The 288,358-nt window shown below is 35.4% G+C and overlaps 1 long non-coding RNA gene and 1 pseudogene across 3 annotated transcripts; one reads left to right on the top strand and one right to left on the bottom strand.

Annotated features, from left to right (window-relative positions):
• Nucleotides 1-80,178: 80,178 nt before the first annotated feature.
• Nucleotides 80,179-277,038, bottom strand: LOC140528340 (uncharacterized). 3 transcript variants are annotated; one of them, XR_011975147.1, is made up of 5 exons: nucleotides 276,778-277,038; nucleotides 272,872-272,954; nucleotides 234,333-234,444; nucleotides 233,426-233,539; nucleotides 80,179-81,085 (listed from the first exon to the last, which is right to left on the bottom strand). It is a non-coding gene; the product is annotated as an uncharacterized lncRNA (long non-coding RNA). The 3 variants fall into 3 exon arrangements; XR_011975148.1 differs by lacking the exon at nucleotides 80,179-81,085 and having other exon boundaries at nucleotides 233,000-233,539; nucleotides 234,333-234,449; XR_011975146.1 differs by lacking the exon at nucleotides 80,179-81,085 and having other exon boundaries at nucleotides 233,000-233,539.
• Nucleotides 277,039-282,713: 5,675 nt separating this feature from the next.
• Nucleotides 282,714-283,251, top strand: LOC140528331 (peptidyl-prolyl cis-trans isomerase A pseudogene; annotated as a pseudogene).
• The last annotated feature ends 5,107 nt before the right edge of the window (nucleotides 283,252-288,358 follow it).

Below are 288,358 nucleotides of genomic sequence, written 5' to 3'. Positions count from 1 at the left end.
CCAGGAAAATATATAGGAATAATCCAAAACCCCATCGTCAAGGATAAAGTGAGTAACAAAAAAAATTACATATGATACTGCCATAATTAGAATCACAGAAGACCTAGCAGTGGCAACACTAAAAGGCCATAGCTCTTTGAACACTATATATCAAAGAGCAAAGGAATTGGAATTCTGACTGAAAATATCATATCCAGCCAAGCTGAGCATAATTCTGAATGAAAAAGAAAATATGGACATTTAATGAATTTTCAAACTTACAGGGCTTTCTTAAAAACAACAACAACCTGAACTTACTAGAATATTTGACATACAAAAGTCAAGAGTATCATAAGGTGCATACCAAAAACCAATTAAAAGGAACTCATTAGAGCGACAGATTGTTTACTTTTTATGTATGTAAAATGTAAAATATATGTCTAAGATTGTTATGAGTAATCAGGTAGTTCTTAAGAAAGATAGAGGTGGACCTGAGCATAATAGAACTTCAAAAGGTAAAACAGTTCAGGAGCTTAATTTTGGTAATCACCTCTAGTACTGTGGTATTGGGTGATGGTGTTGCTATATGAGACCCTCAGCATCCTTGCCCGGCTGTTTCTGCACTCATTGGGCATGTACTGGTTCCTTCTCACCCCAGTCAGGTCTCTGCAGCGCAGTTGAGTCTCTTGTTCCTTGTCAGCAGAGGTTCCCTTGATCTTCCTGGGCTCAGACATCCAACTCCCCTCACTGTCCCAGGGGTAAAAGTTCCTGTGTCTGGGGCAGAGGCAGCCTCCCAACCCAGCTAACCTCAGATTGTTTAAGGGATCCCCAGATGGGAGGTGTTTACTATTCAGAGGGAACAAACTTAGTTCCAGAATTTTTCTTTAGATCTTCTCTGATTGTCCCAAAGGACCCCTGTTTTGCCCATTCTCTTATTTATTTTTACAACTCCATGTTTGTTCTGAGGCACTGTTTTAACTTTTTTGTGCAGAAAATCTTGAGAGCTTGGAATTTTCTGACTTACTCTGCCAACTTGCCAGAACTTTCTCAAGTACTGATGGTTCTTAAACATTATTTTATTTGCTACAGAAAAAACAACTAAAAGTCAACTAAATTTGTATTTTCATTTAATCACTAGATTTTACTAAAGTATTGTTCTTAAAAGTGAAAATGCAAAAAAGTGACACTGAAAATATGGGATTGGGGATGGGTGGGGCATAAAATATCATAGTATTTTCAGGCATACATGGCATACCCTCTCTCTATATCTGTGTCCTTAGTCCTCTTTCCTTGCCCTAAAACTTTCTGGATAGGCAAGCTTCAAAAGGCTATTTTTTGTCATTTATTGGTCTTTTCCATTTTATTTCATGGTATCTTTTTCTTCATCCCAGCGTCCAGTGAAAATATCTAAATTAAAAATTGAGTGAACTCAAATCAATTTGTTTCAAAAATACTGCAGCTATCCCTTGAGATAACAATGTTGAAATCTTACGAATGGGAAACGTAGTTATAGAAGGCTGAAATGGCCTGTCCTTTTTCTGAATGGCAGAGGTAATTAGAAGACATCAATTAATTGTTCATTAAAAAATACAATTTTTCTTCATAAATCTTAATGCCTCTTTGCTCATTTTATAACTGTACTAAAGTTTGTCAGGAAAGTGATGCATCTGCTAAATATCTTCTTTCTGAGGGAGTGTTGTATTATACAACAAAAAATATATGTACAACCATATACATGTTGTATGTATATATGCAAAGAGAATGAAGCTGGGAGAGAGAAAACTGTTATTTGAAGTTCGACTCATTCCTTTATACCCTATGTGACTTTGTGCCAGTCATTTACCTTCCAAATCCTTACTTCCTCTTCTTCAGCATGGAGATATCCATGCGTGCACTATTTACCTCCCAGAATGATGTAAGCTCAAAAATATCATGCTGGTTGGAAAACTCTTTTAAAGTCTTTATCATTACTTCAGATAAAAAACTATGAATATAGTAGAGGACCATGAAAAGATTACTGAACTGGAAGATCTCAATTTGATTCCCCAGCTTCTTGATTTTTTAAACTGTGTGGCCTTGGGTAAATTATTTCATCTCTATGAACCTTTATTTCCTCACCTATAAAATGGGGACAATAATATTTTCCCTCAATTACCACAAAAAGTTGTTATAAGGATCAAACAAGATGTTTGTAGAATGAGTTTAAGCTGTAAAGCACTATTGAAATATCCATTATTTGTGGCAATTTGACATGTGCTAAGTCACAAGAGAAATCGAACAACCGAAAGCTAGAATGAGAAGTATGTTTCCAATTTTAAAGAACAGAACACATACAGTAGAGAAATATTGTAAAATAAAATAATAAAGACAACCCATCACTGGGTTATATATTGGACTCAAAGAACATGTTCCATTCCCACTAGGCTATATATCGCTCCAGCTGACTGATATAACTGGGAATTCCTACTCCTGATGCAGAAAACAGTAAGTCTGTGGAACTGATTGATTGCTATTACACCCTTAGCCTTTTAAAATGCTATGCATTTCTTGATGGTGAAAAGGTATTTGAAAGTCACTAACATGACTTTGTTATGTGAGAGTCAGGACAGTATCATTTTCAAGTATGCTGGATTTCAGTCAGGGAGTGATGTCAGAAAGCCTGGGTTTGAATCATGGCTGTGATATCTCTGTGGGAGACCCTGAACAAGTGTTACAGGTCCCTTTTCCCTCATCCATAAAAGTTGTGGTAGTGATAATACTTGCTATATGATAATAGTGGGTAAGGGATCATAAGAATTGTAGATGAAAGTAACCTCAGCCATTGAATCCAAGCACTTTATCCTACAGATGGGGAAACTGAAGGCCTTAAATTTTAAGTAACTTCAATGTTACCAGAATAATTTACAATTCCAGGATTTGAACCTAAGTTTGATGCTCTTTCCATTTTTTTTTTTTTTTTACTACATCAATCTTACTCCAGAGTCGTTTTTCAGTTGTGTCCAACTCTTCACGTCCCCATTTGGGGATTTCTTGGCAAAGATACTGGAGTGGTTTGGCATTTCCTTCTCTGACTCATTTTATGGATGAAGAACTGGGGCAAACAGGGTTAAATGACTTTCCCAGGGTCATACAGCTAGTAAGTGTCTGAGATCAAATCTGAACTCAGGTCTTCAGAACTCCTGGCCTGGCACTTCATTTTTTGTACCATCTAGCTGCCCTTTACATAGAGACAGATAATCAAGCCATCAATAAACATTTATTAAGCTCTTACTATGCACTAGGCATGGTTCTTGGTAGATATAGATAATATCGATAAAGTGATATAGATGTTGACTGATGTAGAGCTATATAAATGTACATCTTTCTACTTATCTATCTATCCACTTATCTTTATATGATCATCAAAATGTTTGCATTGTAACAGTGCAACTATTCTTAATTAGTCTCATTTTGTGGATAAGGAGGTAAATGTTTATAGTGGTTATCAGAAATTAAACTCTGAAACTACAGGTATAGTCTATTCAATTAGTCATCTAGATGTTTTATTATGTGCCTACTATGTGCAATTGTTTTTGTTCCACCTGACTATTGTGCAAAAAGCATTTTATAAGCTCTAAGCACTGTGTAAACATGAGAAACCAGGCAGATTCTTTTTTTTTTTTTTTTTTTTTGCTTTGGCTGGGAGGGGAAAATCTTTGGCTTAGGGAAGGTATTGAGGTTTTCAGTGAGGAAATGAGGTTACATTATGAACTCCCTTAATAACAGAGATACCACTGCAACTGTCAATGAGATGGAGTCAGCTTGAAAAGTCATAAAACTAATTAAAAATATGTCAGAAGGTAAACTAATTAGGACACAAATGTACATAGAAATGTCATGGGGAAGAACTCCAAATGCATTTGAAATCCTCTCCAAAAGCTAAATGAAATGGGAAGAGAATTGCCTACAATAGGAAAAAGCAAATTAATTACTGTCTCACTCATCACTGACACATAGCATAATAGAACATAATAGACAAGCAGAACCTCTGGAGATGGTTTTGAAGATAAAAGACCAGTTTGTCAAGTGCCAGTTGTTCACCTTGTCCCTTTCTCCAATTAGTTTGCCAAAGTGAGCTTTTAGCCTCACTTACTGCTCCCATCTTCTCAAAGGAGTCGCATTATTACCTATGACAAATATGGGCATGGTAAGGAGGAACCTCACAGGGGCAAAATGAATTCTTGACAGTGGGTTTGTCTCTTAAAAGTCCAGGCTTGTAAAATTATAAAATGAATTTTCACAAGGTACTTTCATGCCTCACTGATATGAAACATGTAGAAAAATGAAATATGAATAGGTAAAGAACACTGCAATACTTTCAGCTCTTCAATTTCTAAAAGCCATACTTGATAAAAGATTGGTGTTGGAGTCTTTGCATATCTTAAAAGAATCAAACCCAGAGGAAACCAACAAACAAAAAATGAGCACTGTCAGCAGAAAAGGGAACTTTGGAAAGCCTCATTCCTGAAAACAAGCATATTTGATAAAAAACACTTTGAGAAAAGGTCAAACAGAGTAGGAGAGAAAACTGCTAAAAGCTCACATGTAACTTCATGTATCTCTCTTGTCAGGAAAAAAAAAAATTATATAATGCTGACTCCCACAAAGCTTTCACTTTACATGATCCATGAACATTTCATCCCCCACAGCAAGAGTTAATTAAATATTTCTACATCTGGTTTCTCAATATGCTTTCAAAACTTTCAAAATTATTCCCTTAAGCCCTGATGACTCCTGAAAAATATATTTATGAGTACAAAGAACTCAGCTAGAAGTCACCATGGTTAATTACAGTAAAACAATCTTTGTGATTGGTATCTTGTATAAAGTTAATTGTCTCATTAACCTTAGCCATTGTAATCTAGTCATATTATAAAAGAGAATCCAAAGAATGGACCATGATGAAATACAAATAACTACATTGGAATAATGTCTATTGCTCAGCTGTGGTATTGAAGATTTAAATTTGTTTCTCTTTGGGTTAATAAACAATATGATGCCTGGATGTTTTCAAAATAATAGAATGACATCAGAATAAGACTTAAATAAGGTGGAATCTTAGAGTATGACAAATTTGACAGAACACTGTTGTATCTGCTTTCAGTCTTTGGATCTGGATATTATAGAATGCCATCACTTGAATTCAACTTAGTGCATAGAATCTTTAAATAAACGTCATACAGGGACATCATGATATGGAATATGAAACTATATATTGCTATTACTGAAAAGAATCTTAGAGACAACACAAAAAGTTGTGGTCCAGAGAGGCAAATATATACATAGACACATAGACATAGACACATACATGCATGTACAAGAACTTCAACTAGAAGCCAGCAAGTTAATTTTATTAAAAATCATCAGTGTTTGTAGGACTTTAGTTTGTATGACTAAAATTCTCTCTATAGTCACCAGAAAAGAATCTTCTCATCAAATGAGTGAAAAAAAGGATACAAATTAGTCATTTTTAAGGTCTTCCTTCAGATTGCCATCTTTTGTAGTAAGGATTGAAAATAGAACTTAAATATTCTTCAGTCATCAGAAAATTTTTCAGTCTTTGCTTTGATACTTAAGAAAGAAGAAGAAGAAGCTGGATTTCCAAGAGAATGGTAGATGGAGTAGATAGATAGATAGAAAGATAGATAGCTAGAGGACAGACACACAGGTGGATTGATAGATAGATAAAGAGAGATGGTGTGTGTGTGTGTGTGTGCAATATACTGATTTTTCTCTATATATAGAGGGATATATATATATATATAAAATACATAATATGTGTATATATACACTTTCCATCTACATGTAACACAAAGATGTGTTATAGGCATCTATATATTCCATTTAGATGGAGTGTGTATGCACGTGCACACACACACACACAGAGGACCATCTCTCTTTTGAGTTCATAATTTTTTATTTATTTTTATTTTTGAACATTCATTTCCGTAAGTTTTAAATTTTCTCCCCTCTCCTTAATCCCTCCCACCCCAAGATGACCTGCAAGCTGATATAGACTCTACATATACATTCCTATTATACACATTTTCACGTTAGTCGTGCTGTATAGGAGAATTATAATGAAGGGGAAACAGCATGAGAAAGAAAAAAACAAGACAAAAAAGAAAATACTCTGCTTCTCTCTATATTCAGATTCCATAAATCTTTCACTGGGTGTGGAAGGTATTTTCCATCATGTCCTTTGGAATTGTTTTATGTCCTTGTATTGCTGAGAAGGGCTAAGTGTCAAAATCAGTCATCGCAGACCGTGGCTATTACTGTGTACGGTGTTCTCCTGGTTCGCCTCCTTTCACTCCTCATCAGTTCATATAAATCTTTCCAGGTTTTTCTGAAGTTCACCTCTTATCATTTATCATAGCATTCTAGCATCATAGTATTCTATTACATTCATATGCAAGAACTTGTTCAGTCATTCCCCAATTGATGGATATTCCCTAAATTTCCAGTTCTTAGCCCCCAGAAAGAAATGTGCTATAAATATTTTTGTACATGTGGGTCCTTTTCCCATTTTATTATCTCTTTGGTTTACAACACCAAAAGTGGTATTTCTGGGTCAAAGGATCATCTCTCTTTTCCTTACATATCTCTACCTTCACCTCTAGAACTTCAAAGAATGTACTTGAAAATCCATTTCAATTAAATGAATATTTATTAAAATTGAATTAAATTAAAGATAATATACTGAGTTTATGGAAAGAAAAGGTGAGCATCAGAACAAGGCCTGCTTTCAAGAAGTAATAAATGATACATAGCTTGCCTATTTCTAGGTATCTTATAGGGTGAACGGTCTACTTTTGACACTCTCCTTTTTACAAAAGAATTTAATTTGTCTCTTCCCATTCTAGACCATCTTCTACAAAGTATGAAATACTTTTTTGTTGAGAAGAGATTAAATCAAAGACAGGGAAAAATATTTCTAGAAGTCTTATTCTCTTGGGCCTCAGTTTTGTCATCAGTAAATGAATGGATTAGTCTAGATGATACTCAAGGCTCCTTCAAGTCTTGACATTTCATGATAAGAAGAAGAAAAAAGCAGTCTTTTTTGAGGTGGGAGAGATAAGAATAAATAAATGCCTCTATACCTTTACATAAAAAGGAGTTTTCAATGAGGTGACTCAAGAACAAAATAGATAAAATCATTACTGGAAATTTAATTAACTGAATGATTACCCTTACCTTGGACCTAGAGGGTATTCTTTATAAAATCAATGGGATGATGAATGGAGATGTTCACTTGGGGAAAAGTGCTTGCCATAGACCAGGTAATATTCATAGTTGGTCCAATTATATAGAACTAATAAATGTGTTTGATAGAGAGACAGAAAATTAGTATTATTAGTATCAACAAGACAACGGAACATGAAAGACAAAGAGATAGAATTATTCCTTTCCTCCAAAATTTTTAGTTTTAAAAAAAAAGCTGTACAATAATTTATTCTTCTATCATCCTTCATTCTCTCACACAATTTCCAGAAATATGCTCCTATTTGAGTAGATGTCTATTTTGTTAATCTGTTCCCCAAGGTTCTACTAAAATGTTTTGTAGCTAAATATTAGGACCTCAAGCCACTTGAAAGCATTTGTGTTCCGATTTCAGCAGCAACAGAGAGAAAGCATTAGTTCTAGAACTCAAGGAGAAAGGAGTACAGCTCCTGGGGTATAAGGATGATGGGCCAAGTTGTGATGCTTTTACACAAAGTATTTGCAGAATGAATCAGATGCAGATGAGTTTCCGGGAATTGGGAAGCAATAATTGCATTTCTCAAAGATTTGTTTTTTTCCCCAGACAGTGTTGGGACTGGAAGCTCAAATCCGTGTGGACAGTCTCGGGCGGGTAAAAGTGGGACTTCTAAATCTTAGAGTCTTACGAGGCCCTCCATGAACAGCGGGGGTTCGAGAAGGTCAGACCGAGCTAGCTCGGCTAGCTCGGGTATTTCCGCCTCTCCCCCGGAGATACCTGATGGGTGGAGTCTCCCTGCCCTCGAGGTCATCCCGGATTGGAGCACACCTAGTTACCTAACAGCATGGTATTGAGATGCAAACTGTGTGGCTGAAGATTAAGTAGGATTGAGGAAGCCAGAAAGCTCTTAGCACGTGTGGAGCCAAAGAGAAAAGTAGGGCTCCGCTTCTTTTCTTTCCTCTCTCCCCTCCCCCTCTCTCCCCGCTTGTACTTCTACTTCCAATCCCTTAAGCTTAGCCTTCTTAGGAAATCTCCCCCTCTTCGTCCTAAGAAAGAAGACCCCCTGCACTTGTAACCGAAACCCTGTAATAAAGCTCAACCCCTGTTTGACTCTGGAACGTCCTTTCTCTCATATGTGCATCCGGCGTGGCCAGCCGAAGACCTCGGGAGGACAGGTAAGAAAGACTCGGGTAGCCCAATACAGGCCTCTAGGCTTGGCAAGACAGAAGTATGTTTTTACATGTTTTCCAATTTGGGAAAGAATTTGGGATCACTAGTTTATCAAGTCTTTGTGTTTCTTTATCAATTATGACATGGGTTTTATCCATACTTGGTGCCTCCAACACAATCCATGGGAAAGGTTTTATTTTCCGCTGAGTACTGAATCGATGGTGATAATATCACATATAAACAACCCAGACTGAATTTCTGATGCTGCAATTGTTCTCAGTCTTCCCTCTATTGTCTTAAGATCACATCTGGCAACCCTAAATATAGCACCAAGGAAGTAGATTTTAGCATATTTCTCCTTCAACTGATAACCCTGTGACTACTCTCAAAACACCAGTAAGGGTATTTTAAACATAAAGTACTTCACCCATCAGGGCTAAACAATTTTACCAAAATTTTCCCCAGTACAATGTATCCAGATATTCTTAAACTTTAGGCACTATCTAAAGTAGTACACAGAAACATGTTTGTGGAATGAATGAATGATTGAACGAGATCATGTATTGTCCTTCTGTATTTTCTTATCTCTAGGTCTTTATTCATGTCTGAAAATAATTAATATCCCTTTTGGTCAAAGTTTCTTCTTTCAAAATTTAACTTAGTTGTAGTATCTTCTATGAAGCCATGCCTGAACAACTTAAACACACATACACACACATGCACACACGTACACACAGACATTTATACTCACGGTAAAACTTATCTCTTCCTTTTCAGATTTAATGACTTAATTTTTCTGCATTTCTTTATTGCGCCTCTCTGGCTTTCACTTCTATTATAATTACTTGAAGTACATGTCTTTCTGCCATGTGACTAAAACGTCCGTGAGGACAGGGACCACATCATAATCATTGTTGTACATCCTATGGTACTCAACTCTGTGCCTTGTCTAAAATACATACTTAATAAATGTTTGTTGAATTGAAGAGAATCTTTTTACTCCTTTTGCTCTCCAAGGAACTACTGCTAAAGATCATCAAACATAAATTCTATAGAGTATGTTTGGAATTAATGTAACCTTTTTACATTGCTTTTGACTGTTAAGGTTCTCAATCTTTGTTTCGAGCTGAGTTCTCCAATGATGCTGGCAGTTGCTTTAAGGTTTCCAAAATATTTTCTTAACAATCACTGTATGAGTTAGGTAGTAGAATTGTTATTATCCTTCTTATATGTATATCAACCCAACTTAGGGGTCACAGAGCTTAAATGTCTGGTAGACAACCACAGAGTTAGTAGTTTTCAGAACTTGGATTCAAACCAAGATCTTTTCAATTCCAAGTCTATTTGTCATTACTCCACCAATTCTATTATGGTGTCAAATAAATTTAGGTGACAGCTATAATCCTTATATACAACTCAGAAAACCTAAACACATATTAATATTATAGCTTTTCCACAAAACACTAGCTTTCACTGAGTCCAAAGCTATACTTTGATTTATCTACTTTCATTCACACATATTGGAAAATATTCATTGACTAGAAAAATGTCACCTATAATAACACAGTTTGTCATGGTATATAATTTCAGGGCTAGAAGAATGTTTAAAAAGTATCCATTCTCATGTCTACTCCTTCTATTTCACTGCTAGCTTGCATCTGAACAATTTCTTCTGGAGTAATTCACTAGTTCCTCTGAGGAAAATCATTTAATTTTTGAATTTGTAATTATTAAGAAATTCTGCATTCCACTAAGACAAAAGTCTGTCTTCTTAGAATTTCTATATATTTGTCATACTTGCAACATTTAGATCACAACAAGCAAAACATAATTGTAGAACAAAAAATATCACAAATACAGAAACTCCTCGGGATATCTAGTTTCCCTTTCTTACTCTTCAAAAAAAAAAAAAAGAATTATAAATGGTGTCCCTTGGAGGTTTGTCCATATTGATAACTCCCTACTCTTTGGTTTTCCCATAAAACAGAGAGGGTATAAATGTTTTAAGAAAATTTTAAGGAAAGAAAAAGGGATGTACACAGTCTAAGCAAATAAACTTGATTTCAACTCCTGAAAAAGATCTAGGACTTCTTATTGAAGAGTTGGTTAAGGGCCTTCTAGAAAAATCAGCAATGAACTTGTAGAATTAGAAGGACTTTATTAAGAAGAATTCATGCCAAACATACTTATCTTTATTGGAGTACCCAAATGGATAGAACAGCAGGTTGTTGTAGTCATCCTAGTCTATAGCAAAGATTTTTAGAGTCTTTCAAGTTATCTTTGTGTTAAATGTAGAAAGATTGGGAGTAAATATTAATGGAGCTAGGTGGATTTATCAGTGGATAAACAGATAGACTCAAAAGCATAATCCCTCACATTTAAATCTTAACTTGGATGGCTGACTTCATTGTTCTAACTTGAAGTTCAGTGCTAGGCCTTGTACTAGTGAACATTATTTTTAATGAATGATGTGGTTAAAGATATAAATTAGAGACTGCATGTTTACCACATTTTCAGGTGAGTCATAGCTAGTAGGAATAGCTAAAAAACTGAGTGACAGAATGTAGATCCAAAATGGTCTTGATAACCTAGAATTTCAGCCTAAATAAAATAACATGGATGTATTGTAATAGAAACAAATTTAAAATATTACACAGATTCAAAATATCAACTTCAGAAATGTAAAATGGAGAAAGCAATGTTAGATAATAGGTTTGGTTTTGTTTTAAGCTCTGAATATGTCGTTATTTGCTTGTTTTCAGTTGTGTACAACTCTTTGTGACCCCTTTTGGAGTTTTCCTAACAAAGACACTGGAACAGTTTACCATTTGCTTCTCCAGCTCATTTTACAGATGAGGAAACTGAGGAGAACAGGGCTAAGTGACTTGCCCAAGGTTCACAACTAGTAAATATTTGAGGCTAGATTTGAATTCAAGTCATCCTGACCCCAGCCCTGTCTCTCTACCCACTGCCACCTCAATGCCTCAGAATATATTAGTGGACTGCAAACTAAAGGCAGTTAGGTGGCAAAGTATAAAGAGTACTAAATCTAGAATCAAGAAAGAACTGAGATCATATCTAGATTAGACACTAACTATGTAAACCTTGAGTAACTCACAACCTTTGTCTACCTCTATTTTCTCAACTATAAAATAGGGTTCAGGGTAGTACTTACCTTCCAGGGTTTTGGTGAGGATTAAATGAAATAATAGTTGTAAAACTCTTAATAAGGCATCTGAAACATAGGCAATAAATATTTATTCCCTTCCCCTTATCCCTATCAAATAAACAATGTGAGTCAACAGTGTAATAGGATAGTCTAAGAAAATCCTATGATTTGAAATAATTTTTAAGCTAAAAAGAATGCAATTAAGATACAATTAATTTTCCAAGCTAAATAAATACCATATGCACTTGGTGTCATATCTTTCATTAGAAAGAATGAGAATCACAGAGAAGGAAAGAATTTCAGAAGGCAGACAGCCTAAGGAAGACTTCTCAACAACACTGGGTATGATTTATTCAGCCTCCACTTGAAAAATGTCATTAATAGGGCACTCTTGAATTGAGGCATCTACTCCAGAGCTTTGTAATTGAGTTTAAGTCTTGTTATTGTTGCCGTTGTTTAGTCATTTATCAGTTACGTACAACTCTGTGTGACTCCTTTAGGGTTTTCTTGGCAAAAATACTGGAGTGGTTTACCATTTCTTTGCACTAGTCATTTTACAGATGAGGAAATTGAGGCAAATTGAGTAAAGTGACTTGTCCAGAATAATAGACCTAGAAAGAATCTGAGGTTGTATTTGAACTTGGGTATTCCTGACTACAAGTCTGGTATTCTATCCACTGAACCACTTAGTTGCCTTTGCCCTCCACAAATATCAATAGTTGTTTTTTGTTTATCACTGGAGCTAAGAAAAACAAGTCTTTTTCTTTCTTTCACCCTCCCTCTCTCCCTCTCCTTTCCCCTCCCCTCAAACAAAAGCTCATCAAGTAAAGTAAAAAATTAGTTCCTCTTACTTCGCACTATTTTCTCCTTTCCAGCACAGACAAACACACTTTCTTCAACTGATCTTCCCATGGCATATCATTTAAACATGTTAAATAACTTGGTAACAATCCTTGGTGGAACTAGCTTTTACACCCCCTCATGCTATAGTTGAGAATAATGGGAGCTATGGAAGAAAAGTGACTTGCCCAAGGTCACACAATTAGTTAGTGGTACAACCTGTACTTTAACCAGGATCACTCAAAGAATCCCTTTGAATTTCCTAAGAATGTATTACCACAAGGAATTCTGATAGGTACTGTGCTAAGTAATTTGTATTGAAAAAAAATAAAATAGACCTTAGCATTAGAGAGCATACCCTCAGATTTCTAGTATCATGCCCATTTTAGTATACAACACTACCTTATAAAACCATAAAATGAGCCATTTCATAGAAAATTTGCTTTTTAAAATTTTTAATCAAAATTTTATTTGAAAGTTCTCATTCTAGACTATCAAGATGATAATTGCTTCTAGAATCTGTTTTTGTAATTATCTTTATAAAGACTAACATTTAAAATAAATGGATATTAACCAAAATATAAATGCTTACAGTATATTATTATACTTTAAAATTTTATTCATAGTACTTTTTGTACATCCTACTTGCTTATAATTTGCTGTAATTGCTCCTCAAATAGAGCATTAAGTTTTATGGTTTCATATTTTCCTTGACTAAAAGGCTTTATTACCATAACAATGCATAGAAAATGGAAATATTGATGCCCTTAACCTCTAAGTAATGTTTTGCTATTTTTTAATGTGTGGCTGTGCAGCATAATTCTAAATGAACTAGAAAGTGCCAAGTAGTTTATTCAGATATCATTTCTGTCCCCATCTTCTTAGACTTCTTTAGCAATGAAGACATTCCACTTTATAATACATTTTTTCTATGTTCCATGGAAAGAGACTTCCTTCTCCCATGAAATAAAGACAGCAAAGTCCTCATTTAAGCCTTTGCTTCTCATTTTCCCACACACCAATGCCCTTTGTGTGAGCACAAAAATTTATAGCCAAGTCCAGGTCTATTAGGATCAAGACATAAAAAAAAAGTTTTTTAGCACAGAGGAAAATAACCTTTTACAATATTAATAAAGGCTCTCTATATTTACTATATTTCTTTGACCTATAATGTCAGAAATATAGATTACACCCTTAAATCATGACATCGCTCCTTTCCTGCTGAATTGTGCTTCATTCTGCTCTGCCTTGAATGTGTCCAGATTTTTATAACATCTGGCACATTTATAGCAATTAGTTCTGGACAGGCTGTAGTGCTGTCATTCTCAATAGTAGAGTCCGGGAACATACACAAAGTATGATTAGTAATGATTTATTCAATGACGAAGTAATTCATCTTAGTCAGTTAAATCTGAAAGTTATCAGGGCTGACAGTTATGACTAGAGCTACTATTCCCTTTGAAAACATGAAGCTTTATTATATTTTTTATCAGTGTTAAACCATTTGTGTGAATAAAGTGGGAAACAGTTGATGTAAATAATTTGTGGTAATGGGATATGCCTCGAAAGGAATTCAAACACCTTGATGTTGATGGTGATAAAGGAGTGCCAATTATAGTCTGTTCTTGCTCCAAATGGATGGTGAAAATACAGCTCTATATTTGGACTACTTTGAACCATCTTGTAAATTTTAATTAATTCTATTTTATCACCACTTGGCTAAATATCTCCTGTCATTTATAAATATTATCCTATATGAAAGCTACAAAGAAGATTTAGTATATCATGAAGAAGTACCTCTTTGGAAGAGCTGAAATGGGGCTTGTGGCACCTCTCCCTTTAGCCCACATCAAGCCTGAAATACCCATCCCTCTCCTAGCTTGTCATTGCTTAGATTTGAATATCCTTCTCAGTAGTATAATTAGACAAGAATGGATCTGATAGTCAAGAAACCTGGGTTCTAATTAAGTTCAGTGTCAAATCAACCACTGATCAGATGTTTATGGATTTGGAGGATGAATGTGACTTTTGAAATATCTAGTCTAAATCCCTCCAATTACAAATGAGGAAAATAAGGCCCCAGGAGATCTAGCACCTTGCTGAAGGACATACAGTAACACAGACAGGATTTAACCACAGAACTTTAAAGTTAAAATCTAAGGATCTTTCTGATGTGCCATACTGTGAATTTAATATCTGATGAGGCCCTTTCAGTTCAAACATTGTAGCTCAGTGGTCAGAACTCAGGCTTTGAAGTTAAGACACCTCAGTAAAGCTCCCTTCCTGCTCTATGACCATGGGAATATTTTTAATCACTCTGAGCCTTGAATTCATTATATGCAAAATGAAAATATTAACACATAGACAAACTGCCTCAGAATTATTGTGAGAAAAATGCTTCTTCCAAAGTTTAAAGTAACATAAGTTTAAATTTTTATTATATTTTGGCATTCACTGTTTTGTTGTCATGTCCACTCATATTATTTTGGTTCTCTTATGGCAAGTAATACTCACTTCAGTAATTCTTCTTTGACCCACTCAGCCATACCAGTCTCTTCCTCCACTGAACCTTAATGGCATTTATGGGTCAATATGTCATTTTGATAGTTGCTTGTTTTATGTTATATATAGTTTTCTTTATTTCAAGTGAATTAGCCACATCCATCTACTGAGGATGCACTCTTCTGGAAAGTAGAAACTATGTAGAAGGATAATTTAAAGGAACTGGGGATGTTTAACCTGGAGAAGAGAAAACATCTGATAAACATGAAAGTTTTCTATGTAGAAGAGTGATTAAAATTATATTGTTTGGTCTTAGAGGCCAAATATTTAAAATAGCTGTTGGGAGGGAGAAATAAAAGGCACACTCAAAAAAATTTCAGTAGCAACAAAATATGACACCATCTCCCTAACCAATTTAAACTGCGTTGAAAGTGGAAGGGACTACTTTGGAAAGGTTCTCTCCCACTGCTTTAAGGGAATAGATGGATGGATGAAAATATCTGAATATACTTTATGAAATAAGAAAAAGTAGAAAAATGGTAAGTACTGTCATGACTATTGAGGAGAGTCAGAGATATAAAAATAGATCATCTACATTGTCCAAATAATTGAAGCAATAGGGCTTTTGGACCTCAATAATCTGGATAATTGTTCCTCTTCATCACTTAATATTGATATTGTTGACTTGGCCACAGGAAATCTTAATGTAATGAATAGTGGTATTTTCTTTTTTAGGGGTGAGTGTAAGGGTTGGAACAGGGAGGAAATTAGCCTAAATAAATTAATTAAATGGCTAAAGTATCACAGAATGTGTTAACCCTAAAGACATTTTAAAACATAGTCTCTCAGAACTGGAAGGGATCTTAGAGATTATCTAGTCCACATCTCTTAGATCACAGATGAGAAAACTGTTGTGAGGAGAGGTAGATTAACTTGTCTAAGGTCACATTGCTAAACCACAATTCAAACTCAAGTCCCCTACCAGTAACTACTCACTTCTTGACAAAGAAACCATTGCTTCTGCACTTTCATAGATGAAGTATCTTCACTGAAACAGATAAAATATCATCCCCATAAAGCTTTCTTTGTTTATTGCAATTCAAAATGCTTGCACATTGTTGAATTAAGCAGCATGGTAGCAAAGTGAGTAGATCATTGTGTCTGGAGTCAGGAAGCTCTGAGTTCAAGCACTGAGCCTTGAGCACTTACTAGTTCAAAAGTAAGTCACTTAAACTCTCTTTGCCTGAATTTTCTCATTTATAAAATGGTGGTGATAATAGCACCTATTAGTGAAGATAAAATGGGATAATATTTGTAAAGTACTTTGCAAAACTGAAATAACCATATAAATTCAACTTTTTATTGTTATTTCTACTACTACTACTACTGCTGCTGCTACTACTACTACTACTACTACTACTACACTACTACCACTACCACTATTACTACCATTACTACTACTACTACTACTATTATTATTACTAACATTATAGCACCAATATTTTATGTGATATAACATTTGACTAAATTATCTTGTGCTTAATTTTAGTATCATTGTCCTTTTAGCCTTATCAATATGCATTATGTACTCATGGCTTTCAACATGAAATGGTTCTTAGAATGTACAATGTTTAAACCGGAATGGATTTTGTATTATAAAGTATCAGACACAGCCTCACTTTCTCCTCTTGAGATTCTAAGAAGCTTTGCAGCACAATGTTAACTTATAGAATATAAAAGTTCTAAGAAATGTTAAAGCATGGAACATTATATCTGGAAAGAAACTTAGAGAATCAAATTTCAAAACATTAAAGAGAATGTTAGAGTTGGAAGTGGTTTTAGGACATGGAATGATAAAAAATGTTATTTCATTAAGTCAATAAGTATTCACTAAGAACTTATTATCTGCCAAGGTACTGTGGTAAACAGTAGAGTTTTAAAGAAAGGTCCTGCCCTTTAAAATATCCTAAACTAATGGAGAAAATAAAAATTACCATGTGCATACAAGATATTTACACATCAAGTTGGAGATATATTAATGGAAAAGACAACACACAAACAACTATATGCATACAAGGTTTATACTGGTAAATCTGAAATATTCTCAGAGATCCATGGTCATTGCCACTTATCCTGACATGTCTTGCCACTAGACTCTGAATAAGTCTGGAAGAGAGAGTGAGGATATTGATTTTGCATAGCACTGCCTCACTTAAATTGAAATCACTTGCAAGTCAAGATATCACCCTTCTGAAGCCATTGGTCCTCTTTAAAAACAAAAGGTGAACAACAGTCTGTGAGTAGCAGTAGTTGCCCCACTGGGGACTCACTTGGCCATTTCCATTATATAATGTTGCTATGTCCTTCTTTCTTTCTCATTTCCCTTCTCTTCCTCCTCCTTTCTCTCTCCACATAAGGAATCCTACCCCTATGTGTGTATGCTCTGTCCAAAAGAATGTAAACTTTGATCTCTTATATTTTGCAAGATATATTGTGGCTTGGGGGCTAGATTTTTTTGTTTCTTACTTATTTACTCTATCTTGTTTTGTTTTTCAAAATATTGGGACAATTAACTTTTGCCTCATATACTTTTCATTTGTATTGTTATCGTTGTGTTCATCTTTCATTTTCAAAGAGGACCATGACATCAGAGAAATGATGACATGACTTGCACTTGACTTTGTTTTGAGTGAGGAAGTGCTGTGCAAGGTCACCAGCCTCACTTCTCCTCTTGAGCCATCTGGATCCAGTGACAAGATATTTATCAGGATGACTGGAGATGGGCCAGGATGCAGTGGGTGACCTTGGCTTTTTAGGCTAAGACCATTTCAGATAAGCACTTTAAGTGAGGTAATGCTCATTCAGTAAATAGACCTCTTTAAAGAGTAGTCAGGGGATGGCCCCTTTGAAAAGAAAAGAATAAAAACAAAAACAAAAAATGTGAGGGACAGGAGCCTCAGAGTTGTTGTTTCAACCAGAAACAGTTATTATTCACATTCACTCTAAGCCAGGAGAGTCCCAAACCAGCCGTTGATTGGAGCTTGGGCAGAGACCTATGGTTGTTCAATCAATGGGCTTCAGAGTGCACTGAGTGTAAAGTTTTAGGGAAGAAAAGAAAGAACAAAAGAAGGAAGGAAGGAAGGAAGGAAGGAAGGAAGGAAGGAAGAAAGGAAAGAAGGAAGGAAGGAAGGAAGGAATCTAGCCAGTAAACCTCAAGTTAACTGGGCAGCTTCTGACCATCAAAATTTACATTCTTTTGGAGAGGAGAAGGCAGAAGAGAGAGAGAGAGGGAGGTTGAGAGACAGGATGAGCTGAGTTAACAAGCCAGCTGGTCCTCTATTCAGGCAACTTGATCTACCGATAGTTTATGCTCGTCCTTCATTTTCAATGAGGATCATGACATCAGAGAAATGGTGATTTGACTTTCACTTGACACTGTTTTGAGTGAGGCAGGGCTGTGCAAAGTCACCAGTCTCACTTTCTCCTCTTGAGTCCTCAGGATCTAGTAGCCAAATATTCATCAGGATGCCTAGAGACAGGTCAGGATACAATGGGAGACCTTGGTCTTTCAGGCTAAGGCCTTTTCAGGTACTCACTTTAAGTGAAGTAATGCCCATTCAGTGAAAGAACCTCTTTAAATAGTAGTAAGGGGATGTCCCCTTTAAATAAATAATAGATAGATAGATAGATAGATAGATAGATAGATAGATAGATAGATAGATAGACGGATAGATAGACAGACAGATAGATAGATAGATAGATAGATAGATAGATAGATAGATAGATAGATAGATAGATAGATAGACGGATAGATAGACAGACAGATAGATAGATAGATAGATAGATAGATAGATAGATAGATAGATAGATAGATAGATAGATAGGTAGGTAGACAGATGATAGATAGATAGATAGATAGATAGATAGATAGATAGATAGATAGATAGATAGATAGACAACAAATAAATAAATCAAACTGAGAGGGGCAGGAGCCTCAGGGTTGTTGTTTCTACCACAAACAGTTACTATTGACATTCTCTATAAGCCAGGAGGGTCCAAAAACAGCCATTGAGTGGGAGTTTTCATTTATGATTTCTTGAAATACAGTTCTGGAAAACCAGGCTTTGGTAAATCCATTGTGATTCAGATATATCTTCTTGACTATGTCTTCAAACCCAAATCAATATGGCTCTCACTGATTGGTCAACAGTAGGTCACACCCGGTCCTCACTTACTCATTGTTTCAGAGTGAGCATAAAAAGCAATTATTTCTGCTCTGACTAGAAACCTAAAATTCTTCCTGTCTCAGACCTATTCTTTTGAGAAGGCCAACTTTTACTTTCACAAAAGCCATCTTTTCTCTCAAATCTTACATAGCCTTAATTCATCGAATGGTTGTAAACTCAGACAAACTGAGAATTGGGAAAGACCATAGCTTAAAAAGGCCAAGTTCTCTCACAGAAATTCTAGGCCATCTCAAGTCCTCCAGATCATGTCTTACTTCTGGACTCTGAATGACTCTGGAAGAGAGAATAAAGCTGATGACTCTGCACATCCCTGCCTCACTTAAATCCAATTCACTTGCAAGTCAAAACATCACCCTCCTGATGTCATTGGTCATTTTCTAGAACCAAGGACAAACAACAACAATTCTCAGACAGCAGGTAATAGCATTAAGGAGAACCACAAAAGACCTCTTGCTGAAGGTGAGGTTTAGCTGAAAAATTTAACAAACCAGGAAATCCAGGAGGCTGAGAGGAGAAAGGGAATTTTAAGCATGGGAAGAGGATGAAAAATTAGAGATACAAGGGGAATTAAATGCCCCCATTCTTTGGGAAGATTGGTGCTGATTTGTTTTAAATTCTCTGATAATATTCATTGTTGCCCAGTTGTTTCAGTCATGTTCAACTCTTTGTGACCCTATTTGGGGTTTTCTTGGCCCAGATAGTGGAGTGATTTGCTATTTCCTCCTCTAGCTAATTTTTTACAGATGAGAAAACTGAGGCAAATAGGGTGAAGCAACTTGCCCAGAGTTACACAATTAGTATGTTTCTGAGGCTAGATTTGAACTCAGGTCTTCCTGACTTCAGGCTTGGTGCTCTATCCACTGTTCCACCTACCTGTCCTATATAGTGTTACTCAGCCTAATTTGCACACTTCACTTACCCTCCCTTTCTTCCCATACGTATACCAACACACTGAGACATTCCTATGTCTCAGTATAATTAGTAATAAAAACTTTATGACCAAATTTTCTTCCTGTTCCAATTTCTTCTTTCATTCATCTACATCTAGCTTACCCTGAGAGCATGTTGGAATCAGCTCCAATAAGTTCACTAGAGGCAATTGTTAAATTTTCAGTTTGAGAATTTGCACTTTGGAGATTGGCGAATACTGCAAAACATGGCTTAATTTATTGTTTTGTTTATTGTCTAAGTTTAAGAAAATGATGAAGAAAATATTAAAAATGAGATCAAACTTAAAAACATATCACACCTTTACTTTTAGAGACTTAGTTGTTAAATGTTTGCTAGAACACACCTGCTCCTAATCATCCTTTCTCTTCTGCCTTTCTACTAGCTCTCTCCGTTATATATGTTGGAATGTTTGCTCTATTGTGAATCGTTTTTCCTCTATCTCATTTTCTGTGAGCTCTTTCAATCACATAGCTTGGTATAGTACAATGGAAATTAGCCTTGGTATGAAAAAGCCTGGATTCAAGTTTACTTCTGTCATTTGAAAGGGGTGACCTTTGACAAGTCATTTCTTTTCCCTGATCCTCAGTTTTCTCCTCTTGAAAATGAGAGGCTGAGTTACATATTCACTAAGAATCCTAGCTCTCACACACTGCTTGTGTGATCTCAGTTTAACTGAAAACTGAAAAAAATTCAACTTTTCCACTAATCTAGTCCAATAGAGTCTAAATAATTCCAAACTTATGACTATTTAGGTAAGATTAGAGGGTCATTGGAGACTATACTTCTGCTTCCTATACCACCTCTGGATACATTCTTCTGTTTTAAAGCTCATACCATAGTCTTAAAATACCTTCTACTACAACTTATCTTCAAATAGGATACCACAATATATCTTCAACTGAAAAAAAAATATGCCTTATTGATATAATCATGTAGTTCAAAATTCTCTCCATCCTGTCTCCTATTATCATGCTGACTCAAAGTCTCTTGATGATGTGTTTAACACCCCTCTCCTTGCTAAAGAAAAGTGCTGCTTAAGCACTAACTAGAACCTAGATAATATATTGATAAAACAAAAGAAGCATAGCATTACAAAATCATACCATTTTAGAGTAGGAAAGGACCTTAAGGCCATCCACTTATGCTTACCATATCTAACAATAAATTATCCAATAAATAGATACTCGTGTTATAAATTTATTGGACTATATGCTGGATTTGTAAATCTTAGTTCCTCTTTCTCATTTAATTCGGTGACTTTGGGGATGAGATTTCCTGGAGAAAACCACTTGTGGAATAGCTACATAAGATTTTCATCAAGGATCTTTTTCCTTAAAGGCATCAAGATGTCACAGTTAAAAGAGTACCACCTATAATATGGAAGACTTGAGGTCAAATCTGACTTCAGACACTAATTAACCATGATCCTAGGAAAGTTAACTAACTTCTATGTGCTTCAATTTCCTCATCTCTAAAATGAAGATAACAAAAGCACTTATCTCTCCAGGTTGTTGTGAGGATAAAATTGAATAATATTTATAACATTAGCTATTATTACCATAAGTAATGGGAGTATAATGCATAAAAATTTGCGTAAAGACTATGCAAAAATAATAATAATGTGTCAGTGACTCTTTTTAAAAATTAATTTATTTTTGGTTTTCAACATTTCCACAAGATTTTGAGTTCCAAATTTTCACCCCATCTCTTCACTCCCTCCCGTGCTGAGATGTCATGTATTCTGACTACCCTTTCCCTCAGTCTGTTCTCCTTTCTATCAAACTTTCTCATTATCTTCCACCTCACTTTCTTGTAGGGTAAGATAGATTCCTATACGTCATTGCCTGCATATCTTAATGCCCAGTTGCATTTAAAAACAATTTTTAACATTTATTTTTAAAACTTTGAATCCTAAATTCTCTCCCTTCCTCATATCACTCCCCACTACCATTGAGAAAGTTAGCAATTCCATATAGATTATACATGTGTAGCTATGAAAAACATTTCCATAATAGTCATGTAGTGAAATATTAACTTTATTTCCCTCCATCTTATCCTGCCCCCCCACTTATTCTATTTTCTCTTTTCACCCTTTCTCCTTTCAAAAGTATTTGCTTCTGACTATCCCCTTCTCCAATTTGTCTTCCATTCTATCGTTTCCCCTTTTCTCTTTATCCTCAACCCTCCCCCCTTACTTTCCTAAAGGGTAAGATACCAAATAGAGTGTGTATGTTATTCCTTTCTTAAGCCAAATCCAATGGCAGTAAGGTTCACACATTCCCTCTCACTTGCTCCCTCTTCCCCTCTATAGTGAAATTTTTTTCTTGTCTCTTTTATGTAAAATAACTTATCCCATTCTATCTCTTCCTATCTCCTTCTCTCAAGATATTCCTCTCTAATGCCTTAATTTTGTTTTTTAGATATCAGCCCTTTATATTCAACTCACTCTGTGTCATCTATCTATCTGTCTGTCTATCTATCTATCTATCTATCTATCTATCTATCTATCTATCTATCTACCTATCTATTTCCTCCAACTACCCTAATACTGAGAAAACACTTAAGAGTTACAAATATGGAGGAATGTAAACATTTCAATTTTAATAACTTCATTATGATTTATTTTCCCTGTTTACCCTTTCATACTTGATTCTTGTATTTGAAAATCAAATTTTCTATTCAACTCTGGCCTTTTCATCAAGAACGCTTGAAAGTCCTCTATTTCATTGAATTTCCATTCCCCCACCTCTTGAAGTATTATACTCAGTTTTATTGGGTGGGTGATTTTTGGTTCTAATCCTAGCTCCTTTGACCTCTGAAATATTATATTCCAAGCCCTTCTATTCCTTAATGTAGAAGCTACTAGATCTTGTGTTATCCTGATTTTATTTCCACAATACTCAAATAGTTTCTTTCTGATGGCTTGCGATATTTTCTCCTTGAACTGGGAACTCTGGAATTTGACTACAATATTACTAGGAGTTTTCCTTTGGGTAACTCTTAGCAGAGGTGATCGATGGATTCTTTCAATTTCTATTTTGCCCTCTGTTTCTAGAATATCAGGGCAGTTTTCCTTGATAATTTCTTCAAAGATGATGTCGAAGTTCATTATTTTTATTATCATGGCTTTCAAGTAGTCCAATAATTTTTAAGTTAACTCTCCTGGATCTATTTTCCAGGTCAGTTGTTTTTCTAATGAGATACTTCACGTTGTCTTCTTTTTTTTCATACTTTCAGTTCTGTTTTATAATGTTTTGTTTTCTCATAAAATCATTCTCCTTCATTTGCTCCATTCTAACTAATTTCAAAGGAATTATTTTCTTCAGTGAGCTTTTGGACTTTCTTTTCCATTTCACCAATTCTGCTTTTTAAGGTATTCTTCTCCTCATTGGTTTTTTTGGATCTGTTTTGCCATTTGGGTTAATATGTTCTTTAAGGTGTTATTTTCTTCAGCATTTTGGGATCCCCTTTAACAAACTATTGATTCATTTTTCATGATTTTCTTGCATCACTCTCATTTCTCTTCCCAGTTTTTCATCTACTTCTCTTACTTGATTTTCAAAATCCTTTATGAGCTCTGCTATGACCCATTCATATTTTTTCTTGAAGGCTTTTGATGTAGGAGCTTGGACTTTGTTGTCTTCTTCTGGTTGTATGTTTTGATCTTCTTTGTGACCAGAGTAAGATTCTATAGTTTAAGGGTTTCTTTGCACTGTTTGATCATTTTTCCAGCCAAATACTTGACTTTCTATCTCTTTGTCAAGGTAGGACTCTGCTTCCAGTGGGATGGAGTTGGGGATTAGTGTAATGTCCAAGCCTTCAGGGGTTTTGCATCATCTGCTTGATCCCCCACTTTCTGTGGGCCAAGAACTCTGAAAGCATTCATTGCTGTTGCTGCTGTTGTTGCTGCTGCTGTTGTCCCCTCTACCTTCCCTGTTCTTCTTGACCTTTCAGGTTGTCTTGGGCCGGAGATTTGTTCCACTTTGTCATTTTGTGGGTTCTATAATGATACAATTTGCTCATAGTCATTTTTTACAGGCATTTGGAGAGATTTGGGGAAGAGCTCAAAGTTGGTACCTGCCTCCATCTTGGCTCCTGTGTCAGTGACTCTTGATGACTTCTTACTGCTTACTTTTATAAATACTCAAGATCTTTCTCACTGTAATATTTGAGATAAAATCAATAAAAACAAAGGATCTGCCATTCAGCATCTATGGCCTGACTGAAATTTTGGTTTGTAGTGAGTTACTTCAGTATTATTCCTTAATTTAGACAAGTAGCAGAAAAAGCAAAAAGGATGAGATAAAAATGTTGAGAACCTTTTCCTTGGGTATAGCAGAAGATAAGAGAAAAGGGATTCTGCTTAGACAAGAATCATGGACATTCTTTACATTGCATTCTTCACCTATTAGAAAGAAAGGCAAGAGCACCAGGCTATGATTTGGAGACATATTCAATTCCTCTCTCCATCGAGATCTCATTATGTGCCATTGGGCAAGTCACCTAGATTCATTATTTCTTCTTCTATATGGGAATTAGCCTAGAGGTTCCTTTTAATTCTAGAAATCTGTGAATCAATGTGTTCACTGCATATTAGTTGACTCTGAGATCTGAACCTTTACTTTTTTTTTTTATTATTATTTACCATTTATATGACTTTCCACCTTTATGGCATCTGGTAAAAAAATGTCTGACTTTAGTTATAAAAAATGTCATAATCTATGCCAAAGCAGATCACTGGCTTGAACACCAAATCATTGGTGTTCTTATTATGTGTGATTTTCTCATGCTTCTCAGTTCCAACTGGATTAATTTTTCACCCCAACCATAAAGAATATTAAGCAATATAAAACCAAAAAAATTTCTTCAGCATCAATCATTCATGAGTTTATTAGTTTACTTATCATTTATTTAGGACTACTATGTGCAAAATACTCTCTGTGTTAGATGTTGGAGATGAATATCAAATTTAGTTAAGTCACACACAGTCTTTGCTTGAAAGAGGCCCACAGTCTATTTGGGGAATAAATATAAAACATAGCATTATACAAGGAAATAAGAAAGGTGCAAACAATATACTATGTAGCCAAAGGGCAGAGGAAGGGTGTTACCAGTAGTGGAAAACAGGAAAGGCTTATTAAAGAGGGTGGCATTTGAGCTAGTTTTCACATACAAATAGTAAATCAACAAACCCAGAGTAGTACTTATTCCTAATCTCTGGAATTAGGAGAAAATGGGAAAAGAAATAAGGAAAGCAGGAGGAAGATTGTCAGCACACTGAGTAGTTTTTACATTGGGTATATTTAATATCTGTGAACAAGAGTATTATGAGATAAGAGCAGAATGTTAGGGTATGAACAAAATATTTAGGTTCTTGAATTGCAAGAAGTAGTATCTAGACAACTCAGGAAGTAATAGGGAACTAGGGAACATTGTTGAGTAGAGAAGTGACCTGATCAGATCTATGTAAAAGGATCAAGACATATGCATATGTGTCTTGTAACATATATAGCACAACATCATGTGAAATATCTAATCATTTTTATCCTTCCAGAGCATATCCTGTGTTGTCATGCTCAGTGAATGAGACAAGCTTGACACATTGCATCAGGAGACAAAATTCTCTTGGGTTGATGATATCCTGAGGCCCTGGCACTCATTATTCTGACAGGTGCCTTTCCTCCATTAAGCTTTCAGTTTAAGTCGCAGTCTTTATATCCATTCAGAATTGTACTCGGCAGGCAGGATGATTTTTGGAGTGCCATCAAATGTAAATAACAATTAACAGATGTGTCAACCTCATGGCAGTGGAGCAAGTTTCTGGGATGTCTGCATTTCAGGGAGGGATAAAGATATTCCTCTTTTGATGGGTTGTTGTAACAGAAACGTATGTGAAAAATTGGAGAATGGTGCAATATGCTTCACAAAATTGAATGAAATTGCTAACAATGGACTTTTCATTCAAACTGCTAACAGAAGTCAGTATAGCAAAGATTATACTGCAACTCTCGTGCACACACACATACAATCTCTAGTAATAGCCAACATTTCTATAGATTTAGGGGGTTTATAAATTATTTTATTCCAAAATATAACTACTACTCTGTTATATTATAGCAAATAATATTGCTTCCATTTTACAACTCTGGAAATTCAAACTGTGAAAAGGCAAGAGATTTGACCAAATTCACACAAATGATCAATCTCAGAGCCACCATTGACACCAAGTTTCCTGACTCCAAATAGAATGCTGCTTCCATTCCATGAAGTACCTGGTTACTTGAGATGGGAATTTCATTGAAACTTCTGACTGACTTATTCATAATGAAGAATTTTCTAGATCATATTGTTCTCAAGATTTCAATTTTTTTCCTAAATCTAAAAAAAGTATTCTTACTTTGGAAGATGAATAATAGTAGCTTAGTATCTATAATACATGGAGTTATGTTAGATAAGACAGATGTTCTTAGAGTTAGAAGGAATCTTAGAGGTTATGAAGGCAAACCCTGAACTAAGAATCATGCCTCTGTCTCAAGGTCTCCAGTGGTGAGGAACTCACTACATCTCTGTCTCCAATGTCAAGGAATTACAGGATTCCAGAGGTGGAATGACATCAGAAGTAATGTAGTCATCTAGTTCAATCCACTTAAAATAGTACATTCTTTGTAAATCCTGGCAAATATTCATGTATGTGCTATTAAAGAGCTGTCAGTAATGCGAAACTCATTATTTCATAAGACAGAACATTAAAAGTTTCAAGTTATAGAAGTTAAGGAATCTTTTTTCCTTATGCCTAATGAATATTCCCTGCATTCATTCTCATGCATATTGATCCTACATCTTGTTTCTCAGTTCAAGTAAAACAAACATAATGAAAAATACACCCTATGACCCTTCAAAACTAATACTTTATCATATGTGTTTAAAATGTATAAAGCATTTTCATGGTAATTCTCTGATTTATTCCCCCAATATCTTTGCAATAGAAATATGATAAATACTGTTTTCAGTCCCTTATTATAAGTAAAGAAAATGAGATTCACATGATATACTGAGTTCGATCACATCATGGCCTTGTCTTTTAGATATCGAGTTCATCCTTTCTGTGTTTCTAAATATGATCATGGGCATTTAGAAAGAGAAAGAATATTTGATTCTGTTTATCTCAACAACCTCCTAAAAGAAAGCCTGAGAGGTTAAGTTTATCCAAGTACATACAAGTACATAGTGGCAATCAGGACTTAGCACACCTTTGTCCATTCTTATTTCATGCTTTATTCAGCATAGTGATGGTTTCTCATGAATAGGGAACTTCCATTTTTATATAATACTTGCTTTATAACAACTCCATCAAGTAGACAGTCTATCTATGAATATATTCATTTTACAAAGCAAAATAACAACTACGTACCATGATTGAAGGTTTATAAAACAGATTCCATATTCTTATAGTATTTAGAGGTAAAATTCACCTTAAGGATCATCTGATTTATCCTCTGTCGCTTTTACAAAAGAGGATCTAAGGTCTAAACAAGTTGTGAGACAGAGATTGCTTGTAATTCCTTTGGTTCCAATGCTAGTTCCTCATCCATGATTCCATTTTATCTCTACAATGTATGATGTAAATGTTGGGGGTGTTATGGGAAATGATCAGATCAGATGCATATGAAAAGGCAATCATAGAGAATTAATGTGGATATTCATAGAAAAATACCATCTCTTATTTATATTTATTGTGCAGTGGTTTCAGTAGTGTCCAACTCTGTGACCCCATTTTGGGTTTTCTTGGCAAAGGCATTGGAATGTTTTCCCATGTCCTTCTCTAGCTCATTTTATGGAGGAGAAAACTGAAGAAAACAGGGTTAAATTACATGCCTAGGGTCACACAGTTTGTGTTTGAGACTATATTTGAACTCAGGAAGATGAATCTTCTTGACTTCAGGCCTGGCACACTATCTATTATGCAATTCAGCTGCCCATTTTATATGGCAATTTTTGTTTTATTAAGTGTTTTCTCACAACAGCCTTATAAAGTATCTGGTGCTAGAATTATTAGCCTCATTTTATAGCAGAGGAACAAAACAAAGTAAAGCGAATGTGCTGCTCTGGATAACACAGTTAGTGAGTTTCAACACTGAGATTCAAATTCAGGTCTTTTTATTCAACACCCAGTTTTTATTTTTTTCCTTTTCCCTAAGGTACTATTTCATCATTTGTATGGGTGTCCTAAAGGAATGAATTATTGAATTTTCTTTGTAGCCCTTGTAAACCCTGAGGATCTCTACTCCAACTCCCACTCTCATAGGTAAGTTATTGCCTGGAATTTGGACTGAATTATCTCCTTCAGAGTCATAAGGGATACCCCTAAGAAATTAAAGTGATTTTTACAATACCTTCAGTTCAATCCCCATTACTGTGTCACCTATCAGTTGAAGATCAATATAATCTGCCATGTTAAATAGCTTTTTCAAAGGGGTATTAACTAAAGTAAGACAATAAGAATATTTGTTAGACAACAGTCTTCTAAATTTTTGATGCACTCTCCCACAAGTACATTTCCAGTTCAAGGGAAAGTATAGAGTTTACATTTGATGAAAGAATAATTGACAGCTCCAGGTTGGTAGAATTCCTTTTATTCTATTAGTAGACTGTTCAAGAAATCCTTTTTAAGTATATTAATATCAAATCTGTTCTCCTCTGTCCTCCACTCCAACATGGCTACTAATAGAGATAGACACTTTTTTCCCCCAGCAGATCCTGGAATACAGCTAGAACCTTAATGAAAAATTGAAGGTCCAAAATCCTCCTGACTTTTAAAATTCTAAACATACTTTTCTGGTCAAAATGACCATCATTGAAGTCAAATATTCTCTCCCTGTCTCTGACTCCAGGAGTTCATCTTCAAAGTTGTTATGGACTGTCAACCATCTTGAATGACTCTGTTCTCTGGGTGGATAATTATTTATAAAGTCCTCCTGATATAGTCTATCATTATACAAGTCTTGTGTTATGTCATTGTACTTGTGAGACTTTTTGAACTTAATCTAAAATTAATGTCTCACTAATTCATTGAGAGGTATCTATGACTCTCTATTAATTGTTTAAGACATATTCTCCCTTAATTAAGGTATAAAGTCTTAAGAAAGGGTGATTTGGATCCTATTCCTATATTCTGCATAGCACCACAATTTAAAACAATGTTTCACACAGCAGTATGCATTCAACAAATGTTTATTGAATTGAAAAAAAAAATAATATTCTGATCAACTGTCTAGTAAAGATTTCTTTTGACTCCAGACATTTGGAAAGGCGTGCTTCCAGAATAAGATTGGAGTAGATATGAAATTTGAATTTTATGAATAATAGGTCAATATTTCTACATCATTCCCTGCCACTTAACTATTTCTTTTCCTAAAAAATCAAAGGCAAGGCAGAAGTACCCAAGATTTATTGGTTTAAGGGCCTAGATAAAAGAAACTAACTCTCAATGTAATTTCTGGTCATTTCAGGTCATATTTATAGAGATTCTTGGTCACTTCATAGTATAAACAATGACCTCCCACATAAAAGTTGAGCCCTTCAGTCTGTGAAAGTCACTATGTACTGCTCTGTTGACCAGATAATTTACATATGGGAATAGAGGGGATTTTTGTCTACCTAAACTAAGTGTTTTAACCTTGTTGAACATCCTTTTTATATGACAGACAATCCAAGGATCATAACATCATAGATTTAAAATTTAACAGAAATTCAGAGGTAATTGAATCTAACTTCCTTGTTTAAGAGATAAGGAAACAGAGTCTAGAGAGATTAGGTAACATGCCTAGTGTCACAAGGAGAGTAACTTTCTGATGCAAGGATTTGAACCTAGTGTTTTCCTTGAAAGATCTCAAGTGAAAGAGACTTATTATCATCTAAAGCAATGTATTACCTTAGTGAGCAGTTAAAATGATTGGGAAATTTTATTTACACACCCCTTCCCTTTTTTTGCTTCTTTGCTCTGTGTTTTTTCTAAACATTAAGTCAATGAGAATTTATTAAACTTTTCATGTGTTTCAGGACGGACAATAGAAAGAAGGAGCAAAATACGGCCTTTTTCTTAAAGGAAGTCACATTCAGTGAGGACAAGTAATCAGCTATGTGTCTACAATCTACATACGTGTGTATGTATATATATACATGCATATGTACATATATATACATCTATATGCATATATATGTATATGTATATATATATATATATATATATATATATACGTACACACACATATATTTCCATGTGAATTGTGATTCCATAAGAAAGGTACTAGTAATTAAGGTGAAGGACTAGGAGAGGTCTCCTGTAGGCCCGAGATTTTAACTCACTCTTGAGGTGACAGGAAAAGCATCTTAGATATAGGGAAGAACCAGTGAACAGGTATGGTCAGAAGATGGGTTATCAAGTAAAAGGAGAAGCAAATATGACAAGTTAGTTGAGTCAACAGAATATGGAGGAAATCAATGTATAAAACCATTGGGGTGGGAAGTGGTGAGGTTGGGAAAAAATTTAAAGTTCAAACAGAGCCCCTGGAGTTAATCAAATGGGGTAGGAGTAAGTAGCATAATAATTCTCCCACTTTAAGACAATAACTTTTGCAGCTGAGTGGGAAAAAAAAAAGAGAGAATTAAAATAAGGAAAGACCTGAGACAAGGAGCTCAACCAGAAAACTATTGTAGTACAGGCATGAGATAAAAGCCAGTTCCATTTTGGTGGCTATGGATGTGGCAAGAAAGAGACTTATACAAGACATATTTTGAAAATAAAAACAACAAAATTTGGGAAAATATCAGATATATTGGGTTAATTTGAATTAGCAGTTGAGGTTAAGATGAAAGGTATTACCTTTAGTGACTACAGAGATGCTGACTCTGAAGAGTAATAGAAAAGTTCTACTGAGAGGAGGATTTGGTGGGAAACATTATGAGTTCTCTTTATATATTCTGATATTAAGATGTCTGCAGGATATTCAATGAAATTTCCAAGAAGCAGTTGGCAAAGTGATGCTGGAGCTTAGAGGAGATACGAGTTCTGGATATTGTGATCTTTGAGTCATCTGCATGGAGGTGATGATGAAGCTATGGGCGCTGACAAGTTTGCCAAGCAAAATAGTATAAAGGAAGAAGAGAAGTGGTGGGTCAACAGTAAGAAATATACAAACAGGTCAAGAAGCGTAAGGAATGAAAACAAGTCATTAGATTTGTCAACTAAAATCATTGCTAAGTTGGGAGAAAGCAATTTTAATTGAATAATGGGGTCAAAATCCAGACCGCAGAAAAGAGTAGAGACATTAACTATATAAAGCATCTTTATGAAGTGTAGCTTAGAAAGATAAAAGAGTTACAGCTTGCAGAGATCTTTGGGGTGAATACAAGTTAGCTAAGGATAAAAAAGACATGGACATTTTCATAGTTAGGCAGCAGAGAAGGAGTTATTGACTTTGGAGAAATTGAAGATAAAGGAAAAAATGGAAATATCTGATGGATAAGAAGAAAAGTAAAAACAGAATCGAGTTCATGATAATGAATTTGCTTGGCAAAAAGGAGGATCATTTCATGTGAAAGAGGGATGATGGAGTAGATAGTAGGTGAAGATATCTGAGAGATATGATATTAGGAGGAAGGGAGAAGGGGATTCTCTCAGTAAATACTTCAATATATTTGGTTAAGCATGTGGCAAAATTCTCAACTAAGTAGTTGGAAGGAGGGGAAGACATGGGAGAATTGAGGAGTGATTAAAAGATTTAGGTTAACTGCTATGGTAAATGGGACTATGAATCTATTAGTAACTCATAAAATGATTGTCTCACATACTGAGGGTCAAGGTGAGATTATGTAATAATTTTCATATGGATGTATGTATAATATATGTGAGTGTGTTTGTGCATATGTGTGTATTGGAATGATACAAGATAATGATCAAATAAAGAAATTTTGTAGCTCATGAAGATAGAAATAATACCCTTCCTGATATCAAGATGAAGTCTATAATCATCTCTGTGTGTAGGTGAGGTGCTGTGAAAAATGTAAGTCATGAAATTTAATTACACTGAGGAAATGGGAAATTAGAGTATTTAAAGGAATTCCAGTATTTATGTTGAGGTTCCTTAGTAGGAAAACAAGACTAGATGTGGAGAAAAAGATTGAAAGGAAGACACTGAACTCAGTAAAGAAGAAAGAAAAATAGTTTGTGGGATCACTAGGTAACAATTTCCAGAATATTGATTTAGTGAGAAATTTGGGATTGAGTGAATGTTAAAGGAGAAGAAATTAATGAGTGATAGTGGCAGAAACATAACTTGAAGGTGAAAATGGTGATCAACGAGTCTTTGGACTCTCATACCACAAGTGAGAGGAGAAGGTTTTCCCCTTTGTATGAGTACATATGCAAATAATACTGGAAAGAGTAATCAGGGAAGTAACATCATTAGCAGGCTGTCAGGTCTCAGTGAGAACCAAAAGGCAGAAGGGTGAAAGTAGGAGATTTAAGATCAAAGTAAAGACTAACAATCACAGAAAGATCATTCCAGAGATCACAGTAGAAACTGAGCCTAAATTGTTCTTCTCAGAACTTTTACCCATTATCCCTAGTTCTGCTTTATTAAACAAAGAAGAATAAGACCTCTAATGATAACTCTTCAGACCATAAGGAGAATAATCATTTCCCAATTTCCACCCTATTTTGCCCCAGGAATATTTTTTTTTTCCTTTTTAGCCTAAACATCTCCAACTTAATCAACTGATCTGTTTTTTATATTGCACAATATTGTGTCCCATCACCATCCTGATCTCTCTTCTCTGGATGATATCCAATTTGACAATTTCCTTCCTAAAATGCAATGTTCAGCATTGAATATAATATTTTAAATGTGGCCTGGTCAAGTCATGGGATAGGCAATTGCTGAGATGAATTGTGAAGTCCATTAATCTAGCCAAGTCTGCAGAAACCAAATTCCCCACTCATGAATCCTTTAATACTCCTTCCAATTCCTTCCTAAATATTTCAACCAATATGCCCAAGGTGAAGGAAAAAATATTTTAGAAAGCAGTTCACATAGAAAAAGACCCAGATATTTTAATTAAGCTAGCAATGAAGTATAGAAGATAAAAAAGCCTATGAAAACTCAGCCCACATTGCACTGAGGAAGCTCAATACTCCAAATGAGAGACTTTGTGGTTCTCTGCCCTGGTCAGTTCATGCTATGGATATTTACTTCAGGAGATCAAATTTTAGGGAAAACCCTACCAATGTGGTGAATTTCCAGAAGAAAGTGATTATGATATTAGAGGGTCTGAAAATCAAGACAAATCAGAATTAATTAAAGGAAGTGAGCATAATTTTTCCTGAAGATGAGAAGACTTGGGTGAGTCAAAATAGTTACCTTTAAATATTTTAAAGGAGTCTTTGTAGAAACAAAATTAGTAGCAGTGGATATAAATTTTATGACAGTTTATCCTGGTTCTACATTAAGAACTTCAGATTTTAAATGGTGTCTCTTATCAAGCATTGATTCCATTGTCATAGAAGGTCTTCAAGAGAAGCCTGGATTCACTAGCATTAGGGATGTCATGTAGGAGATTCATGCTTAGGTACAGACTGGATTTAATGACCTTTAAGGGACTTTGTAATCCTGGAGTTTTCTGCTGTTGTAAATGTTGTATTTGTCTAACCTTGAGAAGTCAAAAAAGTCAAAATCAATGATTCAGAGTAGAGAGATGAAAAATTTAGGATTTATAAGGTAAATAGAACAAAGTAACTATAATACACATTAAGAAGAATTTGATTATACAATGTTGTTTATACATGAAGTATTCTATATCAAGTTTATTTTTCTTCTTCTTTCCTTTTATTTTTTAGCATATAAGAATATTGGATAATATTCTCATTTACCAATGAGACAAGCTTATTTTTTGTTACCCTTAAGATATATAAATTCATAACATCATGGGATTATAGCTCAAGAGCAATACAGACCTCAAAAACTATCTAGTCCAAATACCTCATTTTATCATCCATTTAGTAACAATGCACTTTGTCTGACACAGAAATAATATTAAATACAAAGGACTTACAAATAGTAACAAAGAAAACATCTACAGCAGCCCATTTTACTCATTACACTCCCTTCAAAAAGAATCATTTGTAGGACTACTGAACTGATATTTAAATTAATTTTGTATTTTCACTGTCTGGAGAGTGGCAAGACTGAGATCTCTTGGCTAAGCCATTTCTGTCCATTTTGGTCCTTCAGTTTTAGTTATATTCAGCTATATACAACAGCAGTCATTCTCCATCCTCCATCCTCTTTTGAACAATCTCTATATGGTAAATTGAGAGTGCTATCAAGAACCCTTAAAATACCACAAAAGATGGAAATGTGATGATAAAGAGTTGAGTCAATGACCTCTGCTAAGGAAAGGAAATAAAAAGAAATAAAGCATCTAGAGACTTAAGGTCAGATCTCAGGCTTAGCCAGGCAGTAACAGAACATTCAACATTAACATGTGCTTCTCCTGCATTTTGGCGATACCATGAATATGGTGAGAGATGGTGGCAGGGATGGGCTATCAAAAAAACGTAGTACATACTTTTTACAAATTGTAGTAGAAAAGTCAGTAGGGGTAGAGAGCAAAGGTGTTATAGCATACCAGGACTTTAAACCTTGTGTTACAACCACATCCTGGTTGTGGTAATCTTCATGCTTGTCATTGCTGAAATTCTAAATTCCCTCTTCAGTGGGAGACCAGTTTTTTGACTCAAAGATTGTGTGGGCGGGGCCAGAGAACTTGGAACCAGATTGAGAAAAGAGAACAAAGAGCCAAATATATTTTTTAACAGATGAGGAATCTAAAACCCCAGAAGTTTAAGTTATTTCCCTTAGATCACATAGATAATCAGGAAGATTAGGGTTACATTATTAGGATCTTCTTTAGATTAAAAAAAAATCTCTAGAACTAGAAGAAATTATAGATACCATGGAGGCCAACCTCATTTTAGAAATGAAACTACTGTCAAAGAGAAGGTTTAAATTATTAACCCAAGGTGACAAAGGCAACAAATGGTAGAGCCTATATCTGAATGCTAATTTCCAATATTAAGATTGAGACCTCTTTACATTGTACCACACTTCCTTATTTTCCTTCTCTGCTCCTTCCTCTTCCTCTCCTTCTTTACTATTAGCTTCTTGGTTGAGTGTGGTAATTATAATATCTTTTAATTCTTCTGCCTGCTGGACCAAAAAGAGGTCAAGGCAAGTAGAACAAAACAGAATGTTGCAATCAAGGAAATACTGAGACTAGCAGTGCCATTTGAGAAGGACTCATTCAAATGCTTTTAACATTCAACCTAGACCCAAGGTTCTCAGTCTGTGAGCTGAGGTCTCTCTCTCATAGAGCTATTTCAATAAGAACATTTTTTCTAGTCAGATTTTAGAATCTGCAATCTTTGTAAATATTACAGTATAAGAAGAAAATATATTTTCTATAGAATTAAAAAATTCTGTCTCACATGAAGATATTACTTTTTTGGAAATGTACATAAATGCTGTTGGGATTAATATGTTTATTTATTTTAAAATAGTACTGAATTCATAGCATCTTTTCTGTTAAGTACTTTCTCTATCAATAAACAACTTCACAAAAGATATTAGAAATGGACCCTCATCCTCAAAAAGTTTGAAAATTACAATGGGTATAGTTCATATGATCTGTGATTATGTGGGGAAAGGGAGAAAAGTTCAAATCATGATTGTCAAGGATGGTCATGATTGTCATGATGGTCAAATCAATCATGGTCCCAAATATTCCATCATGATATACTTTTGACATCCTTCCTGTGCCTTCACAATTATCACACTGTGGCCTAAGATTCAGTGTCATCATATATCCATGTGATCTCTTTCTAAGGAGCAAATTTTTTATTGCAGTTCATTAAAAAGGACAAATTATAGTTCAGTCGTAAAGCTCTGATTCATTTCTTTTTTGAAACAAGGCATTTAACTGGATTTCAGAAACTGAAGTTAAGTTGAAGTCTGGAAGTGTACAAAATTCAGCCATAATTTATTAAAAGATTGATGTTTGGTTAAATTAGAATTAATGAGGGTCAAATCACAGGGAAATTATATGAAAAGTTCAAAAAGAATCACTGCTGAGTCAATTAAAATCAGGGCTAAATGGATTGCAGTCTCCTTTTAAAAATATTATTTAATTTTAATTAAATACCAATTAATTAATAATTCAATTAATTAATTAATTTAATGATTAATTAAATATTACTTAATTTTGAACATATTTTCCTTATGAATTTTGAGTTTCAAATTTTATTTTTCCTTCTGTGATGAATAAAAACCCTGATACAGAGTCTGCATAATCAATACTCAATTTATTAGTTAGGCTAGCTAGTAATAAATAAATTGATGGTTAGTGGTTTCTCTCAGTAGCATACTTTGTCAACTGAGAACTAGAAATGCCTCAAATCCTTTTTGAAGGGAACTCCCCTTATAAGCAAAAGTCCACCCTGATTAGTGATTATTTAATGAGGAGGTGGGCTAAAAGTCTTCAGTTCCTGCAGTTGAGAATATGACTTGATCATGGGACTCAGCAACCTCAAGGCATCTGGGCAGGGGAAGCTATTTCCATATGGATCTCTCTGTATAGTATTCTCTTTCATGAGCTGGATTGCCCTAAACCCTAATGGAAGGTACTTAGAACAGGAGGTTTTTCCCCGAGGCAAAAGCTCACCCAGATTAGATTCTGTTTATACTTTAAATAGAAATTAGATCTTCCATTTGGTGGTCTCACCCACTACTATCATGTGCCTTGGGGGTTAGAAGCAAATCTCATCATTCATGCCCCTCAGAGCTTGACTGACCTTTTCTGAAGTTGAGTTTTAACAGAAATAAAAGGAAAAGGGTGGATCATAAAATAATAATTAGTTATTAATAGAATAGTATAATATTTATTTTTCTCACCTCCCACTCCATTAACCCACCAACTGAGAAAGCTAACAAGATGATATCAATTATACATGTAAAACCATGGAAAACATATTTCCATATTAATCATATCACAAAACAAAGCAAAAAAAGAGAATATTACATATCAATTTACATTCAGATTTCATCAGTTTTCTCCCTCTGGAGGTGGAAAGCATCTTTTCATCCTGAGTCCTTCAGAAATGATTTGCATCATTGTATTGATCAGAGTAGTCAAATTTTTAACAGAATGTGATCATTACATTATTTTTAATGTACACAATGATATTCTAATTCCTCTTATTTCACTTTGCATCGGTTCATATGGGTCTTGTCACATTTTTTCTGAAACCATATCCTTCATCATTTTTTACAGCTCAACAGCATTCCAGTCATATGCCAGAATTTGTTTAATCATTTCCCAATTGATGAGCGTTCCCTCAATTTCCAATTCTCTACAATCATGGAAAGAGCTGCTATAAACAGCGTTGTGCATATAGGTCCTTTTCTTTTTTCTATGATCTCTTTGGTGTAGAAACCTAGCAAAAATATTATGAAGTGAAAGGGCATATGCTCTTTGGGCATAGCTCTAAATTATTCTTCAGAATTGTTGGACTAGTTCACTACTCCAGCAGCAATTCATTAGTGTACCTATTTTCCCTCATGCCTTCAAACATGCCTCATTTCTGATGGGGATGAAATTGTTATAATTTGCATTTCCCTATTGAACAGTGATTTAGAGACTTTTTTAAAACTACAAATAGGTCTGGTTTCTTCTGGTGGAAGTTGCTGTTCGTATCCTTTGACCATTTATTAGTTGGGTTATGGCTCTTATTTCTATAAATTTGATTTTGTGCCCTGTATATTTGAGAAATGACGTTTTTATCAGTAAAACTTACAGTGAAATTATTAATATCCCTTCATTGTTATGGTATATTTTAGCAAAATGTACTCTAATTACCTCTTTTAATGAAATCTATTTTTACTTTGTTTTCTGAGGTAATCATTGTTATCTCTTCCAATTTTACTTCAGCTGAAGCATAATAGTTTCTGCTCTAGCATTTAATTTTAACTTTGTGTGCATCTTTCATAAACAAAATATTGTTGGATTCCAGTTTCTAATCCATTCTGCAGTCTGCTTCCCTTTTTGTGGTTTAGCTCATGAAATTCACATTGACAGTTATGATTACATTTTATTTCCTTCCATCCTATTTCCTTCTCTCTCTCCCTCCGTCCCTCTGTCTCTCTCTGTCTCTTTCTGTCTCTCTCTCTTCTCCCTCTCTCTTCCCCCACTCTCTCCTGCTCATCCTCAAAAGTGTTTTGCCTCTGATCACTTCCTCCCTTTATCTTCCCTTCCTTTTATTACTCTACTGTGCCTCTTATCCCTTTCTTCTATTTTCCTATAAAGACAGATTTCAATATTCAATTGTTTTTATGTATGTATGTGTGTGTACAACTCTCTGTGTGTATGTATATATGTATATAGATATATGTGTATATAAACACATACATACAAACATATAGATAGATAGATAGATAGATATACATATATATTTTTTTCCATCTATGAACCAATTCTGAGAAGAGTAAAATTCAAGCATTACCCACCATGTTACTGCTCCCATTTTCCACTGCATTATAAAGCTCTTACTTGCACATCTCTTTCATATGAGAAAAATCTCTCCATTCTACTTCTCCTTTCCCTCTTCTCCCATTATATCGTCCTTTCTCACCGTATTCTTTATGGAGATCATCCCAATATAGTTGACATAGACTCATGACTTTTGTCTATGTAGACTATTCCAAACTGTCCTTATAATGATAAATTTCTTAGGAGCTAAATGTATCATCTTTCCCATGTGTGAATGTAAAGAGTCTGACTGTGTTGAGTCCCTTATGATTATTCTTTCATGTTAACCTTTTCATGATTCTTTTGAGTCTTGATTGTAAATTTTTCTACAGAGCTCTGGTCTTTTTCTCAGAAATGCTTGAAGGTATTTTATTTCATTAACCATCTATTTTTCTCCTAAAAGGTTATATTCAGTTTTGCAGGGTAGGTTATTATTGTTCCTTTGCTTTATGGAATATCATATTTTACACTATCCTTTCCTTTAATGTGGAAGGTAATTTTACAAATTATTTTCCACTTAATAGTATTTTATTTTGTCCAGTTACATGTAAAGATAATTTTCAATGTTCACTTTTATAAGATGTTGAGTTCCAGTTTTTTTTCTCTTTCCCTCCCCTCCCACATCCCCAAGCCAGCAAGCAATCTAATATAGGCTATACATATACAATTATATTAAACACATTTCCACATTAGTCATAAAAGGCAAAAATCCATGACAAAGAAACAAGAAAAAAAGAGAATAGTATACTTCAGTCTACATTGAGACTCCATAGTTCTTTCTCTGGATATGGATAACATTTTCCATCATGAGTCTTGTATTTCCCCCACTTAAAAAAAAATTATTTTTCCCCAATTACTCGTAAAGCTAGTTTTAAACATTCACTTTTATAAGATTTTTGAGTTAAAATTTTTTTCTACCTCCCTCCCCTCTCTCCCTCCCTCTCCAAGATAAATTACAATCTGACACAGACTATCCATGTACAATCATATGAAACATATTTCCCAGCAGTCATGTAGCAAGAGAAGACTCGGAAGAAAAGGGGAAAACCACAAGAAAGGAAACAAACAAACAAAAAAACACAAAAAAGTATGCCTCGATCTACATTGAGACTCCATCATTCTTTCTCTGGATATGGATAACATTTTCCATCTTGAGTCTTTTGGAATTGTCTTTGTCCATTGTACTGCTGAGAAGAGATAAGTATATTAAAGTTGATCATCACAGAATGCTGTTATTACTGTGTACAATGTTCTGCTCACTTCACTCAGCACGAGTTCATATAATCTTTTTAGGTTTTTTTGAACTCCACCAGTTCATCATTTGATATAGCACAATAATATTCCATTGCATTCATATACCACAATTTGTTTGACCATTCCTCAATTGGCGGGAATCTCCTCAATTTCCAATTCTTTACCACCACACAAAGAGCCACTATAAATATTTTTGTACATGTGTGGGCCCTTTCCCCTTTTTCATGATCTTTTTGAGGTACAGACCTAGTAGTGATATTTCTGGATCAGAGGGTAATTTGGGCATAGCTCCTTTTGGGCATAGTTTCAAATTGCTGTCCAGATTCCTTGGATCAATTCACAGCTCTACCAACAATTCAAGAGTGTTCCAATTTTCCCAGAACATTTATCATTTTCCTTTTTGGCCACTTTAGCCAATATAATATGTGTGAGGTGGTACCACAGAGTGGTTTTAATTTTCATTTCTCTGATCAACAGCAATTTAGAGAATTTTTTCATATGATTATAGATAGCTTTCATTTCTTCCTCTAAAAACTGCTTGTTGATATCCTTTGTCTATTTATCAGTTGTGGCATGACTTGTATTCTTATAAATTTCACTCTGTTTTCTATAGATTTTAGAAGTGCCTTTTTCAGAAACAATGGCAGTAAAAATTGTTTTCCAGCTTTCTGTTTTCCTTCTAATCTTGGCTATATTGGTATTTTTGTGCAAAACCTGCTTAGTTTAATATAATCAAAATTATCCACTTTCCATTTTATAATGTTTTCTATGTCCTGTTTGGTCATAAACACTTCTCTTCTCCATAAATATGACAGGCAAACTATTCTTTGCTCTCCTAATTGGTTTATAGTATCTCCCTTTATGTCTAAATCATGTGGTCTTTTTGATCTTTTCTTGGTATACAGCATAAGATGTTGTTTTATGCCTATTTTCTACCATATTAGTTCCTATTTTTTGCAGCAGTTTTTGTCAAGTATTGAGTTCTTATCCTAGAAGTTAGAGTCTTTGGATTTAACAAACTCAACTATTGCATTGATCCACACTCTTTCTTAGCCAATACCAAACATTTTTGATGATCACTGCTGTATAATATAGTTTCAGATGTAATACAGCTAGGCTACCTTCCTTTACAAGTTTTTATTAATTCTTTTGATATTCCTGAACTTTTTTTTCTCCCAGAAGAATTGTGTTATATTTTTTCTAACTCTGTAAAATATTTTTGATGATTTGATTGCTATGTTACTGAATAAGCAAATTAATTTAGGCAGAATTGTCATTCTTTTTATATTAGCTCAGCCTACCGTGAGCAATTGATGTTTTCCTAGGTATTTAGATCTGACCTTATTCCTATGACAAGTGTTTTGTTATTGTGTTCATATAGTTCCTGGTTGTGTCTTGGGAGATGATAGACTCCCAAATCATCTACGTTGTCTACAATCATCTTAAATTGATTTTCTCTTTCTATCACTTGCTGTTGGACTTTGTTAGTGATATATAAAAATGCTGATGATTTATGTGAGTTTATTTTATATTCTGCAACTTTGCTAAAGTGGTTAATTATTTCAAGTAATTTCTAGTTGATTTTCTAGGATTCTCTAAGTATATCATCATATCATCTACAAAGTGATAACCTTTTTCTTCATTCCTTATTCTAATTTCTTCTCTTTTTGCTAAAGCTAGTACTTCTAATACCATATTTAATAACAGTGGTGATAATGGACATCCTTATTCCATTCTTGATTCTGTTGGGAAAGCCTATAGCTTACTCCCATTACCTGTAATGCTTCCTTGTGCTTTAAGTTAGATGATACTTATCGTTTTGTGAAAAATCCATTAATTCCAATGCCTCCTATTGTTTTTACTTGGAATAGGTGCTGCATTTTTTCAGAAACCTTTCCTGCATGTATTGAGATAGTAATATAATTTCTGTTAATTTTGTTATTGAAATGATCAATTATACTGATAGTTTTCCTAATATTGAACTATCCATGCATTCCTGATATAAATCCCACCTGGTACAAGTGTATTATCCTCATGAAAAGTTACTATAATCTCTTTGCTAATGTTTTATTAACTTTTTGCATTAATATCCATTAGAGAAATTGGTCTAAAATTTTCTTTCTCTGTTTTGGTTTTTCCTGGTTTAGGTATTTAGTAGTAAGCACCCTGACATATACAAGAGGGCCTACTGCATAGGTTCTTAGATCTGTTTTTCTAAAAAGAAAGCAACTTTTGGGAGGTCAACAATCTACTTTAATTACATTGTCCCATAGAGAAAATATAAGCAGAGATATAAAGACCAACCGACAGGTCTTCTAGCAGTCTGACCATAACAACAGACAGATCCAGCTCTCTCATCATACGAACATACATAGCAGAGAGAGAAGCACCAACATAAAGGTTTTGAAAGCCAGGGTGGGGGAAGATTCCCTAACGACTACTCAGTCTTGTACACATATTCAGTCACGCATAGAAATGTAACTTATCCAATAAGAAAATATAAGGGGACAAGCATAAGAGAAAGGGGGATGGGGAATGATAAAAGGGAGGTAGGATTAAGGGAGGTGATGACTAGAAGCAACGTAAATTTTTGAGGGGGGAGGAAGGGAAGGAGGCAGAGTGAGAGAGAGAGAGAGAGAGAGAGAGAGAGAGAGGCATGATCATGGAAAATGAAGAAAATGCGATGGAGAGAAATATATAGCAATAAAAGCTGTGAATTTTAATAAGAAGACTCAACTCATAAAACAAATAGAGAGCATAATGGATTAAAAACAAGAATCTAAAAATATTTTAGAAACACACTTAGAAAAAAAGATACACAGAGAGGGCTAGAGCAGAATCTAACATGCTTCAGTTGAAGTAATAAAGGCAGGGATAGCAATCATGAGTTCAGACAAAGTAAAAGCAAAAAAAAAAACTTTAAAAGAGATAAATCAAGAAAACTATAATATGGTAAAAGGAATCATAAAAAATAAAGTAATATAAAATTTATGGCATTTCTTTGATAAAAACCTCATTTCTCAAATATATCCTAAGATGCTTAATTTTTTTTTAAAGAGCCATTCCCCAATTGATTTATGTTCATAGGATATAAATGGGCAGGTTTTCCAAAAGAAAAAAAAAATTAAAGTTATCCATAGTCAAAAGAATAAATGCTGTACATCGTTATTAATTAAAAAAATACAAATTAAAACAACTGTGAGGTACTTTCTCATCTTATCATAAATGACAGATGCTGTAGTCAATGAAGAAAAAATAGGTACACTAATGTACTGCTAGTGGAATAGGGAACTATTCCAACCATCATAGACAATAACTTAGAACTTGGCCCAAAGCATATTAAGACTGTGCATATCCTTTGATCAAATAATATCAATATTAGGTCTATATCTCAAAGAAAAGGAAAGGCATACATATATATATGTGTGTGTGTGTGTGTGTGTGTGTGTGTGTATGTGTGTATATATATATATATATATATATATATATATATATATAGCAACTCTTTTTGTGGCAGCAAAGAATTGGAAATTGGGTGGATGCTCATCAATTAGGAAATGTCTGAACAGCTCTAGCATGATTTTAATGTTTTCATGTTTTTATTTCTAATAGCATTTTATTTTTTTTTCCAATTATATACACAGACAATATCAAACATTCATTTTGATAAGATGTTTATTTTTCTCTCTGCTTCCATCACTCTCCCTCCTCCTCAGGATGAAAGTAATCTGATATAGGTTATATAGCTTATGATTTTGATGGAGTGCTATAATGCCATAAGAAATAATGAGAGGGTTAGTTTCAGAAAAACCTGGGAAGATCTATATGAATTAATACAAAGTAAAATAAGATCCAGGAGATCATTGTGCACATTAGCAGGAATGTTGTAATGATCAAGTTTGCATGACTTTGTTACCCTGATTAGTGCAATGATCCAAGAAAATCTGAAAGGATTCATGGTGAAAAAATGTTATCCACCTCCAGAGAGAGTACTGATGAATTCTGAGTGTAAATTGAATTTAATATTCTCACTTTATTTTTCTTGCATTTTAGAGATATGTCTAATATGAAAATATTTTTGATGGTTTCACGTAAGTAATTGTTATTTTTCTCAGAGGTGAGCAAGATGAGGAAGGAGAAAATGTAGAACTTAAAATTTAAAAAGAAAATAATGTTAAATGTTAATTAATTAAAACATTAACAGAATAAAAATACACGGAAGAGTGGAAAGAATTTCAAGACACAGAAGCTAAGTAGTGTTATTACAATGATGTCATTTCATTTCAATATATACTTTTAAAAAAAATAAAGCTATTTGTAATAAGGTAAGAAAAAATGAAATGTATAAAATATGATTGATGTTTTAAAGATGCAGTTGACAAGATTTTAAAGTTATTTTTTGGTGGGAATACTAGAATAGGTACATGAAATTTTTATGTTAGAATTGACAAGGCTTAATAAATCATTTGGTGAGAGGATGGGTAGGTAGTAAGACAGAGGGAAGAATTGAAACCAAATTTATTCGGATCTTTCAAAATTAGACAACTAAACTCTTGCTGACTATATCAGTTTATCACAGATACCTCTACAGAATTGGCCAGCTTGGGAGGAAGTGTGCTTTGTTTCTTTAATAAATGGATCTTTTGTTAGTGGATATGGATTTGGTAGTCTAGTCCAACTCCCTCCTTTCATAGTTGGGAAAACGGAGAAGAAATTAAGCCAAAGCAACAAAAAATATGTTTCAAAAATGTTTTAGAGCCGCATAGATTAACTATTTTTGGACCCATCTTTGATTATCCTTCCTTCATTACCTTCCCTGTCCAGTATCTTCAAAAAATGATAAATATCAGAGTGAGTTTTTTTTATGTATAGAAGGAAAAATGATTGGCCTGTCTGACATTATCAAATGTGTGACAAATTAATGTGGATCACAAAACCTATGAGTAGATAACAGTGATTGCTAAAGTAAAAAGTGAGTGTACTCCAATTTCATTAAGCAAATATTAAATACAGAATATGTGCAATACACCATTATGTGATATTACCTTTAGTGATAGAAGGGAGAGTGATAATGCATGACATTCTAGCAAGGACACATATGGAGTTTTGGATTCAGTTCTAGGCAACATATTATAAGGATATTTGTGAGTTAAGGAATGTCTAAATAAAATAAAAGAGGACAGTGTGGATCTAAGGGTCACTGTAACTCTATGCCTGAAGGAATCTCAGAATCCATCTTTTGTGATCTCTATCTGCAGAGATTCCTTTATATGCCAGCATATGCCTTTATATGGTTGCCTCGCCTTGCCTTTAGAAAAAAAAATAAAGTTAGAGAAAAATCTGGATCATCTTTTTTTTCAATATTTTCTAGATGTTTTCTTTCATTTAATTTTTCACAATTATATTCAAAAAGGGGGCATCTAGGTGGCACAGTGAATAAAGTGCTGGACCTGGAGTCAGGCAGACCTAAGTTCAAATTCATCCTCAAATTTTCACTAATTGTAACCTGGGCAAGTCATTTAATCCTTTTTCCCTCAGTTAGTCATCTGTAAAATGAGATGGAGAAGAAAATAGCAAACCACTCTAGTATGTATATATATATATATATATATATATATATATATATATATATATATATATATATATATATATATATATATATATATATATATATATATATATATATATATATATATATATATATATATATATATATATATATATATATATATATATATATGCATATGTGTGTATGTGTGTGTGTGTGTGTGGCTAAGTTTCCTATATATTTGAGAAATGAGGTCTTTATCAAAGAATCTTGTTATAATTTTTTCCTTAGTTTTGGTTTCCTTCTAATTTAGGCTGCATTATTTTTGTTTCTGCAAAATCCTCTTAACTTCAGTAATTAAAATTATCTGCTTTACATCCCTTATTCCTCTCTATCTTTTGTTTGATCATAACCTCTTCCCTTACCCATTGATCTGAGAGGTACATTTTCCAACTTCCCCAATTTACTAATGTTAACAATATTTTTCTCTAAATCACTTATTCATTTTGAACATATCTTTATATATGATGTGAGACCTTGGTCTCTGCCTAGTTTCTGCCAAACTGCTTTTCAGTTTTCCTACCAATTTTTGTCAAATAATTAATTCTTGTCCCAAAAATTTACATCTTTGTGTTTATCCAACATTGATTACTTTGGTCATTTATTTCTGTGTTTTATGCTCCTAACCTATTCTACTGATCCAACACTCCATTTCTTGGCCATTACCAGATTGTTTGGAGGGTTACTGCTTTATATTATTGTTTGAAATCTGATGCAGCAATGCCCCCTTTCCTTCATATTTTTTTTTAAATGATTCCCTTGACATTCTTGATATTTTTTCTTCTGGATGAATTTTGTTGTTTTTCCAGCATTATGCAAAAAGTCTTTGGAAATGTGATTGGTATAACATTGCATAACTAAATTAAATCAAGTAGGAAGCATAGTTTTTACTATACTCAGTCTAATCACGCATAATTAATATTTCTCAAATTATTTAGATCTGTATTTTTGTGAAAATTATTTTGTTATGATGTTTATATAATCCCTGGGTTTGTCAGGTAGATAGGTTCTGCAGTGGTTTTAAATGGAATGTTTCTATCTCTTGACGCTAGGTTTTGTTGGTGCTATTGAATAATATAAATTTATTTTATATACTGTAACTTCACTGAATTTCTTAATTATTTCAACCAGTTTTTTTTTAAATTGATTCTCTAAGATTCTCTAAGAATATCATGATATTATCTGCAAAAGTTCTATTTCCTCATTGCCTAGTATTATTCTTTCAATTTCCTTTTATTTCCTTGTTGCTATAGATAGCATTTCTAGTACAATATTGAAAAATAGTGGTGATATTGTCATTTCATCACTGATCTTATTGGGAATACTTCAAGTTCATCCCAGTTACAGATAAAGTTTCTTTTTCAGAATGCTTTCATTGATACCTATGTTTTGTAGTGTTGTTGTTTTTAATATGAATCAATACTGTATTTTTCAAAGGCTTTGTCTGTATCTATTGATTTTATTATATGGCAATTCTTATTTTCATTATTGACACTGTCAAATAAGCCCATAGTTTTCATAATATTGAACTAACCCTGTATTCTTTGTATAAATCTTACCTGGTCTTAGTATATGATCTTATATAATATGTTGCTGTAATCTCCTTGCTGGTATATTATCTAAAATTTTTGTATCAATATCCATTAAGGAAAATGTCTTAGTATAGTTTTATTCCTTTGTTTTTACACTTCCTGGTTTAGATATCAAAACCATATTTGTGTCACATAAGTAATTTGGAGGACTGCTGCAGCAGCTTAAAAAAAAAATAGATAGTATTGGAATAGATTGTTACTTAAATGTTTGGTTGAGTTTACTTAGAAATACAGCTGACCCTGGGGATTTTTCTTAAGAATCTCATTAATGGCTTATTCAGTTTCTAGTTCTAACACAGAGTTATTCCAATAATTTTCCCTGATAATCCTAATATCCAGGCAGTTTATATTTCTTCAAGTGTTCATCTATTTCACTTAGATTATTGCTTTTACTGAAATGTAATTGGGCAAAATAACATCTAATAATTATTATATTTGGAGGTGACTTTGAACTTTTCATTTTTGACATTAGTAATTTAATTTTCTTCTTGCTTTTAAAAATAAAACTGATCAATTGTTTATTTTGTTATTCTTTTCATAAAATTTGTTCCCAGTTTTATTTGTTAGTTCTATGAGGGCTTTTTACATTCAATTTTACTCATATCTCTTTTGATTTTAAGGATTCTATTTTGGAGTATAATTTACAGCTTCTAATTTGTCATTTTTCTAGTTTATGTAGTAGCATACCTGATTCTTTGATCTGCTTTTTTAAATTGATGTATATGTTTAGAGATAACAAATTTTCCCCTATGTATTGCTTTGATTACATCCCACAGATTTTATGTTGTCTCATTGTTGGTCTCTGTAGTGAAATTATTTATTTTTTCTGTTATTTTTAAATTACTCATTCTGTAGGACTAGATTTGATTTTTGATTAATTTTTAATCTATGTTTACAAAGACCTCTATTAAATATAAATTGTATTGTATCATGGTCTGCAAAAGGTGCATTCAATATTTCTTTTTTTCTACATTTAGTTGGGAGGTTGTATGCCCTAAGATGTCATCAATTTTTGTGAAAGTGTCATGTGCAGTTGAGACAAAGGTAATAGACATACTCCTTTCTATTCCCGTTGAATTGTCTGCAGAGGTCTATCATATCTAACTTTTCTAAGATTCTATTTATCTCTTTTACTTCTTTTTATTTTAATTTATGGTTATTTTGTGATTTGGAGTGTTGGAAGCCCTCAAAGTGTAAGGGTACAGGGGTGTCTGCCTCAAAAAATTTTGACCACTCTAGCCTTCTTTCAGTCAAAGTAGCCAAATTTATTAGTATCACCTAGGTTAGATTCTAACTGAATCTGATTGAGCTAATGGGGGTAAGATTGGTACTTATATACAAGAAAAGAGAGTGAGACTAACTGGATAGGATTAAGGAGTTGTAAATAGCCTGGGGTTGACCAGGTACAGACAATGAAAGGAGTTAAATGGTCTGTGTGTTCATCCTTCCTTGCAGAAGGAGACCATGCCATCAGAAATAATGACATGATTTGCACTTGGCTCTGTTTTGAGAGAGGGAAGACTGTGCAGGTCACCAACCTCACTTCTCCTCCAGAGCCATCTGAATCCAGTGACCAGATACTCATCAGGATGACTGGAGGTGACCCAGGATGAGGCAATTGAGGTTAAGTCACTTGCCCAAGGTCACACAGATAGTGAGTGTCAAGTGTCTGAGGTGAGATTTGAACTCAGGTTCCTCTGACTCCTGCACTGGTGTTCTATCAACTGCACCACCTAGCTGCCCCAAATGGTCTGAGAGCCATGATGAAAGAGTAATTAAAAGGATTATTGAGTGTCTAGGTAGACTGCGATGGGACAGAAGTCTGAGGCAAAATGCCAGCATGGGGAAGTTCAGAGGCTGGGTTGCTTTCAGAAACATGCTATTTTCCTTTTAGGGGTCCAGATTCCAAAACCCCTTCAGTTAGATTTAACTATCTCTAAGATGGGAAAAGTTAAAGACATCTATTGGGATAGTTCCAATGTCTATTTCTCCCTGTAATTCATTTAGCTTTTCCTGGGAGCTCTGGACTTTGACTATATTATTCAATTTTTTATCTCTTTCAGGTGGTGATTGATGGATTCTTGTAATTCCTATTGCACCCACTTGTTCCAGAATATTAAGGCAGTTTTAATTGATAATTTTGTGAAATATAATGTCTAGGCTTTTCTTTGATCATGGCTTTAAGGTAATTCCAAAATTCTTATATTATCTCTCTTCAATCTCTTTTTCAGGTCAGTTCATTTTTTCCCCAATCAGATATTTCATATTTTCTATTTTTTCACTCCTTTAGATTTCTTTATATTTTTTATTGATTAAGTCATTAGCTTCAACTTTTCAAATTCAACTTGTCACAAAAGGAATTACTTTGTTGTTAAAAGCAAGGACTTGCTAGAGCTTTTCCCTCAAGCCCAGCCAAATATGTGTAAAAAATTACTCTAAACAAACTCTGGAGCTGCAGAATCCACAGAATGATTAAGTGAAGTGAATCTCCAGCCTAAGAGACTGGAAGATTGATGGCAAGGGTCAATCACGCCAGACTGGGAGCAGAGCTCAGTCCAGCGTGAACCACACTGGCTCAGATAGGGTCTGAGCAGGCCTCAGGGAATTGAATCACTGGCACCTGTGGTGGTCACCAGACTTCACAAACCCAAAACACTGAGGACAAATTGGAAAGTCAGGGGGAAAAAAACCTGTAGGACCTATATGAGAGAGTAGAGTAGTCCTGCCCCAGCCACAGGGTAGTAGAGGGGGTGGAGGAGACCAAGGCAGCTGCAGTAAGAGCAGCATCAGTAGCTACTTCTGGAGCTCTAGGCCGACAGATTGTGGGGAGATTGAGTGGCTGACAGTACATCCCCCACCCCAAATGGAAGCAGAGAATTACATTGAGAAAGCTCAAAATCAAATAAGTAGCTGAGGAAATGAGCAAAACCTGGGAAAAAAAATCAAACTATAGAATGTTACTTTTGTGATAAGGAAGACCAAGGAATACAAACAGAAGACAGCAAAGTCAAAGCTCCTACATCAAAAACCTCCAAGAAGAAATATGAATTGGTCTCAGGTCATGGAAGAGCTCAAAAAGAATTTTGAAAATCAAGTAAGAGAAGAAGAGGAAAAATTGGGAAATGCAACCAGAGAGATCCAAGAAAATCATGAAAAACAAGTCAATTGCTTGCTAAAGCATACTCAAAAAATGCTGAAGAAAATAATACCTTAAAAAAATAGTCTAATTGAAATGACAAAAGAGATCCAAAAAGCCAATGAGGAGAAGAAGGAACAAAAAGCAGAATTGGCCAAATGTCAAAGGAGTTTCAAAAAAAAGAGCTTAGACATCATCTTTCAAGAAATTATCAAGGAAAATTGCCCTGATATTCTAGAACCAGAGAGTAAAATAGATAATGAAAGAATCCACAAACAAAACTCCTAGAAATATTGTAACCAAACACCACAGCTCCCACGTCAATGAGAACATATCTGCTAGAAAAGAAACAATTTGAGTATCGTGGAAATACAGTAAGGATAACACCAGATCTAACAGCTTCTACATTAGGGAATCAAAGGGCTTGGGATATTATAATCCAGAGGTCCAAGGAGCTAGGATTAAAACCAACAATCATCTACCCAGCAAAACTGAATATATTTTAGGAGGAAAAAATGGTCATTCAGTGAAATAGAGGACTTTCAAGCATTCTTGATGAAAAGACCACAGGTGAATAGAAAATTTTACTTTCAATTACAAGAATCAAGAGAAGTATGAAAAGGTAAACTGGAAAGAGAAATCATAAGAGACTTAACTAAAGCTATACTGTTTACATTCCTACATGGAAAGATGATATTTGTAGCTCTTTAGACATTTCACAGGATTAGGGTAGTTGGAGGGATTATGTACACATAGAAATAGGGCCTAGGGTGAGTTGAATATAAAGAGATGGTATCTAAAAAATTAAAATTAAAGGGTGAGAAAGGAATGTATTGGGAGAAGGAAAAAGGGAGAAATGGAATGGGGTAAATTATCTTTCACATAAAAGAGGCAAGAAAAAGCTTTTACAATGGAGGGGAAGAGGGGGGAGATGAGAGGAAAGAGTGAACCTTACTTTTATCAGATTTGGCTTAAGGAGGGAATAACATGCACACGTAATTTAGTGTGAAAATCTATCTTACACTATAGGAAAGTAGGAGGGAAAGGAATAAGCAGGGGGACAACAGTGGCTAGAAAGGAGGGCAAATGAGAGGAAGGGGTAATTAGAATTAAACACTTTTGAAGAGGGACAGGGTCAAAAGAGAGAATAGAATAAATGTGAGGCAGGACAGGATGGAGGGAAATGTAGTCTTTTACAACATGACTGCTATGGAACTGTTATGCATGACTACACATGTATTACCTATATTGAATTGCCTGCCCTCTCATTAGAGATAAGTGGGGCAGGAGGAAGGGACACCAGCTGGAACTCAAAGTTTTAAAAACAAATGCTAAAAATTACCTTTACCTGCCACTAAAAAATAAGACATACAGGCAATGGGCTATAGAAATCTATTTTGTCCTAGAAGAAACTAGAGTGGAGAGAGATGAGAAAAGAGAGGGCAGATTGGTAGAAGGATTAATCAGAATGCACTATATCTTGAGATGGATGGAGGGGAGAGATGGGAAGACTATTTGGAACTCAAAATCTTGTGAAAGTGAATATTGCTACCTAAAAATTAATTAATTAATTAAAATAATTATTTTCTCAGTAATTCTTTTACCACTTTTTTTATTGGCCAATTCTGCTTTTTTAAGTTGTAATTTTCATTACTGTTTTTGTGCTTTTTTTTAGCCAAGATGCTAATTTTCTTTTCAAACTTGTCTTATTTGCAATTCCTTTATCTAATTTCCTCTACCACTCTTATTTTAAAACTAATTTTAGCTCTTCTAGGAATTATTTTTGGGCTTGTGCCCACTTTATATTTTTCTTTGAATGTTTGCTTGCAACTATTTTGACTTATTGTCTTCTTCTGAGTTTGTGGTTTGATGTTTCCTATCACTCTAGTAGTTTTTTTTTTTTTTTTAACAGTCAGGTTCTTTTTGTGCTGTTGTATACTCATTTTCCCATTTTGTTTCTTGATTTAGATTTTTATTTCAACATTGAGCCATGTTCCTGGACTGAGGGTGGGCCAGAGATAAACTTCACTCCCTCAAGGTACTTCTTTTTCATAATTATTTTTGAAAGCTTATTCTAGGAAGATGAAAGTTTTCAATGCTTCCATGGTCATCTTGGAAGAGGTATGGTCCCTACTATTTTTGTCTGCATTCTCTAGAAAGACCCAAGAAAGACCCTGAGGATTGCAATGAAGTACATCCCTGCAAAGACTAAGGTACTGGGTATAAGCATAGCAAATATAGTGGTTGCCATGGTAGCCAGGTAGTCTAATTAATGCTCTTTTGTGAATATTTTCAAGTGAAATTGAAAGATCAAACAGTAAGTTAAACAATGTATTATTATATAGATGATTAACTAGAAACATTTTTAAAATTAGAAGATGTAAATTGTTCAAAACTAGAAACATTCTAATTGATTTTTAACTAGAATATGATCTGTTCTCAGATCCCACCTATCTAATTCTGATGTTCCATATTTTATATTTAAACATTCTATGTTTTAAGGTTCCTTCCAGGATTATAGATAAATAATCTATGTTCTAATTTTCCATTTCTAACCATTTTGTGTCTGTTTTTATAGCCCTTTTGGGTCTAATATTCTAGGTCATCCTAACTAACAGTATTTCTTTAAGAAATGAATATTATATTTAATGAAACAGATCATTCAAATCCAAGCTAAATGCAATTTAATTAGAAGAAATTTGGGAGATCAGGTGCCAACTGGCAAGTTTGTCGTTTACTCTTTAGCTTCACATCATAGATCCTGGATGGACTAAGGAAGATTCCTCTGCTTTGTGGTATCAATCTCAGCCATAGGGGGGTTATAGACCATAGGTTATGTATTCAGAGAAGTTCAGGAGCAAACGGTGGCTGTGTGTCTTAGACTATGGGAACATAGCAAGCCCTCAACTGCAAGCCCATTAGGAAGCCTGCAAAAGAATGACCAAGGAAGGAAACCCAGACCAAGAGGAAGTTTGAAGCCCTGTAAATCTGAACCAGCAGAGCTGTTCAGCCCCTGATAGCATCTGTCGACTCTTGTTCAGTCCTAAACCCAGGTCAAGAATTTGAAGATTTAAGAGCAGAGGGAAAATGACCAGATTTTGCCCTGGATCAGAATACTTTGGGAGTATTTAAAGCTTTCACAACTCTAATAACACAATCAATATTGTAAGAAAACAACAAAGAGACCAACACAGATCTTTCTTCTAGAAATGGCCAGGGTCCACTACTCACATCAAATTTAAATTCATTAAATAGGCTAGAAGGATGAGCAAAATAATAATAATGATAATAATTCATTATGAAAAACTATTATGTAGACAGGAATATATAATAAGTCAAACTAAGAAGAGACACAAAAACACAGTTAAATCAGAAATTCAGCAACAAAAAAAGTGAAGTGAGGAAGTGAATGAAAGGAAGAATAAAGTTTTAATCACAAATGTTTTATTTTTTATTTTTCCCCTAGAGGATAAAAAATGAAAATACAAAAGAATTATCAGCTTGGCACAAGAGAACCCAAAATTCTGCAGAAGAAACAAATACCCTGGACAGCGGACTATATCACATAGAAGTCAATGACACCATGAGAAAATTTGAAATAATAAAGCTGTTAACAGACAGAAAAAAATAGAAACTATGTATGATAAAAACATGTAATATTTATTTTTATATACACATTGTCTGCTATTTGAACACACATTTATACATACCCTTTATAATATGTATATATGTGTGTGTGTACACAGAGACATATGTAATTCAATCCCCAAAGGAATATATGTATGTATGTATGTATGTTCATATTAAGCATTACCATGTCAAAAAAGAGGAAATTTTGAAAATGGCCTATGCAGACATCTGATTTCCTTGACTATACATATTTGTAATAGGGAAGAAGATGAAGAGAGAGGGGAGGAGAAGGGGAAGGAGAATTTGAAGGAGTAAGGAGGAGGAGGAGTTGAAGGTTAAGAGAAGAGGGAGGAGAAAAAAAAAACAAAAGAAAGAAGAGGAGAAAAAGGAGAAAGAAAAGAAGGAAAAAGAGGAGGAATAGAACTGAAAGAACATGAACGTGAAAAAGAAGAACAAGAAAAATGAGCAAAAGATCAACAAAGAAAAATAATTAGAAGAAGAAGAAAAATGAAAGAATATAAACAAGAGGAAGAAACTGGAGGAGAAACTTAGTCATTGAAATTCTGAAGGGAGTAGTTAACTAAAACATGAACATTAATATCATGGGATATGATGGGGGAAAATGGAAGAATATCTAGATCTAGCTCAAGAACTTGTAGCATGAAATAGGACAGATGTTTTCTAGCACTGAGTTTGTTTAAGAACAGAATTTTCTTTTGATTCTTACCTGATCTACATTTGAGACCTCAGGAGTTATGAGAGTTTTCTCCTCCCAGATTGATTCTTTTTTTTTTTCTAGAAGGGGCCATCCCTTGACTCACTTTTTAAACAAGTCTCATAAATGAATGATAGTCGCCTCCCTCAAAATGAGGACTCAGAAAGACCTTAGCTTAAAAGGGATAAGTTCTCCCCCTACATCCTAGCCCATCTCTGTTATCCTGATCTATATCTGGACACTGAACCCAGATGACTCTAGAAGAGAAAGTGAAGTTGGTGACTTTGCACAGCCCTCTCTCACTTAAACACAATTCAATTGCAAATCATGTCATCATCTTCCTGAGGTCATGGTCCTCTTCAAGAACAAAGGACAAAACACACACAATAATCTACATTTAAGTAAAACCAATTACAACCAACAGCATCTTCACTTGGTCAAGTAAACATATTCATTTCTATTATATTTTTCAGAGGTCCTTGGTTGGTATTCTAAAAGCTCAGTTTTTCCCTTTCTTTCTCTTAACTTACCTTGCCTTGTCTCATTTAAGTGTCATCATGTTTCTTGTTTTCTATTCCCTTCCTCATTTGGTGATCTCTTTATAACAATATGCTGAGAAGGGTGGTTTTCTGAATTTGACAGAGACTACATGTGTGATAATCTCTAATTGGTCGTAACTCCTAGTTTTCAAGGTTTTCACTACATTTTTGCTCAGTTAAATTTCTACAGGAAGTTGGTTTTTTTTTTTCCCCTCGAGTTTTGGTTTCTGTTTTTCCTGAATTGGAAAGAGGATAACGTTGATTCACTTGAATTATCTGTATTCCTTTTCCTATATTGGGTTTGGAAAACTTTCCTACAATATACTTTTGGATAAGGTGTAGAGTTATAGACTGAATAAATATATATTTAGGCAGATTAACAATTGATTGAATGATGGAATTCAAAAATTAATGAACTGAGTTTAACCTGGAAGGAGGCCTTCTAGTGCAGTGTGTAAGGTATCTTTCCTTTGTCATGTTTTATTCAATATTTGTTATGAATGCCTTTAATAGAGGCACTAGTGACCTCAAGCCTATACAAACATATATATGTACATTTATATACATATATATATATACACATGTGTGCATGTTTGTGTAATCTAAAAAAGAAATATGAAATGCATGAAGCATACACTTGATATTTTAATGGTTCCATGTTCCCTCTGGTTCTGGAATTATCTCTACCAGAGGAAATTTATAAAAATTGAGATTTTACATTTGGGTTAAAACACACACACACACACACACACACACACACACACACACTTTACAATGAAAGAAATGAGAAGAAAAAAAATAGAGGAAAGAAAGACCTAGAGATTTTGTATGTATTTATTATCAGTAAACATTGTGATCAAAAATATCTAATGAAATTTTAGGTTGAAGCAAAGTAACAGAAAAAATATATATGTTCAGTATGATATCACAGTGATGTGTTTACCAGATAACATACTTAATATTATATTCAATTCTATAGCCATATTTCAAGAAAAGCATTACTATGTTGGAGTATCAAAGGATAGTGACTAGAAATGGCATGACTTCTTAAAGTGAATATTTTACATCATCAACGGTGGAAAGAGTTTCTTCATTGTACCAATAAAATCAAAGCATTTCCTATTGTTGATCACTCTCCTGGATGGAGTCAATTTAAGCCAGATATCATGACCAAAGATAAAGAGGATGACAGAAGTAAGACAGATAATTCTGATTACATGAAATTAAAAAGGTTTTTGAATAAACAAAACTAATTCAGCCAAAATTAGAAAAAAAAGCAAGAAGTAGGAAGAGGGGGGCTACTTAAAGCATTTTTCTCTGATAAAGTTCTTATTTCTTACTATATAGGAAATTGAGCACAAAATTTATTTATTTATTTACAAAAAAATAAAAACCTTTTCCCAATAAATGATAAAAAGATATGAATAGGGAGAAGAAATAATACTGTCTATAGTGACATAAAAAATGCTTTAAAACACTGTTATTTAGAAAAATGCAAATTAAATTAACTCTGAAGTACCACCTCATATCTACCAGATTGGCAGACATGACAAAAAAGGCAAATGACAAATTCTGGAGAAGATGTGGAACAATAGGGACACCAGTACACCCTTAGAGGAGTTGTGAACTCTTCTAATCATTCTGGAGAGTAATTTTGATCTATGCTCAAGGGGATGTAAAACTGTGCAAACCCTTACACCTAGCAACACTGCTACTAGGTCTATATTTCAAAGAGATCAAAGACAAGGAAAAATTACCTATTAATACAAAAAAATAAATTATACCAGCTCTTCTTGGGGCAACAAAGAATTGGAAATTGAGGGGATGTCCATCAATTGAGAAATATGTGAATAAGTTGTGATAAATATCTAATAAGTTGATTGAATACTGTTGTGGTATAAGAATGATAAAGGCGGTAGTTTCAGAAAAACCTGGGACGTATTTTTATGAACTGCTGCAAAGTGAGGTGAGCAGAATCAGGCAACCATTGTATTCAGTCAAATAAATATTGTTAACCATGATCAATTGGAAAAGACAACTATTTTGATTAAGAAAAAAAAAAAGATCCAAGACAATTACAAAGGACCCATGATGAAAAATTCTATCCACTGCCAGAGAGAGAACTAATGAATTGTAAGGTCATCTGAATGTATACTTTTGCTTATTCTCTTTATTCTTTGTGTGTGTGTGTGTGTGTATGTGTGTCTTTTATAACAGAGCATATAAAAATATCTTTTATTACCTACTCAAGCAGCGGAAGAAGTACTGGATGGAAGCAGAGAATTTGAAACTCAATTTAAAAAATGTTAAATATATTTCATGTCATTTGGAAATGTTTAAATTAAATAAAATATATAAAAAGAAGTACAACACATCAATTCACTGATATTTAGAATTGGAAAGAATTGGAGGGTCACCTAATTCCATTTATTCAATTCCATTAAGGAAGCTTTTTTAATACCCTTCTTTATACGTATAAGCCATTCTGCTTAGGAAGAGACAAAAGTAAAAAGTAACAAAGTAAATAATGATAATAATAAATTGAATGAATGAAGGGATAAACAAGAACTTCCGTTCTACTAAAGAGATATAGCAGTGAAACAGATTAGAACAAGTTGAACAGCAGAATGAGCAAGGATTCCAAAGCAGAGGAGTTAGGAATTGCTTCCCTCAGGAGGTGGCCCTTATATTAAGCCTTGCAAGAAACAGACAAGTCTGAGAGTCAGAGGTGAGGAGAGAGTTTACTCCTGGTACTAGGGAAAGACTTTACAAAGTACAGAAGGCAGGAGGTGGCATACTGAGGTCAGGAAAAAAGAAAGTAATCCACTTTTGTTCAATCATAGTATGTATGAAGGGAAGCAGTGTTAAATAAGTCTGGAAATACAGGTTACAGTCATACTATGAAGAGTTTTAAATATCAAGTCAAAAAGTTTGAATTTTATTCTAGAGGCAATAAGATACTGAAGATTACTGAGAAGGGAAGAAATATGACCAGACTTGTGCTTTAATAAGATTATTTTAGCAGATGTGTGGAGGATGGATTTGAAAACAGGGAGACAAATTAAACTATTGCATGGGGTAATGAGAAACTGAAAAAGGATGACAGCCATACAAATGGAGAGATGAGGGCAAATGACGCAAAAGTAGACTTGCCAAGACGTTCTCCATGGGGCATGAAGCCCAGTGAAGAGTCATCTTTAACTTTGAGGGGAAACATCAAAGTGAAAAGAGAATCATTTCCTGTTCAAAAGTAGGTAAGTCTGGAGGAGAGGTGGATTGGAGGAGGGTAGGGTGCAATTTTTGCTAAGTTTAATTCTAAATATTTCAAAATCCTTTGGCTTCTATGGAATTGATTTCTCTTGGATTTCCTTCTACATCTTCCCTAGGTGACAGTGAATAGAGGACTGAGAAGTTAGGAAGATCAGGATTTAAATCTGGACTCAGACTCTTTTTAACTGTCTGAATCTGGGCAAATGACTTAACTTCTACTTGCATTTTTCCTCAACTTTAAAATGGGGATAATAGCAACTCCTTTGTTACAAAGCTGTCATAAGGAGAACATCATAGAACGTTTCTTTTTTATTAATTTATTCAAAAATTAAATACACAATAAGAAAAGAAAAAAAGCATTGCACAGCAGAACAGGAGAGGATTCAAAATATACAGCAATAAATCTCCATTTCAAAAAAGCCTATATAATAAATACTACACATTGTATTCAGAGCTATCCATTTTTTCTTTGCTTCCTTCTTAGTTTTTCTTTTGTTTTCTGCTATACACTCTTTGCTTTCCCCTTCCTTCAAGAAGGCTAAAATTAAGTGCAGATATATTCATGCATACATACATACACACACATACAAACTCATATACACACTTACATGTACATACATATATACAAATACACAGAAATATATACCTATAAATATACATGCATACATGCATGTACACATACAAACACTTAGAAATCTATAATCATACTCATATATAAAGATGTATTCATATTTGTCTGTGTAAGACTATGCTATACTGGTTTTTCTTTTGCTCTGAGAGTGGATAATATTTTCATTCATAAGTCCAAGTCTTTCCATAATTTTCTAAATCCACCAACTCATCATTTCTTACACCACAGCAATATGCAAACCTTATACAGTCTAGTTATTTCAAATAGACTAAAATAGTATTAATATGGCTAACACATAGTGTATATTTCAATATTTTTCTCTTTTGATTAAATTTATTTTAGCTTTAACTGTGTCTGAGATCATGATTATTACCTTTGCTTTTTTCCCTAATAAGTTCTACTCCTGATCTTTATTTCATGTTTCTGTGTATCTCATTTCCTGTCTCTCCTGTCTCCTCTATTTTTCTTCTATCCACTATCTTGACCTGGTATTACTTAGCCTACATCCTGCCAAAGATCCTTCCCTTACCCTCTCCCCCACCTTTTAACTTTATAGTTCCCACTTGAATTTAGAAGACATTTATAACCTTCCAAATATATGTTATTCCTTCTTTAATTCCCATTAATCTAGATAAGCTTCTATAATCCCCTTATCTTATTCCCTCACCCTTTTATTTCTTTATAAATTTAGACACTTTCATACTCCTCTAAATGTATATATTGTTTTCTTTTTAACTCAGATCTGAGGTGAGTAGGGTTCCCTCTAAAAACATCTTTCCCTTATCCTGCCCCCCTCCCTATTCCCTTAGTCTTTTGTTTCTTTCTGAATTTAGAAGACTTTCTCTCTCTGTCTCTCTGTCTCTCTGTCTCTCTGTCTCTGTCTCTGTCTCTCTCTCTCTCTCTCTCTCTCTCTCTCTCTCTCTCTCTCTCTCTCTCTCTCTCTCCATTGTTCCCTCTTTAAGCTATTCCCAGTAAGAGCAGAGTTCCAGAACTACCATCCCTCTTCCTCCATCTAATTCTTCTGTCTCTTCTTCCTCTCACTTCACTTGTATAAAATATTCTTTTTACATTTTCCTAAAAGGTTTTACTTTTTGAATCACATCATACACGGTCTACCCCAGTCTTTCTTTTGAAATACCCAATTACTAATAACAATCTTAAAAATGTTTTACATTTCCTCATATCAAAAGTAAACAATCTGTCCTTATTGAGTCCCTTATAATTAGTCTTTGATGTGTACCTTGCATCTCTCTTGAATTTTTGTTGTCAACTTTTGATGGTTTCCTCTTGACTAATTCTAATTTTCAGAGAGTCATTTTCTTCCTTAAGTTCCTGGATCTCCTTTTCCAATTGATTGACTTTCTTTTCACAATATTCTTGTTTTTCTTAGATTGTTCTTTTTTTTTTTTTTTAGTTTTTCCTCTATATGTCTTATTTGACTTTTAAAGTCTTTTTAAGTTCTTCTTTGAATTCTTTTTTTCAGCTTATAAATACAATATTTATTTGTCTTCTCTCTGTCAAACCCTGAGTCCATGGCTTTCCCCAGGGCTGCCTGGTAACATGGAGGGGGAGGTATATACAGGCTTGAAGAGACACAAAAGGGCAGCGAGGATTTGGACGAACATTCAGAAACATCAGAGGATAGAAATGGCTCCATCTCATGGCAAAGAGGATGAGGAAGCTCACCATTTGGCAAAAGGGCCCTAGACCTCAGACAGGGTGAAGCCCAGGATAGCATAGCCAAAAAGCTGCTGGTTGAGTTCCTGGCATAACCCATGATCAGACTTCCAAACACAGTCCCAATACCAGCTCCAGTACCACTTACCCCGACAGTGGCAGCCCCAGCACCAATGAACTTGACTGTTGTGTTCCTTGAGATGGTGCTAGTTTGGAATCCACATATGGGGACAAGTGAGGTCAAGGGACCTGATACTGTAAATGCTGAGATTCTCATCTGTCCAGATCTCTGGCCATTTTAGCACTACTGCAGATACTGGCCTACTCAGCAGCTGAGAGCTACTCCTCACAAGGGCAGGGGTAGAGATTACCTTGGTGCAGGTGTACATTCTCAGGGAGTGAGGGTCAAAGCTGAAGAGTTGCCAGCAGAGAGAGGAGACAAAGAAGGATGCTTTCAATTCTTTTTGGGCAGGTGACATTAATCTTTAGAGTAAGAGAGCCTTTTATTGGTTTGTTTCAGTATCCTTGTCTGAAGTCAAACCCCAGTCTTCTCTATTCCCATAGAAGTTTTCTAGAGTTGGGTTCTTTTTCTTTTGCATGCATTCTTTTTAAATTTGTCATAGTTTATTATTGCAATCTCCTCTAATCATGGGATATGGGATGGTGGGATGCCTCTGACCTCAGATTCTCTGTCACTTCCCCCCTCTTGCCTGGAATCAAAACCAAGAACTTCACCCTTCTGTAAATGGCCACAATCAGTGATGTCCCTGCCCCAACGCTTCTGCATTCACCAGTTATGCACTGGTTCCTTCTTTCACAGTTCCACTTCTCAGCAACACAGCTAGATTTGGCATCCTTTATCAGCAGAGGTTCCCTCAATCTTCCCCTGCTCAGAAATTAGAGTACCCACACTGTCTAGGAGATGAAAATTCCTATGACTCAGAACAAGGCTACCTTACAAGAATTGTGTACACTTCACAGGGACCAAACCTCAGTCCTTGGATTTTTCTTCCAATCTTCTCTGGTTGTTCCAAGAGGAACAATGTTCTGCCTCAACTCTTGTTGATTTTTGTGACTCTGAGTTCCCCATGAGGCACTATTTTGTGTTTTCTTTGGGGGGTAGAGGGAATCTGGAGAGCTTACAATTTTCAGACTTATTCTGTCATCTTCCCAGAATCCTCTTCATAAGATAATATTTCTAACACATTTAGCACAGTGCCTAGTATATAGTTGGTGCTACACAAATACTTATTTCCCCTCTCCCACATAAGGAATTGCTCTTTTTTTGTCATCCCACTTTCCTCCCTCCTCATGCCCTAAATGTGGGTTTCACTCCTCAAGCTATTTCTCAGTACTCTTTATTACCCTCATTTTTCTCTTTTGGTGATTTCTTTGGGAAAATGTTCCATCTCCTATTTCCCTGACATTTCAAAGCTTATTCCCCATTTCTGAAAAACAGAATAACTGTAAAGAGAGTGATAGTGAGCTGTTACATGGAAAAGATTTTGAGCAAAAGAGAACTAGCTAGCAATTGAGAAGATCAAGAAAGGTTTCACACAGAATTTGGTGCTCAAGTATAATCCTGAATTGAGAACATATTCCTTTGGGACAGAGATGAGGAAGAAGTACAGTCCATATGTAAAAGTGAATACTTCCTTCCCCAACCCAATTTTATAATCACAGAAGGCCCAAATACCTGGAATGAATATATTCAACAAAGGTCTAGGCACAAGTAATAATGCATTTGGGAGAAACGCAGTACTTTGATCATTGAATAAAGATATGTAATGGTATACTGGAAATTTGTGATTGACTGTAAATTAGATACATCTCTGGATCTATGTATATAACAGTGAGCCAGTTCATAATTTCTTTTTTATGTTCTGACAGCAACGAGTTGAGTGTTGGTCTAATCCAGTGGGAAAACACTCCTGAGAAGAGATTTCCCTAGAATGATGGGAGACTGACTTCAAAAACTGGCCAGATATTGTGAAATCATCATCAGTGGCAATATATCCAGACCAACAGGGATGAGTGATATAAAATGTTTGTTATGCAATGGAAATTGAAACACATTAGGATAAGGCAGTTCCTGAACTATGCAATCATTAGAGCTTAGATAAGATCTATACCTAAAGCCAGTATCATGAAACCTCAACAAAACAAGAGAACTTTGAGTAGTTTGAACCCATTTTGCCACCAATCTTGTATGTTCAAGCGCAGAAGGTATTCTCAGTTTGTGAATTTTTTTTGTTACAGCTGTTATTAGTAAATACTCTTTCTAAAAACTAATTATACATAGCTGGTAAGGGAAACAAACTAGATATTATTCAAAAAAAAAGTGCCTCAGGTTTATGCTTAGAATGCTAAGGACAGTAGTTATCAGTTTTCCTCTGAGAATAAGACAACGTGAATGAGAATTGGGGAAATGTCTCTGTTATGGAAACATAGGGATGGTCTGCAAAGGTATGGAGAATATATTTTGTTACTCTGTGTGAGAAACAGAAAAGGGCAGTGTGAATGACATAAATAACACTTTGTTGGAAAGTTTCATCGTGTATATTGTCTCATTTAAATCCCACAACAACCCTGCGTGTTAAGTTCTATTATTTTATCCATTTCATAGATGAATGCAGAAGGGAAAATGATGTATATGTTGGGAACAGGTTTCAGATGGATTAAGAATATTTTTAAAGTTGATTTTTTGATCCAAGAGGTAATAGCCAATTACCAGATTTTATTGGGAAAAAAATGTGACATGATCAAATTCGGATTTAAGGAAAAATAACATTATTCTCAATGTTAGGGATAGACTGAAGTGAGTAGAGACTGAGTAGAGACATGATCTAGATGAATTATGAACTAAGATGATGTCACTTTGAGTGGAGACAAGGTAGATCTGAAGGATGTTATGGAAAGGAAAATGACAAGATTTAACAAATTATTGATTATGGAGTTGAAGGATGCATTGTGATTGCATACCTGTGTAATAATAAGCACCCCAACATACATGGGGGCCTGCTATCAGGCATTCATGAAAGGAAATCTTAGATCTACATTCATGAAAGGAAAATACCTTTTAAGAGGGTAACAAATCATGCTACTCAAGCTCATCATTCCTTTAACCAAGTACATATATCCTTCAGTTAGTTCAGGGAGTTAGCACCCTGAATTTCAGAGAAATCAAATGATCAACAGACATGGTTTCCTCTGCCTGAATTCAACAAACAATTGGACTTCAACTGTCTGACCATAGTTACCAGAGAGGAAAGCATGACACCTGGGTTCTCAAAGCCAGAGGGCTCTTTAGTGGCTTCCCAGAATTTTCATCTGGAACTCAAACCTTCTTATTAAAAACTAAACCCCAAAGTAAAACCTCCCCCTCAGAGTATTTATGCATTTTTTTAGAGCCAGAGGGCATCCCAACCATGAGAGCCAGTGCCTCATTAACAAAAGTTGTGAGTGCTCCTACAAATCTTCTCTAATTAAACTCCCCTTAATAGCAGGCCAGTTAATGGGTGGGGAAGATCTTTAATCACATTAGTAATACCAATATATATACTGCTTGTAGTTAAAGAAACCCTTGTTTCTGTGCTTTAGTCCTTCTGAAAACTCTAAATGCCAAATTCAATCAGAGGCACTTGATTATACTAAAACAAAAACATAAAAAGATCCTATTTTGATTTCCATCACAATCTGGGATATGGGGAGAAATGGACATAATCTTTGATAGAAATAAGTATGTCTGGACAAGGAAAACATATAAGAGAAAAACAAACAAGTTCAGTTTTGGACATGTCCTGAGTTTGAGACGTCTTGAAGACATTTAATTTAAAATATCCAATAAACAATTAGAAATGTAGTCTTAAAGTTCAGAGGAGAAACTTTCACTGATATTTAAATAATCTCCACACAGATAACAATTTAACCTATAGGAGCTTAAGAGATGACCAAGAGAGTATAGAGAGAGAAGAGAAGAGGTCCCAGGACAAGTCTTGGATAACACCCAGTTATCCTAGTTAGGGAGAGAGCTATAGATGAAATACCCACAATGTAGACTGAGTGGTCAGACAGGCAGAAGGAGAAGAAGGAGGTAACATGTCAAAATAATTAACAACCCAGAGAAGAAACAATATCTAGGGAAGATCTGGACAAAAATGTCACGTAGTTCAAGAAGGATGAATACTAAAAAAAGAAAAAAAAAGAAAAGATCATGAGATCTGGGAATTTAGAGATCATTGATAGGTTTAGAGAAAACAAAGGAAGAGATTCACTAGAATAATAATGTCAGCAGCCAAAATGGAAAGGATTGACTAAGAGAAGGAATGAGGCAATGTTTGTAGATTACTTTTAATAGGAAGCTGAAATAAGAAAGGAAAAGGAAATATGGGATTATAACTTGAGGGAATGATAGGATCTAATGAATGGTAACAGTTAGGGATCACAGTCTGGAGTCAGGAGGACCTGAGTTTAAATTTGGCCACAGACATTAAAACTGTGTGACCTTGGCAAGTCACTTCATCCTGTTTGCCTCAGTTATCTCATCTATAAAGTGAGTTGGAGAAGGAAATGGTTCTCTAGTTAGTATCTTTGCCAATAAAACACAAATTAGGTCACAGAGTCAGAGAAAATGGAACAAATGACAGGGTGATTTTGTTTTTCTTTAAAATACAGTGGGTGGGGAGGGTATAGTTCAGAATGTTTGAAGGCAGTTGGGTTTTAACTACTAGGAAAGTTCGGAGGAAATGGAATCAAAGTGATAAAGAGAAAAGCTGGTTTTGTGAAGAAGGCCATATTACTGTCAGTCAGGAAAAAGGATTAAAGGTAACAATGATAACAATTAATTTTGCCAAAAAGAGGCAAATAGCTTACATACATTAGCTACATTATGTGAGGTCCTCAGCTGAGAGCAAAATGGGAGAAGAGGTGTAGAAGGCTTTAGAACTCAAACCCAGGTATTCTTCCATTATATCATAAGATGTACAGGTCTGTTTTATTTGCATGATAGTATAGAATATTGCTTATATGAATGATTAGTCTGTTGTGTAGGGAAGGACACTTTCCAAGTCAGGCAACTATTTGTTAAAAAAAAAAAAATCAACCAGACTTGGAAGAAAATTCTCCCAATCCTTGTGTCTCTATACAGTCCTGCAGCTAGTAGATACCCCAAAGACCCTCTAAACTGTCAAGAACTGCTCCATGATAAAAGAAGGATTGATAAGGCAGAATGGGACCTTGGTGTTGACCATATAAGAGTAGAAATTTCTCCTGGGATTTCTGTATACAAAAGATAGATTTAGTACTTTCTTAAGAATATTGGATCACATTAACTTATTCAAATATAAGGTCAGATCTCAGTGTTTCAGTTTAAAGCTGTCCCACATACTTCTTGATAAGGGGGGAAACTGACAAATCACACCTTTGAATAAATTCATTTTAATCCCTTGCTTCCTTTTGAAGCAATAAAAATAGCCTTGTCATACCGTTACGATTGCATTTAATAGCTGTCATTGAAGGGAATGGAAAACTGATATCTGAGCATAATACCTTCAAATATAGCTAATAGCATTTCACATGAGGGGAAAAAATACTTTTTATTTTCCATGAATAAGACCATTGCTCCATGATGATTACTGAAAACTCAGCAGCTCCTCTACTTACAGTATAATGATCAGAACTGCTGTTGCTCTGTCATTTATGGAAAAAAATGATAATCCAATCCAATCTATATTCCTAATGGTGGGTATAACCCCATTAGTTCTCAGACAAGTTCTTATCAAAAGTCTTGCCTAATTATTACCACTTGACATGATCTTAATCTCATCTTTTAAATAATAAAAATGTCTCCATCTGATATATTTTCAAATGACCTAGTAAATGTGTTACCGTGTGCATATTGCATGCAGGTGTGTTTATTAAGAACTTCTTAAAGTATAGGATGTGTCACTTTAGTAGTCATTCATTGCCACAGTCCCTGATAAGTGGACATGAATTAATGCAAAATTACAATAGAATTTTTTATGGAATTACAGGTGACATCCCAAGCAGTAGCAAATGAGTTTATCATGATTAAACCTATTACCATTTCTAATTAACCTTGAGTGCCCCTTGATGTAAGCTGCATATCCATGAAGTTAATATAGCTGGCAGCTTCTGCAGGAAAACAGATTCTGCCCCTGATACTGACTACAAGTGGACTTCAGATCAGATTTATGTGAGGTACGACTGTTTGCCTTCCCTTCACAATTACATGTATTTTTGTTTAAAATAATTACAATGAAAACAGAAACAAGCACCAGTCCCTTTCCCCCTTCACAAAAAGGGGTCCAGATATTGTTAAAAAGAAAAAATAAAAAAACCTCTGGGAAAAGAAGTATCATATGAGAGGCTGTATAATGTAATGGACAGAATGGATGAAAAAAAAATCATACCCTTACTGTGTGTTAAGCACGCAGGGAGCTAGGTGGCACAGTGGGAAAAGTACTAGGCCTAGAGGGAGGAAAACATGAGTTCAAATCTGGCCTCAGCTACTTACTAGCTATGTGACCCTGGGCAAGTCAATTAGCCCTCTTTGTCTCAGTTTCCTCCTCTGTAAAATAAACTGGAGAAAGAAATAGCAAATCACTGTAGTATCTTTGCCTGGAAAACCTCAATTGGGAACAGAAACAGTCTGACAAGAGCACTGGGAAAACAAGTACAAAAGCAAATAGACTCTGTCTTCACAAAGCTTAAATTCTAATAGGAGGAGGCAACACAAACATGTGGAGTGGTAGCCTGTGAAGATTTATATTGTTTTAGAAAATTATCAGTATGGGAAATGGAGTCCTAGGGAAGTGGGCTGACACAACTTTTTCTACAGCAAAGACTTATGGATCTTGATCATTTCTATACTGAAATTGGAGTTGGGGGAGAAAGAGGAATGTGGAGAGTAGAAAATTCAGGACTGGGAAATAAAGTGAAGCAACGTAGACTTGATATTATGGACAATATACAGGCATCAACAATCTGGATGATAGACCCCTAGCACATGATTTTCAGAAAGAAATGTATTAAATACTGTAAGTCCTGTTCTCTAGACCTGTTTTCTTTAGGTCCCAATTCCTCTTAAATACGGTGTCTCTTCCCCTCTGATGGTCATTTCTGATTCATCCTATATGTACCCTTTTTGTACATAGCTGTTTTCATGTTGTCTTCCCCATTAGACTATAATCTTCTCAAGGGTAAAGATTATGTGTTTTGCCTATCTTTGTGTAAATTTTGGGTCAAAGGTCTAACTGTGTGGGACTGTCTCCTCATAGGAGAAGATACTGATTACTCCATATAATATCTTCATGAAGAAGTAGAGAATTGAGTAATCAATCCTCACCAATGAAGAGAGAATTCCTCACAATTGGCCCTTGGAGCCAATGGTTACATTTTTATCCCTAGTACTTAGCACAGTTTGACACATAGTAGGTGCTTGCATTTATTATAAGACTGACTGCTCCAAGTTATCGGGACAATGGATGAGTAATAAAGTGGAAGTGTGGGATCAGAAAAACTCAAGTTCAGGTACTACCCCTGATGTGTATTACTTAAATCACTTATCTTTTCAGTGACCTAAGTAGTTAAGTTTATAAACTGCCCAGAGTTATTGATTCATATTAGTATTGGGAGTTTTCAAATTGGAAGTTTCCTTGACCAATGAAACCACAAGTCAGAACCAATCATGAGAAAAACATCCTAAAAATAACTCATATTTTTAGTTTTGAATAATGCTTTTACCAATAAAGTCTTCTAAGACTGATGGAACTAATGTTATTTTACTCATTTTCAAATGAGGAAATTGAGATTCACAGAGGTTTTTGTAGTCCTAAATTTTAGGATTAATAGAACTGTGACTTCATCTTATACCTACCATAGTTTGTTTGTTTATTTTAAATTCTTTCACTCAATGACATGTCAGCATTCTAATAAATCTAAAGTTTTGTCAAAGTTAAGCATGTGGAGACAGGAAGAACTTCAATAAGTCAGGAACCTAATGTAAAATTTGCTATTAATGGTGTCAGCAAGGACTAACACCATCCCATAGCACCTTAGTTTTGTAGAGCAGTTTAACGACAGACTCCTTGGAGTGAGTGAGCTAGAGTTGATTATTACATCCACATTATAGATGAGGAAATAAAGTCTCAGAGAAATATAGTGAGCTGTCTGTGGTCCCATATCTAATAAGTTCCCAAGCCAGAATTGAACCTATGTGTCTTTTTATTCTATATCCAATACTTTTTTTCACCTGCTTCTTCTTAAGGTTCACCCTCAATTAAATTCCTTTTCCTCAGTAGATCCTCTAGAAGCGTTTTGTTTCTATCACAGTTACAATTGTCTAGTTTTCAATACATATGAAAAGTTTCTTTTAGATCATTCAAAATACTCAATTTCAAATGTGACTATGAATTTATTACTTTTCCACTTCATTTTTTTCCCAGAGCCTCCCCTACTCTTCCTGTCCTCCTGTATATTAGTGTCAACCTACTGACTGGATCATTATTTTTGTACTGTGGTGTCATTAGACTATGTGGCCCATCTAGCAAGAGCAAGAGTTTTCAGTGTGCTGTGTACCTCTCCTGACTTCCAGAAAAGGATAAAAGGATTGCTTTTCCATCATAGAACAAATTAAATTTTAATTGCCTGTTAAAACACAAATGTCAAAAGCATATCTTTAAGGCTGGGTTGTGATCCTCTCATATATCATGTTATATGCTCATTTACATGTAAATTAATTCTTTTCTTCATTTTAAATATAATTTTCAAAGAACAAAATATATATTTTTTAATTCCCAAACAGTATGCTGTTACAACTGTATAGAGAAGAATCTATTGAATGCTGTGTCAGATCACCAGTGTTAAAGTTACCAAATGAAACACTGTTCATGCTACTGTCTTACCATCACTGCTAGGGAATATAGCAGTTTAAGCTGAAGAGACTGTTAAATCCTATGCCATAAATGAAATGGAATTCGAATTTCAGAAGCGGATGATTTTCCTTGTCCATTAAATACCTGTGGCAAATTATTCCTATTTTCAAAACTGTTTATGTGGTTACTCTTTGTGCCTCCCCACACTCACCCAGAAAATTGACTAGTTTCCCCAAATGTGTATTTTATTAATCTGTAGAGGGGAGAATACAGATCTAGATTCTGGTCCTCTATCTTTGACTCTCACAGTGACTTTGGTCAAATCTGTTTTCTAATCTGCAAAATCACTAAAGTTTTTAAATAGATGGCACTAAAATATCTCTCCTATGTCTAAAATACGTTCACTCTAACATTTGGTTCACTCACACATATTTTGTTTTCTAAGATTCATTTCAATTCTAAAATCCTAGTCTAAGACCTTTTCCTACTTCAGTAATCTATGATTTTTATTAGTCTATGTAAAAAGGAAGGATTTTTTCAAAAGCATTATTTCTGAAATCCTAGGAAATTACATATAAGCATAATTATTTAGTTTCATTCAATTATCATTCAAATATGGCATGTAATTGTAAAACTTATGGAACTATGAAAGTGGAAATTTATAATGATGCAGTCTTAATTTCATTAATTTAATGCATAAAGCACATATTACACAGAGACAGACGTCAAATTAAAAACTCTCAGACTCTAATTAGCTTTAGAAGTCTCTTATGTCTAATTGATATGGCTGTCATAATTAATTTTAAATACTGATTTCAACCTGACTATGATGCAGAAAAATACTTCATTCACTATCAGTCTTTAAAGAAATGCATTGAAAAATATGAATTTATAATCTTGCATATAATATGTCCTTACTCTTTAAACAACCTGCAGACTACAAGTGCTTAGAGTCTTGAGTAAACATGCTGCTGTCACCAAAGTGTTCTTCCTATCTTAGCCAATTCATCCATGGAATGAAATTTATATAGATGATTTTAATCCAAAGAAAACAGTATTACTAAACAACAAGGAAACTTATTTCAGTTCTTGAATTTTTTAGAACATATTTATGTTTAAAGGGTGTTTCAGGAGGAAGGAATAATAATGAGCCAATTCAAAAGCATAAGAAACAAAAGGAAATGTTTAGGGAATAGTGAGAAGCTAACGAATTAGCCACCAAATTGTTTGAATTTAGCAGGAGCAAGTGCGTATGAGGGGGAATGGTAGAACAGCCTGAAATAAGATTTTCTAGGATTCACTGGATAATATCAATAATAGCAATAATTTAATGCAGTCATTTATATTTTGGGTGGTCAAGTTACTGGTGAAATTCAAAGAAAATTCATCAAAAGATTGTGTTTGTAGGCTTCCTAGATTAGTGGAGATGGTTAAAACTTACGTGTTAATGGTGTGGTCCTCAAATCGCTAGGGTCATCTCCATGCAAAGAAGAATCTTAAGAAGATCAATAGAGGAGTGCAATTATTATTATCTTCATTTTATTGGTGCCAAAACAAAAAACAATAGACAGGCAAGTTCCTGGTGAGTAGGAATTATGCGATTTGTTGTACTTGCCTCTACAGTGGTGTGCATTGTTCTTGGCATGTGCATTATCAAATACTTGTTGAATGATAGTTTAAATAATCAAAATCAAAATGTTATAAATTGCCGTAGCTATTACTTGTACTCAGGTCTTTTGAAAGCAAACCACGTTTAATTATCTATATAGCATAAGAATTTCTTAAGTCCTATATCTGTTAACCATTGCCTCAGAGATTTTTCAGGGAAAAATCAAATTAATTTCACTTCTCATTGCATGCATATTACTCTAATGATAATAGTTCACATGTCTACCATAGTCTAAGTTAGCAAAACATTTTCCTCACAGCAACTAAGTGAATTGTCACCTTTAGATGGAGCTAGCTTGTGGAGGGCGGGGGCGGAGGGTGTACTTGTTCATGTACATATTGATCACCTTTGTGCTAAATAAGCCTCAATGTTTTAGTGTTTTTAGTGCGTGAAAAATGCTAGACATTTTCTTTAACCTACACAGATAGATGGTGCAGTCATGATCTGAGGAAGATCTATGATAGCAAGCAAAGTAGGATCTTCTGCTGTTTTTTATTAGCATAATCAAGTGCCTCAGAATCTTGCCTTTAACAGCTAAGAGTCTTTACTAGGAGTAAAGTATAGAAATAAGATTTTCCTTAACTAGAAACACTGGTTCTCAAGCATTGTGATACCTTCTGACTAAAAAATGTATTAATACTCTGAGGTTGAAACTTTACTTTTGGGCTTCCTGACTGGAAGTGTTTGATGAGATGAGACTCTGGGAAGCTGCTAAGGAGCCCTCTGGCTTTGAAAATGTAGAAGTTGGTGCTTCCCTCCCTGGTAATTATGGTCAGACAGTTGGATCTGTCGATCTGTCAGACATTTGGAAGAATGTCTGCTGACCTTTGATTTCTCTGTATTTTCTCTGAAGTCCAGGGTGCTAACTTTGTCCCTTGAACTAAATGAATAATACATTTGCTTGATTAAAGTTATTGCTAACCCCTCAAAAGTTGCCTTTCCTTTTATAAATGCAGATCTAAGAACCTGTGATAACAGTCCACCCCATGTATATTGGGGTGCTTGCTGTTATAATATGTGGATTCAAATTCTGCCATAACCACTTACTGATTGTTGTATATGAGCTAGACATAATCTCTTTCAACCTCAATTTCTTCATCTATAAAATAAGGATAATAGGGTTCTGTAAGGTTCAAATAAGACTATACATATACATACACACATATATGGGATATATTATATATCATGTATATATGTAAATATATACATGTAATCTTATTTTATACATATTAAATGCAGTATAAAAGGTAGATACTATTGGTAATCAGTCAGTAAACATTTATTAATTATCTACTATGAACCAAGTATTGCAATAAATGATGGAGAGGAAAATAAAGGCAAACAGCAGTCTGTCCTCTCAAAGGGCTTACATTTTAATAGGGGAAGATAACACACAAAAGGAAGCTGAAATATGGAGAGGGAGAGAATATAAGAATTATAGTAAAGTCCAAAGGAGCTCAGCAGAGTGGAAAATGAAATCAGAGGTGGAATGGATGATCTCTTTATATGGAGATTCTAGGAAGAGATCTTCACCCTTCAATCAGAGGAAGAGTCACATACAGCAAAGCATGCTAAAGAGGTATGAGTTCTGCATCCATAATACTACAAATCTTAGAATTAATTCATCTTATTATTCTACTACTACTATTAGTCAGTCTGCCAATAAGCATTTGAGGGAAGAGTCAGAAACACCTGAGTTCAAATCTTACCTAAGACAATTGTGACAGTATTATTAATATATTTTTTGCTTAATTTGAAGATTTCCCCACCCATTAATAGGCTCATGTGACCTTCTTAAATCACATGGAATCCTAAATCACACGTGGTGGGAATAGTTTGCTGAATGGGTGGAACAGGAAGGCATGGAGCTGGAGCAGAGCAGAGAAGTTGGTCAGAGAGCAGTCAGAGCTGGGAAAGGCACCAACTAGCGTGATTGGGAGAGCTTGTTTGTGATTTGCTTAAGGGAGCTGGTTTGTGGGAAGACCTTAGCAGGGGGAAGGCTTGGGGATGGTGTTGCCTTCTGCATTATTATCGTGTATAGATTTCTTGGTTACTATGATGGATTTGGCTCTCTGGTGTCTGAATAAAATTTTTTTTCTTCTGCCTTCTATATGGAAAATCTGTTATACTTTGCTATCCAGAACTATGCCAACATATTGATAGTCACCGTTGGTGCTGTGAATATTGCCTTGGTAATATAGTGACTCTAGGCAAGTGACAACCTCTGTTTACATCAGTTTCCTCCACTGTAAAGTGAGGAAAAATATCAGCACCTACCTTATATTCTAATATAATATACTTATAGTATTGTGATGCCCAAATGAGATAAAGTAAGTAATGCACATGTAAATCATAAAGGGCAATCATACTAGTTGTTTTTATGATTATGATGGTTATTATTTTTAATGCCATTTTTTAAATTTAATTCTTCTTAGTAAGCATGTTATAGCCTGAGCACCACTGTCATGGAGAATTTTGATTCTTCTAGAACTTAGAATTACATGATTCACAGTCAAATATATCAATATCAATAAATATATATGTATTCATGTGTGTATGTATACATATATGTGTATATGTGCATAAAGGTATGTATGTGTAATCCCCAATGTCTGACACATTGTAAGAAATTAAAAATATGTGTTGACTAAAGGAAAGCCTTGAAAGGCTTGTTCTACATGTTATAAATAATTGCACTTAACATAAAGGCATCCTGCCTTCAGTCTTTGTTGTTGTTTTTATCTTCTTCTTGAGAATTTCTTCGTCATTATTTCTCAAGATGGCATTTTGTATTTGAATAACTATTTGAGGAAACATTATCGCTGTTCTGTACTCGTGGCACAACAAAGATGTTCTTAGACTTCCAAGTAGCATTTTGCTGCTTTTCCATTGTCTGCAAGAAATTACAGAATTTTCTTCTTTCTTTCAGTCCCTTCTGTCACCAAGTCCACTCCCCACAAATGTCAGCAGCCTGGGAGATCTATTTTAAGAAATTTCAACCCGAAAGATGTATAGGGTCATTTGCTCTCTCTGACATACTCATGTCAGTTGATGGGGAAGCATGTGTTGACATTTCTCTTAGAAGGGAACCTATTGCAGAAGAAAGAAAAAGCCAGGCATAAGGCTAGCCAAAGGACAAAGAATTTGTGGAGTCAGGGGAATATGCATTGAGTCTAATTTCTTTGTAAGCATCACTGTTAAGAGAGCTTTCTTTATCTTGTGCTTCTGATCTAATCTGGAGAGGACCATTCAAATGAAGTACCATGTTCCGTAAAATGGTGATTCTACGTTGTTATGAACAGTGAGAAGGACTTAAAAACAATTCAGTTGAATTCAGCAAAGATTTGGAAAATGCCTGCTCTGTCCATGGCATTCCACTAAGCACTGACTTAAAAAAGACAAAAAATAAATGGTTCCTGTTCTTAAGGAACTCATATTAAGGCCACAACATTGGAACATCACCAATAAACAAACATTTACTGACTATGTGGTATATGTCAGACACTCTTTAAGTAACTATAAAATATATGTGAAGTAATATATAGTCATTTCAAGATGAAAAAGTACTAATAATGAAGGGGCAGGATTATGTAAAAGGTACATGTAGAGACACCTGAGGTATGTTTTAAAGGCAGGCAGTCAAGTCAAAATAGCATATATTGAGCACTTATTATAGTCCAGGCATTGTTATGTGATGTGGATACAAAGGAGGGGAAAAAATAACATAGTCACTGCCACCAAGAAATTCACATTATATTGGAAGAGACAAATTGCACACAACTCTCATACATGCAAGCTGGGATGGATAGTAGACAGAGAGAGAGAGAGAGAGAGAGAGAGAAAGAGAGAGAGAGAGAGAGAGAGAGAGAGAGAGATGTACCCACAAGTATACACACAGAGACATATGTATGCATATATTTATGTATGTGACATACATACATATATACATTGAAATTGAAGTTAATCTCAGAGGAAAGTAATGGCACTGCAAGTGAACAGGACTGGGAAATGTTTCTCACAGAAGGAAGAATTTGAACTGAGATTTGAAGGAACCAGAAATGTCAGGAGATAGAGATGAGGAGGGAGACTATTTTAGGCATTGGAGATCCAGTGACATCAACAGATGGAGTGTCCTGTGAGGGCAACAGCAAGGAGGCTAATGTTAGTGGATCATAAAGTAAGTGGAAAAAAGAAAATCACAAGAAGACTGAAGAGACTGAAAGGGACCATGTTCTGAAGAGTTTTACAAGCAAAATGAAACATGTCTAGACAATGAGAGGTAGGAAGAGAGATTAGTGTTGGATAAGTAGATCTTTTAGTCTTCTAGAAGACGACAGAAGCACAGAGGACTGATGAAATAATATACATAAAGCATCGTATAAATGACAGCTAGTGTCACTGTAGGATATGCTAGAAAGGAAGACCATTTCTAGATTTTTTTTTTGACTTGTGCCTGACACATAGGAAGCACTTAATGAAGGCTTACCAATTAACAGACTAACAATAAATTCGCTGACTGACTGACTGTAAAGTAGGTACCATCATTCCTGTCATAGATGAGGGGCTTGAGGCTCCAAGAGCTTGAATGATTTTTCCCAGATACACATGGTCAGAATTTATCACAGGCAGTGCTTGAAGTCAGGTCTTCCCATCTCCAAGTCTTCTTCATCTTCACAGATTATACATGAAAATCCGTGAGGGGGTTACTTAAAACACATGCAGAATTGAGACAACATGTAGCAAAACAGGTATGAGTTGTCTTTCCTAAAAGAATGTTAACTCCTTAAGAATAGGGTTAAGAGTAGATTTAATTGATCTGAGCCCTCTCAGATGAGAAAATTTCCTCCACCATGTAGGTTACCAACTTCTGTGCAACTTCTCTAAGAGAGGAGCCTAAATAAAAGGGAAATGAAATAACTTTCCCAGGATCACACAGTCAGTATGTGTCAGAGATGGAATTTGAGCCTGAATCTATCTTTCATTGAGGCCAGTTCTCCATCCATATCACACTCTCACAAACATAAATTTTCTAAAATTAACTGATCTCTTCCCACTAAATTTGTTTTCCTGACTTTGCTGTTTTTATACCTTAGAATCACCACTTACTCAATGTCTCATGTTCATTCTGTTGGCTTTATCTTTGATTATTCTCCATTATCTCTCTAATCCAAACAATTCAACTTCCTCTATATATATCTCCCATCTGATTCTGATCTATCTCTACATCAGTGACCTAGAACAAGATTTTGTTTGTATCTACTTGGACTTCTGAGATTATTTCTTAAGTCTTTCCATTTTCCCTTACCCCTCTTTAATCCTTCCTTCCGACTCCTGCCAGAACAATGTCTCATGTGTCTAAAACTGATCATATCACTCAAAAACCTTCAGTGACCTGATGTTACCTCTGGAATCAAGTTCTCTCAACAGCATACAGACACTTCAATAAAAGTCCTGATATTTGGATATTTGGCAGAATAGATTAAATATAACATTTCAAGCTATATCACCAGAGAAGAGACCAGTAAGACTATTGTGTTACCAGCTATACACATCACTGCTCTCTTAATTTATACAACACTCATACTAGTTTTGGGGGCTTCTTTATAACACTATTTTCTCTTACTGAGCTTATGGCACTTTTGTGTATTTCAGAAAGACAAGATAGACAATGACAGGATGAGGATAATTAGGATACTGGAAAGTTTTGAAAACATGCAACACAAAGATGAGGCTGAAGAAACTGGGGATATTGAGGTTGGAGAAGGGAGTACTTGGTGAATAGGTAGAGTGGCAAAAATCAAACTGCCTCAGAAAGAAATTAATCACTTTAGAAAGAAATAGTGTCTTGTCCATTAATAAAGATATTCAAGCAAGTTGGGGTTAACATTTGTCAGCTAAGAACCATGTAAATATTGTTCACATTGGAGGTAGGTTAGATAGTCTCAGGTTCTTTGATTCTAATGTTTTATAAGATACATGCATATGTAAATAAATCTATATGCACACATTCATGTAAGAATGAATGATACAAATATTGTTTAAATACTTACTGTGTTCAAAACACTATATAAAATGTTGGGAATATAAAGAGAAATTTGAGGCAGATCAAAAGGTCCCAAGGTCTTTACAGCACTGGAGCAAAGCAGATGGTTATGCATCTTCATTAATGGCAAGTCCATTGATAAAATCTTATCAACTTTTGATGCTGAACAATTTGACGGTGTCAAAGTCCCTCTTTGGTAGGGGGAGATGGGGGAGGTCTTCAAAAGATGTGGCCATGACACACCAACAGTTGCAGTGGTTATATTGCATCTCTACATGGGTTGTTTCCCAAGATGATGACTGAGTATACCAGGAGAGAAACATTGCTATTTCCCAAAATCTCAAGTTCTGGGTGCTAGAATATTTCCATCAGGGACCAGGTGGTTTGACTTACCTGACAAATGCTGCTTTTTCTCTCTTCTTCATGGCGCTTTGCTACTTTAGCTAGATTGGTTTATGTGCCCTGTGAGTGGCTGTTGATAGGGGTAAGCTGGTCTTCTCCACAGACATTTGTCTCCCTACATGATGTCTGATGACCTCCCTAGATGAAGGCTGAGCAGGAAGCAAGACCCACTAGTGATCTGGGGAATGTAGTTCCTTTCAGGGCTCCTATACCTGTTTCTCTATTGTAGCAATTTGTCAGAAGTTGGTGTTGGTTATAAGGAAGTTGACTCCCTTCTCCACGATTGTTTATCCTTCATTAATGGTTGTAGGGGCTGGGGCCAAAGCAGTTATGGTAGTAGAGGAGATATTGATATTTCCAAGTCTCTTGAGTTCAAATCCTGGGCTATCTGGGTCCTAGTGGAAATAATGGTCAAAGATGGCAGTTTCACCTGTTCGGTATTTGCTGCTTCCACTCTCTCTGCAGAGTGTGTTACTGCTTTAACTATCTATCTGACCTGATTTACCTGCTTTGTGGGGTAGCAGTTGGCTGGCAATTGTTAGGGATAACTAGCTTCTTCTCCAGAGGAGCTGGTTCCCAGACAATGGCAAAAGATTGCATAAAAATACATATTTGTATGCATACACATTGTACTCATATAGACACACATATAGGCAATACACATATACACACAGTGTATATATGCACACATGAGGACCCATGTATATTTATATACATGCCTAATCCTATGCACTGTCATCCTATCATGATCATTTGCTGAGTTTTATATTCTTTAATTTTCAAATGTCCTCAACATTCCTCATAGCACGAATAATGTTAGTGAACATGAAAAGACAAGTAGGTTGGCTGATTGTGTATCATGAATGAAAAAAAATTTGTCTGTGTATACACTCATAAATATATGCTGATACCTATACACATGTACACACACACAATTTTACAAAGTAACCAAATCAAAGACTATCATAGGTCACCTAGATGTGTTCCTTTACTACATATACACATTCATTTATAAAGCATATATAATTTGAAATACCTTTTAAAAAGAGGGAGAATTTAATATGCATTGCAAAACAGAATCAAAGTAACAGGTTTTGCTAATTTGTGACCTTTAGCGTGGCATTTATGTGAGTGGGAGCAAGTTATAATCAAAGTGCTTTACATTTGCCTCCAGAGGACCTGGGATCTAGTTTAATTTCGGTCACTTATGAATTATACCTTTTTTTTTTTTTTTAGCAAACTTAGCTTCTGAGTCTCAGTTTCCACATTTGAAATGTGGGAACAATAATACTTTAAATAATTACTCTACAGGTTTTTGTAGTAATTGAAAGCAATATATATGCTTTTCTTTAACTATAATATCCTTACAATATAAAAGTATATATATATGTATATATATATATATGTATGCATGTATGTATGTATGTATCAGATTTCCTATAATTCTAAAGCACTTAGGCAACTGTAATTGATAGAGTATTGGGCATAGAGTCAGAAAGATATGAGAGCAAATCTATCATCAGATGCTTACTATGATTCTAGGCAAGTCACCTAACCTCTGCTGCAGTATTCTCAATTATAAAATGGGGCTAATATTAGTAACTGTGTTCTAGTATTGTTTTAAGTATAAAATGAGTTTACTTTTAAAAAACTAGCACATGGTAGTTTTTTTTTTATTTTCTTATGTAAGGAACTAGTCATATATACATATGTGAATATGTGTATGGATAAACAATGAAATGCATATATTTGTATATGCATGTGTATATAAAATCTTATACCCATAGACAACTACAAATGTAAATTTGCAGGCTATTTTAGTAGTTTGCATGTTCAGCAATTTCATTTGCTATTATAATCCCGCTCCAATGAAAATGGCATGTCCTGTTTAAACATTCTTATTGATAGCTTTTCCCTTCATCCTCCTCAATGGAGACACCCAACATGCTTGAGTCTTGTTCTTTTCTGTCTATGAAAACAGAACTGGACTAATCAGCCTTTCCATTTATTTTATCTCATGTTCCCAACAAGCTTGACCAATTTCCTTTTCTGGTTATATTCGCTAATATACTTTGTGTCACAAAATGTATGATTAAAAGTAGTAAACAAAATAAAACCAAGCATAAACACTATTCGATAAATAGACCATCAGATTTAGCATCAAAGGAGATGGGTTTGATCCCAGGTATGCCAGTTACTAACAATGTAACTTGGGGCAAGTCACTTAACATTTCTCAGACTCAGTTCCCTCATTTTAGAAAGGAAGAGACTGAAAAAAATGACTTAAAATTTTTATATCACTCAAATCAGTGGGATCTGTGAATTCATTCTTTTTCTTTAGGACATACTATCTGTCTATAATTAAAGATTTTCCCCCCATTAACAAAAACTAAAAAGAAAATATCAATTTCATAGGTTGGGCATTGAAATTACTTTACTCTTCAGATTGGACAACGATTGTCTTCATTTTTGTGAGCATCTTATGATAACCAAGAGAATGAATGACAAGAAAGACAAAAGATAAATAGAAATAAAACTTGCTTTCCCTGTGAAAAACTTTCCCTGGAATGTTCTTCAAAGAATTAGAGATTGCATGTAAATTTTCATTTTTAAAGTGGCCTTCGAGTGGTGAATTAGATAATTGTATGAAAATGAAGAGTTTTAATAAGCTGTGGCAACATAATAAACTGTCATATAAGACTAATTATCACTTTTGGGGCTTACAATAGCTGTCATCTTTTCATACTGAAAACAGGAACCCTAAACACCAGAAGAAAAGGAAAAACAATTAACAACCACAGAAGCATGGAAAAAAGCTATTTTCTGCCTTGCTAGTAGTAATAAAGGGCTTGAATATGAATAGTCATTCATCATGCAAATGAATGGAGTCATTTGTTAAATTTATATTTCACAGGAATGAAAAGATGCTCAAAAATCTCTTCATTAAAATTTAGACAAGATTTTTCATTTTTCCATTGTTAGAATTCATTTTGCTCTTCCTCAGACATAGCTTCGGCCTTTCAAGTTCCCTTGGAAACATCAAATTTTTCTCTTGAAAAGCCCGTTTTGTTTTGAGTCTCTTATTACACCATTAGGCTTCAGTTATCTGAAGATCTGTCACTTAGAAAAGTCACACTGTTTGTAAATAGGCATCAGGACGACCTGATTATAACACAGATGCTGAATATTGGAAAGAGATTTAACCAGACCTGTCAAAATGTGAGAAGAACCTTCCAGAAGATCCTGCTGTTGAGCTTGACAAAGTTAGGTGTGACAGTCTTCATATTCCTGTAAATTGTAAAATAGAGTATAATATCTTTATGATTGACAGAACAGAAGTAATGGAAGCAGCTCAAAAGACAATCAGTCAGTTAGTCAACAATATCCATACATGTCTCCCTGAGGGCTCCTTGGCATTCTCCCCCAGCAACAATGATCCGACTGGTGTATCACTTTCCCTGTCTCTCTCTAGACACAGACTCAGACACACAGATGCACAAGCATAGATATTTTTGTACTTAATGGATTTGGTGTGTGATAGTCAATAGATTACTTGTGATGAAACTATACAAATGAAAAGCAATGATTTCATCCCAGTGGTCTAAGCTTTGGGTAAAGCCATCACCATGAAAAGTTCCTTAATGAACATAACCTATGCAGGTTTTATTTCTAGCTTGATCTCACAATCTACAGACTGACAGTGTGGGTGGAGACTATCCTAATCTCTTTCACTTTCATAGGACAAGCAGAAGCAGAAACCATTCCCTGAGGGTTGATGTCTATGCCTTTTTGGGCTGCCTTCATGGTTATGAAACTTTAAGTAGCCTTCACATTTAACATAATCAACGATACTCCAGTGACAGTATTATAGTACTGTTTCATTAAAACGAGCATGGAAGTCCTAACAATCACCAAAGACATTGAATTAATTAATGTTCCTTTTTATAAGTTCCTGTTAACTACTCACCTTGTGCTATTTTATCTGTTTTTAATACTATCCAGTTTCCAATGATCACATTCAGCATCTACTTCAATTTTCTAGTCCCTGCTACTGAGTATAACAGATCTTTTAGTATAGAGGTAGATATCTAAGGAAGAATAATTACCAGCAAACAACTACAAAATTTCGGAATGATCTTTAATGTTCCTGCATATTGGTTTACTTATATTGACAGTCCCTTTAACTAGTGAATAAATCAAGCCTATCCCAGGCACTGACTCTATAGCCTCTGCTTACAATCCATACAATGCAACTTAGTATATAGTTAGATCTCAGATTTTTTTTCATATTTATTATTAGCTACTCAAAAACAAGGATTTTATATCTTATTCTTTCAATATAATTATCCTTAACAGCTTATGACATGGGGTCACTAATGTGGTCCTAGCTTACTTCATTTGGACTAACCTTGTTTTACTGTATGCATGTCAGGGGAGCACATGTTGTAAAGATACAATCAATCAGTCAGCATCAATCAATGAACATTACTAAGCATCTATTGTGTACCTGACACTATGATAAAAAGTAAGAATTTGAAAAGAGGTAAAAGACACCCCTTGAACTCAAGGAATTTACAATCTAATGGTAGAGACTACATGCAAACATATATATATATATATATATATATATATATATATATATATATATATATATACATATACAATATGAGCAATATACAGGGTAAACAGGAAATAATTAAAAGAGGGAAGGACCCAGAGTGAGGATGTGTTGGGAAAGGCTACTTGTAGAAGGTAGGATTTTAGTTGGGACTTAAAAGAAGCCAGAGAGGTCAGTAGTAGGAACTGAGGAGGAAGAATGTGGCATGGGGGGCAGCAAGAGAAGATGTATGGAATCAAGAGATGGAATATTTGCTTTTTGGTGGAGTAGCCAGAAGACTCAGTATCATTGGGCTGAAGAATCCATGCTCATGGCATAGGGAATAAGAAAATAAGAAAGGTGAACGGAGGCTAGATCATGAAGGACCTTGAAAGCCAAACAGAGTATTTTGTATTCTGGATGTAATAGAAAGTCACTGGAGTTTATTAAGTGGAGGTGAGGGACAGGATGACATGATAAGACTTGAACTTTAGAAAAATCCTTTCAGTGGTTAAGTGGATAATAGATTGGAGTGGAGAGACTTGAGGCAGGCAGTCCCAACAGCAGGTTATTGCAATAGTCTATTCATGAGGTGTTGAGGAACTGTATTGGAATGGTGGCAATGTCAGAGGAGAGAAGTGGAAGTATTTGAGATATCCTAAAGATAGAATCAATAGGCATTGGCAACAGCTTAGACAGCGGAGGTGAAAGATAATGAGGAATCCAGGATGAACCTCTAGGTTGTTAATCTGAGAGACTGAGAGGATGGTGTTTCCTCTACATAGTAGGAAAAGTTGCAGAGGGCAGAGAGATTATGGACACATAATGATTTCTATTTTGGACATATTGAATTTAAGATGTCTCCTGGACATCCAGTTTAAGATGTCTGAGGAGCAGTTGGACATGTGAGATTGGATTTCAGAGAGTCTGAGACAGGATAAGTAAGTTTGGGAATCATCAGCATACCCAACTCATTTTCACCACTTAGACATCATTTTTCTCTCAATAGTCTGATCCCAAGAATACTTCTACTTGGAAGTCCTTCCTGATTCCCTTGCTGCTAGTGGCCTTCCCACAAAAATATTAATTTTGTAATCATATTTACTTATTGTTATATGTTAATATGATAGCATAACCTATTGTATTATTATTTATATACTTAGAACTCTAAATATTCTCCTCTGAAAGAATTTAAGCCCTTTGAAAATAAAGATTTTTTTTTTCATTTTTTTTGCAGGGGATGGAGAGCAATGACCTGCAAATGGTTATTTGCTAAATTAATGCATGTTTCTTACTTAACTAATGATAGCTATTTTTCAAGTACTGGAAGTACAATCATTTTGAAGAGGGAATAGACTCATTCTTGTTGATTCTGGAGGGCAGAAATGAAACAATGACTGGAAATTACAGAGGAGTGATTTTTAATGAAGGAAAACACCAGAATATAATTATGACTTTGAAGTAGAATGGGTGTTCTGGCAAGGTAGAGCATTCCTCTTTACTAGAAGTCTTCAAAAGAAGGCTGGATAACAGCTCATGCAGAATCCTAGAGAGTGGATTCCTGCTCACTAATAGATTGAACTATGTCATATATATCATATTAGTCATTAATCAGTCAGCCAACAAGCACTTATTCAGGACTTTCTATGTGACAGACATTGTGCTAAGCCCTACAGACACAGAGAAAAGCAAAAAGATTATCCTTCATATTCTAATGGAGATAGCATGCAAGCGATGATGTCCATACAAAATATATACAGAGTCGGTAGAAAATAGTGTCAGAAGGAAGTCACTAACACCGGGTTGGGGGGAGGGACATAAAAAAGGTCTCCCGCAGACCTGACCAACATTTTAATCAGAATTGCTGACAGATATTAAAATTTATGAATTCAGATTTAGCCTTTGTCCCCTTTAGGGCACATCCTCTAAGAAAGAGTATTCCCCAACTGTAAGTGAAGATGAATAGAACGACTTGGTGAATCTGGCCTTTTTTTCACTCTTTCTTCAGCTTTAGATTCTGTCCTCATTTCTCTCATACATTTCTAAGGAAAAGATATTATGGGATGAGATTTTCAAGCAAAAAACTATTTGACATTGAAATGGAATACTGATGCTCCAAAGCAACTTAGAACATAGAATGTTAGCATGTAGATCATAGAATGTCAGAGCAGAAAGAAGCCTCAGAACATAACATATTATTGCTGGAAATCTTTTGAAATAAAAAAAAAATTGTTAACCTATAATACATGAAATTAAAAGGACTGTTTTCTTCAAGTTGTGACCATCTCCCTCAATTCTTTCCTCTGCTGATTATTTCCAATTTATCTTATCTTTACCTTTACATATTATCTCTCCCATTAGATTGTGAACTCTTTGAGGATATGGACTCTGTGTGTGTACATATGTATGTGTGTGTGTGTGTGTATGTGTTTGTCTATCACTTAGCACAGTACCTGGACAAGTAGTAGACAATAAATCATTATTGACTGATTGACAATGCTAAAATGATAAGAAATCTTACAAAGTCAAATGTGAAAACACAAGATAACAAATGTTAGACATGAATGGGCCCTTAGGAAAAATTTAATACATTCCTTATAAGACATATATAGATAAGACACAGAAAGATGATGTGACATGCTGATTGCCCCATAGGTTGTTAATGTCAGAGTCAGAACTTGTTGCCAGCTAGTTTCTTTAGAGCATTGAATAGTTCTTTTACTCTTACCCTGAAAGAAACTGGTTACTTTGATTGATACAGTGCTTAAAGGGAATAGAGTGAACAAAGGGTGCAAGGTTGCTTAGAACCAGATTGTAAATGCCAACGTAAGAAGCTTGTGTTCTATTTTATAAGTGATAATCACTAACACCCCCAACCCTCACCAAAGGGCAATGACGTGACCCAGTCTATGTATTAGTAACCTTATTTTAGAAGCTGTGTAATGGATGGAATAGAGAAGACAGAGAACTAGAGACAGAAAGACCAGTCAAGAGGTCATTAAAATAGTTCCTGAGATCATGAAAGCCTGAACTCAAATGGTGGTAGTTGAAATGGAAAGAATAGGTGAAATTTTAGGCATTGCAAACACTTTGAGATCAGGGAAAATATACATCAGAAGTCTTTTTTATCCCCACAGGGCCTCAGGTGTTATCTTGTTCATAGTAAATGCTCAATAAGCTTTTTCTTTAATTGGTTTAAAAGTTATAGGATTTAGAGGACAGCTAAATCTTTAGATCATTGTAAATATCAAAGGCTCATAGAGTTAGACTGGGAAGGGACCTCATGGGCCATCTAGGCCAATGGCCTCATTTTTTAGGAAAGGAACCTGAGATCCAGAGTAAAATTACTGACCTATGATCTTCTACCTAGAAATTAGAGCCAGGTTAGTTATTAGGAAAGGATTAAAAAAGAAAAAGGAAGCAAGGGCTATCTAATAATTTAATGGGATACTACAGGAGGTTATGCATCTTCTTTCACTAGATGTGTTTAAAGTAAGATTGTATGACCACTTACTGAAGATATTAAAAAAAAATTATTCATGTGTTAGACACAGATTTGACTATATATCCTGTGAAGACCCTTCTAACTCATTTTTTTTGAATTAGGGCTGTATAGTCATAGATTATTAAAAGTGGAAAGAAATTTAAAACATGCAATTTTTGAAGTTAGATCACAGACTATGAGATAAAAGACATTTTAAAGATCATCCAGAGTAACAATGACTCCTTTTTTTATTGATAAGGAAGTTGAGGAAAATTAATGTTGGATTGTATTACATATTACCAATATTTCTTTGAGAATTCATGAATTTCTTCAGAACTCAACCTCTGAAGATCGGACAGTTTTTTTGGAAGGATATAATAGAACAAAGTTTGTACAAAACATTTGCTGATCTCAAGGTCTTTGATACTGTCAGGTATGAGGGCTTGTGGAAGATCACAGTGATGGAGATGTTCATCAGTATTGTACAACAGTTTCATGACAGCATGCTTGCATGAGTTCTGGATAAAGAATGATGCTCTCACAATTTCCCAGTCACCAATGGAGTGAAGCAGAGCTCTGTGCTAGCTCCCATGCTTATACCATGATGTTTTCCGTGATGTCACCAGATGCCTTCAATGAGGATGAAAACGACACCATGATCAGCTAATGCACTGACAATACATTATTTATCTTGAGATGTTTACAAGTCAAAACTAAAGTGGAGGAAGAGTTGGTATGTAAATTTTTGTTCACACATGACTGAGTACTTGATGCAGCTTCTAAGGCTGAAATGCGGCAGAGAATGGACTGATTCTCTGCTGCTTGTGCTACTTTTTGTCTGACAATTAACACTAAGAAAACATAGGTTCTCTACCAGCAAGCATCACACCATCCATTCATGGAACCGTTTCAGCAAATGGAATAATTTTGAATTCTGTGGATAATTACTTACATTGATAGTGTATGCTTCAAGGATGTACACATGGAAGTTGAGATAGATGCATGCATTGTCAAAACTAGCTCAGTGTTTGGGAGGCTCCTAAGGAAATTAAGGGAGAGAAGAGGTATTAAGGTGCCTATATATCTGTTGTGCTGACTTCATTGTCATATGCCTATAAAATATGGACAGTCCACCAACACCATGCCAGAAAATTGAACCATTTCTATTTGAATGTCTTGGGAAGATTCTGAAGATCAACTGGCAAGATAAAGTACCAGAAGCTGAAGTTCTTTCACAATCTAAAGTGACAAGCATTCAAACAAAACTACAGAGAATACATCTCTTATGGGCTGGCCGTGTTGTTCAAATGTCAAATTCACACTTGAGTAAGAGATGATTTTATGGAGAGCTCATAGAAGGCAGATACTAACATGAAGGTCAGAATAAGTGACACAAAGAAACTTTCAAGTGCTCTTTGAACTTTAGTATTTATTATGAGACATGGGAGACATTAGCACAGATTGTTCCGTATAGGGTGTCCACATCTAAAAGGGCACTGTGCTCTATGGGCAAAGCAGAATTGCAGTAGTTCAAAAGAAAGGTAAGATGCACAAATTTAAGCACCAATCCCTCCCAAATGATCATAGGAACTATTTGTGCCTGACCTGTAGTAGAACTTTCCAAGATCATATTGATATGGTCAATCACAACCAGACTCACTGTCTGTTGATCTCAACATTGTGATATTATTTTGGTCCTCTGAGCATAAAAGGCAATGAACAATAGGAAGGAGATGAAAACTCTTAACTTACCTCTTCATTAAAATGTTCACAACTAGGGTTGACTTATCTTTGACAGAGAAGGTCCAAATGATGTACTATCAAGTCAATCAGAAGGAAGAAACACCTAGTTATAAAAGACACTGTCAGCCCTCACTGTGGGGCTTTGGCACAAATGGAAGCTACCCATAAAATCCTTTTGTTACCAAGCTGCATGCCCCTGATAATAAGGGATATCTCACTGGGAGAATTACCTTGGTCTGCCTTCTGTTAAATTCTGACCAGTACAGAAATTGAGTCCCCCCCAAAAATTAAGTCATTTGTCTAGTCACATAGGTAGTAAATAATAGTTGGGATTTTTAAATAATTCTTGTTATAGGAAGCTAGTTGGTGCCGTGCATTGAAGGGTAGAATTAGAGTCAGAAAAAAAACTGAATTCAAATCTCATCTCAAAAACTAACGAGTTGTGTGATCTTTAGCAAGTCACTTAATCTCACTCACTTCAGTTTCCTAGTATGTAAAATGGGAATAATCATGGTACCTGACCTCACAGGATTATTGTGGGGATCAGCAAGGTAATATACCTGAAGTTACTTGTCCACTTTAAAATTCTACATAAATGCTAGTTACTAAATTCAGTGATTTTTACAAAACATAGTGCTACCAATCTCAGACTATTAGAACTCTAAGAGACTTTAATACACCAATATTAGAGCATATAATGTCAAAAGTGGGAGAGTTCATGTTCATCTTGGCCAAATCCCTCTATACAGAAGAAACTGATGTGATGTAGTGGATAGAATGCTGTCCTTAAGGCCAAAAAAATCTTGGAATAAATTCTTTTCTACCACACATATTGGCTATGCTTTTGACAACTCTCTAAAATTATTGAATTGAAGAGAAGGTGTTGAAATACATTGGGAGAGGAGTGTGCCTCACTCAACAGTTCCTTATAATAATTAAATTATAGATTCCATCTCTATTTCATCCTTCCCCCCCCCCCCACCTCTGGGAACAACTCTAAGGGCCAAGTCATATACTGACTCCTATCATATATAGGATGAGGGTGGGGATAGAGGATTTGGCTATTTTGCTTGAAAGAGAAATTGTAAAGGGGGCCTGGACTAATAAGTGGGAAGAAAGAAAACTTTTAATCTTAGAATTAAATAGGAAATCACCGTATAGTTGATGAAAAAGAATTAACTCATGCTCATTAAGTCACCCTTAGATTTTTAGAGGGTTTTGTTTAGGAATTTGAAATGTGATGTCTTTGCATAAAACACTTCAAATTTTAAGTGAAATAAAATTTCCACCCAACAATAAGGAGCAATATAGGTATCCCCTATCAAAATTCCTTGGGTGTACTCACTCCAGTGGCTTCCTGAGGAGAAGTGAAATTGACAGGCAGCATTGTTACAGTTGTCACGATATACAAGAGAATTGTTCTGTGCAGGATCATTGGGGGTCATGGCATTTGTAATTTTCAGAAGAGGAAAGGAGAAGGAAACCTTGCACGTGAAAAACTTGCCAAATAAAAGAAAGAACCTTTGCAAAGAGTTACAGGGAAGAAAAAGACAACTTCCCAAAGAATAATTGAGGCATTATGAAGGAAACAAATCAGAAATTTTGCTTATATAACAGGGTTTTGAAATGATTGAGCTGGAAGAAGTTTTAATGATGATCAAGTATGAAATAATAATTTTTAAAATGTGGAAATTGAGGTCTAGAGAGATAAGGTGATTTATCCAAGGTTAAACAATTAGTTCTGGTCGTTTATTGTCTCCCAGATCAATGGATTTTTCATTTTAATTCAAGTGAATATGTTTTGCTCTTAGCTGACATCGCACTGAGCAAGAAATAGAAAGTTACACTAGTTCCTTATATTTAATTCTACTTGCTGCATATTTATTTGTTTGCTCATTTGTTCTTTCTTTAAAATCCTATTCTGATATGTTCCTGACATAGAAGGGCCCTGACAGAGAGATGTCCCTGGCATAAAGGGGGTCTTGGATATTTGATATCTATACCAACAGATTGTAAGGTTCTACCAACTTAGAAATGCAGTGTGCAGAGAGAGACAATGTGTGTACCATAATTTATCTATGAATTCTTTAGCCATGAGGGGAATAACTTGTTTTCAACCACTATGATTCTTTAAACTATTTCGTAAATTATGGAGAAGTCCAGGATCCTTTCCAGTCCTGAGTTTATGAGTTTCTGCTCCTGTGTTTTATTTTGGTGGAGGGAGAAACAATGCCATTAAATTATAGTACATTGACTCTAAACTAGTCCTTCCACTCTCTGTGCCACAGTTTCCTATTTATAAAGTGGGGACCAATGAGAATCTTCTAATTACATAAGATGTGATAACAAGAAAAGTACTTATAAACTTTAAGATCAAATAGAAAAACTAACAGCAATGATGATGGTAATGATGATGACTGAAAGAATGATCATCAAATAACCATGTTCTGCCTTTCACACGTATCAGTTATGTGACCCTGGGTAAGCTATTTAATCTTTCAGCACTTCAGGTATTTTCCTAAGACTAAAAATTTCAATAAGGTAAGTAATTTGCATCAGTGGAGGGAATTTTCACACCAGGATTTACCCACATTTCCGAAATCAAAGATCCATCCCACTGGCGGGCTAGTGGAACCCTAGCAAATTAGTGCTAAAAGATTTGTTTTCCAGTCATTTTTAGTTATGTCTTACTCCTTATGACCCCATTTGAGGTTTTCTTGGTGAAGATACTGTAGTGATTTACCATTTCCTTTTCCAGAGGAGAAAAGTGAGGCCAATAGGATTACAAGATTTATCTAGGGTCACAAAACTAGTAAGTGTCTGAGGCTGGATTTGAACTCAGTCTTAACTAATTCCAGGCCTAGAACTAATGCACTGTGTCACATAGCTGCCTGCTAAAAGTTACTCTAGAACATTAAAAAAAAAAAATAAAACACATTAATTTAGACATAGGAGCTAAAAAGAAACAGAGACTATCTTCTTGTTCAACCTTCTCAGTTTACCACTGCCCCCTCCTAATTATATAATGCTTTACATTGTAGAATGCCTTCTTTACAATATTTCCTTGAGTTTGGAAGTATATGTGTTATTATTCCCAGTCGATGATAGGTATGTGATCTGCCCAAGATCTTATATATGTTAGAAGCAAAGAATAAAGAAAATTCATTTGCCCTTGTACATGGAGAGTGAGCTATGTTGTTTAAAAAATAATAACCCATGTCTTAGCAATTAGACTTGTGAACAATAAACTCATGAGCTCATGGGAAATATTTTTCTCCTCTTTTTAAGACTTATGACTGTTGTGAATATTCCCATGTTCAAAAAGCCTAAGCAAATTTTAGAAATATGACAAGCCAGTGTTTGATTCACCAACTTAGAGAGGATAATTTGGTGATGAAGCAGTAATAAGGGATGGCTTGATGTAGCATAGAGAAAAGTAGCCAGGAAATCAGGAGATACTGGTTTTCTCAGTGTGGCTCTATTTGCCATACAGACCTGTGTGATCTTATGTGAAACATATTCTCTTTCTTGCCCTCTCTTTGTTTTGATACAAAAGAAACTCTGGATAATATAATGACTAGAGTTTACATAATCATTAAACATTCATAAAACTATTATGCATCTATTATCTTGGTATTCTTGGGAAATGTGAAGATTTTCAGGTATCTTTACCTCCAATCTACAGATAAGAAAACTGAGGCTCAGAGCAGTCAAATAACTGTTCAATCTCCTCATTCTGGAAATTCACTCTTCTCCTGTACCCCCTCTCCTGGAAGTTAATTCTATCCCTGTTGACTTGAACTTCATTTTTAAGGAAAGTGGCTAGGTCCCCATGATTTTTTTTCTCTCTCTAGGCTCCACTATTTATATTCTGAACCTGAATGTTTGATTACTTTTATGTATTATTATATGATATGATATTAGTATAGAAGTATATTCATATTTATAGGCAGAATCCACCCTGTCCCCACAGGACAACTCTCCTTTTACATCCTCTATTTTTTGGTTTCTATTTATGTGTTTTCTTCTTCCATTAAAAGATCAGAAAGTATCATTCTTCTGACTTACATTTATATCTTCAGCAATTGGCATTGTGTTTGGCACATACTAATTACTTACTAAATGCTTGTTGACCAACTGACTGACAGAGTTAGTAAGTGTTAGAGATAGTCTATGACCCCAAGACTAATCTAACATCAAGTCCACTCGATTTTCTAACTAGAGCATCCTGTATCTCAAGCTATAAATTCTCTCATTTGCTAAATGTATGTCCTCGATTGTGCTAATATTCTGGGGTTTTGCTGCTTATCTTTACCTTTTACATTTCTGCTAGCCAGTTAAAATTCCAACTGTGCATTTTTTTCCCTCATTTCCAATTCTCTGTGCTACAGTCAAAATCTGCAGGGAGCCACCATAAATGAACAGTTTTTTAGAGTCCCCCAGGAAATTCTTAGATGGCAATGTAGGGAGTGAAAAGGACAATAGATGTGGATTGAGAATCTCAGCTTCTGGTACTTACTCTATATATGACCTTGAGTAAGTTGCTTCTTAACTATACGTCTCAACTTCCTTGCCTGGGAAATAAGTGCTAGAAGAGAGAATTTCCTTTTTTTTTTTTTTTTAGTTGTAACTTTTTATGATTATTTGTTAATTTCTGTTCCAGGAACTGGGAATGTGGGTATGACTGTTTGGGAGTTCAGAAAAATGATAAATATAGCTGATATTTCAAAAGCATAAATTGCACTTATGATTTCCAGGGACCCTTCAGCAACAATAAACAAACATTCATCTTAGGGAACTACTCCAAAACTATCTTCTCAGAAGCCTCCTGGAAATCTCAAATAATCTATGGATCAAACTTCTGTAAAATATTTTATCCATAAATTTTGAAGGATAGGTACATGGCTAGATGCCTAGATGGACATAAACATTCCACGTATAGATAGATAGCCAGATATAGCCATATATATGTATGTATATATGTATATGCATGTATATATAGATATATGTATGTATATATGTATATATATATATGTGTGTGTGTGTATATATGTATGTATGTATATACTCTGATGGGCTGGCTACATTGTTTAAATGCAAAATATATGCTTGCCAAAAAGAATATTTTATGGAGAACTCGCATGGGGCAGGCAATAAAAGAAGAGGAAATACAAGGACACTCTCAAAATCTCTCTCAAGAACTTTTGCATTGATTGTGTGACATGGGAGACACTGACACAGGACTGCTCAGCATGGTGTGCCCACATCAAAAGGGGTAACATGCTCTCTGAGCAAAGCAAAATTGAAACAGCACAAAGGAAATGTAGGATGTACAAATTTAGCGTAGCCATCCCAAATGTTTATGCAGACTATCTGTGCCCAATCTGTGATAGAACATTCTGAGCTCATATTGGTCTGATCAGCCACATTTGGACACACTGAAACTCAACTTTATCATAGTGATGACTTTTTGGTCCTCTTTGATAGTGAAGGACAACAACCATATATGTATATGTATATATGTATGAATGTATGTATGTGTATATATATGTATGTATGGGGAAAGAAAATGTAAAAATTGTTTTCCACCTACTGCTTCCTTCAGACTCATTTATGACCCCCCCCAAAAAAATGAATACAGGGTAGAGAAAAACAATCAAATTAAATAGTATCAAGAATATTTCAGTTCTATTATTATGTTGAGGCAAAATGGCTGGAGTGTCAGACACGGAGTGAGAACACCAGAGTTCAAAGCCTACCTCAGACATCATTAATAGCTCTGTTACCCAGTTCAAGTCATTCAATTGTTATCATTTTACTTTCCTCACTTGTCAAATGGAAATAATAATCACATCTGCCTTCCAACATTGCTATGAGAATTAATTCAAAATAATAGCATATACAAAGCATTTTATAAAACTTAATAGACCATACCAGTGTTGTTTATAATAATTATCATCATAGCCTCATTCATCCTTAAAATATTATCAATGGACAAGTATGTGCAGTCTCTATGTAAGATATAGATAGATAGAAAGATATGTGTGTATGTGTATGTGCATATATACATATCTGTATATGTATATATACACATTATATAAATTTATGTATATACACACATACCTGTGTGTGTGTATGGGGGGGCAGTGAGGGAGGGAGGTGGCTCAGTGGCTTGGAATCAGGAGGACTCATCTTCATAACTGTCAATCCAATCTTTGTTATTTACCAGCTATGTAACCCCTGGACAGCCATTTAACCCTATTTGCCTCAGTTTCCTCATCTGTAAGACGAGCTAGAGAAGGATATAGAAAAGCATTCTAGTATCTTTGCCAAGAAAACCCCAAATGGGTTTGTACAGATTTAGATATGACTAAAAAAGGACTGAATATGTGTGTGTATACACACACATGTGTTTATTTATGGAGTTGCATTTATACAAGTGTTGATATAAATTTGATTTTAAGGCTCTGAATGGATGAATGTATAACTGTCTCAGCATGAATCATATATTTGAACTCGTGCATATATTTTTACGTATCTTTTTATGCTTCTGTGTGAGTTCAAGCTTGTATATGTGTTTAGCTCAGTATTAAAGTATTTATATGTCTAAATTTGTCAGCTTACTTCCAAACAAATAATATTTTCTATCTTGAAAAAGAAATAATTAAAATGTAACAGAAAGAAATATGATTCTCCTGAGTCTAGACTCAGGAGACTTTATGTTCAAATCTAGCCTCAGACATATACTAGCTGAGAAAGTTATATAATTGCTGTTTACCTCAGTTTCCTTAAGCACAAAATAGGGGTAATATCAGCACCTACTTCCCTGGGTTGTTGTGAAGATCAAATGAGATAAAATTTCTAAAGCACTCTGCACAGTGTCTATAATAGGAATTTAATAAGCCATTTTTCCTCTTCCCTTTCCTGCCCTTCTCAGGTCTTCAGCAGGGAGAATCAGTGAACAGGGAATGAAAGAAGAAAGAAATAAACAATAAAAGGACAAGGGATAGACTGCTATCAAGTCAGGAAGGAATACTGTCATTCCTCTAAAATTTACTTGAGTCTCTGAGACAGAGAGGCAGGACCAAGAGCATAAGTCAATGTGGCATGATTTAAGTTACCTATTTGTCAGTTACAAGCCATACATGGCAGACTTGGAGAAATGCAGTCGAAGATCTTTACAATTAATACTTACTGTTGCCAGTGGGTCCCATTACCCCATTACTCATGGAAATTTCTCTATCATTTATTTTAATTTTCTTCCATATGTATCTTAACCTTTAATACTCTCAATTTTAATAAACACATATGCCTTTAAAACATCAAGCATCAAATCATACAATCAAATGTGGCTAGGTAAGCTTTGGAGAAAAGAACAATGAAACATGCCACTCTGGTATACTCTGAGACACATGAAGAAAAATTGTAATATTGACTCCAATGATATGTAAATGGAAGTGATAACTAATATCCAAGGAAGGATGGGGACAACCCAGATACAGAGGGCTAACTTAGATAATCATAGCCAAGCACATTGGAAGACAATGAAAATTCAAAAAAATCAGAATGACAGGCCAGAATGAATAACCTGAGATTTAATAAGGATAAATATAAAGTCTGTTATATTGGAAGAGTGGTGGACTTGTAATCTGAAGGATCCAGGACAAAATCCTGTCTCTGACACTTTTTAGCTATGTAATCATAGACAAGTTTCCTTACCTCTTGGAACCTTAATTTTTTTCATTTGCAAAATTAGGATTATAATACTAGAGTATTTACTTTGCAGAATTATTAAGAAAATCAAATGACCACCACTTTGCAAGCTTCAAAATATTATGATAACATCAGTAACCATCAATTTCAGCAGTTGGTTAAAAACACCTCCACAAGTGTCAGTTTTTATTCCTTTGGTTTTGTCTAGCTAAGAACATTCATCAAGATAGTGGCTTAGGTGAACAGATCTGGGTGATTTAGTGGACATCCAAGCAATGATTTGATTCAGTTTTAGATGGCAGCCAAAATAACCAATGTGCAGAAATAAGGGGGTAATATTCCCATTGCTTCAGTCAGATCATAGCAGAAGTAGAATGTTCAATTCTGGGAGGTACATATTTGAAGAAACTTTGGCAAGCTAGAGCAGGTCTGAAAGAAGGTGAACTAGATAGGAAATAGTCTAAAAACTTTGCATATAAAGACAGTCCCTACCTTTCTAGTCTTATTCTATTTGCATGTACTCTATGATTCACTGACACAGTGGCACCACCCTCCTTGCTGTTTTTCTCACAAGGTACTCCATCTCCCATTTCCTTGCATTCTCACTGATTGTCCATCTTGTCTGGATTCTCTCCTTCCTCATCTCTGCTTTCTGGCTTTTCTCACTTTTTTATGTCTCAGCTAAAATCCTGCCTTCAATAAGAAGTCTTCCCCTGCTAGTTTCTTCTGTTTACATGCCAATAAATCATCTAAAATATTTTGTCTACATACAGTCATTTTCACATCATCTCCCTACACTGTGAATTCTTTGACATCAAGGTCAAATTTTGCTTTTCTTTTTATCGCCAGCACTTAATTGTTATCTTTCTATTTTATTTTTCCTCCAGTGCTACCTATGACATGCTTTTGACATCTCAGTCAGGATTTTTTTCAGTCTTTTTTAGTTTTGGAAAATCTTTAGGACTCTACCTATATTGGGAACAATATGCAAAAGAAAGGCCTTACTCAACAGTGAGGCAAGTTAGTGAAACTAGCTTGTAGTTAAACTGTCTTTGAGGCTTATTTAGGCCAGGAGATTAAGGCTTTGGCTATGATACAATTTCACACACACCTGGAAACAAAACAGCCAGGATGTGAGGGGCTGGAATTACTTTCTCTAGCATGAGAACACAGGTCAGTAGCAAGAACCACACTAGGCAGTTGTACTCAGCTGAATCAGTTCTTTATTCTAGGTAAACATCCCTTCCCTGGCTCTGAATGTTTTAACTCTTAGCTGTATTATAGCTCACTAAACCTCATTTTGCATCCCCTATATCTGATCTTCACAACAATCCTGTGAAATGAATGTTGTTATCTATTGTCCTCATTTTACAATTGAGGAAACACAGTGACTTGAAACTCATGTGACTTGGCCAGGAGGTTTCTGAGACAGAATGGTATTTTTCATCTTCACTACTTCTAAGAAGAGTGCTCTATAGAGTTATCCACCTCTTTCTCCACAGAGCTATAGAGAGCTTTACTCAGCCCAATAAGTGTTTATCAAGCACCTGTTATATGCAAGGTACTGACTTGGTTCTGAGAATATAAAGGAAAAAGAAAACAACTTTTACCCTTAAGAGAGCTTAATTCCAACTAGGAGGTTATAAGATATTAATAAATAAATAAACAACGTGCATCAATGTGTCAGGACAGAGAGAGCAGGAAGGTGACAGACGGAAGTTGAGCTTTGAAGGATTGTGAGGATTCTTGAGAGGCAGAAAGGAGGAGTGATTGCATGGTGGATAATGAAACCGAATAACAGGAAATAAAAATGGTAAAGTAAACAGAGCCAGAGTGTGAAAGGTTCCAATGCCTTTTTTGAGTTCCTATTTTAATCCAGAACAAGGGTTCTTAACTTGGATTCCTTATCATGATTTAAAAGAAATGTTTTGATAATGGTGTTTCGATATAATTGATTTCTTTTGCAATTCTATTTTAAAACCTTGCTCCAAAAAGAAGGTTCCCGGTATCCACCAGACTTCAAAAAATTAGCTAGGTAAACAACAAACTTGTATTAAGAGCTTACTGTATGCTAGGCACTTTGCTGAAGAGTCAAGATATGAAAAAAATTAAGAACTCATGCCTGTGAATCAAAAGTAAACTACTATTCATTAAGCCCCTACTATATGCCAGAAACTGTGGCAAAGAGTAAAGAAAAAAGAGAGGCAAAAAGCAATCCCTGTCCTCAAGGAGCTCACAGTCTAATGCGGAGATGAGATTTAAACTACTATGAACAAATAAGTTTCTAAAATATAGAGGTTGTCTGGGAGGAAAGGAAGTAAGATAAAGGAGGACTAGAAAAGCCTACTTGCAGAAGATAGGACTTTAAGACTTCAAGAAACCCAAGGAAAAGATAGGAGGTAGAGATGAGGAGGAAGAGCATTCCAGGCATGAGAGACAGGCTGGGAAAACCCTTAGAGTGTGCATATAGAATGTCATGTTCAATGACCAACAAGGATGCTGGTGTCACTGGATTGCAAAATGCAAGTAATAAGGAAGATGCACGAAGATTAGAAAGTTATAAAATAGCTGGATTGTCGAAATATCATCAGGAAAAGGATGTTTGAAAGTAACCAAGACTGCAGAGAGGTCAAAAAGGATGAATATTGAGATAATGTGACTTTGGCAATACTGGGGGCTCTTTGAGGATGGAGAATGTTTTTAGGCAGGAAAGAAGTACCTAGTAGTTAGAAACTGAAGATCAGTGATAAAATAAAGATTAGTGAGACTTGGGATCATAGAGGGGGTAAATATTAGATGAATTAGAAGATTAGATTGAATGGAACTGCCAAGTGTAAATAGTGGGGCTTGAGTTGGCAAGGAAAAGAGCTATATCTCTACATAAAACAAGAAGGAAAGAGGAAATAGAAGGCATTTAAGAGATATGAGACAAGGAACAGGGGAAAGGTGGAAATCTCTGAAAATAATCTCAGTCTTTTTCACTGATATATGAGGCAACGTGCTCAGTTGAAAGGCTAGAGAGAGAAGGCTCTGTGAGAAAGTTGAAGAGGAATGTAAAAGATTGGAAAAACTGTTGTGAGTGGGAAAGTGATTCATTTAGGGAGATGCAATAAGATTGTCTAGCCAGGGTGAGCACCTAACATATTATTTTAGTGGACCCAGTTAGCATGGTAGCTCAGTGGACAGAGTAACAGACCTGGAGTCAGGAAGACTCATCTTCCTGGGTTCAAACCTGGCCTCAGACTCCTACTAACTGTGTGATCCTGCGTAAGTCACTTAACCTGTTTGCTTCAGTTTTCTAATCTCTACAATGAGCTGGAGAAGAAAATGGCAAACCACTCTAGTATCCTTTCCATGAAAACCTGAAGTCAGTCACAAAGACTGACTTGACTTGAACATGACTGAAATGACAGACCGACAACAGTAGCACATTTAAAAAATTATTCTTATTGTTATTTTCTCCAACTTCACTCAAAAGTATAAAAGTAGCAGTAAAGAAATGGATAGAGGGGATATTACAAAACTGGAGTTTGTCAGGGTAATATCTTTAATAGGAGGAAGAAGCAAAAAGGCTAAAGAGAAGAGAACAGCGTGGAGCTGAAATATTTTACCAAGGAATAAAGTTAGGATAGTGAAGAGAATGTAGTTAATGAAGGAGTAATGGTATAGGAAAGAAATAAAAGATAGAATGGTTAGAGGTCATACTGAAGAAAAAGAACAGGACTTGAAGCAACAAGGAAACAAGAGGTAGAATAACAACATGATCAAATTAAAGGAATTTCTTACTTCTAAGTGATGGAAAGACTAAGAGAATGATTGGACAGTCTCTGTATGTAGCTGGAGTAGGACAAAGGAGTAGGTCATGGGAAAAGAGCAAGTAGTGAAATTTGGAGATTAGGATATTTGAAGAAGTATATGCATATATGTGTGTATACATACACATATACATATAAATATATATATATATATGTATATGTGTGTGTGTGTGTGTGTGTATTCTAGTATCACACTATGAATTGAGGAATGAGAGAAAGACTGTTGGGCAGACAACGAACTCATTGAAGAAGGAAGGAAATATCCTGGAAGTTGATAAACAAAATCTCCCCTATATTGATTGAGTAATAACTCTGGATTAATGAACCTCAAAAGAGGAAAGATTACTGAAAGATGATGAAATAAGGAGAAGCTGGAAGGAATCATGAGGAGTAAGGATTAATACTACTTCTCCACCGTGATCAGTGAGTTGAAAAGTAAAAGTGAAAGTGCAATCAGTCCTGGAAAGGGAGATTATGTCTTCAGAAGGGATCCAGACCTCACTGAGCCCATGAAGGTGGAGGGAGCAAGAAAGATAATTATTTAAGATAAAAGCAAGTGTGTTCCCTATGGAGTAGGCATTCCCGAGACAACTGGTATGGTAGGGTCCTCTAGAATGGGAGGTTAAGGGAGGAAGAGAGTCTGGACAACACAAAACCACTAAAAGTTTGTGAGCTGAGAGAAGTCTTGTACAGACTTGGGCTTTTGCAAAGTAATTTTGATTATTCTACAGGGTAGAAAGAGAGAGAGATTGGAAGTTTAGCATGTAATGGAGAGGCCATTATAGTACTACAGGCAAAAGATGAGGAGGGTCTGAATTAAAGTTGGTCTATCTATGTTGGTGGAAAGAGGGGGATGGAATAGAGAACTTTTGTTGACGTAGAATCAATCAGATGTAGTAACTGACTGAATATGGGGGAAAAAAACAAAGAGCAGACATGAGGATGACACCAGAGTATGTGAATAACAAGCCAAATCAATAGAATTTTTCCATAGCAAGCTAAATCTGTATTTTCTACTTCTATCAATTACTCTTACTTTTGTGCTTGGGACCAGCAAGAACAAATAGAATCTTTCTTCCACAGAACAAACCTTTAAATATTTAAAGCCTACAATTTTGTCACCTTAATCTTAATTTTCTCTTTACTAAGCTATTCAACCCCAGTCCTTTCAACCTACCCTAATTTTGTCCATTCTCATAGCTTTCCTTTGGATGCAATCCCTCCTTTTCACATCCTTCTTAAAATATAAGACCTTGAACTTAACATAGTAATCTGATATGGTTTGTTCAGAACAGATGAAATCTGTCACGTCTTTTATTCTACATGCTACAATTTTCTTAAAGGGAGTTTGTGTTGCATTAACTTTACCAGTTTCTATGCTACCAAAGAGAAGAGAAATAATATCAAGACTAGTCATTCTTTGAATCTTGTGTTGTCCTTAACACAGTTTTACAAATGAACAAACCAAAAAAAAAAAAACAAACCAAAGATAATTTTTTTGTTGTCTCTAGCTATCTGAAATCTTTCTAAAGCATTTCTAAAACTCATTACTGGATACTGTGACTCTTTTGTATTCATCTTAATTAACTTGCCTTTATGATCATGTTTCTTTTTTTTTAAAAAAAATCTGAGTTGTGGGAAAATTGCCTGTGTAGTAGCATCAATCACTGAATTACACGATCTGAGAGCTGGAAGAGACTTCAGCTGCAATCCAAAAAACATACAGGCAAAGTAATCAAAAAAAGTGATCAATATATACCAGTAATAAATATTATTATTAATATTATTATGCATGTTCATCTTTAAAAGCATGCTAAATATAGTATCTCTTATGAACATTACAACTCTGTCATGTAGATTCTATGTCAGTCAATCATCTCTAACAGCCTATGCTAGGGACTGTTCTAATTATTGGGGTTACAAAGAAAAGTAAGTGCAACATTGTACCCTCTGTATGTGTGTGCATCTCCTTTCACCATCATTTTGTAAAAATATTCTAATACACACACAGTGGGAGGATAGAAGGATAGAAAACTGAAAAAAAAGTCATACAGAAAATGAGACTTGAGATGAGTCTGGGTGACAAAAAGCAAAATATTTAGGAAGTAGAGGTGAGAAGAAACAATATTCAATGGATGAAATTCACTACATATTAAAGGTGGCAGTATCTTCAGTGGATGAGGAAGGATAGATATCCAGACATACAGAATAAGTATCTGAGGTGTCTTTTACATCCAAGTCTTCCAGGATTCTATCTACCACTGATCTTCTTCCTAATAAGTAATCACCAAACTACAGTTTAAAGAACTTCAGAGAGAAGGAAACTCATCAATTATTAAACTAGTTCATTCTATCTTTGGATAAATCTGCTTTTTAGGAAGTTTTATTGTTTTTCTTACTATTATTATTTTGTTTTCCTGACAAGAAGTCTAAATTTTGCTCTTTGTAACTCTCCTATTGATCCTGGTTTTGCTGTTTGGAGTAAAAAGAACAAATCAAACATGAAAGTCCTTCAAATATTGAAGAATTCTATCATGTACCCCTTGAGTCTTCTTTTCTCTGGTTTAAAAAGCTCCAGTTTTCTTTAGATAGTTTACCTTTTTCTTGATTCTCCCAGTCACGTCTTATGTTTTCAGAATTACCTTTTGGAAAGCTTACAATTCTTTTTGGCCAAAACTTTCTTGCAAAAATATTATGTTATTGGATACTGAATCTCTTATCTGAGTTTTTTGAACTTTGTTACACACACACACACACACACACACACACACACACACACACACACACACACACACACCTCTAGTGGAAATACGTACAAATTCTACTGAACTGTTTTATCCCCTATCATGTACTGATGAATTGCCAACATTTCAGTCATTTCTGTCACCAACAAGATCCTCTCTTTTGGTCAAAATCATTTCCACAAGAGTAGTTTTCTGTGTTGTTTCTACCATTCTAAATGCAAATGAAGAAAACATAAAAAATTATTTTTATAATTTTTAATTTAATAATCATAACATCTACTTCCTCTATCCTTTGAAGGGAAAAATGGATCTTATTAAAGTTCCTTAGTAATGTCTTTTATAATATTTCCCATAAAGAAACTATTACTGAAAATATGCTGCAACCTACTTTCAAGTATATTTCCATTGTCCTTTGGGTCAGTATACTTAACTTCTTGAATATATTTCATATATGTGAAACAAATTCATTATATGTTACTATTATGTATCCAAGACTATGTGTGAATATTGTAGAAGAGAAAGTAACAGACAAGGTAGGTAGAATACTGAACTTCGATGCCAGAAGAACTGGACTCTAGTCCCATCTCCACCAAAACCAAGTTATGTAACCTTGAGTATGGCACTTCACTGAATAGGCCCTGCTTTTTTCCCAAAATTTGTTAATTTTTTTTCATTTTTCAACAATCACTTCCATAAGTTCAAACTTTTCTCCTCTTCTCTCTTCCCTCCCTCCCCAAGACAGCATGAAATTTTATATGGGTTCTACATATGCATTTCTATTAAATATATTTTCACATTAGTCATGTTACATGAAGAATTAAAACAAATGGGAGAACCATGAGAAAAACAAAACATAAAGGAAAAATAGTTTGCTTCATTCTACATTCAGACTCCATAGTTCTTTCTCTGGATGTGAATGGCATTTTGCATCATGAGTCATTTTGGAAATGTTTTAGGTCCTTGCATTGTTGTAAAGGGCTAAGTCTATTAAAACAGTCCTCATGCACTGTGGCTGAAGTGGCTCTGCTCACTTAGAATCAATCATACAAGTTTTTCCAGGTTTTTCTGAAGTCTGCCTGTGGGTCATTTCTTATAGCACAATAGTATCACATTACATTCATATACCACACCTTGTTCAGTCATTCCCCAAATGATGGACATCTCCTTGATTTCCAATTCTTGGCCACCACAAAGAGTTGCTGTAAATATTTTTATATGTGTGGGCCCTTTCCCCATTTCTCTGAATTCTTTGGGATACAGCCCTAGAAGCGAAATTGCTGGGTCAAAGGGTATACACATTTTTATAACCTTTTGGGCATACTTCCAAATTACTCTCCAGAATGATTGTATCAGTTCACAGCTCCACCAAATATGAAATAGTGTTCCACCTCTCCCACATCTTGTACAACATTTATCATTTTCCTGTTTTGTCATGTTAGTCAATCAGATAGATTTGATGTGCTGCCTCAGAGTTGTTTTGATTTGCATCTCTCTAATCAATAGTGATTGAAAACATTTTTTCATATGACTATAGATTATGTTTTTCCTCTGAAAATTGCCTATTCATGTCCTTTGGCCATTTATCAATTTGGGGTATGGTTTGTATTCTTGTAAATTTGACTCAGTTCTCTATATACTTTAGAAATGAGGTCTTTCTCACAGACACTAGTTGTAAAAATTGTTTCACAGTTTTCTGTTTCCCTCCTAATCTTGTTTGCACTGGTTTTGTTTGTGGAAAAACTTTTCAATTTGATGTAATCAAAGTTACCCATTTTGCATTACATGATGCTCTCCATTTCTTATTTGGTCACAAATTCCTCCATTTTTCCACAAATCTGACAAATAAACTATTCTTTGCTCCCCTGGTTTGCTTATAGTTTCAGCCTTTATACCATAATCATGTACCCCTTTGGACTTTATTTTGATATATGGTATCAGGCATTGGTCTATGCTTAGTTTTCACCACACTATTATTCAGTTTTCTCAACAGCTTTTGTCAAACAGTGAGTTTTTATCCCAGAAGCTGGGGTCCTGGGGTTTATCAAACAGTAAACTTCTCTAGTCATTGACTACTTGTCTTGTGTACTTACCCTATTCCACTGATCTACCCCTCTATTTCTTAGCCAGTACCAAGTGGTTTTGATTGCTGCTTAATAATACAATTTAAGATCTTGTATGGCTAGGTCACCTTTCCTAGAAATTCTTTTCATTAATTCTCTTGATATTTGGGAACTTTTCTTCTTCCAAATGAATTTTATTATTATTTTTTTCTAGTTCTACAAAGTAATTTAATGCTAGTTTAATTGGTATGCATGAAATAAAGAAATTAATTTAAGTAGAATTGTTATTTTGTATTATGTCAGCTTGGCCTACCCATTAGCATCTAATGTTTGTTGTTTTGGGGGGATTTTTTCAGTCATTTAGGTCTGACTTTGGCCAACAAAGTGTTTTGTACTTGTGTTCATATAGTCTCTGGGTTAGTTTTGGTAGGTAGACTTCCAAATATTTCATAGTGTCTACAATAACTTTAAATGGGATTCTCTCTCTCTCTCTCTCTCTCTCTCTCTCTCTCTCTCTCTCTCTCTCTCTCTCTCTCTCTGTCTCTCTCTCTATCTCTCTCTCTCTGTCTCTCTGTCTCTCTCTGTCTCTCTCTCTGTGTGTCTCTCTCTCTCTGTCTCTGTCTCTCTCTCTCTGTCTCTCTGTCTCTCTCTGTGTCTCTGTCTCTCTCTCTCTGTCTCCCTCTCTCTCTGTCTCTCTCTGTCTCTCTCTGCCTCTCTCTCTGTCTCTCTCTCTTGCTGTTGGGTTTTGTTAGTGATAAATAGAAGTGCAGATGATTTATATAGGTTAATCTTGTATCCTGCAACTTTGTTAAAGTTGTTTATTATTTCAAGTAGTTTTTTACTTGATTCTCTAAGATTCTCTTGATTCATATCGTTTCCAAAGAGTGAAAAACTTAGCTTCATTTTTGTCTATTACAATTCCTTCTATTTCTTTTTCTTTTCTTATTACTGAAGCTAACATTTATTTCTAGTACCATATTGAATAACAGTGGTGAAAATGGACATCTGCATTTCACCCCTGATCTTACTGGAAATGCATCTACCTTATCCCCATTACAAATAATGTTTGCTCACGCTTTCAGTTAGAAACTACTTATTATTTTAAGGAAGGCTCCATTTATTCCTATGCTCTCCAGTGTTTTCAATAGGAGTGGGTATTGAATTTTGTCGAAATCTTTTTCTACATCTATTGAGACAGTCATCTGATTTCTGTTAGTTTTGTTGTTGATATGATCAATTATGCTGATAGTTTTCCTAATACTGAGCTAGTCCTACATTCCTGGTATAAATCCTACCTGATCAAAGTGTATCATTCTTGTGATAAGTTGCTGTGTTCTTTTTGCTAATATCTTATTTAAAATTTTTGCTCCAAATTCTTTCCCTATTTTGGCTCTTCATGGTTTACATATCAGCACCATATTTGTATCATAAAAAAGAATGTGGTGGGACTCCTTCTTCACCAGTTTTCCCAAATAGTCTATATAAGTACTAGAATTAACTGTTCTTTAAATGTTTGATAGAATTTGCTTGTAAATCCATCTGACTGTAGAGATGTTTTCTTCAGGAGTTCATTGGTGGCTTGTTCAATTTCTAAAATGGAGTTATTTAACTATTTTCATTCCTCATCTGTTAATCTCAGCAATTTATATTTTCATAATTATTCATCCATTTCACTGATACTGTCACATTTATGGGCACACAGTTGGGCAAAGTAATTTCTAATTATTATTTTAATTTCTGCTTCATTGCAGGTGAATTCACCATTTTTCATTTTTGATACTGGTAATTTGGCTTTCCTTATATTTTTAATCAAATTGACCAAATATTTACCAATGTTGTTTTTTCATAAAATCAGCTCTTAGTTTTATTTCCTAGTACAATAATTCTCTCAACTTCAATTTTATTAATCTCTCTTTTGATTTTCAGTATTTCTAATCTGGTATGTACTTGGGGATTCTCAATTTGTTCTTTTACTAGTGTTTTTTTTTAGTTGCAAACTTAATTCAATGATCTCTTCTTTCTCTATTTGATTTGTGTAAGCATTCAGAGATATAAAATTTACCCTAAGAACTGCTTTTGCAGCATCCCATAAGTTTTGATATCTTGTATCATTATTGTTTGAACTACTTGTTCTTTAGAATTAGGTTATTTAGTTTCAAATTAATTTTTGTTCTATCTTTCCATGGCCTTTTATTACATATAATTTTATTGCATTATAATCTGAAAAGGATTCATTGACTCTTTCTGCCTTTCTGCACTGGATTATGAGGATTTTATGCCCTAGGACATGGTGAGTTTTTTGTGTATGTACCACATATCGTTGAAAAAAAGATATTCCTTTCTATCCCCATTCAGTTTTCTGTAGAGTTCAAGGATAGCTACTTTTTCCAGAATTCTATTCATGTTCTTAACTTCTTTCTTGCTTATTTGGAGGTTAGATTTATCAAATTCAGAGAGTAGAAGGTTGACATCTCACAGTAGTATGGTTTTGCTGTCTATTTCTTGCTACAACTCCCTTAACTTCTCCTCAAAGAGTTTGAATGCTATATCACTTGGTGCACATGTGTTTAGTAATTATATTAATTCATTGTCCATGGTGTCTTTTAACAGGATATAGTTTCCTTCCCTATCTCCTTTAATTAGATCTATTTTTGCTTTTGCTTTGATTGAGATTAGGATTAGGCCCCACTTTCTTTCTCAGTTTTTCACAATTATATTTTTTTTATAACCCCAGTAACTAAACAAGGTTCTTGGAACATAAGAGGTATTTAATAAGTGGTTATTGACTGAGTAACTCAACAAAATGATACTTCTTCACTGTTCAGTGGATACACAATAGTTAAGAGTCTGATTTCTCATTATTTACTAACTAGGGCACACAAGTACTCACAAAGGATTTCCATGTGTCTAGCTTCACACTGCATTTTAGCATTTTGAATTGACTTAACAAAACCAGTATTTGCATCATGCAACCCTAAGTCTAGATAGTCCTAAATCACTTGTCTCTATTATTGTTTACAATTTCAACTTAGATCTAAATTTACATGCTATATCTCAAATCAGGAAATAATGGGACAAAGTCCTATGATTTTTGAAGTATCTTGTTAATCTTTCAGAGTCATGACAATGACAGTGTAGCCTGGGAGAGAAATCATGGTATAGTCAAAAGAGATCTAGCTTTAATTTTTGGATAATTTGATTCTGATTCAGGCTCTTCCATTAATGGGACACATGACTAGTCTAGCGACAACCATTCTCTGTGTCTCTGTTTAACCTTGGGTAAAATGGAATATTTGATCTTGATTTCTCCTTAAGGTACTTCAAGCTCAGACATTCAGAGATTTCATACAAGAATCCACAAACCCTTTGGGTTTTTCACTCTGATAGCTAGGTATAACTGCAGATTTGTTTTCCTATTACCATATTTTATTCTTTATTCCTTGGGCATCCTGCTTCTTCTTCCAGTGGGGACTTGTTTTCTACTGTTACTGTGACTATTATTCCTAGTAGCCCAATAGAACTACCGCATTTACCTTTATGGGCTTTTTCCTGGCAATTACATCATTTACTTGCATCTTATTGTTTTTTTAAGTGGCCCTAAGAGTTTTTAAACAATAAGGCTCCTGATGAAATCTATGAGCAATGAGGTAGTAATACTGTTTTTCTAAATATAACAAGTTTATAATTATATTTATTATGATGAATAATACTGACAATTGCTACAGATAATACTGTAGCTACTGCTTTTGCTGCTGCTGCTGCAGGTACTACTACCATCACAACTACTACTACTAGAATTAGACATTTATTAAATGTTTGTACTAGTAAGCCACTATGGATAGTGGCTCTTCACAAATATTCTGCTCATTTTGTAATGTATTTGGGGGCCACTGTGACTCATGAAATAAACAGTAGCAGAAGTTGTAGTATTAGAAACAGGACTAGAACAGGCAGAGTAAGCAGTGAATAACAGTAACTCACCCATATTCACCTCCAAATAACCATAAAATAGCACCTAAAACCAAATTGTGGAATAGTATAATCAGCAAAAAGATAGGGCAAAACTATTTTTGAGTTCAAGAAACTTGATATATCTCACTTATGTAAAATGGGAGTACAGTCCAGAAGAGAAAGCATCCCAGAAAGCCCCAACTCAGCAAAACAGTAGAAGACCCTGGGTCCCAATGGGATGGAGCAGGCAAACATCAACAGCAGGACCCCTGTAGTGACTCAGCATAGCCTTGGGAAAACAGGCAACTTCCAGTGGGCCAGACCACTACTTCCTTCAGTCTAATCCTGTGGAAATGCAGAAACATCACACTGGCCTCAGCATAAGTCAGATACCAGCACCAAGACCCAGACTCAACACCAGGTAATCTACCAGACCCCTCCAACAGCTGAAGCCACCACCACCCTCCTGCCTTGACACTTTAGTAGAGCATTAGACACAAGGGTCCCACATGGGTTTCAGGGAAACATCAGTGCTAGTGCAACAGCAGCCACAGCCATGGCCTATGGCCCCTGGTATCAAAAGCCTAAAACAGTGCCCCTTCCACCCTATAAACAGATGGCAAATTTAAAAGAAAAGAACCAGGACAAAAAATATGAGGGAAAAAATAAATCTGATTATAGAAATGTATTATGGTGACAGGGAAGGTCAAGACACCAACCCAAAAGATGACAACAAGGTCAGAATAACCCTGAACAAAAAAAGGGAAGTCATAATAAATCAAGAAAGAACTCATGAAAGAGTTAAAAAGGGAGCTTAAAGATTATATAAGAGAGGGGGCAGAGCCAAGATGGTAGACTAGAAAGACACACTTACACAAGGTCTCTCCCCACAGCCCATAAAATACCTGTGGAGAGGGACTCTCAACAAATTTTGGAGCCGCAGAAGTGGAGTGAAACAGAGTGGAGGAGATTTCCAGCCCACGGTGACCTGAAAAGCCCACAGAAATGTTGGTTGCCCCAGACGTGGAGCCCAGCGCAGAGCCCAGCCTAGCCTTGCCCAAGCAGCTCGGTGCAACGAGGCTCAGGGAGAAGGACACCTCAGGGGCAGAATCTCCAGTCCTAGCAGAGGGTCTTCAGATCCCTCAACCCACAGGGGCCAAAGGTCAGTGACAGGGTTTTATCAGCTGGCCAGAAAGGGAGAAGGGCTTTCCCATAATTCTGGCAGCAGGTAGCTGCCACAGAGGCAGCACAGCAGGGTATATGGAAGCTCCATTGTTGGAGCGTAAAAACCCCTAGGGGCATTGAGGAATTAATTATTACTTGGGCCCTATTTAGAGGCCCTGAGGGAGCTGGTCTTTGTCTCACACTGAATGGTGGCCCTGCCCATCCAGCTTATTTGAAAACCAGCCCCCAATGATGACTTAGCTGAACTAGAGGCCAGGTGGTTGAGGAGAGGTAAATGATAAGATTCTGGGCATAAAAATCCCTCTCTGCATCCAGACCAGTACATACTTGATCATGCCACCTCAGAAGAACTGAGATCTCACAGATTCCCCGAGTATACTCTACTCTTGACAAAGGACCCAAAAGTGAAGTACCTGGTTGGAAAAATACCCAAAAAAGGGAAAAAAAAACAAGACCATAAAAAGTTACTTTCTTGGTGAACAGATATCTCCTCCCATCCTTTCAGATGTGGAAGAACAATGCTTGCCATCAGGAAAAGACATAGAAGTCAAGGCTTCTGTATCCCAAACATCCAGAATAAATATTCAATGGGCTCAAGCCACGGAAGAGCTCAAAAAGGAATTTGAAAATCAAGTTAGAGAGATAGAGGAAAAAATGGGAAAAGAAATGAGAGAGATGCAAGAAAAGCATGAAAATCAGGTCAACACCTTGCTAAAGGAGACCCAAAAAACACTGAAGAAATAACACCTTGAAAAATAGGTTAACTTAATTGGCAAAAGAGGTTCAAAAAGACAATGAGAAGAAGAATGCTTTAAAAAGCAGAAGTAGCCAAATGGAAAAGGAGGTTCAAAAGCTCACTGAAGAAAATAGTTCTTTCAAAATTAGAATGGAACAAATGGAGGCTAATGACTTTATGAGAAACCAAGAAATCACAAAACAAAACCAAAATAATGAAAAAATGGAAGAGAATGTGAAATATCTCACTGGAAAAACAACTGACCTGGAAAATAGATCCAGGAGAGACAATTTAAAAATTATGGAACTACCTGAAAGCCATGATCAAAAAAAAGGGCCTAGACATCATCTTTCATGAAATTATTAAGGAAAACTGCCCTGATATTCTAGAACCAGAGGGCAAAATAAGTGTTCAAGGAATCCACTGATCACCTCCTGAAAGAGATCCAAAAAGAGAAACTCCTAGGAACATTGTGATCAAATTCCAGAGTTCCCTGGTCAAGGAGAAAATATTGCAAGCAGCAAGAAAGAAACAATTCAAATATAATGGAAATACAATCAGGATAACACAAGATCTAGCAGCGTCTACATTAAGGGATAGAAGGGCATGGAATATGACATTCCAGAAGTCAAAGGAACTAGGACTAAAACCAAGGATCACCTACTCAGCAAAACTGAGTATAATACTTCAGGGGAAAAAATGAACTTTCAATGAAATTGAGGACTTTTAAGCACTCTTGATGAAAAGACCAGAGCTGAAAAGAAAATTTGACCTTCAAACACAAGAATCAAGAGAAGCATGAAAAGGTAAACAGCAAAGAGAAGTCTTAAGGGATTTACTAAAATTGAACTATTTACATTCCTACATGGAAAGACAATATTTGCAACTCTTGAAACTTTTCAATATCTGGGTAGTTGGTGGTTTTACACACACACACACAAACTTAAATAAATAAATTTAAATTTAAAAAAATGCCAAATAGAGAAAATGTAGGATTTTTTCCCCAAAATTCTTTAGAAGTAGTAAATGTATTCTCAGAAAAAAATGCTGAAGAAAGTAGCACCTTTAAAAATAGACTAACTCCAATGGCAAAAGAGGTCCACAAACTCAATGAGGAGAAGAATGCTTTAAAAAGAAGAATTCTACAAAAGGAAAAGGAGGTTCAAAAGCTCGCTGAAGAAAATAGTTCTTTCTAAATTAGAATGGAGCAGATGGAAGTTAATGAGTTTATGAGAAACCAAGAAATCACAAAACAAAACCAAAACAATTAAAAAAAATAGAAAACAATGTGAAATATCTCATTAGAAAAACTACTGACTGGAAAAAGAATCCAGGAGAGACAATCTTAAAATTATGGGGCTACCTGAAAGTTATGATGAAAAAAAAGAGCCTAGACAGCATCTTTCATTAAATTATCAAAGAAGACTGCCCTCATATTCTAGAACTAGAGGGCAAAATAAACATCGAAAGAATACACTGATCACCACATGAAAGAGATCTGATAAGAAAAAAGTTCTAGGAATACTGTAGCCAAATTCCAGAGTTCTCAGGTCAAGGAGAAAATATTGCAAGCAGCCAGAAAGAAACAATTCAAGTATTGTGGAAATACAATCAGGATAACACAAGATCTAGCAGCTTGTACTATCAAACGGCTTGGAATATGACATTCCAGAAGTTAAAGAACTAGGATTAAAACCAAGAATTGCCTACCCAGCCAAACTGAATATAATTCTTCAGGGGAAAAAAAGGTCATTCCAAAAAATAGAGGAATTTCAAGAATTCTTGATGAAAAGACCAGAGCTGAATATAAAATCTGACTTTCAAACAAAAGAATCAAGAGAAGCACGAAAAGGTAAACAGGAAACAGAAATCATAAGGGATTTACTAAAGTAGACCTATTTACATTCCTACATGGAAAAATAATATTTGTAACTCTTGAAACTTTTCTCAGTATTTAGGTAGTTGGAGGGATTATATATATATATATATATATATATATATATATATATATATATATATATATATATAGTCAGAGGGTACAGGGTGAGTTGAATAGAAAGAGGTGATATCTAAAAAAAGAAAATTAAGTGGTGTGTAAGGAATATATTGGGGGAAGAAATTGAATGGGGCAAATTATCTCTCATAAAAGAAGCAAGAGAAAGCTTTTTTGATGGAGGGGGAAGTGGAGAGGGGAGAGGAAAAAATTGAAGCTTACTTTCATCACATTTGGCTTAAGAATGCCATTCCCCAACTGATATATGGTTAAAGGATATGAAGAGGCACTTTTCAGATGAAAAAATCAAAACTAGCTATGAACATATGAAGAAGTGCACTTTTGATTAGAGAAATGCAAATTAAAACAACTCTGAGCTACCACCTCACACCTATCAGATTGGCTAATATGACAAAAAAAAATGATAAACGTTGAAGGGGACATGGGAAAATTGGAATATTAATATGCTGTTGGTGGAATTGTGAATTAATCAACCATTCTAGGAAGCCATTTGAAACTATGCCCAAAGGGCACCCAAACTAGGTATACCTTTTGATCGTAATACCATTATTATGTGTGTATCCCAAAGATCATAAAAATAGCAAAGGACCTACATGGGCAAAAAATATTTATAGCAGCCCTTTTTGTTGTGGCAAAATATTTGAAATTGAGGGGATACCCATCTATTGAGGAATGGCTGAATAAGCCATGGTATATGAAAGTAATACAATACTGGTGCACGAAAAGAAATAGTGAACAGGCAGTTTTCACAAAAAAATGGGAAAGACTTTAATAAACTGATGAAAAATTAAATGAGCAGAATGAGGAAAATATTGCACACAGTATCAGCAATTTCTGTGATGATCGACATTGACTGAAGTTCTTTAAGACTCAGTTCTTCTCGACAACACAATGATTCAAGACAAGTGTAAAGGACTCACCAAGGAAAATGCTATCCATGTCCAGATAAAGAACTGATGGACTCTGAATACAGATTAAATCATACTTTTTTTGGACTTATTTTATTCTTTTCACATTTTTTCCTTTTGATCTGTTTCTTCTTTCCCAATTGTGACTTTTATGGAAATATGCTTTACAAGGTAGCACATGTATAACTTACAACAAATTGCCTACCAATTTAGTAATAGGGGAGAGGAGGGAGAGAGAGAGGGATAGAGGGAAAAAATTTGGAACACAAAATCTTGTAAAGATGAAGGCAAAAATATTGTCTTGAGGTAACTGGGAAAATACTATTTAAAAAGGAATAGGAATAGTTATAGCAATAACAGTAGTAGTGAGAATAAAAACCAGAATAATTGTATTAATAATAGTAATAGCAGTAATACTAAGAGTTATAGAGAAGGCAATAGTAGTGACAGTAATAAGAGTTGTGGTGGTAGTAACACTAGTAAAATCTATAATATTAATGGTATCAGTAGGTATTAGGGCTAATAGTAACAGTAGCATTAGTGCCATTAGCAGTAGCAGCTGTGATAGTATTAGTAAAAATGGTAATAGTAATAATAGTAGTAGTAGCAATAGCAGCAATGGCAGTAGTACTAGTAGGATTAGTGGTAATGATAGTAGTACTAGTAGTAAGAATAGGAACAGGAGTAGCAGTAGTGGTGGTAGTTGTTCCTACTATAGTCATCCTGAAGATATTTATAGTGAGTCTACAGAAAATTAAGATGTTTTCTAACATTTAATTTATTTACGGAAAAACACTATTTTATCCACATGTGAAATAGTCCACAGGACTTTACATATTACAGAATAAATTCAGGATGCCAATTTGTCTCAAAAATGCTTCAACCTGAACAGCAAAGAAAATTGTGAGGAGACATTATAAAATCAAATACAAATAATAACTGATATTTCTCTACTTATTTTGAAGACCAGTTATGTCATATTCATTATTTAAATTCATATGCATAGCAAACCTATATGATAGACAGTACAAATATGAGTATTCCTTGTTTATAGATGAGAAGAAAGAGGCTCAGTTTTGAAGTGACTTGACCAAGGTAATAATACTAGTAAGTGGCAGGGCCACAATTCAAATTTAGGTATTCTAGTTTTAGGTCTACAATTTATGAATCCTGGGCGTTGCTTACATGTAGAGATTTATCTCACTTATCTAGAGGTCTCTTCATCTGTCAAACCTTATCTATCCAGACCACTACAGATAACCAATACGAATGCAAAATGTGGCTTCTTAGGTAGTGAAATAAAAGTTGCAGAGGCTCTATATTTAAACTTATGAATCTTGTTTGTGGGATCACAACCTTTACTCAGAACATGTTGTTGTCTTTTTGAATTATATTATTCTCATGACCATGATATCTTGATTGCCATTACCCAAGAGGTTGGGAGTAATTAAGGATACTGGAGATTGTATAGCAAGTGGTGAGAGCTAGCACATAAACATCAAACAAAATCAGTGACACAGACACAGAACAGCAAAGAAGTAACCCGTCTAGGGTCATTCAGTTCTCTTATTCCTCATTAATAACTGGGAGCAAAGAACAGTAATAGATAATCAGACTGAATACAATGAAACATCAAGATGATATGAAATATAGATACATACACATGTACACACATATAAGGGGGCATATTTGTATGCATGCATATGTAGCACATAAATACATGCATAAATATAGCCATAAACATAATAATTATATAGCATGAAGACATACATATACTACATATCTATTTTGCACTGGCATCCACACATATACATGCATATCTGTGTACATGTATGTATATATGTATGCATGTATGCACATATGTGCACATATTTTGAATTCATATATGCAAGTTTTGCTACTTTAAATGAGTAGGCTTTGAGTATTTAAATGCACTTAAATGAATATGCTTCAGGTATTAAATGCATTTATGTGGAATAATTCATTCCTTGATGGTATCAGATAAAAGAAATTTTAAAAAGAAAGTCTTCCAAAGAACTTCCAATTACCAAATATAATGGCTTATTTTCAATCCTCAAATTTTTCTCTGCTCTTTTTGATATTGTAGCCCACCACCTCCTGTATGCTCTCTTCTCCATTTGCTTTGAAGAAACTAAACACTTCTGATTCTTCTATATCTCTAACTTTTCCAATATGTTTTCTATTTTGTTTTGTTTGCTAACTGAATCCTTCATGAAAACTATTTTGCGTGTAACATAGATCACCCTGGCCACCAGCAGGCTATATTTTACCCTTCCATCCAGAGTTCTGTTACCTGCAAAGGGATTAGAGTCTCTAGGCTCCCTACAAATTGCTCCAGACCCCACCAGTATTGTTCCCTCAGTTATAGGGAGTACTCTCTTGTACTCTAGTTCCATTTTGCCAGTAATAGTCAAAATGGTTTTTACAAGGAAACATTTAATTCAAAATCTACAATCAGAAATATACATACTCCCCCAACACAGGAATGAACAATCTGCAGACAAGAGGATTAGGTTCATAGTTTAGTTCAGTTCCCAATTCCAAGTCCAAATCCTCAACTCTGGCTTAAGTCCCAGACTCCTGGCTTCTTAAGGTTTCCATGTAAGGCTGCATGTACTACCTCACCTGCAATCCTTGCTGCCGGGTAACCATAAATTGAAATCCTGAGTCATTTGGGGATCACTTATAGCAGATTAAACTGAGAAAAGCAGACAACACAGAATATAAACAAATAAACACTCCCAGGTCCATTTCTGGAGACTGAGCATTAAAAGAGAGGGAACAGGAGAAGGGAAGTCCATCTCCTTTTCAATTAATGATGGCTATGATATGGGTGAATGGTAAGCTTTACCCTCTAGATGCAGCAGATAGAGTGGCAGAAAAGCACACAGCAGAAAAGAGAAAGTAGATAAAAGAGAGAGAAATAATGCAGCCAAAATGTGTGCCTGGCTCAGTCTTGAGAGTTTTAAAGAAACAGAAAAGGCATAACCTTGCCCATATGTTGGAAGACAGAACTAGATCTCATATCTAATTGTTCATCTAAGGGATTGTCCTCAGTATAGTCTTTCTTGACAGAATCATTCACTCAAATTGTTTCTATCCCAAAACCTATACACTTGACTCACAAATCTACATTTTCAGCCATGTTTTCCATTCTAAGTTATAGTTACACACCTTCAGGTGCCTTTAAGACATTTTTACCTAGATAAAGCAAAGATCTCTCAAATTGACCTGACGACATTATCTGTTTATCTAAATTTGCCAATTCTTCTGAACAGATTATTCCTGCCTGGCAATACTATTTATATATTCTTGCAAATTTCATAATCTTGATGTTTGTTTTATGATTCTACTCTCTTCTTTACCTCCAAAATCTAATCAACAATCAATTCCTACCAGTGCCATCTGTTAGACGTCTCTTGAATCCATCACTTCTTTCCTATTCTGAAAATTCCCATCCTAGTGAAGCATCTTATTTGCACCCACTTGAACTACTGCAATAGTCCTGAATAAACCTTCTCTCTGACTCTTTCCACTACAAATTAATTTCAAAATACCCCCAAATCATCTTCCCATTAATGTTATCATTGGAAGGACTTATAACTTCACCATAATAGCCATTCATTTTTCTCATGTAGTTTGTAATCAAGACTGCAAGTTCTTATCACTTGATTTCTTATCTATATTTTCCTATAAATCACACATCAAGAAACTGTTCTATAACCTGAAGGTCTTATAATGCTTCATTCAAGTGAGCTTCAATTAGCAAAAGATATTTTAAAGTCACTATTGCAAGATATATTCTTCAGTGTTGATCATATGGAACATAGAAAATAACAATCCCTACCCCTGAGGCTTTATAAATAACTAAGGAAAGAAGGAAAATTGTAAGGTAAATGAGAAAAGGAAAATATACTCGAATGAAAGTTCCAGAGAATGGTAAAGAAATAGAAGAAAGCAATAGAATGGGAAAAATAAGAGATTTCTTCAGGAAAAAAAAATGGAGATATTAAGGGAATGTTTCATGCAAAAATGGGCATGATAAGACAATAAAAAAGGTGTTTTAGAAACTTTACAGAAGCAGAAGAGATTTAAAAGAGGTGGCAAGAATACATAAAATAACTGAACAAGAAAAATCTTAGCATTACTGATAACCATGATGATGTGATTACTCATTTAGAGGCAGACATCCTAGAGAATGAAGCTAAGTGAACCTTAGGAAACATTGCTAACAATGAGGCTAGTGGAGGTGATGAAATTATAACTGAGATATTTAAAATCCTAGAAGATCATGCTATTAAAGCGCTGCACTCAATACAACAGCCATCCAGGGGCCCCTGGATTGGAAAAGGTCAACTTGCATCTCAGTCCTAGGAAAGGACAATGACGAAATATTTAAGTTACTGAATAATTGCACTCATTTAACACACCAATAAGGTTATATATAAGATTCTGTAAGCTAGCCTTCAGCAATATATGAACCTGGAATTACCAAAAGGGCAAACTGGTTTTCAAAGGGGCAAAGGAATGTAGAGACCAAACGGTAAACATTCTCTGGATTATGGAGAGATCAAGGGAGTTCCAGAGGAAAACATCTAATTCTCCTATGCATTAAAACCTCTGTTTGGATCACAACAAAATGTGGCAAGTCATCAAAGAGATGGGAGTACTAGATCATCTTACTAGTCTCCTGAGTAACTTGTATGCAGGCCAAGAAGCAGAAGTTAGAATTGAACATGGAACAACTAATTGGTTTAAGATTGGAAAAAGAGTATGGCAAGGCTGAATGTCACCATATTTATTTATTTATTCATTTATGTATGTATGTATGAATTTATTTTTGCATTTATTTATTTATCCATTCATTTATTTCTTCATTCATTCATTCATTACTTTATTTACTTATTTATTTATTTCTTTGTTTGTTTGTGTGCAAGGTGCATTATGTGAAATGCCAGGCTGGATGAATCAAAAACCAGAATTAAAGTTCCTGGGAGAAATGTCAATAATCTCAGATATACAGATGATACCACTCTGATGGTAGAAAGAGAAGAGGAGTTAAGAAGCCTCTTGATGAAGGCAAAAGAGAAGAGTGTAAAACTGCCTTGAAACTTATATAAAAACAACAAAGATCTTGGCAAATGGGCCCATCACTTACTGGAAAAGAGAAAGAGAGACAGAGACAGAGAGAGACAGAGAGAGAGAGAGACAGAAAGAGAGAGAGACAGAGAGAGAGAGAGAGAGAGAGAGAGAGAGAGAGAGAGAGAGAGAGAGAGAGAGAGAAACGGAAGCACTGTCAGATTTTATATTCTTGTACTCAATGATCACTACAGAAGGTGATCACAGCCATTAAATTTAAAGAAATTTGATCCTTGGAAGAAAAGTTATGGCAAATTTGAACAGCACCCTAAAAAGCAATGACATCACCTTGACAATCAAAGCTATGTTGTCTGTTTGTCCAGTAGATATGTAAGACTATGAGAGTTGGATTGTAAGGAAAACTGAACACCACAGAATCAACACTTTTGAATTGTGGTGCTGGAGAGAACTTTTGAGAGTCCCTTAGAAAGCAAGGTGATCAAAGCTGTCAATAGTTAAAGAAATTAATTCAGGCTATTCACTGGAAGGTCAAATACTAAAGCCGAAGCTTAAATATTTTGACCACATAATGAGAAAATGAGACACACTGGAAAAGACACCAATGCCGGCAAAGATTGAAGACACAAAAGAAAATGGGATAGATAGTAGAGGTTGGTGTAATGGCAATCAAATTAGAATCTTTTGCTGTTTTTGTTTTACCAAAAGTGCCTCTGATTGAATAATGTGATTGGGGAGGATCTTTCCCACACATTGATGGGCCTGCCCATTGTGGGAAGCTTGATTAGAGGAGTTTTTTTTTTGTAGGAGGGTCCCAAGTACCTTTTGTTTTCTCTATTGAGGCACTGAATCAGAGGGTTACGTCCTCTGGTTCTAAAAAGTGTATAAATGCTCTGAGGATGAGGTTTTACTTGGGACTTACTGACCAGAAATGTTTGTAGTGCCAGATGAAAACTCTGGGAAGCCTCTTTAAGAAGCCTTGCCCTGGGCTTTGAGAACCCAGATGTCATCCTTTCCTGTGGTACCTGGTCAGACAGCTGTACTTGTCTGTTGAATTATTTTCAGACAGAGGAAGCTACGTCTGTTGATTATTTGGGGGTTCAGAGTGTTGACTCCCCTGAACTAGGTGAATGACATAGTGCTTCATTAAGGAATTGATACATGTATTCAATTAAAGTGATTTTAAACCCCTCAAAAGTTGCCTTTCCTTTTATGAATACAGATCTAAAAACCTGTGATAGCAGGTTCCCCTGTGTATGTTGGGGTGCTTACTGTTACAGATGGCTAAGGAGGGTCATGGGAACAATGATCATGAACTTGGACAAACTTTAAGAAATGGTTGAGGATAAAAAGGATCTGGTATGATCCATAGGGCCACAAAGAATTAAACAACTGAACAACAACACCTTTGAAGAGTTTAACATGATTTTTAAGTACAGTACAACATTCAAACTATCTGTTGTCTTCAGACAGATAGGTAGAGCAGTGGATACAGCACCAGGCTAGGAATCAAGAAGACCTGAGTTCCAATCCAGCCTCAGACACTCACTAGCTGTGTAACCCGGGGTAGGTCATTTAACCCTATTTACCTCCATTTCCTCAGCTGTACAATGAACTGCAGAAGGTAATGGTAAACCACTCTAGTATCTTTACCAAGAAAACCCCAAATAAGGTCACAAAGTTTCAGACATGACTGAAACAGCTGAACAACAGCAACATCTACTGACTTTAATTCTCAAACCATGATCATCCTTTTCTGCTTATAAATTAGTCAATGTGTTTCTACAACATATTTCATGTATATAGCAATGTTGTAACATGCAGCAGTACACTTGTGTCATCTTTCTTTTCTCCACTGCTCTTTGGGATATCTCTAATTTAATTCTTCTGAGACTTTGATTTTCCAAAATTAATTACTGTATAGTATTGTATAAGTATATGAGCTTTTGCAACACTGCTACCATAGTTCTCATTTTTCCTACATAATATAAGAGGCATATTATATGTTTCCACACAAATGTTGCAAAAAACTAAGCAAGTCAATATGATTGACAAAATGGGGAAAAGAATGGAAAATCTACGTCACTAGATGGAGCCATAATGTTATTTTTAACATGTTACCAGACATTAGGGAAGGAAAGGCCTCATCTACTTTGTATGCAGCATTAAAATGAATATTATGTAGTACAAGAAATAGAATGTATAAACTATGGGACACACAAGAGAGAGAAACAGAGACAGAGATAGTGAGAGAGAGAATGAAAGAATGAAGGGGAGAGAGAGTGAGAGAGAGAGAGCTGTTGTTAATTTTCAGAAAGATTGAAATGCAACTCACTGTCAGTAAACAGGATATTCAGGTTTTGACAAAGATAAGATGGCACAATAAAACAGGATACACAAAAGTTCTCTCCTCATTTCAAGTTTGAGTTTCAAATATGTGATTCATGGAAATGAATTCCTTTAAGGAAATGCTGTGAATATTAAGCTGTGCTGCTCCCTGTATTGTTCAAAACAGTTATAGGAAAAGTCAAATAAATTTCATTTTTTTTAAATTTCTCATACTAGATTTCAATTTTATTAAAATGTGTGCCTATCAGGGACTCTGGAGCTTATAAATCTTTGTTGGCAGACATTATTTTTTGCTCAGATCACGTCTACTGTACTGGCATCTGACCATACAGTCACTTTAAATATAAACGGCACGTTGAAATGTTGCATTAAAAACTCACAGAATGTCAGATCTGGGAAGGTCTTTAGAACATAGAATGTTAGAATGGAAAAGAGTCTTAGAACATAAAGGTTCACAGCTAGAAGAGTCCTTTGAATGTAGAATAGCAAAGCTGGAAGTGATCTTAGAACAAAGAGTATCAAAGCTGAAGGGACCTTTGAAAAAGAACGTCGGAGCTGGAACAGATCTTAGAAAAAGAATTTCATAGCCTGAAGGGACTTTAGAACATATTGTCTGAAAGTTAAATGAATGCTAGAGTTAGAAGGAAACATAGAACTTGGGAATTAATTATTTTACAAAAAAGAAAGCAAAAAACTGAGGGAGTATATATATATATATATGTATGTATATATATGTATGTATGTATATGTAAAATGATTTCTCTATGGTCACCTATCTAACTAAATGCTAAGAAGATGTTAGAATCTAGTTCTGATGGTTGGTACATCATTTTTCCTCTCATACCATGTTTGAGTTCTATTTAAGTTTCAGTTCTATTTTTTTTTTAGTTTTAATGTCTAGTTAGATTGCCCTGTATATGACCCACCTTTTTGTTCTTTAAGAAAGGATAATGAGAGTTGTTGAGACTAGGCAAAATCAGATGTTCTCAGGACCCGCTCAACTCATGGCGGGTGGGGAGAGCAGAAGGAGGGACATTTTTTAATACCAGTTTTTCAAAGTGCACATATTTTAATGTCAGAAACTTCCACCCTCTGGTCTGTAAGAATTTATTTTGCGGTAAGTTAAATTGTAGGTTTTACAGTGATGTTTCAAAGCCTGTAGTGGAAAGTCACACACAGGGCATAAAGTAGGAAGATGTAGCCTTCTAAAAGTGTTTGTCACTGTCATGGAAGATGTCCTTTGCATGCTCCAAAGGGAAGAGGAATTTGATTGAGATGGCACACTCCTCCACATGAATAATATCAGGATGACTGCATTGAGTCTCAGAACATTACACATATTTTAAGTGGGGTAGATACAGGATTAGGAAATAGAATTAAGTGATATAGAGAACTCCTTCCTCTGACAATGATCATAGCATGAGATGTAGTTTGCAACCTTAAATAGTTTCCTTGACAACTAAGAAACTGATTAATTCATGGTAAAATATGTATTTAATGTCACAAGAAGCATACGAACCCAGATCTTGCTGAATTAAAGGTGAGCCTGCTATCTATTGTATGGTACTGGTTCTCTACTGTTCTATGGATTTATTCTGTAATATGTATGTATATAGGAGGGTATATACACACATATAACAATGTGTCATATATTTGTGCTAAACATATATATGTGTGTGTGCATGCATATGTGTACAAATATGTGCATGTGTAAATACACATTTTTCTGTGTATATCTTTGTATGTCTCTGGCAGTCCATTTTGAAAATCATTTTCCTTTTTTTTTCTTTTTTGGTATTTAAATAAAGCTAGAAGCAATGATCAAAATGAATAAACCAAAGATTCTAATTATAAGATGCCACACAGGTTTTATGCAAACCGCACTTGGGAGGAAAGTGTGATGGGAGCAACAATGAGACACTCAGAATCAAGTCCAATTCTCCTCCATGTCTCAAATACATATTATTAAGTAAAATATTCAAGAAGTCTGACACTCCTAAGTGCATTAGTAGATATCATTCTAGAAAGGAACAGGCACACTTAAAATTATCCAAGTGTCTATTTACTCTTCTCATTATGACAAATAGTTTAGTGCTGGACTTCTAACATTACCTTTGAACAGTGATTTTTTTCCTACTTCATTATTATTCAACAAGAAAACTGACTTTTTCAAGCCAAATTGAGCAATAAGCATATTTCACAAGTACAAAGCAAGTGCAATTTTGAGGACCTAATGGATTGAGATATCTTTGATAACCAAATTCAGGTATTCTGAAATGCTTCATTTTTTAAAATGTATCATCTGGGATAAACCTCCCAACTTCACGTAGCATTTTGCAAAATGAGTAAGCTAGACATTTCTAATTGACAGCAAGAATAAAATGATGGCTTCTGAAGGTGTTTAGAAGAGAATAGAGATGAGAAATATGCTTTTTTTCTGGATTTAAATATGTGTGTATGTGTGTGCTGCCCACATTTAAAATCAGGTTTCTCCTCAAAAATTGGAATCTGGATTAAATTCTAGATTATAAATAAACTAGCATCTACTAACAGAACCATAAACTTTAAAAATTGGAAAGTATTTCAGAGGTCATTTTTCCATCTTTCATCCAGCCAGAATTCCTAACATTATCTACATTCATTCAGTCCTTTTTAAAGACTTCCACTGATGGTAAGCTATTGCATAAAATGCTGTGGCAATCAAGGCTTCTGGGACTTGTAAATCTCTGCTGTCAGATAAAGTAATCCATCCCATTTGGGAGAAGTTCTGATCATTAGTTATGTTTTCCTATATCACACAAAAATATGCCTCTTCAGAATTTCCATGCTTTTACGGCTTGTTCATTAAAAAGCATTTATCAAGTAACAAATTTAAGCTAGGCACTACGCTACTATTTGGATCAACATTTTAATGAATATGTGAGTATACGTATACTATATATAACTATATCTATATAGATTGTATATATACAACACATCCAACACATGCATACATACATACACACACATATATATGTACATGCATGCCATGTGTGTGTGCATGCAACACACACAGAGAAACATGACATTTCAGGAGGAAGACTCATTCCATGGGGGGATTGAAGAGATCAGGATAGGACTTCTGCAGGAAGTAACACTTGTTCTTGGTCTTAAAACAAGCTTGGAATTCTGAAAGGGTAGAAGTGAAGGAGTACATTCTAGGCATGGGAGAAAACTGTTGCAAAGGATTGGGGACAGTTAGGAGCTGGAGTGTTGTCTCCTGGGAAGAGCAAGTAAGGTTAAAAAGTAGAGGACTATCCTCCAGGGCTCAAGAGAATAAGTCTCCTCTTTCAGGTAACAACTCCTCAAATATTGAATGACAGCGATCATGACTCCAATAAGTCCATACTTCTTTAAACTAAATGTCCATAGTTCTTTCTGATAATCCAGGAAGCAGATGGTTTCTCCAACTCTCACTGTGACTGTAATCCTATATTTGGATTATTTCAGTTTGTTCTATAAAATGCCAGTATCTGGGAAGGATTTGTGGCATAAATAATTTTGAGTCTAACCTAGGCTAACCTTGTATATATTTCTTTCCAGGATGCTTTCCTGACTCTGCAGACTTTCTCTAATATGGTCCCATATCAGGTAATTTCATCTGTTTTCCACCATCTCCAACATTACACTACTACAAACACTTTTCAGATTCCTTTCAGCAATGTTTTGTCCTATTGGTATGTAAGTTCCTTGAAGGCAGAGGCTTTCTTTTTCTTATATTTATATTCTCACCTATCAATAAAATGCCTGGCACCTAGGAGAACTTAATGAAAGCTTGTTGACTGACTATCTGATTTTACAGATAAAAAAATGAATATTAAGGGAAATGAAGTGATTTTCTCCAGGCCAACAGATGATTGGTACAAAGGTCTTCTGTGATTAAGTCCAGTACTCTTTTTAACTACCACATACTATCTCTGTACTGCTAGAAGGGACCATAAAGATCACACCATCCCTGGAAGTATGACATTTAGGCTATGGATTAAATGCATCCAATTTGACCCTGTAGTCAGAGCAAAGCTCAAATGACATTTCTTTTTTTCAGAAAAAAATAATATTCATCTAAGTAGATAGCATAAATGAAGTAGTTGGCACATTGGGACAAAGCACATATATGCCATAACTATTCAGCACCTAACTGCTGCCAGGTGTCTTTTTAGCTGACTTGGATCAATTAGTAATTGCTTTAGAAAGAAAGGAAGGAAGGAAGAAATAAGGAAAGAAGGGAGGAAGAAGGAAGGAAGGAAAGAGAAAGAAAGAGAAGGAATGAAGAAAGAAGAAGAGAAACAAAAATGAAAAGGAAGAGAAAAGAAGGAACAAAGAAAGAAAAAGAAAAAGAAAAACAAAGGGAGAAAAAAGAAAGAAAAAGGAGGAAGTGAGAGAAAAAAGAAATAATGGAAGGAAGGAAAGAGGGAAGGAAGGAAGGAATAAAGGAAGGGAGGAAGGAAAGAGTCATGCGACCGACAAAATGTAGTGCTTTGTTTGGAAGCAAAAGGGGTTAAGTGACTTTCCCACAGTCACACAACTAATAAGTGTTTGAGGTTAAACTTGAACTCTGGTTCTCCTGACTCCAGGGCCAGCAAAAAAGTTGTTTTATTAAACACTTATGAAAAAAATGGCTACTCCAAATCAACTACAAGGTCTCACAAGCAACAAGTAAGGTAACATAGGTAATTAGAAGCAAAGCTATAGCTAGAACTCATATGCTACATGTAGGAACAGTAGTATTTGATTCTCAATGTTTCCAAAATAATTATAAAAAAAACTTGGTTTTTTGCTATCAATTATGATGAAAATGATGCTCCTGGACCCTAAAGGCATAGTGCCTGATATGTTCCATAAAATAGTAGAAATGACAAAGAAAACATAGGTGGGAGGAACAATTAGTCAAGATCAAGTACATTCACAAAAGGCACATTAACATAATTTGAGAGCATTGAAGGTTCACTTCTCAATATGTTTAAAAAAGGGGAGTATATTAACAAAATTTGCAAGACAAAGGAAATTATTATTATTATTGCAATCTAATGCAATATAATCAAGAAATTATCAATAACTATTGTCTAGTTTTCCATTTCTACAAAATCTTCTTGAGCATAATCTGCATATATACTAAATGCATCATCAGTGAAAGTAAGAAGGGAAAGGGCAGATTTTTCCAAATAATATATTACAGAAGACTATTTTTGGTTAAAAGTTGACTCAAATGGGATAGAAAATAAAAAAACTTATTTTATATGAGTAAAATATAGAGTAAAACTCTTCCAACAGAGTTTCTGCCACATATATGACAAAGTGACATAAGAACCTTTGGAAAGCACAATGACAGATATTCTTACATGCTACATGAGTATAATATGTGAAATACCTCCATCACTGAAGAATTAAAGTTGTGCCTCATCTAAAGGGCAATGAGGAAATTCATGGTAGGTGTGAGTAGGCTACAATGTAATACCAAAGGTTTGTTGTAAGCTAAAGTCATCACAAGATATAATATCAGGAAGATATACAATTGAGGGAAAAAGGATGTAAGACCTATCATATAGTGAAAGAGAAGGCCAAAGGACGAAAAGTCTGTTTTTCTTATTGGTATATATCTAATGTTAAGATATCTAGGAACCATTCTACACATCCATCCTGAACATTTGCACATTAAATGTCCCCTGTGTAGGACATGGCAAGATTTGTAAATGTGATCTGCACTAGTGGAAGGTAGAGCTACCACTGGCAGGATCACAAACCTATCAAATTACTGAAATAAAGAAACTTCATTGCATCAACGTATTATTCCATAGTAATAGCTACCTCATCCAGATCTTAGACATTTCTCTTTGTTAGAGACTTAAAGAAGGAGGGCATAGGTAGGAGAGTAAAATCAAAGATATATAGTATGAAAGAAAAAATAGATGTAATGAATTTTAGGGTGGGAAGAACAGAATGTTGTTTCCTTGAATTTAGCAAATGTCTCTTTTACTGCAGTGGTATCAGTCAAAATCTTCATCATAATATCAAATAATTAAATAAAAAATTATAAGTTGGAGAGGCCCTAAAAAGTCAACTAATAATATTTGTACCTTAAAAATAAACTAATTAATTGGTCAATATTCCTGACAATTGTTTATCCCTCTTCCCTTGAAGATTTCATTAGCAAGAAGATTATTACCTCCCAAGGCAACTCACTCCATGTTTGGACAGAGGATCATAGGATAATAGGGATTTTAAAGATAGAAAGGATTTTACAAAACACCTAGTTCATATATTCATCCCTCTTAGTTTGAAAATTAAGAAAGTCAGACCCAAGGTGAAACAGACTTAAGAAAGTAACAAATAACCAAACCTGGACACAGACCTTGAAACTCTACATCCAAATGTTCTTTCCAGTCCATCATATTATCTACTGTCTAATCTTTTGCTTTGTAAGATTCTAGTTGCTCCCAGTTCTACTCTGGAGATGAAGCAGTGTAAGTGTAATCTTTCTTCCACCTTGTTGTTCCCTGAATACCTTAAGACACTGATATTCTCCTCCCTCCAACTCGTCTTTCCGAGGAGAAAACTCTAAAGTTTCTCCAACTCATCATTACATGACATGTCTTTAAGTTCTTTTAAATTTCTGGACTCTCTTATTTTTGAAACCCTACATATCATAAATATCCCTCGTAAAAATGTACCTACAATTAAATGTAGTAGTACAGTTGTGTGACCAAACTTTAGGAGAGCAATAGGGCAATAAATGCTAGCACTTATCAATGGTCTACTATGTGACAGGCACTATTGTAAACACTGAGGATACCCAGAAACAATGACAAAAAGTCTCTATTCTCAAGGAGTTTATGATCTAATCGCAAAGACAATATGCAAATGTAACTATGTACGATATGCAGAGTAGAGGAAGATTATAAATCTGGGTGACTAAAAGGATGATGGGTACCCATGATAGTAATAGGGAAATTTGGAAAAGGGGACAAATTGGGGACAAAGAAATGTAATGACTTTCTTTTTGCATATGCTGATTTCAAGATATTAATATATAAATCCAACTACATACAACCTGTATATGTATAGGATAAATTTGTAGAAATATCAGAAGGAGGCACGAAGATAAATAAGTACTTCAAAGTGGTATTGGCAGAAGATGGAGTTTTAACTGAAACTTGAAAGAAACCAGGGAATCCAGGAGTTAGAGAGGAGGGGGGAGAGAATTCTCAGCATGAGGGAGAACTAGTGAGAGTACCCTTGGCTTAGGATATATGTGTTTCATGAGATGATCAAGGAGGTCAGTATCACTGGATCACAAAGTCCATGAAGTGGGGTAAAGCATAAGATTAGAAGAGTAAGAAGGGACTGCTATGATGAGAACTTTTAGATTATAAAGGGCTTTGCAAACAAGAGAGAATTTTATATTTGATTCTGAGTGTGATAGGGAGCCACTACCAAGGGTGGGAAACCCATGAACTAGAGGTTACATGTGGCCCTCTAGGTCCTCCTTCTTCCGTAAAGTTTGGATTCGTCAAGGGGCTGCACTTGAGGACCTAGAGGGCCATGTGTGGCCTTAAGACCACAGGTTCCCCACTTTTGCCTACAGTTTTATTGAATAGGGAGGTAATATGATCAGTCCTGAACTTCTGGAAACTCAATTTTATAGTATAGTGAAGGATTGATTGGAATGGGCATATACTTAAAGCACAGAGGCCAAGCAGCAGATTACTACTGTAGTCTAGGAGTAAGATGATGAGGCCCTGCAAGAGGATATTTTCAGTGTCAGAAAAGTGAAGATTAGGCGGATAGAGAGACAGATATGTACATACCCATACACCTATACATATATGCATATATACGTATGTGTGTACATGTACATACATATATACATATACACACATATATATGTATATATATATACATACACACACACTATATATATATATATATATATATATATATATATATATATATATATATATATATATATATATATGTAAAATGTTATGAAGGAAAATGACACTACTACGCCACTAATTCAGTTCTGGACATGAGGAAAAGGAGGTGAGTGAAGAGTAAAAGAAAGTTATGTCTAGGTGCCAGACAGTGGGTACCCATGACAATAAAAGAGAGATTAGGAAAAGGGGAGGGTTTGGGGGGAGGGAAGTATAATTATTTTCATTTTAGACATGCTGCATTTAAGATATCTAGGTACATCTGATTTAACATGTGTAAAAGGCATTTGGCAGTGTGGCAATGAAGACTGGGAAGTAGGTTAAGATTGAGCAAATAGAACGTATAGATAATAATTGCAACCATAGGAGAAGAGGATATCAGGGAAAAAATGCCGCTCCTGTTTGTGCATGCTTTTTTAGAGAAGGATTTGAAGTTATAACTTTGAGATTAGTAGAAAATACTCTATCAACTGAGCTGCACACATGCTGATCAATGAGGCATAAATATATAATTGGTTTGTAGTAGCCTGGTAAGAACTCTTGAAGCATTTGTTTCTATGCTAGTCTCTTAAATACCATGGTTAAGTTTCTAAACTAAATCATCTGCAAATGCATTTCAGTTCAATGAAGGGGTTTCTCTGCTATATTATTTTTTTTTTATTTGGGGGAAGGGGATAATTTTAAGTGCATGTTGATCTTCTAGTGTTGAATACTTATTAAGTTACAATTCATTTTTTTTAAATTGACTTTCAGTCCTTTAATGAATTGCCCAACAGCCTTTTCTCCAGAAAGCAGCAGAAAATAGGAATGTTAACAATATTAAGTTATAATTTCTTAGTTATATCTTTTGGTAGTGGTAAATTGTGGTTGTTGCTGTTGAACTTATTATACAAAAAACATGAAGCATCATACAGAGAAGATCAAAGACAAAAAAATATATGTCCAGATATGTACCAAAGACCACTAGAATCAGAAGGAATCAGAAGACTGGAATATGAGTCCTGTCCTGCCACTTTTTTGTTGAGTGGCTGTATTTGGGGAAAGCACTGATTCTTGGGAATAATGGTCTCTGAACTACCATTTTCAAATAATTACTGTTAGAATTATGCATTGTAAAAATATTAACTTTTTCAAAATTTCAATGAAATGTCAATACATTTCTATAGTGGATTAAGGTTTATAAAACAATTTCTCCCCAACAATATTTTGATGTAGGTAATAAAAATATTATTATATATGTTTTTATAAATGAGTTTATTGAGGCTCAAAAGTTCAATTGAATGACTAGTGTCATATGTCCGTTAATCATCAGAGACAGAAATTATACCCAACTTTTCTGAATCTAAAACCAATATTACTATCTATTCAAGATCTTGTTCATATTATGAAAGATTGTACCCTTTATTATTTGGAGAGATGGTTCAACATTAACATGATAACTATAGCTTTAGGTAACTCTGCATAGTCAGGAAGTCAGACATCTGCCTCATGTTTCAATCCAAATAGCAAACAGGTATTTTCAAATAGATCTTAGATGAAACACTAAACAAAGTCTTCAATTTCTAGAATTTAAATCAAAATAAGGCTAGAGAAATTGATGGAGCCAAGACTTATTTTCTAATGTATTAGGGATATTGAAATAGCAGTTGTACTAAAAAAAGTAATTTCCAACTGAAGAGAGCAAACATATATACAACAGTTCACTTTGTGCATAAATTTCACTTTGATATACTAACAATCCCCAAAGTACAAAAGTCAACAGTTAAAGGAAGTCAACTATTAAATGGAGACCAGACGTGGCAGCTTCATTAATTTAGAATGTGCCTACTTATTGATGAATGATTGGTACTTTAGCCCCATTAGAATCATAGAGGGTATAAGTGCAAGGGATTTTAGAAAATAAAATATCTAAGTTAAGAGGGATGTTAAAATGTTAGAATTTTATAACTTGACAAAATAATCTGTATTTTCCCCTTTCATTTGATAGATGAAGAATCCAAAAGCTAAAAAGTGAAGTTACTTGCTCAAGTTCATATGACTGGGAAGATCACATGACTAATAGTAAGTGACGGAGCCAGGATTCAAATCCAGGTCTTCTAAATCCAAAACCCAGAATCTTTCTATATTTTAGCTTTGAGGATAATATATAAATAAACAAACTTACATGAATTATGCAGAATTATCTATTGTCATCTGTTCACCATCAAAAAGAGGCATATGATCACTTCTAAATTTAAAAATGAAAAAGGAAGCAAGGAAGGAAGGAAGGAAGAGAGGGAGAGAGGGAGGGAGAAATTGATCCCAATGGCAAGGAACAGATTAGAAATACTAAGTATATCCATGACAAGCATGGTTTTTGAACCAAAAATTAAGATACCTTGACTGAGAGAAGCCTTTTTTTAGAGACTGGCTAAGAATATACTTTCTTTTCTTAAAATCAGGGCTCTCTAGGAAAATCCAGGATATACAGGTGCCAAAATCATATGCATTAATTCACTGCCTCACACTTCAATTTGATAATCACTGTGTTTAAACATAGAAATGAGCCTTTTGTTTGAAAATGCATTTGTTCAACTAATCATTGCAGGTACTGAAAAAATATTTAAGGAGAAATACTTTTCTTGAGATGGAAACAATGATTTTTTTTTAAGTTGTGTCTGTCTATAAGAGAGGTGCTTATAGTTAACATTTAATAGCTACATAAAGATTTCATCTCAGTCTCAAAGATTGTTAGCCTCGTTACAAATAAAATCATTGTCACTGTATAGGAGCTTTAAGACAGCTCTAAATGATTCATCAAGAATTCATTAAAATGATGGGAAATCTCTAATGTATCACTTAGTTGATGAAAAGACCTCTGTGATCCCCAATCCTGTATACATTATTGAGTTCATGATTTTCCCAAGGAGCTTCACTATGGGAGAGGAGTAGTTAAAGCAGGATAATTCATTCATACTTATTTGTATATGTGCATACATATGTGTAGATAGTGTGCATGTGTAGACTGTGTGTATGTATACATATGTAAGTATATAGATTGGGTAAAATGTATTTATCAAAACTATTTCTAGAAAGATGAAGAAAATTTGCAATCTCAAAAGTATTACATTTCCCAAATTTTATCCTTGGCAATATTGGACCATTACTTTCTATTTTAGTTACCTTTATTTACTTTACACACTGTCCCTAACCATAAATGAAGGCAATGATAATCTAGAAAATGACTAAATAAGAACTTAACGCATTATGATGTTGTTTCATCATATAAATGATACACACAGAACTCTCCTATCTAGAGTTCCCCATGTGGAATATTTGCAGAATAAAATCATGTCTTTGAAAAATGATTTGAAATATTTTCCCCAGATGGCAACCTCTCCCTCTTGGGGCAGACACAGAGCTTTGGAAGCCAGTATCATTGGATGAAAATTTGCAGCTCTCCTAGCAAAATTCTTGTGACAATAACCAGGGAATTCAGACACAAATGAACACAGCTAATCCCATGCTTGAATAATGAGAGCAGAACTGAGCCCATTGTGAATTGCAGCTGAAGCTTGTACAATGAAATTGTAACATGGTATTTTTATGTGTCTGCTCCTATAGTCAATTGCCTCCTACACTGAGTCTCCAGCAGCCTCCTCTGTCTTTGACAGTGCCCACTCAACAGACACAAGTAAGTGTTTCAAGTAGTCCGGGGAAGTTGTTAAGTGTGATAGCTGGAAGGGAGACAAAGAAAACCTAAGACTGGGTTTCAAGGGGGGAAAAACTGCCTGAAGGGTCCTCTGGGCTCCAGAATGTTTCCCCAAAGAGCACCTTGCCTATTATTTGGAATGTTTCAGATGAAAAGAGTTTACTTAGGAAAAAGCCCCAGAGGATAAAATATTGTATTGTTAAAGGAAAAAGGGAGGTGATCTAATAGGTCTCTATTTCCTAATTTCCGTGCTTTCATTATAATTGTCATCTTCATGATTGTCAAGGAAAGATTCAGAGGCAAATCATCATACTGATATGGCTTGTGAAGCTTCTATTTAGCTTAATAGAAGTAATACAAGTGCATCAACGGAAGAATAATTCTCTGGCATACCTACTATATACAGTACAACCTTTTCACTTGCCTATAACAGGATAGTGTTAAACTACACCTAGGAATGAGCACACTAACTCTAAATGATTTGGGGTTAAATACCATCTCTGTGAAAGAAGCTGAACAGAATGATTAGCTTCATACAGTGTGTGCTGTTTGTTTGTTTTTTAATTTACAAGCTGCACTCTCATTGTACATGGCTAAAGAACATATATTTATAGATGTGTGCATGCAATTTGCAAATTATGCAAATAGGAAATTATGCATTTATTTTTAAGAATGTGCTAACCATGTTTGGTGGGCCTTTATTTTTCCGGGGTACAAACTCTATTAAATAGAAAAGGAAGTCAGATCAAACCATCATAGCAGGAAACTACTTTGCAGGAGACTGAATATGAATAAATGGACATGTGACAAGGGCAGTAACAACTTTGGACATTACATCTCCCAGTCCAGTAATTTTTTTCTTGAATCCATTTTTTTTATTTGGAAAAAAATGATATGAAATATCTCAGAGCCTTTGTAAACTTTCAAAGGTCCTTTGTGTCAGTGACTGCCAGTGCCAATACTCTTATTACTACTCTTACCACTACTGAAAATTTTACAACTATTATGTCTATTATTACAAATAGTACTATGAGTAGTAGCACTGATATCACTATTACTACTACTACATCTATTATTATTATTATTTTTATTAACATTACCACCAATACTACTACTACTACTATTATTACTTTCACTCTTCTTTTACTTTTTCTTCCTTTTCTTCACCTCTTCCTCCTCATCCTCTTCATAATGCTGCTGTTTCTACCGTTAATGCAACTCTTAGTTACTTCTTCTGTTATGACTACCATTAGTACTATGACTGATAACACTGTTACTGCTACTACCACTACATCTATTTTTACTATTACCAGTATTACTACTGCTACTACTATTACTATCGCTACTCCTTCTCCTTTGCCTCCTCCTCCTCCTTTACTTGTCATGACTATCACTGCTACTACAGCTACCGCCATTACCACTGGTGTAACCACCATCATTTTCACTGCTCCTTCTAGGATTTCTGTACACTTACCTTGTCCCTGGCATTTACATAAGTTCATTTTGAAAGTAGTAGGAAATACTATAATTAGCTAATTTTAACAAATTAAGGATGTAGAAGACATGTAAAAATGAAAACAAGGAAGTTAAAACAGGCCAAAAAATTACTGTTTGCATCTGAATGTAGATTTGTAGTTTGCTAATATATTGAAAATAGAGTCAAAGAACAGTAGAACTTATATTCAAATCATAAAAGAATTCTGCAAAATTCCATTTTCTAACAATATTTCAATCTTTACCTTACAAATATAGTATTTATATTTTATATGCACACATATACATGCCTACTTATTCTTTAAATAGACCAGAAATGTGTGTCCTTATTGCTTCCAATCATTAATACAAATTCTACTCTGAAAGGCCAAAGAGATCAAGTCAACTTCCTACTAATACATCTGCTATAGTTCATGCAGTAGGAACAGACTTTTACAATCTAAGCTATAAACTTTAATGATTCCATAAAACAAATAACTTTCCCCCTAAGCTTACTCAGAGACTGGACCCTATCGTGAGTTAAATCATGGGCAAGGAAAAAATTTAGAAGTGGCCACAGAAAAATAAAGTAGGTAATGAATCTGGAAACTTTGAAGAATCAATCTGTCTCAAGAACCATTATATGAGTCTGTTGGTCTAAATATCTATCTGTCTATCGATTGATCTATCATGTATTCACATATTTTTGAATATGTGTACACATGCATATATGTTGGCACATGCATGTATATATGTAAATATATCATGTAGATTGTGTATGTGTGTGTGTATATATGTATACAGAGGAAGAGAAGTGGGAAAATTTAGATGTGCTTCTATAATTATATCTATCTATCTATATATTCTCATATATTGTCATGCTGTCAATAACTTGAGCATTATTGTATTTTGACTACCATTCAACAAATCTTTAATAAACACCTACTTTGTGCAGAGCACTGTGCTAAGTGTAAAGTAAGATAAAATATTTACAAAAGATATGATTACACCTTATATTATAAGAGACAGATTAGAGCCCAGTGCCTCCTTTCTATTACTAGGGTCAAAACCCAAGCAACACCTTTCCAACTGAGTTTTTTATTGCTCCATTCTATGCAATCTCTACTGTAATCAGATTGAACGATTCAACTGTGAAAACAAAGGATCATAGAACAATGCATTTAGACCTAGAAGGAACAACTGAACTTGGAGACCTGGGGTCTAACTCTTTCACTTTACAGATCAAGAAAATAAGACCCAGAGAGAGGAGGTGATTTTCTCAAGATCACCTGGGCAGTAAGTGTTAGAGTTAAATTTGAATTCAGCTCCTTTCACTCTAAATTCATTGCTCTTTCCATTGTACCATGTAATTGTAATTATGGGAAAATAACCTAATGTTTGCCACTTCTTTTCCTCTATTCATACATTCCCAAAAGCCTAAACTACATTCTAGGTGTTTAATTCATACTCATTCTTTTTGTTCTTTTTTTATATTTTTTTATTTATTTACTTTATTTGCTTTCAGTTTTCTACAATCACTTTCATATATCTTAGATTTTTCCCCCTTCCTTCCCCTCCTTTCTCCCTTCCTCTCAGCTCCCTCCCTGAGACAGCATGCAATCTTATAAAGGTTCTACACGTATGTGCTTATTATATACATTTTTACCTAGGCATGTTGCATAGAAGAACTAAAATGAATGGGAGAAACCATAAACCAAAACAAAATAACACAAGAGAAAATGGTCTGCTTCATTCTGGGATCCAATTCCATATCTCTTTTTCTGGATGTGGAAGATATTTTGCCTCAAGAGTCCATTGGGAATTTTTTAGGTCCTTGCATTGCTATGAAGGACAAAGTCTACCAGAAAAATTTGTCACACACTGTGGTTGTAGCTATGTACAAAGTTCTCCTCATTCTGCTGCTTTCACTCAGAATCAGTTCATATAAGTCCTTCCAGGCCTCTCTGAAGTCTTTCTGTTCATGAATTCCTATAACACAACAGTATTCTATTACAGTCATATTCATTAATTTGTTCAGCCATTCTCCAATTGAAGGGCATCCCTTTGATTTCAAGTTCTTGGCCACCACAAGAGACCTGCCATAAATATTTTTGTGTGTGTGGGACCCTTTTGCATTTTTATGATCTCTTTGGGATACAGTCCCAGAAGCTATATTGTTGGGTCATAGGGTAAACAAATTGTTGTAACTCTTTACGCAGTTCTAAATTGCTCTCCAGAATGGTTGGATCAGCCCACAGCTCCTCCAGAAATGAATTAGTGTTCCAACTCTCCCATATCTTCTCAACCAGTTATCATCTTCCTGTTTGTCATGTTAGCCAATGTGATAGGTGTGATGTGGTACCTCAGAGTTGTTTTGATATGCATCTCTCTAATCAATAGTGATTTAGAGCCTTTTCTTTTATATGACTATAGATAGCTTTAAAGTCTTCCTCTGAAAACAGCTTGTTCATATCCTTTGACCATTTATCAATTAGTGAGTGACTTGCATTCTTGTACATTTGAGTCAGTTCTCTATATATTTTAGAAATGAGGCCTTTATCACAGACACTGCTTGCAAAAATTCTTTCCCAGTTTTCTGCTTCCCTCTGAATCTTGGTTGCATTGGGTTGATTTGTACAAAAACTTTTCAATCTAACATAATCAAAATTAGCCATTTTGTATTTCATAATGTTCTCTATCTCTTGTTTTGCAATAAATTTCTCCATTCTCCATAAATCTGACAAATACACCATTCCTTGCTCCCCTAATTTGTTTATAGTATCCATCTTTATACCTAGGTCATGTACTTATTTGTACTTTATTCTTGTGTACAGTGTCAGGCATTGGTCTATGCCCAGCTTTCACCACACTGTTATCCAGTTTTCCCAGCAATTTTTGTCAAATTGTGAGTTCTTAGCCCAGAAGCTAGAGTCCTTGGGTTTATCAAACAGTACATTGCTATATTCATTAACTACTTACTGTGTTTTGAGTACCTAGCATATTTCACTGGTCTATCCCTCTATTTCTTAGCCAGTAGCAAATGGTTTTAATAATTGCTGCTTTATAATACAATTTGAGATCTGATAGGGCTAGGCCACCTTCCCCAGCATTTCTGTTTACTAGTTCCCTTGATATTCTGTACATTTTGTTCTTCCAGATGAATATTTTAATATTATTTTTCTCACTCTAAAATATAATTATTGGCTAGTTTGATTGGGATGGCACTGAATAAGAAAATTAAATTAGGCAGAATAGTCATTTTTGTTATATTAGCTTGCCTACCCACAAGCAACTGATGGTTTTCCACTTACTTAGATCTGACTTTATTTATGCGAGAAGGGTTTTGTAATTGTGTTCATATAGTCCCTGGGTTTGTTATGGCAGGGAGACTTGCAGATATTTTATGATGCCTACCATAGTTTTAAATGGGATATCTCTTTCTGTCTCTTGCTGCTGGAATGTGTTAGTAATATATAGAAATTCAGATGATTTATCTGAGTTTATTTTATAACCTGCAACTTTGCCAAAGCTGTTTATCATTTCAAGTGGTTTTTTATTGATTCTCTAGGATTCTGTAAGTATATCATAATACTATCTGCAAAGAGTGATAACTTAGTTTCTTTGCCTATTTTTATTCCTTCAATTTCTTTTTCTTCCCTATTGCTGAAGCTAACATTTGTAGTACTATATTGAATAACAGTGGTGATAATGGACATCATTGTTTGACCCCTGATATTATTGGAAAGGCACCTATTTTATCCCCATTGCATATAATGCTTGGTGATGGTTTTAGGTAGATACTGCTTGTTATTTTATGGACAGATCCATTTATTCCTATGCTCTCCAGTTGTATTTTGTCAAAAGCTTTTTCTGCATCTAAAGAGATAATCATGTGGTTTCTGTTAGTTTTGTTGTTAATATGATCAATAATGTTGACAGTTTTCCTAATATTGAACCAGCTCTACATTCCTGGAATATGTCCTACCTGATCATAATGTATTAACCTCATGATAAATTGCTGTATTCATTTTCCTAATATCTTATTTAAAATTGTCGCATTAAGATTTTAGAAACTGGTCTATAATTTTCTTTCTCTGTTTGGACTTTTCAGGATTTAGGTATCAGAACCATACTTGTATCATAAAAAGAATTTGGTTGGACTCCTTCTTTCCCAATTTTTTCAAATAGTCTATATAGTATTGGAATTAATTGTTCTTTAAACCTTTGACAGAATTCACCTGTAAATTCATCCAGCCCTGGAGATTTTTTCCTAGGGAGTTCATTGATTGTTTGTTCAATTTCTTTTTCTGAGATGAGGATATTTAAGTATTCAACTTCCTCTTCTGTTAGTGTGGGTAATTTATATATTTTTAAAATATTCGTGTATCTCATTTAGATTTTCAAATTTATGGGCATAGAGTTTGGCAAAGTAATTTTTAATTATTTTTTTTAATTTCCTTCTCATTTTAGGTTAGTTCACCCTTTTCATTTTTGATATTGGTAAATTCATTTTATTCTTTCCTCTTTTTAATCAAATTGACCATAGTTTTTCAATTTTATCATTTTTTTCATAAAACCAAATCTTAGTTTTATTTATTAGTTCAATAATTTTCTTAATTGCATTTCTATTAATATCTCTTTTGGTTTTCAGTATTTCTAATTTGCTATATACTTGGGGATTTTCAGTTTGTTCATTTTCTAGCTTTTTCACCTGCATACCCAATTCATTGATCTCTTCTTTCTCTGTTTTATTCTTGTAGGTATTCAAAGATATAAAACTTCCCCTAAGAACTGCTATTCCACTATCCCATAACATTTGGTAGGTTGTCTCATTGTTATTATTCTCATGAATGAACTTGTTGATTCTTTCTAAGATTTGTTGTTTAACACACTCATTCTTTAGGATTAGATGATTTAGTTTCCAGTTAATTTTTGGTTTATCTTTCCATGGCCTTTTGCTACATATATGTTTATGTATTATGATGTGAGAAGGATGGATTGACTATCTCTGCCTTTGTGCACTAGATTGTGAGGTATTTATGCCCTAGTAAATGGTAAATTTTTTATATGTGCCATGTACTACTGAGAAAAAGGCATATTCCTTTCAATTCCCTTTCAATTCAATTTTCTCCAGAGATCTATCATATCTACCTTAGCCAGAGCTTTATTTATCTCCTTAACTTCTTTCTTATTAACTAACTAACTTCTTGAGGTTAGATTTATCAAGTTCAGAAAGGCTGAGGTTGAGGTCCCCCACCAGTATAGTTTTGCTCTCTATTTCTTCCTGTAATTCCCTTAACTTATCCTCTAAGAATATGGATGCCATGCCACTAGGAGCATATATGTTTAGTAATGATATTGCTTTGTTATCTATGGTGCCTTTTAGAGGATATAGTTTCCTTCCTTATCTCTTTAGGTTAAATCTGTTTCTGCTTTTGCTTTGTCTGAATTTAAGATTGTTACCTCTACTTTTTTTACATCAGCTGAAGTACAATATATTCTGCTCCAACCTTTTACCTTTACCCTGTGTATACACCCCTGTTTCAGATATGTTTCTTGTAAATGACATATTGTGAGATTATGGTTTTTAATCCATTTTACTCTCTCCTTCCATGTTATTGGAGCATTTATACCATTCACATCCACAGTTATGATTGTATCTGTGTCTGTCCTTCCATCCTCTTTCCCATCATTTGTGCTTTTTCTTCTCCCTTCTCCCTTCCCCTTCATAATAGTTTTAAATTTTGACCACTGCCTCCCTCAGTCTTCCCTCCCGTCTTTCAGTCTGCTTCCTTTTTACTCCATTTTTCCATTACTACTTTTTCCCTCCTTTTTAGCCTCCCTTCCCTTTTCTTTCCCATTTCCCTTCCTACTATGTATAGAGCTAGTTAGATTTCTATACTTAACTGAGTTTGTTGCTCCCCCTTTGAAACAAATGAGATGAGAGTAAATCTCAAACAGTGCTCATCTCCCTCTCCTCTTTCCCTCTGTTGTGTTTTGTGCCTCTTCCTGAGATGTAATTTATCTTTTTCTGCCCCCTCCTTTACACATATCTGGTTACAATTCCTTTGAACTCTTAAATCATATTTTTATCATCACCTTATTTGATTTATACCCACTCCCTCTCTCTACATATATCCCTTTTCAATATCATAATAAGCATATAATTCTCAAGATTAACAACTATCATCTTCCCTTATGGGGATGTAAACAGTGTGCCCATATAGTATAACAAGGGTTTTTCTCCATTTACATTTTTGTGCCTCTTTTGAGACTTATGTTTGAAGACAGAATTTTTTATTGAGTTCTGGAAGGGCTGGAAATCCCTTATTTCATTGAAAGTCTACCTGCTTGCCTGAAATATTCTGCTCAGTTTTACTGAGTAATTGATCCTTGGTTGTAGTCCTAGCTCCTTTGACTTCCAGAATTTCATATTCCAATCCCTCTGATCTTTTAATGTTGAAACTGCAAGGTCCTGTGTGATCCTGACTGTAGCTCCTCAATATTTGAATTGTTTCTTTCTGGCTGCCTCCAGGATTTTCTCCTTCACTTGACAGTACTCGTATTTGGCAATGATATTCCTTGGTGTTTTCAGTTTGGGATCCCTTTCAGCAGGTCAACTGTGGATTCTTTTGATGACTATTTTGCCCTCTGGATCTAGCACCTCTGGGAAGTTTTCCTTGATGAATTCTTGGAGAATATTGTCCAGGTTCTTTTTTTCATCATAGCTTTCTGGTAGACCAATAATTCTTAGATTATTAGATTTTCTCTCCTGGATCTATGTGGCAAGTCAATTGTTTTTCCAGTGAGATATTTTACACTTTCTTCTATTTTTCTTCATTCTTTAGATTCTGTTTGACTGATTCTTGGTGTTTCATAGAGTCATTAGCTTCTAGTCAAGTAAAAACTTGACCAATTCTAATTCTTAATAGATTGTTTTCTTCCATTAACTTTTGCTTCTCCTTTTCCATTTGCCCAATTGTTCCGTTTAAGGAACTATTTTCTCCAGTTAGGTTTTGTACTTCTTTTTCCAGTTGTTGAATTTTCCTTTTTAAGGAGCTGTTCTCTTCAGTGAATTCTATTTTCCTTTTTTAAAATCATTGGCCAGTTTTTCTTCCACTTAAGTGTGTGGAAGGCATGGTCTGGCCACAGAAGGTCTCTTCTGCTGAACTAGAGCGTGGGCAAACTCAGTTGTTGGTGAAGTCTCTCTGTGATAGTGTCCTCCTGATTCACCTGGGGTTCTGAGGAACACCTGGTGTCCTGGTATTGGCGATTGTGGGCTCAGGATCTCCTCCCAGTTCACTGAGGTGGCACTATCTGGGACAGTTCCACTCTTGCACTGGTCCCTTTCAGCCATAGCAAGAGGAAACCCCCTTTGTGATTTTCCTAGCCTCATGGACTAAGAGACTATTTACCCTTTCAACTGATCTTACTCTTCCAAGATTTTTCCTGGGGAAACATTCTCTGAGTTTTTCAAGGTCAACAAGAGGAAGGGGGATAGAATGTATGGATCACTCCTTCATCTTGGCTCCTGAAAGTTCATGTAAATGACTTAAAGACATTTAATCCACGGGCTCATAGTCTCAGGAGCAGCTGCTGCAGTTTCCTGTGGTTCTATAGTTCTCCCTTACTCACCTCCACTGGATTCACATCCTGAGCTGATATATTTGAAAATCTTTGCTGCTGCAGCTTCAGATCACCCAGGATCTCAGCTTTGGTATGGTGGGATCCATGCTGGTGTTGCCTCTGCCATTTGAGCTGTGTGCTATGAGCTGTGCTCTCCTTGAGCCTCCCGCAAGATATCCTTCCCATCCACCTTCCAATCTTTCCTGGGTGGGAAATTTGCCACACTGTGTCTCCTATTGTATTCTGCTACTCAAAAATTTGCTCAAATTCTCTTTTTAGAGGTAACGGAAGGAGTTTATCTTAGAGCTTAGATGAGTATGAGCTTTTACTCTGCCATCTTGGTCCATACTCATTTTTTAAATATCAACTCCACAGTTTTATTTTCCTACCAACTCCTTCTAGAGCCTCTATTGCCACTTACTTCTCAGTTAAAAAGCAAAGTCCCCAGCTACATAGGAGGTGAAATCCTTGTCTCTAGCTTCAACATCACAAGTGACCTTTCTCAGTCCTACATGTAAATCTGCATATGCATACACCAGGCCTACATGCCTAATCAGGTTTTTTCAATTCTCCATCGCTGTTGAAGATATCTGCACATGTGATACTCATCCTGAGGCTGACATTCAGTCTTATGATGGTTTGAGTCCTTCACCCAATAGGAAAGTATGATAGGTATGTGAAGGATCATATATATAAAACCAGACAGAGCACCTGAGCATGGAATGAGTGAATGGGATATTTAAAGGAATCTTAAAGTGAAACCTTCTTTTGTGTTCAAATGAATAATCACTACCTAAAGAAGGGAGACTTCTAAGGCAGTTAACTCCTTTTCAGGGCATCTCGGTCTCAAATCCTGGTTCTGTCATTTCCCACATATGTAACTTTGAATTATTCCCCTCCCTAGGCCTCAGTTTCTTCATATATAAAATACCTTTTTAGATGCTATCAAAAATATGAGCTTTCCAAATCATTTTAAGGTTCCAAAGTATCTAACCTATATTATTTCATTTGATCCTCACATCAATCCTGTAAAGTTGGTATTATTATTTTCTCCATTTCAAAGAAGAGGAAACTGAAGCTGGGATTATGGCACTTGCTCTCTTTTTTAACACTTTGGTATGAGGGATTACCACATCCTTTTCAGGATTGTTCATTCATGTTTGATGTGCCACCTAGCACTCAAGTCTCAACTGCTGCTTCAAAAAGCTGTTATATGAATAGCAACTACCTTGGTAAACCCTCTCAGCATACAGGCTAAACCAGCTCAATACCATCCTGATCCAGAACTTTTATCAACATTACCAGCTGTCAATTTTCCAACTCCAATTCAATGACCAATAAAAATTTCAAAATCAACAGATTAGAAGAAGATTCATTATTTTCCTTTATCTGTTTCCCCTCCCTTTTTCTTAACTAATTTCTTAAGAAATTAGTTACAAGTTCACCACACTGGAGTTATCCTTGACTTTCTTCTCTCTCACATCTCATACCTAATCAACTGCAAAATATCAAAGATTCTACTTCCAAAACATAACTCTCAACCCCTCTTGTCTCAAATCACATGACCAGGTTGATTCAGGCCCCTATCACCTCTTATCTGGACTATTCAAGTCATTTTTAATTAATTTCCTTGATTCCATTATTTTTCTTTCTTCAATCTCTCCTCCATGTAGCTACCAAAATGATATTTAAAATGCAATTTTGATTGTGCTCCAGAAGCTCCATTGATTCCCTCACTGGACTAAAGTAAAATAAAAACCTTCCTATTAGACTGATAAAACATTACTCATTAAAACTTATCAGGGGAGAGCCAAGATGGTGGAGTGAGAGCAACGCCTCACCTAAGCTCTTAGACAAACTCCTTCTGATACCTCTAAAAAGAGAATCTGACCAAATTTTGTAGGGGCAGAATCCAATAGGAGGCAGACTGTGGCAGAGTCACAGCCCAGGAGAGACTGGAAGGTCCATAGGAAGGAGCTGTTCTGCGGGGATGAGCCCACAGCGCACAGCACAGCACACCCAGCACAGCAGAGTGGAAGGGCCCCAGGAAAACATGAGACAGCAGCAGGCTGAACCAATGGAGCAACAGCCCAGGGTGAGAGACCCCTGAGCAGAACCAAGCTAGTGACAGCTACTGAGCACCAGATATAGGTTCCTGAGACTTTCAGCCCTGATTAAACATCTATAAATCACCTACTTGAACTTCCAGGAGCCGAGATACCAAAGTGATCAGTAGATGTTTTCTCTCCTTCCCTCTTGATGGCCTCAAAAGAACCATAAAATATTTTCCCAGAAAAATCGTGGATCAGTAGGAACAGAAGAGGAGGCAAATAGTCTTGTAGCACCAGAGGCTAGGAAAATAGCTAATTCCTCCTAATGTGGGAGAGGCAAACCAGAAGAAGAGGGGACCCAGGGCAGTGGAAACTCACACTAGGACCCAGGCAAGCCTCAGTGCCAGGAGAGGAGCCCCAGGAAGGGTGGAAACTTGCAGTAGGATCTAGGTATGCCTCACCACTTCAGGGGAAATGGGAAGAAAATAGGGCAGCTGGGAGCACCATCCTTTGAGCTCGCTTTTGCCTCAGTTCAGTTGAGGAGATCTCCCATGACAAGACCACCTCTCCCCCACACTTAACAAGCTACCCCAGGGCAGATCGGGGAAACACAAAACAAAAAGATAAAAAGACCCTTGCTCCTTCGTTTTTCACACAAGTCAGCTCAATACCAAGTTCTGCAGCTTCTAACTGAAAGAACCAGAAGCCACAACACACAATCACCATCATGAACAAGAAAAAGCAAAACAAGCATGAAAAAACCATAGAATCTTTCTATGGGGACAAGGACCAAAACATAAATACCAAAGAGGTCAGTAGTGAGGCTATACTTCCATCTGAAACTTCAGAACTGCTCCCATGCACAAACAGCTCCCCTGGAACACTTGAAGAAGGAAATAGAAGAAAAACTGGCCAATGATTTCAAAAGTATAAAAAAATAGAATTGACTGATGAGAATATCTCTTTGAAAAGGAAAACTGAACAAATGTAAAAGAAAGTACAAAAACTAACTGGAGAAAATAACTCCTTAAAAGGAAAAATTGGACAGATGGAAAACTGAAGAAAACAATTTGATAATGATTAGAATTGGGCAAGTAGAAACTAATGACTTTATGAGAAAGAAAGAATCAGTCAAACAAAATCTAAAGAATAAAAAGATAGAAGAAAATGTAAAATATCTCATTGAAAAAACAACTGATCTGCAAAATAGATCCAGGAGAAAAAATATTAAGAATTATTGGCCTGCCAGAAAGTCATGATGGAGAAAAAGAGTCTGGACAATATCTTCCAGGAAATCATCAAGGAAAACTGCCCACAAGTGCTCGATACAGAAGGCAAAATAGTAATCGAAAGAATCCACTGTTCACCTCTGGAAAGGGATCCCAAACTCAAAACCTCAAGAAATATTGCTGTCAAATTCCAGAACTATCAAGTGAAGGAGAAAATACTACAGGCGGACAGAATGAAACCATTCAAATATCGAGGAGCTACAGTCAGGATCACACAGGATGTTGCAACTTCTACATTAAAAGATCGAAGGAATTGGAATCCAATATTCCGTAAGGTAAAGGAGTTGGGACTACAACCAAGGATCAACTACCTAGTAAAGTTCAGCATAACATTTCAGGCAAGGAGATGGTCATTCAATGAAGTAAGGGATTTCCAGACCTACCTGACTTAAACACCAGAACTTAATAGACAATTCAATCTTCAAATGTAGGTCTCAAGAGAGGCATAGAAAGGTAAACAGGGCTAGGGGGAGGGGACAAAAAACATGTTACTCAATTTGAGCAAACTGTTTACCTCCTTATAAGAGAAGATGATACCTGTTAATCTTGAGAATTGTGCATCTAATATGAAATATAAAAGGGATATATATATATATAGGAGGAACGTGTATAAAGTAAATGATATCATGTTAAAAATATGATTTAAGTATGCAAAGGGATTGTAACAGAACATATGAAAAGGAGGAAGCAGAAAATGATAAATTACATCACAGGAAGAAGTACAAAATCACAGTAGAAAGAGGGGAGGAAGATGAGCATTGTTTGAGAGGTACTCTCATCTGATTTGTTTCAAGAAGAGAACAATAAACTTAAGTATACGATCCTAACTAACTCTATAGGCAGTAGGAGGGGAAGAGGGAAGAAAAGAGAGGGAAGCTCAAAGGCAGGGAAGAAGCAGTAAGGGTAAAAGGGAGTAAAAGGGAGAGGGGCTAAAAGAAGGAAGGGAAGGCTGCAGGAGGTGGTGGTGAAAAGTGAAAACTATTTAGGAGGGGAAGGGAGAGAGGAGAGCTAAAAGCAAAAACAGTGGGAAAGAGGATGGAGGGAAATACACAGGTTGTAATCATAACTGTGAATGTGAATGGAATGAACTCTCCCATAAAACAGAGATAGATAGCAGAATGTATTAAAAGCCATAATCCAACAATATGTTGTTTACAAGGAAACACATTTGAAACAGGGGGGATACCCACAGGGTAAAGGTCAAAGATTGGAACAGAATATATTGTGCTTCAGCTGATGTAAGAAAAGCAGGAGTAGCAAACCTAATCTCAGACAAAGCAAAAGCAGAAATAGATCTAAACAAAAGAGATAAGATATATCCTGCTAAAAGGCACCATAGACAATGAAGAAATATCATTACTACACATGTATGTTCCAAGTAGTATAGCATCCAAATTCTTAGAGGAGGATAGAGGAGTTGAAGGAAGAAACTGACAGCAAAACTATACTAGTGGGGGACCTCAACCTCCCCCTCTCTGAACATGATAAATCTAACCTCAAAATAAACAAGAAACAGGTTAAGGAGGTAAATAAAACTCTGGATAAGGGAGATATGATAGATCTCTGGAGAAAATTGAATGGGAAGAGAAAGGAATATACCTTTTCTCAATGGTACATGGCACATATACAAAAATTGACCATGTAATAGGACATAAAAATCTCACAATCCAGTGCAGAAAGGCAGAGATAATCAATGCATCCTTCTCAGATCATAATGCAATAAAAATTACATGTAATAAAAGGCCATGGAAAGATAAACCAAAAATCAACTGCAAACTAAATAATCTAATCCTAAAGAAGGAGTGAGTTAAAGAAGAATTCGTAGAAACAATCAATAACTTCATTCAAAAGAATGACAATAATGAGACAACCTACCAAATCTTATGGGATACTGCAAAAGCAGTTCTTAGGAGAAGTTTTATGTCTTTGAATGCCTACATAAATAAAGTAGAGAAAGAGGAGAAAAATGACTTGGGCATGCAGCTGAAAAAGCTAGAAAAAGAACAAATTGAAAATCCCCAAGTAAATACCAAATTAGAAATACTGAAAACCAAAGGAGAGATTAATAAAATTGAAATTGAGAAATCTATTTAATTAATAAATAAAACCAATAGTTGGTTTTATGAAAAAACTAATAAAATTGATAAACTTTTGGTCAATTTGATAAAAAAAAAAAGAAAGAAGATTACTAATCTACTAATTACTAATTATCTATTAGATATTAGAAATTACTAATGTCAAAAATGAAAGGGGTGAACTCACCTTCAATGAGGAGGAAATTAAAACAATAATTAGAAATTACTTTGCCCAACTTTATGCCAACAAATTCGATAATCTAAATGAGACGGATGAGTAATTTAAAAAATACAAATTGCCCACATGAACAGAAGAGGAGGTTGAATATTTAAACAACCACATCTCAGAAAAAGAAATTGAACAAGCCATCAAAGGGCTCTCTGGGAAAAAATCTCCAGAGCCAGATGGATTTAGAAGTGAATTCTATCAAAAATCTAAAGAACAGTTAATTCCAATACTATATAGACTATTTTTGAAAATTGGGGAAGAAGGGGTCCTCCCAAATTCTTTCTATGACACAAATATGGTTTTGCTACCTAAACCAGGAAGAGACAAAACAGAGAAAGAAAATTATAGACCAATTTCTCTAATGAATATAGATGCAAAAATTTTAAATAAGAATTTAGCAAAACAAATACAGCATCTTATCATGAGAATAATACATTATGATCAGGTACGATTCATACTAGGAATTCAGAGCTGGTTCAATATTAGGAAAACTATTAGCATTATTGATCATATCAACAACAAAACTAAGAAAAACCACATGATTATCTCAATAGATGCAGAAAATGCTTTTGACAAAATACAACACCCATTCCTATTAAAAACACTGGAGAACATAGGAATAAAGGGATCTTTCTATAAAATAATAAGCAATATCTACCTAAAACTTTCATCAAGCATTATTTTTAATGGAGATAAGCTAGATGCATTTCCAATAAGATCAAGAGTGAAATAAGGATGTCCATTATCACCACTATTATTCAATATGGAACTAGAAATGTTAGCTCTAGCAATTAGACAAGAAAAGAAATTGAAGCAATAAGAATAGGCAAAGAAGAAACTAAGTTATCACTCTTTGCAGATGATATGATGGTATACCTAGAGAATCCCAGAGATTCAAGTAAAAAGCTACTTGAAATAATAAATAATCTTGGCAAAGTTTCAGATTACAAAATAAACCCTCACAAATCTTCTGCATTCCTATATATTAGTAACAAAGTCTCACAGCAAAAGATAAAAAGAGAAATCTCATTTAAAACTAAGGTAGACACTATAAAATACTTGGGAGTTTACCTGCTAAAACAAACCCAGGGACTATATGAACACAATTACAAGACACTTTTTGCACAAATAAAGTCAGATCTAAGTAAGTGGAAAAACATCAGTTTTTCATGGGTAGGCTGAGCTAATATAATAAAAATGACAATTCTACCTAAATTAATTTGCTTATTTAGTGCCATACCAATTAGACTATCAGATAATTATTTTCTAGAGCTGGATAAAATAATATCAAAATTCATCTGGAAGAACAAAAGGTCCAGAATATCAAAGGGACTAACGAAAAGAAATGCTAGGGAAGGTGGCCTAGCTCTACCAGATCTTAAATTGTATTATAAAGCAGCAATTATCCCACCTGGTACTGGCTAAGAAACAGAAGGGTAGACAAGTGGAATAGGCAAGCTATTCAAGATACAGTAGGCAAGAAATATATCAACCTCCTGTTTGATAAACCCAAGGATCCCAGCTTCTGGGATAAGAACTCATTGTTCGACAAAAATTGCTGGGATAATTGGATAACAGTGTGGCAGAAGCTAGGCATAGACCCATGTCTGACACAAGAATAAAGTTCAAATGGGTACACAATCTAGGTATAAAGATTGATACCATGGACAAACTGGAGGAGCAAGGAATAGTGTATTTATCAGATTTATGGAAAAGGGAAGAATTTTTTACTAAAGAGGAGATAGAAAGCATTATGAAATGCAAGATGCATAATTTTGATTACATTAAACTGAAAAGTTTTTGCACAACCAAACCCAATACAACCAAAATTTGGAGGTATGTAGTAAATTGGGAAAGAAATTTTACAGCTAATCTAAAGCCTCATTTCTAGAATATATAGAGAACTGAGTCAAAGGTATAACAATAAAATCATTCCCCAATTGATAAATGGTCAAAGGATATGAACAGGAAATTTTCAAAGGAAGCAATTAAAGATATCTGTAATTATATGAAAAAATGCTCTAAATCACTTGATTTGAGAGATGCAAATCAAAACAACTCTGAGGTACCACATCACACCTATAAGATTGGCAAACATGAGAGAATAGGAAAATGATAAATGTTCGAGAGGATGTGGGAGAGTTGGAACACTACTTCATTGTTGGTGGAGCTGTGAGCTCATCCAACCATTCTGGAGAGCAATTTGGAACTATGCCCAAAGGGCTACAAAAGTGTGCATACCCTTTGACCCAGCAATATCGCTTCTAAGACTGTATCCCCAAGAGATCATAAAAACGGAAAACGGTCCCACATGTACAAAAATATTTATAGCAGCACTATTTGTAGTTGCCAAAAACTGAATATCAAGGGGATGCCCATCAATTGGGGAATGGCTGAATAAATTATGGTATATGAATGTATTGGAATACTATTGGGCCATAAGAAATGATGAACAAGAAGACTTCAGAGAAGCCTGGAAGGATTTATATGATCTGATGCTGAGTGAAAGGAGCAGAACCAGGAGAACTTTGTGCACAGTAACGACCACAGTGTGCAAGAGTTTTTTTTCTGGTAGACTTGGATCTTTATAGCAATGCAAAGACATTCAAAAAAAAAAATCCCAATTGTCTTCTAGGGCAAAATGCCTTCCACACTCAGAGAAAGAAATATGGAATTCAATCACAGAATGTAGCAGATCATGTGTGTGTGTGTGTGTGTGTGTGTGTGTGTGTGTGTGTGTGTATGTGTGTGTGTGTGTCTGTGTCTGTCTGTGTCTCTGTGCATATTATGTTTTGACTTGTTATATGATTTCTTCCATTTATTTTAATTAGGCTACATAGCATGACTACAGTGAAAATGTATTCAACAGGAATGTATGTGTAGGTCCTATATAGAATTGTATGCTCTCTTGCGGAGGGAGGGGGGTGATTGGGAGTAGCAGGGGGGGAAAATCTAAGTTTTATGGTAATGATTTTAGAACATTAAAGATAAAACATTACTCAGACTGTCTCTCACATTTTCAGGTTTCTGACATACTACTTTTCTTTACACTTTCTACATTCCAGCCAAATTGACCAACTTATTTACCTTCTGAAAAGTTTAGTCTGCCATCTTGGTAACCTTGTAAAGGCCTAGTAAGCATACTTTTCTTACTTCTTCCATATAGAACTCTATCTCAGTTTATCTTCTTTCACGGTTAAGTTCTAGTATCAGCACCTACAATTGTCATATCTTGAATTAGATCATCTTCCCTTGTCTCCATCAGGTTCTGGTGCCCTCTCCTCACACGCCAGAAATAACTTTGTATTTACTCTGCATACATTTTTTTTCCTATGTATTTCTCAAGATGTGGAATTTCCCCAGTGGATTGTAATTTTCTTGAGAGCAGGTAATGTTGTTTGGGTTTTTTTTCCTTTGCTTTTGTACCAAGCTGCCTATCACTTGATATGTTTTAGTATGGGCTTTAAATGTCTTTTATATGAATTCATATTGCTTGAATACATATCACATATAGTCATATACTATCACATGATATAATAAAAAATACAAGAATCCCAGAGTGTTAACCAAAGTGCAGTAGAAAGAGCATGTTATTTGGAATAAGAAAACATTTATTTTTTTCCCAACTCTAGCACTTTCTAATTCTGTGGCCACAAGCAAGTTAATTAAACTCCTTCAATCAATTTTTTTTTTCTCATCTGTAAAACAGGGCTAATAACATCAACATTATTTACCATATAGGTTAATTGCATGACTCAATTTTGATATGTGAACAAGGGATATTGGGAAGAGGCTGGGGAAGGTATGCAAGGTTTCTGAAACCTAATCATTTTCAGTATACTATTCCCTTATAGGATAATCATGGAAGATTAACACCTCTGATGTGAGGGCTTACTGTTTTCAGGGCTGTTTATCCACCTTACTATCTATCTTTCACCCACCTCTCTCACCTAGGCCTGCAAGAAGCTGTAGAATATACAGTGGTCACACTCCAGTAAAATCATCTTAGCAGATGGGCTAAAACATGTTCAGGTCAACCAAGAGAGTTTAAACCTGATGTTGAGTTAGAGGGAAGTCAACCCCAAGTATGTGAAGATTTACCCTTAAGAAATGAGCAGATAAGAAGAACATATTCCAATGGCCATGAAAAGCAACTGAAGCAGATTCTATAGTGTACTTCCAGCTTGCTCAGGCATTGAAGATATCAAAGTCATCCATTATATCCCAGGCTATCACCAGTCATCTTGTATTTTGTCTTGCCACTGCATTTTGATAACTCTGGAAGAGACTGTGAAGCTAATGACTTTGTACAACTCTGTCTCACTTACATCTCATTCACATGTGAGAAAAGAAATTCTAAGATGCTATTTTCCCCCTTTGAAAATGAAAATTGAGGGTAGAGTCAAGATGACGGAGTAACAGCACGAAATTTCTAGAGTGTTCCCGACAAGCCCAGTCAGATACCTATAAAAATGAATGTAAACAATTTCTGGACTTGCAAAACCAAGAGAATGATTGAGTGAAGTGAATATCTAGCCCAAGACATCCTGGAAGGTCACCAGGAAATTTCTATTGTGCCACACTCAGAGCAGAGCACAGTCCAGTGTGGACTGTGAGTACACAGAGGGACCTGAGCAAGCCTTGGGGAGACTGAATCTCTCACACCTACACTGGTTTCCAGACTTCATGACCCCAAAATGCTGAGGATAAATTGGAAGGTCAGTGGGAAAAGTCAAAGAGACCAGTGCAGGAGAGTGGAGTGGTCTGGCCCCAGCCACAGGGTGGCAGAGGGAAGAGGGGGCAGAGAAACCTGCAGCACCCACAGCAGCAGCAGGGGCAGCTGCAGCCACTGTTTCTGGAGCTCTAGGCCCATATTTTATGGAGGGATTGAACGGTTGACAGTACACCCCCTACCCCCACTGGAAGCAGAGAACTACCTTGACAAAGAGCTCAAAGGTCAAGTAAATGGCTGAGGAAATGAGCAAAAATCAGAAAAAGAATCAACTATAGAATCTTACTTTAGTGACAAGGAAGACCAAAACATGCAAACAGAAGAAAACAAAGTGAAAGCTCCTCCATCCAAAGCATCCAAGAAAAATATGAATTGGTCTCAGGCCATGGAAGAGCTCAAAAAGGATTTTGAAAATCAAGTAGGAGAAGTAGAGCAAAAATTGGGAATAGAAATGAGAGTGTTGCAAGAATATCATGAAAAACAAGTCTACTGCTTGCTAAAGGAGTCCCAAAAAATGCTGAAGAAAATAATACTTTAAAACTGAGACTACACTAAATGGTAAAAGAGTTGCAAAAAACAAATTTGGAGAATGCCTTAAAAAGCAGAATTGCCAAGATGGAAAAGGAGATTCAAAAGCTCACTGAAGAAAATAATTCCTTAAAGATTAAAATTGAGTAAATGGAAGCTAATGACTGAAAAAACAAGAAATTATGAAACAAAACCAAAGCAATGAAAACATAGCAGACAGTGTGAAATATCTCACTGGAAAAACAACTGACATGGAAAATAGATCCAGGAGAGACAATTTAAAAATTATGGAACTACTTGAAAGTTAAGATCAAAAAAGAACCTAGACATCATCTTTCATGAAACTATTAAAGAAAATTGCCCTAATATTCTAGAACCAGAGAGTAAAATAAATATTGAAAGAATACATCAATCACCTCCTGAAAGAGATCCAAAAAAAGAAACTCCTAGGAATATTGCAGCCAAATTCCAAAGTTCCCAGGTCAAGGAGAAAATAATGCAATCAGTCAGAAAGAAACAATTTGAGGGGGTAATTAGAAGTAATACTTTTGAGGAGAGACAAGGTCAAAAGAGAGAATAGAATAAATGGAGAGACAGTATAGGATGAAAGCAAATATAGTCTTTCAAAACATTACTTTTATGGAAGTCTTTTGCATAACTGCACATATATAACCTATATTGAATTGCTTTCCTTCTCAGTGGGGATGCATGGGGAGGGAGTAATGGAGAAAAATTGGAACTTAAAGTTCATAAATGAATGTTAAAAATTGTTTTTACATTTAAATGGGAAATAAGAAATACAGGTAATAGGGTATAGAAATCTATCTTGCCCTACAAGAAAATAGAGGAAATGGGGAGAAGGGAAGGGAGGGGTTGGGATAGAAGGGAGGGCAGATTGGGAGAAGAAGTAATCAAAATGCATGGTCTCTTTGACTGGGGGAGGGGAGAGATGGGGAGAAAATTTGGGACTCAAAATCTTGTGAAAATGAATGCTGAAAATTAAAAATATATAAATTTTAAAAAAGGAAAATGAAAATTGAACAACAATGAACATGATATTCACTCCATCTTAAGAGGATAATACCCATTTCTAATAGGTTGCCATTGATTGGGTTCCTTACTGTATGGAGAGCTCCTAGTATGGACATGGTCACAGACACTCAGTAGATAAAGATTCATAATACTACTATAACTTACTATCTTATACTGAAGCTCTTTCTGAAATGCTTTTGCAATATCTAATTAACTTTCTCCCTCCTGGTAGAGGAAACAGTCATTTTTTGGTAAACAATAGATATTTTAAACAACATTCCATCTGTCTCTGAATAGTCTTTCGGAAACAGAAAACAAAAATCTAGATTGGCAAATTAATAAATTCAGTCTATTTTTACATCTTGGCTTTCCTAGAGCAGAGGTCTGACCATTTTCCTTTGCACTCTATAAACTCCAGTGGTTTCCTACCACCTCTAGGATCAAATAAAAAATTTTCTGCATGGCAATCAAAGCCCCATATTATCTATCCCTCTCCTACCTGTCCATTCTTTTCACCTCTTACTTCTAGTCACATGCTCTTCAATCCAGTGATCTTGGCCTCTTGGAATGTTCCATAAGCAATCCCTCTGGGATTTTAGTTGGATGTTAAATGAGACCAGGGAAGTCAGTAGGCATATTTAATACTATAGAACATTCTCAAACATGGCTACCACATTGTAAGTAAGGAGGATTTTGTTATTCTTTTAGACTATAGTTTTCAGAATACTATATAATATTTCCTAGGCTCATCACTTGTAAACATCTCCACCACAGTGGCACAATGACATAATGTGATTTTTAAGTAGGCTTGTGCTGAATGATGATATTGCTAAAGTTATCCTGTGAGGCTATTGTTGGCAAATTGTCTTCTTTGTCTTCTGCCCTATAAACCAAATGGGCACTGGTCAGTAAGAGGGGAAACCATAGGGAAATATGACAGCGTAATACTGTGTGTGCCTCAAATGGCCCCCATCGAGGCATGAGGGGATTTAGAGGAGTACATAAGGTGGAATGTTGTGCCTGTCTACATTGACCCCATTGAGACATAGGGGTAGTTACCCCCATTCTTGCCTACCTCTGCAAAAAGAGTGATTAGGGGATCCTGTAGGAGTTATTGCTCCCATTTTCAGGAACTCATCTGAGAATAGACTAGAATAAAGTAAGATTATTAAACCCTCCAAAGCTGTCTTCCTATCCTTACTGTCTTCTCAGATCAAGAAGAAACATGTTAAAGGCTAGAGTTTGAATACTCCAATACCTCCCATGAAAGACATATAAAGAAAATTCCTGGAGCACAGAGATGGAGTGTCTAGCTCATGGAGCACTCTAGGAGGCCAGAGCCACTGGGTTGATGAGATTAACAATTTTCCCCCTGAATTTTATATAAAAGTCGATTCTTTCAAGAAATTATCTAGAAACCTGAAAAAAAAAAATTAGGGCAAAATTCTAGGTAGAGAATTCAATCTACTATAGTCAATACTATTAATTAATACTATTAGTGCATTAACTAAGTTTTTTCAAACTCTATAGATCTTCTATCACCAAGCCACTGAACATAATAGGTAATGTGTTTAATCAAATTGCAATGAATTACTATAGGACCAATTTGAATCTTTCTCAATAATTAGAACATTTTGTTAATAGAAAACATTAAATATGTTTATCAATTTGAATATATGAAATAAACATAATATATATAATTCAGTACTTTGCTCACTAATCCTTTTTCTCCTCATCAGTGTACTCCATAATTTTGCTTTGGGTCAGAAATGCCTATTCATCCATTAAATTTATTCAGAATCAATATTCCACCAGGAAACTTATCATTTGAATGATGACTGTTTCTTTTTCTCAGGTGTTTTATCTTTATCATGCTTTCTGGAGTTCAGAACAATTAATGCCTTTCTTCTAGAACTCAAGATCAGTAACAAAGGGTGTGACTTGATCCAATAAGAGCCCATTTCCCTCTCTTACTCTCAATTATCCTTCTTTTCTCTCAGAAAGATGATGGAGAAAAAGCTAAAAAACAAAAACATTTGCAAAATTTTGTTTTTAGAATCTTTTTTCCATTACAAGAAGATTTTTTTCCTTTAAATTCCTTTAAATTTATTTTCTTCCCTTTAAATTTCTTTTTCCCCTTCCCATCACTGTTTTCTAATCCATTATTATTTTCAATGCTTGAGGACTCTGTGTTGTGACAAAAATGTTTTATTTTAAAACTATTGTTAAAAGGTGGCTGTTCTATTTACTGAGTACCCTTCTAACAGAAAAATTTAAACAGAAATTTTCAAATGGTTTCACCATATCCTTCTGAATCATTTGTCATTGGGCTTTTTCAAAATTACTGGATTCTAGGACAGAGCCAGAATGGAGGAGTAAAAGCAACGACTTGCTTGAGCTCTCCCAAAAAGTCCTCAAAATACCTGCAAAAAATGACTGAACAAATTCTAGAGTTACAGAACCCACAAAATGACAGAGTGAAAGAAATCTCCAGTCTGAGACAAACTGGAAAGTTGACAAGAAGGATATATCTCACTGGGCAGGGAGAATAGCACAGTCTGGTGCAGGATGTGCTATCACAGACAGGCCAGATCAGACCTCAGGGAACTGAATCACTGGCAGCTGTGGCAGTTTCCAGATTTTTCAACCCACAAATGCTGAAGACAGCATAGAAGACCAGTAAGAAATCTCTGTGGGACCTGGGTGAATAGAAGCTTTCCATCTGGCCTGGGTCTGGCCCCAGTCCTGGGACAATGGGGCTAGTGGTGGCAGTAGTGGCATAAGGAGCAGCAGAGGCTGCTTCTGGAGTTATAGGCCTAGAGATGGTGGGGGATCTAGCAGCTGATGCAAACCTCTGAAGTCAGGGACAGTATTTCCACCTCCACCCCACTCCCCCACCATTGGAAGCAGAGTCCTATCTTGAATAAGAGTTAGAAAGTCAAGTATTTGACTGGGAAGATAAATAAACAGAATAAAAAAAAAAACAGACTATAGAATCTTACTTTGGTGCAAAAGAAGATCAGAACATACAACCAGAAGACAACAAAGTCAAAGTCTCTACATCAAAAGCTTACAAGAAAAACATAAATTGGTCACAGGCCATGGATGAACACAAAAATTATTTTGAAAAACAAGGCAGAGAACTAGAGGAAAAACTGGGAAGAGAAATGAGAGTGATGCAAGAAAATCATGAGAAATAAGTCAACAGCTTGCTATAAAAGAAACAAAAAAACATACTGAAGAAAATAACACCTTAAAAAAAGACTAACCCAAATGTCAAAAGAAGTCGAAAAAAGCCAGTGAGGAGAAGAATGCCTTAAAAACAGAACTGATCAAATGGAAAAGAAGGTCCAAAAAGCTCACTGAAGAAAATAATTCTTTAAATATTGGAATGGAGCAAATAGAAACTAATGGTTTTATGAGAAATCAAGAAATTATAAAACAAAAAGAATAAAAACATAGAAGACAATGTGAAGTATCTTATTGGAAAAACCAATGATGTGGAAAAATAGCTCCAGGAGAAAGAATTATAAAAAAAATTATTGGACTACCTGAAAGTCATGATCAAGAAAAAAGCTTAGACATCACCTTTCAAGAAATTATCAAGGAAAACTGACATTGTATTCTAGAAACAGAGGGTAAAATAGAAATTGACAGAATCCCCTGATTGCAGATCCCCAAAAGAAAACCCAGAGGGATATTTTGGCCAAATACCAGAGTTCCCAGGTCAAGGAGAAAATATTGCAAGCAGTCAGAAAGATACAATACAACTACTGTGGAAACACAGTCAAGATAATACAATATCTAATAGCTTCCACATAAAGGGTTCAAAGGGCTTGGAATATGATATTGTGGAGGTCAGAGGAGCTAGAACGAAAACCAAGAATGACCTAACCAGAAAAACTGAGTATAATCCTGGGGGGGGTGGGGGGGAACTGTCATTTAATGAAATAGATGACTCTCAAGCATTCTTGATGAAAAGATTAGAGTTGAACAGAAAATTTGACTTTCAAATACAATAATCAAGACAAGCATGGAAAGGTAAACAGGAAAGAGAAATCATAAGAGGCTTATTGAAGTTGAACTGTTTATATTCCTACATGGAAAGATAATATTTGTAATTCATGAGACCTTTCTCAGTATTAGGGTAGTAAGAGGAAATAAATAAATAGATAGATGATAGATAGATAGAAAGATAGATAGATAGATAGATAGATAGATAGATAGATAGATAGATAGATAGATAGATGGCACAGAGTGAGTAGAATATGAAGGGATGATATTTAAAAAAGCAAAATTAAGGGATGAGATAGGAATATATTGGGAAAAGGAGAAAGAGTTAGATAGAATGGAGTAAAGTATCTCACAAGGAAGAGGCAATAAAAAGGTTTTATAATGGAGGGGGAGATAGTAGAGGTGAGAAGGAATGAGTGAACCTTACTTTCATTATATTTGGCTTAAGGAGGGAAGAGTATACACACTCAATTGGGTTTCCTACTAAACAGAAAAGTAGAAGGAAGTAGAAAAGAGGGGAAGGATGATAGAGGGGAAGGGAGATTGGGGGAGGGGATAATCAAACACTTTTGAATAGGGACAGGGTCAAAGGAGAAAACAGAATAATTGGGAATGGGATAGCATGGAAGGAAATATAGTTTGTCTTTCACGACATGATTATTATGGAAGCATTTTGCAGAACTACACATGTATAGCCTATATTGAATTACTTGCCTTCTTAATGAGGGTGGGTGGGGAGGGAGGAAGGGAGAGAATTTGGAAGTCAAAGTTTTAAAAACAAATGTTAAAAAAAGTTTTTACATGTAACTGGGAAATAAGATGTATAGGTAAAAAGTAAAGGGGAAGGGGATAAAGTGAGGGGGGATGATAAAAGGGGGGGCAAATTAGGGGAATGAGTAATGAGAATACATGCCATCTTAGGGTGGGGGGAGGGGAGGTGTGAGGAGAAAATTTAGAACTCAAAATCTTGTGGAAATGAATGTTGAAAACCAAATATTAATTAATTAATTACTTTTAAGAAGAAAAAAAAATTACTTGATTCTATCAATTTTGAAATAGTCTAAACATCAATAAAGTGAAATATGTTTTATATAAGGAAGCTGCAAAATGTTTCTAATAGTGACTTGTCTATGACAATTGAATAAAAAAATTATTAGAGCCTCATATGATTAGATAAGGAAGCAGTCCAGTCATTTTTCGACACTCTGGACATCTCCTCAATAGTCACTTCCTAACACTGGTGAAACTTCCAATCTGGGTCCTGATTCTTTGGACTGGTGATTGCCCCTATAGGTCCAATATTTTCTAAAAAAGAAGGAAAGAAGTCAAAATTTATTAAGTATTTACTATGTGCCTAGAACTGTCCTAAAAATTAGGATACAAAGGCAAGCAAAGAATCAAGGTAGTCTCTACCTTCAAGTTGCTTATGTCCTGACAAAAAACAACATCTAAAAGGGAGCTGAAAGTAGGAGGAAGGGAGAGAATCAGGAATGAAGGTACTGGATTGTCCAGGGCTTCCTACACTAGCTCTCCCTCCCTGGGCTTCGCTTGGAATCTTACCTCAAGATCTAGATCTCTATTGGTCTTCGGACGTCTCAAGCCCCTCCGGTGGGGGAGGGTAATAACTAGACAGAACACCCGAGCTGGCAGCTGCACACTCTTTAATGGTTACATCACTCTCTCTGGGATCCCCCCAATGCCCCAGTATATCTTTGGGCACCCGAACTCCTCCCATGTTCCTCCCCGTAGGCAGAGCCTATCCTGTTACTGAGGCGTTCCCAGTACCATGTAGCCTACTAGACCAGCTAGTGCCACTTAAGCAGATTAGCACCTCCAGGTGTCTCAACTTTCCATACAGGAGGCCACGGTCCAGAGCTGGGCCCCAACGTCGGATAGCTGCCAGAAATATGGTTTCAAAGTCTAGAAAGTCATCAATAAGGTTAAAAGAAAGATGAAGACAGGTTGGCCTGAATCCTACCACAGAAAGGAGGCTCCTTCTTTTCTCCAGGGATAGAAGCAAGACAACCTGCCAGTGACGATAGGGTAGTGATTAAGGTTGAAGCCTACTCCATGGCAAGAAAGATTCAGGTACTGAGGAAAGTTCCAGTAGTAGAGGTGGAATGGTTTTGAAGTGGAGAAAGTCAGGAACAGAAAAGGTCCATTCATGTTTCACTTCATTCCCCACTCTCCTTTCATCTCTGCCTTGCCAGCTACCTTGTCCTCATTCAAGGATTCTCTCTATAAATAGTAACTGTTTCTCTTTTACACAGAAACTCTGGAAGTCTTCCCTCCCAGTTTGATTTTTTTGGTTACTTTTTTTTCTTTTATTTAAAAGGGCCATCACTTGAGTAACTACTTAAAGAGGTCTATTCACTGAATGGGAGTATCTCGCTCAAAGTGAGAATCTGATAAAACCTTAGCCTAAAATGGCCAACGTCCACATTCCATCGTGCGTCATCTCCAGTCATCCTGATGAATATCAGGCTGCTGGATGCAGATGGCTCTGAAGCAGAAAGTGAGGTTGGTGACCTTGCCCAGCCCTCCCTCACTCAAATCAAAATCATCTGAAGTCATGTCATCATTGTGATGTCATGTCCTCTTCAAGAATGAAGGACAGACACAAAAATAAGTCTTTCCTCACCTCCCAATCCCCTTTTACCCTCTCCTGTAAGTTTTTAGTCCTATTACAATGAAACCTGTTTCCATCAACCCCCTTGCTACTCCTTGATGAGATATGTTAATCCACTCTCCACACCTCAATCTACATCTCTGTAATTTCAGGGATCAAAGTTATGCCTCCCTAGCCACCACTCCCCTTTGTGTGTCAGCTCCCTCTTTAGAATATAAGCTGCTCGAGGGCAAGTACTGTCTTTGTCTTTTCTTTTTTATTCCTAGAATTTAGCATAGTAAACATTTCATGAAAGTTTTTTTTTTTTCAATTCATTAATTCAATAAGGAAGTAGAGATGAAGCATCTTCCTGATTTGGAGATATTGAAAAAACCAAAGCTAGTCTTCTAGTATTCTGAATGCATACTTTATAAAACTTTTTTTTTTAGAAAGACATACGTAAGAATCACCCAGTCTGGGTGGGAAGGTGTATAGGGACTTTGATTTGCAGTATTGAGAGTATTTAAATTGAGGAGAGCACAGATTTAGGTAAGTACCAGAGTATCATGATATCCAAATTCATTAAGAATATTACCAGATGACCATTATTTGAAGTGCTTTATTCTGCTGAACAATAACTGCTCCCAACTGGAAACTATTTCTTCCTTTTCATATTTTTTTCAAGACAATTGGATTTATTTAGAATCAGGTTGATTGTTTTTGTGTTTTTCTTTTCAGCTTCGGTGGAAGATAAATTGACAATATGAGTAATAGCTGTTTATTGACACCTACAAGTTTGTGTTTCATTTGCATATTGATATAATAAAACTGCTTTAGATCAAATCTTCCTTCTGCTTTACTTGCCTGTGTACAATAAGAGACCTTCAAGGTTGATATTTTTGGGAAGCTAACGCAGCAGACAAATGTGTGGGAGCTGAGAGAAAATGGTGGGGGGAAAAACATTCTGGTAGAAAAAGGAATGAAAACAACATCTCCTCCCAAGATACTATTCTACTTTTGAGAAGAATATTTCAGAGACAGAATAAAATATACTCTTGACTATACAGAAACTTATGAAACTATCTGAGGTGCATCATTTATACATACTTATGCCTTAGGTTCAAAATCAAATGGTGATTCCTAAAGCAAGTTCATAATGAGCTATTCTCACAAAAGGAAAACACGTGTACAAACAAAAATGCAGACTGGAGCAGAGAAATATATCCTGTGAAAGTCTAGCCCTAAATCAATACGTAAATTACTCACTGGACCAGCTACACTAGGGCATTGCTGAAAGGGAACTTTGACCTTTCTTTGCTCATTAGGATAGAAGGTTAGGTGAAGGACAGTCTTTTCAGGAGAGGTTAGAGTGACAAAGGATTATGGGAAATTTTTGAACATTAGAGCTAACCCAACACCTATTCATGTTTGTGAAGATAAACAGTCTTGTGAAGAGAAAGAGCACAGGGAGGGAAAAGAGTTAGTTATTAACTTTTCAGGAGTCTAAGGTCTAAGTATGGGAGATATGATACAATAGGGCTGATTCAAAAGTACAGGTTATTTGCTATACTTCTGAAGGTGAGTTGAATATTCACATTTAAAACACTTGGCAAAAAATTGAGCCAATCATGTAGATGGCTTCTGAATAAAATGCTCATATTTTCCAAGTACAGAGTCAAGCTAAAAAACATGTTTTCCTAATATCCTCTTAATTATTTTTTACTGATTATTTGTCTTCTAAATCTTATTAGGATAAGTTTAAGTAAGAGAAGCTACTTACATTTGGTGCTAATTTTAGTAACTGAGATATCATTTTGAAGCAGTGACAGTGGAAGGAAATCTCTTTGGCACATAAAATCATTTATTGGTGTTATGTATTCGGAGCATATCATCTTGCACAAAATGTTTATACTATGGAGAAAGAAAATCTCCTTTGTATAATATAGAATTCATGGTGGAGTTGCAATCTGGTTACTTCCACTTTTAGCTACTCCCCTTTCTATCTTGTTTCTGATTCTATTGAACTTTTTAAGTTTAAATCTAATCCATAGCGCTTCTTCTACCTTTTGTTTTGTACCCATTTTTGTGACCCTAGTCTTTTTTTCGCTGATGGATTACTACAAAGACCTTCTGTCTCTTAGAATCTTATTTCTCTCTCATCAGTGTGACATACATAACACAAATAGATGACCTAATAATCGTTCTGTTGATGTTTCTCTGATATTCACAAGCTTTCAGGGGCTTCTTGCTTCCTATCAAAAATAACCAATGCTCATCTGATTCAAAATTCAAAGCTTTTTTCTATTTCCCTCTAAATCAGATTTGACCATTTTGCTCACCTACTCAGAAATTAGCAATCACTCTTTATTGATTGTATTAAGCCTATGTTTGCCATTTTTAGTTTTTTGCAATAAGGTATTTACTTATTTTTCTAGTTATAGTGCATACCACCTTTCTTCACATGCTACATTTCAGTCAAACTGAAATTCTAGTCAAATTTGGATAGCATATGACCCAAAATGTTGACATCAGTCCCTGTACATTCTGGAAGGACATGCTTCATAATTGAAATGAATTATTTTACCATCTCTTGTTATCAAAAATTTTTTTTCTTATAAAGCCCATTTCATAAGCTACTTCCTCTAAGTACTCTTCCATGATTTCTCCTGTTGAAGGTCAAATTTGCTTCCCAAATTTTCCTAGCACACTGTGTCTGGATCTTTCCTTTGCCCTTCCATAGCCCAATTTGACAATTATCTGTTCTCCCATGATTGTATCTCCAAGCTCCAAATCCAATGATCAATTATTTCAACTGTCTTCTCTTCCTTTAAAATAGTCAACGTACAAGAAACATAGTAGTACCGTGGATATTAAAGCAAGAGAACTTTTGGTTTGGTAGAAAAGCATTTTGTAAACATTAGGAACTGTAGAAATGTGGGCTATTATTGAGTGAAGCACTCACCCTTGAGTTCCTGTAATTTATCTGAATATTGGCCATTTCCCTCTTCAGTTCTGCCTTGTATAAAATAAGGAGCAGCACCTTCCACTCAATGATGAACATATTCACCCCTGACCATACCCCACTCACCGCTCTCATTCTGAACTCCACTAAGATATCATCTAGACTGCTTTCCCCACCTTCCACCACCAAACTTCCTGTTTCCATTCCCTCCAACCTTCCTCACCAATAGTCCCATGTAAATGGCATCTAACCTTTCCACTGTGCCCTCTAGAATGTCTATTCCATAGGCAGCAAATATTCTTTTATCTTAAATGATTTTCTTGCCTCTTCAGAGACCTGGATCTCTGCTTGTGGTGCAGTTTCCCTGGCCACCCTTTCCACTACTGACTGCATTTTCATTTATTCCCTTTAGTTTTAGCTAACTGGTTAAAGTGGAGAAATTAAAATAGAATCCCCATTGCCTCTTCCAGGTTCTCCCCCCACCTCCATCATTTAGATTATTTTTTTTATAATTACTTATTTAGTATTTTATTTTTCACCAATTATACATAAAAGCAATTTTAACAAGCCCTCATTGAGAAGAGAAACAATTTAATATAGATTATGCATGTAGTCATGCAAATATATTTTTATATTAGTATAATTGTGAAAGAAAATACAGACTAAAAAAAGCAAGAAAAATAAATAAAGTACAAAAGCATAGTTTAATTTTCTCTCTGGGGATGGATATCATTTTTATTTCATCATCAGTCCTTCAGAATTTTCTTGGTTCATTGTACTGCTGAAAATGGCTATCATTTAGTTTATCATTATATAAAATGATACGAAATATTCTGCTTCTGCTCATTTCACTTTGCATCATGGTTTTCTGAGAATATTATGATAATTTCTTATAGCATAATAATATTCAATCACAATCATACACCAAAACTTGTTCAGTTATTCCCCAATTAATGTGTATCTCCTCAATTTCCAATTCTTTGCCACCAGAGAAAAAATTGTCATAAATATTTTTATGCAAATGGGTCATTTTCCTTTACTTTCCTACTTTTTTTTGCCTCTGGTTTACAGACGTAGTAGTGTCTTGCTGAGTCAAAGCGTGTGTATGGTTTTATAGTCTTTTGCACAGAGTTCCAACTTGTTCTAAAGAATACTCAAATCAGTCCACAACTTCATCAAAAGTGCATTAGTGTCCCAATTTTTTCCCATCCAACATTGGTCATTTTTTTCTGTCATATTAGCCAACATGAGAGGTATGAAATAGTACCTCAGACTTGTTTTAATTTGCATTTCTTTTATCAACACTTATTTAATATGTTTTTCATATGGATATATATATATATATTATATATCTTTGATTACTTGATCTGAAAACTGCTTGTTGATACATTTTGACTATTTATCAGTTGGAGAAATTTCTCATGTTTTATAAATTTGATGAAATTTTCTATACATTTGCAAGATGTCTATATCGGACACACTTGATGTAAAAAAAAAAAATCACAGTTGTGATTACTAGCTGTAATTCCCTCTGTCCTATTGTCCCACTATTTCTTCTTCTTCTTCTTCTTCTTCTTCTTCTTCTTCTTCTTCTTCTTCTTCTTCTTCTTCTTCTTCTTCTTCTTCTCCTTCTCTCTCTCTCTCTCTCTCTCTCTCTCTCTCTCTCTCTCTCTCTCTCTGTCTGTCTCTCTGTCTGTCTCTCTGTCTGTCTCTCTGTCTGTCTGTCTCTCTCTCTCTCTCTCTCTCTCTACCTCTCTTTCTCTCTTTCCTTTTACTTTATCCATATTCAGAGTAATTTTTCTTCTGGCTATGCCTTCCCCAATCCATCCTCCCTTCAATCCCCTCATCTCTTAGTCCACTCCTCTTTCTCACTCTTTACTTTCTTTTTTCTAGATCACTTTCCATTAGAGTCAAGTCACATCCATGCTCTCAGTCTATGTACATTCCTTCTTACTGCCCTAATAATGAGAAAGTTCTTAGAAGTTACAAATATCACCTACCTATGTGGGAATGTAATTAATTTAACTTTATTGAGGTCTTTATGATTGTTCTTTCCTGTTTATCTTTTTATGCTTTTCTAGAGATTTGTATTTGAAAGTCAATTTTTTCTATTCCACTGTAGTCTTTTTCATCATGAATGTTTGAAAGTCCTTGATTGAATTGACTGTGTATTTTCCCCCTGAGGAAAATACTCAGTTCAAAATTGGGCAAAAAATTGTTGGTTTTAATCCTAGCTCCTTTGCCCTCTGGAATATCATATTCCAAGCCTCCTGATCCTTTAATGTAAAAGCTGCTAAATCTTGTGTTATATTGATTATGGAATCATGATATTTGAATTGTTGCTTTCTAGATGCTTACAATATTTTCTCCTTTACCTGGGCATGCTGGAATTTTGCCCTAATAAGCTTGGGAGTTTTCATTTGGCGACCCCTTTCAGGAGGTGATCAGTAAATTCTTTCAATTTCTATTTTACCCTCTGATTCTAGACTATTGGGTTAGTTTTCCTTGATAATTACTTGAAAGATGATGTCTCTTTCAGGTAGTCCAATAATTTAAATTATCTATCCTCAAAATATCTTCTATGTAAATTTGGATGTTCCAGTGAGATATTTCACAGTTTCTTCTATTTTTATCATTCTTTTGATTTGATTTCATTGCTTCTTGATGCCTACTGAAGTAATTGGCTTCTCCTTGCCCAATTCTAATTTTTTTAAAAAATGATTTCCTTCATTGAGTTTTTGTACCTCCTTTTCCACTTGGCCATTTAATTTTTTAAGAAGTTATTTTCTTCAATGATTTTTTGTGTCTCTTTTACCATTTGGACTATTCTTTTTTTTAAGGTGTTATTTTCTTCAGTATGTGTTTTGTCCTTCCTTTAATAAGCTGTTCACTCTTCTTTAATTGTTTTCTTACTTTACTCTCATTTCTTTTCCCAATTTTTCTTCTACCCCTCTTATCTGATTTTTAAAACCTTTTCTGAGTTCTTTCATGTCCTGAAACCAACTCACATTTGTTTTTTGAAGCTTTGGATGACTCTGTTGTCTTCTTCTGAGTTTGGGTCTTAATCTTTGTTGTCACTATAACTTTCTATGGTCAGGATCTTTTTGTTGTTTTTGTTATTTGCTCATTTTTCCAGTCTACATCTTTACTTTTAAATTTATTTTAAGGTTGAGCTCTGCTCCCAAGGTAGAATGGGGGGGGACTGTACCAACCTTATGGTGCTTTTGGTTTTGTTTTGTTTTTTGTGCACATGTTTTCAAATCTAGTTCTGGGGTCTGTAAACTTTCAGGTCATACAGGGTGGTTCATTGTAAAAAGATATATTTATACTCTCCTGATCTGTGCCCTGCTCTTTGAGTGACCATAAGCACTCTTTTTCTGCCCTGGAACTGTTAGCAGGGTCTGCATTTCCTTGTGGCCCCAAACTCTGGTGAACTAGTGCTCCTCCTTGCACTGGGACTGAAACTCAAATCTGAATACAGACTATGCAAAATAGTCTTTCACCCAGTGCCAGCAAAGGGACCCCTGTAGTATCCTTATGACCAGTAGTCTGAACCCTTTACTCTCTGTGGGATGAGAGCTCTGATAACAGTCCCTCCACTGCTGATTTTGTTGCACCCATGGCATGATAGTCCTTTCTAGTCAACTTTCTCAGGTTTTCCCTTTGTGTATTCTGATGCTCCAGAATTTGTTTTGAGTTGTTATTTAGAGTAGTTTGGAGAGGAATTTGGGAGCTCTAAAGTGAGTCCCTGACTTCACTCCTCTATCTTGGCTCTTCCCCATCTCCATCACTTAATAACCACTCCTTTTTTGGGCTTCGTGCCTTCCATGTCAATCATCTACTCAAAATCCTGGCAGCTGTTTTCTACAATTCTCTAGGTCATTCTTCTTTCTTCCTAATCAAATTGAGATCATAATGTTTCTTTCCTTCCCAATTCCTGCTGTCATATTAGGGGAGCTCTGTGGACACATTGACTTTTCCTCAAATACCCTAACAACTTAGTTTTTAAAACCTATTCACTTCCCATGGCCTACTCCTCCATCCCAACTCAGACTCAAATTCCCTAATGAAATCACAATTTATTGACTTTCTACTTCTCCTTCTGCCTCTCATTATCAAACACTCCTCTCTTTTCACAACATAATCTCTAATCCCTTAATCCCCCAGTTCTCTTCCTATCATTGCTACACCAGCCATTTTTTCCTCTTTTCCTCAACTTGTCCCCTTGGTGAACCACGTGAACTCTACATTGTCTTTTTTTCAGACCCTGCCTCCTTATCATATGGCTGATTGCCCTCTGCCATCGCTTAGCCTTGACTAATAGCCAATAACAGCCAATAGTCAATAATCATATATTAAGCACCTATTATGTGCCAGACACTTTGCTAAATGCTGAGTATACAAAAATAAACACTGTCCCTGCCTCAATGAGTTTATAATATAATGGGGGAAGACAAAACACAAAGGCTGCAAAGCAGAGGAAATGGTGGTTGATGTTACCTAGTAAAGGAGCATGTTGGAGAAGCCCAAAGAAATTCACAAGCAATTCATTTAGTGAAAATGGAAGAAGACTCCTTAAAGGGAGTCCCTGGAGCCCACAGCTCTCTCCTGACATTATAGGGTCTAATCAGAAAGGTATTAATGAGATAATAGTTCCAAGATTGGCTTACTCTTATAGGATAAGGCAATGAGTTTCCTGGGGCAGGCAGGAAGGATGGAGAAATCCAAAAGCAATATAACTGATGAGAAATAGGCACCATGCTGTGTAGGGACCTTTGTTTAACTGGACACACTGGAGTGCAGAACTGTCATTTTTATTCCTACTCACCCGCTCCTGAATGAAGGTGAAGAAAATAATGCAACTATTCTGACTAGGTTAACTACAAATTTATGTTTCACAACTTTAACTGGGCCCTCAGTTCTATTTAGCCTTCCTTGCATACCTCCCTTTTTCAATCACTCTCCCACTCTCCATAGTTCTTATAAAACCTTTTCATTCTTCCTCAAACCTATCATGGCTTCTCTTCCTCCCAATCTCTCTTCTATGAACCTTCCCTCATATTTTACAAAAATAACTAAGCCAATTCACCATGAGTTCCTCTTCTCCCTTCTTCCTAATCTCACATCACTCATATGCTTTTTGATAGTATCTATTCCTTCATTCTTTTCTCACATGAAGAGGAGGCTTTACAGTTTACCAAGGCAACCTCTCTGAACATAAGATTTCACTGCATCATGTCTTTCCCAACACATTGGCCCCTCTGTTATCCACACCATATCACTTATCTTCAATCTCTTCCTGTCTTCTAGTTCCTTCCTTAATGCCTTCAAGCATTCTTGTCTCTCTCCCAACCTCAAAAATATATTTTATTTGGTTTCTTTCCCTACTAACTATTGTACTAAATCTCTTCTGGTCTTTGTGGCTAAGCTCTTTGAGAAGGCTATCTGCAGTAAATGGCTCCACTTCTCTCCTCTCACTTCTTAACCCCTTATATTCTGGGTGCTAAACTCATTATTCTACCAAAACTGCTTCCATTCAAATTGTCAGTGATCTTTGAAATTTCCAGTACAATGGCCTTTCTTCAATCACCATTCTCCTAAACATCTCTGCACCTTTTAACACTGTTGATCATCCTCACTTCCTTGATAGTCTCTGTCTCTATTTTTTGGAGTCACCATTCTCTCCTTGTCCCCTTCCTACCTGTGAGAACACTTTTCCCCAGTATCTATTTCTGAATCTTCATCCAAATGAAGGCACTCAACATTATAAATTTCAAATTGCTTTGCCCTGGAATCTCTTCTCTTTTCCCTCTGCACTACATTATTTAATGATTTCACTAGCTTCCATGGATTTAATTGTCATCACTATGTTAATAAATCTCAAATCTACCTACCCACCCCAAACCCTGTACTGACTTTCATTTCTGTATTTCCAGCTGTTGCTTTTCCCCAGATGTCTTAAATTTTCCCCAGACATCTGTTCCGGAGATATACTAAACTCAACATGTCTAACACTAAACCAATTATCTTTCTCTCTAAACCCTACCTCTTTGCAAAATTTCCTATTACTGTTGAGGAAAACACTATCATCTGGGTCTCCAAGACTCACAAAATATTGGTGACATCTTCAACTTCTCACTCTCTGTCACCCTTATATCCAAACTGTTGCCAGGGCCCGTCAAGTTCTCTCTTACAATACTTTTCCAATATGCCCCTTCTCTCTTCTGATGCTGGCTTCAATGCTAGCACAATTCCCAATTTCTTCATATTTGTATTATTGAAGCAGTCTGCTAGTGGAAGTGCCTTCCTCAACTCTTTCCCATTCCAATACTCTTCCATTCAGCCACTAAAGTGATTGTCCTAAAACACAGGTCTGCTAATGTCACTAAACTTATTCAAACTCCTATGGTACCCTATCATTTCAAGGATAAAATATAAAATTTTCTATAGCCCTTCATAAACTATCCCCTTATCCTTACTTCTTGTTTTATTATACTTTATTATTTTGTCATTTCTCCTAGATACAGTGCAACTAACCTCTTTGATTTCCATGAACAAAAAACATTGTTTCTTGGTTCCAGAAGTCCCCCATTCCAGCAATGGTGTCTCTCCTGAAATATATCTCTTGTTCTCCATGAAGTTCAAACTAAAATTTTATTTTATACAAGTAATCTTTCCTAATCCCTATTAGTTCTAGTGCTTTCCCTCTCTTAATACCAAGTTTATCTATTTATAACTTATTTGTGACTATTTGTTTCCTTGTTGTCTCCACCATTTGAATGTAAAAGTCTTGAGGAGCAGGATTATTTTTTTAAATTTTTTTGAATAACCAGCCCCAAGCACAGTGCCTACTGTAGAGTCTTAATAAATGTGTGTTGACTATTGTTATTGACTAATACTGAGCTATTGTCTTTAGGTATTATTAGTCCTATTCCATTAAAGAATAAGCTCTGTTGCATCCTCTAAGGATAGATTTTATTTCTGAGTCAACCATTGTATTATCTGTTGATCATCAGAGGATTAAACTTACTGAGTTTCTAATGTGAGAATCATCCTCAGAAGTTGATAACCATGATTTTTCATTCTTGGATGCAATATCTCATTAATCTATCTATTAATGAATGTATTGCATTAGTGACCAGAGTGACCACATTGATGAAGTCACCAATGTTTTGGCATTTTGAATTACAGCAATTAGAGAACATATATAATATGTATGGAAGTATGAAATAATTTCCTGTATATGTCAATATTTTGAAAAGAACTGCAATTGTATCAGAACAGATACCCACTTTACTAATTCACGTTGCAGTCCTTTACCTTGGTGGAATGTTTCTTGGATTTGGGGGAAAATCTCAGGGCCACCCATCTGATGACATACCTTTTCATACACAACTAAACTTCTCTTTATGCCACAGACACACACTTCTTCGCAAGTCAAACACTTGCATTTTTTCAGGTTGGTATTATTGCCTGACCTTATGAAGTCATAGCTTTTGAGAATTGTAGAGTACTACAGAACATATCAGAAAGAAAAAATTACTAGAAAGAAGTTACCCAGAAGAAAATAAATACTTTCAAAATGTTTAATGGATTTTCAATATTCAGATCACAACTCACTCATGCCTGCCTGTCCTTTTTAAATCTTTTCCATGTCCTCCCATGAATGTCCCAAGACCATCTACCAAACATGCAAGGAATGAGCCTTCTGTTCCTTTTATTGATGTCTCAAGGAAATAATTTCGCACTAGAAGTAACTCATACCAGTTCCCAAGAGCCCATTGTTAAATTTTCAGCATGAAAACCTCAGACATTTGTAAATATTCCAAATCAAAGTTTGATTTATTGTTTTGTTGACTGCTTAATCTTAAGAAAGAAATGGAAAAATATTGATATTGCAGATTAAACTTAACAGTATGCCATGTATTTGTTAAACATTTACCAATGCACCAATTCTAGTGGAGTAGAAACACTATTAACCTGCTATCCCTTATCTTTTAATGAAACCAACCTATCTTCATTTTGTACCTCCTTTTTTTCTGAAAATAAAATTTATTCTCAATTATTTTCTTTGTTTGAATAAGTTATATGGTATAATAGATGGAATGATTGATTTAGAATTAGAAAGTTCTGCATCTGAATTGTCCCTTGAACGCTTATTAGCTGTGTTACCCTGGGCAAGTTATTGAGCTTGCTAAGCCTCAGTTTCCTCATAAGTAAATTACTTATTATTGTTTCAGTCATGTTACACTCTTCTTGATTTCATTTAGGGTTTTCTAGGCAAAGATACTGGAGAGGTTTGCCATTTCCTTCTTTAGCACATTTGACAGATGAGGAAACTGTGTCAAATAGAGTTAAGTGACTTGCCCAGGGTCATGTAGCTAGACAAGTAAGTGTCTGAAGCCAGTTTTGAGCTGAGGTCTTCCTGACTCCAGGACTCCTCATAAGTAAAGTGAGAAAAATAATAATACCCTAAAAGGCTGTTATGGGGATCAAATGAGAAAAATTATGTAAAGTGTTTTGGAAACCTTAAAATGTTACATAAATGTTAGCTATTATTATATGATGTGGACTTCTCTCATTGAACATGTACTCCACATTGTCTTCTGTGATACTCATTAGTAAATAAATATAATTTCACATATACTAATACACAGATAGCTGAGGAGACATGGAATTAAAGAGTGAAGAGAGTGCTATGGAATATCTGTCTAGAATCTACCTATCCACATATCCATCAAGTCATATCTATCTAGTTATCTTTCTTTCACTCTATCCATCCATCTTATCATTATCGATCATCCATCTTCTTTCTTTTTTCTTTCTTTATCCATCCATCTATTTCTTGTTACATATATTTAATTCATCTCTATCTATCCATCTTATAGAGATAGATATCTCTGCTGTCTCTCCAATAGAAAGAAAACTCCTTTAGAAATTTATTTTTCCTCAAATGTCTATTTTTGAATACAAAATATAGAGTACAGTAGCTTTCTCATAGCAATTGTTTTAATACATGTGTTTAAAGTGAATGCTACGAAGCATTTGTGAGACTCAAACTTGCCTCCTCAGATTCCAGATCCAGAGTTCTTTCCTCTGTACCATGATCATCTACTCAAGAATTTTAAAAATTTGGAAACTGAAACTGAAGCTTAGGAAAGAGAACTGACAAATTGATGGACATATTGACAGATTTGAATTGAAATCTAATTATAAATTCCTTAGTCCTTCCACTCTACATATCTACCCTCCCTCTTATTTTCTTGTGTTTTCTGGTGATACTCAAGGTGTGTGATTAGTAACTTGACCCAATACACTGAAAAAGAAAAGTCGACTGAATCTGTGAAGGATTTGCAAACTCTATTTTCTTCTCTAGGGGGGCAGTTTCATGCATTAGGACAAAAGACAATATATTAAGTTTCAAATGCAATTTTGGGTGATGAGTGTGCAAAATTGAATTCATTATATTTAGGGACAGAATATTAAGAGTAATTATAGAATTTGACAGGTGCTATGGTCAGTGCATTAGCTCAGAGAATGCCTAAGCTATCCAAATGAAGGAGATTTTCCAGGTTCAAAATCATCTTTTCAGGTAGAACAAGTGAGTCGTTTGAACACATCTGAGTTCTTACTATTAAAGATGCTTCTAAGCCCTCTAAATGACAGCATGAAATCATTTGGGCACAATTCAAGTCAGTTTTTTTTTTAAAAAGGATGCCATTTATTCCTTCCTCAAGAGAGATTTCTTTTCTGAATATTGAAGCAAACCACAACCTTTTTGAAGTATGTATAAATATTTTTAAATGAAAGGAATGTTTGAATTGAAAATCACACACACACACACACACACACACATCTTTAAGAATCAGGATGCAGTTTTAAAATACATGAAACCAGAGAGAGATAGATAGAAAGACAAAGACACAACATACACATACACACATGTGTATATATGTATGTATGTATAAATATAAATATATAAATAAATATATGATAAATTAACTAAGACATTCAATAAGGTATTTTTAGATACTTTATTTATGATATAGATATTATCATGTCTTTTTAAAATAGATACCAATGGAGAGCAAACTATGCCAAGTCTTATTCTGGGAAAAGATCATTGTACCAAAAATAACAGTTTGTAAGGCAATTTATTTATTGTCTTTTCAAATACTTTCATTTCTTGGATAATGAAATTGAGACACAGCTAGGTTAGGTAACATTTCATTGATCATGTAGATAGTAAATAGGTAAGATTTGAACCCAGGTTCTTTAAGCATAGGGCTGACAATGAATTGTTATTGTCTAATAAACTGTCTAAATGCGGTGAGAATCATCATTTTAAGATTGTCTACTATTGATTAAAGTTTTGGGCACTGCAACTCATGAAACCATCTACCAAATCATGGAAAAGTAGCTATCTTTATTGGTGGGAGGAAAATCCACAACAATGTAATTACAAATCAATAGCTCCTGGAGCCAGTAATGGTGAAGAATTATTAGCTTTGTAATGCTGGAAAAAATCAAACCAAACCACAAACTTCCAGGACAAGCACATCATAAGCTCACCTAATTCAACTGACAACTGGTTTGCCTTTACTATTGAACATATATGGGACAGTGACCTCAGAGAGAATATTCACTATACCTTCATACTCTGAAATTCTTGTTCACTTATTTCTATAAATTCATTGTAGAAGTTCTGTTCAAATATCTGGAGGTTGGCTTATTATGAAAAGAAGTTGGGGATGGGAGAAATAGAGAAAAATAAATGATACATTGTACAACAAATAGGAAGAAAGGAAAATTTGTTAAGAAAGTTGTTTTTTCTCTTACTTTTTATCCAATAGTTTGGGAAACACATACTGAACAAGACTCAAGAAGATGTATAATATTTTTCTAAAATTTTCTGTGATAAAATGGTAATTAACTGTATTGATTTCAGTGCTAATGTGTGTTTACTTCATGGTTACTATGATGGATTTGGTTTTCTAATGTGGGGATTTGGGTTCCTGGTGTCTGAATAAATGTTTTTCTTCTGCCTTCTACATGGAGAGTCTGCTGTACTTTGTGATTGAGAACTACTCCAGCATATTCATAGTGGCCACCAATGCTGTTAATATTGCTCTAGCAATACACCATCTCGTACCTATCAGTTTGGCAAACATGACAGAAAAAGAAAATTATAAATACTGGAGGAAAGTAAGGATCATGTTGGTGGAGTTTTAAGCTGGTCCAAAAATTCTGGAGAACAATACAGAACTATGCGCAAATGTCTATAAAGCTCTGCATAGCTTTTGAACCAGCAATATCACTACCAGATTTGTATCTCAGAGAAATCAAAGAAAAAAGAAAGGGACTTAAACATACAAAAATGTTTCAGCTCTTTGATATGGCTAAGGATTTGTTATTGAGGAATGGCTGAACAAGTTGTAAGATGTGATTATGATGGAATACTATTGTGCTATAAGAAATTATGATCAGAAAATAATGAGATCTGTTCAAACTGCTTCAGAGTGAGGTAATCAGAGCAAGGAGATCACTGAACACATTAAAAATAATGTAGTGATGATCAGCTTTGAAAGATTTGACTATTCTGATCAATAAAATGATCTCAGCTTAATTCAGAAAGATCTGTGATGAAAATGCTATCCATTTCAGGGAAAGAATCATTGAATTCTGTGCATATGGAAGCATTTTTTTTTGTTTTTTTTCCTTACTTTTCTTGCTTTTCATTTTGAAACTTGGCTAATGTGGAAATATTTTTGCATAATTCCATGTTTACCAGAGATCATATTGCCTACCTTCTTAAGGGGTAGAGGAAACTGAAGGAAGATAGAGTATTTGGAACTCAAAATTTAAGTAAATGTTAAATATAAATAAATATTAAATAAATGTTAAAATAAACAAAAATTAAAACAAAAAGAAAAATGAAAGAAATAAACACTGTAATATACACATAATCAAGCAAAATAAATGTCCTCAATGGTTGCATTAAAAAGTATCTCATTCTGCACCCTAAATATGTCACCACTCTGCAATGGATATCATGTTTCGACATTGGTCCTCTAGAATCTCAAACAATCATTTTGTAGCTTATCTTTTAGTTTTGAAGTTTGTTTTTATAGTGTTGTTATTATGTGGATTAGTATTCTTCTTCTGCTCATTTCATTCTTCACAAGTTTATTAAAGTCCTCAAAATGGTTAATTATAAAATATCATTATCTGATGATTAATGTTTTGGTAATGAAATCTGTATGGACATAGCTAGGTTGGATCTAAGGTGATAGATATATAGTCCCTAACAAGGTTCAAACATGTTAATAGACATTAATACAAACATCTTTATTATTATCTGTGCAAGGCACTTAATCTCTGTTTTTCTCAATTTCTTCAAATGTAAAATGAGGATAATAGCACTAACTGCCCTAGTGTGTAAAAAAAAAAATGTTTTATGTAAATGCTTATGCCTTTCCTCTCCCCATAAATTCTTTCAATCTCTGATTCTTCATCTGCATAGTAAGGTTATTGAATTAGATGATCTCCAAGGTCTCTTCCTATTCTAACACTCATTTTATGATTTTATGATATTCTTGTCTGTTTCAAAAACAATTGAGGCTAGTAGTATAAGACTTGATTAGTGGTCAAAGTTCATAGCAGAAACAAGTTGGGACAGGCCACGTTGAGGTGAGCTGCTAGCAACCAATTCTCATTTATGCTATATTGACCAGTCACAAAACAGTATGGACAATTCCTGTCAAGTCTAGTGAAGGACAATTTATTAAGACCCTCTTATATACCAGATACTGGACAACCCTGGGAAATAAAGAAAGAGAATCAAAGCAAAACAAAATTACACATAACACATATATAAAAGTAACCCTTGATTTCAAAGATCTCATATTCTAATGAGGGAGACAATATTCAAACAATTATGCCCCAAACTTATATGTATGGATGAATGGATGTGGAGAGAGCAAAGAGAGGAGAGAGAGAGGGAGAGAGGGAAGGAGGGAGGGAGGGAGGGACGGAGGGAGGGAGAGAGAGAGAGAGAGAGAGAGAAAGAGAGAGAGAGAGAGAGAGAGAGAGCCATTGTGCTGAGAAGAATCCCTGTATTCCTACCATGTGCAAAATTTTCCAATTGTAAAGATTTTTTTTCTAGTATGAATAAGAATGATGGTCTTGTCTTACTATAATTTAATTCAGATTTTTGTTTTTTGTTCTTGTTGCTGTTCAGTTTTTGGTTTTTGGTTTTGGTTTGGGTTTGGGTTTGGGTTTTTTTTTTTTATTTTGTTTTGTTTTTTGAAATGAGAGGAGTATAAAGTTAAAGAAAATCACTTCTACTTTGATGAAGACATTAATTGGAGAAATTAGAACTACTAAAAATGTCAACCAACACAAAATTGATGTCACATTTCTCTCAGATTTAGATAAGGTAAACTACTGGGACATGCTCTTTGGGTCCTTTATAAGGCCATTCAAATAAGTGGCAAAGTATGATAAAGCAGTAACCCTTGAGGATGAATTAGTTGGGTTGGGTGTTGGTGCGGTGGGGTTAAAGAGGAAATAAAGTGCTTAAACCTTGATAGCTTGATATTGACTTTCTCTTTATAATAACTCTGCTTTGGTGAGAGGAAATTCTCCAGCCCTTCAAAAAGATTGGAGGATTTTGTAATACCTATCTTCCCATCAGCGTTCAGGCTACATACTCACAAGATCTGACAGCACTCTGTGTGTATGTGTGTGTGTGTGTGTGTGTGTGTGTGTGTGTGTGTGTGTGTGTGTGCACCAGCAGCCAAGAACAGATTAGACACAGATTAAAGCTCTATAAAACCAAGAAAGGAAGGAGTGAGAGATGGGGAGTTGGGGAAACACTACAACATAACTAAGAGGAGCATCTTGAGGGCTCCATTTAAAATAACTCCCAAAAGCTGTGTTACCTCTTTCCTACACGTGCTTTTTAACTAGAAGCCCATTTTCTCAGATTTTCCTGATTCCAAGCCAAGTTTTCTATACCACCTCTACAGAATTCTAGTAAGTAATTATTAGTAAAAACTAAATAAGTCTGGCTGACTAATTGACATCAACTCATAATCATGTTGAGAAGGAATCTGGTGGTGACTTGTGAGCTAAACCATTAGAAAGATAACCCCCTACTTCTAAGGGTTACCTTTTGAGTCCTAAGAGAATATATTAGCCATCACCTGATGTTGATAAGAATGAGAGTTGGAATTTTAACCCAGGAAAATGTTTCACAATATGCTTAGACACAATCTCAATTTCTCTTTGTTTTTTCAATATGCATGTATTGTTTATGTTTTATCACCTATTACGTGGTAAATTCATGGAGAGTAAGGTTAATATCTTATCTATATCTGAATCCTAAGTTCCTAGCACAGTACAATAGGGATAGAAATCGAACGTATTTCTTCATTGGCATAGTGAGTTCCCAGGTAAGGAAACTCTACTAATGCAAGTCAGTAGTTTCTCTGCAATTAAAGTCTTAGAAAGTTGTCCAAAAGCGCAGGAACATTAAGAGAGCTGTGTATAGTCACCTAGCCAGTATGTGTCATAAGTGGAATTTGAATCCAAGTCTTCTGAACTTCGAGACCAACTCTTTATTCACTATACAATACTGCTTCTCTTATCTTTATAAGTATAAAATAAATATCAAATGAAATTGAATTTCTTTTTCTAGTCTATTTTTTCATACTCCCTGGATGTGCAATTTAGAATTTTCCCATATTTAATACTTCTATGGACAGGGTTGGGAACTCTAGAGAAAAGGTGCTGCGAACATCTAATAAATAATAGATATCCACTCTAAAGTGCAATTGTTGATGCATAACAAAGACATGCCACTGAATATAAAAGCAAAATTTTGTCAACAGCAAGCAGGTTAGCTAAAATCAATGGTGCCAATGAGACAGGTACTCTTGAAGGAGTGGAAGGAAACCCACTAACAGTGAATCTACAAATAATATATATATATATATATATATATATATATATATATATATATATATATATATATATATATATATATATATATATATATATATATATATGTGTGTGTGTGTATGTGTGTGTGTATATGTATAAGTTTTAATATTAATTCTCATGCATCTTTCCTCTCCCCAAACCCAGTGAATCTAACATTTAGAAAATATTTTGGGTTCTAAAAAAAATTCCATTTCTACTCACTCTGATTTTTCACAGGTTGTCTTGCATATTTGGAAAACTCTCCCTCCTCACCTTTTCCTCTTTGTATTCCTAAGTCCTTTTAATGTACTGTTGTACTGTCATTCTTCTCCTTGTATCTGTATAATTAATACTCTCTTGAAAATTTTGAACTTCACATTTCTCCCAATTATATTTCATCTTCTTAGTTTTGGCCTATCTAATTAGCCAGTCTAGAACTTTTTGGATCTCAGCTTTTGTGATCCACCTATGTTAACTATCTATCCCAGCTTTGTAACACCTTCAAAAATGTCATGTGCATAACAGCAATGTCTTCATCTAGGTTTTTGATTTCTTTTTGTCAATTATTTGTTGTTCATTTCTTTAGTCCATTTCCCAATTAGGAAATAGCTCTTTTTATTTCAACTTTGAATCATTTATTTATATTCTTTGAAAATGAGACCTTTATCAGAGAAATTTGCTGCTGACATTATTTTTCCAGTTGTTTCTTTCTTAATCTGAACTTTTTTTACTTGCTTGATACTTTTTATAAAAGAAATTATGTAATCAAAATTATGCATTTCATTTTCTATGATCTTCTGTACTCCTTGCTTGGTCATGAACTTTTCTCTTACCCATAGATCTGACAGGTAATTTCCTATGTTTCTGTAATTTCTTAATGATGTGACATTTTATATCTAGTTTATTCACCCATTTGGAGTTTATTTTTTATATAAGATGTGAAGTTTTGTCTAGTTCTAATTACTTCCATATTGTTATCTCATTTTTCCAACAGTTTTATCAAATAATAAGTCCTTATTCAAATAACTGTAGTCTTTGTATTTATTGGATAGGGTATTATACATCTTTACATTTGTGCATTGTATACCTGATCTTTTCCACTAATCAATCTATTTAAGACAAATTGTTTTAATAATTACTTTTTTGTATTATAATTTGATATCTATCACTGTTGACCTCCATTTATTCCCATTGCTTTTTACTATGTTTCCTGAGATTTTTGAAGCTTTTTTCTCCTTTTTATGAAATTTATTTTTTCTCATTCTATACAGTAATCCTTTGGGCCAGACTACCTATAATAGTTTATTTTTAAATGCTATAAATCACTATAAAATAGAGATATACAAATTAAAACAATTCTGTTATTCTACCTTGTTTCTGTCAGACTGGAAAAAATGAGAAAATAAGAAAATGATAAATTTTGGAGGGACTTTAGGAAAATAGGCATATTGATGCACTACTGTGTGTGCTTGTCTTTTGTTGTCGAGAAGACCATGCCTTCAGAGAAATAATGACATGACTTGCACTTGACTTTGTTTTGAGGGCTTTGCTGGTCATCAGCTGCACTTCTTCTCCAGAGTCATCTGAATCCAGTGACCAGATATTTATCAGGATGACTGGAGATGACCCAGGCAATTGGGGTTAAGTGACTTGCCCAAGGTCACACAGCTAGTGAGGGTCAAGTGTCTGAAGTGAGAGTCAATTGTGTGAAGTGAGACTTGAACTCAGGTCCTCCTGACTCCTGCACTGGTTCTTTATCTACTGCACAATCTAGCTGCCCCCATGATGCACTATTGGTGGACCTATGAATGGATACACTCATCTGTGAAGAAACTTGGCATTATGAACAAAAATTTGCTAAATGATATATGACCTTTGACCTATATATACCCTTCTAGTCAAAGAAATACAAAGAAAAGTACTTAACATACCAAAAAATATATAGTAACTTATTAGGTTGGCGAAAAAATTAGAAAAAAATGAATTGCTTGAAGCATATCAACTACTGAGGACTGGCTGGAAAAATTGCAGTATGAATTTGATAAAGTACTATTGTGCTATAAGAAAGGAGGAAATAGATGATTTCAAAAAGATATGAAAAGACTTGTATGAACTTACAAGTGAAGTAAACAGGACAAGAAGAATCATTTATGTTATGGCACCAATACTTAATAATGAATTATTCTAAGGATTCTATAAACTGAAGAATGAAAAGAACATATCTAGGAGAATAATTTACTCAATAATAACAACCCTACAAAAGTATGCAATTTTGAAAACTGGAAGAACCACAAATGAGTATTCATGGTTCTAGGGGACCAATGTTATACTAGACATTACAAGGATATGTTGAATTTAGGATTCAGGATGACACATTTATTTTTGCATATAGCCATTGTGGTATTTCTTTTTCTTGACCATAAACATTTGTTATAAAAATTTTTTCCCCCTGAATTAGGTGGAGTGTTGGGAGGGAGATACAGTAGCTTTTTCTTTAAAAAAACAAAATAGGGAAGATGGCTGGTATGCTACAGATGTGCTGAAACTGCAAGCACTCTCAGATTAAGTCACTGAATTATTAGTATTACTTTGCTATATATCTGTAAATATTTGAAATATAAAAGCAAGACATGTCAATAAGAACTTTTAAATATGTGAAACAGAATAGAAATAAGTGTAAGTACTTAGAGGACTATAATGTGCAATGCTCTTGCTACTCTTTTTATACCTTTACCTCTCTTTTCTACCTCTGCTGCATGTTCCTGCTTTCTGTAATGCTAATTTGGGGGCAGCTAGGTGGTGCAGTGCAGAGAGCACCAGTGCAAGAGTCAGGAGGACCTGAGTTCAAATATTACCTCAATACTTGACACTCACGAGCTCTGTGATCTTGGGCAAATCCCTTAACCCCAATGGCTTCATCCTGGGTCATCTCCAGTCATCCTGATGAATATCTGGTCACTGGATTAAGATGGCTCTGGAGGGGAAGTGAGGCTGGTGACCTGCACAGCCCTCCCTCACTCAAAACAAAGTCAAGTACAAGTCATGTCGTCATTTCTCTGATGGCATGGTTTTCTTTGGGCAATGAAGGATAAGCACACACAATGATAATTTAACTGTGAGAAAGACCCTATTTCTCCCTTCCTATGATAAGGAACAAAAAAGCAAGCTCTTCCGTAAATGGCCTAGCACATTGGGCAATTTTAGTATTATAAGTTTTTTCTGCCTATTGAAATGATGCCTGTGCTAAGTACTGGAGGATATAGTAAAGATAGAAAATGATCTGGATTAGGTACAAAGCATTATTAAAGTGTTTTTCCTTTGGCTTATCTATAACATATCTGACCTATACTTCAATGAGATCAGAGTAAAAGGAAAAGATCCTATACTTAAAAATGATATTTATAAGAATTGCATTTGTTGTGAGAAAGATAAAAAGACTATAAATGAAGAGGATGTTCTCCCATCACTTCAGGTATGGTTGGGCAAATTGTGGCACTGTTGTATATAAATGTAATGAAATACTAATATGCTGTAAGAAATGAAGGAATGAATGGATTCAGAAAGACTTGCAAAGATTTATCTGAAATAATCATAATGAGCATGAACAGAGCTAGGACAATTTATGCTATAATATTAATACTACAAAATTGAACAATTTGGAAATCATTATGAACTCTGATCAACTAGATAATGAGTTGTCATTCTAGAGGAGTGAGAAAGAAGAATAATGCCCAGCTCACAACAGAGAGATGATGCAAAATAAACTAATTTTTGGATGTGATCAGTGTAGGAATGTTTTATGTGAAATTGCTTATATAATATTGGCTATTATAAGAAGGAAGTTATACTCTGTTTGAATTTGAAAAATTCAACATCTAACGTTGTTGGGTAATTCAGTGGATAGAGTACTGGGTTAGAGTCAGGAAAACCTGAGCTTGAATCGTGTCTCAGAAAATCGTTAACTATGTGAGTCTTGGCAAGTCATTTAGTATCTCCTAGCCTCAGTTTCCCTCCTATGTTGGAAAATGGGTTAATAACAGCATCTGCCTACCTCTACAGTTGTTGTTGTTATGAAAATAAAATGTGTGTGATATACACGCATGTATGTATGTGCATATATGCATATACATAGATGTATATATAACATATGTATGTGTTACATATATACATTATAATATATAGTAATACATGTTTTTATCAAGAGAAAATGTTATAAATAGAAAGCACTCTGCAAACCCCCAAAAACCCCCAAGAAAAAATAAATGCTATTAATATGTTTTAACATTCTATGTTCTAAATTCCTTTTTTTCTAAGGTCTCTTCTAACTCTTAAGACAGTTTAACACAATGTATGGTTCTCTTAACCCCATACCTCATTGGTAAGGTACATTCCAAAAGTAATATTCTAAGATTAGATGTTTCCCCGACCCTTGTCAATTCCTCCCATTCCTAGGCCATACATCTTTATTGGGCTCCCTGCCCTAGGGACACAGAGATCTGATAAATATCATAAAAGTATTTTCCTCAATTAACATGCAGACAGATTGGATTGTGTAGCGTTTCTGTAGGCCAGGAAGTAGAAATAAAAAAGACTTAACAGAAGTCAGTATAATCTATTTCCTTCTCCCCAAAGACTTGAATTATGTTAAAAAGTTTTTTTTTTTTAATATAATTGTATTTTTCCGACTAAAAAGGAAGCCTCTCATCTGGGAAAATTGGCTAAGGGTAAAGACACATTCCTATCTTCTCTGGCAAGTATTGATAAATCTTTAATTAAAGTATGCCTATAAAGTAATGGGATTGATTGCATAAGCTCAGTTCCTCCAATCTATTTTTCTAGTTTTCCTACGCCCTTCCTTTCTCTATGTTTTCTCATTCTGAACTCTTCCATCTGTTTTATTTACATTCCTCCCTTAATATCTAGAACAGAATCACCTCCCATATGCATATCTTAACTTATTGAAAAGTTTTTCCTTTCTCAAGGTCCAATTCCCATGCTTCCTTTATCACCCTCTCTATTCCTTCCAAATGGAATTATTCTCTACTTCCTCAAATTTTTTCTAGCATTTTAGACACATCTCTCCTTTAAACTCATAAATTCTGCCCCGTTCATAGGTATTGATGTATATTCCTTATTGTAGCATAAAAAATGTTTGCTCCCTTGGGGAAGAGGACATTTTAATTTTGAACTTTTAATTTGAACTCAGCAAAATGATGTGCGAAGAGTAGACACTTTAAAGATATTTGTTAATTTTAATAAAACATAATTAAAATGTTCATTAATTTAAATTTTAAGAGAAAAAAAAATTTTTGGAGGAATGAAGATAGGGTTATGTTGATAAATGCTTAACTGGTCCTCTAGGAAAAGAAATTCATGAATGACTCACTTTTAGGTTTAATCTTCTTTGTTAACGTTATCTCCTTAATTTTCCTTAAGTCTAGAGAATCAACAAACAATAAATCAAGATCTAATTTGTTTGCCAATTTCTGGCATGTAAATAGTCACACTCAAAATTTGATAATAGACACTTGAGATGTCTCAGCTGGCCTCTACACGTCAATGAAAACTTTCACTATATAATCCATCAGAAACTCAGGTAAACAAATTATAAGCCTTGAACTGCAACTTAAATATTAGTTAGTTAATAGTAGTAGTAGTAATAGTAGTAGTAGTACCATTTTAATGATATAACCATGAAATTGAATTTATTGAACAGAAAATTAAATCAATTCCTTTTATTTATTTATTACCAAAGTATTAAGCACTGGTTCTCTTGTTTATATCCTTTGCTCTTTATTCTTCTTACTGCAAGTTTTCTCATCTGTGGGGTTTTTTTGTCTTTGTTTTATCGAAGGGGGAGGGTAGGCAATTGGGGTTAAGTGAATTGCCCAAGGTCACATAGCTAGTAAGAGTTAAGTGTCCAAGACTGGCCTTGAACTCAGGCTCTCTTGACTCCAGGACCTATGCTGTATTCACTATACCACACAAATGCCCCTGCTTCTCTGTGTTTTTATCCTCCATTTCTTACGATTGTAATATCTTCAGTGCAAATTGAAATGCTCCCTTTCCTTCTGCCTGTCTAAAATGCTATTTCCTCTAGGAAACCTCCCTTAATGCTGCTAGTTCTTATCACCTTATATCATGTACTTTTCTTATTCTCACCTCTTGCTTTGAAGTTTATATATGTACACATTTAGTTTGCTAGAAGACCTTCTGTTTTCATCTCTGCTTATAAACTTCTCTGAAAAAAGGTACACCCAGTCCCCTGCCCCTGCTTTACAGATTTCTTCTGTGTGGTTACCTTCCCACAGTAGATTGTAAATTGCTTAAGGACAGGAATTGTCTTTCCTTTTTCTCATTTGTACTACAGGGTTTAGGGAAGCTAGGTGGCACAGTGGATAGAGTCCTGGGCCTAGAGTCAGAAAGACTCTTTTTCCTGAGTTCAAATCTGGCCTCAGGCACTTAATGGCTGTATGGGTACAGTGTATACCCACACACTGTGGCCAAGTGTCTTAACCCTGTTTGCCTCAGTTTTCTCCTCTGTAAAATGGGCTGGAAAAGGAAAGGGCATGTCATTCTAGTGTTTTTTATTAAGAAAACACCAAAAGGGGTCACAAAAGAGTCAGATACAACTAAAATGAATAAGCAACACTGTCCAGTGCTTGGCACTGAGCCTGGCAGAGAGTAGGTCCTTGATACTTAACTTTCTCCCAGAGTTTATCCCAGTGTTCAGACATAGAATATGCAGAGCATATATTCAACATGCATTACATAAATCTGCTTTTTGAAAAAACATGCCATCTCAACTCAGATCCCAAATGGTTAATGGAATATCAGGCAGATTGCAAAAGCCTGGGAATGATAATAAATCACTTTTGTATAGTACTACACAAGGATGTCAAAGCCTACAGCCACATCAAGCCTGTGAAACAGTGAGAAAACTGAGGTTCCCAGGAAAACATACCTAGTAAACGACAGAGCTTGGGCTAGAAACTAGGTCCTAATTTCTAATTCCACTGAACAACACACTGGTTCTCCATTATTTTTTACTAACAGATGGTGGATTGAAAGATTGATTTTTCTTGTCTCTAATACTACTTGGAATAGGTTACAATATTCACATTATAGTCAAAACTACAGTAATAACAATTCACGTTAGCAATTGATAGGTTACAAAATCCATTTTTCATTGCAGCCTTGTGATAGAAGTGGTGCTGCTATTTCTATTTCTAAGCTAAGGGAATGACTTGTTCAAAATCACCCAGCAATTTAATGAGAACATTATGTAGCCAAGAAGAAATAGTGCTAGATTTGGAATCAGGAGCCTTGGGTTCAAATCTCAGCTCTTCCATTTGCTACCTCTGAGAACTTGGCAAAGATATTTCACCAAACTGAGACTTAGTTTCTCACCTGTAATATGAAAATATTAGAATAGGTGACTTCTAAGATTCTTTCTCTCAGTCATGATACCTTGGTCCTGCAAATTATTAAGTGTGGGAGTCAACGAATGACCTCCAGTCTCAGTAATGGCAATTTAAATTGGGGAGATCTTTCTCATTCATTAATAGGCTGACGCGACCTGCCTGAGTCAAATAAGTCTGAGTCACATTGAGCCTGTGGTGGGAGGAATTTGCTGAATGGTTGGAACAGGAACTACATAGGTAGAGCAGAGCTGAGAGAAAGTTAGTCTTGAGAGCTGTTCAGAACTGAAGGTTACAGGCAAGTCCACAGCTGTTCATAAGTGTGAGGTGTTTTGTTTAAGGAAAGCTTGTTCAAGAGAGTTTGCTTGTGATGCATGTAATGGACCTGGTTTGTGGGAAGCCTAGCAGGGGGAAGGTTTGGGAATGGTATTGCCCTCTGCATTGTTGTTGTGTATAGATTTTTGTTACTATGATGGATTTGGCTTTCCAGTATCCAAATAAATGTTTTCATTCTGTTTTCCATGTGGAGAGTCTGTGGTATTTTGAGATTCATATTTGCGCTGAGATATTTATGGCCTCCATAGGTGTTGTAAAAATCACATTGGCGTTACAGTCTCCTGGCTTCAGGTTCAATGTTTTCGCACTAAGCAGATAACCTAATCTGTGCCAAACACTGTTGAGACCAAAAAAAAAAAAAAAAAAATGAAAATAGCCCTTCTGTTAAGGAACTAATGGTGATAAATAGTACAATAGTACAAAATGTGGAAGCACTTTCTAACGTTTCCTGAGTAGAATGTTCTCTCTTATTAGGTGCAGACATTTTTGGGGGGGGTGCTAGAGAGGAGACTTATCTTTCAGGCGTATATGAACTGTTTAGCAAGGACTAGTACCTCCAGTGTGAGGGTTTGCCAAGTCCTTTTCATGGATACCCATCTACCTTTGATATCCAGCTGGCATTCAACTTTCACCTGTGTCTCCAAGAAACTGTAGCATGTGTAGCATCACACATCACACATCAATCCACACACATCCACCTCAGCAGGCAGGCTAAACCAGGTTGAAGGTAGACCACAGGCCCAAACCTGTTGGTTAGTTAAGAAGATACCTACCCCAACCATGTGAATACTTTTCCAGAGGAGTGGGCAAATCAGAAAAATTTCTTCCAACAGTCAATAAAGGCAACTTTGATCAGGTATCAAAGATACCAATGTTATCCACTGCATACTGGGCCACCACCAGGTGTCATGACTTTTCTTCTGTCACTGGATTTCAGCGATTCAGGAAGGCAGAGAGAGGCTGGCTGTTGCCCAACTCTGCCTCACTTATATCCAATTTAAGTCCACGTCAAGACATCATCCTATGACACCATTGGTCCTCTTCAAAAACAAAGGATGCACTATAATAGAGATCTTTCCTGAAACGGAATTTTTGACCTAAACTACAACAGTAATAGGAAAGAACTGATTTTTAATGTTTGGGTTCTCCCTTCATTAGCATAGTATGCAGCCACTCCTTGCCTTAGGAGGTAGTCATAATTAGCTATTTTAACCAAAAAGACATTTATGAACTTTTGGTCAACACTTTGACTATGAGAATCCTTATCTTCATGGTGTTCAGATAACAGACATACAATCCATTGTTAGATCTACCTTTAAAATCTTTTCTCCTTGGGGATATTGTGACAATATTGGTCTCATTCCGGAAGAATGAGGCTGACTACAGCTCTACTTCAGGGTTCTAAAAGCATCCATGAAGGGGTAAGTAATGCTGGGTTTTGTTTATTGTGTTTTGGTTTTTTTTTCCCCCTAATGCTAGTGATTCAGTTCTTATTCTTGTGTGATTCCTCATATATATATAGCCACTATTCAGTTCCATTTAACCAATTAATTTAACAACTAACCAATTAAAATTAGCCAATTAATTTTAACAAAAGGGCAAGAAAATAAGCATGTGTTAAGTACTTAGTATGTGTCAGAAACTGTGATTATAATTTCATTTGATTCTCACAATAGCCCTGGGAATTAAGTGCTATTATTAATTCCTATTTTACATGAGGAAACAGAGGCAGACAGAAGTTAAAAGATTTGCCCAGGGTCATATAGCTAATTAGTGTCTGAGGCTTATTTTGAACTCAAGTCTTCCTGGACCAGAATTTCCTCTACTGACTCAACACCTACCATTTCTTTTGATAGAGTCAAGAAGGGAAAAATTCAATTATCCAAGAAAACAAATCAGACTGATGCTAGGGTCTTGAAGGAGCTAAATCCTTAGAATCTTGAAGAATTTAAAACTCAGAGTATGTGTTGATTGAAAACATTACAGGGAAGAAAAGAAGAATTCTCTCCTTCCTTCCCATCTATCATACTATCTATCTAGCAGTGGAGTAGGAGAATACTCATCAACTATATTAACTTTTTAAGGGAAACTACTAGAGTAGTAGGAAACACTATAGCACAGGTAAGTATATATACAAAGAGAGTCACCAAAGGTGAGAAGAGCTTTAAGAGAAGTACTGACAAATGAGATTCCAGTTAGAGAGAGGAGTATGGTATAAGGAATTTACCAAGACAAAGAGAGTTTCTAGACCCCTCAGATACAAAAGTTGTCAATTATCTTCACAATGTGTGCCTTACTACCACTGAATTTTAAGTTCGACCTCATTCCTCGTATGATCAGGATATGTCTTTGTAGGACAGGGTACCCTAGATTTATGGGGGACATTTTGTAATTACTATTTCACCCTACTGCACCAATCAATATCATTCCTCTAATGTTTACTTCTTTTCAAGGTCATCATTCTTTGTCTGATTTATACTATCCCCTCTTTCCTATTTCTATCTTCAGCTGCTAGTGAAGTAATTTAACTCTTTATTTTCCTCTATTCTTAAATTCCTTTCTCTGGGATTGTTTCTACCATCTTTTTTCCTTCACTCCTACCCACATGTAAATGAATAGAGCTAGAAGCACTCATGAAATCATGCTGACGGAGATCACTACAAATGTGTTATCTACTTTCAATTAGATACTCATTGCAACAAGATATTCTTTTTACTATTCTAGAATCGATGTACAATCCACAGAGTTCATTCCAAAATTTTCTTCTTTCCTCAAACAACCCACCTCCACTTTGTGAGTTGAGAAACTTGTCTCGTACTTCACTGAAAAAAATTGGGTACATATACTCAGAGTTCTCCCTTCTTGCCTTCCCCTGATCTTATATCCTTCTGAAATCACCAGCCATTATTTCTGTCTTCAAACCGAACTCTGGTGATGCAATGGACCTTCCACTTGACAAAGCTAAACATTCTATATTCCCTCCTATCATCTATGGTATCTTGTCTGTGGAATCATCTTCACTTTCTCTAATATTCACTCTCTTCATACAAACTGCCTCTTCCCTTCTGGCCTAGAATTATGTCCATGTTTTACTCAGCCTAAAAAACAAAAACAAAACAAAATGAAACAAAAAAGAATACCCTCTCTCTTTATCCTACCATCCCTTTTAGCTATCATCTTCTATCACTCTTTCCTTTCTCAGTTAAATTTTTCAAGAAAACCACCTGCAATCCTCTAATTTCTCTCATGAAATTCTCCTCTAAACCCCCTGCAATTTGGCTTATGACAGTATCATTCAACTGAAATTGCTCTCTCCAAAATTACCAACAATCTTTTAATTCCCAAGAATAAGTGCCTTTTCTAAATCCTCTTCCTTTTTGACTTTTCTGTAGTATTTGATGCAGTTGTTCAGTTCCTTCACTTGGTTTTCCTGATACATCTTTGAACCTATCTAACCATTTGCAACCTCTATAGCTATCTTTCAATTGTCTTAATGACTTCTTGAGTTCCTAGTTGATTTATATTGATCTATTTATACTCCTCTATTCTTTTTCATTTTAGTATTATTTCATTTTCATCTTCAGAATGTCTTTCTTAAGATATTTCCATCCCTCTTAGGTTGATGTTTGCTATAATGTATTAATCCGTGGGATCCTTCCTAGACTTTTTCTTGACCTATATAAATTCATTGGTCTAAAATCATGTATGCATATCAAGCTATTACTATATTTCATGTTTTCCACTGTTGCTACTTCACTAACTACTTCCTCATATTTAGGAAAAATTAGATCCCAGAAAAACAAAAGTTCTTATCATTTACCCCACATATTGAAAAATGGTGTATTTGTTTCCCCAATCTACAGATGAGGAAACTGAAATTCAAAGAAGGCATGGCAAAGCCCAGTTCCTCTAACAATAATGCAGCCTATCTCCACCCCACTTCGTAGCATATTTCAATCTAAGTAGCCATCCACGTGATGTGAACAGCTCTGGCTGTTACTATTCAATGTTAGTTTTTGCTGTCTTTCCTTAAAGCTCTTTGCTCATTGTTTTCTTATCTACAACCCTATCTGCTGGCCTCCTTTGATCTTCACTATAACCCCTGCCAGACTACTGCTACACCTATGCTCTGTTTACCTATATGGTGTCTAGAGTACTGGCTCTGTATGATTACTACAGCTTGAAATCCTAAGATCCTATTAGAATTTTTAAGGCTTAATAGTGAGTCACTATAAAATCCCTGCCCCCCCCCCCCCTTTTTGACCTCAAATTCCACAGAACACCTTGTCCTTCTTGGATATACTTTTCATATATTTTTGCATTAGACTTATCTCTATGTATGAGTTTGAGTGATTTAGAAAATATTATTCTATCTAATAGGTGAATTTTCCCCAGGACCAAGTCCAGTGCTGTGTCAAAGCTGGTAGTTGTTAATATTGAGATAGATTGCTGAAAGATTATTCTAATTTGTTCTTTATAGAATATTTCTCAGCTAAAACAAAAAAGGTTTTTAGTACACCATGCACCAAGTAACTCTGTTTATCTGCCAATAAAACTCTCCATTGAACCAATGCCTTCTGAAGGCACTTATATTCAGCTGACATTAAAGCATAGTATTGAAAATATAACTAAAAATGCCCCAGAGAGTCATCAGCCTGATTTACCCTTGAGAAATGGATAATGTTTTAGTGCCTAGAAACAGGAGGGTAGTAATTATGTTGCAGTTCTCATTTTTCTAATGCACATCTGTGCTCTGGTTATTGTTGTAGCACCACAAGATGGTTTAAATTTGACCCTATTTAAGTACGAGTGAGAGGTGTAAAGGCAGAGCCAAACTTTAATGGAGGACCAAGCAGCAGCTAAACTTGATGAAAACATTTCAGTTCCGATGGCATGGTATTTCATTTCTGAAAGCAAGTAAGGCTCTTTAGCCTAAAAGTCAGAATGGGAAATGATGCAAAGGCTACATCATAAGGTTACCAATGAATGGCATTTTTGTATATAATTCAGTGGGTAGAACACCTACTTTTAATGAAAGCATTCCCTTTATCTTTTCTGGCTGACTGACTCAGGTGGGGAAATAAAACAGGCCTTGACAGCCCAAACAAATTTTTATACTCAGGAAGTTTCACCTGTATATCTCAATTTAAATATTATACCGCAAGAGCCCTTACTGATGTGCCCTTTAAGAGTTATATCAATACAATACATATAACTAAGTCCTAGCAAAGACAACTCATTGGACGTTAAAGCAAGCTAACTACAAAATACATATGCTAAACCTGAATGACATTTTCCCATTGGAGTAGGCAGTGTCCATGAGGAGAGTGGACAGAGCCCAAAATAACATACCAGTGAGGTACATGTATAGAGTACGTGTATAGCAAAAGCAACTCAAGATTGATTTTCTCACTTCACTGGATTCTGAAGATCAATTTCTTTCAACAGCCTAGCTATTGATCGCTAGAGTCATTCTCTTTCAAACCCCTTTATGTCATTGTCTCTCAGTTTCCCTGCCTGTATGATTGTGATTCTGACTCTGGAAGAATGCCTGCTTTTGTGCTCTATCATCTTTATGCCATCTTGTTTATGGTCCAATTGCTACAGTGACTCCTATAAGAACTTTTCTGCAATGTTTTCTACTCTTAAACTAAAAGGTGCAATTTTGTTTGTTTGTTTGTTTACCCTACTGCTAGAGGTCATGAAAAAAGAAAAGTGAAAGAAAGAGAAATTATTTTTTTTTCCCTGTCCAAAGTTCTTTCTCTACAACTTACACAAACCTTGGTTGTCCTTAGTTCATAAGAGTTTAACTATTATCCCATGCCTATTTTTTTAACTCAACCAATCATTTTCTCTTCTTCACTTAATCAGTTAATTGATCACATATTACAAAAGGATCAAAACATAGACCCATATTATTTGTAAATTAAAACTGTATTATATATGTGACTATTCTGTGATTATTCAAGTTGAGGTGAGGGAAAAATCATAGATCACCTCCTCATACTGGCAACAGTGAGATTTCGGCTCCAAGGGCCTTTGGATCCCTCTTTAATGTATACCTTCAGGCAAATACAGGAATTATATAAAATAATTATAACATTTTAAATCTGATTTAAAAGATACTAAGGGCCTAATATGTTCAAAGCATCAGGAACAGAAACAAAAAGCAATATATAATATTTGAATTTCCTTTCATCTCCGTAACATATATTTTTCCTATTTTAATTTGAACTATCGGTGTGTTAAGAAGTATAATAAATATCTAGAGGAGGGAGAAGAGCTTGTAAATGATGATGATATTGATGATTTTATGCTTGACAATAATGCTGATAACAGTAACAATGATGATGGTGATGAAGATGGGGAGAATGATGGTAAAGGTGATAGAAATGACTGTAGTGGAATCAAGATGCTGTTGAATATAATAATGATGATCATACCTATTATGCAATGATTATTTGAAATATGAGGAAAAAAATTTGTCATTTTCAGGCTTATTGATGTATTCTGTTTTTATATTACATGTAAGTTACATACTACTACAACTTTATGAGGGGCCTTCTTATAAAGAAACAGTTAAGCAAATTGAACAATAGCACGTGCTCATCTGAAAATACATGATTTACTTCATATCTTTTGCAGTATCTTCATATATTTTAAAAATTATAAAAATATCTAACCTCTTCTATTATTTTTACTTTTTTATTTATTTTTTTTCAATTCTTAACATTCACTTGCACAAGAATTTGAATTCAAAATTTTCTCCCCATCTCTCACCATCCTCCACCCTAGGACAGTGTGCACCTCATCCACCCCTTCCTCCAGTCTGTTCTTCCTTCTATTACCCACCCTACTTCCATCCTCCTTCCCCTCTATTTTCCTGTAGGGCAAAATAGATTTCTATACTTCATTGCCTGTATAGCTTAATTTCCAGTTGCATGCTAAAACAATTTTTGACATTCATTCTTATATATTCTCTTATATTCTCTCCCTCCCTCTCCACTTACTCTCAATGAGAGAACAAGAAATTCAAAATAGGTCATACATGCATAACAATGCAAAGCACTTCCATAATAGTTATGTTATAAAAGACTAAACACATTTCCCTCTGTCTGATCCTGCCCTTCATTTATTCCATTCTCTCCTGTCTTCCCACAGTAGTGTTTGCTTCTGATTATTCCTTTCCCTAATATTCTGTCCCTTCTATTATCTTCACTTTCCTATCCCCGCCTCCTTTCCCCTTGCCTTCCTTCAGGGTAAAATAGATTTTCATATCCAACTGAGTGTGTATCATTTCCTCCTTAAGCTAAATCTAATGAGAGTAAGGCTCAATTGTTTCCTTTCATCATGCCCCTCTTCTCCTCCATTGCACAAGATTTCTTCCCTCTTTTATATAAGATGATTTGCCCCATTCTACCTGTCCCTTTCTGTTACTCCTAGTACGTTCCATTCAACAGTAATTTTCTTTTTTTTTTTTTTTAGGTATTCTCCCCTCATATTCAGCTCACCCTGTGCCCTCTATTTGTGTGTGGGTATATATTAATACATATATACATACATACATTCATGTGTGTATGTGTATACATGTATATATACATACACATGTACATATACATACCTACACATATATAATATAAAGTTGCATATATACTCATAAACATCTACATGTGTATATATTCATGTATGTATGTATATATGTATGTATGTATGTATGTATGTATGTATGTATGTATTCCCTCTAACTAACCTAATACTGAAAAAGGCATAATGAGTTACAAATAACATCTTTCCATATAGGAATGTAATCAGTTGAACTTTAATGAGTTCCTTACGGCTTCTGTTTCCTATTTACCTTTTTTATGTTTCTCTTGATTCTTATATTTGAAAGTCAAATTTTCTATTTGATTCTGGTCTTTTCAACAAGAATGTTTGGAAATGCTCTATTTCATTGAAATTCCATTTTTCCCCTGAAGTATTATACTCAGTTTTGCTGGATAGGTGACTCTTGGTTGTAATCCTAGCTCCTGTGACTTCTGGAATATCATATTCCAAGCCTTACAACCCCTTAATGTTGAAGCTGCTAGATCTTGTGTTATCCTGATTGTATTTTCACAATACTTGAATTGATTCTTTCTGGCTGCTTGCAATATTTTCTCCTTGACTTGGGAATTCTGGAATTTGTCTACAATATTCCTAGGAGTTTTTCTTTGGGGATCTCTTTGATGATCAGTGAATTCTTTACATTTCTATTTTACCCTCTGGTTATAGAATATCAGGGCAGTTTTCCTTGATAATTTCTTGGAAGATGATGTGTAGGCTTTATTTTTATTATGGTTTTCAGGTAGAGCAATTTTTAAATTATCTCTCCTGGTTCTATATTCCAGGTGAGTTGTTTTTCCAATGAGATATTTCACATTGTCTTCTCTTTTTTTCTTTTTTTTGGTTTTGTTTTGTAATTACTTGGTTTCTCTTAAAGTCATGAGCTTCCATCTGCTATATTCTAATTTTTAAAGAACTACTTTCTTGAGTGAGCTTTTGAATCTCCTTTTCCATTTGGCTAATTCTGTTTTTTAAAGCATTATTCTCCTCATTGGCTTTCTGGACCTCTTTTGCCATTTGAGTTAGTCTATTTTTAAAGGTGATATTTCCTTCAGCATTTTTTGGGTCTCCTTTAGCAAGCTATTGACTCACTTTTCATGATTTTCTTTTATCACTCTCATTTCTCTTCCCAAATTTTTGTCCATCTCTCTTACTTGATTTTCAAAATCTTTTTTGAGCTCTTCCATGGCCTGCAACCGTTGCTTACTTTTTTTGGAGGTTTTTGGATGTAGAAGCCTTGACTTTTATGTCTTCCTCTGATGGTATGCTTTGTTCTTTCTCATCTCAAAGGATGGAAGAACATACATTTTCACCAAAAAAGTAACCTTCTATAATCTTATTTTTTCTCCTTTTTTGGGCTTTTTCCTAGCCAGATATTTGACTTCTGAGTCTTTTGTCAAGTGGAGGGTATCCTCTAGGGATCTGTAAGTTCTAGGTTCCTCCAAGGAGGCACAGTCAAGGGAGAGCAGTTTACTCCTCTCCTGGTCTGTGCTCTGGTCTATGAGCAACCACTGGCACTATTTTTTGCCTAGGATCTGTGAATAGGATTCCCTCTTCACAGCTATCACCAGCTCTGCCACACCAGTGCTCTTCCTCACCTCAGGACTACCACTCAGAAATGAAACCTAGATCAGCTACTTGATTCCCCCAGGTCTTTAGGTTGAGGGCTCCAAAAGTGGACTCTGCTGTTGGAGTGGCTGCTGCCACCTTGGGGTCAAGGCTGGAGCCAGACCATACTCCCCTCTCACTCAGGTGAAAGAACTTTCTTATTGACTTTTGAAGGTGCCTTTGGCATTTTTATGTTCAGAAATCTGGGAACTGCAACTTCTACCCATGATTCCACTCTCTGAAGCCTGCTCCAGTCCTGTTCACATCACATGACCAAAGCTGGGCTGCACTCTGCTCTGAGCCTGGTGAGATAGACCTTTTTTGTTAGCCTTCCACGTTGTCTTGGGCTGGAAATCTCTTTCACTCTGTCTTTTGTGGATTCTGCTGTTCTAGAACTTGTTTGAAGTAATTTTTTACATGTATTTTATGGGCTATGAGGGAAGAGCTACAGCAGGTCTGTCTTTCTACTCTGCCATCTTGACTTTGCCCCCTAATCTCTTTTATTTTATGAGTGAATTCATCCCATTTACATTCACAATTACAATTGTTAATTATTTCCCTCCATTGTATTCTACCTCTTCTTTTTCTTCTCTATGCACTCTCCCTATATATTTCACAGTAGTTTCATTTATTTTCCCTTTTATTAACCTTTTCTTTATTGTTTCTTTCAAATTTTAAGGGAACTATGACAAACCTTCAGCTTATAGAGAAAAGCTCTTTAAAAGTATAATGTGCTGTCATTCCTCAATTGATAAATATCAAAGGATATGAACAATTTTTCAATGAAGAAATCAAAACAATCTATAGTCATACCATTTTTTTTTCTAAATCACTATTGATTAGAAAAAGTAAAATTAAGACAATATTGAGATGTCATTTTATACCTATCAGACTTGTTAAAATGATTGAATGGAAAACTAACAAATGATGGAAGGGATATAGAAAATTTGGGACACTAATTCACTGTTGGTAGCATGGTGAACTAATCTAATAATTTTAAAGTGCAATTTCAAATTTTTACCAAACAGTTTTATATATATCATACGTATGTATGCATATATATACACATATGTGTGTATATATAAACACCCATATACATATATATGTATGTATATGTATGTGTATATATACATTTATATACATATACATTATATATTACATTATACATCATATATAGATATATATACACATATACACATACATATGTGTATATATACCATATATATACACATATATACATATATGTATATATATATTATATATACATATATGTGTGTATATGTGTATACACACACACACACACACACATATATATATGTATATATATATATATGTATATATATATATAAATGTATATATATATATATACATTTGACCCAGCAATAATACTATTAGGTCTTTTTCCCAAAATGATTAGGGAGAAAGGAAAGAACCTATATGTTCTAAAATATTTTTATTTCAGATCTTTGCTGTGGCAAAGAACAGGAAAATGTAGGGATGCCTTTCAACTAGTGAATTGCTAAACAAGGTGTGGTATATGATCATTATGTAGTACTACTCTGCTATCAAAAATAATGAATTTGGTAATTTTAGAAAAATGTGGAAAGACTTGCATGAAATAATGAAGAACAAAATAAGTAGAAGCAAGAGAAAGTTGTATACGGTAACAGCAATATTATTTTAACAACAACCTTGAGTGATCAAGTTATTTTTACTATTATAAATACCCAAAATAACTGCAAAAGACTTATGAAGAAAGACATTCTCTGAATACAAAAGAAAAATTTGATAAGTGGATGTATTGTGTGGTTTTACGTGTGTGTGTATATGTGTGTGTATGTGTGTGTGTGTGTGTGTGTGTGTGTGTGTGTGTGTGTGTGTGTGTGTGTGTGTGTGTAAAGGCAGCCATCTCAAGAGCTGGAGGGGGAAAAGAACATTATCTGATAACATATATTTAAAAGGAACAGCAAGTTGTAGATAATAGATTTGAAATTTCATGTACAATCTTCTTCTATTCTACTCTATTATGGAAATGCTTGTTTTATTTCTTAAGTTCAGAATAAAAAAAGAAACTCTAATATGCAGCAGAAAGTTGAGCTTTTAATAAATTATTGTTGTTTATTATTCTTAGGACTCAGACATTAAAGATTATTGCACAACACAAATGAACCATGTGTAGGTTACATACATTATATATTTTAATAGAACATTGATTTATGAAATGAAAATATGTTGATATTCCCAGCAATTCAAAATTATTCTTTAGAAATACTAACAATGGTCTACTAATTTGATTTAGAATGATGCCTGTCGTAACTCAGACCAATCACTGGCAGGAAGCACAGAATCCTAGAATATTGGAAGTAAATACTGTATGATATGATGCAAAAAGTGTTAGATTTTAATTCTTAGCTCAAATCCTGGCTTTGCTACTGATTACCCATGTGATATTTGTCTTTATTGTTCTGAGAATAAGATATAAAATTAAGGGTTTTGACTAAATGAGCAAATATCTCACATTTCACTTAGAAGTTGGTCATGAACATTGTTTCTATGTTATTCATTGTTAAGGTTTTTTCAAGCAGCTAGGTGACACAATGGATAAAGTACTGACCCTGGAATCAGAAAGACTCCTTTTCATGAGGTCAAATCCAGCCTCAGATACTTACTAGCTGTGGGACCCTGGACAGCTCTGTTTGCCTCAGTTGCTCATCTATAAAGTGAACTGGAGAAGGCAATAACAAATCACTCTGACATCTGCTAAGAAAACCATAAATGCAGTCACAGAGAGTTGAATATGACTAAAGTAACTCAACATCAGGGTTTTTTCATAAACTTGAAGCTGGGAAGGAACTCAGACATCATTGAGATGAAACCTCCCTCATCTTATTACTGAAGAAACTGAGGTCCAGAGAAGTAAAATATCTTTTTTCTTTTTTTAAAATTTATTTATTTATTTAACTTTTAACATTCATTTTCACAAAATTTTGGGTTCCAAATTTTCTCTCCTTTTGTCACCTCCCCCACCCCCAAACACCGAGCATTCTAATTGCCCCTATCACCAATCTGCTCTCTCTTCTATCATCCCTCTCTGCCCTTGTCTCCATCTTCTCTTTTGTCCTGTAGGGCCAGATAACCTTCTATACCCCTCTACCTGTATTTCTTATTTCCTAGTGGCAAGAACATTACTCGACAGTTGTTCCTAACACTTTGAGTTCCAACTTTTACCTCCCTCTCTCCCCACCCCTTCCCTTTGGAAGGCAAGCAATTCAATGTAGGCCAAATCTGTGTAGTTTTGCAAATTAGTTCCATAATAGTCATGTTGTCTAAGACTAACTATATTTCCCTCCATCCTATCCTGTCCCCCATTACTTCTATTCTCTCTTTTGACCCTGTCCCTCACCATGAGTGTCAACCTCAAATCGCTCCCTCCTCCCACTGCCCTCCCTTCCATCATCCCCTCCACCCTGCTTATCCCCTTATCCCCCACTTTCCTGTATTGTAAGATAGGTTTTCATATCAAAATGAGTGTGCATTTTATTCCTTCCTTTAGTGGAATGTGATGAGAGTAAACTTCATGTTTTTTCTCTCACCTCCCCTCTTTATCCCTCCACTAGTAAGTCTTTTGCTTGCCTCTTTTATGAGAGATAATTTGCCCCATTCCATTTCTCCCTTTCTCCTCCCAATATATTTCTCTCTCGCTGCTTGATTTCATTTTTTTAAGATATGAGCCCATCCTCTTCAATTCACTCTGTGCACTCTGTCTCTATGTGTGTGTGTGTGTGTGTGTGTGTGTGTGTGTGTGTGTGTGCATGTGTGTGTGTGTAGTCCCACCTATTACTCAGATACTGAAAAGTTTCAAGAGTTACAAATATTGTCTTTCCATGTAGGAATGTAAATAGTTCAACTTTAGTAAGTCCCTTATGACTTCTCTTTGCTGTTTACTTTTTCATGCTTCTCTTCATTCTTGTGTTTGAAAGTCAAATTTTCTTTTCAGCTCTGGTCTTTTCATCAAGAATGCTTGAAAGTCCTCTATCTCATTGAAAAACCATTTTTTCCCATGAAGTATTATACTCAGTTTTGCTGGGTAGGTGATTCTTGGTTTTAGTCCTACTTCCTTTGACTTCTGGAATATCCTATTCCATGCCCTTCGATCCCTTAATATAGAAGTTGCTAGATCTTGTGTTATCCTGATTGTATTTCCACAATACTTGAATTGTTTCTTTCTAGCTGCTTGCAATATTTTCTCCTTGACCTGGGAACTCTGGAATTTGGCCACAATGTTCCTAGGAGTTTCTCTTTTTTAATCTCTTTCAGGAGGTGATTGGTGGATTCCTTGAATATTTATTTTGCCCTCTGGTTCTAGAATCTCAGGGCAGTTTTCCTTGATAATTTCATGAAAGATGATGTCTAGGCTCTTTTTTTGATCATGGCTTTCAGGTAGGCCCAAAATTTTTAAATGGTCTCTCCTGGATCTATTTTCCAGGTCAGTTGTTTTTCCAATGATATATTTCACATCATCTTCCATTTTTTTATTCTTTTTGTTTTGTTTTGTGATTTCTTGGTTTCTCATAAAGTCATTAGCCTCCATCTGTTCCATTCTAATTTTGAAAGAACTGTTTTCTTCAGTGAGCTTTTGAATCTCCTTTTCCATTTGGCTAATTCTGCTTTTGAAAGCATTCTTCTCCTCATTGGCTTTTTGAACCTCTTTTGCCAATTGAGTTAGGCTAGTTTTCAAGGTGTTATTTTCTTCAACATTTTTTTTGGGTCTCCTTTAGCAGGGAGCTCATCTGCTGTTCATGCTTTGATTGCATGTCTCTCATTGCTCTTCCCAGCTTTTCCTCCACCTCTCTAACTTGATTTTCAAAATTCTTTTTGAGCTCTTCCATGGCCTGAGCCCATTGAGTGGGCTGGGATACAGAAGCCTTGACTTCTGTGTCTTTCCCTGATGGTAAGCATTGTTCTTCCTCATCAGAAAGGAAGGGAGGGAATGCCTGTTCATCAAGAAAGTAACCTTCTATAGTCTTATTTCTTTTCCCTTTTCTGGGCATTTTCCCAGCCAGTGACTTGACTTCTCAATATTCTCTTCACACCCACTTCACCTCCTGATCCTCCCAGCCAATGCTTGGGGTCTGAGATTCAAATGCTGCTTCCCAGACTCAGGGCTTTTAGTGGGGGCAGGGCTGCTATTCAGTGTGAGATTCGGTTCAGGTGCTCAGGTGGGAGCAGGGCCGCCTCACAGGCTCAGTTCCCTCAGAGGGTTTATGCAGAGATCTTCAACAATGGATCCAGGCTCCTACCTGCTTGGGGAGCCCTGGTCTGCTCCCACCTCAGCTGTTGCCTCCTGAGAGCGCCTGAGTTATGGGGGCACCCCACTCCCCTCTCCACCCACCAAAGAGACCCTCTCACCAACCCCCATCACCTGTGGGTGGAGGGACCCACGTGGCTGCTGGAGATCCTGTCCCTGAAGCCCACTTGGATCTGCTCCTCTCGGTGCCGCGGCCGTGGCAGGGCTGTGCTCGGCTCCCTGTCCACAGCGCCCAGTCCGTGGTGCAAAGGACCTTTTGCGAGAGGTTTGCAGGTCCCTCTGGAACAGAAATCTCCTTCGCTCCACTGTTCTGTGGCCTCTGCTGCTCCAGAATTCGCCGTGAGTTCCTTTTTACAGATGTTCTATGGGTTGTGGGTTCGGAGCTATGTGTATGTGCATCTTTCTACTCCGCCATCTTGGCTCTGCCCCTCCTAAAATATCTTTTTCAAGACCACCAAATAGGTGATTCAGCCAGTATTCAAACCCTAGCCATCTAAGTCCAAACCCAGAACGTGACACAAATACATGGCATTTTGTTTTGTTTCAAGTAAGAGAACTGAAATAAAATCCTAATTTTCCAGTTTGGGTGCATGGTAGTAAGGATGCAGGAGTAAGGTAGAGGAGAAATCTGTTTTAGATGACCAGTATTTGATATCACAGAGAATGGTTTTACCACTGAAAACTGAGTCACCATATGGCAAAAAAAAAAAAAAAAAAACCAAGAACATGACATTTTAAAAATAACATTAATATTTTAAGGACGTATGATTTCATCTGTGTGGGAACTACCTTCACTCACACAAATGATAACCTTTCCATATTTTAGCAAATGGAATCATGAGTTGCTATGACTCTCTCTTTCTCTCTATAGTTAGATAGACAGAAAACTATATAGATAGACAGACAGACAGAGATATAGATAGAGATACTTTGACAGTCAACATTCTAATAATATCACTTTCAACAACTAGACTGTTACTTGGATGGAAACAAATTCGTTCATACATTCAAACTCAGTTCTGCATTTGAGTTGTTTCCTCTTTTTCTCTTAATCTTTCTTAGTTATGTGCCTACTCACCCCCAGGTAGGAAATTTTGTGTTCTGTACAGAAATAGGCTTCCAATCATGCTTTTAATTATCAACTGTGAGGGAGGGGAAACTTATTAAGATTTGTAATATCAGAAATTTGAACTCTCCCAACATTCCCCTCCAAAAATTCAACATAATGCCTCAATTCAAATTTTGGTATGGCAGAGACAACAAAAAGTCAGGGGAGACATCTGTAACACCAGAGTTTGTCCAGGCCCAGAGCATGAAAGGAGCACCAGAAGTGTTAGAGGTAGCTGAGATAGTAGCAGCAACAGCAGCAGCAGCAACACTTTAGGAAGGCCTCAGCCCAGAGATGATAAGGTGGTCAGACAATTGTTCAGAAAGAGATTACAGGAGATTCTTTTCTGGCAATAGTTACAGATGATTCTCATTGACCACATAAACAGTTATGGGTCACAGTTCTTGAATGCAGAGAAGCTGTTGCAATCATTCCAAGGCATGGTTCAAAGGCCAAAAGGAGTGTTATAACTTGAAGTTATAGGATAGCATGGGACCTGGTTACCATTGTAGTGACAAGAGGAACACCAGGACTTGTGGCTGTAGGGGAGACAGTACCCTTGCTAAATAAAGATCAGAGTGCAGATCAAGAGAGCAGTGATGATACCTTTCCCAGGATAAAACTACCTTCAAAGCACTAAAATCTTACAGATACCCAGAAGTGCCTCTGAAAATAGCAGCATGAAAATTCCTGAGAATTGGCATGGTATTTCCCTATGCCCATGCGAACAAAGCCCAACTTTAACACAGACCTCACAATCAAGATATAGGCTGGGAAAATGAGTAAATGACCAAAAACAAAAAAGAACTTGACAATCTCCCAAAAACTTATTATGGAGGCAGGGAAAAACAAGACATAAACTAAGAGAAAGACAACAATGGAAAAATATTTATAAGCCAAGTGTCAAAGAAAAGTGCTAATTGGACCCAGACCAAACAAAAATTCCTTGATGAGGTAAAGAAAGAGATAAGAGTGGTAGGGGAAAAATCAGGAAAAGAAATGAGTGATGCAACAAAACTATGAAAAGACAATTAAATGCCTGGTAAAAGAGGAACAAAGGTAATGAAGAAAAAAATAGCTGAAAAAAACAGAATTGGTCTAATGGTAAAGGGGATACAAAAATTCACTGAAGAAAATAACTTTTAAAAAAGGGGGCAGAATGGGCCAAATTAGAAGGGGGGGAGGTACAAAAGCAAAATGAAGAAGCTAATTTTCTTAACAATTAAAACCAGGCAAGTGGAAACTAATGATGCCTTGCAACTTCAAGAAATATTAAAGCAAAGCCAAAAGAATAAAAAAAAAGAAGACTGTAAAATATCTTATTGAAAAATGAACTGACCTGGAAAATAGATTGAGGAGAAATAATTTAAGAATTATTGGACTATTTGAAAAGCACAATGAAAAAAATAGCCTTAACATCTTATTTCAAGAAAGAAAAAAAAAAAAGCAACAACTGTACTGATATATAGAAAAAGAGGGCAAAATACAAAATTGAAAGAATCCACTTGTCACCTCCTAAAAGAAATGAAAACTTTCAGGAATATTAAAGCCAAATTCCTGAGCAGCAAAGTCAAGGAAAAATTATTTCAAGTAACCAATAAAATAACAACTCAAAAACAATGAATCCATAGTCTGGATCATCCTACATTTAGTAGTTCCTAGGTTGAAGGAACAGAGGGCTTGTAATATTATTTTCGAGAAAGTAAAAGGGTTGGGATTACAACAAGAATAACCTACCCAACAAAAGGAGTATAATCCTTTAGGAGAAAATTTGCATATTTAATGAAACAGAGAACTTTAAAGAATTGCTGATGAAAAGAACAGAGCTGAATAGAAATGTTTGTGACATTCTAGAAAAAGAATGATTGTGACATTCAAACAGAATACTCAGAGAAGCATCAAAAAATAAACATGAAAGAGTAATCATAAGAGCCTCAATGGAGTTAAACTATTTACATTTCTATATGAGAAGATGGTTTATGGGCTTATGGAAAATTATGTCAAAATTTGGTTGCCTGGAGTAGTCATCAATACTGTATGTCAATTTCATGATGACATGCTTGCCTGAGTTCTGAATAATGGATGATGCCCTTGTGCCTTGTCAGTCACCAATGGAGTGAAACAAGGCTGTGTGCTTGCTCCCATGCTTTTTACTGTGATGTTTTCAGCCTTGCTGACACATGCTTTCAATGAGGATGAATATGACATCAAGGTCAACTGCCCGGGGCGACTCCCGGGCCTTCGCCTTCTACTTACCTATCCCCGGTCTTCAGACGTCTCCGGCCCCTCTCCTGGTTGGGGGAGGGGAATTCCCTCTCCCTGTTGGGGGAGGGGAATAAACAGGCAGAGCACCCGAAAGGAGTTGCAGCCAGCAAGCTTTATTGTGTTTCTTCTCTTCCAGCTCTCGTGGTCATCCCCTTTTATTATCCCCTGTCTCCTCCCCCGTACCTCCCATGGGCGGGCGAGCTCCTCCCAAGTGCCTTCCCGTGGTGGAGCCAGCCTGTTACCAGGGCCATCCCAGTACCCCGTGGCTTGCTAGAACAGCTATCCTGCCATGTAAGCAGGTTCGGACCCTCAGGAGTCTCACAGTCCTCACGGGGGACCCCGGTCCAGAGCTGTCCCCCAACGGTCAACTACCATATGATGGTAAGTTTTTCAATTTGAAAAGGCTACAAGCCAAGATCAAAGTGGAGGGAGTGTTGGTGCATGATTTTCTGTTTGCAGATGATTGTACACTCAATGCAGCCTTTGAAGCTGAGATGCAACAAAGTATGGATCAATTCTCTGCTGCCAGTGTTAATTTTGGTCTAATTAACACCAAGAAAACACAGGTGTTCTATCAGCCACCACCACACCATCTATATGGGAAACCATCAATTACAACAAATGGAGAAGTTGTGAATGCTGTGGATAAGTTCACTTACTTTGGTAGTGTACTTTCCAGGGATGTATACACTGACAATGAGGTTGATGCACACATTTCCAGAGCTAGCTCAGTGATTGGGAGGCTCCGAAGAAAGTTTGGGAGAGAAGAGGTATTAGACTGACTACCAAACTAAAGATCTACAGAGCCATTGGGCTGACCTTATTGTTGTATGCCTGTGAAAAATGGTCAGTTTGCCAGTGCCATGCCCAGAAACTGAATCACTTCTACTTGAACTGTCTTAAGAAGATTCTGAGGATCACTTGACAGGATAAGGTACCAGACACTGAAGGTCTTGCTCGAACTGCACTGCCAACATTCAGACTGTGCTTCAGAGAGTGCAGCTCCAATGGGCTGACCACATTGTTTGAATGCAAAATGCACACTTGCCAAAAAGACTGTTTTATGCAGTACTCACATGGGACAGGTGATCATATGGTGGTCAGATGAAACGATACAAGGACACTCTCAAGGTTTCTCTCAAGAACTCTAGATTAGACTGTACAACATGGGAGACACTGGCAAAGGACAGCTCAGCATGGCATGCCCACATCAGAAAGGGTGCTGTGCTCTATGAGCAATGCAGAATTGAAACAGCACAAAGCAAATGCAGGATGTGCAAATTTGGAATATCTACCCCAAATATTCACACAGATTATCTGTGCCCAATCTGTGCTAGAGCATCCTGAGGTTGTGTTGGTCTGATCAGCCACAGTGAGACACACTGAAATTTCACTTTATCATTTTGATGTCATATTAGTCCTCTTCAAAGATGAAGGACAACCACCATGAGAAGATGGTACATGTAACTCCTAAGAATGTTATCATTATTAGAGCAGTTAGGAGTTTCCATAGAGAGAGACCACAGGTGTGAGTAGATTATGTTAGGATGTTCTCCAAAAAAATGAATGTAGGGGTGAAAAGAGGGATGTAATGGGAGAAGAAGTAAAGGGAGTGGTGGAATGGACTAAATTTTCTTGCATAAAGGAGGTGCACAAGGAAGAGAATCTTTAGTGGAGGGGAAAATGTGGAGGGTAGTGGGTAATGTTTGAACCTCACCTCATTAGAATTGGCTCAGAAGGAAGAAAACATACACACACATACACATATAGATTTACATATACACATGCATTCACATATGTATATATACATAAACACACAACTGAGTCTAGAAATCTATCTTACCCAATAGAGAGATAGGAGGAGAAAGGGATGAGAGAAATAGGGACTGGGGTGATGATAAAAGGGAAGGCAGATTGGGGGACAAAATACTCAGAAACAAGAAAGACTTTTGAACAGGGACAAGTTAAAAAGAGAGAGAAAAGGATAAATAGAAGAAAATAGAATGAAGGTAAATGCATAGCTAATATCATAGTTATGGACAGGAATTGAATGAGCTAACCCATAGAATAGAAACAACAGAATGGATTGGAAACTAGACTTCAACAATACACAATGTTCAAGAGACACACTTGGGACAGAAATACACATATAGAATTGAAATGAAGGATTGGAGTATTATGTTTGAGCTGAAGTGAAGAGGACAGGGGTAGCAATCACATTCTAGACAAAGCAAAAGGGAAAATAGATCTAACTGAAGAAGATAATCAGGCAAGGTACCATAGACAATGAAGTAATTTTAAAAAATTCCAGGTTTCTGTGATAAGGAGCTGCTTTCTGAAATATATAGGGAACTGAAACAAATTCACAAAAATAAGAATCATTTCACAAGCAACAAATTGTCAAAGACAGGTAGTTCTCAGAAGCCATCAAAGCTATTTATACTTGTATAAAAATATGTGCTAAATCATTATTGATTAGAGAAAGGCAAATTACAACAACTCTAATGTACTATCTCACACCTATCAGAAGGGACAAATGCTGGAGGTTTTGAGTTCTGAGAACCATAATATTGAGGCTGGGGTGCTCAGGACCACAAAATACCAACACACTGGGTCCTGCTCAATGAATTTTATTCAAGATTTCTTTCAGTCAATGTAAAACAAAGATTATTAAAGGTTCACAATACTGAGTAGACTCTTAAGGAGCCTAAGTATTTGTGACACTTGTTTTGACAAGTGCACCATATAGAGTCTCAGTTAGACAGAGTCAGAGCTGGATTGAATCTGAGCACCTTCATGGAGGCAAGATGGAACTTATATACAGAAAGACAGCAGGAAAGATCTAGAGGGCCTCTAGTAGTCTGGGAGGAGGGTCTAAGGACGATGTTGATGAGACTGGGGTAACTAGTCATGTAATCAAGAGTGAGAAACAGAAAAAAGCAATTGGGAGCAATGGAGGGCTTGGTTGGGAAGCAGGTGGGGCAATCCAGAGGTAACAGACAATAGAGGTCCAGGCTAGGTTAAGGGTAACATATTTGTGTATGAAAGGTCAAATTAAGTGGGAAGACTCAAGGGGAGTTGAGTCTAGAGTCGGTACCCCATCAGAAGGGATAAGGCAAAATAGGTACACCTTTTGTCAATGAGGCACTGGTTCTCAAGGGTTGTGTTACCCTCTGGCTCTGAAAAGTTTTTAAATACTCTGAGGGTGAAGTTTTACTTTGGGGCTTTGTTTTTGGAAGAAGGTCTCTGTACCAGATGAGACTCTGAGAAGATGCTAAATAACGCCCCCCTTCTCTCTCTGCTAACTATGGTCAGACAGTTGGAACTGTCTGTTGATCTATGATATATATATTGCTTATGTCAGATATTTGGAAGCATGTCTGTTAGTCTTTATTTCTCTGCTTTTATTTTCTCTGAAGTTCAGGTTGCTGACTTTTTCCCCTGAACTAAGTGAATGATGCATCCTTGATTAAAGTTATAGTTGACTCCACAAAAGTTGTCTTTCCTTTCACAAATGCAAATCTAAGAACTTATAATAGCAGAGCCCCACCTTTATGTTGGGGTGCTTACTGATACACCTATATGAACCTACAAAAAGTGAAGTGAGAAGAACTAAGAGATCATTGTGCACTGTGATAGCAATGTTATCATGATGATCAACTGTGAAAGTCTTGGCTACTCTGATCAATACAGTAATTCAAGACAATTCCAAAGTATTCTTGATGAAAAACTACTATCTTCCTCTAAGGAGACTACTTTCACTGCATCACAGAGAGACCTGATGAAATCTGAGTGCAAATTGCAGTGTGATCTTCTTACTTTTTGCTTTTTCTTTTGCAATATTGCAAATATGGAAATATGTTTAATTGATATGCTGTTTGCTTTCTCAGTGGATTGGGGATAGATGGGAGGAACAGAGTGAATCTAGAACTCAAAACTAAAAAAATAAAAGAATGTTTAAAATAAATAATACATTACAGAAACTCCATGCTTGATAATAATTTAAAAAAAAATTCAGTATCACAACATATGAAAGTTTTCCTTGGGAACCCCATATTTTTAAAGTGGTTCATTTCTCTGTAAATCCTGCCACCATCTGTTTGCCTTTAACACTTGCTTCTTGCCTGTCATTTAACCTCATTTAAATAAGCCACACTCATTTTCTTTTTGAAATCCATTCTTTTTTCTTTTTTTGGTCAGTGACTGCATTAGTAATATATGTGACTAATGAGAAGTCTTTGCTACTAAATGTGAACCAAATTAGGGGGAAAAGACTAAAGGGCCTTTAGGAAGAATTTGGTAAGAAAAATGAAAAAGAGGATAAAGAATGACAGAAAGAAATTAATACCTGTCTAAGTCCATGAAGAAGAAATTGAAGTAACTTGCAGAGATTTTCAGAGGATTTAGAATAGGAAGGGACATAAGATCATAGACATAAAAATGGAAATGACCTTAAATGTCATTTAATCCAACTTAATAAGATTTTAGATGAGGAATCCAGAAAAATTAAGTGATTTGCACAAAGTCACGTACATAGGCAATATCATAAGTCATAATTTGAATTCAGGTCCTCTGATTACAAAGTCTTTTCACTGGGTCATACTGAGTCATTTTTTAGTTTCCACTTAGTTTAAAACTCTTTTATACACACAGGAAATCTAAGGTCTTATGGATATGTTCTTGCCAAAGATTATCTATCTAGCAAGCGATAGAGTCAAGGTTTCACATCCGATTTTTTGTTTCCAAATCTGGAACCTCCACTTTCACTGCACCAGGGTACCTTGTATGCAGTATCAGGTTAAAACAAACAACCCTTCCCCACACACACACACAAACACACACACACACACACACACACACACACACACCTTTAGCCTCCTACAAATGCAGGAGACGATTTGATGCGAGGTGATGAATTGCTTCACAAAACAGATGCAACAACTGATTACCATATTCATGGAGTTATTGAGTTCTAGCCATTTTAATTAACGTACTATGTTGAGATTTGAAACTCATTTTTATTTGTCTGGCAAACTTACCTCAATGCTAACATAAGGAACTAAATGTGGTTCTCACTTTATATTGAAATACAAAATACACTTCCCCTGTCTGAAGGTGGTTTCAGCAAAAATATTAACAGGCTATAAATTTTTTTAAAAAAGAGTATTCTAGTGTAAAAGAGAAGAATTCTATTAGAAATATAGGTGATTCTTTCTTTAGGTCTACATACTCAAGCCCAATGCAAGAATGTCAATTTCTGGGCTAAGTTGATCAATTTGAATAGCCAAAATGGATAATTGTTTACAAACAGAAACTTTTGCCCTGAAAAATTTTATTGTGTTTTCTACATTGCTCAATTCAAATAGGCAGCTGGCAAATAATAGAATTCAGGGCTAGAAAAAATATGAAAGATAATCTAGTACAGTCTCTTCATTTTTATTGAGGAAGAAACTGAAATACAAAGAAGAAGAGTAATTTGAACAAAGTAACAGAGTCAGAAACAGATGCAGGATTAAATCCTAAGTCTCCCCCTGCTTTGCTCTGGCTGTATTCATGGAAATCTTTGTATTCACCACCTTGAAGATGTTTTGTTGATATTTATGAAACAGAATAAAGTATGGGGCCTTTGACAATGTATGTATGCATAGGAGCATGAACTACATAGCAGTGAACTCCAAATGATAAGAAATATAGAGCTTGGAATGACAGAGATCGAATACAAACTGTTAATTCTGGGTGGCACTTGAGAACAAAGAATGTTAGAATTAGAGATTAATTAGAGAATTAGAATTAGAATTAGAGAACAAAGAATATTAATAACCAATCAATCAACAAATGTTTCAAGATGATAGAAATTGTGCTAAGAATTGGAGTTATAAATTAAATGTACTAGATAGTCACTGCCCTCAACAAGCTTATTTAGTAATGAAGGAAGACAATACCTAAAGGTCAACTAGAAAGCAGAGGGGTGATACACACATGATGGCTTGGCTGGAGGTGTTAACGGGGTGTTGTACGGGAACAAAACTGACCTCTCATAGCACAGCAAGGTTCAAGGGTGAAGAATAATTTTCTTGGTGAGACTGGAGATATTGATGATGACCTAGACAATTCCTACTATGTTCCAGGCATTGTACTAATGAATGAGGTTACAAGAATAAAATGAAATATTCAGTATTCTCAAGGCATTTACATTTTAATCAGGAGTACCATAGACATAATTTAAAAAAAAAACGTATACATATATATATATATATATATATATATATATATATATATATATATATATATATATATATATATATATATATATGAAATAAGTTCAAGATAATTTTGGCTAAAGAGGAAACATGGCATAGTGAACTGGCCTGAGAGACAGCAGGACCTGAAGTCATGCCCCACTCTGATGCCTACTGGCTCTTGTATCCCTTATCTCTAAGTTCTCTATACTAGTGATGTCAATCTCAAATAAAAACTGGGGTAATTAAGTATATTTAAGGATGCCTGCCAAATTCAAAATGACTTAGAAAAATATATATTAACATTATTTATGTTCTATTATTATTTTATTTGATTTATTCCAATTACATTTCAATTTGTTTCAGTAGCACTAAAACATCCATAGTTTTAGGACTGTGTTTGACACCTCCAATCTGGTTGTTGTTGTTGAGTCATTGCAGTCATGTTTGACTTTTCATGATCTCATTTGGGGTTTTCTTGCTAAGTTACTAGAGTAGTTTGCCATTTCCTTCCCCAGCTCATTTTGTTCCTTTTGTCACTGTTCAGTAGTTTTAGTCCTGTCCAATTCCCTGAGACCCGATTTGGGGTTTTGTTGGCAAAGATATTGAAGTGGCTTGCCATTTCCTTCTCCAGCTCATTTTGCAGATGAAGCAACTGAGGCAAACAGGGTGACTTGCTCAATGTCACACAGCTAGTAAGTGTCTGAGGCTGGATTTGAACCAAGGTCTTCCTAACTTCATGTCTGGCATTCTTTCCATTGTGCCACTTAGCTGCCTGTCTCTGTTCTAGACAACTCTCTAATATTGTAAATTACAAAGATGGCACCAACTGGCATTGGCAGATTAGATTTACTCAAGTAAGATTTCCCTGTATCAATGAATTCACATGCTAAATCTCTGTCCTATGATTTGGTACAGGAGGATGCTAATGATTGAGGGTTGGGGATGGATAGAAGTAGATGAAGAAAGCCTTCATTTGGAACAAAAGCTCCATATTTGAAAAAAAATTCCTAGGAAACTGGAAAACATTATGATATTGACTAGGTTCAGAACAGGGATGAGGAACCTGTGGCCCTGAGGCCACATGTGGCCCTCTAGGTCTTCAAGTGCAGCCCTTTGAATGAATTCAAACTTCGCAGAACCCCTTTATAAAAGGATTTGTTCTGTGAAGTTTGGATTCAGTCAAAGGGTTGCACTTGAGGACCTAGAGGACCACATGTGGATTTAAGGTTGCAGGTTCCCCACCCCTGGTATAGAACTACATCTGGCGCTGTATACCAAGATAAGGTAAAAATGGATACATGATTTGCACAAAAAGGGTGATACCATCAGCAAATTAAGAGAGCATGGAATAGTTTATCTGTCAGATTTATGGACCAATGAAGACATAGAGAGCACTACAAAATGTAAAATAGATGATTTTGATTGTATAAAATTAAAAAGTTTTTGTATAAACAAAACCAATCCAACCAATATTATAAGGAAAGCAGAAAACTGGGGGAAATGCAACGTGTATCACTAAAAAAAGCCTCGTTTCTCAAATATAGAGAAAAGCGATTCAAATTTATAAAAATACAAGTTATTCCCCAATTGATAAATGGTCAAATGATATGACAGGACAGTTTTAAAAAAAAATTAAACTATCCATTCTCATATAAAAAAATACTCTAAATCACTATGGATTAGAGAAATGCACATTAAAACAACTCTAAATTACCACTGCACATGTATCAGAGTGGCTAATATGACAAACAAAGGAAAATGTTGGATGTTGGAGTGTATGTGGCCAAACTGGGACACTAATTAAGTGTTTTGGGAGTTGGGAACTGATCCAACCATTCTGGAGAACAATTTGAAACTATGGCCAAAGGCCTATAAAACTGTGTATACTCTCTGATCCAGCAATACCACTGGTAGATCTATGTTACAAAGACTTCCAAAAAAAGAGTGAAAAGCATCTATTTAAATAAAAATATTTACAGCAGCTCTTTTTTGTGGTAGGCAAGCTTTGAAAATTGAAGGAATGTCCACCAATTAAGAAATGGCTAAACAAGCTTTGGTATATGATTGTAATGGAATATTATTGTGCTCTAAGTAATGACAAGCATGTAGATTTCAGAAAAATCTGGAAAGATTTAAATGAACTGATACATAGTGAAGTGAACAGAACCAGGAGAATGCTGCGCACAGTAACAGCAATGTTGTTGGATGAAGAACTATGAATGACTTAGTTATTCTCAGGGATACCATTATCCAAGATAATCCCCAAGGACTAATGAAGAAGCATCTTATCTGCCTCAAAAGAAAGAAGTGATATTGATTGAATACAGACTGAAGTAAACTATTTTTCACTTTTCTTTCATTTTTTAAAAAATGTTATTCATCTTCTTGTACAAAGTTACTATTATTGAAATGATTCACATAATTGCACATGTATAGCATGTATCTATTTGCTTACCATCTCAGGAATAAGGGAGGCGAGGGATTGAGGGAGGAACAGAATTTGGAGTTCAAAACTTGAAATAAAAGTGTTAAAAATAGGGGAAAAGGAAGCATTCATTTATAAAGTGTTGTTTCAAATAAGTTGTAAGGGAAATAAGGACTCTAAGAGATGGGTGGGGGTAGTGAAAGAATTCACTTCAAGTGTTGGAAACAGTCATTTTAAGGTCACAAAAGGAAAAATTTAGTATCATATATGAGGAACATTAGTATCGTAGAATATGGTATGAATACAATGATCCATATGACTGAACTGCAGGGCGAGGGAAAGAGAGGAATATATATCAATATTTGAAAGACAGGTAAGGATTGTGCTAAAAAGGGCATTAAAAATTTCTATTTGATCCTACAGGATGAGGTAGTCACTGTAGTTTATTAAGAGACTGACACAGTCAGACCTGGTCTAACAAAACAAGGAAGAATATGGAGTCATTAGAGATTAAATTAAGGGTAGAGATTGGGATGAAAAATGATGAAACATAGGAAGAGGTATAATGATAGGAAGTTAAGATCTGTTAAGAGAATTTCAGAATTTTTCATCTTGAAGAACACTTGAATGATGGGCACATCAGGGATGTGAAATTCTAATGTGTATCTAAAATAAAGGGGGAAAATAGGGAAAGGACATTGAAGAGCATAGAAAGTTAGGATTTTTCAGAAGACATTGGTATATAGGTTGAAGTCTCATAGTATAGAGACAAGAGCTAGAGTGTAGATGAAATCTATTGTATTTACCATTTAAGAAAGTAGAAAGAATGAACTGAGGCTGGTAGATAAGTAAAGCTAAGTACTGGATTTGGAGAAATAAATTTAGATAGAGTGATACTAAAATGAGAGTTGAATGGTTGCTAACAAAATTAGAAATGTAAATGGCACTGAAGACCAAGAAGTATTACACCTCCTCTTCTAGGACTAATGTAGTAGGGCTTAAGGGAAGTCACATATGGTAAGGATACCCAGGGATGTAGTATTTTCTGGGGAAATTCAACTTTGCTTGCTATGGAAGGTTCACCTGAGGAAGAGTTAAAAAATGAAAGGAAGTCTATTAGCTAAGGAATGAGAATATCTTGGAAGGGGTGAGCAGATCTGAATTAAAGTATTGGAGGGATAAGTTTGAAAAGAATGAGAATTAGAGAATACAAAACAGAGTTCTAGGAGGGGATTATACTTAGGTGTCGAGAAATTCATTATCACAGGGATTAGGAGGGGAATAGGCAGCATGAGTTGGTTGACATAATTTGGGATTAATCTTGGTTCTAAGCCCCTCCTTGTGCTTCTTGATTGAACAAATAAAGAGAATTCCTTTGCTTATAATAGAGTGCAGTGGAATACTCTATCTTTAGGGAACTTTTTTTTGTTGCAGAGGATCTAGCCTCCTTTCAGTGGTCTGGGGTAGGGTTCTTTTTTTCCTGTGGAGTCAGTCAGTGTCAGGAAAGTTTGAGGTCTTCTTCGGGCCCTAAATTGTAATTGGAGACAGTCCTAGCAGAAGCAACAGCACACTCCTGGGAAGAACAAAAGTCAGGAAGAATCACCAAAATAAAGAGTTTTAGAACATAGCTTCAGAACACAGAACATTAATGCTAGGAGGCGCTCCCACGTTCTCTCATCCAACTCTTTTCTTTTTACAGAGGAGGAAGTAGAGACCCAGAAAAATTAAGTTAATTACATAACTTAAGATCATGTTGTAAGTTAGTGGTAGAATCCAGATCCCAAACTCAGATAATATTAATAGTGAGGGGAGCAGAAGCTATGAACTTCAACAGAGTCTTTTTCTGTTTCCCCCATGAGTGGCTATGAACTAAGACCCCTGGCAGCAGCTGGAATTGATATTCTTCACCATGGCGTTCCATTTACAACCATTCCTTCAGATTTATATTTTTCATGGTCTAACCAAAGAGAACTCCTCTTTCTTGGTAGCAGTGGCAGTACATGAGTCACCATAGCAACGATGCATTTTTTTTTTTTCTTTTTGGATCACAAAAGTAAATATGCATGTACTATGTCAGCACATCAGTTGCTAATTCCTTGTGGATGCTTGAACTTATGAACAACAGCCTTCTGTTTTGAAAACTGTCCAGGCTTTTTTTCCTTGTTAATTGAATGCTTGTAGTTTATTAATTAGAGTCAAGAAAGACACTTTTTAACAGCCATTTAGGGAGGGTCAGAGAGAGAATCAAGAGATATCTGTTAAAGATGAAAAGGGTTTAATGAATCTAATAAAAGCTGCTAGACTCAGCATGCTGAAAGGGGCCCCGCAGTCAAGCTGTTGGGAAAGTTTTGTCCTGAAAAGGGCAGCTGGTATTGGTGCATGAACTAAATGGGAATCAGTTAGGTGGTGGAAACAGAAACATGCTGGTAGCCAGAGATACTGGGTTTGAGGCCTAGCTCCATTACTACTTTGTAGTTGTGTGGTCCTATACAAGTTATTTCTCACTGACCTTCACTTTCCTTACATGTAAATTGGGGATGATAATTCTTACACTACCTTCCTAACAGCTTTTGGGAAGGAGAGTGCTTTCACAAATAACAAAGGACTCTAGGAGAATAAGGGAGGCAGTGTTGCAAAGGCGTAATAAGGAATTATAGGAAGTGCAACACGTTATGAGTCAGAAAATGTGAGTTCTTGTTTCAGTACTGCCTTACGTTGAATAGAAACTTGATAAATGCTTGTTGAATAATATATATGTATTATACATATGAAAGGCAACACTATATAGTTAATATAGACCTGGTCACAAAATAAGGAATTTCTGGGTTCCAATCTCATGTCTAAATCATACTGAATGTATGAACATGGACAAACCATTGAAACTGAGTACTATTGGTTACTCTAGAGGATTTTAAATTATAGAGGAAGTGTTGGCCAGAATAGGCAAAGATAGCTTCTTCATCTTGGAATTCTCTTTATTAATAAAACAGAAGATCTAATTCTTATCCCATACTTAAGATAATGTAGCAAAATGAATAGTGAGATGGTGTCAGAGCCAGAAACACAGGAACTCAAATTCAATCCTGCCTCTGACATACATTGGTGGTGTTACTGTGGGCATACCATTTAACTATTTAATGCCCCAGATAATAACTTTTGAACATTACAAATAGCAGAGAAGGTAATGATCTCAATTTGAAGAAGATCTTTATCAGGAGTTTCCCGCATTTAAGAAATCATACATACACACAGACAATCACAGGTGTATGTGTTATATATAGCACATAGTTAAGTAAAATATACATTATGTTAAATTACATGCTTATATATGCTAAACTATACATTTTAGTATATATGTATATATGTATACATATATATATATGTATGTATGTATGTATTCACACACCCACACAGTAGTATATCTATTTGTTGAACTACTGCCCACTAATAATATTCAGACACACAAAGGTAATTGTGATCAATCAATAAATATTTATAAGTACTTACTTACTATTTGCTGTGTGCTATGTAATACAAAGAAATAGCAAACTGAATCCCGGACCTAAGTGGGCTTATTTTAATATCAAATGAAGGGGGAAAGCATATATAAAAGGGATTTTCTGTATTAAATGCAGAGTAAATGGAATGAAACCTTAAAAAGCCTGGTACCAGGTGTTGAGGGACCAGAAAAGTATTCATAGAGGAAGTATCATTTGAACTGAATCTTAAAAGAAGGCACAAATTTCAAGAGTTGGGGATAGGAAGGGTAGTATTTTGGGTTTAAAAAAGAAGGAAAAGCCAGTTTCAAGGCATCAAGAAAGGATATAGATTGCCATGTGTAAGATCAGAAGGTAGACTACAGAAGATTTAAAAGAGAGAAGAGATGAATTTGAGGCATTGGTTTTAGATAGCTCTTCCAAGGAATTTAGCAGAGGTGAGAAAGAGAAGTTAAGATAGGATGGAAGGATCTAGTGAATTATTTTGTTTGCTTTTGTCATTGGTTTATGTGGAGTTTTTTGGTTTTGGTTTTGTTTGTTTTTAGGATGGGGAGGCTTAGAAATGTTTGTAAACAAGAGAAAAGTAGCAACTAGATAGAGAGTGAAAATTACTGGAGACTGGACATTGGGGAGGGAGGGGCAGAAAAGACATTGGGGAGTGGGGACAAGAAAGATTGAAAGGAATGGGAGCATGGGTTCAGAGAGATGTCCTTGGAGAACAGTTCATGATAAGCAAGGGATTGTTGGGTATGATTTCAAAGGAATGTAAGCTGAGGGGAAAGGAGCCAGTTGGGATTAGGGAGCATAAATTCATAGCAGATTCATTCAGCAGGGTTGATTTTTTTTAGTTCCTTTCAGCAGCACCTGAATATGATCAAAAGAGGTCAATGATGGGAGTAATCCAAGGTTGAGTTTGATAGGGAGAGATTGGCAAAAGGTCAGAGGAGAAAGGGATTCAAGAGTATATGGTCCTGTAAAATTATACAGAAATAATAGTAACATATTTCTTCATTTTAAGGTACTACTAACTGATTATTTCATTTGTTATCATTAATTCACACATTTTATATATAATTGTATATAGATATACATATACACACATATAAATGTACATAATAATATATGTATAATTCAAAAATATTTATTAATCTATTATGTATCTCTATTATGTGTAAATATCTATTATGTATCTAGCTAGGTGTTAGGACATGGCAGCTAGGTAGCATAGGAGATAAAGTACTGGGTCTGGAGTCAAGAAGACCTGTGTTCAACTAGTGTCTCAGACACTTAACAGCTGTGTGACCCTGGGCAAATTATTTAACCCCATTTGCCTCAATTCCTCATCTGTAAAGTGAGCTGGAGAAGGAAATGGCAAAACTACTCCAGTATCTTTGCCAAGAAAACCCAAATGTAGTAATATTTATCAGACACGACTGAAATTACTGAACAGCATAAATGACATAGAGACAAAAACAAAATTCTCTGTGCCCTAAGGGAATTTATTTTCTATTAGAATGTGATACTTTTTAAAGGGAAGGAATTTTACCATAGTACTAGCCTATACTTTTCCTACTTCAAAGTATTACTATGGAAGTGAAAACAATTTTTTAAAGGTCTTACTACATTTTAAAGATTTCATATATGGGTTTAGCAATAAATTACATATGTAGTGGTCAAGGAATAACTAAATAAATTCCTTTTATCAAAGGAGGGTTGTCATCCATCATCTAGGAAGGTATCCCTCCCATACCCATCCAAATATTTACTGGTTGTAACTCATGAAATCAAATCACTTTTAGAGTTAAAAGTATCTTAGAGAAAACTTCAGTCAACCTCTTAATTTTGAAGAGGGGTTTAACTCTAGATTTCTTAGCATAGAAGCCAGTGAGGGACTATTATGTGAACGATGAAATGAAAACCCACAGAGGTGAAATTATGAAACATTAAAAACATGAAAACAAATTGATAACGTAATATTTCTCCTGAGAGCAGCTCCTCTCCCTTGAGAGTGGCTAGCAGAGAATCTAAAGAAATGATTCAAAGGCATAATGAGCTCTGGAAATTTAGGGTCAAATGTCTCACTAGTCCAATCATCAAATGCAATATCCATGCCTTCTCTGGGACTCAATTTCCTTATCTAGAAAATGGGAATAATGATCCTTCCATTATGCATCACACAGGGCAGTGATGAGGAAAACTTTCTAAACTTTAAAATGTTACAGAAAGGGGAACTCTCATCATTGCTAGTAGCTACAAAATTCAGTGTACCCTTGGGTTTGTTTCAACAAACTTGGCTCAATTAAACATAGCCCCCAGCTCTTCAACTGCAGCAAACGGGTCCTCAAAGGTACCGAACTGCAGCAGCTGCAGCGAGCACTGGAGAGTCTGCCAAGGAACAAATTAGTTAGAGAAACAAAATCTTGAATTTCTTCCTCAAAATAAGGAGTGGGGAGAAGTATCCGGGGTATTGTTGCAGCAGGGCTACCACATGAGGATTGAAATGACCTCCTACAGGGGAGGGCAGAAGACTTGGAACTGCTATTCCTGTTCCAGTATTTAGTCGTTGTGAGGCAGTGGACAAGTTACCTAACTTCTCTGAATCTATATCTTTATCTGAAAAATGAGAATATTTCTACTACCTCTCTTTAGGAGGAAAATGGTCCATCAGTAACCTACTGAGTGGCACAGTGGATAGAGCATTGGGCCTAAAATCAGGAAGCCCTATGTTCACATCCAGCCTCAGATACTTCCTAATTGGGTGACCCTGGGCAAGTCATTTTTCCTCTGTCTGCTTCAATTACTCAAATGTAAAATGGGGATAATAATAAAACCTACCTCCCAATGTTGTTGTGAGACTCAAATAAGATATTTGTAAAGTGTCTGGCACATTGTAGGCACTATATAAATGTTATCATATGTCAGTTACTGCTTTAGGGCCTGGTGAAACAGAGGCAAAAAGCAACTTTGAAAATAAGGTAGAACTGAACTCGAGAATTCACTTGGTACATTCCCTAGATGGGGAAACTCCTCCACAAACTCTGGTTGTCATCCCCTATGTCACTTGGAATTTCAGAGAACTGCCTATAGTTCCGAATGGTTAGGTGACTTGTTCAAATTCATCCAGTCAAATTATCAGAGGGGGAACTTAAACTAGGGTCAACTGGCTCCTAGGCCAATTCATCATTAGGTGCTCTACTGTGAATAATAAAGTACCATATTCTAATAGAATATAAAATCCCCAAGGGCAGAGACCATTCTTGTTTTGTTTTTATCTTTGTTTTCTACCAACTAGCTAAATATATAAGTGCTTAGCAATTTTTTAAATTATGCATATGGTATAAGACTGTATAAATCTAAATATCAAATGCTTAGCTATGTGTACATACTTATGCATATATATGTCCACATATAAATATATACAATTCCATTCAAAACGTGTGAATTAATGATAACAAATGGAATTATCAATATCAGTAGTATCTTAAAATAACAAAGTATCTATATTATTATTATTTCCTAGGAAATATAAACAAAACATAGTTATATCCCCATCCACCAGCACATACCAGCAGAAACATACTACTTCTGACTATTAGATGACAGATATTATATTTCTCGAAATGTTGCTTAGACCCCAAAAGTTTGTAAATGGTAAAATGAGGCCAAAGAATGATTAGTTTGAAATTTTCAGTGCAATAGAATTTGGTTTGTGCTCCCTAACAGATTTTAAACTATGCCATATTAAGAAAAATAATGAAAAAATGTCAATTACAATAACCTCATTTTACATTTCTAGAGACCCTTATGTTTTATGAAGCACTTTCCTCACAAGGCTATCATGAGATAAAATTTGGGAATATAATATTCCAGTTGCACTGTTGAGAAAACAAAAGGAAAGTGATTATTTTTTTACCATCATCTCAGAGCAGACTAAAGAGTCATGTAAATTTCTCAGACGACCATGTCAAGATGAAAACAAACTAACTAATCAATAGGGATTATAATCCATTCTAATGCCTAATAGATGTGATAGAATTTGATGTCAGACTCATAAAATAAGTAAAATATATCATATTTATACATATTTTTTTTTGCTAGTCTTAAACTTAGGAAGTGTGCTATTTAGATAGTCTTGGAGTCTGCCACACCTAGGTTTAAATTGTACCTTTGGCACATACTAGCTGTGTGGGCTGTAATGGTAATTTAAATGGGAAAATCTTCCCATGTGACCTGTTTAAATTACATGGAAGCCTAAGTCACATGTAGTAGGAGGAGCTTGCTGAATGGGTGGAAAAGGAAGGGTAGAGCAGAGCTGAGAGGAAATTTGATCAGAGAGCACTCAGAGCTAGGAAGGATGCAGGCAAGCAGCCTGCTGGCTATCATGAGTGGAAGGGCTTGTTTGTGATTTTGTTTAAGGGAGCCTGCTTGTGATTTGTTTAATGGAGCTGGTTTGTGGGAAGTCTAGCAGGGGGAAGGCTTGCTGTTCTCTGCATTGTTATTGTGTATAGATTTTTGTTACTATGATGGATTTGGCTTTCTGGTATCTGAATAAATGTTTTGATTCTGTCTTCCATGTGGAGAGTCTGTTGTGTTTTGCAATTCAGAATTCCACCAGGATACTCATGGCTGCTATAGGCATTATGAATATCGCATTGGCGCTTCATGGGCAAATCACTTAACCTCTAGGATCTAGCAAGGAGATATGAATACAGGTTTCTAAAAATAGTTCCTTACTGAAAGATTCAGGTATGAAATCAAAGATCAAGTACAAAAATAAATCCTTGTTTAATGAAATTGGTACAGTTTAGATTAGTGGAAATCACAGAACTTTTAAATCTAAAAGTTATCTTGGAGATACTTGATCCAAAACTTTTATTTTGCAAAGGAAATTGAGATTGGTTATTACTTAGAACATATGCCTAAAAGTAACCTCTGGAATCATCAGATCCAACCTCATGCACCATGAAGGAATTTCCTTTAAAACATCCCCAGTTAATAGGAAGCTATCCATCTTTTATTCAAACATTTCTAAGGCCTAAGAATTTGATCCTTTATGACATAGTCTAATTTGGTACAGCATCAATTATTAAGAAGTCCTTCCTTGTGTTTTGGGAATAGAATTCATCTCTTTGCAACTTCCACCCACCTTTTCCATTTAAATCCAAAAAACACTTCATGTCTTTTCCTTATGATATTCTTGCAACTATCTGAAGACAGCAATCCTGTCCCCAAATAGGCTATTGACTTCATCCAATCAGCAAATATCATATTTCTTAGACCTCTCATCAGCCTCTCCACACTCTTCAATGCACTTTCTTGTTTGGTTGTTTGGTTGTATTCCAGTATCTGCCATTGACCCTGGCATGGCTACCATATTGCCTTTGAAGATGCAGCCTGAAAACTATTATGCTCAGTTTCAAGGGCTGGAGAAACTAGAATGCAATATAGTCAGTTTCTTTTCATTGCTTTTTATAGTTGGTGAAATTGAAGCCAACATATTTTTTCCTTAAAAAATAATTACATTCCTTCCTGATGGAGGCATTTTTGAGACTTTAAATGCCTCATAGAATAAGTCTAGAAAATGGATCTGTTAAAATGTAGGAAGAACAAATGTCACAAAAGCCTCAAAGAACGTATTCTGTTTTCCTAACACATTCTTGGATAATAGAAATTTTGAGAAGTTATAGTTCATATATACTGATGTCTTGTGTGGCAAAAATGTTCTAAAGATGGATATTGAAAAAATTATCATTTTGATTGTACTGGAAAAATACATTTTTCATTGGCAAGATCCCATATTGTGATAAGAACTAACCTGGGAAACTGAACATTGGAAGCCTGATTAATTTTCAGACTGAATTGTTGAAAGATGATTTTGAAAATTGCAACTGCCAAGAATTTAAAAAAAAAATCAAATCAATTTTGCTTTTCAGAGAGATTTCCCACCTATGAGCAAATACATACCTTTTAAACATCTCTCTGTCACTTTCCAACTGTTTCCAGTCCTAACCATTTCAATATGAGTGCCAACAATAATAGCTGACATTTCTAAGTACTTTTAAGTTTTTCAAATGTATGTCTCCCAACAATCCTGTGAGATACATAGGATATATACTTTTATGACTATCTTACACTGAGGCTCAGAAAGTTTAAATGAATTTGGAATAGCCATGTAATAATAGGTACAAAAGTTAGGATACCAAGTCTGGTCTTCTGAAGCTATGTGTTCTTTTTTAGTGGCTGACTACCTCTTCTTAAAAGGGCACCTCTCAATTAAGGGGTATCAAGTCCAAGCATGAAGTTTTTTAGAAGCTGCAGAAATAAACATTTTGAAGGACTAAACAGAATACAGTCAACAATATCATCAAATCTCTTCTGCATATTGTGAAATTTTTAGGTGTTCAGGGAAACAGTAGAAAAAATGCAAAACTCTCAGACAATTGTCATTTGTTTTTGGTTGTGTCCAACTCTTTGTGACCTCTTTTAGGGTTTTCTTGGCAAAGATACTGGAATAGTTTAGTAATTTCCTCCTCCAGCTCACACTTAAGATGAAGAATCTGAAGCAAGAAGGGTTAAGTGATTTGCAGAGTCACATAGCTACTAAGTGTATGAGGCCAGATTTGAACTCAGGAAGAGGAGTCCTGACTCCAGTCCCTGCACCCTATGCTCTACACCTCCTAACTGCCCCCTAGAGACAAAGTACCTAAGCTCAAATACTACCTTTTCAGTTACTCCCTTCATTAAAGCAAGTTACATAACCTGCCTGAGTCCAAGCTTCCTCATTTATAAAATGAGGGAATTGTATTAGCTTGGATTTCAGGGGTATTTGAGGAGAGATTATGATAAAGAATATAGACTTGGGAATCAGTTAAAAGAAGTGAAATCAAACCAAGAGCAGGAACTGGTTTTTTTCGGCTTTTTTTTTCTTTTTTTTAAACATCCCAGACCATTTCCGTAGTCTACTAAAGCCAAAGAATTCTCCATATGATATTTTTAATTATATGAAGTGAAATAAATAGAATAACAAAAAAATTAGTTATATTTTATACATGTGTATATACATACAAATACACACACACATATATATGTATATATATAAATTCACATCTGTATACACACATATAAAGTTCATAAGCACTAGAATAAGAACCTCATCAAGATGTATGAGGTTTCCAAGAAAGAGGGAAAAACTGGTTCATAGAAAGTCTTGGGAAACACATAAGGTAAGAGAGGGGGGAAAGACATTAAATGAGAGGATGAATAGTTTGAGGAGGAGGAGAAAAAAGGGCAATCCAGGGATACAACAACCAAGGAAAGAGAGCATAGCAAGGAAGGGTATTTAACAGTGGAAAATTCTACAGGGAGGTCTATAAGTTGAGCAAATAAAAAGACATTGAATTTTTGTCTAGCTTACAGGAATTTTGTGTGACAATTGTCATGTTTAATTTCGTAAATATCTAATAATAATTCATGTTAATTATTGTTTCCCAGAATTAAAAGGAAATATGAAGTTATAGAAAGAAATCTTTCAACAAGTAGTTAGAATACCTTCAAAAAGATAGTGTAGATTATTGAGTATAACAATATACAATATAACAATAGTCAAAAAACACAGGTTCAAAATCTACCATTGACACTAGATATTGACCAGGGAAAATAATTTAACCTTCCAAATCCCCAGTTTCCTCATCTGTAAAATGGAAGGAGGGATTAGATTGGATGCCTTCCAAGTTTCCTTTCAACTCTAAGGCCATGTTCCTCTTCCCTTGTCATGAAATCAAAGACGCTAGGACTGGATAAGTACATCTAGAACCACCAGAACAGAGATGGTAATTGAATACGGTCAAGCTGAAGAAATCACCAAGTATAACAGTACAGAGGGAGAAGAGAAGAGGTACCAGGATAGAGTCTGGTGGCACATGCATGGTTCTCAGATATGACCTAACAGGAGTAGCAATCAGGAATATAGGAGGAAAATTAAGACAGAATAGTGGAGGCATTGATTATACACAGCCTTCTCAAGGACCTCAGTGACAAAAGGGAGAAGAGATGTGGGACAGTAGTTAGTGGGGTTAGATGGATTGAAGCAATTTTATTTTTCATTAGAGAAACAGGCAGTAGACAAGAATGGATAGAAGATAAGTGAGAAGGTGAAGATGACAGAGGGAGCAATATGCTGGAGAAGTAAGGATGGAATGGGATCATTTGCATACATAGAGAGGTTTTAATTCATAAGAAGGGCCATCTCCATGTGAGACAGGAAAGAGATCCCAGGGAATGGCCATATTTTTTCCAGTGAAATATGATGCAAGATTCTTAGCTATGAGGAGAGATGGAGAAGAGGAATGGGAGGATTGAGGAGGGATAAAATGGTGTCTCTGTGGTAAATGAAATAGTGAGTCAATTAGGAAGGCATAAAAAAGATTTTCTTGTTAAAGTAAAGGTTACATTGAGGCTTTGTAAGATTGATTTGTAGTGGACCAAGTCAAGAGGGTTTCATGATTCTTCCCAGCTTCATTCTTCAATACATGTATAGGAAGAAAGGCAGAAGAAAAGGGAAGCAATCTAAGGGTGATATTGGTTAGGACAAGATCAGTGATAGGGTAAAGGGGTAAACAAGTCAAGAGAAGAGGACAGTTAACTGGCTCACCAAAGGGTCAAGTTGAAGAAGGAATGAGAGTGGTGTTAGTGTGGGGCCTGATCTACACTAGTGGTAATCTGGAAAAGAGTTTGGGTTTGAGGAATCCAAGGTTATGTTGTGGATGAAGAACATTGTTTGGGGTTACAAGGCAGAATGAGAAGTAGAATAATAATAGATTATATTCACATAAGGGAATTCCCGAGCTTATGAACTTGGGAGTGGTGAATTTGTGAATATTGACAAGATCAAGGGTGTGACCATTTTTGAGGGTGGTTGAAGTAAAGGAATGGGTAATATGAAATTTATAAATTAAGGAACTGTGAAGTTGGAGTTTTTGAAGGAGGATCAATAAGTATTTTGAAGTTCCCTAGAATGAGTAGGAGGGCAAGAGCTCAGGAGGAAGGAAAGACTGTGAACCTGTTTGTCAGTCAATAAATACTTATTAAGTACTCAACATATACCAGACATTGTGATAAAGTCCTTAGATACAAATACAGAAAAGATAGTCCTTGGTTTGTCAACGAACTTTGTGAATAAAGGAAGGGGAGTGTTATGAAGGCCGGTACATGGGAAGTACTGGTATTTTGTTTGGCTGGTAGATATGAACTGAGTGAACCTCAGAGGAGGAGTTCTTTTTTTTTGGTCATGCCACCGAATTTGTTGGATACTCTGGGCAAGTAATGTAGTCTCTCTAAGCCTCAGTTTCCTTCTCTGTAAAATGAGGGGTTTCGACGAGTTGATATCACAAATCAATTTCAGCTCTGACATTCCTGGGTTCTATAGTTTATGACAAATTTCCATTTTTCCATGACTTGTACCTGAGCCATTCATCCCTAGCACTTCCATGCAATTGTATAGCATCCGGACCCCAAAATAAATTACTTAAGAATTCCTTCTGTTCTGCAGGTTGTGTTCCACTCCAATGAGATGCTTATGTGTGAATTACAGGCACAGTATCATTGTGACTAAAACCTAATTGACTTCCATGGTACATATTAAAGGGAACTAGAAAATGTGAGTAGTTGTCCATTCAATGTGACATGAAATTGCCAAAGCCCGTGCATAATGAGGAAAACTTTGAGTTTTTTCCTTTTACTCTGGAGGGGAGGGGTTAGGGAGGGAAGTGCATCTTTCAGTTATTGTTGACATGTCTGTGGCAAATGTGTGCACCAAGTGAGAAGTCGAAATAAAAAGCCTGGTACTCAGTCTTTAAACATTGAAGCTGATGAATTATTCATGCAAGTTCTTCAAAGTTGGACTTCGAAAAATGTAAATACAACACACAAGGAAACTTCTTCGAGCTGGAGATGATTTTACAGTCATGAACTAAATACAAGGAGCACTTAAAGTGTCTCACTGTATTGCATATTTTATTTAAATTAAGAATATTGAAACTTTTATTCCTTTTTTTTTTTGATTGGAGAGAAAATGTAGAGAATGAAAGAATGTTTCCTCGATGATCAATGCCCCTGAGAAAATGTATTATCTTTATTTTCTCCATTATCTTTTATTGCTATTTTATATACTCTATAAAATATCGACCTGTAAGGTATTCAAATGAAATGTGATGTAATTTTTCTGATCCATGAGCCTTTTCTTATATCCTCTTGACTTGACTATGACCTTCTGTATCTCCCTGACAGAGCCTTATAGAGGAGCATTCTGTTACAGAATAAGGCAAGCAAAATGTGAATACAGCATGTTCAGATCCTTGGGCAGTCACTTCAGCACCTTTGGATGCACCCTTTCCATGTGTGAATCTCTATAGTTATGTATGGGCTCTACTATTGTGTTAGTAACCTGTTTCTTTTCTGTTAAATTTCTTACTTAACTTGCCTTCTCCCAAAAAAAAATTTCTGGAAAGAAGGTTTTGATAGCAAGTATATGTCTTGGATCATCCATTTGCCCATGCATGCATCCATCCATCCATTAACCCTTCCTTCCATATATTCATCCATCCAAACTCATTTACCAAATACTTGTTGAGGGCATATTCTGTCCTAATGCAGTAGGCATGTTTAATGTGAGAGAGAAGAATTGAAGAAATATGACTTATGCCTTCAAGTATAAGAATAGCTTTTACATAGAAGAGTAATTAAATATGCTCTGCTTGGTCCCAGAGGGTAGAGCTAGAAATTTCATCGGGGTGGATTTAGGCTCAAAGAGAGGTTGTGGTAGCTAGGTAATAAAATATGTAAAACTGAGTTGAATAGACCCGAGTTCTAATACTACTTCTAACACTTATGGTCTGCAATTCATTTAACCTGCCTCAATTTCCTTATCTCTAAAATGGGAATAAAATAACACCAGTCTCTCAGAGTGGTTGTGATGATAAAAAACCCCTTAAAATGCTATATAAATGCTTATTGCTGCTATTATTATTATTATTTCCTAAACAATTAGAGCTGTTCCAAAGTGGAATAGGTTGCCTTGAGAGATAGAAAGTTTTATCTCATGAGAGTCTTGAAGCAGTTACTAGATGACTACTTGATGGGAGTATTATAAGGGAGAGTTTTGGTCCAGTACGGATTGAACTAGATGGAATCTAAGACCCATTCATTTGATAATCCCAATATTCCTCTCTGTATATCCTATGATATAGGGTATCATTTGCTTCTTCTATACCTTGCTATGGTCTAGTTACCTTACATACATTATGAGACTTCATAAATAACACTACCTGACCTTTGTCTTATCTCCAGACTTACATTAGTGTAGGTATAAATATAAGTTTGTTCTGAGAGGAAACTTGGACATCAGGGTTAAACCTTACTGAAAGATTAAGAACAATTTTTCTGCCTCAGAAAGGTTGGCATACCAGAGTATAAACTCTAAGTCACAGGAGCTAGTGAGCTAGAGGAACCTCATGCTTCTCTGAGCTCTCCGGCTACTTAGCCCATGAACTAAGCCCATATAGACTGACTCCTCTAATGAGGGTTACTTATCAGCTATGATGAGCTGACCACATTGTTCAAATGCCAAATATATGATTGCCTTAAAGACTATTTTATGGAAAACACTCACAGGCAAGTGCTCACATGGTGATCAGAAGAAGCAATACAAGGACACTCTTAAGGTCTCTCTTAAGAACTTTGTAATTTATTGTGTGACGTGGGAGACACTGGCAAAGGACCACCCAGCATGGCATGCCATCATAAGAGAAGATACTGTACTATACGAGAAAAGCAGAATTGAAGTGGCTGAAAAGTAGTATGAGATAAACAAATTTAAAGAATCCACTTCAATTGTTCACATGGACTGTTTGTGCCTGATCTATGATAGAGCATATTGAGCTTGCATTTGTCTGTCCAATCGCAGTAGGATGCATGGTGACTTTACTCTAACTTGGTGATGTCACTTTGATCCTTTTTGAGAATGCAAGACAACAACCAACCAATCAATCTAGTGCCCAGTCTTCCTAGGAATTAGGAAGGAATTAACATTAGCGAAGTCAAGCACTACCTCATGCCACCTAGGCAAATATCATAAATATATTACAAGATCTGTGATGCTTTACTCACCTGATGAAATATGTTCTATATATTCTACTCCTAAATGTCAGGCTATTAGAGCTGAAGAGGACCCAAGGTATCAGCTATTCCAAACCCTTAAATTTACAGATGAGGGAAATGACTTGACAAAGCCATAGATTACCATAGAACCAGAACTTGAAATCAGGTGATTAGATTCCAAAGTTATTTATCATTGTTCTTTTTCGCCCTCCCACATTCTACCTGGGTTGGGTGTTTGTTTTTTCATCTAGGCAGTTAATTCTCATTGTCTCTCTCTGTCTCTGTCTCTGTCTGTCTGTCTGTCTGTCTCTCTCTCTCTCTCTCTCTTTCTCCCCTTTACTCCCTCTCTCTGATCTTTAATTTCTTCTATAAAATGAAGATAGTACTTGCACCATATGTCTCAGAATATTATTGTGAGACTCAAAGCACATAGCATGTAAAGTGCTTCTAAATCTTAAATATACGTGTATGTATATGTATATATGTATGTACACATGTGTGTATGAATATTTGTTATTTACTATTTACTCTATGCTCACTTCTTTTGAATGGGATCAGACTATTGAAGCAAAATTCTATGGCCATTCTCTTGCTTGTGTTCATTATAGATTTGTATTATCCAATCACAGTGTAGGTCCGCCCCCCCTCCCATAGCCATCATTATGTTTTCATCATTGCCACATCCTCAGTAGCTTTGTGTTCATCCCCTTTTCTATGATCACAAAACACACCCTCTACTTCAGGCACTAATCTCCTCTTTGTTGAACTATTACAACACTCTACTAATCCATCTTTCCGTATTCAATCCTTCTCTTTTCTAATCCATTCACTATATGGTTGCCACATTTATATTCCCAAAATACAAGTTTGCTATCCCAGTTCTCAAGAAGCTTTCTTTGCTAGCTAATATTTTTATGATTTAACCGTGATTACCCTGACCCCCACTGCCTAAAGCTCAGGAATGTTATATATCACCCTATCTTTCAGGATTCTCCAGTACCATTCAGGGAGTTTGGGGTGTTTAGGTTCACTGTCATTGGCTCAAGCCCCTGCCCATAGTATTACTTCAATTCTAGGTGTCCTTTGTTCTCCAGTTTTATTTAACCACTAAAAAATCAGATTAGCTCCAACAAAGGAATCTTAATTCTAGGGTAGAGCAAAAATAAATGTACAAACATCCCCTCCTCTCAACACTAGGGACATAATCCAGTCTTGCCCTGAACTTGAGCCCAGGGACCCTAAGTTCTGCAATTAAAATTCAAAACTCTCTTTGACATTTAAAGTCTTAAACAGCCTTGTTCTAGTCCAGGCTAATTACTCATTACTTCCCCTCATACAATCTATACTCTCAACTCTCTATAGTCACTTTTACAAACAAACTGGACTACTATATGGTCCTTAATCTTCTGTTGATGTATGCAACCATCCCATATAGCTAAAATGTACTTCCTTTACATTTCTTTCTATTTGAGAACATCTTTCCTTCAAGTCTAGATAGATTGGTGGTAAGTAGGTACTTGTAGCTAGTAAGACCTGAGTTCAAATTCTGTTTTATGAACTTAAAAATTGTGTGACTTAAGTCCACTTAACTTATCTCAGCCTCTGTTTCCTCATCTATAAAATGGAGTAATAAATAATATCACCTACCTCACAGTGGTGTTGCGACGATCAAATGAGATAATATATGTACAGTACTTTGCAAACTATAAGTATTCTATAAAAGCTAACTATTGGTCATTAATATGCCTAAAATCAGAAGCCAAATCTTCCATAAATTTTCTATAATACCCCTAAATTGAAAAATTTCCTCTTCCTTATTCAATATTCAGAGATTCAGAGAATGTCATAAGTCAGAAGTAACTCAGATGTCAACTGGCCCATTCGTTTCATAAAATATAGATCTATTAATGTAAGGAAACTTAAACTTATCTAGGCCAAACCTCTCATTTCACTAATGGGGAATAGCCTAGATAGGTGAAGTGACTTGCCCAAGGTCATACAGGTATATGTGACTAAAGTGATTTGAATCTGCATCTTCTGATTCTGAAGTCAGTATTCTTTGCACAGTCCCACCTCACTTTTAATATATATTTTAAAATAAGAATAACTCTATGAGATAGTGGATAAGTGTTCATTCAGCGTGTGCTTGAAGATCGTTAGGAAGAGGGAGGTCACTACTTCCCTAGGCAGCACATTCCAAATTTTGGGAAGTTCCAATTATTAGAATTCTTTTTCTATTATCATTTCAAAATCTACCCTTTTGGCTTCCACCTATTATTTCTATTTTTGCCTTCTAGGTCGAAGTAGAAGAAATCTCATTTTTCTCAATGGCAACCCTTTTAGTTCTTGAAGATAATGTGTATGTTCCCAATTTTATGTGATATTTTGTATAATACCATAGTTTCCTTTCCCCTTTGGCATTTTATTCTCTTTTTGCCTATCTTCACCCCTTCATTAGTTAAAGTTAGGGAATATATTTTTCATTTTCAGTTTCTCCTCTCTTCCATTCTGTACGTTGTTCTGCACTTTGTAAGCACTTAATTAATGATAGCTGAGGTTTGAGTTTGAAAATCTAGCTTCTAGTTCTGATTTTGCAACTTGCCGCCTGATCTTGGGCAGGTCACTTTTCCACTCTCTACCTTGAGGAAATTGAAATGGATGGTATCTAAGGACCCTTACAATATTAGCATCATGCTCTATATTTCTAATCTCTCTCATCTCTTTACTGGGCTTGGACTCTGAGGTTTACTGATCCCATGGTAATAAAGTGATGTTGTCATGGAATTCCTTTCTAGAATCCGCAAGCAGAAGCATTTAGATGAGTTGGATATCTTCCTAGCTTAAACTAAATGCCAAATGGAGTAGTTTGGTATGTGGAGAACCCTGAATACATATTTAATGTCAATACACTTTGTTTTCCATTTTGCACTGTTGCTTTTATTTTTTGTCAGCTAAATGAGATTGATAGAGAAGATGGATTCTTGAATTGTTGCTAATGGTCCAAACATTACATTGTTTTGTCAACAGAACCCTATTGTTGAAAGCAATGTTTTCTCACCATGTCAATATCTATGCCATGCTGTGTTGATATTAATGGATCTGCCAGGAAAAGGATTTAATTAATCAGTTCCCAGAATAACTAGAATCAACTTTCATTTCCCAGCTGATAGTAGTTGGGCAAGCAGGAGGGCAAAAGAATTATGGGGTTGGGGTGTCTACATCTGCATATGTCCTGCATATTAAAATTATTTTGAAGAATACCTTGGTATGACAAAAATGTTTTTCAATGGAGGTTATAAGATTTAGAGATAGAAGACATTTCTAGAGATAACTACTTTAGTGCTTTCATTTTTTAAACAAGGACATTAAAGTCCTCTGCAGTTAAATGCCCAAGGTCATATAGTGTGTTGATAGCAAAGTTCATGTTTGTCTTTATATTCTATAACTCTGAATGCAGCATAGCAAGCATGTAGCTTAAGAATAATAACTCATACTTTGATATTACTATAACTTTTACAAAGTCCTTTCCCCAAAAAATCTAATGATCTATCATCATTATTTTTAATTTTTGTATTTATATTACATTTATAATATATTTATATTAAATAATAAATACAATACTTTAAATTTATATATTATATTGTATATAATATTTATATAAATATATTATATTGCATATAATATATTTGTATAAATATATTTATTTATTATTTTTATCATTATTACTATTAGTGTTGTTAGTAGTAGTATCTGCATTTTCTAGATGATAAAACCTCAGTTCAAAAGAGAGAAAAAATAATACTCTTACAGTTGCATGAGGATCTGAACTTCGCTCCAAATCCTATATTTGTAAGATCAATAAGTATAGTTCTATAGGTGATTGAGGTAGTCAATTAAAAATATAACTGCTATTTATATAGCAATTCAAGGTTTACAAAGTCCTTTATCTGAATCCAACAATACTATGTCAGTACTATAGCATGACAGATAGATAGACAGATAGATAGATAGATAGATAGATAGATAGATAGATAGATAGATAGATAGATAGATGATAGATAGATAGATAGATACATCGATAGATTAGATATAGATATAGCATGTAGTGTCAGTGCTCTATTTTATTTTTGCCAGTTTACAAGTGAAGCAACTGAGTCTCAAGAATGCATTTGACTTGCCCAAGGTTACAAAGTTACTAAATGTTAGAGGTCATATTCTAATCTAGATCACTTCTGTAAATCAGGAGAAGGTCCCACCATTGACAACAGGATTGATTATGTGTACTGAATGAAGAAATCCCTTCTAGCTCTAGTAACGGATGGTAAAGAATCTGCCTATCTTGCTTATAAAATTGTTATGGAGTGGGTCCAGGAAAATTGATTTGAATTCACTCAGGACCAATAGACTTTTACATGGTGCTCTGCTTTGCAAAAAAAGAAAGAAAGAAAGAAAGAAAGAAAGAAAGAAAGAAAGAAAGAAAGAAAAAGAAAGAAAGAAAGAAAGAAAGAAAGAGAAGGAAAGAAGGAAAAAAAATCTGTAGTTAGAATTTATTTAGGGCAATTTGATATGGAGCAGAAAATGAAAATGGACAGAACAAGGACTTTAAATGAAACTAAGTATTTTTCCCTTATACTTCACGAGCTATTCCATGCACCCATAAATTGGTCAGATATGTAAATGTTACTTAACTTGTTCATATTTCAAAATATTTTATAGCCACATATCAACTTTTTATTGAGCTAAGCAATTTATCAAGGAGAAAAATAATTTATTAATTTTTGAAAGAGCAGTGAAATATGGTCCTTCATCCATCCCCATAACCAATCAAATACTTGAGAATTATTTTGCTACCTAATGACTAACAGATGAATGGACGTTATGATTTTATGTTTGCTATCTGTTAAAATCCTCCTATCAAGCCCTTCTTTGGTGCATGGCAAAGTAGAAGGGAAATGGGATTTGCACTCAGAAGACCTGTGTTAAACTACCAGCTCTATCACTTTACTAACAAAGATACTTCATGTAAGACACTTACTCTGAGTCCCAATATTCCCAACTACCAAATAAAGGAAATGGATTAGATGAACTCTAAGGTTCTCCCCAGCTCAAAATCTATGAACTTCTGTTTACAAGACAGTTCTTATCGTTATAGCATAGTTATGATTTTGGATTTTTAGAGGTTGCTCCTGCAGAGCAAATATTCTGACTGATCCTAACAAGTTAAAAAGGCATATAGAAGGCATGTGATGATACACAAACTATACCACTCGAGGACCAGATTAGCTAAGGAATGATGTTTTCTATGCACAATACTTTTCAAAGATTATTAACTAAGGTAAAGAGGAGTTGTGATCTGTGTCAGTGGATGGAGAATTCCTTAGAGAATCCTAGAATTTTTGAAATGATGAAAAGAAATGCTAACTTAAGTCTCAAGTTGGGGATACATACATTTGAATAAAATTATCTATTTTAAATTATTGAGAAACAAAGAAAAAATGAAATACTTCCTGCAGTCAAGGAGCTCCATTCTATTAGGATAAATAGTATATATTCATATAAGTAAATACAAAGTGGAGACAAAATAAATTCAAGGTAATTTTGGTGTTGAAACACAAGTAGCAGGGGATCTAGAAAGACCTTGTAGAGAAGGTAATGCTTACGTTAGATTTTAATAGAATCTAGGGATTCTAAGAGAAAAGGGTCAGGAAGGAAAATATTCTAGGCATGGAATACAGCCTAGTAAAAGAGGAGATAGAAGATAGAATGACACATGTAAGGAACAAAAGATGTCTCTAGCTGAACCTGTGTATGTATGAAGGGGGTTAATTAATATAAAAATATAGATTGGAAACAAGTTATGAATTTTAATAAATTGTCATTTTTAATCTTCACATATTTATTACCAAGGACCATGAGCCCTCATGTATAGGAGAGATTTAATTCATGTTTGTTGAAATATTGGAGAACAGGGAAGTACTAACCACAATTATCTCAGGGGTGAATCAGTCTCATTTTCCTGTCCATGTTGAAATGTTCAGAAAGATGGAGTGATAATCCAAGCACTCAGATATACTTTTCTCTTTGAGAGTCAGACTCTGGGGAAAAAAATAATTATAATGAAACACATTTATGTAGTTTTTAAAGTGCTTCCTGTATGACATCATGAATTTTCTGCATAAGGTATTCTATGAGATAACGTTATTATTTCCAATTTATAGATAAGGAAACTGAGAGTCAGAGATGTGAAAAGGCTTAACCACAATCCTATAACTGTTAAGTGTCATAACCAGGATTAGAACCCACTTCTCTCAATTGTGGATCTAGTGTTCTTTCCACCACCATACAACATTGCCTGATGATTCATATTTGCTTCATATTTAAACTTTCTTTAAAAGGGAGGGGGAGGTGTTCCAGGGTTGTGGAAACCCAGCAAAGCTAAGGTTTTGATTTTCTAAGGGAGAACAGCTACCAGCAATGAGGAGGTCAACATCCTCGCTGAGAACAATTTGAAGTAAATGATCTATCAAAGCTATAGTAGGGCTTTCTCTCTCTAAGAATTGTCCCTGCACGTGATCAGATTTCATGGGAAATGCTCATGGAGTTCACAGAGTGAATGATTCTGTTTGAATAGCTTTGATTCCACTTAGGACAAGCACACTCATGAAATGAATGATAAACAATATTACTGAGATGAGTAATGACATAACTCAGGCTGTGAGTTCCCATGCCAGACAACTGTGTCTACACATTCTAAAAAAATGAAGTGGGAAATTGAGACAATTATAGAGAAAACTCAAGCCAAGTCAATAGGACTGTCAGAAATGAGAGCCTGCATGAGGCTGAATATTGCCATTTTCCACTTTGTACCCATATTTATGCCTCACTTACCATTTTATGACATCATAGAACCAAAGGACCTCTGAATTGGAATGGCTGTTAGTTCAATGGAAATCTGCATGAGAATCTCCTCCAAAACAACCACAAGTAGTGGCCATTCAGTCTGTACTTGAGAGAGGAAAGAAGGAAAGAACATGAGCATATTAGTGTGTAATATGTGGCAGGCATCATACTAAGCACTTTGGAAATATCATTTTACCTGATGCTTACAAAACACCTGGTAGGTAAGTGCTATTATTAGTCACATTTTACAGTTGAAGAAACTGAGGTTCATAAAACTAGTAAGTGTCTAAAGCTGAATTTGAATTCATGTCTTTCAGACTCCAAGAGCAGCACACTTTCCAGTGTGCCCTTTAGCTATTTTTAGTTCTCTAGGGCCTGAAACTCAGTCTTACTTAGCAGCTCATTTCATTTAAACTGATTCCATTTATTGAAGAGTATGGATAAATAGTGTTCCTACTCAAACTGCAATTAGACTTTCCTTCTCCAGCAGATTAAAGCGAACATAGGTTAAGTGACTCGTCCAAGATCATACGGCTAGTCAGAACCTGAGGCTGTATTTGAACTCAAGTCTTCCTGACTCCAGGCCCAGCATTTTACGCACTAAGCCACCTAGCTGCCCCCTATGACTACATAGTAATAGCTAAATATCTTCCCTAGACAATTCAATTCCAAGGTTGCTTAACTCTACTGACTGCTGGGAAGTGTGATTTATTATCACTTCTCAGAGACTAAGATTCATCAATGTAACTGATCAGAATTAGAATGTCTTTTAATATTTTTTCATTTAGATCACATACACATATATCTATCTATCTATCTATCTATCTATCTATCTATCTATCTATCTATCTATCTATATATATATATATGTAGAGAGAGAGAGAGAGAGAGAGAGAGAGAGAGAGAGACATATGTGTGTGTGTAAAGAGAGAGAGAAATATTTGTGGGGTATGTGTGCATACATGTATTTAATATACATATATAGAATTTTAGTTACTTTTCTCTGATTCATACATATCTTCATAGATTTCTTTAAGTCAGTCAGTCAACAAGTATTTCTTAAATGCTTACTATGTTCCAGACATTGCAAAGGAAAAAGGTAAGGCCAAAATAAAAAATAGTCCCTTTTCTGAAAATGCTCAGTCTAATCTGGGAGACAAAACACTAGCAATTATGTACAAATAAGATATATAGAGCATAATTGGGGGATAATTTCAAAGGAAAGGCAGTTCCCTTTAGATAGAATAAGGGAGAGAATTACAAGCAACAAATCAACTAGAAAAAATGCACAGTCAGGAAATGGAATGTCACGCAAGAAACAGCAAGTAGACCATTGTACTGGAGCATAGAGGACATGGGAGGTGGGGACAGTAAAATGTAAGAATATAGGGTCATATCAAAAAGGACTTTGAGCACCAAACAGAGGATTTTGCGTTTTATACTGGAGGAGACAGAAAGCCACAGGAGTTTCTTGAATGTAGGGGAGAGAAAGATGACATGATCAGACTTGTGCTTTAGGAAGATCACTTTTATAGCTAAGTAGAAAATAATGTGAGATTTGTGGCAGCAAGATCAACCAGAAAAGGCTATTGCTATAGTCCAAGTAAGAGTGTTGAGAGTCTGCACTAGGGTGGTAACAGTGTTAGAAAAAAGAAGGGGGCATAGGAAAGAAAGAGGCATAGTTGTGAAGGTAGATTTTACAGGTCTTCATAACTGATTTAATGGGGGTGGCGAGAGAGAGACAGAGATACGGAAATAGGGAGAGACACAGAGAGAGAGAGAGAGAGAGAGAGAGAGAGAGAGAGAGAGAGAGAGAGAGAGAGGGAGAGGGAGAGAGGAGTTGAGAATGAAACCTAGGCTTCAAGCCTGTGTGACTGGGGAGATGATAGTGTCTTCAGTATTAAGTAGAAAAGTTAGGAATCAGTAAATATTTGTTAAGTGGCTACTAAGTGATAGGCACTTTGCTAAGTGCTAGGGATGCTAAAAGAGGCAAAAGATAGTTCCTGAACTTCAAGTTACTTACAAACTAAATGGGAAGATGGAGGGCTTGGTAGAAAAAACAATCAATTCTCCATATTAATTATTTTTATGAAATACTAATAATATATTAAATCCATAAAACCCAATTTGTTCATTTATTCCACAGTTGGTTCAATTCCCTTTTCTAGATAGTATTTGTCACCATAAAAAATATTAATGTGAATTGGCAAAAGTGAGTCATTTCTCCCTAATTTTGACTCTCTTGAGGCATATGCCAAGTGGAGAGAGGGTTGGCTAAGAAGTGGTGTAAAGATTAGTCACTGATTTCAAAGATATTGTCAATTTACTGAAATTTATCAAATTAAAAACTGATTTCCAAAATCATCATATCATATCAGAGATCTACTACTAGTATTTTAGTATGTTTCTATTCCACAAGGCTATTCAAATAACTATTTGCATCACTGATTGGCTTGACCACTTTGAAGAGTATGAAGTAAAACCACAAAATTATTTCAATTTGCATTTCTCTCATCTTTAATGATTGAGAGCAATTTTTCAAATTAATGTTAGTAATTTGTGATTCTATTTCAAAACTTATTTATTAATAATACAAATATATGAAGGCATTTTATGATACACATTTATATCTAATATTATTTATATGTATTATCCATATTTATATCCATTTTTCATATTTGTTTTATTTCTATTCTATCTATTATTATTTATATCTATTATCAATTTTCTATCTATCACATAGACCTCTGATTTCATCAATGTAGGGAACTTTTGAGGAGGAGCAAATTTATGTACTAAGGCAAATTGGTACCTGTTCTGAAACCTATGCTGTTAGGGAGTTACATGGGATACTGTTAGGTTTAATGACTTACTCAAAGTGAAAAATCTAGAGTGCTTCAGAAGCAGGACTTGAACCGAGGTCTTTCTGATTCAGAGTCCTGGACTCTATCCACTCTAGTTTCTGCTTCTCTTTGGCAATATATGCATTTATTCTCACATTTTAGATATTAATGTCATTCAAAGGATATTTTGAGAAATAAACTTTATTCTTTAATCTACCAAATCTAAACATATTCTATATGATTTGATTGTATATTTGAAGTATTTTATGTTTAATGTTATATTTTATCTTTTATATTCTGCTCTATCCTTTTCTTGATTAATGTTTTCCCTAAAAGTCCTAATTATGAATAACATGTCTTCCTAGTTTTTACAATTTTTTATATGTCACATATCAATCTTGAAATTATTCTGACATATGGTGTAAGATGCTAGTTTAAACTCAATTTCTGCCAAACTGACTTCCAGTTTTCCCAATAGTTCTTTTCAAATAGAATATGTTTTTTAGAACTAAGTATGGATTTTTTAAAGTTATTTACTAATACCTCATCACCTATTGTACCCCATATGGCTTCTTTCTCTATCTATACTATATCCAACTAATTGCTTGGTGCATTTATACAAGTTAAATTATTTAAATTTTTTATGAGTTATTCCACACAAGAAAACAAAAGTCTCCATATGAAACAGGTGTATTCAACATTTCAAAGCCAAATATTTTTAACATAGTCTCATCAAGAAACACAACACCTGCACTACTATATTTGCATGCATAATTTTATTCTTGCTCATTCTGTATCAAATCCATCTACAGAACTCATCAATATGCCAATTTAAATCACAGACTACTCCTGGTTTTGTTCAGTGTGGAAGCATTTTCCTGAACAAAGCTATCAGTCAAAAGTTAATTTAAGGTCCAAATTCATTTTGAAAAGGCCTAAGCAACACATGATTTTCCTGAATATCTTTTGAAGATGAACCTGGTTGCACAGTGTATGAATGATTCATAAATAAAAATAAAAGGATGAATTACACAGACATACATCAGTATACGAAACGAATGGAGATTAGCTTATGTATTTTCGTTATAGGCATTTATATTCCTTTGCTTTTTAGTGAGATAAGTAATTATCTAAAATAAAGACCTAAAGACTGAACATTATCTGTCAGCAGCATGAGTCTATTCTCCTTTCCCAGAAAACCCTGAGAGATCTTTAACCATCTCTTCTTTGTTTATAGATACACTAATATTTCTAATATTGTTACCTTAATAACACATACCATTTGTTTTTAATGTTTCATGTGAGATTCCTATTTGAGCAAAAGTTGGATTATATGAACTCTGAGTCCTTTCCAAATCTGGCAACCCAGGATTTTCTGGTCTGGAGGATGCTACTTTTCAAAGAAGCTAATGTTAGGAAAGGGTTAAGGTCAAGGTGATAATATTGGAAGGCAAAAATTATAAATATCATGCCAATATTTGGATAATTCATTTATTGTCTCTGGTCTTCCATTTCATCATCTAATAAATTAGGAGGTTGGCTACTTCAGTGAGGCAGTGTGTTTTGTGGATAGAGCTTTGGAATCAGAAATATATGAACTCAAATCTTTCCTCAGACTTTTACATAGCTATATGATCCTGGGAAAACAGGATCAGATTAGATTCTCTGGTCCTCAGATTTATACCTGTAAAATGAGGGGGTTGAATTTGACCTCTACAATCCTTTCTCCTTATAAATCTAAGAATCTATAAACCAAGAATCTATTCTACATTCTCTTCCAGTAAAACTTAAAATTTTAATATATATTTTTCCCAAAGCATATTTTCTAGTTGTTTTTTTTTTTCTGGCTTGTGAGTAGTTGGTGAATCAGTTTCTGTATATTTCAAATGTGAATATTACTGCTTCTGATTTTGAGTTCATCTTCAAGTTAACATGGCATAATAAAAGTCAGCTTTAGAAGCAGGAATACTTGAGTTCAAGTTATATTCCTAACATATACCCACTGTATGACCTTGGATAAATCACTAAATGCGTATGTGTGTATGTGTGTGTGTGTGTGTGTGTGTGTTCTGAGTAGTTTTCTAAGACTATAAGTTGAATAGAAGGTATTGACCTTTTTTTAGTGAAAGAAGTTTGCTCACCCAGATTTTTGTTTGTTCTTGACTTATTCCCTTATGTTTCATGGAAATTGTGGCCAAAAGTGGTTAGGAATGGGAATGGGTGAGGGGATTTATTGATTCCATAGCATCAGCAATGGAATCTTTTAAAAGAAGCACCTGGAAAGTTTCCAAAAAAGTAGGGTCCAGCTAAAGGGTCAAACTGATTTGAAAGAAATTGAGAGCAAAGAGAGCCTGGTGGCTGGAGATGGCTATTCCTATGTAGAAGATAGCAGGTTTTGGAGCTGAGGCTCCTTTTGGTCTTAGGGTATGCATTTTAGTTTTTCTAAAAATAAAAAAGAAAGTATAGTTGGACTCTAGTCCAAGAATTTCAGCTAAATCCAAAGCTAAAGACAGAAGAGGTTCTAGCCAAGCACCAGAACCAAGCACTGTACCTAAGAATAAACCCAAGACTCAAGATAACATATTATTAAACAAATCTGCATCACAAAAAAGTCATAAAAAGAGATAAGTGAAGAGGAAAGAATACTGGTATTGAAGATATAAATTGCCCTTGTCATATGTGTTCTCTATATGTGTCCCTTTCCAAAAGTGAACTCTACTGGCGTTCATTTTTTGTTTTAATTTTGGAGTCAAGGACCAACACACAAATACAGAATAGAGAAAAGGAACAAAAACACATCACAAATTTAAATATTGGAACTTAAATACAAAGTAAGAAAGAAGAAAACATGTCATGTGCTTAGCAGAACATGAGAGGATTCAAAATATGTAACAATAAATTTTCATTTCAAGAAAGACTGTATGATGAATAATATACGTTGCATTGAGAATTGCTCATCTTTTGTTTGCTTCCTTCTGAGTTTTCTTTTGTTCTCTCCGATGCACTTTTCTTACTTTGTTCTTTTTTCCCCTCCCCTCACAACTCCTCAAAGGCTAGAATAAAGTTCAGGTACGTTTCTCTATAGTTATAGATATATACATACACATATACATACATATATAGACATATACTTTTCCAAAAATATTCTACTCCTGATCTTTAATGTTCATGCATATCTTGTTTCCAATCCCTCCTGCCTCCTCTACTGTACTTCTTACCCACTATCTTGCCCTCCTATGACTTGCCTACTCCATTCCAAGGATCTCTCCCCTATCCTCCCATTCCTATAAATCTAAACACCTTTCTGAAGCCCCCTTTTACCTATTCGCTAACCCTCCCCTCTAAAGATCCCTTCCTTGTCCTCTCCTCCCTCTCAATGCACCTATGGTTTTATTTCTTCTGAATTTAGGAGATTTTTATATTCTTTTAAGTACGTGTGCATTGTTCCCTCTTAAATCCATTTCCAATGAATGTAGGTTACTAGAACTACCACCCCTCCTCCCCCATCTAATTCCTCTGTATCAGGTCTTCTTCTTGCACTTCATTTGCAAAATAATTACTCTTTTTAGCTATTCCTAAATGGATTTACTTTTTAATTATTACCAAAGAGAGGTTTACCCTGATCTTTATGAGCTACCCAATTATTAATAAGAATCTTAGACATACATTTTACATATATAAATGGCAAACAGATTGTCCTTATGAATCCTTTATTACCAGTCATTGGTATATACTTTATATATACTTTCATTCTTGTATGTCAAATCTTCTATTAGGTTGAGGATTGTTTTAAAGGAAGCCTTGGAAGTCTGAGAGTTTATCAAATGTCCTTTTTCTCATTCAGAGTAATAATTAACTTTGCAGGGTATGAAATGTTTGGCCAAAGACCCATTTCTTTTGCCCTTCGATCTATTGTGTTCTAAAAATTGCAGTCCTTTAATGCCTCTGCTGCTGGATTTTGTGTGATTCTAATTATGGCTCCATCATATTTAAATTGCTTTAATCTTGATGCTTTAATATTTTATCCTTGAGCTGGGAGTTTTGGAATCTGACTATGATATTCTTATGAGGTTTCCTCATAGAATCTCTTTTAAGTGGACATCAATGAATGCTTTCTATTTCTACTCCTCTCCCCTGCTCCCCCACCCCTTGTTCTAATGCTTCAGGATAATTTTCTTTGATTCTTTCTTCTACTATTGTATCAGTATTATTTTTTTGATAACTTTAAGTTAATCCAATTATTTTTAGATTTTCTCTTCTTAATCTATTCTCCAAATCTGTTGTTTTCCTTATAAGATATTTCACTTTCTCTTCTATTTTTTTCATTATTCATATTTTGGTTATTTCTTGATCTCTTATAATTTCACTGACTTCACATTGCCCAATTTTAATTTTCAAGGTGTCATTTTCTTCCTTAATATTCTGGATCTCCTTTTCTAATGGTTGACTTTTATAACTACCTTGTTTTCTTGGGTTATTCTTATTTTCTTTTTTAGTTATTCCTCCATCTCTATCACTGGATTTTTAAAGTCTTTTTTAAGATCTTCTATACATTCTTTTTGGGCAGGTGACCATTTTACGTTACTCTTTGGGGGTTTCTTTGCTTCGGTATCCTCCTCTGAGGATGAACTCAGGTAATCTCTATTCCCATAATAACTTTTTATGGTTGTATTCTTTCTCCTTTGCCTGTGCATTTTTTGTGGTAATAGCTTATTTTTTGTAATCACCTCTAGTCCTGGGGTATGGTGGATGGTGTCTCTTGCCTCAGATCTTCAGCTCTCCCCTCTTGCCTGGAACCAAAGCCGAACCTCCAATCCCCTGGAAGTGCCCACAGCCAGGGGCTTTCTGCCTCGCTGCGTCTACACTCACCAGGTTGTGGGCTGGATCCTTCTTATCCCTGCTACTCTCCACAGTACAGCTGTGTCCGGCCTTTCTTATCAGCAGAGGTTCCCTCAATCTTCTTGGGCTCAAATGTCCAACTCCCCCCACTATCTGGGGTAAAAGTTCTTGTTGCTAGGGTAGATGCAGTCTCCCAAACCAAATAACCCCACGGCTTGCCACTTGTTGTTAAAGAGGCTTGAGGCTTGTTAAAACAGAAACTAGCCTGGAGGTTTTTGCTCTTAAGGCCCTGGGATTTTTCTTCTGACCTTCTGGAAGACCCCTGTTGTGCTCCTCTTCTCATTTACCTCCACCTACTCTTTATCAGCCCTCAGGTGCTATTTTAAATCTTTTGTGGGGGGAAATCTTGAGAGCTTGGAATTTTCTGACCATCTTCCCAGAATCTTCAGGCATTCACTTTTCTTACTGATGCTCTGCGCATTTGTGGGAGAGTGTGTCACAGATTTAAGAGCTAAAGCAGGGATTTTTTTCTTTGTTATTACTTTTTTTACTATGAAATTTCCATAGGTATGTAAAAAGCATGGGCCAAGCTAGGACACATGGTAACGGGCATTACCATCAGCCTACCCCTGGAGAGTAAGGGTAAGGGTCAAACACTTGGTCACATCTAGTCCAAAAGTTTGGCATACATATTTCCATTTCAGAAACATTTTTGGGGTCCTCTTTGCTGGCTGTAGGAGACAATTGCATCAGTTGGGGCTTATGAACCATTTTTCTTAATTTGGACACATAGAGTACCTTCAGCGTAAGACAATAGTCTCTGGGGACCCAATTGTCAAGTACATGTTGTATGAGGGGGAATGTAGCTCTGAGGGATACTGTATATATTTATATTAGCATCAATATAAGTATCTATATAGAACAGTTATCATGGAGTAACGGAGAAGAGACCAGAATTAGAGGCAAGAAAATCAAGTGACAACCTCTCTGAGCCTCAATTTCCTTATCAAAAAAAAAGCTGATAATAGTACATAATACACAAAATTGTTTCAGAATCTAATGTGATCCATAAGAAATCTGTTGAAAATCATTAAATAATATATAAATGTCATTCATTAGTGTATATCAGTATTACTGGTAGTATCAGTAGTATTGTAAGTATTTGGTACAAAACATTATATAAAATGCAAAGGCTTTAAACAAAACCTAAGTGAGCTTATCATTAGGCAAGGTATATAGAGAATTGGCTGGAATGCACACTTGACCTAAGTTTTGAAGGGTGGGTATGGGAAGATGATAATGTAGGCATTATGGAAATGGTGGTCAATATGAGGAAAGACATGGAAGCAGGAGAGAATTCAGCAACATATACAATTCCCACTGAAACCAACCTCAAATATTTGGGATATTCAGGTCAGTGACTGAATTGATAATGTTTTATCCAAAGACTATTTCATCCAATGGAAGCAAACCAACCAAGCATTCCTGTCCTGAAGACATTTGTGATGGTACAATATTAAAATTTTAATTCTGATAGGAAACTCTGGGATCATATACTTCAGTTATTCCCCAGTATGAATCTTTTTCTAAAGCATCTCTGCCAAGTCTTCCAGTCTCCACTCAGAGACCTTCAGGAAAAGGGAGCTTGCTAAAACTTTGGAAGTCCATTCAGCTTTCACAGTGTGGAAAATACTCCGTAGAGTTACCTGAAATCTATTTTCTTTATAGGAGATTTTTTTGTTTCAATTTCCAAAGAAAATAAGAAAAGTATTAGAAAAATTTTAAATAGCTAATGAAGATTCATTAAGATAAATGGAGAGGAAGGAAGACATAAAAAAGAAAACAAAGAAAAAGAAAAAATTGCTGTCAAAGAGAATCCTAAAATTTGGCACTGTGAGTGATGGTCAAGAAGGAGTAATAGCTCTTAAATCCTTCACTGATTTAGTTACCTAAGAGGTTGCACTTTGAAAGCAAAGGCTCATCAAATTCTATCCCATAGCAGCAGACTACTAAAGGGAATGAGGCCATGCAATATATTGATTTCCTGTAATCCAAAACCCCAGGCTGTTTATCAAACACACATGAATGTGCCTTCTCAAAGGAGTAAAGAATTGGTAGGAAGTCATGCCTATAAAGTAACTCCAGAGTTGTGCTGGCTAAACAGTCATTTCATTTCCCTTAATCAGGTAGATTAAAGAAATATCAAAGGCTTCTGTACTTCACGCTCCTAAGGAACAGAATGGAGGTGACATCATACAAAAGGATAAGATTCATGCCCTTAATATTAATCACAACACAACCATGGCTATTGTAGGAACAAAATGGTAGGATCTTAGAATCTCAAAGCTGGAACAATTCTTAGGAAGTAGAATTGTTATATTATAGTGAGATATAGAAGTGACTTTGGAATTTTAAACCTGGAAGGGGCCATTGAACACAGATTGTCAGAGCTGAAAGTTCCCTAGTGTACAGAAAATGGAATGTAAACGATTAAGTCATAAATCTAGATGATCCCATAAAACAAGGGATGACACAGAACTTGAAAATCAGTATGTCCAAATTTGAAGAAGCCACAGAGGTCATCTAGTCCAACACAAGAACGTAAACAAGAATCCCCTTTAGCACACATCTAAAAAGTGGCCATCTAGCCTTTGTTTCATGACTTCAAATGAATGAGAACAACTGTTATCCTTTTTGTTTTCTAGCTAGGTCATTCTTCTGCTTAATAAACTCCAATTGCTCCCTATTTTCTATAGGGTTAAATATAAACTCCTCTTTAGTATTCAAAGACCTCTACAATCTACCTCTGTTGTGTCTGTTCTTTTTAAGTACAGGCACATCTGACTATAGGTATGAGAAGTACTCATGAGTGACTAGATATCCAGCAGCTGGGATCCATACCAGATTTTGAAGATGACTGAGCACAATGATGAATTCTGAAGGGCCTGCTTAACTCAGTGGATTGAAATTATCTAAGAGAGAGCTATAGTGCCACATTGATCCATGTAAAGGCTATGTTGCATTCAAAAGCAACCTTGATTGACTGATTGCTTTATATGAGCTGCTTTAAGGTTTCAGGTTCTCTCAATAACCAAGATGATATGATAGAATGTCCCCAGTTGTGTGAAAATACTTTATAATATCTGTTCTTGATAGATTTTCAGTTCTACTATGACTTTTGAAAGAACTAATTAATTAATTAAATGATACTCACCATTAGAGGATGTCAATAATATTAGGGAGATGCTAACTTAATGTTACCTAGCAATGCACAAGTGATATACAAGGTGATCTGGGGAGTGGGGGGAGGGGGAGGGGGAAGGTATGGTTATCATTGCCATCAAGAATACAACACACAATACACAATAGTGTGTAATTAGAGCTGCTCTTTGATAGAGACTAGGTATCCTGAGAGATGAAAGTGAAAAGGAAGTGGATTCCAGGCACGGGTAATTTAAGCAAAATATCATTGCATGACCTCCAGGACCCCTTTCAACTTTGATATTATATGCTTAGATTATCCCCAAGATATTAAAAGTATTGAAAGAAGTTCTCAAACAATTTGAGTCATAGAATCATAAGATTCTAAATTTAGAGATGCAAGGGATTTTAGAGATCATCTAATCTAAATCTATTCCATATCATGTGTGTGTGTGTGTATATATATATATATATATATACATATATATATATGTTTATGTGTGTGTGTGTGTGTTATGGACCCTTTCAGCAATGTGGTAAAGTCTATGTATGGGCCTCTTCTCAGAATCATGTTTTTAAATTCATATAAAAGACAAAAAATTACAAAGAAAACCAATTATATTGAAATTCACTTATCAAAATATATGTAAAATGAGTCAAACTCAAATAACCCAGGTTAAGAACCTCTGATCTATTCTAGTACCAAAAGATTTAGAAGTATATGAGACAACATGAAGGAATTATTACTTGTATCTTTAGAAAGAATGTTTACAACTGTGAGATGACAGATCATGGAAGCATCAAATTATCATAGTATGACTATAAATCAGAACTTTTATTAAGGCTCCTCCCCCATCATGGGGCACTTTAGCTGTCATAAAGCATGACTGATCAGAACTAAGAGATTCCAAGAATGATTTCTTCTCCTGGAGGCATTTTTGAACATCTAAAATTTCACAGGTGAAATGGGAATACTGTGAGTAAAAATCCATCCAGAAAAAATAGTAGTAAGCAAAAAATTTAAAAAAAAATGTTTAAAAAGACAAGAAAGAAGACAAAGAAGAACGACTTCTCCCAAAGGAGTCATAAAGACTCAGTTTCCCTTCAGACTCCAGCATGAATGTCCCTCTGGCTTGAACCAAGATTAAAATGAATCTAACAATTCTTTAAGGGATGGTAATTCTTCTTCCTACAGAAACTAACAGCATGTATATAAGATCAACTGATATACACTATTGTCTCAAAGGAATGTAATGTGGACAACATTTGCATTTCAAGTGAGCATCAGCTCTGGGTTGTTGCTTTGAAAATATAGGTTGTGTATGTGTCTCCGTGGCAATATTCCACATTCGCAAACCACCGCTCTTTATGAATTCCTGTTACCAGGATTACCAAGAGGTTATGAAAACTATTCAGAGAATCTCATAGTAGGAGGAGATGTGAGGGTAACTCCTTCAACTCCTTGCCTAAAGCTAATTACTTTCTCAGACAAATGGATATCCAATTTGAATAGCATCATTGCTGGGAAACCCACTATCATTCCCTATCTCATAAAACAGTAGAACATAATCTTCCCTGGCTACAGAGACTATTTGTGGTTTGTTTTTGAATCTCCTGTAGCATGAATGGTGCCTACATGTTGTAACTACTTAATAAGTGTTTGTCAAATTGAATTTATTAAAACACACTGTACCATGGTTGGAAAGCTTTAGTACTTCCTTATGTTGAGCTAATATATGACTCCCTGCAATTTCCATTCAGTGATCTTTGTTCTATGTACTGAGACTGAGTGAAATGACTCATTTCTCTTTCAGAAAATAGCTCTCCAAATTTAGTCCTCCCCAAGTCAGCCTTGTCATCTCTATGCCGTCTCTATTTCCTTCAGTGGACTCAGGGTCTGACTATTTAATTATCAAATCCAGTCTAAAAAAGTCCTGGCAATATATTTTGCTAGTTTTGTTTGTTTGTTTGTTTGGGTTTTTTTATGGAACAACTTATAAAATTAAAACATCTTAGAAATGGAGGCCACCTATCTGACCTGTATCTTGAGAGATAATCATTACAACATATACAATAAGTAATCTTTCCCTTGAAGAAAAAAAAAAGAAAATTAATAGATTTGTTGAATATGGTACCTCTAGAGACAGCGCATTCAATTCTTGGTTGTGATTGTTAGGTAGGAAAATTTTTGTTGTTTTGTTGTTGTTGTTGTGGAACAATGGTTTTCCTCACTGTAAATTCTACCTATTGTTCCTAATTCTGCCATTTTGGGCAAGGGTAACAAATTTATTCTTTCTTTTTAAAAACAATTCCTCACATACAAACCCTGAAATTGTGTTCCATCTGCATACTACTCAATAAATCTTCTTTTCTCCATTGTTAAAAACTTTCATTCTTTCCACTCTTGTTCTTAAACCTGACTTTTCACCCCGGCAACCATCCTCTGGCCTTGTTGAGGTTCTTCCCCCAAACAATTCAGCCATATAGAACAAAACACTCTCCTGAAGTGGTTTGTCTTACATAAATTTAGTAACATGATTAAACCTATAAAAGAAAGCCAAATTTTATAACATTTCTATAAAACATACCATGAAAATTGGAGATATATAATGTTCAGGCAACACTGACATATATGGGAAGATAAGAGGCACAGGATCAGGCAGGAAAAAAAGACAGTAAAATGACCTAATATTTATGATTTGCACTGCATAACAAAACAGTCTTTATAGACTTACAAAAAGACTTATGGCTCCCTTGATACTTGGATAGTTCATGGAGAAGAAAATTAAGAAAGAGAAGCCAACCTTTAAATAACTTTAAAGACATAAAACCACTCTGGAAAAAAAAGTTTTAGTAACCCTAAATGGGATACTCACTTAGATAGAGTAATGGTTTGGAATGCACCATTACATCATATTGATGGACAAAATCAGAGAATTGTTGTTAGATAGCTCTTCCGAAAAGGGTCATCAGAGGAGTATCATCTTAGGAAGATATAATAAGAGGTAACCTAGTCTACCACTAATCCTATACTACCCTAAATGAACTTGTAGTAAGTCCTTACTAGGAAGAAAAACAATACTATAAGAAAAGAAAAATAGGGAGAACTGGCTAATTTTTTTAAACAAGAAATACCAACTGAAGACCAGTCTATCATTCCCAGAATCCTTATCCCTTTCACACACATAGACATACCCAAGGCTCATATAGTATATACCAGCCTGTTGACCCAGGATAGCCCCTAATTATGTGTATGTATGTGTATATATGCACACAAACACACAAGGAAAGAGAGGGGGAAAGTGAAATGAAGATCTGAATAGATTTTTGGAAAATAGATTTCACTTGCTTATAATGAAATCTGAATGGGAATATTCAAGAATTCACTTATTTCTCAACATCTTACGGTACTTTTGCTAGGGAATAAGTGAATCATAAACAAAGTTTCAAAGGGAAAAATAAAAATGTATCCTTCATAGACCATAAAAGAATTATGAGCAAATCACATAGGCCTAAATGGAAACTAAGTAATGACATTCTGAATTATGAGTAATAACACAAATTATAGAATTGATCATTACTCATGTTTGGTTTGGTTTGATTGTTGTCCTACTTTCTCAGAGGACCAAAATGACATCAACGTGATAAAGTCAAGTTTAGAAAATAATAATCCTTATGGTACAGGGTACACAAACTCTAAAGTTAGAGGATTTGAGTTTAACTCTCACCCACCTCCCATTATATAATATCTGTTTGAGCTTGGGCAAGTTTTTCAGTCTCATTGGGTTTCAGTTTCTTCATCTGTAAAAATAAAAGTTGGATTAGATAGCCTCTGAGGATGCTTAGAGCTCTAGATCTGTGATTCAGTAAGCACAAATGAGAGGATATTGGCAATGACAGACGAAATGGTGATAATTACCTTTTTATATGCTATTTTCATTCTGGTTGTAAGGGAAATTTCAATCTAAGTGTAGGGAATCTTTATTTTTTTCAAAAAATGACTGCAATATAAAGACAAAACCCATTTTTTTTTAATCTCTTTATTTTTAACAAATAGTTTGGGAGACTTTGTGGACTAAAAACTAATAAACTGATAAGTTGAAGTACATCGAGAAGGACAAGTAAGATAGTGAAGAGCCTACACTTTGTGTCACATGAAAGTCTTGGCAATGTTTTGTCAGTAAGAGAAGATTCAGAGGGCTCATTAAAGATATTATCAAGTATTTAAAGGATGATCATGAATGAAAGAGGGAACAGACTTCTCCCATCTCTTCTCACATGTAGAGAAGTGACGGGTAGACATTGGAAAGGGACAATTTAGATTTGATATAAGGAGATATTTGTCAGCAAGTAGAGTACTCTGAAAGTACTATGTGTTTCAGCATGAAGTGGTGAGTTCCCCATTCATTGAAGGATTTCAAGTATTTTAAGTATTCTGAAGTATTTTCCTTACTTAAGATTCTATGGTTCTGTAATTTATAGTCATGTGCCATTAAGTTTAAATATTTTGAGTTCATTGTCAGAAATAATTATATTTTCTTTCTTCCCTTCCTTCTTCCTTCTCTGCTTCCTTTCTTCTTTCCTTCTTTCCTCTTGCCTGCCTTCCTACCTGACTGCCTTATCTTCCCTCAACTGAAATCATTTCAACTCAAGAAATATTAAATACCTAAGATTGTTTTGGTTTTTGCAAGGCACAATGCTTTGCACTGTGGATATGGAAGCAAAACAGAAACACATGAATTCACCTTTCCTTCGCCCTCCCTTTCTTCTTTTTCTTTCTTCGCTTTCTCATTGTTTACCTTTCATATTGAACTCTCCTATACTTTGCTGTATTCAACAAGATAATAAGCTGAATATCTAGCCATCCTTTAAAGCTCAAATCAAAGGACCTCTTTTCCTGAAAGCCTCCCACATTCCTTTCTCTGAACCCTTTGTTAACCTCCCCTACCCTCCATGAACATAACAAAGAATTTTGAAGGCAAAAATTTAATTCTCTATTTCAGCAATATGATGTTTTTCTGTTTTCTAGGTCTGTTGCTTCTACTTCTAAAAGGTAAAATCATGGATGGGAGGAACTTGGTATCTCCCTAAGTACCAAGAGCAGTGTTCTTTCCAGAAAAGGTACTAAATAAATGTTTGGTGAAAGCAAATCTCTACCTGGTCTTATTTGCTCCCATGGATTCAGTTATCATCTCTATGCATATAATTCCCAAACCCACAAATTCAGCCTTACTTTCTGCCTTGAAGTCTACTTCTTCCTTGCTGACTGCCTAAGGGACTTTCCCACCTGAATGTCTTGTCAGCATTTAAAACTCAATTATTTTAAGATGGAATTATTTTCTCCCCAGAAGCTCCTATCCTATAAAATTCTTTATCTCTGTTGAGGACACAAACGTGCCCCATGACTGGGAGGTAGTATCTTATGTACACACAGTTGAAATTGAATCCTATGATATCAGAAGACCTGAGTTCAACCTCTACCTTGACCAAATCACAATTTTTCTGGTCTAGATTTCCCTCTTCTGTAAATGATGAGTTACACTAGATATCATCTGAAGTGTCTTACAACTCTCAATCTATAATTCTTTCTGTAGCCCAGTTTTATAACCTGTCATCCTTTACTCTTTCATTCTATTTATCCCTCCACCTCCACCTACCAATTGCCAACTATTACTCACAATCCTATCTCTACAACATCATTCATGTCATCTCTTTCACTCTACTCACATGACTTTCTCTGTAATTCAAGCCCTTATTCTCATTCCCTTGAGTTGTGACAATACCTTCTCCCTGCTCCCACTCTTCCCCTTTTTCAATTTAACATCCAGTTTTCTTAAGGCCCAAATCTGACCATATCATTACACTGCTCAAAAGCCTTCAGTTATAAACTCCAAGGACAAAATCCAACCTCCTCAGAATGACATTTAAGGTTCTTATTCGCATAGCTTCTGCAAACTAAATGATAAGCTGTAGCCTGATCTAGAGATTTTTGTCTCTTATAGATATGAGCTTTCAAACAGATTCTCCACACAATCCAAGATGCATCCTATCTTCATCCCTGCTTACAATCCATATTTCCCTTCAAGTCTCAGTTCAGGGGTAGTTACTCTTGGAAGCCTTCTCTGAGAAAGCCCCCTAGATCCTCTGCACCACCACAAATAAATGATATCGCTCTTCTCCTTGTATTTCTGTTTCTGTGTTTCTCTTTTAATTCAGCACTGCAATTGCACTCCTTGAAGTCAGAAAGGAATTATATGTTTTGGGTATTTTTTGTTTTGTTTTATTTTTTTGTCTTTGTAGATTCAAGTCCTAACATAATGGTTATACACATTAAATATTGAATAAATTCCACTTTATTGAATTGAGAATAAAGAACAGTTTTATCCCCCTTCCTTTATTCTTTCCTTTGATAGAAAACAAACCCAGTCTCATTCCATTATTTGAATTTCATTTGTCCAAGAAATTTAAGCGAGTTAGTCTATGGTAGATGTCCTGTCAGTTAGTTTGACCTCGATCCAAGGCACATTTCTGAAACGTACTGACCAAGTGCTTTTGAGTAAACTTCTCTTAAACTCCCAGAGCTCCAGTCAGCTCTCTGAAACTACAAATTGGAGAGCAGATTCTTATCTGTATCAGTAAAAGTTGTGGTCAGTAATGTAAACAATATTAAATATACAACCGGAAGCATTTTGTTCACAGATCATTGATGAATAATGTGGGAGAGTTTGAGCTCCCGAGTCAGTACATAACAGGGGAAAAAAAGTCCTGATTCAAGTTGATGTTAAAGAACATACGTATACTTATAACTTGAGTTTGAATAGATGAGAAAATAATAAAGACGTCTATATATTTTTGAGACTCATGAGAAACAGATCACAGAGGCTTAGAATAGCCCTTTGTATACACAGGAAGCATTTCATACATTGCTTAAACATCAGATCCAAATTCTGTATTCCATATTGACTTCAAAGACCATCTGTTTGTTTTTATTGAATTATTTTCCTGAAGAAGGTGGACTATATGGTAACCAAAATCTCTGTACTGTGCAGTTCAGAGAATTTTCTTTTCTTTCCTGAGATATATGCATTAAGATTTTCCAATGAAATTTCATTATTTTCAGGCCATATTCCAATTCAAATTAGAGACTCTATGTGTGTGTGTTTGTTTACTTTGGTCAGGATCTGTGACTATATTCATGTGGGAATGTTCTGGTGTGGAAACTCATTCCATTGTTGCAACTCATAAATTCATCTTTAACTTAGATTCTTAGAAAGCTGCCTGGGACAGTGAGAAGTTAAATGACTTGCCTATGGTTACATAGCTTTTGTAACAGTTTTAAAAAGTTCTCAACCAAGAATCTTCCTAATATCAAGACTAACCCTGTATCTTCATTATACCATGTGGCCTCCCATATGTGTATGTACATTCATATTTGTATATTGATATATATATGTATATATGTATATATATATGTATATATATATATATATACACCAATGCGTGTATGCATATATATTATGTATATATTGGAGTACACATAAATTTGAAAGTCTTCTTCACCACTCGGTGAACAGATAGGAAAAAAAAGTCACAAAATAAACATGGATGTTATAAAGTATCGAGATGATGCCAATTGCTGATAACAGCTGTCTGTCACCTGCAAATATGCACACATACACATGTCCACGTGTATTCACTATTCAGCTATACAATGTAATGAAACAGATAATACATGTACTTTAATATATGCACATAGATATGCATATATAATGTGCACATCTATGTACATGTTCATGTATATGTATGTCTAACTGTGAAATGTGGACTTGCCAATGAGGGTTCAATCCCAGGAGTTTACATAGGGTGCTCTGCTTAATCCCAAAACTACAAGGATGCTTTGGGAGACTGCTTCTAGAAATACATAATAATGGTGAATGGAGGGGACCTCTCAATATTTCACAACATACACAAATATTCTGTGACTGTTTCCTCTCTGCTTAATGAGTAGTGAAGAAAAGACTTTAAATTAACTACTGCCCTAGAACTGAGTGTTCATACAAAGAAAAAAAAAGCACTGTGTCTGAAAACATGATGTTGACTTTCTATCTCTGTTTTCTTTCATTCATTCATGCTTTTAGGTGGATTATAGGAGATGGAGAAAAATAGACTAAGACCCTGTGAGCTTCAAAAGTTCATAATAGGTCAGTTCCAGAAGTGTAATCCATACCAGAGTTTGCTGGCTGCTGAGACTTGTGAATAGAACCAGCCCACTGATAATTCTGAACTACAGACTTTATGTCACCATGAGTAGAGAGAATAGCCCGATGAAACTACCTCTCTCCCATGTGAAAATTTAGAGAAACACCTGTCAATAAAAAGGAAAATCAAATCTGCTAATTAATGTTCACTGTCCAAGTCCCTCTTTACCTCTCCGCTCCAGGACCATCACACATACACCTGCTTACATATGTACTACAGTTGCAGAGAGGCAGATTATAGTGATATAATTTAAAAAATTAGTTCCTGAAAATTATAGTTGTCCAAAACTGTAATGAGAAGGAAGGCTCATCTGGTCAGAGACCACAGAGGACTCACCATGAAATCTCCACTTCTGTGATCCTCAGTCTCATGATCCATGAAATGAACTAGTTGGATATCCATGGACCCTTTTAGTTTTCATTCCTGGGCAGTAGATATTCCAGGAAATGCAGGCTCACATATGGGTTATAAAATATAAACAACCGTAACAAAAAAAGATTCTGTAAATGATCCATGATCATTTTCTACAGATATGACTAGTAACCATACTTGCATGTATGTATCTTTTATTTCTTTTTATTATTTCAGGTTTAGAGTTATTTTTGGTCTCAGACTAAATGTGGAAAAATATACTTGCTATAAGTACCTAGGAAATTTTGAACATTTTTAATAATTTATTCTCTTTCTAATTCTAATAGTATTCTATGATGCATTTAACAATTATTTTCCCCAATCAATTCCTGGCAAGCAATAATTACTAAATAATATTTGAATATACTAATTATAATTGCAAAGAGAGATACAGAACCTTCTTTCACGGTCCCCTCATGGAAAACTAATGCATTTTGTTTGCTAGGACAGATATCATGGAATTCATGGAATCTCAGATTTGCAAGGGTCCTTTAGTTTTTATGTAGGTCAAATTACATATGAATAATTATCCTCTATATATATCAGTAGTAGTAATTTGCAAATGAATCCTACAAATCTCTTAATCTCCTTGGCCCTAGGTTTCCTTATCTGTGAAATTAGGGAACTGGACTGGATGACCTCTAAGATCCCTTCCCCTCTAGATCTATGTTCCTATGTTTCAAATAACTAGGGCCAGATATTTGGAACTTTGATTTTTCAAAATCAGTACTTCATAATTTCGTGTACATATGTACATATGTCGGGGGGGGGAGGTATGTTTGGAGAAGTTAAACAGTGCATCTCCCTGTTTTAAATAAAATGTAGAGAATAATTCTTTTCATCATTACCATGAACATCAATACTCAGAATCCAGAAAGGAAACTTAAACAAATTATCTAATAGCAATACACATAATACAATATTCCTTGTAATTTTCAAGGAAATATGAGGGGATTTTACAACAAAAAAGCTGGTATTGGCTCATTCGTTTATTCATTCATTCATTCATGGACTCTCAGAAAGGACAGACCTTGTATTACAGACTCTCAGGACAGGAGAGTTGAAACATTTTTCTTTTTATTAAGAATGTAAATCATAAACCCTCTACATTAAAAAAAGAAACACAATAACATAAAAATAAAACAAGTCAATCAGTCAATGAATAAAACCTTAACTTAAAAAGGCTGAGGTATCCCTCTGTAAGTGGGACCATCACCATTTGTTGTGACCTTTGTTTCCAATGACTCAGGAAGAGAAAGTGAGGTTGATGACTTTGCATGGCTCTGCCTAGCTTAAATTCAATTCACTTAGAAGTCAAGACGTCAAACACCTGATGTCATTGGTCCTCTTCCATAATGAAGAATGAACATCATTAGCAGCAACAAGCATTTATTAGAATCTGTCTACATGCTAGGCACAATGCTAAGTGCTGGAGATACAAAAAGAGACAAAAGACAATGCCTATCTTCAAAGGGATCAAAATCTAATGGGGAAGACAACAAGAAAACAAGATGTGTATAGGACAAATAGAAAATAATTAATAGAAAGAAGGCACTAATATTAAGAGGGATTAGGAAAGGTTTCTTTTATAAGACAGGGTTTTAATTAGAATTTGAAGGAAGCCAAGGAAAGTGGTAAATGGAAATAAGGAGAGAGAATTGCAGAGATGGGAGACAACAAGGAAAAATACTATGAGCAGAGAGATGGACAACTGAGGTGAAACTCCTTCCTTCTACAGCTTTCTAAACAGACAATTCCTATGAAAACTACCAGTGAAGTAGAATTAATTGTTTCCTGAGGAATCCTATTTAACTTTGAGTTAATTCTGATTGTGAGGGCTCCCCACACACACTTCATAACAGGGCAAAATTGGCTTATCACGAACTTCCATCTATCAGTTCTAGGGCAAAGCAAAGTAAGCCTAAGTCTTCTTTTTCATGACAGTTTCTTTTTTTCCCAAATACTTAAGGATAATTTTTCTTATCTCCTTCCTTCCTCCCTTACTGCCCCCTCCCCTCCCTCATGCCTTCATTCTCTAGGCTAAGTATCACAAGTTATTTCACCTCATACTTTTGTTACATTAATATGCAAATTCATAATTGAAATATCAGGATTAAGAAGAAATGTCAAATGACAGTAATACATTCAATGAGAAATCATCATAAAAGTTACCAACAAGAATGCCAGAGTATGAGACCTCAGGATTTCACTTCAGATAAATATAAAGGGCAAATAGAATTTTGTAATGCTCTGCACAGAGTAGAGACTCTACACAGAGACAAGGCTTACTTTCTAATCCAAATGAGTTAACGGGTCCATGCTCAGAGTACAGATTGGTCATTTTCCTAATAGAAAGGGGAAGATAAAGGAGTAGATATAGTTTTGATGATTTCAAGCTATCTGACCATGTAATATGCTGCTTATGGACATTGTTGCATTTTCCCTCAGAATCCAAAAAGGAAAATGAAAGGTTTCAAATGACAGTTGGATGAATACTATCAGAGATTTTGTAGATGGGATTCCCAGTAGCTTGGTGGTACAGTGGATAGTGTACAAGGCTTGGAATCAAAAAGGCTTCTTTTAGAGAGTTCTACTCTGGCTTCAGACCCTGACTAGCTATGTGGGCAAATTACCTCAGTTTCCCCATTTGTAAAATGGGTTGGAGAAGAAAATGGCAAACCACTCTAGCACTCCAGTATCTTTGCCAAGAAAACCCCAAATGGGGTCACAAAGAATTGGATGTGACTGAAAAGCAACTAAGCAACAACAGAGGGATTCTTGGTCAAGAAGTTGAACTGGATGACCTTTAAGTTTTTTCCTCATATAATAAAAATAGCATTTACGTAGAGTTTTAAGATTTACAAGGTGTTTTGCAAATATTAGTCATAAGTGCCATTGTTCTCATTTTGCACTTGAGAAAATTGAGGCAGACTGAGATTAAGGAATTTCCTATGGTCATATAGTTAGTAAATGTCTGAAGCTATAATGGAATTCAGGTCTTCCTCCCTCTCCCTCAATTATGCTATCCATTGAACTATGTAGATGCTTAATAATAGTATATAATTCTTTGATTTTGTTTCTTTGAACTCTAACTTTGATACTACCTATCCACAAAATCACTTAATATTTCTGAGAATCAGTTTTTTCATATGCAAAATAGGTAAAATCACCTTTACCTCCTTAGGAAGAATTCTTTGAGACAAAAAATATTATTAAATGTTATATGAATTCTAATTGCCATTATAAGGTTATAATTATGGTACATTCATAAAGGAAACATTTTGAGTGTATTAGACATGCATCAGATGCATAGAGATTGGTTTTGTTGGGTAGAGATGGGTATGTAATGCAAGAGGGGGTGGGAGTCTAATGCAATTACTTGATTGAGAACAGACAGATTTTAGGGAGTCTCCATTCTGCCCTGCTGGGGATGGAAGCTCAATTCCATGTGGACAGTCTCGGGCGGGTAAAGGTGGGAACTTCTAAATCTTAGAGTTCTCACGAGGCCCCCCCAGGAAACGACTGGGAATCGAGGTGAACCGAGCTATCTCGTGTATTTCCGCCTCTTTCCGTGAGAAACGTGATGGGAGAGAGCTCTCCCCGCCCTCGAGATTGTCCCGGATCTGGGCACACCTAACAGCATGGTATTCAGATGCAAACTATGCGGCTGGAGAGCTTAAGTAGGATCAGGAAAGCCTGAAAGCTCTCTTGGGCGGAGGGGCCACGTGTGAGGACACAAGGCTCCGCTTTTCCTCTCTCCTCTCTCCCCTCCCCCTCTCTCCCCACTTACACTTCTACTTCCAATCTCTTATTGTAAGATCTTTGCCTCCTTGGGAGATTCTTCGCTCCCTCCTAAGGAAGAATTCCTCTGCACTTGTAACCAGAACCCTGAATAAAGCTCAACCCTTGCTCGACTCTGGAACGTCCTTTCTCTCATACGAGTATCTGGTTTGGCCAGCCGAAGACCTCCGATAGAGGTAAGGTAAAACTCGGGTAGCCCACAGGCCTCTAGGCCTGGCACTGCCCCAGTAAAAGGCTCTTCTAACATAGAAACCCCCTGATTTCATCAGAGATGACAATTTAAACATTTTCCCTGTACCTTGTCACCAGACACACCGTGACAAACAGGGCCAGCTCTGCTTTATTAATAATGCTTCTTTAGCATGTCAAGTAAATAGATGGAAAGGATGAATGTAACACAGTTAGAGGGCCAACAGATTGCGTATATCTGTTTGGTGAAATCATTTCTATTCATTTTTAGTAGACTTTTCATAAACACTTTGAAAGAGATTAAACATTGAAGCAAAGCAGGAACATTTAATCAATCTCAGCACTCAATTATTTGCATCTTAAACTACAAAGCAATAGAGATTATTCCTTTAATATTTAATAAATTCTTAAACCTACTTCAGAGAATGTGTCCTTTTCTACCCCTAATACTTTTTTCCCTTGACTTATTCTCTTAGAGGAGTTTTTCATTAAAAAGTTCCATCCAATTAAAAAAAACTATTTGAAAGCAGAAAGGACCACATAATTTTAGCATGGGTCAGGGAAGCCACTTGTGGACAAATATCTGGACATTTTGGTCATGGAAGGCCGTGTGATTATAGTAGAAAGGCTTCCTGACCTGGAGTTAGACTCAGCATCTGGGTTCAGTTCCCAGTATTGCCACATAAGACATATATAACAATAGGTAAATTACTTAACTTATCTCAGCCTTACTTTCCTTTTCTACAAAATAGTGATAATAACATGTTCCCTCACTATCTCATAAGGTTGTTGTGAGAAAAATACCTCACAAATTGCTATGCATTTTAGAAAGGGGCAGTGTAGAGAAGAGCTTCTGAACTGGAGCTAGAAAACCTAGTTACACTTTTTTCAAAGTTATCTGACATTGATTACCTCATCTCTGTACCTCATTTGTCTCCAAGGTGAAATAGAACGGATAATAATTGTACCCCCTACTGCATAAGGGTATTGTAAGAAGAGAACTTTATTAATAGTACACTGCTAATGGAATGTGGAACATTATTGTCATTAATGCCAGTAATTGAATGCTAAGATCAGAGAGGACCTTTATAAATGAGCCTATTTAATTGTTTTGTATTGTTTGTTCTTGCAAGTTTTTCTTTTTCATTCTGACCTGTGATTTCATAAGTGAAATGAATTTCTATCATATGGAAACTCCCTCCTCCAATGTTTATGTATGTAATGGCTTTCAGTCTTCACCTAAGCCTCCAAGAGGTTGTGACTTGTTAATAGTCACATAACTAGGTACTCTCAAGGTGATTTCCACTGGCCAGCATTATTAGATTGTACTTTTACCGCCTGTTAAAACAGTAAGTATCTTCTGGTGTTGCTGTACTCTTCTGGGAAGGACAATGGAGGAAATGTGTGTGTGTGTGTGTGTGTGTGTGTGTGTGTGTGTGTGTGTGTGTGTGTATGTGTTTTAAAGGTAGCAGTAATATTAAAGTTAGGAAGCAACTACTAGTCATCTTTCATTCCACATACTTTGTACCAATACCCCTGTTCCCTTTCCTTCAGCATTCAGCTTCCATTTTGGTATTATTGCTCCCCTTTAGTATGTAAGCTTCTTGAAGGCAGAATTCGTCTGTCATTTTGCTTGCATTTGGGTCTCTAGCTGCTTATCACAGGGCCTAGCATACTGTAAGAACCTACTAAGTGGCTATTTACTTGATTTGACTTCTTTATTATAAGTCCTATTATATTCTGCTCTGAGGAAACAAAGTGGCTTTGCATCACACTCTCCTGATTCTATGACTAGCACATTTCAACCCAGTCCACCAGGTCTTGATAGCACAAAGCAGTTTTCCCAGTCAGTTCAACATTTATCAAGACCCTACTGTATTCAGAAGACCAAAACTCTCAAGATACTTAGTAAAAATGTGTCTTAGTCATTTGATGCCTGAATGATGCCAAAAGAAAATTATTAGGTAGGGACTGTGGCTGTCAATGTCAGGGTTTCTATCCTCCATTATACATTCTGTCCCTTGAATTCCTAGCATACAAAACAGTGAAAATATGCCTTCCTTTCTCCAAGAAATAATGCAAATTGACTTCTCAAGAAATGACAGAATATGTAGGGGCCTTAGATAGAACCATAAACTCTAGAATAATGAGACCTGACATAGATACCAAGAGAGATAGAGACAGAGATGGGAAAAGAGAGACAAAGAGATAGAGAAAGAGGAAATATATGTAGGTGTGTATGTATGTATGAATGCATGTATGTATATATGCATTACCCAAAAGTCTTCAGATCATCATTTCCCATATGTAACATCATTGAATCTCCATAACAGCCATGCGATTTCATTTGAAAACAGACAGGTTAAGGGTCATATTCATATAACTTGTAAATGCCACACAAGGGATTCAAACCAGGTTTCTCCTGACTTGTTATATGGGTTCTCCCCACACCTTTTCCTTCTTGTCATATACTCATAGGTATTGTGCCATCCAATGGCCACTTCCTCCTTGCTTTTCTCCAAACGAAACACTCCTCCAAATACCAGGCATTTTTATTGGCTGTTCCCAATGTTTGGAATCCTTTTCCTTGATATTTATGTATCTTAACTTCCTTGATTTCCTTCAAATCCATATGAAAAACCCGCTTTCTGCTTGAAGACTTTCCTGCCCCCCTTTATTTATAGTACAGAGGAAGTTAAATGGTGCAGCAGAGTGTCAGGCCAGGAGTCAGGAAGACTTGAGATCAAATCTGGTATTAGACTTTTACTAACTGTATGACCATGTACAAGTTACTTAACTTCCATCTGCCTCAGTTTTCTCTATTGTAAAACAAGAATAACAATACCACCTACTTCCCAGGATTGTTGTGGGAATCAAATAATATATATTTTAAAGCACTTAGCACAGTTTCTAGCAAATAGTAGGAGCTTAATAAATGGTTATACCCTTCCCTTATCTCCCTAAAGCCTTCCCTCTGTTTATTTCCAAAGCCCTAACTCAAAATTAAATTCCGTACTAATGTATCACAAAGAAAAGTTGATTTATGTCCCCAAATGAGCTAAGCACACAAGGTATTTTAAAGCAAGGAGAAATAAACCTATTTTTTAAGCAAAATGGTCAATTTGGAACCACAAAATCAAGGTGCTGTGTTTCTAACATAATAGTTGGAAATGCAAGTAAAAAGGGCTATATTACTAATATTATGTTCCCATTAGTCTCGGGAATGGAATATTATAAAAATTATTGCCTTTCTCATAAAAAGCATAACTCGATTTCTTTCATATCCTGGCCTTATTGATTTTAAACACAGTACATGTCTTTTGTAACTTTAAGAATAAGATGCAATTATTAAAAAATTGGATCAATAAAATAGGAGATTTGAAAAACTATTACTTTATTTTACTGTGCCCCAAACTGGATTTTTAAATAAAGTAAGAAACTTGAATGTTCTGCTACCTGAGAGATGAAAATAAGCAAACAACTTTCAGAATAGTTTTAAATATGACTTGTTTATAATATAGCATTTATCTTAAACCTTTACTCCAAGAGATTATAACATAGATGAGTGATGGGCTTAGAATCAGGAAGACTGACAGGAAGATACAATAGGCAAGTAAACATCTGTGCCTCAGTTTTATCTCCTGTCAGAAGATTAGAAATAATGATAGTACCTAGGTAGCATAGGGAATAGTGTCAGCCTTGAAGTCAAAAGGACCTGAGTGACCTTGGGAATGTGATAACCCTTTTGTTTCGGTTTCCTCATCTGTAAAATAAGATGGAAAGGCATATGGTAAACTACTTCAGATTTTTGTTTTTGTTTGTTTGCTAAGAAAACCCCAAATGGTGTCACAAAGAGTGGGACTCAACGGTAAAGCAACTGGACCAACAACTACTTCAGAGATCTGTGGTATGGGAATACTGAGATAATAGATAAAAGGTGTGTGTGTATGTGTGTGTGTGTGTGTGTGTGTGTGTGTGTGTGTGTGTGTGTGTGTGTGTGTGTATCTTAAGCTACTACAGCTTAAATCTGCACTAAGACATTTGAGATCATATGCACAAAGTATTTTGCTATTTTAAAATTCCTATGTTCAGCAGCAGCAGCAGCATCAACATTACTATTATTACCATTATTACCTGTCTATGACACTATCAGTGAGACCCCTAGGCAAATCATTTTACCTATATGTGCCTCAAATGACTCCTGAGGATCTATCGTTTTAATCATAGTTGAGATGAGATCTACATTGGTGGGGGGAGTTCCCATGGTAGGAGAAAAGTTATAGAACTATTTATGTGGTATTTAATCCCCATTTGTTTTCTACTAAAAGCACTTACTATGCTAAAAGGAAGAGAACAGGTCATAATTCTATCTCTTCCACTAATTCATAAGGACCAAGAAAAAATTCTTCGCCTCAGTGTTATTGTTTCTTCTGAAAAATGATAGGGTTGGACTAGCCATCAAAATTTCTTTCTAGCTCAAAGATCCAAAGGTGAAATCTGATATGATCCTATCTAATAATAGTTAAGGGATATACAGTTAGGCTATTACAAAATCTGAGAAACATAGACAGGTAATTTAAGAATTTTTCACATAGGAAAGACATTTTTGAGAGTTTATCATTCTCAGTCATTTTCTGGCCAAAATTTCATTTCTAGACTGTGGGAAAAGAGAATAGATTATTGCATTTCAATGGCTAGATTAAATCGCTGGACTGTTTCCATGTTCACTCACTTGCTTTATCTAAATACAATACAGCTAGTTCAATTTTGAGGTGTTCCAATCAACTGCGAAGGCAGCCAAGGACCATATTTAGGACATATTTAGATGCCCTTTCACCCTAAAAACTGAAAGATGTTTGCTTTTTTTTTTTTAATGAAAATGGTTTTGTTTTGTTTTTTTCTACTCTCCAGTCTTTAGAAACTAAGGCATATTTGTTCGTTCTGTACATATTCATGAGTTTCCTTTATTTTCCATTTATCTACTTGAGCCTTTACTTTCTTAAATCTAATTTTAGTTTGTGTATAATACTATGATATTTTGAGTATACCCTTGGAAAAGACTAATGCATAAATTAACATAAATATTTTCTTAAATGCAGTTGCATCTCAAGCCATCTGTCTAACTTAGATCTAAGCCTTTTATTTGATTGGGAGGGCAGATCCCAGGCTTTTGCATAATACCTATCTGCCCCAAATGAGAAATAATTACAACCACCTTTTAGATGTGAATTATATATATACATATATATGTATGTGCATGTATGTATATATACACACATATATGTATGCATATATATGTGTGTGTATATATACATATACTCTGAAATGCTCTAAATAGTTCAGATTTTTTTTTAAATAGGGTTGAAATTGTCTTTTGAACATAGAATTTGAAACTGTGGAACATAGATAATCAGATATAGACTGGTTCTTACCACAAAGAAGAAAGTTTTGAAGAACCTTAGAACAAAAAATGTTAATACATGGAACATAGACTATTCTAGATGTGAGAACCTTAAACATCTTAGAGCTCAGACTATCTAATTAAGGTCTCTGGTTTTATAAATGAGGAAACTGATGTCCATCAAGTTGAAGTGATATGTTGAAGGTTTCAGTACTAGCTAGAGAAAGATAGATTGCTATAAGTATGAGGCTACTGTTTCCCACGTAAGAGTTCTTTCTGCTACATTATTTATAATAATCCCATTGTTAATATATCAAGAAACTTTTATGAAAATTAGACAGCATTATTCTTAGTTGTCAAATTTTTAATTTGTCTTTGATGAAATGTACTCATTTTAAGCAGTATTCTTTTATGCAAGATATTTTCCTTCTCTGACAAGGAACAGGATATGGATACTCAGTTTCATCAGTGACAGAGACAAAAACAAATCAATTACCAATTATTTGGAATAATTTCAACTCTCAGAAATTGTGTTTTTTTCCTAATTATCTCTCTGATCCTGTACAAATCCTTTAACCACTATGTATATAATTTTTTTTACCAGTATCATCCTATTTGTATAGCACTTTATGGTTTATAAAACACTTTACAAACGTTGTCTCATTTTAACTTCAGAACAACCCTGGAAGTTAAAAAATATATCATTATCCTCAAATGAGGAAATGGAAGCAGGCAAAGTTTAACTAACTTGCTGAGGGTCACACAGCTAGTGAATGTCTGAGGATGAATTTGAACTCAGGTCTTCCTGACTCCAGAAAACCCAAATCTACCGTGGTATGGCAGAACAGATTCAGTCAATAAACATTTATTAAATATTTAATACTGCGGTAAGTGTTGAGTGCGTCCATTAAAAATGAGAACTAACTTTCCAAGTTTTATTGTGGGGTCAAGTGAAATGAACTCTTTGTAAAACTGTGAAATATTTTAATAAATATCAGCAATCATCAAATATCCAGAAACTGACAGGAATGAATTCATTGATTAAAAATACACACACACACACACACACACACACACACACACACACACACACACACACACACACACCCCACTGAGTTAAATAAGCAACTAGAGTTAGTTATTCATTTCCATTAAATTTTTGAAGGTCATGCATAGATAAAAGATTACTGGATTCAGAAGGCTTGAGCTTCAGTCTTGTCTCTGTGTCTCATGAACTAAATAACCCAAAACAAATTATTTGCCTTTTTTTTCTTTGTCTATTTCCTCAGTTACAAAGTACAGTTGCATGACATTGATCCTAAGGACCTTTCCTTTTCTGAAACCATAAGAATATCAAAAGAAGCACTTGGGTTAATTAGGCACTTGGGTCTAGAATAATTGGATGGTGAAGATTAGACTAGAAAAGATCCTCAGAGATCATCTAGAGTTTAGTCTAAATCACCCCCTATTTATACAAGAAATCCCTTCTTTAATGTCCCAAAGTGGTGATCATCCATTTGCTTCAAAACTAACAACTAACTCTTATCTGCTGATCCCAATAACTTTTACTTAGTTCTCACTCTATTGACTTCTCTGAAGTGTATGGCATTTTTTTTTACCACATCCTTCATACTCTATTATCCTTTAGTTTCTATTTATGTTTCTCTTCATTCTTTTCCTACCTGTTTAATTCTTACCTCTCAGTTATCTTTGACCTCAGTTGACTCATTATTCTCTTTCCACTGCTATTTTTCTCCTGTTTACCCTTCTCCATCTTTTCTTCACTTATTACAAGTAAATAGGTGATTAACCAAAACAGTATATCCAGCCCTAAAATCTCTCATGAACTTTAGTTCTTTATTGCTAACTATGTGGTACACATTGTTGCTAGAGATCTCTACTGTATTGCCAAGTCAATATTCAAAGCACTGGTGGTGACTATGGATATACCAGCGTAGTTTTCAATCACAAAATATAAAAGACTCTCCATACAGAAGGCAGAAGAAAAACATTTATTTAGACACCAGAAAACCAAACCCCAGAACCAGAAAGCAAAATCCATCATGGTGACCAAGAAATTAATAAACATGATCCCACAGAGAGCAAAGCCATTCCCAACCTCTCCCCCACCCCAGGCCTTCTCACAAGCAAACACTACCAAGCCTGAGCCCTGCAACGTGCCTGCCTGCATCTTCTCCCTTCTGACCCAACCACACTCATTCGCTTCCTCCCTGTTCTGCTCCAGCCTTTTCAGCTAATTCCTCCCAACACAGTCACCATGTGACTTAATGGGCATATTAATGATTAGGAAAAAATTTCCAATTAAATTAGCATTACATCTACCCAGAAGTACCATAGGTATTTCAAACACAACACATTCATTCTGGGCTCCTAATATTTCCTCCAAACTGTCCCTTTTCTACTGAAGACACTATAATCCTTTCAGTCTCTCTGATTTACAACCTTGAAGTCACTCTTGACTCTGTCAACTCTTCCCTTCACTTCCACCATTTATATCATTAATTGCAAAGTCTTGTCAATTTTACCTGTACAATTTCTCTCACATCCTTTCTCTTTTTTTGACTTATACAACAACTAATCCCATTGTAGTATTTATCACCTTTTGCCAAGTCTAAGGCAATAGGCAAGTAATTGGTCTGTCTGCTTCTTTCCATTCCATTCTACAGAGACACCAAAACGATGTTCCAAAATGAAATATCTGAAAGCACTTCAAGACCACTTCTCCGTATTCCAGGTTGTTAGACAGAATGAAGGATTCCTAAAAGAAACAGAAGTAAGACTTCAATGGGAAAAAGAAGACATAAGTTTTAAGCAGAGAGACATTATCTTTATTAGTATGATAGAAAAGGTGAGGACTATGTAAAAGAGAAATAGAAAGAAAGGGAGATCTGCATGTATAGAGCTTATGTAGATATTTGAGGTTCTTTTTCCTAAAAAGTTTATCAATTTTTTTGTTTTTAATTTTCAACACTCATTTCTAAAAGTTCCAAATTTTTTTCTCCTATCTCCCTCCCCCTTCCCAAGATGGCATGCAATCTTATATGGGCTCTACACAAACATTCTTATTAAACACATTTTCACATTAGTCATGTTGCATCAAAGAATGGAAATGGATGGGAGAAACCATGAGAAAAATGTAACAAAAGATGAAACAGTTTGCTTCATTCTGCATTTAGATTCCATAGTTCTTTCTCTAGATGTGGATGGCATTTTACATCATCAGTCCTTTGGAAATGTTTTAGGTCCTTGCGTTGCGGTGAAGAGCTAAGTCTCTCAACAATAATCCTTGCATACTGTGGGTGTTACTGTGTATAATATTCTCCTGGTTCTTCTCACTTCACTCAGCATCACTTTATATAAGTCCTTCTATTCATCATTTCTTGTAGCGCAATAGTATTCCTTTACATTCATATGCCACAACTTGTTCAGCCATTTCCAAATTAATGGGCATCCCCTCTATTTCCAGTTATTGACCACCACAAAAAGAGCTGCTATAAAAAATTTTGTACATGTGTGTCCTTTTTTTTATTTTTATGCTCTCTTTGGGATACAGCTCTAGAAGAAGTATTTCTGGGTCAAAAGATGTGCACCTTTTTATAGCCCTTTGGGCATAGTTCCAAATTGCTCTCCAGAATGACTGAATGAGCTCATAGCTCCACCAGCAATGAATTAGTGTTCCAACTCTCCCACATCTTCCCCAACATTTATCATTTTCCTGTTTTGTCATGTTAGTCAATCTGGTAGGTGTGATATGGTATGAAATGGTTATTAAAGAGGAGATAATAGAGGCTCTGAGTGGCAAGAAATTACCTTCTAAAGAATTATATGGAAGAGGCTTGGAAAGTATAAGATAAGAGACACCCAGTTATGGACATAGAAGATAAGAGCAGCAATAATAAGACCCTGAGGTAGCTATTTGACAACTTCATAATAACAATAAAGGGGTTTATTGTCTACCTGGAGCCTATATGCAAGATATAACAGAGAAACTCCCATAACTTCTCAAAACAGATAACAAATATGAATTTCTCGTGATTCACATGGGCATTTCCAAAAGAAACTAAAAAGATTTTCTAATAATTATGGAGTCTTGGTCAAGAAACTGGAGAACAAAAGGGCACAATTTGTATATTCCTTACTTTTAATCCAGCATTTTTAAAACACCAACTTAGAAAGTAAAGAGCTAGCTAAGAAGGTAGTATCTAAGAATAGAATTAGAACTTCTCACATGCATCTTAAATTTGGGAAAAGCAAAATTAGAAGACTTTAGAGGTAAGACAGGTGGAATTTCATAGATCAAAATGATTCAAAGGAAATCTACCTTGGACGGATAAGAGATGCTCAAGAATGAAATTTTGATCACACAATGACTTCCAATGAAGCGTAAACATGAAATACATCTCATGAGACCAATATATATTCAAAGGGAACTTCCCCAACCAACTTATTTTTTTTTTTAATATATGTACAAAAGACAGTAGGAAGGCCAGATAACAGAATATGCGCATGTCATGATCCTGGAAAAATAAGGTCAGGAATGTTAAGATCAGAATGAGCTACAACTGTCAAGGAAAGCTAAAGACAACTAAAAAGTTTGTTTTAGATAAGTTCCTAGGAAAAAGAAGATCAAGGGAGACTATATTTGTATTGGGGGGAGGAGAATAGAGGCTATTATAACTGACAAGACAAAAAGTAGAACTACTGAGTTTTGCTTTCATTTCCGTATTCTCTACAAAGAAGAATGACCTTTATATTGAAAACTTGAAAGTAAAAATAAAAACTTGGGAACTGATACTCAATATTAGTTATTCCTGGCTTCTCTTTATGAATTAAAGTTTCCTGGCTGAGATGAATCATATACCCATAGGTCCCTAAAAAGATAGGCAGTTATGATTGTAATGTAGAGAGAGGTACAAGATTGTGGACAATGAGAGAGGTCCTTCAAGATTGGAGAAATGCAAGTGGCATCCTAGTTTAAAAAAAAAAATGGAAAAGAAAGAACATTGTTTGAAAAGCATAGACCAGTACTTTTTACTTGAGTTCCTTTGGAAAATCTATAAAGGATTATTTAAAAGATGTTTGGTGAATATCTAGGAAAGGAAACAGTGATCATCAAAAGTCAACATTCCTTCACCAGGATCATGCCATGCCAAATTAATCTCACCTCTTCCTTTTTTATTTTTTTTTACCTTATTGATAAAGAAAACAAGGGAGAGAATGCCACATATCTATTTCACCTGACTTTTAGCAAAGCATTTGAAAAGGAATCTCCTACCGTTTAGGGGGAGAGGATGGAGAGAAATGGATTTGATGGTACAATCATACAGATTCCAAGCGGCAAAATGGTTGGATTCAAAGAGTAGATGTCAATAATTTTATGTCATTGTGGACAGTGGTCTCCAGCTAAGAAACTAAGGCATCTATACTTGGCCCTGTGCTATTTATTTTTTCAGTGACTTGAATTAAGGCATAGATGGAATGCTTATCAAATTTGCAGATGAGATCTATGCCTCCATGTCTTTGTTTCATTTCTGAAATGATCTTCCTTCTCACCTCTGTCTTATAGAATCTACTGCTTACTTCAAAATAGTAAGGAGTCTCTCCAGTCATTTCTCTCCTGAAATTATATTGTAAAAGTTCATAGATACTTTTCATTTACATATCTATATGTGTCTTCACCCCCTTTTTTGAGTAGGGTGAGAAGCTATATAATTTTTTTTCATCTGTATCCATAGCACTTAGCACAGTGCCTTACACATAGTATCTACTTACTAAATATTTAGTGAACTAAACTGAATTTTATTGATTCATGCACAAAGAGCCCAACTAGACTGAGTTATCAAAAACCCAGAATGTTATGAAACTGCTTCGAAGCAACAATTTCAGGTAGTTAGTATGTCTAAAACAGTTGAACCAGTACACAATAAGTTTTGATATTTTATGTTATTTCTTGTTGCAAATAATTATGCTCATTGTTATTTGACTACCTCTCAATAAATCACACAGTGTTATAAAATATTAAGAGTTGGATAGGACTGCCTAGGTCATCTAGTACCAGCCTTCAATAAGGTTAATCCCTTAAATAGTCATTCAGCCTCATCTTTTAAGATCTCTAGTCTGTAGGTAAATAATTGTCTCAAAGCAATCTATTCCACTTTTGATACCTTTCATTAACAGGAAGATTGCTACATTGCTACATTGCTCTTCCTCTTAAAAACCCATGATATTGCTCCTACTTTTCTACAAGGCCAAGTCAAATAAATGTAAGCTTTCTTCAACTTGATGGAAGTTCAAATATTTTGTATCTCTTCTTCCTCATGTTGTTCTTCTCTAGACTGAACATATCAATTACTTCAAGCAGTCTTCATATGGTAAGGGGTCCAATCATGTCACAATCTTTACTAGTCTCTTCTGTATGGTTTCAGCTATTCAAAATCCTTGGTAAAATATGGTAACCAAACTAAAAAGTTATCCAGATTGAAAGTGATCAGGGCAGAGTACATTGGGGCCATCACTGTGCACGGGATAAGACTTGCTAGTCTTCCTTCCATCCACTATTTGTCAAAACAAAAGTAATAATAGTTTGATACTTAAAAATGGGTTGTTAAAACAATATTCAGATCAAATGATAAAATTAATAATGAAAATCATTCCAATTGTGGAGATTGTTTAGGAAATGCTTAACAGTCAGTTAGGATATTTTTGTAATTCACACCTGTAGGTGTAAAAGAAAAAGTCAAAGCAAAAAGATTTTTTTGCTGAAAGTTATTCACCTTTTGAAAACAGACTTTGTAAATATCTATAGCTCCTGGAGAAAATCATTGCCTAAAATAGTAAAAAAACCTGATTACTTTTATTTGGAAAAGTGTTAATGTGAGCATCTGCACTTATTATCTGCCAATATGCTCCAGTCAGTTAGGTTCACTCACTCTCCCCTTCACCACTGTAGGCACCTGAAACAACTATATTACAAACTTTATTATCAGTTCTTTTGAATGAAATTACTTTACTACCCTTAAAGGCTAAAAAATGTTTTCTATTATTAGGAGTTAGGTGTGAAGTAGTGGCAAGAGTAGGGGATTTGGAGTCAGAGAACCTAGATTCAGATCTGGGGTCTGTTATATCACTGCAAATGCTTGAATAAATCACTTAAATGATTTGGGCTTCCATTTCCTCACTTATAAAATAAGGAGACTGGATCAAATCATTACAAGTATCAATTAAATCTTTGATATTCTATGTTCTCTGTTTTAAAATTGTTTTCCTATCTGTCATTCTATGACCTAATTGTTGTGTTACTTTGCTCTCCTGCTGACCTTTGGACCATCAGAAAGAAGGAAAACAAGAAAAGCTTTATGTAGATGGTGGTGGTTGAGCCAAGTCTTGAATGTCACAAAGACTAGGAGAGGTTGAGATGAATAGGTAGTGTCTTCTTGGTATGAAGGACAGGCATTCAATAGACTTGAAAATAATACAAATTACCACCTTTATAATCCATGATAATGTCTCGATGCTTAACCCAATGGCCTTGAACTACATACTTATCACTGTGAAGCAATTTTAAATTGTGAAGATCTTTTTTCTAATTTTTATTTCTGCATATATATCTCAAGTCTCAGAGTCAGGTTATATTGCTCTCAAGGGTTTTTGCATATTCTCAAATTAGTAGGAAGTCATTCTCTACTTTTTTGTTATTCTCTAATTCTCGGAATTCTCTAATGCAAATGGTTAAATTACCATTGACTTAAGTCACAATGATGCATTCCTTTTCCCACATTTTCAGTCTTCAGTATCTTTTAGAAAGGCTTTTTTTTTATTTTTTACTAAAATGTAACAGAAATAACATTTGAAACCAAATACTCGCTTCTCCCCAGAGTCTATAGCATACTCTCCCACAAGTACCTACACAGTCCAGAGGAAAATGTGCTCAGATTTAGAGAAAATGAGTACCTCACATCTCTTGGTTGCTGGAAGTACTTCTCTCTCATTCATGTAATTCTCAAGAAATTCCCCTTAAGTATAGTTAATCTTTACTCTGTAGTCACAGCTCCCAATGCACTTAATGGCACTTGCTTCATGCTTTCAAGGGGTGATAGGTTAGGGAACAAATTATACTAGGAAGCTAATTGGAAGTACCAAATCTGTGTTTTCTTTGAAGTTCAGCTGAGGTCACTCCTCCCTTTCCCTCCACCCCAGATAGTTACTACTGAGAGATTTCAGCTAGAATACAACAGTCACTTAATTTCTTGATATGATCCAATTGAATCAGCTCATTAAATTTACACAAGTCCTGAAAGTTATGGTGAAATCTCTCAATCACTTACAATAAAATCCTTGTATTATTTCATAAAACAGTTTCAAGGTGTTTTCACACATGTTTTAAAGCCTGTAACTGATTGTCTAAGATATGCTCTAATCTAATGTGTCAAGGATAAAAAGTAGTGATAGGGTTTCAACCCCACCCTTACAAAAAAATTGAAGAATCTCTTTTCTTATTCTACAGGTCAATGCAATTCCTCACAATAACAGACAGATGCAGATAGATAAATGAACCTGGAATTAGGAAGACATAGGACAAAATCCAGCATCAAACACTGTGTGACTGTGGGTAAATCATTTGAATTATCAGTCTCAGTTTTGTCATCTATAAAATGGAAATAATAATTTCATCTACTTCCTAAGATTTGTGATAGAATGATTTAATATATGCAAAATGTCATGTGAACCTTAAATGCTAGCTGTTATTATTATTAATTACAATTATATATTATATACCATAATAATTGTTAATTATTAATTTTTTTCTCATGCAACACCATGGCTTGAAGTTTTATAAATGAGAATTAGTAACCAGATGGTAGATTGTGAGGTATAGTTTCTTTATGATGTCCTATAAAGTTGTCACATAGTATTGTCTCCCTAGGCTGTCCAGGGAATTATATCAGAGAGGGAGAAGATATGAATCAATAGTTGGAAATTCAAAGCAGGATTTTTTTTTCTTTTTATCATGAATCACTAACTGTGTTTCCCACATATTAATTGGTACCTAGGGAAGCAAGTGAAAAAGATGGATATATCAGATTGGACTATAAAATGATGAGTCTAGTTATTTGTCAAACACAGTAGAACTTATTCATCCAAATAAGTGTGTTTCTCTATTAAGTATTCACTGCAGGAGGAATTATATTTATTCTAACAAGGCTGTCTGCTCAGAATACACTTAAAAACTTTGGTTTTTACAATTTCCACAAGTCCTCTCCTCTCTCCTTTCTTTCTCTCTCTCTCTCTCTCCTCTCTCTCTCTCTCTCTCTCTCTCTCTCTCTCTCTCTCTCTCTCTCTCTCTCTCTCTCTCTCTCTCTCTCTCTGTCTCACACACACACACACACACACATACATACACACACACACAAAATCAACATGCATAGGCACACACAAAATTAACTTTATGATTTTATAGTTTGTGCCCACTTTGGCTTTATGCTGCCAGCATAATCCATGACCTTCTACATCATTCTTGGTTGTAAAGCAATGGCATTCTGATGTGTTCAAAATTCTCACTGACCTTTGAAGAAGGAAGGTTTACCACCATTGAAGAGATGCAAAGGAATTTGCCATGACCATTAGCAAGAGTATCAAAGAAGAATTCTGTAAATTTCGGAGAAATATCAGCATCACAAAATGCAAGACTACTTTAGTTGTGATCTAGGGGTGTTTGGAAACTTGAAATTCAAGGGCAAATAATGTGAGTCCTGCCTCAAATGAATTAGACCCAAGCCTCTGTCAGTCACAGGGAAGTTTGATTAGAATACAGATTGGGGTAGGAGATATTTTGAGCTTGTATTGATATATGGGCCAGACTTTTAAGGAATCTGAGCATTTGTATTGCTAATGCAAGCAGGCCAGATTGTTAAGGAATTAGCACTTTAATGGAGTCAAGATAGACCTTTTATACAGTAAGACTGTGGGAAGATCTGGATGTGATCTAAGAATGGCCAAGTAGTCTGGGAACAGGAAAGAGGTCTAGATAGAATTAAGGAGTGATGGTCTAGGGTGGGGCCAGGTGCAGACAATGAGGCCCACAATGAAAGGATTAATTGGGAAGGGCTGGGTGCCCCAGGAGAAACACCAGGGACCTGGGCCACATGTTGGGGTCCAGATCCCAAAGACATGGTCTTTTCCTTTTAGGGGTTCAGATCTCATCCCCATCACTTTGAAAAGGAAAATATCTCTTTGAATAAAATATTCTCATGCCTTTGCCATAGTCTCACACTCTCCTAGTTTAAGTACTTGCTTTCTGGAGTACCCAGGAATGTATTTTCCATTATATGATTTCTGTGGAACTGATGGTTCAGACTCTAGGAACTTCCTTGAGCTCCCCTGGAATCTCCTCACTTAACCTGGCTTTTCATACTCAAATTGAGCTCTCCCTGTATCTCCTCACAGAATCTGACTTTTCATACTTAAATTGAGCACTCCTTGTATCTCCTCACAGAATCTGGCCTTTCATACTCAAATCTGTGACCACTGTCTGTTATCTCTTGATTGCCCTACCTTCTTCTCACCTAGGCACCCCCTAGTCTGATGTTTGTTGATTACCTCCAGTTGTTTCCAGCCTTTGATCCTCCTTGGAGTTCCTTCCCAAACTTCTTCTCCCATGGCTATAGACTACCAGGCCCACCCCCACCCCCACCCCCACCCCCATCCCTCCTATACTCTTTTCTGTATTTAAGTTCCATCTTGCCTCCATGAAGGCCCTCAGATTCAATCCAGCTCAGATGCTGTCTAGCTGGGAATCTATCTGGCCGGCTTGTGAATACAAGCGTTACAAATGCTTAGGCTCCTTAAGAGGCAAGCCAATTTGGCAAATCATTAATAAACTTTGTTTTCTTTGGCTTTAAGAAGGCCTGAGTAGAATTCATTCCAGCAGACCCGGACTGTTGGTATTTTGGGGTCCCCCAATCACCCCTGAACCTCATCAGAACTACCTGTCTTCACATCATTATTTCACTGGTTTGGACTTAAGAGTCAGAAAATCTGGGCATTTCACCCTTAACTAGTTTTCAGATGATGAACAAAATATTCAGCCTCTAAGAGCCTCAGTTCTCTCTTCTACAGAATGTGAATAAAAGTGCTTCCCATTTCTACTTCACAAGCTGTGGGTAAGGCTCAAGTTAGGTAATGCATGTAATGGAAAGGATATTGGAAACTTAAAAATGTTATATAAATATGAGTTATTATTAGTTTCAGCTACTAAAAAATTTAGAAGAACTGACTTTAAATCTTCCTTTCAATACTTAGTAGACAAGTTTTCATGAACAATAATTATTCTTACATCTTAATCATTCCTCAGATCCTTTTCTGTTGTTCCCACCTTCCTTTCTTCCATTTAGTTTTACACTTAGCTAATGTTAGTGCTACACAGGACAGCTTTATTATTACTGAGTGACCCCAAATTGCCTCCCACCACACTTTAGTAAAAATCCAAAATATGTTAGACAAAAACAGAAAGTCATGCGCCAATACTCCCTCTACTTTGGTCTTGGCTTGTAATCTTTTCAAATTGAAGAACTTAACCATCAGTATGGTAGTTGACCTTGATGCCGTGTTCATCCTCATTGAAAGCATTTGTCAACATGGCTGAAAACATGCTAAAAAGCATAGGAGCAAGCACACAGCCCTGTTTCACTCCATTGGTGACTGGGAAGGTACGAGAGCTTTGTCCATTATCCAGAACCCGGGAAAACATATATTGATGAACTTCTCTGGGTAACCAAATTTTGACATAATTTTTCCATAGACTATAATGACTATCAGTGTCAAAGGCCTTGGTCAGATTTACAAACACTGTGTATAGACCTCTATTCTGCTCCTAGCATTTCTCCTGGAGTTGTCAGGCAGCAAATACCATATCAACTGTTCCTTGGCCCTTTCTGAAGTCACACTGATGAAGTCAAAGAAAAATTTTATAAAGACCTATAGACGCTTATATCATTAATGTGCCAAAAGAGGACAAGCTTACAATTCTAGGTGACTTTAATGCTAGAGTGGGTTCAGACTACCAGACTTGTCAGGGAGTCCAAAGGAGGAATGGAGTTGGAAACAGCAACAGCAATGGTCATTTACTGCTGAAGCCTTGTGCATCACATGACCTTCTCATCACCACCCTTTTACCTACAGACAATAAAACTTCATGGATGCACCCTAGCAGCAAACACTGGCATTTAATAGATTATGTGATTGTAAGGAGAAGAGACAGACAAGACGTGAGAGTGACAAAGACAATGTGTAATGCAGAGTTCTGGACTGATCATAGACTTATCCTTTCCAAGCTAAATGTTAGCATTCATCAAAAATGCTGTCCCCAAGGTAAAATGACTACCAGAAGAATTAATGTCAACAAATTAGAGCTCTTCTCAGCCTGAACATTTTGCTGCTGACTTGGAAGGAAAGTTGAGCCAACACACAATTGGTAACAGTGGAGCAGAAAAGGAGTGGGCAGCTCTCAGAGATTTGGTGTACAGCATTGCATTTGCTCCTCTGGTTCAGAACACTCGCAAACACCAAGACTGGTTTGATGAAAATGATTGGGAAATTCAGAAGCTGCTAGATGAAAAATGAGAACTCCATAGGATTTACCAGGAGGATAGTTCTTCTACTTCTAATAAGGCAGCATTTAAATTCCATCAAAAGCAAAGCACAAGCAAAGCTTAGAGAGATGAAGGATTCTTGGCTCAGTAAGAAGGTAGATGAAATTCAGTTTTATGCTGACAGTAACAATCCAAAGCGCTTTTATAATTCCCTGAAAGATATTTATGGATCAAAAACCTATGGTGCATCACAGTGACTCAGTGCTGATGGAGCCACATTGATAAGGACATGATCCTAGAGGTATGGGTTGAACACTTCCATAGTGTTTTCAACAGATCATCATCAATCAATGCTGAGACCATTGAACATTTACCTCAGGTTGAAGTCAATCCCTCCTTAGCTGAACTTACAACTGAAGAAGAGGTTTTGAGGGCCATTAGGCTCCTTTCATGTGGCAAAGCACCTGGTGCTGATTCTATTCCAGCTGAGATTACAAGGTAGGTTGACCATTGCTCGTACAAAAGCTGACTGAAATTTTCCAGGTTATATGGCAAGAGAAGGTTATCCCCCAGGAGTTCAAGGATGCCTCCATTGTCCTTCTCTATAAGGGTAAAGGGAATAGATTGTCCTGTGACAATCTATTTGCAGAGCCCTTTTCAGGGCTCTTTCCAGCTTTGGTGTATATCTGTTCCACCTAACTCTCACTTGTGGCCCCAAGAAGCTGCAGCATGTGTAGCTGACACACCTTGGTAAATCATTTCAGCAGATGGGCCAAACCAGGTTGAGAGTAACCAAAGGTTCTCAAACCCATTGGTGAGTTAGGGAGGTGTCTACCCAAAGCATGTGAGGGGTGTAAAGTGTGTTCAGGGAGGACCAATACCTTTGATGTGATGACCGATGGGAGGGTACAGGCTCTGGAAATCCCCTTGAGCTCTCCTTCAAACTTCCCCTTGATTTGGCCTTTGCCTGAGGCTATAATCCCCTCAACTGGCCTTTCATTACTCCTTTGCCCAATTCTCCCTTACCTTTAATCTAGCCCAGGTCTTAATTGTTTGTTTCCTCTGGATTGCCTCTGGCTACTTCCCACCCTTGATCCTATCTAGACTTCAATCTCCCTTCACTATGTGGTCCAGGTCCCTGGTGTTCCTGGTCTTTCTCTATTACCTCACAATCACCCCAGCCTATTGGCCATTCCCATCAAGATCTTCCCTAGATCCCTCCTCCTATCACCTCAGATTATTTGGCCAACCTTAGATCCCTCCCGCAATCTTTCTGTTTAAGATCCATCTAGGCCTCCATTAAGGTGCTGAGATTCAATCTGATCAGATTGCCAGTACAAACATCACAGATGCTCAGATTCCTGAAGAGTCTGTCTAATATGGCAGATTTTTAATAAACTTTGTTTTTCCTTGGCTGAAAGAAGACTTGGGTCAAATTAATTCACGCAGGACCTGCATGTCACTATTTTGAGGTCCTAGTACCCCTAAACCTGAACATATGCATATATGTTATTATTTCTTGCCTTTGAATGGGTGAGAGAATGTCGAGAATTCAGAACTGAAGATAAAAAAAATTAAAAATAAATAAATTTAAGCAATCAACTGTGAAAGACTTAGTAATTCTAATCAATACGATGATCCACTCAATTCTGAAGGATTCATGATGAAAAATTCTACCCACCTCCAGATGGAGAACTAATTAATCAGAGTACAGATTGAAGCATTTGATTTTTCCTTTTTTCTTTTTTTTCTTCTTCCTTTAGAACATGGCTAATGCAGAAATGTGTTTTGAATGACTTCATTTGTATAGTAGATATTATGTTTCCTACCTTCTTAATGGGTAAGGGAGAGAGTAGATGAAGGGAGAGAATTTGGAACTGAAAAAAAATGAATAAAAAAGTATATTCCTTTCTTCCCTTCCCCATCTATCTTCCTGGCTAAAAGGATTTTATACCAGTAAAAGGCAGGAGAGATATATACTATTAAGATCAGTTATGTATGTCTATAAATAGAATTTTTAAAGCCCAGATTCAAATGTTCTTTTCAGCTAGTATGTCTCTTACAATGTTGGTCATTTTAAATCCGAATTCTAAAACATTTCCAAGTGAGATACCTAGTGTATGAAAAGATTCATAGAGAGTTTTGGTTGTCCTTTTTTATTTCCTATTTATTTATGTGGGAAATGTAGTGGCACAGAGTGAAAAGAATACAGTACTTGAAACTAGAAAACTTGAAACCAGTGAGACTATACTGCTTAAAAACCTAATGATTTGTGCAGGTCTCTAAGTCTTAAGTTACCTATATTTTTTGAAGTGATACTAATATTTATTCTACTTAGCTCTTAGGTTTCTTATAAGGATCACATGTAGATATACGGCAGGAACTTTCAAAATGTCAACCACTTATACAAAAAAAGCTATTATTCATGAAGTTGTTCAAATTAAGTAGCATAATTCAAGAAAAATTCCACTGAAGTTCATATGCCTATACAATTACAGATTCCTCAAGTTGGAAGGACAGTGCTATAAATATTTGCACTAAAAAGATTTAGGCTTGTAAGTCAGATGAAATCGATTACCAGAATAAGGGCCATTTCTCTACCTGTTGCATCTTAGTCAAGGCCAATGTTCACATTAGAGGTAATCAGTGAGTGAGAGTGAGGTTTCTCTTATGTAGACCAACAAGCACTTATTAAATGCTTATCAACACTTAATGTCAACCAATAAGCATTATTAGGTGCTAGAAACTATATTACACCCTGGGAATACAAACAAGGAGAAATGAAGTATTTGCCCTCCAGATGCTTATATTCTACTGGGGAAGACAATGCGTAAAAAGAAGCTGAAAAGAGAGGAGAAGATAAGTGAATCAGCAGCATAAGGGAGATTCAACCAAGATGATCCACCAAGTGGTAATCAATAGATGATTGGCCTGGGAGCCCTCCTCAACTGGAGGTTCTGGGAAGATCAGTTCAATCAGGAATATGAATTCAAATCTCGCTTCTAATGTTTATTTCTAAACTTAAATAAGGCATTGAACTTTTCTGGGCCTCAGTTTCCTCCTCTGTAAAGTGATGAGCTTGGACCAGGGCTTTTGAAATTTTTTAATTGTTGTTCTATGATTCTATCATCCTATCTGTCTAATTTCTTTAATATATTATCCAAAAACTTCTATAATCATATTTGTCTATATCTATAATCAGGATTATCTATAATCATAAATAAACTCTGATTATGTTTCCATTCCTAATCTAGAATGTCATCAGCAACCTTTCATAACTACCCACCTTGTCTTTAGGTAATTCCTTCTCTCTGTAATGGGTGGAGTATAATAATCCTGACCAAACAGGAAGTAGTTACTGCCCAGGATAAGCATCCTCTTCTTAAAACAGCCCCAGAAGAAAGAGAAAGAATAAAGGAATTCTAGTCTGATAATCACTCTTTTTTCCAGTATTTACTCTTATTTCTTCATATTTCTCCACCACCACCCTTTTCCTTCTTATTTTGAACCTTATAATCTAATAGTGGCATATCAGGAAGATAGCTTGCATTCATAACATTGTTACTATTGAATGAACTATATTCTAGATTCCTTTTTTGATGAACCACATGGTTTCACTTGAGAGATAAAGCATTCTAATGCAGGGGGACGGAGTGGTTGGAGGAAGCTCTGCATGTAATGATTAGAAACTGGGGATCAAAATCCACTCTGAAACTTTCTTTGACCATGGGAAAAATCTCATAAAGTTTGTCAAATCTCAGTTTCCTCACTTGTAAAATGGGATAATTGTGCTCAATAATGCTTGCACTGTCTACTTCAAAAGGATGCTGTAAGAAAAATGTTCTATAAGCCTTTAAAAAAGATGCTGATTTATTTTTTTTCCATTAATAAATGTCTATTTTCTCTCCCTCATCCACCTCACATGGGTAAAAATAGGGAAAACAAAAATTTTAAACATCAGGAGAAACATATTCCCACCAAAAAATAAAAGCCTCAATTTGCATCACCTCTCTAATAAGAGGTATCGCCAGTCCTTTGGAATCGTTGATGTTCTCTATATTTATCAGAGTACTTCTTCAGGTTTTCAAAATTGATTTTTGTCACAATGTTATTCCATAAACTGGATCTGCTCATTTTTAGCATAAATTCATAAAAAAATTTTCCTAGATTTCTCTGAAAATGCTCTTTTGTTTATTTTTCTATGGCGCAATATTACGTAGCTAAGGTGGCACTGTGGATAGAGTGCCAGGTCTGGAATCAGGAAGTCTCTTCCTAGTGAGTTCTAATCTGCCCTCAGACAATGACTAGCTGTGAGAACCTGGGCAAGTCATGTAATCTTATTTTCCTCAATTTTTTATCTGGATAATGAGCTGGAAAAGGAGATGGCAAACCACTCCAATATTTTTGCCAAGAAAACCCCAAATGGGGTCACAAAGAGTTGGACATGATTGAAAAATGGCTGAATAACAAATATTTAATTAACTTCAGATATCTTCATGTGTTCAGTCATTCCCAATTAGTGGGCAATCCCTCAGGTACTGTTTCATCCAGTTCACACCCTTGATAGGGTAGATGTCCCATGAGGTTATACTGGATTTTCTTCTCTTCGTGTTCTATACTACTACACTTAGTAATCTGATCAGTTTCCAGGGCTGATGAATATTAAATTTCCCTATCCTACTCAAACTTTTCTCTTGAACTTCAGTGTCTCATCTCTAACTGCCTTTCAGGTATTCCAATTGCATGTGTAGTAGACATCTGAAATTCAACACATCCAAAACAAAACTCATCATCCCCCCCCCCAACCCCTCCATATTTCCCTGTTATGTTTGAAGGCACCTTTAGCTTCCCTGACTTTCTTCAAGGTAAAGATCAAATCCTACCACATTCAATAAGCTCTTCCCAGGTTTCTCTACACTAATGCCTTCTCTCTGAAATTATCTACCATCTATTCTGACTATATTTTTCTAATATTTGGGGAAAAAAAGATTTTCACATTGTCTCTCCTAATGAAATATGAGTTCCTAGAAAGCCAGGATGATATATTTGGTTTGTTTTTTGTTTTGTTTTGTTTTGTTTTTTGCCATTCTTTGTTTCCCTGGTACTATCATCATCCATAACATACAGAAAGTAATTAATCAATGTTTATTGATTAATGAACTGACTTTTTAAAAAAAAATCCTGGATTTGAAGTCAGAGGAAATGGATTCAAAGAAATAATCTAAATACCATGGAGGCACAGTCAAGATCACACAAGAGTTACCAGTTACTATGTTACAGGAGCAGAGGGATTGAAATATGATACGCTGAAAGAAAAAGGAGCTCGGATTAAAACCAGAAATAGATTATCCAATATAACTGAATATAACGCTTCAGGGAAAAAATGATCACTTAGCAAAACAAAGGACATGCAAGCCTTCCTGTTTTTAAAAAAGAGAAGAGATAAATAAAAGAGTTGACTTTCAAATACAAGGGGAGAAACATAGAAAGGAAAACATGAAAAAAGAAATTATAAGGGACTCAATAAGATAAATCTTTTACATTTCTTTATGGGAGGATGATACATGTAACTTATAATAACTATATAATTATTAGGGCAGTTAGAAGAACTACATAGACAGAGGGGACAGAAGTGAGTCAAATATATTGAGATGATCTCAAAAAAATGCATCTGTGAGAAAGAGGGATATGGACTGGAAAACTGGGGAAGAGAGAATAACAAGAAGAAAATTATCTCACAGAAAAGGGGTGCCCAAGAAAAACTTTACAACCAAATGCAGAAAAGGAGAAATAATAAATGCATATTTTTAGACCATAATACGATTTTTAAAAATAAATTGAATAAAGGACTACAGAAATATGGATTGAAAATCAATTTAAAATAAATCATCTCCTTCTAATGAATGAATCAAAAACTTGTAAATCCAACAAAAAATTTCATTAAAGGGAATGACAACAATAATACAACATAAAATATATGGTATGTAGTCAAAGCAATGGCTAGGGGAAATTTTATGTCTCTAAATATGTATATCAGTATAAGAGAGAAAGAGCAGTCAATGAATCAACTAAAGCAATTAAATCAACCAGAAAAAGAACAAATTAGAAATCTCTTATTAAACTCTAAAATAGGAATCATGAAAATCAAAGGAGAGATGAATAAAGTTGAAAGTAAATAATAACAATTGAACTAATAAATAAAATTAGGAGCAGGTTTTATCTTTAAAAATAAAATAGATGATCCACTGGTTGATTTTTAAAACATAAAGAAAACCAAATTAACAATATCAAAAATTAAAAGGGTGAAAGTATCACCAATGAAGATGAAACTAAAGCAGTTATTAGGAGTTATTTTGTTCAATCACATGCTAATAAAACTAACTACGTGAAATGGATGAATACCTACAAAAATATAAACTGCCCAGATAAAAAAAAAAAAAGAAATAGAATATTTAAAGAACTTTGTGGTAGAACTAGAAATTAAACAAACCATTGATGAACTCCTTAAGGGGGAAAACCCAGGACCAGATAGTTTTACAAGTGAATTCTACCAAGCTTTAAAGGAATAATTAATACCAATATTATATAACCTATTTGAAAAAGAAAATAGGTAAGCGAGTCCTACCAAAATCATTTTATGAAATAAATATGATCTTCTCATGTAAATGAGAGAGAAAAAAAAACAGAGAAAGAAAACTATAGGCTTTGCAGATGCTGCCAGTGGGAGTCCTTGTCTTGATTCCACCTACCAGACATCAATCCCTAATCCCTACTGCCTCTGCCTCTGCTGTCATGCCCAACCCAGGTTTCTGTGGCCATGGACATTCCCAATGTGTACTTTGACATTGCTGTCAATAACAAGCTCCTGGGCCAGTTATTTTTCAGCCATTTGCAGACAATGTTCCAAAGATAGCAGAAAAATCTGTCCTCTGAGCACTGGAGAGAAGGAATTTGGTTACAAGGGATACTGTTTCTACAAAATCATTCCTAGGTTCATGTGCCAGGGTAGTGGCTTCACATGCCATAATGGTGGTGATGCAAGTTCATCTATGGGAAGAAATTTGCTAATCAGACCTTTATCCTGAAGCATACTTGTCTTGACATCTTGTCCATGGCAAATGGTGGATTCCACACAAATGGCTCCTAGTTTTCAATCTGTACTATGAAAATTAATTGGTTGGATGCTAAATATGTTGTCTTTGGCCAAGTGAAAGAAGGCGAGAGCATTGTGAAAGCTATGGAGCATTTCACTTCTCAGGATGGCAAGACTAGTAAGAAGATCACCATCGCAGACTGTGGACAATTCATAAGATTATTTTTGTTTTATTTTTTCTCTTAACCACCAAACCATATAGCCAGAGAGAGCATCCCAGAACCCCATCTGCTCTTATATTCTGTAATCCTTGTGCTCTCCCTTGCTGCAACTCTCTTTGGATTTCATTTCCTTTTTTCCTTCCACAAGTCTGGCTAGACAACAGAGTTAAGTTTATGATTATAAAATAAAAACTAAACTACAGAAAATGATAGTCTAACGTCCCTAATGAATATTGATGAAAAACTTTTAAGTGAAATACTAGCAAGGAATTACAGGAATATATCACAAAAATCATACCCCATCAGCAGGTGGGATTTACACAAGGAATACAGATCAGGTTCAATATTAGGAAAACTAAAAGCATAATTGAACACATCAATTACAAAACAATAAAAACACACGAATATATCAATAAATACAGAAAAATGTTTTGCAAAATGTAGTAATTCCTATTAAAAAAACAAACACAGGAGAAATAAATGTAGCCTTTCTTAAAATAAGTACTATATCTAAAACCAAGAGAAAGTATTATCTGTAATGGAGATAACCTAGAAATCTTCCAAAAAAAGATAGAGGCAAAGCAAGGATGTTCATTATCACCACTATTATTCAATATTGTGTTGGAAATGCTAATGAAAATAACAAGACAAGAAAATGAAACTAAAGGAATATAGAGGTAATGAGGAAACAAAAGTGTCACTCTTTGCAGATGATATGATGGTATGCTTAGAGTACACTAGAGAATCAACTAAAATTGAAACTGAAACAATTAACAACTTTAGTGAAGTTGAAGGTTATAAAATAAACCCACATAAATTGTCAGTATTTTTCTACATTACCAACAAGACCCAGAAAATAAACAGAAAATAAATTCCATTTAAAATAACTTCAGGCAATATAAAATATTTAGTAATCTCCATACCAAGACAAAACCAGGAACTATATAAATACATTTGCAAAGTACTTTTCACACAAATAAAGACAGTTCTAAACAACTGGAAAAATATAAATTGTTTATTGGTAGGTTGAGCTACTATGATAAAAATGACAATTCTAATTAAGTTAATTTACTTACATAGTGCCAAACCACCAAAAGAGAACTGGTGAAAAAAATATGAAGGAAGGCCTATAGCAGTACCAGATTTCAAATTATATTACAAAGTGACAATAATCAAAAACATCTGACATTGCCTAAAACATGCAGTAGAGGATCAGTGAAACAAACTATACAATAGACAGTGTTAACTGACCATAGCAATCTAGTGTTTGATAACACAAAGAGCTAAGCTCTGGGAGCAAAAACTCACCAGCTGATGAAAATTGCTATGTATTCAATAGGAATGTATGTGTAGATCCTATATAGAATTGTATGTTATCTCGGGGAGGGAGGGAAGTGGTGGGAGGTATGTAGTGGGGGGAAAAAAACCTAAGTTTTATGGTAGTGATTGTACAACACTAAAAATAAATAAAATTAATATTAAAAAAAGAAAATTGCTGGGAAAACTAGAAAGCAGTTGGCAGAAACAAGACATAGACAAAAATCTCACTTTATGTATCAAAATGAAGTCAATCTAGGAAAATGATCTAGATTTAAACAGTGATATCATATGTAAATTGATGGATCATAGAAAAATGTATCTGTCAGAGCTGTGGATAAGGGAAGAGTTTATGACCAAATAGGAAATAAAAGGATCAAAGGAAATAAAATAGATAATTTTGATTATATGAATTAAAAAAAAATGTTTTCATAGAAAAAAGAATGTAGATAAAATTAGAAGCAATTCAGGAAATTAGCAAAATTTTTACAGCAAACTTCTCCAATAAAGACTTTATTTCTCAAATATGTAGGGAATTGAAGCAAATTTATATTTAAAAAAAGTTATTACTCAGTTGATGCATGTTCAAAGGTTATGAAGAGTTTTCAGAAGAAAAAAAACAAAGTTATTTATTGTCATTTGAAAAAATGCTCTAAATCACCATAGATTAAAGATATGCACATTAGGACAATTCATACTTATCACTTTGACTAATATGACAGAAAAAGAAAAGGATAAATGCTAGAAATTATGTGGAAAAATTAGGTACATTAATGCACTGTTGATGGAGTTGAAAACTGGTCCAACCATCTGCAAAGGTAATTTAAATGGAGAAATCTTTCCCATTCATTAATAGGCCCATGTGACCTGCCTGGGACACATGAAAGTCTAAGTCACATGGAGTCTGTGGTGGGAGGAGTTTGCTGGATGGATAGAACAGGGAGAGGTGGAGTTAGAGCAAAGCTTAGAGGAAATGATCAAGGTGGCAGTCAGAATGGAAGGGCATTTTATCTAAGGGAAGCCCATTTGTGATTGTGTTTAAGGGAACCTGATTGGTTTGTGAGAAGCCTAGCTGGGAGAAAGCTTGAGGATGGTGTTGTTCTCTGCATTGCTACTGTGTAGAGGTTTTTGTTACTATAATGGATTTGGCTTTCTGGTATCTGAATAAATGTTTTGGTTCTGTGTTCCATGTGGAGAGTCTGTTGTATTTTGGGATTCAGAATTGCATGGGGATGCCATAGGTGCTATGAATATCCCATTGGCAAGAACAATTTGAAATGATGCCCAAAGGGTTTTAAAACTGACCCAGGAATACCACTACTAAATCAGTATTCCAAAATGAGAAAAGTTAAGGAAAAGGGACTCATATGTACAAAAACATTTGCAGCACCTTTTTTTTTTTTGTGGACAAGAATTGGAAATTGGCAATATGTCCAAGAAAAAGGGAATGACTGAATAAGTTGTGGTGCATTATTGTAATGGAATACTATTGTGCTTCAAGAAATAATGACCAGAATGTAAAAAAGACTTATGTGAACTGATGCAAATTGAAGTGAACAGAACCATAAAAGCATTGCTCACAGTAACAGCAATATTGTAAGGATGATCAACTGTGAAAGATTTAAGCTACTTTGATCAAGACAATGATCGAAATCAGTTTCAAGGAACCCATGATTAAAAATGCTATATACTTCCAGAGAAAGAACTGATGAACTCTGAGTATAGATTGAAGAATATTTTTTCACTTCCTTTACTTCTCTTGCTTTTTATTATTTCCTTTGCAACATGACTAATATGGAAATATATTTTATATAACTTTATGTGTATATTTGATATATTTCTTGACTTCTTAATGAGTGAAGGAGGCTCGGGAAGAAGAGAGAAATTTTGAAACAATATTTAAAAACAATAATGTTAAAAGAAATTGAAAAACAAAAATAAAGTTTAACAATTTAACAATCAATCAATCAATTAATTAAAAAATTGCTTCATGGCTATTATGTTCCAAGCACTGTGATAAGAGTTAGGGACAAAAACAACAAGAAACAAAATAGTCCTGGTCCTCAGGTACACTTATTCTGCTGAGGGAAATAGTACATATGCATTTAAGTAAATACAAAATACACTTAAACTTGTATAAAGTAAATTGGAAAGAGTTAGTATTAGTATCTGAGGGTATAAGAAAATGGCTTCATGTAAGATACAGCACTTAAGTAGAATCTTTTTCTCCATGTATAAAACAGGGATATTTATAGTAACTATCTAGTGTGGGCTGCTGTGAAGAACAAATGAAATAATATATGTAAAATGCTTTGCAAACCTTAAAGTACTATCTAAATGTTACCTAGTAACATTTTTATTATTAGTGGTAGTAGCAGTCTTAGTAGTTGTAATAGTAGTAGTAGTCATAGTAGTGGTGGTAGAGTAGTAGTAGTAGTAGTAGTAGTAGTAGTAGTAGTAGTAGTAGTAGTAGTAGTAGTAGTAGTAGTAGTAGTAGTAGTAGTAGTAGTAGTAGTAAAGGAAGCTGGGAAATTCTAAGAGGCAAAGGTGAGAAGGAATAATATTCTAGGTATATGGGGTACCCTATGTACAAGTGCAAAGAAAGGAAGTATAATTTAGTATATGAGGAAGAACAAGTTAATGGGTTTATCAAACTTTTGGCTACTCTCTTCAATTATATCTATTGCTTTTCTAGGTTGTTCCATTATTTTTCCATTTTTTTAACCCATACCCATTAATTTTGATAACAGCTGTATGACTTAATCTGAGAACTGTCCTTTTTCTGCCACATTCATGTAAGTTATTACTTATTATTTCTCTTGCAGACCTAGAACTTTAATTTTTCCAAATGGATTATGTTTTTGTTTTTCTAATTCTATAAATTATGTTCTTTGTAATTTGATTAGTATAGTATTTGATCAGTAAAGCAACTCAAGTAATACTGACATTTGTGTTACATTGGCACACTCTAACTATGAACTATGACTATCTCCCCATTTATATTCCTATAATTTTGTAAGGAGTATTTTGTAGTTTTATTTACATGAATCATTCATGTATCTCTTGTTTTAATTCAACAAAACCTGACTAATCATCTTAATATATTGAAACCACTATGCTAGGCTCAAGGGATAAAAAGGAAGGAAAAAGTCAGCAGCAATAGCAGCAAAAACAAAATCTCTGCCCTTACGTAGCTTATATTTTAAAGGAACAACATGTAAAGAGATAAATAAATACAAGATAATTTGAGCTGGGGGGGCCGGGGGATAACATACCAAATTAGGTGGCTCAGCAAAGACTTTTTTCAAGATTGTGTCTGAGTTGCATCCTGAAAGAAACTAAAGATTCTAAAAGACAGAAGGAGAAATGTAATCTGAGAATGGTGGGCTATCTAGGCAAAGGCACAGATATTGCAGAATTATCTTAGGGAATGAGATCATTTTGGATGAAATATCACCTGTGTGAAGGACAGCAAAGTTATTTCTGGTAAGGCAATCTGGAGGTAAATTTCAAGGACTTTCAATTCTAGAGTAAATTTTTCTTCATGAAGATAATAGGGAGATTTTCAAACAAGGGAGTCATATGATCTGACCTATATTATGATTACAAAGATTCCTTTGGTATCTTACTCAAGGAAATATTAGAAGGGGAGAAGCTGGTAGCTGGGAAGAAAGATGGAAGGAAGGAAAGAAGGAAGGAAGGAAGGAAGGAAGGAAGGAAGGAAGGAAGGAAGGAAGGAAGGAAGGAAGGAAGGAAGGAAGGAAGGAAGGAAGGAAGGAAGGAAGGAAGGAAGAGAGAGAAAGAAAGAAAGAAAAGGAAGAAAGGAAAGAA

Source organism: Notamacropus eugenii, chromosome 1 (genome assembly GCF_028372415.1).
Source record: "Notamacropus eugenii isolate mMacEug1 chromosome 1, mMacEug1.pri_v2, whole genome shotgun sequence".
NCBI classification, from domain to species: Eukaryota; Metazoa; Chordata; class Mammalia; order Diprotodontia; family Macropodidae; genus Notamacropus; species Notamacropus eugenii.
This window is presented reverse-complemented; position numbering and strand designations above follow the sequence as displayed.